Source organism: Arachis ipaensis, chromosome B9, assembly GCF_059453495.1.
Source record: "Arachis ipaensis isolate K30076 ecotype BB chromosome B9, ASM5945349v1, whole genome shotgun sequence".
NCBI classification, from domain to species: domain Eukaryota; kingdom Viridiplantae; phylum Streptophyta; class Magnoliopsida; order Fabales; family Fabaceae; genus Arachis; species Arachis ipaensis.
This window is the reverse complement of record NC_142444.1, coordinates 1,861,813-2,146,376: the sequence shown is the minus strand read 5'-3', so window position 1 is coordinate 2,146,376 and position 284,564 is coordinate 1,861,813. Positions and strand designations below refer to the sequence as shown.

Sequence of the window (284,564 nt, the reverse complement as noted above, 5' to 3'; positions counted from 1 at the left end):
AAGCAATTTAGATGAAGTTTGGTTTACAACCCAAAATATTTTCCTAACTTCTCCAAAACTTGAAATATATATAACTACCATTACTAAAATTAGAAGATCTTCACTATCCAAATTAAATGATAGGGACATGTAAATAACTTAAGAGTTCAGATCCAATTTTTTTCAAGCCGAAAACGAGTTAAATCCTAAAATATTTTTTGAAATTGGCTACATGCATCGCATTTTGTAACAGTTGTCTTATAAAAAAGGTTAACTTATAATGAAGTTTTTGACTTTATTTATTTATTTTTAGAATTTTACTAAGAAGACAATGAGATATTTATACAATATATACAATAGGCTGTTTGTTTGCTCCAATTTAAATTAAAAATGCAAATTAACTCTCATGCATTTACCTTAATCCCAAATGACCTATTCAGTTTTGTATTATTGACCACCAATTTACCCCTAATTCAAATTTATCCATCATTAACCCTTCTGTACCCACACCGTTTCCCTAGTCCCCTGAATCCACCCCCGGTTCGCTCCACAAACCCCCCCCCCCATCCCCACCCCGACGTGTGTGCTGCAAGCTGCATCCCATCGCTGTGAACCGGCGCGACCTAGCGCGTCCCTCAGCCCCGACCCGAACTGCAGTGCCCAGCTTTCGCGCGCCTACTCCTGTCGCGGGAAGGAACTGCTTCGCACCTGAAGTGGCTGAACATCTGTAACATCCCAACTTTTTTTTTTCAAATCATATAGTTATTAAAAAAATGACTTGATTCAAAAAGTTGGGATGTTACAACATCCGACCTTTGCAGCACCGCGTGAACTGGAACAGTGATCGTCGTCACGCAAACTGCAGAACCGAACCTCCTCGGTCGCGTCGTCTCAATTTATGGGTGGAGTTCCAAAACCAACCATCCACGCGTACAGTAATCGTGAACATTCAGCTATAGTAGATAAGAATATCCGACATTTGTGCGTAAAGATAATCATGTAAGCAATAAGTAGTATCATATACGCAGAATGACCATCTATTTTGTTTAATAAATTAACCAATACATACTGAAATGAACATCCGGTTATGGTCCTGGTTAGAGTTGCTGCGATGGTTGCTGTGGTGCAACAAGAATAACGCACACGATCGTAATGTAACGGTGGTGGCCGGGTGGCCTTTGCGCACGGCGGTGAGAAAGGTGCTGGTTGGAGTCACTGTAATGGTGCGGTACGGCGAGAACAACGCACACTATCGGAAGGTAATGATGGTGGATGACCTCTGCACACGGCGGAGAGAACCGAAAAGAAAGAGAGAGAGAGAGTAAGATCGTACAAAAAGAGTTTGTGTGTTGGTATAATTGATTGCAATTCTAATTTGTTTCAAATTTAAAATTAATTAATTGACTATAATTTAATTTTAATTATAATTTAACTTCCATTGTACATATTATACAATACATACATTAATTTCTCATACCTTCTCTTATTTTTAATTAGATAGGCATCCTACAAGAGAACACATTTTAAGTTATAGGCTTGGAAAAAATTACGTTATATATATGAATAGTCTTTATAAAGTTATAACTTTACGTTATCACATGGATCCTAAAAATATTTGGCACTCTTTATGCGAACGGAATATATATAGAGGTCGGTTAAGACTTAAGAGGATATGATTTATGGTGGTTGTTTGGTTTACTGCCATTCCTAGCAAGCCAAACCTATAATTATGAGACAATAAAAAGTAAAATAAATGTACAATAATCTTTGTGTTTGGTTTTCATTTTACTTTTCCAAAATTACTTGTGAATTTGGTTGGCCTTGTTTGGTCACCTAAAGTTGATAGTTACATACTCTTTTATGGATTCTTTAAAATTTAAATTTTACTTTAAAGAATAAAGTGTGATCTTTTATCTTTGAATTTGGATTTCTCCCTCATTTTCTGGAAAGTAAATTTTTGTTTGGCCATTATATGAATAGAGAGAGGGGTATATTTTAGTATTCTATGTTACGCTGGCTATAATAATTATAGTATTTTAAAAATATTAATAAAATTAAAATATATTTTTTTATTTAGCAACGTATTTTAAAAGAGTCGTTGAAAAAAAGTATTACCAAATTGTAAAAAAAATATATATAATTTTAATTTTAACAACACTTGCATAGCTACTATAATTATTATAAGGATATATAAAATTAAATCAAATTAAAAAATTAAGAATAAAATTAAAATAAAATAAAATTTAAAAATATTTTTTTAATTTTAAAAGACAAAAAATATATTTTACTCTTTTTATTAATTATACATCTCTAAAAAGTAGTTTAATTTATTCCACACAAATAAGAAATACTCTCTTATGACTAAGTTTAATTAGAGTGTGTATTCAAATAATATATGTATCAATTTGCAAACTTTAATTAATTCAAAATATATATCATAGATAATGAGGGCCTATTATTATTGTATTTCTTGGGCTTTTATTGTAAAATATACATACTTATATATATATATATATATATATATATATATATATATATATATATATATATATATATATATATATTCTGATCTTCAAAAAAATAGCATTGCAATGTGATATTTTAATATAGTTGAAAAAAAAGCTAGAAACGAACTGATTTTAATCAGAAACTACTGAAATTAATCTTTTCAAATTAAAAGAGATGAACACTTTTTTTTTTTTAAGTTTGTTTATCTTATAAATTTTTTATAAATATGTGAAAAAAAATTAAGTAAAAAAAATATTTTTTACCTAAAAAGAAAAACAAACGCACTTATATTACAATCATATAACAATATTAGGTGATGAATTTTGCTTTCTACTAGAATCCAATCCAAGAAATCCTATGCCATACTAAAATACTGAAACCCGTTCGTGTGGGTATGAAAATTAAAAAGGAAGAATATTGCATGCATGGGAAAGACTTCATTCACATGGGGAGTGGAAAATTAAAGAGAATAAATTCCTTTCTAATATCGAATACAAAATGTTGCCTTTTATCTTTGTTTCATAATCTAACCCTAAATTTTATATTCATTCTAAGCTAAGCTATGTGTAACCGATCATGTGAAATATGTACTTTTATATGTAGCAGCATGGACATACAACCATAATATATAATTCAATGCAAGTCAAAAAGAAATTAAAGCAATCTTAATTGGTGGGCTTCTTATTAATTAATACGTATGGACCTCAAATTTTCAAACTCATGTTCACGTGTCATATTTTCTTTTTTTAGTAAACTAAAAGTTTGGGTGAATTTGACATTAGTCATCATGGTATTAAGAGTTTAAGACTAAATTGTGACCTCTAAACTCTCGATATGTCGGGAAATTTTTATGTGATTACACCTATCAATGATGGTTTAATAGCAATCTCGTATAAACTCTAGAATCTAGATAACAGTAAATTAATAAGGTTTAGAAGACAATAAAAAATTTATTCAAATAATCTAAATTTATATTATTTAATATTTATTAATTATCATTAGAATTAATAAATATTAAATAAAATAAAATTAAAATTTTTGAATAAATTTTTTATTATTTTTCTAACATTATCGATAATAAATAAACAAATAAAAGTTAATATTAAATAACAAATGTAGTAGTTAATGTTCTTATAGTTTGGTACCTCGAGATTATGGTGATGATTGATTACGTAACATAACTTTCGGTATATAGAAGATCAAGGAAACAGGATAATTTAGGCAATTGTGTTGGTTACATATAGTTACGGCTCAGCTAGTTATTATGACAATAAAAGAAATATCAGGGGCTAACACTTTTTATTAACATTAGGCAACACTTGATTAATATTTTATTTTTATATTATTAAAATTTAAAATTTAATATTTATTATTTAAAATGTCATTGTTAAGAAATAATAAATATTGTTGGCTATATATTATTATTTATTATGACAATTCAATTTTTAGATTAAGTCTAAAATAATGGTCAATTTATGAATATTTTTCTTAAGTTGCATTTAAAAAGAAGACTGAGATTAAGAAATAAATATTAGAAGATAGAAATAAAAAGATAGAAAAACATAGATTAAATTAAATATTTATATTGTATTTTGTATAAAGTATACAAGACTAGCGACGACAATAGCGGTGACTGCAGTAATGACTCTGATCCCAAGACCATCCCCTCTTCTTTCACTCTCCTCTACAAACTCTCCCTCTCTTTTCTCGATCCATGTCTCTCTCCTTCCTAAACCGAACTCACTCTCATTCTTTACAACCACAACAGTAGACACAGACGAGCGGCGATTCTCTTTCCACTGGCGATCTATTTTTCTTTTACTCTCTCTTTCTCTATTTTTTTCATTTCTTTCACTTGGGTAGTATGGTGAGGTTGGAAAAACGAAGATGATAAAAGAGTAGAATATAGAAATTCAAAAAGAAGTGTTATTGAAGTTTAAGTTTTTATTTTTAGAAATTTGAGTTTTTTATGTTTCCAATTTTAGAAGTACTAAAATTTTAGTTTTTTTTACCACAAAACACAATACTAAATTTTTGTTTTCTAGTTTCAATTCACTCCAAACTCTAAAAACAAACACTACCTTAGTATTGTTATGTTAATACATAAAAACATAATCTAAATCATATAACTACCTATAATCATGTGTATCTCTCACACGAATTTATTTAAATTCTCTCCAGTATATGTCCCACATTTAAACACGACAAATAAAAAATTGTATGACATACACATTTAAAATATGTTATTTATTTTTAACTATATTTTTATAATTTTTAAATTATTAATAATTTAATATTAGAGTCTCTTACAGGTACATACGAAAATAAAGAGATCTAATGCTTCTTATAAATTTATTTTCTACGAGTGAAAATAATCGTAATCTCACATCGCGAACACATGTATATCATTGTTATATGATTTTATTTTGTATCATTGTTTATTAATGAGTTGCTCTAAGTCCTTGATGTCTGAGTCTATGCCATGGGTAATTCTATTATTATTATAAAAACTTCAACATTTGGTTTCTTAATTGCAACCAAACTCACATTTTTTCAGTTGAACATATTATTTTTTTATTTTTAAATATTTTCAAATAGCTATTAGCATATTGGTATATGTACTCACATAGGACAATCACATTGGTGCACGTATATATATTAATTTTAGTGGCCCAATTAAATGCACATATATATGATTATTTAACATATTAGTTTCAACAAGCTAAGCAACTTTCCAATGCCAATCGTTTCGTTCATGCACTATTTAGTAATAAGAACTCATTGCGTGTGTTATTTGCACAATTCACGCCACAATTAGGGCTAGCAATTCATACTCTATCTATCTGCGGGTATCTAATTTGATCCAATCCGGATATCTAACTTGATCCAATCTATTCGGATAGAATAGACTATTCGACTCGTTGCGGATAGGATAGGATACGGGTATAGGGTGTACCTTATTCTATTTTACCCGCACCTCATATATAACACATATTTTATAAAAATTAGCTATATAGTGAAGAAAGTGAAAGTTGAACCCACAACCTCCCTTATATAATGACTTACAATAAGTGAACAACCACTAAAACTAGTTAGTTAATTTAATAATTTAGAGCATTAATTTTTTTATTTTTTTATGTTATTAATATGTATAAAATTCGAAATGATTGAATTTTATATTTACTTTGAAAAAATTTGATATTTCTGCAAGTAGGATAGGGTACGGTAGGATTTAGAATTTTAGGGTGCGGGTAGGGTTAGGGTTGAGAGATTCTCAACCCATGAATAGAGTATAGGATAGAGTTTTAATAAAATTTTCAACTCACGGATAGAATTATAGTAGAGTCCAAACCCTACCCTACCCTACCATACCCATTACTAGGCCTAACCACAAACTGTTCACTTCATATTGACAATATTTTTAACTTTTTGGAGAATTAGAATAATAACCATAACTATATATAAAATGCATTTTCATTCATTGATCTTTCGGCAAACTTTGGCCAATAGTAATTATTATGCTTTAGAAGAGGCTGAATATGTAACATTATTATACTTTTAAAAAGCTCTTACTATATATTATTAGTCTTTAAAAATTAAAATAAAGCATCATCTATGAAGTTAAGAAGTTGCCATTTCATTGTTAAAATTTGGTGAAGCTAATAATCTACATTTTGGTGGGGTTGGTATTTGGTAATAGGCCAACTTAATTAGAAACACTAACTACTTTAATCATTTTCGTGAAGCTAATAAAAAAATTATTTTTGGTTTTTCATTTTTATAAAATAAAAAAAATAACTAGAAATCATATCAATCAAACCCGGATTATTAATAACATTAATTTTATTGTCAGCTGAAATTATTGATGGACTAAGTGGGAGTTTGTTTCAAAGAATTTTTTCGAAAATTGTCTATGAAAATATATTATTACCATGTTCTTTTAAAATTTTAAAATCTAATTCGTAGAATAAAAAATTAAGATATAAAATTACCGATGTATTCCTCAATTACTAATATATATAATTTTTTTTTGTCAAAGAGCTCATCCATTATATTTATTGATACTGGGTAATTTTGAAGATTAAGAATCTAGCTATTCCTGAAAATATATAATAAAACAAACGTATTTTAATTTGTTCTTAAGAATATTAAAATAATTTCCAACCATTCATAGCACTAAACAATTTTTTTTTATAATACTCAGGTATAATATTTTCAAACATAATATATTCTGAGAATATAACTCCTTCAAATATATTTCTTAACCTTGAAACAAACGCTAACTAAAAATATTTGTTCTCTCATTTTTTCGCTTTATTATCCAAAACATTTTTAAAATGGTAAATTTGTTTAATATTCTTATTGAGTTTTGGTATTTTAGTTTTTCCGTTTTAAGTTTTTGCTTAATGAATTGTACATGCCTTATCTTTCTTTCCAATCTTACATAATCAATAGGCCCAAAATCTAGTTTTTTTTTGTGGTGCTTGATGAATTGGAAATTGGGCTTACTTTATCAATGAGTATGATTAAAGTTTAAAAGGATTCTGTCCAAAAATATATGAAAAGGACAAAAAAAAGTTGAAAAGGATCCTAATTATCGACAAAAAAAAAAAAGTATCCTTACCCCCTTCCCCCACCAAAAATAAAAGAGAAAAAAAAAGAAAAAGAAAAGGAATACTCACTTGTAAATTGTAATCTTGGTTTTAACAATAATTTTCATATCTCCATTGTATATCTATTAATTATTTAATTATCCATTTTTAAATAAGCAAATATGTTAAAAAATTAGTTGAAAGTATTGAAATATAAAAAAAATGGAAAATAAATTTACAAAGTTATTCTTAGTAATTATAGTAGTAGTATTTTAGAAAAAATAGTTTAAGAAAATTGAAAAATATTTGGTTAAAAAAATTAATCTTATCTAAATCCACTAAATAGGTAATTATTTGTGGAAAAAAATTTAGTTTATACCGAAAGAAATGGAGAAGTACTTCCTCCAATATCAATCATTAAGGCGTGTTTAGTTCTCATTTTATTTTTTTCGGTATTTATTATGTTTTTAGAATTTTATAAAACAAATAAAATTTTATTTATAATTTTTTTTACAAGATTCTAAAACAAACTGATAGAGACATAATTATTCATGTTGTCTTTTCTTATCAACTTAAACTTTTAGAAAAAATAGTATTTTGACATGATATCAAAATTTTATACTCAAAAGATCTAGAATTCAATTTTTGGTGAACCCTAAAAAAAAAAAAATATAAGACAAATAAAAAAAAGACCTATATAAAAATCAAACAAACATGAGGTGCTTGTTTGAAAAAAAATATATTAAAGATAACCATTTATATTATATTTTTTATTATTTAAAAAATACAAATCAAATATACTCTGAATATATCCAATTTCAAAATAAGAAAGTCTAGAGAATTAGTACTTTTATTAAAATTTTGTCAGCACTTAACAGTAAAAGAAAAATGAATAATTTCACACCATTCAAAATATTTCACAAAACCTGTTGCCCCTAGCGCTCCCCTTTCAAAATACCACGGTATCCCCCAACCCGACAGGTTAAGAACTAATCCGTCGCGGATCTGAGCTCCATTTAAGGGTCTGCTGCTGGCCAATGAGTTGCTGCATACACAAGGCGAAATTCAAACTCTCGACACTTGTTTAAGCGGACGAGTGAGCTGACCACTCAGATAACCCAAATTTTACTAATAACTTATTTATTCACTATTCAACACTTCAAGTGCAATTAAGATTGGGCTTATTTCACTTACCCATTTGATAAAGTAAACAAATTTGAAGTCTCCCAATATCTAGCTAGCTACAACAAATTTAAATTGTGAGTGCTTTAATCATGTGAAAAATCCACTGATACAATACAATACAATGCAGCTATAGTATGCTAAGTCCTAAGTCTATTAATTAAATTAATTAATAAATGAAGATGCATATATAGACCACACAGAATGTTCACTGTAGATTGAGATGGACGAGACATATGGTGCTTGGTTCAGTGCAGCCGCATTGTAATATTATTCTAATTTCTAAGTCACACTTTGCACTTTACACTGAAACACACCCTTGGAATAGCTTCTGAACCCTGCTTTGAATTTCCTGTACTTTGGTCAACATTTTGACTATGTTACAACATCATATCATATCAATTTGCCTCAGCTTTAAATAACCAGTCTTTTTTATTTCTGCTCTTTCCACTCAATATTTTTATACCTACTTTCTCAAATATTTTTACTTCTGTAGTACGTAGTTTTGCATAAATTAATATATATTAAGTAATACACATTTTGGGATATTTTTATGATTAAACAATCAAATTAATTTTTACAACAATTTAAATTATATATATTTTTTTAACTCTTCAAAAATTAATCTCTTCATATAGATTGACCTGTTTTATTTTGAAAAAAAAAAGAATTAATTTGTCCTATAATAATATTTATATATTTAATATGAATAATTCTCAAAAATTTTTAAAATAACAAAAATTTGTTAACAATTAAAATATTCGATCTATAATTGTTGGAGACAAATTTAGATACTTATTTTATTTTTATTATGAAATTAGATTTAATTAACTTTTTGTCATATACAAGTTTATATATTTGATTAATTATATTTAAGCCAAAAAATTTGTTCATATAAATGAAAGCTACTATATATATTAAGTAGAAAAAAAGATTAACTATCATCTTTAAATTAACTTTTATGGGTGAAATAACAATTCAATACAATTCTAAAAATATTTACAAGAATATATAATATCTTTCATGACTTTTTCAACCAACAAGCTAATAAGAAGAATTGTTCATGAGGTCATAGCTTGTTTTCTACTGAAAACTAGAATAAATCATCTTATTGCTCACCTCCAATTGATGATAATTGATAAGAGCTGCAAGATAAAGATATGAATAAATAATATATGTGACCAATGGTTAACTAGCTAGGCCAATATAATATACGAAGAGTTTCAAGTGTACCGAAAACATCGGTGTTTCAGTTGTTTTAACCATTCATCTAAATTATAAAAAATATATATAATATATATTAATTGAAATTAACGGTTAAAACAATTCAAATATTGGTGTTTCCGGTACACTTGAAATTTTTTCTAATATATATACATGGTTTTAAATTTTGAACACATACATATAAATACAGAAAGTGCAGTCACTTTGAACATTTTTTGACTGACCAAGATAGAGAGATGAATTAATTAATTAATTAGATTCTCCATGGTAGTATGTAAATAAATAGCTTAGTGAGTAGTGGCATAGTACAATTGTTTGGTAGTATAGCTTTGGAAAATGTAATTGTAATGCAAAAATATGCAAAACTAGGCTAATTAATTAAATAGGTTCCATTGTTTGGTACTTGCAGGTGTTGCAAGAGAAAGGGAAAGAAAAAAGGAGGAAATGGATTCTCTCTAACCTTTTGCTATATAACACAACTAGCTAGAATGATTGACATGACTCAGTTTTCGATCCATGCATGGTACCGTGTGGTGTGTAAGACTTCTCTTTTATGGAAAGAGAATCTCTTTAGGACCAAGTAAATTTCTTATTAGGTTATATTTCATATGTTTTTTTTTTCGTTTTTACAATTTTATATAAAAAAGGGGAAAATAACAAAATTAATGAAATTTTATTGTATATTTTTATTTCCTATTTTATTTTTTTTATAAAATTCTAATAACACTAGAAGTAAAAATGAAAACATAAACTAACTAAACGGCTAATTTTTTTTATGGAAGTAAAACAAACGAGTGATATGCTTAAATATTGTAATTTTTTGTATTTTTAAAAATGATAGAAAATACATAAATTAGAGACTCTAATTTCGATACCTAATTTTTTTGAAAGAGAAATCGAACAGTTTGATTTCAGAACATTTGAAGGGTTCGATTTTTATACTTTAAAATTTCAGAAGGTACAAAAATTAAAAAAATCGATTTTTTTATCTTAAATTAAACGGTATCACATTTGATAATCCAAAAAATACCATTTTTAACCGAATATCAAAAATAGAAAGTGAAACGAAACATATCCCTAATAATTTTTGTGTTAGCTAGCTACGCATGATTTCAAAAATGTACTATATATGCTTTTTTATGTATAATGAATTTAATTTATTTGTGCTTTTATTATGATTTGATATGAATATATTATTTTGTTTGCCAATTTCGTTATAGTGTAATATTAGTAGTGATCACGGGTTTAATTACTCTACAAACTTTATGACTAGTAATATGTGTAATGTTAACAATCCACGTATACCATCTAAAAATTGAAAAAGAATTCTATTTTGGTTCCCTTGATTGGTTAATGAATATAAATCTAGCTAAGATACAAAGCAGAGCATAGTTTCTATAAATAGAAAACATGTAAAGACTACCAACTTTCATTAAAGTTAACATGCTTAAAGCGAAGCATATATGTAGTGAATAATAGCACGATAGATTCTAGGTACTACGTTCATTCATGAGATCAATGAGAGAATCCAAAATGCCAAATTAAAGTTGGTGATTTTTGATTTAACCCTTTTTCCTATTCCCTACTAACCAACTATAAAAGTTTTGTGTGACTTGGTTTCTCTAAAATCGGAAAGACATGCCTTTCACGGTTTTTCCATTACAAAGTAACAAAACCATATGCATGGGAATGGAAAAATAAAATTAAAAAAAAAAAAAGGAAAAAAGAAAAGAAAAGAAAAGAAAAAAAAGTCCTAGTTTGAATCCAATCATATCCCTTCTTTGATTTGCTTTGTTAATTATTCTGCACCGGGTACCTTACTCCTGCTGCCAATGCACGTTGCTGTTCAATCTGTTCATTAATTAACATTATTACCATCAAATTTACTTTAGTGCACAATAATTTAATTTAGGTGGAAATTCAGGTGCAGTTGACTTTACGTGAAGTTGATAACGAGAGCCGTTAGATGATTTGACTGATTTGACTAAATTTTCATCTAACTGCTCTCAGATATCAACTTCACGTGAAGTCGACTTCACTTGAGTTTTCACCTTTAATTTAATATAAGTTATTATTATAGTGCAACTTTAATTTACTTGGAATAATTCATGTAATTTATTCTTGAGATAGCAATATTCATGCTCAAGCATCTCCAGCGCTCGCAAACATCTGCAATAATCGGGTAAAAATTAATTATTATTAGACAACAATTATTAATTAAAGGTGAAAACTAAAGTGCAGTCGATTTCACGTGAAGTTGATAGTTGAGAGCCGTTAGATGATTTGATTGATTTGACTAAATTTTCATCTAACGGCTCTCAACTATCAACCTCACGTGAAGTTGACTGCACCTGAATTTTCACATTAATTAAACCCTAATTAAATTAGCAAATTTCAGTTAAAATATGAAGAAAGCTTGGCAGGAACACAAAAATATTTTATTTTCATATTTTGTTACTATTTAGTATAACACAAAAAATAATGAATATGGGTGAAATAATTTCTTCTAGTTAGCATGCATAAAAAATTATGATTTAAGTTATTCAATTTATGCATGAAAAGCGGTTTACACAAAAAATTGTACATAAATTTCTTTGTTTTAAAATAATTGCCCTTTAGATACATTGAATGCAGTAAGGAAAAAAAAAAAGTCAAAACAATGATTATTTTGACTTGAAGAAAATACTAGAATATATGATGAAGTAATAATAAGAATGGATAGAGAAATGTTGAAATTGAGGATGTAATTAACTAACTAATTAATTAATTAACTAACTAACTAACCCAGAACGGTTACTGTGATCAGTGGCAGCACGAAAGGCAAGACAAACATTGGTGACTCTCTTGGCGCCAATGCTTGAGCTGCTTCCCATTAATTGATTCAAATGGATTCCCATTTTCTTGTAATCTGAAAACTCTCTTTCCATTAACAACCCTCTCAGATTCCTTAGAAGCTTTTCCGATTCATGAAAGTAAATGTTCACTACTTCGGAGACAAAGTTTGGAGACGTCTCATCCTGCAACTGCTGAAGCTGCAAGAATTGCTCATCCAATACTCCCTGTTCTCATGCATCATAATTTAATAAATAATTACCACAACATTTCTTTTTTTTTTTTTTTACTAAAGATAGGAGACTCGAACCCGCAACTTTTTAATTGAGTATGGGAAGACTATGCCATTTGAGCTATTACTCATTGGCTACCACAACATTTCTTACGAATAAATAAATATCATTTTTAATGTATTTAAAAATACATTGTTAGTAATACTTTAAATACATATTAAATAAAAATATGTCTAATAATTTTAATCCAAAAAATATAACATTAAATGATTTTAGGTAGAAACTTTGGGCCAACCGTGGAGAGCTGTCGATCAGATTTCGTGGAAGAATCAAGTGAAATAACATAAGATGAGAAGACACCACATCCAACTCAAAATCTTAAGATAGTAAGTTAATGAGTTTTTCATCTTATAAATTCCTCACTCTTCCTTACTTTCTTAGATGTGGGACTAACTTTAACACTCCTCATACTTGTAACACTAACAGAAACTGGTTAAGTTAATTTCATTGATAGTTGAGAGAAGTTAAATAATAATTTAGTCAAATTTATCAAATCATTTAACTACTCTCAACTATCAGTTAACTGCACCGAAAAATATTACCTGGTGGAAGAGAAAAGCAAGAAGACGGTTCATGTCGGCCCACAAGAGGTCCGCACCCAAACCAAGCATCCAGAGAGGGAGACCCGTTTTGGCTGATGATCAATTCACTCCACACAACACAACACCAAAGTAAAGAAATCACACTTTATATTATTGATGATAAGAGTGGCAATGGAGAGAGGAAGAGAAAAAAAAAGTTTGAGATAAATTGTTAATTAAGAGTGGAACGAACACTGCACAGTACACAAAGAGCAAAGGCAAAGGTGTATTTGTTGGAAAAGAAAGGTTTGTGTTTGTGTTTGTGTTTGCCGCGGGAATACCACTCATATTTAAAGCCTTCAATTCCATTTCCACCACATTAATTATTCTTCTCTTTCTTCCATTAATTTATCGATTTCCTAAACACAATGGTAATAAATACAACTATCTTCTACTCAAGTTAAGCTAAAAATATTTTTAATAATTGAATTTTAATTTCTTTTTATATCATATCAAAAGTTAATAAAAAAGTATATAATTATTTATTTATTCTTAATTTCTTTTTAAAATAGTAATTATTTAATACTAGTAGTATGTAGCTATAGTAATAAGTAGAATTTACATCTTTCAAATTTTAAATTTTACTTTAAAAGGTAAAGTATAATTTTTTATCATTTATTTTATATGTGAGACCTAAAAAAATATGAGAGATAAATTATTTAAAGGTGAAAGATCACTCTTTATTCTCTAAAGTGAAAATTTAAAATTTAAAAGATCTAAATTCTAATAAGTGAATGAAAAAGAGTAAGTACAAAATAAAATAATTAATAATACAATTTTTAATTTAATCTCACGTAAACTTAACTTTATCGGAGATAATTTTTAATCATTTTATTAATTTATGTTCATGTTATGGCTGAATATATTTGAGATTTTAGTTATTAATTAAACTATTTAATTAACATGTGTGTTAAAGATACATGATAAGTTTAATTGTTATTAAAAAATTTTAAATATTTTTATTTAATGAATACCAAATAAATGCATTAAAAATTTAAATTTTTAATAAAAAAATTTTAATTTATAACTTTAATATATATTCTTAAAGCACAAAATAGATAAACTCTTAATTAAACAAGACTATTTTAACACATACATTTATAATTGAAGCTTGTTTTTGAGTTCCTTAATCAAATTGAATAAGCCTCGTTCGATTTACATGGTGACTTTTATTTGGAAGATTAATATAACGATTTTTAATTTGAATAATTTGTGTAATTTAAAATTGTATTTAGTTTATTTTTGTGTTTTACTCTTAACATAATTATTTTAAGGTAAATCTTAAATGTGTTTGTTAACATCATCTAAAAGAAAATACTTTCTAAAACTTATTTAAAAGGTTTCTCAATACATTAAATATACAAAAAAAATATTATACTTTAAAAATATGGCTTAAGTTAAAAAATAAAGATCTGGATCTTTTAAAATTTATTTTTTAAATAAAATGTGATCTCTTATTATTTATTTTATAAATAAGACAAAAAAATATAAAAAAATTATTTAAAAATAAAAAAATTATATTTTATTTTCTAAAATAAAAATTTAAAATTTAAAAAATCGAAATTAAAAAATAAATGTGGAAAATGGTGGATGGGCGTGCAGGCAGGTGTTGTTGTGTGGGATATCGAGGTGAATGTGGGATATCTGCCGGACCATCCTACATATCACCTGGTGACCTGCTGTTCCCTTCTCCGGTCACTTCGCATGCGCCTGCCCTTGACAGCTCTGTGCGCCGTTGCTGCCTCTCCTCCCCCGACATCTCCCTGCAGCCGGTAACCTGTCAGTCTCCCACCACTCCCCATCCTTCCCACCTTATGTTCACCACTCCCCCATTATGTTTACCCTGCACACTACAATACTTGTAGAATTTACATCCTCTTTTATAATTTAATTTACTACTATTATATATGCTACATAATTAAGCTTAAGCTTAAATTTAATATGCTAATAAATATAAAAAATGTATACAAATAACTAATTATATATTACTGCATTAGTCAATAAAAATATAAATCTAATAAAATATTTTTATATTGCAACACATCAAAATTAGCTTTTCCAAAATTTGCATCATCATCATCATAATATAGTATCTTATGCTATATTTAAATAAGAGAATATAAGATAGATTTCAGTAAATAATTACGATAATTATATAAGTATTATTAAAATTAAAGTTATATTAATTTTATATTTTAATAATATTTTTTAAACACTATAATTACTGTAGTTATTATAATATATTCATAAAAATATAATAATATAGAGCTAGTAGAAATAATCTCAAAGGAACATGCCTTTATATATTGATCTTTTATTGATTGATCTAATCTCTTGATTTTACCATACTTCTAGTATTTTTAATTGGTGAAAATTTAGGTGAAATCGACTTTTATGTGAAGTTGATATCTGAGAGTCGTTAGATAAAAATTTAGTCAAATTAGTCAAATTATCTAACAGTTCTTATATATCAACTTCACGTAAAATCGACTGCACCTAAATTTCTACATTTTTTATTTCTTATGTGTATGATTCATTCACTCTTATTTTTTATTTTTAACTCTTTCCCGAGGAAGGAATGGTAATTAAAGTTAAAAAAGAAGAAATGGTGGTGCATTGAAGTCAGGGCTGAGAGGAGCAGAGGGAAGGGTTAACGCCCGTTGAACAAGGCCCTGTTCTGTGACTCAACTCAGTCACTTGAATTCAAAAAGCTTCTGCCCATGGTGGCCACGTGCTGCAATATGCTCCACTTCCACTTTATTTTCTCTTTTCCAAACCTTTTAAATTCAATATCATAACATATTTACTAAATTTATAAAAAAATGTATTCAATACATGCATATGATAAATTTTTTTTTTTTTTACTAATAAAAGCAATCTTTACTTTTTGCTAAAACTGCACTTTGCACACTAATATTATCCATGCCATTATATACTACTAAAGTGATTTTAAAGCTCTTGTATAAGAGGAAGTATAGTGAACGAATAGAGTATCTTTACAATATGTATAACGAGGGTATAGAAATGTTCGATTCAGTAGAATATCAGATGTTTATTATTTCTGATATTTGGATGGTTATTCTGAATAATATGGGCATATTATATTTGAAAAATTAGTAGTATTTTATTTTGAATGTTCGTTTTTTAATTTATATTGAGCCAAATAAATAGTCCATTGTATACATTGTACAAATACTCCATTGGCTTCCTAGCGGAATTCTTTATATAATTAAAATGTTGAAAATTAATTTCAATAGAAATTAATTAATTTATTTATTATTTTTCACAAAACTTTAATAATTATCGATTTAAAACTTGTTGATATTTTAAAAATTTATACAAATATATAAAAACTATTTAAAAAGTAACTAAATTCACTACTCTAATAATATAGTAATGTGTTATCTTGTGTTACTTCTAAAGGTTTTAAATAAATGTCAAGTTATAATTGAATATAGGAATCAAATTAATTATATAAAATTATTTTTACAAACTCTTTTTCAAAAAATATTTATTCTATTTTTCGAGTTATTATCAAGTACTCTTTCGTTTAATAGAGTTACTAGTTGAACAAAATAAATTAAGACATAGATAGTAGTAAATAATTTAATTTTTAATATATTAAATATTACTAAATATGCAAAATATAGTCAAGTATTTTTAACATGCTAAAATCTCCATAAACAATAATAATTCTTAACGTACATATTAAATTTTTTAGAATAGACAAATAATTTGAAGTCTTAATTTATTCTCTTAATTTTTAAATAAAAAATTTCAATCTTTCTTTTTTTTTTTTATGTTTTCAAAAAGTATCACATATATTTAAATTTTTACTCATTTTTAATAATTAGGAGATAAATTAAAATGATAGAATTTTGTTAGCTGATGAGACATTTCCAAAGTATCCAAACTTGAAACAATTTTATGAATCTAGGGCAAAAGCCTATATTTCTTTTTACTTTTTTGATACATCCAACTATTTTATTCCATGTCAAATTATACTTATTTTGACCACCCATATTTTGATGTTCTTATTCTCTAATACATAAACTTTTCTTATTGATCGCTCTTAATTATGTACAAAGTGAGAAAATTTGCATGTTTTATTTTTTATTTTTTGTAAAATGATGAGAACCAATCATTTTTAAATTAATAACTTCTATTGTATATGAATTTTAATTAAAAAATATATAGTTCACTTCCACCATTTACATACCACTACAACAAATTCGGCACTTAGCGGTTGTTGGGGCCATTTAGTGGCGGTTTTGAACCGCCGCAAAATATTTCGCGGCGGTTTAATAAAATACCGGAAAATAGGACGCGACTAAACGGTTAGCGGCGGTTTTAGTTAACCGCTAAAATAACCGTCGCTAAATGTCTTTAAATTTTCGGATAGCAAATAAATGAAAACAACATTTATTTAACTTCTATCTTACATTTTTAATTAAAAAAATCATATATCCTCCTTATGTTATTGAAATAAAATAACCACATCTCTCTTTTCGAAATGTGTGGGTGTAGAACCAAAGGCACCTGATGAATCTGTGATGTGAATGGAGAAATTAAAGGAAGTGCTTGACAACAAGAAGAGTACAACACTTTTCAAAAGGATATATTCATATATCGATAATCGGGTACCCTACCAGAAACCTAGCTCATAATATGTTGCTAATAATATTTTCATAAATATAAAATATTTTATTAACTTTTATGAATATAATTTTTATGTATTATTAGTATAAAATAATATTATATAGACAATTAATTATGTATTATTATATCAATAAAAATAATTAAATTTTAAATTATTATTTTAAAAGTCATCTAAATGCATGAATTTCGTTAGATCGTCGTTTATATTAAAATTAAATTATATTTTAAAATAAAACATAATTTCACTGTATAAGTTAATAATTTTTTTTGGATCTATCATTTTATCGTTATAATTAGTATGCAGATAGAATTGAGCTAAATGTGTTATAAATTGTTTTACAATAAATGTACAAATTATTAATGATTTTATTTTTTATGTTACACATTTTAATGATATAATTAACTAATTATATACTAACTAATTTGAGTTAGTTTAGTGATTGCGACAACTCATTGGCAACAGTAAACCCTTAAATAAAATTTCGATTTACTACGAATTAATCTTTAATTATTCTACCAGACTTAAAGATATCGTGAAAAAAAAGAAAAACTAATTACATACCATTGTTTAATTACATATTATTATAATGAACTCACTTAATATAACTCACTATAGATCATATGTAACAATAATGCGGAATATGTCTTTAATTCAGTGAGACAATACATAATATTTGGTGTCTCATTGTCTAAGCTTCCTGTTATTTATTATATTTAGTTCCTATGTGATCTTGAAGTATAAAATGGTAATTATATTTCTTATATATAAGTTAATGCCATTACTGTTGCAGTAGAAGGTGTACACAATAATGCAAAAAGCTGTTTTTTCATGGTTTATAGGGTGGATTGTGCTTTATGTTTTGGTGCCCATATATTTTGTCTATACTTATAAGGGTGTATTTGTAGTGGAATATTAGGAACAAGAACCTGTGATGTTTTCTTTCTTTGTTTCTTTATGTTCCTTCATACCCTAATTTAATTTCAGACTTTTATCAATTATTAAAAAGAAAATAAAAACGATATTCATTCTAAACATTAATAATGTTATAACCCCAAACATACTTATTGATAGTAATAACATAAAGGGTGTTTTGGGCATAATATAAAGGTTTAATTTTATTAATAAATTATTTATATATATTTTTTTGGGGCGGGTGATTTAAAGGGTATACTAGCTACTTAAATTGGTAAAAATATGAAATGAAAGTATTAATTCATTAGAAAAATTATTAGTTCTTCAAATAATATTGGGAGATAAAAAGAAATACAACTTGCTTTAATTTGAACTTTGCTTCATATGTAATTTAATCCCCAAACTTTTTTAATAGACAATAATTTAACTCCTTAGATATTAAAATAATACTTAATTTTCTTCTAAAATCGATAATATTAGAGAAAAAAATTGAAATTTATCTTATTTAATATTTATTAATTATAGCGACAATTAATAAATATTAAATAAGACAAATTTAGACCATTTTAACTAATTTTTTCTGTCTTTCAAACATTATTGATTAGCATAATACAGAAACAAAATAAATAATTATTCATCTCTTAGCTTGAGAATCAAAGTTGCAAATAATAAATAAGTTCAATTGCCTAAGCATTAAGCTAGTTGTGCACTTAAAATGGAGAACACCTTTTTTTTGTTTTAGTTTGTCTTTTACTGTTGGCCTATTTTGGGGTTCAATTTCTTCAACTTTGAGCGAAAAACAGAAACATAAATAAGTGACCAGGAGTGCACTGGTAAATTATATAATAATAATAATAATATTATTTCAAACTTAAAATTAAATACAACAATACTAAAAACTAAGAGGGTACCAGCAAAAAATCAGCCAAATGCCTCTAGATGAATCCAAAACTTCTATGTGGATGGTGCTTACTCTAGGCATTAGGATGTTTCTTCTATTAAGTATAAGAATGTTTTTTTTTTCATACTAAATGGATATTTTTTTATATATTTTATAAATTTTTTTATATACTAAAAATTGGGATTGTTGGAAGTTCTGTGATTTTCGTCCCTATTTCTCCAACGTATCATTCAGAATTTTAATTTGGGGTGAAAAGTAATTAATATCAAATATTATAAATTAAAAATAAATAAAATTAATTAAATATAATTATAAATTAATTAAATTATTTACTTTTTGGCTGATCACCTCTTGGTTCTATGTACTTTTTTTAATTAAATAATATACTTTTGTATCAAAATTATTTAATAATTTGTTTACAATAATATAATATGTATGCTTGAATAATAATTCACACATGCAACCGATAAATCTACACTTTAACCAAACAAAAGTGTGAATGCAGCTCAATCTAGGTTATGGGCTTACATATACTTTTAACATGTAAGTTACTTTAATTAACTTAAATAATTAGAAGCATGATTTGTTATCATCTTGAAATGCTTGCTTGAAAGGCATGCTCTGTATTGACGTAAGTGAACACATTATTAGAATGTTGATAAGGTTTTGTCCTTTCTTAAACATTGAACAATTCATGTTTTTTGGCATTTTTATTCTTTCCATTTTTTTCATCTGAATAATAAATTTATGCTGATAAATTCTAAGAACGGAAAATATTTGGTAATAAAAAAAATTTAGCCAAAATTAATCAAAATTTAGTTTATTTAATATTTATTAATTATAATAAGACAAATTTTGATTTTTTTTTTTTATTTATCTATCTGATATTACTGTTCTAAGAAAAGTAATTAGAGTGTTATTGGACCAGGTTGGTTCTAATTTAAACCAAAAAATATACACGAATAAATTAAAATATAATTGGATTATATTTTTTTTCTTTAATTTAGATTTGTACTGATCTAATTCAAATAAAACCGAATTGGTTGGATTTGGGTAATATATATTCAAGTAAAATAAAAAATTGTAGAAAATAATTAGAGAATATTTATGAGAATTTATTAGGAGAATTTCTCTTGCAATATATTACTTTTTTATAATGATATATTAATAATACTATAATATATTTAAATAATTATATGCAACAAAAATTAAATTTATCATAATATTACTCCTCCTAAAAATTTAAATAAATTAAAAAGAATAATATATAATTATATATGAATAGTTATATTTCTAACCAAACTAATGATGGTGGTGTGCCAAATTGGGAAGGAAAAAAAAGTTAAGTAACAGTTTGAGAATTAATAATATAACCGCAGGGGGGAAATTGAAACATTTTAGAAATATATTGAAATTTTATATAAAAAATATGAGGGAAAAAAATGAAAATAAAAATAAGATTGGTAATTACACATTCCTAGAAAAAACTATATATATCGTATATAACACATTGTGACCAATAAACAACGGAAATTAAATTTGCATAATAATTCACAGAATGCACTTTTTGAATGCGAAGGTACCAATGTTGAATTAAAAATATATTGTATAGTATATTAAACCATAGTCCATAGACTTCATCTATATCGTGCCTTTTGTTCCCTCGTGCTTATAACACTCCATTAATTTATTTATTTGCATCAAGCTATACCTTTCTGTCTCTGTTCATATGATTATTATTGTTTCATTCTCCCTCTCTGCCTTTGAAATTCCAAATTAAATGATATAATAATAATCAATAGTATAATCTTTTTGTCCTTGCTCGATAAAAGCATTGCGGAAATATGTATATTATAATCTTGCTTCTTCTATTGTTAGGATTATTTTAATTTTGTTGCTCATGTTCATAAAATGTATACAACTATGAGGTCATGAAAGCATGGTGATTAAGTTATAAAGGTAATGATGAAAAAAATGGTGGTTCCAATGCTCGAGGTTGTTAATTTTAGGAGTAATATTTATGGTTATCCTTAATTTACCTTTTTGAATATTCCACTTTTTTCTTCATTTTTTTTTTTCCAATGTATCTGTACTGTGTTAGAATTACGGGTTATACCCAGATTTCACACAAACAACAATTGATTAATATAAAAATAAAAATTTACGTACAGTTATTTTTATGTAAAGTTAATATTTAAAAATTATTAAATAATTTTTTCAACGATTCTCGACTATTAGTTTCACAAAAATATAATTACACATGAGTTTTACTCTAATATAAAAGTAATAAGGTACTATGATATGGTATTGGAGAAGATGATAACATCTTATGAATGAGTAAAAGGACTTAATGGTAATTTTGTATTATTATTGAACAAATTAATACTTTTAACTTTTTTTTTATTTATCAATGTAAGTTGGCATAGATGGATGAGAGTCTGTGTCCCTTAACCGTTTCTTCCCGATTCGATACTCACTGGAGGATGGGAATGGAGCTTGCTTGCTTGGGAGGATCGTCCACTTTGCCTCTGCAGTACCCAAAGAATTAGTCATTGGGCTTCCAGCCTAATAGATACCCTGATGCAAACAAAAAAAAAACTTTTTTCTTTAATTTGAAGAGCTGTGTTTCAAGATCGGAATGTGTAAAAAATTAGGGTAAAATTGCATTTAAGTTGTCCCAAGTTAGGGGTTGGAAATTGAGATAATGATATATTAAGAGGGAATGAATCCAAAATAGCTTAAAAATCACAACTCATTAAGAAAAATATTTCACTTTCTAGTAGCCAAAAAACTTTTACCAATTATAGGGATTTCATTCTTTTGTAACTAATTAAATGAAAATCTAATAGAGAAAGCAATTAACCTCGAGCCTACAATCAATTTATAGTCAATGGATAATTTCTAATTCTCTAAAAAAGTCACAAATAAATCTCTGAAAATTTACATTTTGAACAGATTAATTTAAAAATAAAAAATATTAATAAAGTCTTCTACAATAATAAATATGTACATATTAGTTTAAATTAAAAATTTTTATATTAATAATAAGAGTTAATTTAAAAATAATATATCCACAATTATTATGGCAAAAAATTTTATTGATATTTAAAAAAAAAAATTAATTTGTAATGTATATTAAGTCTTGTGACTAAAAATGCTATTAGTATTAGATGGTGGTTCATTATGGATGTCTTTCATATGATAAGTCAAGCCCAAAACAAATCCACTTATTAAATCACTAGAGATATGGATTACATCATTAATGGAGTATACTAAATGACAAGCCCAAATGATACTTTCGTGTTCATAATTTTCAGCCCAAAAGGGAGTGGCAAAAATAATATTAATTTTGAAACTCATATTTTTATTTTATAAATCTAATACATTTCAATAATTTTTTTACTCTAAATAAAAATTAAAAAACAGACACTTATTTGAGAAAATTTTTTTTTTTGAAACAAAGGAGCTTAACACAAACGTAAAGCAATAAGCAAGAACACAAAAAAAAAAAACACTTGTTAAAGCCGCCTAGTAATATCTCAGAGCGAATATGTATCCTAATGTCATATCCGTCATTGTCATCAACAACAAAAGGGATCTTCATACCTCCACTCCTTGTAATTAGAAAGCGTCATGTTGATCATGTCTTCAACACTCTTACCTTTATTTTGAAACAACCTCCTATTCCTATCCAGCCAGACGTTTCAAATAATGACAAAGCAATTTATGAACCACTTATTGTGCTCCTCTTTCCTAGTTGTAGCACCTGTCCAACTTTAAAAATGTTCCTTCAAAGTACCCCGAACGGATCATTGTCTGCCAAAATCAGATAGTCAAGTACACCACACTTGCCAAGTAAATTCACAACTAAGAAACAAATGGTGAACATATTCAACATCCTTATTACATAATACACACACGTTCTCATCCTGATTAACAATTTCGAGTCGACACAATATTTCCTTCGTGTTCACCCTGCCTATCAAAACAAATTAGGCAAATAGCTCCACTCTTAGAGGAACTAAGTCTTTCCAAATAGTCTTCGTGAAGCTATAGCTTGCTACCTCTTCCGAGAGTGTTTCCACCTGTAAGACCTGCACAAATGAGTTAGTAGAAAATATGTCTTGCTTGTCAAACTTCCAAACAACTCTGTCCTCTCTGTCACTAGCTAGTTTAATTGGTCTCAAAGTATCATGTAATTGATTCACAAGTTCCAACTCCCATTGAAAAAGCTCACGCCTCCATTGGAAGTTCCAAATCCACTCTAACCCATCCCAGAACCTACAAGTCCCTATACAGATCTTTTTTGGTCTGGAACCGAGAAGAGCCTTGGAAACCTGTCTTTTAAAGGACCACCACTTAACCATACATCTTCCCAAAAATGAGTTTTCCTGCCATCACCAATCTCCATCGACAAGCCAGTTATCATCTTATCTCTTATATGTTGCTCCTTGATCTGTAACTGGCAAATATCCTTCCACAAATCCCCTCTAGTAGGTAATGTCTGGGAAGCTAACAACTTAGTAGGAGAGAGATTATTACAAGAGCAAACCACCTTCTTCTACAAAGTCATATCATTCCTTCCATCCTCTTTACTCTATAAGAACCTTCTCTGTAACGAAATCAATTTCTCCGCAACAGCTTTTGGTATCTTATATAGGCTTAAATAATATGCCGGCAGACTACTTAATACTACTTTGATGAGCACCAGTTTTTCCGCTTTGTTGAGTATCTTTGATTTCCATAAGTTGAGTTTCTCTTCCACTTTGTCTATAACTGGCTTCCAAGTGTTGACTAACCTTGGATTAGCTCCTAAGGGGATTCCAAGGTATCTAACCAGAAGAGTAGCCTCCTTGCACCTCAATAAGCTGCACATTCTTCGAACCCACTGTTGGTCACATTTTATTGAGATCAAGCTGGATTTGTCAAAGTTGATACCTAGCCCCGACATCACCTTAAAACTACGTTGAAGCCTCTTGTAGTTTTTAATAGTCTCCTCCTCTGACAGACAGAACAACACAGTGTCATCGGCAAACTGGAGATGTGACAATTCTATATTGTCTCTCCCGACGAATAATGGAGATATCCGTCTGTTCCTAACTGCCTCTCCAATCATTCTATCTAGGACATCAACAACAAGTACAAACAAGAATGGAGATAGAGGATCACCTTGTCTCAGACCTTTTTCCATCTTGAACGGCTTTGTTGGTGACCCATTTATCAATACCGACATAGAAGTTGTGTTGACACACTCCATAACCCACTCCCTCCACCTTTGCCCGAAACCCATCTTCTGCAGAACAATGTCCACAAAACTCCACTTTACCCTATCGTATGCCTTTTGAAAGTCTATCTTGATTATTGTCGCTTCCTTCTTCCTCATTTTAAGCCAATGTACCGTTTCACATGCAATAAGAGCCCCATCATATATTTTCTGACCCTTGACAAACACACTCTGAGTCTCTCCAACCGGGCCTGACATAACTGATCTCATCCTCCTAACCAATACCTTCGAAATAATTTTATACACACAACCAACCATACTAATTGGTCGGAGGTCCTTGATCTCCTTAATCCCTATGAACTTTGGTGCCAAAGCAACCCATGTGATATTAGAGTCTGTCGATAACCTGAACGTCTGAAAGAACCCTAACACAACTGCCGTGAACTCAGTTCCAATTTCATCCCAATATTTCTTAATGAAATATATTTTGTACCCATCACTTCCTGGTGCTCTAGTTGATTCACAATCCCACACTGTCTCTCTGATCTCCTCAACCGACGACAACAACTCTAGAGCCACATCATCTTCTTCAGCTATCATATCCAATTATCCACCAGTCCATCCCTAAAACCCACCATAGGAGACTTCTCTTGATGATACAATTTCCTGCAAAACTCACAGATAACAATTTTTATTCTTGATTGACTTCTTACCAGCCTTCCATCAATTATCAAAGCATCAATTTTGTTATTCCTTCTTCTGGTTGAAGCTATATTGTGAAAATACCTGGTATTTTTGTTCATATCCTTCGCAAGTCATGATTGTGACATCTGTTTTCAATTCTTTCCTCATGTACTACTTCTCACAACAAGTTACTAGCGCCTTCCTTCTTGCTTCCACTATTCCATCACATACCCCATTACTTATTATGTCATCTATCTTCTTGATCTCTTCCTCAAACTTCATAATTTTCTTATCCATGTCATCAAAGTTGTCTCTGTGTCATCTCCCTAAAGGAATCGTCAAGGCCTTCAATTTGTCTGTGAAGTGCATGTCCCCTAAACCCCTCAATTCCTCTTTAACCATTTTTAGAAAATCTTTATGTGTAAACTATGAGTCTAGGCTTCGGAAAGGTCTTGGTCCACACTTTAACCTTGTATCTTCCACTATCATCGGGCAGTCATCTGACAAGCTCCTTGACCCTCCTCTCAAGGAAACTTCTAGGAACTCCTTAACCAATTTCAGACTAACTAAAACTCTATCAATCCGACTGCATGAACAACCTCTGAACCAGGTAAATTTTCGGTCATTGAACGGCAAGTCCATCAAATACATTTTTTATATCCACTTTTTAAATTCTTTATATTTATTATATTACTTTTGGTCTCTTTTTACTAATTGTAAATGTGAAAAAAAATTAATATTTCATAAATATTCACATATATAATAAAGTTATCATGGGCCAAAAAAGTTTACAAAAAAAAGGCGACTTATTTATGAACGAAATGAATATTATCTAACAATGTCTATAACAATTAAGCGAATTATTAACCATCTTCAAAGCTAACTAGTAGAAATTCAAACTTTATGTGCTTGGAGAACTTTTTAAGAATGCATGCAACATGTGAAAAATTAATATATAGTACTAATATTGAATATAACGCCCCATTTCATTCAAAATTATTAAATGGACGGTTACCCCAAAATGAAATTCCAAAATCATAAAGATTCATGGACGGTGTTTACTAAAATCAAAAGAAAACTATTAATTAATTAATAGTACCTAATGCGTTTAAACTTTTAAAAAAACATTTCAAACATTAAACTACTTAAAAAAGGTATTCAAAATCATCTAAAAATTGAAGGGAGAATGTTCTTATAGTGGTGGAAATTAAATTACAAATGAAGTTCAGTTGAATACACATTCAGTTAAAGAATATGTATATACAATAAAATAAAATTCTCGTAATAAAATGTTTTGGTTTTTAATTAGTGTTTAAGGAACTTATTTACTAACAAATTCTAAAATGAAAGTAGTACTAAAATGTGCAAATGGTAAGAGGGGTCCATTTTTATATGCAACTTAAGAGTATGATGAAATGCATAAAATTCTACTGATAAAATCATAGTATTAAACTAATTTGGGTTAGTCGAATAAACAACTTACTCATTCACTTAAATAAGTACAGAAGATTTGAATCTTACTTTGTGTATGCAAACAGACTCTTAAATAAAATTCATATTCGCGACGGATTAGTCTTACTTCCATCGAGCTTAAGAGTATGATGAAATGCATAAAATTCCACAGATAAAATCATAGTATTAAACTAATTTTGATAAAATCATTGTATTAAACTAATTTGGATTGGTCGAGTAAGCAGCTTACTCATTCACTTAAATAAGTACAGAAGATTTAAATCTTATTTTGTATATGCAGACCGACCCTTAAATAAAACTCATATTCGCGACGGATTAGTCTTACCCCATCGAGCTAGGAAATATCGTAGAAAAAAAAGTCATAATATTAATGTTGTCCTTGCTCACCACTACTAACAAAAACATGTGGATTATACTGTTCAATCGTGGGTTTTGATAATTCAAGATTCCAATTAACACAACACCATATTAAGAGGTTTTGGTCGCTTATGACTTTGGAAAAAATGAATCACACAATTTTGGATTTGTTTCTTTATTTATATAAGATAAGGCTCATGTTTTAAATACATTGGGAGAATTATAAACCATTAAAAGAAATTGGAATAAAATGGACGGAAGAAGAATAAAAATCATGCTCTGAAAATGGCATTTGCCTTTTCCCCAATGTGGGTGCAACTGTTGAACACCTTGAATTGGTATGAACCATGAAACATGAATCATTCTAAAAGGATTAATAATAATATTAATAACAAATCAGTATAATTTATTTTTTTTAACTAGTAATTAATCAGTTATATTTAAAACTTTTTGTTAAAAATATAATATTAGACTAAAACTATTAGTATACCGACTAAAAATAATAATTAATATAAATTAAAATTATGTGTATTCATAAGAGTAACCGAAAAAGAGTTTCTATAATTATATGTATATTTTATATTGAGAACTAGTTAGATAATTTTTTTTAATAGTCAAATTAGTTCGTAAAAAATGACCGGTTCTTTAAATTTGTCATTAAAATATTTTAGCAATTAAATTAGTCTTTGAAAAATTATAAATTAATTATTTTTGTTCTTCAGTCACTTAATTAGCATATTTTGCCAATGATTGATGATTAACTCACATCATACATAACACCTAGCATATTCAATTAGACACTGAACAAATATATTTATACAAATTTATCAATTTAGTGTCGTTATGTTATATTAGATAACTAGGACGGATTAGAGTTTATATAATTAAAAAATAGACTAAATTAATAGATTTTTATAAATATATTTATTTTTTGTTTAGTGTCCAATTAGATATGTTAAGTATCATATATGTTACTAGTTAATGTTTTATATCATAAATGATCGACAAAAATTATTAATCGAGTGACGAAAAGATACAAATGATTAATTTGTAATATTTAAAGGATTAATTTAATTAATAAAATTTTTCAAAAAAAAATTGAAAAATGACTCCATTTTTAGCTACTAATTTCACCATTAACCCCCTTTTTAAGTAAAATGGTTATAATTTTTTATATCTAAACTATTAGTGACCTTATACATAGGGAAGGTTATCAGGTGTACCGAGAACACCGGTGTTCCAGTTGTTTTAACCGTTGATCTTAATTATAAAAAATATATATAATATATATTAATTAAAATCAACGGTTAAAACAACTGGAACACCGATATTCCTCGGTACACCTGATAATTTTCCTATACATAGTCAAATCATACATTCATTATTCATGAATGCTGAAAGTAACGCCCAAAAAAGGGGACAAACAAACGGAAAAATTTCAAGTGTATCGGAGAATATATACCGGTGTTTCAGTTATTTTAACCGTTGATTTCAATTAATATATATTATATATATTTTTTATAATTCAGATCAACCGTTAAAACAACTGGAACACCGGTGTTCCAGATACACCTGAAACTCTTCCCAAACTATAAGCAACTTTTACTTGCCTAACAAAACAACTTTGCCATCAACAAAAGTACCACTCACTCAAATCCTCATTTGCCCAACTTGTTTATCTTTTTTTAAAATATTACTAATATACCCTTCTTTTTTCCCCTTCATACCACATAGGACTTGAACAAAGAACCATGTTTCATGTGGCTACTTTGAAATCTTGCACCATTCAATTGAATGCCATTTTTTGCTTGTGACTTTGAGAGGGTAGCTTCACATCAGTGGCCAATCCAATTGCTTGTAAGAACCTAACCACATACCAAGTCATGTCCAATTGCCACCACTCTAAGCCATGTCTAGCTGAATACTCAAATGCATGGTGGTTATTGTGCCAACCTTCACCAAATGCAAGCAATGCCACCCACCTAATCAAATAACATGTAAAATTAGCACAATAATTAAGGATAAAGTACCCTAATATCCATGAGATTTAGGTGATATTATACACAATACCCCTCATTTTGTTCAATCAAATTATAAGCTTATAACATAGTTGAAAGATTGAAAATAGAAATACCAATTGTTTCTGGATAAGTCCTTGGTGTTCCATGATTGATTCCCCCATACATGGCAAGCTGAATTTACCAACCAAGTTATGTGGTACACCCAAACAATCCTCACACCCTGTGTTCATGTAACCAATTCATGCATAAGCTTCAAGTAAATACTCCCTATATCTACAAAGTTTAAGTAGATAACATATATATAAAACTCAGGTGCAGTTAACTTCACGTAAAGTTGATAGTTGAGAGCGGTTAAATGATTTAACTGATGTGACTAAATTTTCATCTAACGGCTCTCAGTTATCAACTTAACGTGAAGTTACTGCACCTTGAGTTTCCACCATATAACAAATGAATTGAAAATGGAAAGTATATGATTGATTTTACTTCTTTACTTCACAACTTTTTGAATGTATAAAATAAGATATTGCCAACTTGACATTGCATTCCAAAATTGACCTCATTTTAATTTGTCATATATCTATTCAAATAAGTGATATTAAAGAAAATTATGTTACCATTCCCCAAACAAGAAAAGGAAATCCTCCAATGGCATAAAGAAGAGCTCCCAAAGCAAGTGGATGAACAATGTAACTACTTCTTATAAACCTATAAAAAGATTGTTTCTCTAAATCACCAACATTGTTTGTCTCCCCACACTGCAAACATATACATTCAACAACAATAAAATTTATGTACTATTGAATTAACATGTGGGAAATTAACAAAAAGACAGAGAAATAGGAAAATAGTTGAAATTACTCAAATGAATGGAATTCCTATAATACCCTTTCTATGATAGAATTTGTATCAAATAGCCAACTCATATGGCTGAACCAGAATCCTTCAGTGGGGCTATGAGGGTCTCTCTCTGAATCACAGAATTGGTGATGGTACCTATGAGTGCTAACCCAATCAATTGGGTTACCCTGAAAAAAAAAATCATTTTTCTTCTTCAATTCAGTCCCAAGCATTTATAAAAATATGTATTTGAGTGAAATTAAAAATAATGATGAATTAGAAGAAAAAGAATTGCACCTGAAGAGCAAGAACTCCACAATAGGCAAATGTATATTCAAGCCATTTGGGAAGCTTGAAGCTCCTATGAGAAAGGTTTCTATGGAAAGAGAGTGTGATACCAAATAGACCAGTCACAACATACAAAGCCAAAGCAACACAAAGAGCATGGAAATTGAATTGAAATGGTGCAAAGAGACTAAGAACATGCATGGCAAGAACAACACCAGCAGTTCCAACATCCAATGAGTTCCATTTCCTTCCAAATAACACTTTCCTCTCTCTCTCCACAACCACATCAGATAGCAGAATCCTTCTCTGATTCCTCAATGGCCCTTGCTCTTGTTGTTCTTGTTCTGGTGGCACCAAAGGTTCTGAGGAAAATGCAGCATTTGCTGCTGTTATTGGCTTCTTGTTATTGTTATAGGTAATAAAGTTGTGATTTTGAAGAGTGAATTTTCTTGGGTTTGAGTTAAAGTTACAAACTTTAATGGTTTTAACATTGTTTGTGAAGGATCCAAGACCAATCACAGTTTTGTTCAACCTTGGAATTGCACAGTGAACAGTGGTAATTTGGTTAAGAAGAGGGTGTTTAGGCTGTGATGTGATCAGAGCCATGAAGGGAAAAAAAAAATGACCCTTTTTGTTAAAAGACCCTTGTTTTTGTTAAAATGAAAAACAATGAATAAGGCCTTAAAAAATTGTACTATTTTGTGGGTGGAGAATAGGAGAATCTTGGGTTTGGGTTTTTAAGAGGGTTTTATGTTGTTGGGGTTTGATTTTGGTGATTGTGATGTGGCAAGTGACCCACAATTTGTGGTGGAAGTCACTTGTGGGGAAAATGGAGTTTTAATTTAACTAGTTAATTAATTAATTTTTCATGAAAATTGTGGCATGAAGTTATAAAGCAAGTGGGAGAAAAAAAAGGAGAAAGAAAGTATAGGAGGATAAGGCAATCCTTGAAGTTTATTGGCCTATGAATGGGATTTCCCTAAAGTAATAAGGTCCAGATATTTTCATTGCTTAGATAACCCTTTTGTTTTCTTTTGTTTTTTGTTTTTTGTTTTATCCTCATTACTACTACAACTTCTGATGTTTTCTTTTAAATTGGTGTTATTTATTTATAATGGAAAAAAGACTAATTACAAGATTCATTTCTATTTTATTTTCCAAAATTTTGGTTTAATAGGGTGTTATAGTTGTGTCTTACCATTTGCCACTTCTCACTTTCCCACACGCAAACTTAAAAAATATCTCTTTGCTATTAAAATATCTTACTATATGATATATGATGATTTAGTTATACTTTGCATCATCATTCTTTCTAACCTCAAAGAGAAAGAGGGTGGTGGAGAAGTAAAGCAAATTTGAAGGCACAAAAAGAGTGTGAGTGATTTGATTCAATGATGGCTGCAACAACAAATGTATCAATGTTTGGTTATTCCACGCAACCTTGTGTTTCTCCTACCACCATTCAAAACACGCTTGGTTAGTCTTCTAATACGCGTTTATTTCATTTTAGTTATGTAATTTTAAGAATCAATTAAAACGCCACATGTTTAGTTATGTTTAGTTTAGTTTAGCTTTTGATTATAATGATCATTATATAATTCTGGAAACTCAGGAGCAACCAACTTCACGTGAAGTTATAACTGAAAGTCGTTAGATGAAAATTTAATCAAATCAGTCAAATCATTTAACGGTTCTTAACTATCAATTACACATGAAGCTGACTGCGCTTGAATTTTCACCTTAAGTCCGAAGACTTTTAGAAGATATAAACACTATAGATTTTGTGTCAAGTTTCTCCACCAAAGTAGGAACTATAACAGATTATCATTACATTGAAATTGAATTCACATGAACTTTGATATGAGGCTAAGATATGTTATGTGCTAATAATCTTCACCAACAACCTTATTATATGACTCATGGCAATTATTTTACTTAAACTGGTAAAAAGGTGATGATTCTATATTTATAGTCAGTATTTTCATTCATAATGTTTATAGAGTTATAATATATAGAAAATCACATATAAAATACACAAATTTCATAAGAACCTTCATGTTTAAGAATCCTTTGTTTATTTCATAAGTGGAAATGTGAATTCTTTGTAACAGAATGTGTATGAGATGATCTAAATCAGTGTAACATTTGTGATGCAGCCAATAATTTTCTCAATGTTTCACTACCAAGATGTTACCCCATGAAGAAGAGAAATGTGAAAGCAAGTAAAAGGATTAGTGCTGCTGCTGCTGCTGTTGCAACAACTCCAAATCAGGAAATTCAGGAGTATGAATTCTCACTGAAATAACATTTTCTATTTTGGTTTTGATTCAGATTAATTTCAACTATAATTTTATTTTATTTTAACTTTTTTAGGTACAAGCTTCCATCATGGGCCATGTTTGAACTTGGGAGGGCACCTGTATATTGGAAAACCATGAATGGCCTCCCTCCAACTTCAGTATGTGTAACATACGGTGAAAACTCAGGTGCAGTCGACTTCACGTGAAGTTAATAGCCGAGAGCTGTTAGATAAAAATTTAGTCAAATCAGTCAAATCATCCAAAGACTCTCAATTATCAACTCCACGTGAAGTCGACTGCACCTGAGTTTCCACCATAACATACACTATCACATTGTATTATAACTAATTCTGAATTATTACATTTCAGTGAAATAGTTTAACTTTTTATTTTTTTATTTCTTTCAGGGAGAAAAGCTAAAGCTTTTTTACAATCCAGCAGCAGCTCAACTTGCACCTAATGAAGAATTTGGAGTTGCTTTTAATGGTACTAGTTTTTTACCAAGTATTTAGTTGTCACTGCATTTTTGAATAAATAGTCCACATAGATAAATTTCCATTTTTCTTTTTTTTTCTCTTCTTCCAATTTTATGTAAAAATTTTCAGGAGGTTTTAATCAGCCAATTATGTGTGGTGGTGAGCCAAGGGCTATGCTAAGAAAAGACAGAGGCAAAGCTGATAGGCCAATTTATACCATCCAAATATGCATTCCTAAGCATGGTAAATTTATTTTAGAGAAAAGGACGAATAGGTCCTGACCTTTTGTTCCGCGAACATTTTCGTCCCTAACCATTGAAAAATACTTTTAAGTTTCTGACCTTCACAAAACTTGGACGGATCAGTCTCTGACGGAGGCATTTGGACGGAGGGACTGATCCGTCCAAGTTTTGTGAAGGTCAGAGACTTAAAAATATTTTTCAATGGTCAGGGACAAAAATGTCCGCAGGACAAAAGGTCAGGGATCTATTTGTCATTTTCTCTTTATTTTATTTCTCTCAAAATGGAAGTGTACACTCTTGAGAAAAACCATTTAGATTGCATTGTGGTGTTGTTAACTTGTTATTGTTCTCTTGTGTATAGCTTTGAACTTGATCTTCTCATTCACAAATGGAGTGGACTGGGATGGTCCATATAGGTTGCAGTTTCAAGTTCCCAAAGGTTTTCAGAACAAGCCAATTGAATTCTTTAATGAGGTAATAATAATAATCATAATTCTTTATTTTTTATTGTGAGATTGTAAATGGTTAAAAACTCCTACATAAGTAAAAATTAAATTAAATAATTGTTGTCCGGATATATGATTACACAAACCATATTCTAGTAAAATTGGGTAATAGAAGACACGAAATTATTGTTAACCCTCTCATTCTAAACTTGTAATTTTTCACCGTGGAGACGTAACTGTGTAGGACTCTCGACTCCAACACTTAAATTAAGATAAATTGCGAGAATTTCTAAGTTAGAAGTCATAATAAGCAAAAAGAAAGAGCAATTCTAGTAGATAAGTGAAAATCTACTCGACTATATTATTAAATTTATCAATTCACTTCTTGATAACTTATCATTAGAAGGGGTAGCTACACATATAGTGTTTAACTTGCTATTATGATAATTTAGTTAACATGATCTTAAATGGGTTATGTTAGGTACTTTGTTGAACAATGGGCCCTAAAATTGGCCAAATTCAAATAAAACACACTACATTCCAAATTACTCACTTAAATCTTAATATTAGAATAACCATCTGCACACTTAATGAATTGAACATTTGATATATTTATTGTTCACATTGTTTAATATTTTCATTTTCTACCTATACTATACTTTTCTGTATTTAATTTGTGACTTTGGTGTAGGGATTGGCAGAGGAACTGAGTAAAGATGGAGCATGTGAGAAAGCAATATTCCCAGACACAAGTGTAGTCATGACCAGATGTGCTATAACTGGTAACTTATCGTTAGAAGGGGTAAGTGCAAAGACATTATAGCATCTTCATTTGATTTATATATGTAATTGATTGCTAAACCTTTTTGATTAAGTATATAATTTCACAATGCAGGGTGATAGATGCAATCTAGATCTTGTTCCAGGGTGCACAGATCCTAACTCAATAGAGTTCAACCCACTAGCCACTTTTGATGATGGAACATGCCCAATTGATGCTGATTCTGATCCTGAGGATTAGAATTGTATATATATACATTTTATTATATTTAAGAAAAAAATTTAAATATACCTAAAATACTGATCTTTTAGTAATTTTAACCGCTAATTTTAATTAATATATATTATATATATTTTTTATAATTAAAATTAACGGTTAAAGTTACTAGAACATTGGTATTTCAGATACACTTAAAAGTCTTGTTTAATACATATTATTGTTGATTTGAATACTCAAGTATATATAAAAGTTCTGTATATTCCAATTCTACTCTGCACTGAAAAAATGGCAATACATAACTGCCCCATCAACCTTAGATAGTAATGAGTGTAAAATCTTGCAAGTTTAGGTCTATTATTTCTCTTTCTGAAAATGAAGTGTTTATACTTATATAGCATGCATGTAATGATGTGAAGAATAGTATAAATAAATATATAGAAATGTACTATTACAAACCATTAAAATAGTACTATGTTATGTTTGTTTATATATGCAATTTCGTGGGAAAAAAAGTGATTTTATATAAAATAATTATTTTTTTTTATTTCTTAAAAAAAAACAATTTAAGTGACAATTATTATGAATAAAATGCAATAAATGCTAACCATATTAATTTATTGAATACAAGGACATTCCAAAGTCAAATAGAGGCTGCAGGTCCATTAATGTTTTGGTTGGTGCTTATAAGGCTACATAACTGCTTACCCCTTTGATAATGTTGGGACTTCAACACAAGTCAATTTTATCAATTCAATTCAATTAATTTAGAGAAGAAAAAAATGGTTTAGAATTCTATAAGGGTTTAATTTCTCTTTTCCATTTTAAGTGGGAAAAATGTTTGTCATTAGAAAAGATTTCCAACCTACTAGTTGGCAATTTTTGAAAGGTATTATTTATTACGCCATCAAGATTTTCATATCCGTCAATGAATTGTGAGTTATACTAAAAAAAATGTATAAAAAATGAAGAGAAAAGGATAAATAGATCCCTAATCTTTTGTCCTGTGATATTTTCGTCTTTGACTATTGAAAAATATTTTTAAGTCCCTGACCTTTACAAAATTTGGACGAATCAGTCCCTGACGGAGGTATTTGGACAGATCAGTCCCTGACGGAGGCATTTGGACGGAAGGACTGATCCGTCCAAATTTTGTGAAGGTCAGGAACTTAAAAATATTTTTCAATGGTCAAGGACAAAAAAGTCCGCGAGACAAAAAGTTAGGGACCCTATTTATCCTTTTCTCAAAAAGAAAAATAGAGCGGTAAAAGCAATTATAAGAAAATACCAGAGATTTGAAATAGAAAAAATAATTTAGGGGAAAAAAACATTGTAAGTAAGTGACTTATTACATGCAAACATGAAAAATATTTTCATTGGTATTGCCTTTAAAACTAATTATTTACTATTTATTGTTTTATAATTATAATTACAATAAAGTCCTGCATTAATTCCAAATCTAAATCCCAAAGGACAATATGTGTTGTTTCAATCCTGGCGTTCTACGGTTCTAGCACGCGATGAATTCAACTGCATAAATTGTCCTTATTTTCTTAACCCACCTTTGACAATTCTCACTTTTAAATATGTTACTCTTACACTTCTTGTTTTCCTCAAAATCTTCTTCTAGGTGTTTGTATATCTTATACTATTCAAATAATTCTATAATATAGCCTTCTACATTAATATTTAATTTGTCATATTAATATCTAACAAAACATATTAATGATAAAAACTAAATCAAAGACCTTTACAAAGACAAAAACAAAAAACCGAATATTTTATATGATTTATTTAAGCCTTTACCAAAATATAGATTTTTTTAAAAGGATTTTCTAATTACAAATTTAATAATTTAAATATCTCTTTAATTATATCTATAATTTGAAAAATATTTTGTAACCAAAATAAATTAACTAAAAATAGTCAGAAATTACCTTATTAGCATTCATTAATTATAAAAATAATAAGATAAATTCTGATTTTTTTTTGTCTCTCTAATATTACCGATCTACAAAATGTAAAAACAATAACGCCAATCACACCAATACTTCCAACCAACATTAAATAAATAAATTAAATAAACAAATCAACAACATTGCAATTGAGACTACATTTACTTTTTCACACACACATCCTTCCCTTTTTCTTTTCTTTGCTTTTTCTCTCCTTTTGTTTACTTTTTCCCTCTCTTCATGGAATCAAATTTCGTTTTGTATGGTTGGCAACACCATTGATATGATCACCATTGAGACTTAATAACTTGCTGTGGCTAAACTCCTCGTACTTGCCTGCAAGAGAATCAAAGAGAATCCCAGCACCAACACCAACTGCCAAATCAATGGTGTAATGGCCCCTTGTCCCTAACAACCTCACTGCTTGCAACAAATTCAGCACGTCGAACAACCACGCCAGCTCGTGCCTCTTCATTCTCCTCATGTCCAGTGACGCGATCACTGATCCGGCCACGTGGCCGGAGAAGAACAAGAAGAACGATACGTTCCCAACGGGGAAATCCACCCCGGAACCCAGAAATCCCTGAAATTCACAATGAAACAAACATACATTTTCTTTAGTAATATGAATTTAATTTTCATACAACATTAGTGTAAAGCTCTTTCCACTGTCAATGTATCAAAATTAAACTCTAGTAATTATCTACTGAAAACAAAACACATTTGGTTAGGTTATATTCTTATAGACCATAGTTTTTGAGGAAAAAGGGAAATTACCATATATATCTTAATAATGTGAATTTTCCAAACATTATTAACAAACATGCAAATTAAACAACTCAAGCTGACTTGCCAAAAGTATGAGTAGTTTTATAGTTAGAACATTTGTTTAAGTGGAAAAAAGTCATTTTCTTCAATTCTGTTTTGTTAACATGTGATTAAACTAATTTAACACAAAAATATGCCAATTCTCAAAGATCCAACTATCAATAATACTGAGCTCACCTAAACTATTTTCATTACTAATGCAAGATCAAAACATGCACTAAAATGAACATAGAGACACTGAAAACAGAAAACTCAGTTACCTGTGGCAATGGAAGCTGAGTGGAATAACCCAAAATCCCACGACATGTGAACATGAATAGTGCTGAGATTGTTGCTCTTGGTCTTCCTTCAATCAACCATGCTCCCATGATATAAATCATTTGCATTCCTACAAATACCTGAACCCACAGATTCCACAAAATTTAAACTTTTTTTCTTTCATTAATCAAAACCAGATTTTGACATCGACCCATTTACATTCACCACAAACACATTGAATCTCCTCAGATCTGAAGAGAGAGGAAGTTACCGTATTGAGGAAGGCCAAAACGGTGTTGAGATTAGGAGAATCTTGAAGCAGGTGGTGGAGTGAGCGCGTGGCGATGAACCCTAAATCAAACGGAGGAGAAGAAGGAGGAACCATTCGGAGCGTGTACTCCACGGCCATGAAGAACAGCAAGCCCACCGCGAACAAACACGGCATCCAATGGTGTGTCGCCACGTGTACAGCATCCTGCAGTCTCCACTTCAAGAACGAGGGTCGAGAGTAAGAATGGTAATGCAACGCCTTCTTCGCTGCCATCACTTTAACGCCGTTAGCTGCTGCTTCCGTTCGGTTATTACCGCCGCTCCTTCGCTTAACGGCTCCGTTAGCTAATGCTGGCGTTTGTGTCTCTGTCTTAGCTGTGGTGGCGGCTGCGGCGGCGGAATCAGCAGAGAAAGTGGGTGCACCACCGTCCATGGTGGTGAGAGAATGTGAATGATGATGAATGCATTAAGTGTGAATGGTGTATTATATAAAAATCGGTGATCGTTAAAGTGATGGTGGTGGTGGCGGAGATTCCAAAGGTTAGGTATTTGTTAGTTTGTGATTTTGTTTTTCTTCTAAATTTTGGGGTAATTGGTGTTGGTGAATTGGGGTTTTAACTTTTAAGATGATGTATCTGATTGTTTAAATGTGTAGAGAGTGTAGTTTGTGGTCGGTGAAGAGTGAAGATAGTAGGTTATTTTATTTGAGTCTTATTAATATATATTTTAAGGATTTAAAAAAAATACAAATATATATTGAACATTTGAATGTATTTGCTTGAGTGGTTGTGGAATGTACGCTTTTTTATTTTATTATGAAAAAGTAGCATATTTTACAGGTGTATGATGTCAGAAAATTATTAATTAGACGGTGCGAGTGCTTTCAGACAAATTAGACAGTCCAATTTCATAAAAAAAATTTATATAATACGGACGGTTCAATTTACTTTTTTCAAATTTTAAAACTTTTTTTTTTTACAAATCGAACCATCCAATTTATCAATGATATTTTTTTTTAATTATAACTTGCATGGTCCGATTTATATATAGCATAAATCAAAAAAGATTGCCCCTACAAATTGATTTAACACCACAATGCCCCATAAGACAGCACATCTCCAATAACAAAAAAAATGAGCCTAACCAACATAGATTAAAAGGCTTGGCCTAACTTACAAGTTAAAACTAAAAATTTAATTTATTCTCTGAAATTCTTTTAATATTTTAATTAGTGTTATTTAGAAAATTCAAAATTTCATTGAAAACGAAAGTTTGAAATTTTTTTTTTTATCTTATTTATTAAGTAACCAGTTGGGCCAAGTAGTAGTCTAAGGATAAGGATAGCGTGTTCGGTAATAGCTCCCTTAACCGCTGTGTGAATATTTTTTTTTTTTTTTTTTTTTGGTGTTTTGATGGGGCTTAACGCCCAAGAAAATTAAAAATCAATAATAAAACGAGGCAATGATACCCCTCTAGCATCATCATCTATAATGTTCCTTAGCCCTGTTGGCATCCTGTCTATGAAATGAAATCCAAGGCATGCTTGTAAACTTTCCTTCGCAAGCCAGTCGGCGCTTTTGTTTCCTTCCCTATATGTATGACAGAGTTTTACATTCTAGTCTCTTTGTATTAACTGGCTGATGCTTCTTATAATTGTTTCCGGATGATTGTCCCTTTCTTCTCTTTTGCTGAGAATTTGGAATGCAATTTTTGAATCAGTTTCTAGAATGATTTTTTTGAATCCCAAATCCCAAACTAGTTTCAATCCATGGAGAATTCCCCAAGCTTCTGCTGTGAATGCTGTTCCTTTGCCAATATTCGCCAAGAACCCCGCTACCCATCTTCCACGGCTATCCCGAATCAAGCCTCCACACCCTGCTATACGGTGCTCCTGTAAGACTGCTCCGTCAGTATTGATTTTTAGCCATCTATCGTCGGGAGGTTGCCATGCAATATTTATTTCTTTTTTCTTCTGTGCTCCTTTAAGGATATTGACTTTTTCAAAAGCATTATTGATCCTCTGCAGATATTCTTTAATCCATAAATGTGCATTGTTTGGTCTTCTAAAAGGGGGGTCAAAGATCTCCTTATTCCTCCATTTCCATAGCCACCAGCAAGTCACAACAAATTGGGACAGCCATGGCTGTGCATTAGCACCGATTTCCACTGTAAGATTCCAGCGGATCCATGCCTCGAAGGGAGCTCTATAGAAAGTGGTTATGTGAGAGGGTTTCACTAACTGCCGCCAAATTCTTGATGCTTCTGTGCAGTCCCTTAATGTGTGGAGTAGTGTTTCTGGATTATTGGGGCATCGGTGGCAGTTTGGATTTGCACCAAAGATCTTCTGTCTTCTTTCTGAGGTCATCAGCTTGTTTTGAGTTGCTAACCACATAAAACATTTTATACGCTGGGGGCCCTTCTATTTCCATATAAGATTCCAGGTTTGGTCTTGATTTTCATTTGCTTGAGAGAGTGTTTTATAAGCACTGGCTACTGTGAAGTTTCTATCTTCGGAGGGACTCCACATGATCTTGTCCTCACCTAGGCTCTCTTTCGGGGGATGGCATGCAGTAATCTTTAAAATTTTGTCTTCAGGAATGAGCTCCCTTAAAAATTCCAAGTTCCATTATCCATTTTCTAACACTGCATCAGCCACTTTCATATTGAGAAGGGAAGCGTTTATTTCCTGTACATCCTCAATAAGAGCATTTTCATGATACAACCACTTATCTCTCCATAGAGAAGTCGACTTACCATTTCCAATAGAAAACCTCAAGTTCTCTTTCATGTCTTCTTTGATCTTTATCAAATCTCTCCAAAACTTTGAGTCAGATGCCCTATTTTCCATGTTCAGGATTGAATCTTTTCCCCTTCCATATTTATTGAAAAGGACTTTCGCCCACAGTGTCTCTCTTTCGTGCATTAACCTCCATACTTGTTTCATAAAAAAGGCATCATTCATGATGTGAAGCTTTCTCATGCCTAGGCCCCCATTTGTTTTTGTTTTACAGAGAGTGTCCCATTTCACAGCATGCAGTTTTCGTGTGTTTGAGTTTTCTCCCCAAATAAATTTTCTCTGGCATTTTTTCACTTCATTGCAAATTCCAATGGGAATTTTTGTATGTAACATATCAAAATTGAGCATTGGGCTGATTACAGTTTGTGCAAGAGTGATGCGCCCTGCTAAGGATAGGCAATTGGCCTTCCATCCTTTTAATTTGCTATTTGTTCTTTCAATAATGCTTTTAAAGTCTTCCTTCTTCTTTCGTTTGTTTGTCAAGTAGGCACCTAAGTATCTTCCTAGACATGGCACTTCCTGGAAGCCGCATATCTCCTTTATGCCTACTCTTTTGCAGTTGGGGACGTTTTTAGAGAATAGAATGGATGTCTTTTCTGCATTGATTTTGAACCCCGATGCAGCTCCAAATTCGTCTAGAGTTTCAAGCACAACTTTCATTTGATTATCCGTTGCTTCCGCAAACAGCAAGAGATCATCAGCAAAGAGAAGGTGTGATATTTGAGGTCCTCTTTGTCCCGCTTTCATAGGTATCCACTTTCCCTTTGTAACGGTCTCTTCTATGAGTTGCGAGAGCTTGTCCATGGCGATGACAAAAAGGTAAGGGGACAGAGGATCCCCTTGCCTTAGTCCTCTACTTGGCTTGAACATATCAAGTTTCTCGCCGTTCCACAAGATCTTGAAGGAAACTGATGATACACACTGCATGATGATGGAAATAGTTTTTTCCGACATTCCATACTCCAAGCAACATTTTTCCAAGAAACACCAGTTCAAACGATCATAAGCTTTCTCAAAATCAATTTTGATAGCCATAAATGAATTTTTCCCCTTCATTTTTCCCATGGTATGGACCATTTCTTTTGCAATGATGATGTTGTCATGGATTAGCCGACTTGGAATGAAACTTGACTGATTCGGAGCAATTCTTTCATTCAAAGTGGGCTTTATCCTTTTGACCAGAATTTTGCTCAAACACTTATATATCACATTGCATAGGGCTATGGGTCGAAATTGAGAGACAAATTCAGGCTGGTTGATCTTGGGTATAAGTGTTAGAAGAGTTTGGTTTACTTGTTGTATTGAGGGGGGGGTCTTGCCATAGTTTCGGAATGAAAGCACAGATGGAGCATTGGAGGACCTTCCAATTTTCTTTAAAGAACAACGCAGGGTATCCGTCTTCTCCAGGCGCCTTTAGGGAACCTATGCTGTGGATAGCTTCTTCAATCTCACTTGGAATGGGCATTCTTTCTAACATCTGTTTCTGTTCTTCTTCCAATCTTTTATATTGCCAACTGCATCGAATAGTGGGGCGCTTTGGTCTTTCATCTCGGTATAGGTCAGTGAAAAAATTTGAGACTATCGATTTTACAGCTTCTACCTCTTCACACCATATACCATTATTGTTCCTCAGCTTCACTATCTTGTTCTTCCTTCTGCGCACCAGAGTTTTTGTGTGAAAATATTTAGTGTTTCTATCTCCTTCTACTAGCCACTTTTGTCTGGATTTTTGTAGCCAGAAGATCTCCTCTTGATCAAGGATTTTTTCCAATTCCTCCGAAAGGTCTTTTTCCAGCCCATCAAGAAACTTATTCCTACCATAAAGCCTGGATTTTTGTATCCCTTGAATTCTATTCAAAAGCCTCCTTTTCTTTCGAAATATGTTACCAAAAGTTTCATTATTCCATTTTTTCAGACTTTTAGTTAAATTGTTTAAGGCTACTGGAAAGTCATACTCATTATTCCAAGCACTTCTAATAACCTTTGGGAGGTCTTCATGTGTATTCCACATGGCTTCATACCTGAAAGGTCTCTCTCCTTGGATACTAGTCTCAGGTCTTGTGTGTAGCAACAAAGGGTGATGGTCTGATTGTATTCTTGGCAGCACCTCCACAAATGCATTTGAAAAATTTGTACGCCACTCTGAGTTGCATAAAGCTCGATCCAGCCTTTTATAAACTCTTTCTTGGCCTTCTCTTATTCCCCCCTTCCATGTGAATCTTGATCCTGAATAACCTACGTCTATGAGGTTGCATTTGTCAATCCAGCCTCTGAAGCGTCTACACGCATAGGCATCATTTCCCCCTCCTCCTTTCTTCTCACTTTGCTCTGCGATGTCATTGAAATCACCTATCATCAGCCATGGTAAGTTCATGTTTCTTGAGATGTTGTGCAAAAGCTCCCACATTTCTTTTCTTTGTGCTTCCTGTGGACTTGCATATACAGCCGTAAGGCTCCATGTCCTCCGCTGATTGTTTTCAATTTCCATATGCACAAATTGCTTGTGGGTTGACATAACTTTGATTTTGAAATCATCGTTCTTCCAGAGGATCCAGATCCCTCCAACGAAACCGACAGCTTCTTCGACAATGGCATGATTGAATCCCATTGCCTTAATCACCTCTCTTCCTTTATTTCCGCTACATTTGGTTTCTACCAGAATAGTGAGGTCAGGTTTCTTTTGGTTTTGCAACTCCTTGAGGGTGCGAATGGTACTTTTGCTCGCTGCCCCTCTAATATTTCACATCATGATCTTCATTATATGACACAAAAGTCTTATCCAAAACTCTAAACCAAAACAAAGACACCCTAACCCAAAAGGTTGGGAAAGCAAAGAGGCTCAAGGCCTCTTAATCATCATGCATATCCTCCCTCGTTAATGAAGGAGGTACTTCTTCCTGTGCTTCTCCTTGGGCTGGTTCCCTTTCAAAAACTTCCATGGCTTCTCCTAGATCCTCTGAATTTCTGGCTCCAAAGTCTGGCGGGACTGGGTCAGGCGGTTCCTCCATGTCGCAAGCCTGTATTCCAGTGGCCTCAACCATTTCAGTGATTTGAGAGTCTTGAGTTTGGTTGTTGTTTGCCCAATTTTCTTGAAAATGAACGGCTTTGTCAGTAATGTTCATGTTAGTATCTTCTTGGGTTTGGGTTTTAGTCTTGGTTTGGGTTCTTTCTTTTCTCATGGTTTGGGCTGTTATAGGGGCAAGAGTTGGGTTGGTCTGGTTTTGGATTTCTTGCATCTTGCTATTTGTCTGTCTTGGTTTTGGGCTATTTTTGTGGGTCTGGTTATTTTCTTGTGGAATTTGGTCTTTTAGTTTTGTAATAGTATTCCTCTCTAGAGCTCCTTTATTTCTTTTGTCTTTTTCTGTGGTTTCCTTGCTTCCAACTGGATTTGTCTTATCGCTCTCATCCTTCTGTGGTATCACCACAACCTCATTTGTCTCCTTGTCTCCCTCCACTACCTCATGCTGCAGAGCTGCAAAACGAGAGGTGTGCTCCCCGTACGACAAAACTTTTTCTTTTCCTTTTTGGCCGTTACTGGTTCCCTCTCCATTTTTCAATAATTTCTTCCCCCTTGTCCTTTGGACTAGCATCCAAGGGCCAAATCCGTTATTCTCCTCTGCAATTACGCCTTTGCCCTTACTTAACTCCCCTTTTCCAATTCTGCCCCCTTCTTCTTCCTCCGTCCCTGCCTTTTCGTATCCCTTTCCTTCATTATTGTTACTGGCTTCTGGCTTTTCTTGTGACCTTAAGCTTGGGCATGAGGATTTTTCATGTCCAAAGCAGCCGCAGTTGAAACACACCATATGGAGGCCTTCGTATTCCACTAGATGAGTGATACCATTGATTTGGTATTGAGACACCAAGGGTTTGCTTAAATCTATCTCCACGCAAATTCTAGCATATTTTCCTCTGGAGATGTTTTCTGTTGTCATGTCAATCTTCATGGTCCTCCCAACAATGTTGCCAATCTTCTCCAATATTGTTCTATTGTAATACTCTATCGCAAGGCCTGGGAGACGAATCCAAGTTGCCAGTGTATCTATTGTTGCTGTGAGGGGGTTGAATTCTGGTTTCCACCATCTAATGGTTAAGTAGTGGTCAAGAATTTTCCAGGGCCCCTCCATGAGTGCAAAATCCAAGTCTTCCATATTATAGAATTTCACAAGGAAGAAATCATTTCCGAGATCGATAACGTCAATGCTGCCGTTCTTCCCCCACATTGTCTCTAGTCTTCTTTTGAGCGCCAGAAGAGAAATTCTCCTTCCCAGGAGCTTAACTATGATTGATTCCCACCATTCCTTGCAAATTTCTTTTTTCAAAGATTTGCTGATCACCAGATTGTATACCCCATTTTCAGTTTTTTCAATGCTAATTTCCTGTTCTTCGTCACTCTCCTCATCACTTTCTTCTTCCATTTTGTCCTTCTGAAAATCCTTCTCTGCTTCGTTTCCACTTTCCCCTTGTTGTGCTTTTCCTGCCCTGACAGCTTGGGCAAATGATCTCTTGCTGTTTTCTTCATTGTTGGCTCTCGTCACTCCGATTACATGAATATCTGCTTCTGCTCCTTCAGTACTCCTTTCTTCTTCCATCCAATCCTCTTTTCTGGCTACTAGTGTAGAATTTCCAATAAATTCTTCTTCTTCTGCTATCTTTCTTACCTTCTTCAAAGACCTGTGTAGCAGCTCTCCTTCCGACCTTGCGCTCAGCCTTGGCCCATGCAGTCTAGCAGCTCCCCCTCTCACAAAGCCACCTCTCATGGGGCTATCTTCGGTTATCGCAACAAACCCTAGATGATGAAGACTTTCCCTTTACACCGCTGTGTGAATATGTAGTTCACAAACATATGGATATAAAAGGCCCAAAGATCACGTCTCTAATTTTATTTTATCCAACTTGAACACAATGTATTATGGGCCCTTTGGGCCACACTGTGCCCAAAAACATATATACTATTATCCCAAGAAATTATTGTTTTCATGTTATAATTTATAGTTTGCTTTTGTTTCTAAATTTTCATGTCTTTTTGTTCAATTAGGTAGTGTTTATTTTGAGGTACTGAAATAGAGACCGAGAGACTGAGACTCAGTATCGTGTTTATTAGTTTAGAGACTGGTACTAAAATTTTTGTCTCTGTCTCTAAAATTTCAGTATTTCAGTACCTCCAAAAAGTAAGGACACAGGGGACTAAAATTTTTAGAGATGGAGAGTGGAGACTGAAACTTTAATAACATTTTATACCTAAAATACTTTCATTTCAATTAATTAATTCCAATTTTACCCTTTGTGCAAATTAAATTAGAGTTTTATTCTTATTTCAATTCCTATCTCCCATTTTGCACCAAACATAATACTGAAATTTATTTCAATTCCTGTCTCTTAGTCTTTGTCTCTCAGTCTCAGTCTTTCTGTCTCTATCTCTCCACCAAACGCTACCTTATTATCTGCAAGGTTTTGATTATTGTTCAATGATTTCGGTTATATTGAGCCTTGGCTCTAATGGCATATCTCCCCCTCAAAATGCAAATGAGAAAAAATTGTGATAAAATGTGTGAGGAATGTGTGGGTGTGTTGTGTATCTAAGATTGGAGGTTGTCCAATCTATTGGGATACCTAGGATTGGGTTGTCCAATCTACCGACAAAAAAAAAAAAAAAAAACACAAAATCAAAGACTTTAAGCTTGACTTAGATTGCAAAACAAGTAAAGGGATCATTTCTATTCTTATTGCTTTCCCTTATGCCTCAATGGGGCCAAGTATTCAATGAGTATACATTATCAGATACATAGATATGAATTAAGCTCCTCTCAAATAAAATTGACAAAGTGAAAAAGTGAGTATCTATTTATCTTTAAATTAAAGTAGTAGGACTCACACATGATATTTATTTATTATGAATATAAAAATAAAAAAAGTTAAGGATATTTATCAAACAATCTATGATTTGCATAAAATAATGTATAATATGTTAGAGATATAATCATTCATATGTCTCTTTTTATTAGTTTAATATTTTGGGAGAAATAATTTTTTGACATGGTATCAAAATCTTTATGATCGAAAGATCTAGAGTTCAATTTTTGTTATTCTCAAAAAAATAGCATTAGATAAATAAAAACCGACTAAAAGGTCTAGAGTTCAATTTTTGTTTATCACTCACATTTGAATCTCATATTTTTATATATCTGCTGGAATCTAATTTCCTGCTTGTTATGATAAACCTTCTAGTTTTCTCAATGTTGTTTCTAAATTCTGATGCATCTTTATCGATTATCTAAAAGATTTTGATTATCTATTTGGATTAGCTTTATAGAACTTGAATGATTGTAGTTATACTATACCTGATTTATATTATCAGCCTTAGAATCATCTAAATTATAGGAGATGAAATGTCAAACTCTCTTTGCATGGAAAATCTATACTCAACCTGACCCCTGATAATTTTTTCGAAGGACTAAAAGGCCTCCAAATAAAAAAATAATCTTTTTCGGTCATTGATATTTAACTTTGTGGGACTAAAGGGGCTAATAAGCTCATAAAAGTAAAATTAGCTGTCGGAAAGGATATTTTTTTTTGTTAAGGACCTTGTTGTCTTTTGAAGTAATTGTCAATGACCGTTTAGGATTTTTTCTTGAAAAATCTCAAATCACATCCTTTGAGATTAATTGTAACATCTCAAGTTTTTTGAAACATTTCACATATACCCTCTAATTTCATCAAAATACCTAAACTACCTTTTATCCCTTTTCTAAACCCTAACCTTCTCCTAACACACACACCCTGCTGAGAATGAAAGAAAGAAAAATAGCGAGAGAAAACAGAGAGGGAGAAGAAAGGAAGAAGAGGGGGAGAAGGAGGTGACACCGGTGAGGCTGGATGTCGCCGTCGTTGCTGCGGATCAGGTAGGGAGAGGGAGAAGGAGTTCGAAACAGGGAATGGGGGAAGAAGAAAGGAAGAGGCGCGAGAGAGGAGGTGCTGTCCCGCCGTCCTCGCCATCGCCCCTGGAGACCGTCCCTGCCGCTGGAAGGGGAGCTTCGTTGTTACCATCGCGACTGCAGGTATGGGGCTTCGAAGAGAGAGAGAGGAGCTCGCAGAGGAGAGAGAAACACAATGGCTAGGAAGAGGAGAGTCTCGCAAGGAGGGAGAGCTGGTACGCCTCCGCCGTTGTTGCAAGCTGCGCCACCGCGCCTCTGGTCACCGGGATCGCGCTGACGTCGTCGGAAGCCGCTATTGGAAACTCTGCAAGTTTGCCCTAGCTCAGGTTTGCTTCTGCCTGTTCTGTCCTTGCCGGTGGGGGGGTTACCGGAGCAGCGGAGCTGCTGACGGCGACGTGATGGCGCGTTGGCGAGTTCCCTCCTCCTCTCCTTCGCCGTGACTCAGTCTCCCTCTCCCTCTGTTGGCGACGGCGGCGACGGTGGCAGTGGCACCCACCGCGCCGCCTCCCTCTTCTCCCCTCTTCCCTAATTCTGCCTCTCCTTTTCTTTGTTTCGTTCGTTTCTTTCTTTTCAGGGAAATGGAAAAGGAGACCGTGTGTTACTGTTTTGGGGAGAAAGGATTTCAGCTGCTGTTGGTTTGGGGGAAAAGGGGACCGGGTCATGGGTTAGGGTTTCAGGGTTAGGGTTTTATTTTTGAAAATTAGGGTTAGGGTTACTTTTGTAATTTCAAATAAAAGTAGGGATAATATAGTAATTGAAACCCAAATTAAATCCAACACTAATTGTATATAGGAAATACTATTTGCTCATCAATTTCACATTTCCTTTTCAATAAAATGTTCAAATCCAAAAATTAGAAATAATATACTTAAATCCTTTATTATTTCACAACTTCCAACTTTATAATTTTGAATATAGAAAATAATTAAATAATTATAAAATTGTATAATAACTATAACTTATTTTAAATTCAATAAATCAAAATTTGCTTTAATTATCTTTAATAAGATAATTTCTGAAATTAAAGCTACAAAAATACTAAATTTAAAATTAGCTCATGATAGCCCTTTTTCAAAAATTCTAGGTCTTACAATTTAAGTATATATTAAAGTACCATATAGTTGTACGTATTTGGCTTTTGCTTATAATCTATTTTCTTTTGTAGTGGGGTTATGGAATTCCCAGTGGGAGGCCATCAAGAGCAGATTGGAGGTATAGACCATACTAGGAGTAGGAGAGAACAGTTTCATTGGTATCATTGCCGTACGAAATGCTAAAATAGATGCCAGCGAACTGTTTCTATATTTATATATTCCCAGCATGTAAATTTATATATCCCTTGATAAGGAAATAACTGTATATATATGCTTTGATGCTTGCTTCAGAGACTTGGGAATGGGACATGATGAAATGAGGGGATTATTCCCTATTGCTTTTGAATATTCAGCCAGAATGCTGTTCACAAAGGCATCTTCTAGTGCTCATATGTTGCATGCGATGAACTGTGCGCCAAAGTAGCATATATTATTGTTTTGTTGTTGTTGGATTCCTGAAGAAGAAAATGACGTTACTGGTAACTGAAAGACTTAAAAATCTTATATGATTGTAAATTCCTTTATATTTGTTGAAGTGTGCTATTTATTTGAGCCTCTAATAATGACCACTTTTTTCTTGCTTAGAGAAAGTTCACACAAAATAATTGATTTATGCAAAATGAAATGAGGTTGCAGATAAGCAGAGAAGGTAGTGCTCAGATATAGGCATCACAGTTGGTGCAGTAGTTGGAAGTTGTTTATGAGGTTCAAGGTCCTTGAGAATGCGAAATAGACACTCTCGTGGAGAGTGGGAGTCTTGCTGCGACTGCTTCCGAAGAAGTGGTTAGGAATTGGTAAAGAAACCTGATATCAATGTCACTGAGATGTCCATTTGATCAGTATAATGGATGGAATGTACAATGTTAGCTGTGTTCTGGTTTGAATTATGTTATTGACTCACTGCTTGTAGTGTATAATTTGTACTCGATGTTTTCCTTTTGTTTGAGTACTTCATATGTCAGTAGGAAATGTGTGATTCAGTGTAAGATAGAAAGATGTCATATTTGAGTTGCTCTTGTAACACAACCATGACTAAATACTTCATTGCTTATTTCTATGAAAATAAGGCAGGTAATGTTATGTTTAACAAGAATGAAGAATCACTTCTTATACTCATTTAGATTCCGTTCATTTGCTGCATATTTGGTGTTGTACAGAACGTTCTCTGTTGTCTTTTATGCAATAAAATACTAGTAGGAAATAATTAATATTGATGATTTTTCCTTACAGTTATTATATTGATCAACTAAATGTATGGCGAAAAAATGCAATTTTTTTTAGAATATAATTATAATATATTTTTATTTATCTAACATAAAAGAAGTTCTTAATTAAAACAAAAAATGTTTGAGAATACCTTATTTACCTGTTGAAGATTTAAGTGTCGAAAATTATGACTAAACAAAAAGTTAAGAGAATGACACTGTACACTCAAACGTTTCTTCCTTTTTAATTTCTTTTTATTTATGATACTGTACATTCAAAATTTTCTTGTTTGAATTTTGTCATTGTTCATTTTTTGGATTAACATAGATCAATTATATCTTATAAATTCAGGATATGTTTGAATTTTGTTTTTGTTCATTTTTTGGATTTAGTTATATTGTATTTATCATACTTAGCAATAATTAGTTACGGGAATATATAGGTTATGAACAGGGACGGATCTACTCCCATAGCTGTCGGGCAAGTGCCCGCACTATAATTTGAAATTTTATTGAGTAGTATATAATAATAATATTTATTTGTCCCCATTAAATTATTGAATTTGATCCCACAATAATTTTTTATTCAACTTTCGACACTTGATAGTCAATTTGAGAATTTCATATTAAATGTCCATTATAATGATCAATTTTCAAGTTTAAATAGGATTAGTATTCTTTTTTAGAAATCGACTCGAAAGAATATTATCTATCAATTTGTGTTTCTTCTTTTGAAATTAACTTTAATTTTTTTCATAATAACTATACTAATTGAATGAACTTTTTCAACTATGAATATTATCAAGAGCTAATTGTATGAAAGTTGAGTTTTAAATGATTGTTTAACGACACATAAAAAAAAAGATATTTTGATTATATTGTGAAGGTTTCAATATATGAAATATAAAAAATTAAATTTTAAATTATATATTATTATTTAAATTATTATTTTAGTATTTTAATTTGTAAATAGATATTTTGAAATCTAATCATATTTTACCATAACTAAATATAATTATAACAACAATTATGCTACGTATATATAAAATAATCACTTGTACAGAATAAATCTTAAAATACAAATTTTAAAATACAAAATACACATTAAAAATAAGTTAAATAATATATATATTTATACACAAATTTATAGTAGATAATTTAATAGCTAATTTTTTATATAAACATAATATTTTTTTATAAAAATTATTATCATATTATATATATTTTGCCCCACTATCAAAATTTTTTGGATCCGTCACTGGTTATGAATAATTTATATTAACCGATAAAGTAAAGAAAATTAGTAGTATAGAATTGTAATATATAGAACGATAAATTAGTGTAAAAATAAATGAAACATAGCTTAGTAATTTGTTTTTCAAAGAAAATATTAAAAATATCTAAAAAGATAATTCCCCATTCCCAAATGTCTTCATGCTTCCACCTTGGTCCTATATTGCCAAACATTTTCTTGTATTAAGAGACATAAATCATTGTACTCCTCTAAAACCAAATCTACGGCAAGTCTCATTCGTGTGGAGTCGTTAATCTGCTTAGAGCACCAACAATATAATTCTAATTAGAAGTGTGTTGGAAAAATTATGTTAAAAATACTTTCTTATAAATATGACCTGAATATTGAAGTCATCTTGTAAAGTACATTCTCTCATTCAACCGGCTACCCAAACTCCGCTATCATTCCTATGATAAAAAGCATTCAACAAATAGTTATTATATACATATAAGATATAATCTATTGAACGAGTTATGATATTTAAAAAAAAATTAATATTAAACTTACGATCTATTTTTTTGAGTTGGTAGGCCAAAAGGTATCATTGACAATTTCATTGACAATTTACTTTTTAAAAGAAATGACAAAGTATATGATTTGACACCATTTTGCAAAATTTAAAGCAAGAGAGTATAACTTATACTAGCATATCAAAAAGTGAAGTGATCATTGAATGATATTATGCACCAGCATGATCATTGAGTTCCAAGATCCAACTAATAAGTTGGTGGATTTTATGACTACATTGGCAGCCTGCCATTCAAAAACACACCTATAATGAAAGGTTGTTTATACAAATCATCTTCTGAAGTTGTTGGTTGCTCCATGCTGGCCTTTCTTTGCTCTAGGCAATCCATGTGAAATCCAGAGAAGTGAACCTCAGAGTTAGATCCCATCAAATCTTCAATTGATTTATTGGCAAAGACCTGGAATAGACAATGGATTAAAATCATAGGAAGGGATTAAACAAGAAAATATATTATGTTAATGTATGAAACATGGATGGGAGATAACTTATGGAGTTTGCATTGCAGCTATCAGAAGCATTAGTCTTGGGAACTTGCAAATGTTGGTGATTGGATCATGCCAACCATTTCCATCATTCTTAAGTTATTTTTTCAAAAATACTAGACTAGCCACCTTGTTTGGATTAAATTTTTAGTTTAATTTCATGAACTTGACAGTATACAGATCATCAGATCATGTTTTTTTCTTTTGCTTGTCCAAAAGCATCATTCTGTTCATTAGCCTTTTACGAGGCATTTCATCACTGCAGATTGAGATTCTTTAGGGAACAAAGGCCACCCATTTTGGTCTTGGTCATGATGTTCAAGCAATCTTTCCAATCAACCTATCCATACACAACACTCTGTTTGATCCATGTCACAAGGATTCAACAAGTCTTACCTTAGTTGCCAAAGGCCTATAGCAACCCTCCTCCTTTATTTGGACTTGGACAGTTGGACCTACTATATGAAATGTAGACAGAGTTCTATGATACATAAACACTGGCTACTTTTTTTTTATATTGTTTAAATATATGTGTAATACATTGTTATTGGAAGATTAGGTATTTTTTTTATATGGTGTTTTATTTAAATCGGACGGTCCGATTTGTTTGAAGAAAAAAGTAAACTACAAATCGGACGGTCCGATTTGTTTGAAAAAAAAAAGAAAACTAAAAATCACATGGTCCGTTTTGCATTTTTTTTTTAAATAAAAATCGGATGGTCCGATTTTAACATTAAAAATTTTTTTATTTTCGAAATCACAAATCGGACCGTCCGATTTGTGATTGTTTGGAAAAAAAAAAAAAAAACAAATCGGAGGCACCATCATTGAGAAATATACTCTTCTCTCTCACACGAAAAACAAAAAGTTCCACAAACACCATAGAGTTAAATTCCTAACCTAAAAGAACAAAGATTTTGTTGTCTAATCATGCCTCCCAGCTATGAAGAAGAACAAGAAGACATCGTATGACACATCATGTACCAACATTGAATTGGTCTAGCAGTGCAAGCTCATGATGCTTTTTTTCCAATGCTCTCAAGTTCGAGTATTTTCCAAGGTAACAAAAGAAATGTGTTGGAAGGGGCAACTAAGGACCCAAGCCGGATTATACAGTCAATGAAAAACCAAGCCATCCGATCCAATGGACATTACAATAAGTAGCGTCACATAGATTCTTGCGCGGCGGGGGCAGCGTCTTGCGCGGCGGGGGCAGGTTACGCGGTGGCAGTCGCAGGTTGCAGCAACGAGAATATGCTAGTGAGATGTGCAGCAGAAGAAGAGGAAGAGAGAAATGTAGGAATTGAAATTGTATGAAAACTCTATCGGATCTTTTCTTCTCTGAATGCTTCTAATGTGAGAATGAAAAGAAGCAGGAGCTGCGGCGGAAGCAGGGCGTGGCGGCGAGGGAGGCGTGTTGCGGCGGCGGAGGCGTACGAAATTTGCAGCAGAGGAAGAGGATGAGAATGGCAGGGATTGAAGTTGGATGAAAACCCTAGCTGCTTCTCTTCTCTGAATGCCTCTATATTTGAAATCAAAAAGAAAGGGGAAGACAGAGTTAGGATTTTTCAATGTCGTTGATGCTCTCCAAAAACTCTAATCTCTCTCAGTTAGAGTACCCAAAAAAGAGAAAGGAAAAAAAAATTAAAAACCAATAATTTGAGAGATCAAAATCTAATTAGTAAATTTTTCAAAAAAAAAAAGGATATATTTTGTAATTATTTTTATGAAGGTTAATCATATTCCTACAAAAATGTGGGAGTAAAAAATCTATGGCCAAAATATTATATCTACACAAAAAATTAATCATTAAATTAAGTATTATATATTTACAAATAAATATGTGTATTATTATTAACTTATGTTAATATATATTTTATACAATACTGATTTGATAATTAATTTTTAATATACGCATAATATATATATATATATATATATATTCAGGCTCTATCAAATGGAGTTTACAAGAGTTGTTTGCAGAGCTGTTGTGAATGACAAATCAGCAAGAAAATCACTTGCTTTCTTTCTGTGCTCTAGGAGGGACAAAGTTGTCAATCCACCAAACGAACTCATCACCAAAGAGAATCCAAAAAAGTATCCAGATTTCAAGTGGCCAACCTTGCATGAATTCACTCAGAAACATTACAGAGTTGATGAAGGAACTCTTGAAACATTCTCCAAGTGGCTTTTAGACAATAAAACTTCAACCAATTAATTAAGAGTGTCTCTTGTATATATATATATGCCATCCAAATTAAACCAACAAGTATGTAATAATCGAACTTTATTTTCTTATGTTTAGGTGTGGATGATGATCATATATAGTCGTAGACTCTTAGGAATAATATAATAAAGTGCTTGGTGTATGTCTTCATCGACTTTTGAGTCCTTATAATAATATTATCATTTTTAAGCTTTTAAAATCATTTTCTCTTTTTTGATTAATTATTAATGAGTTGTTTTTTCTTTTCAATCAAACAATAATATTATTAAATTTTAAAGTGGTCTTTAAATTTTCACTTAAAAAATTTAAAATTGATCATTAAATTTTCAATTATTTCAATTTGTACATGAATTTTTATTATGTAATTTATATTAGTCCTTCGAATGCTTTTGATCAATAGCGTGTTAATTAATATGACATACTGAATGAACAGTCAATAATATATGTCAGAATATAGTTTAACCACATATAATAAAATAATAAGACATCAATTAATTACACATATAAATAGCAATTTTACGTATTATAAAACAATTTATTTATATGTCAATTGATATCACGTATCACAATATAATTTGTTTATATATTATTGACCATTAAAATTTTAGAGATAAATTTAAAACTCAGAAAAAAAAAATCAAGTAACACTTTTAAGACTTAATTTAACATTATTCTATTTCTTTATTTCAAAACATCCAAAGAACGTCACATACATTCATTATTTTGCTCTTAAGTCTTAAATCATGATTTAATTACCTTCTCACATCCTTCAATTTGGAAAAATTATTACCGAAAATTCGTCTAAAAGAAAACACGTGTATACATATTCTGATCTATATCTAAACATTGAAATATTAAAATTTTGTTAAAGAATCCATCTAATTTTCTAATTAATCTTTTCCTTTTCAAAATAGATGTGGTAACAAAAACAATTTAACTGGGGTATTGAAAATTAAGGGAAATACAATAAAAATAAATTTTTTTCTTTCAAAACGGGGTTTACTTCCTTTAATTTATTTTTTCTAATTGTTTGCATTGCTTATATATTTTATTTTTTTATTTTCTCTTTTATATTTTAAACAAAAAATACTATGTACATATAAAAAGTCAATTACTAAATCGATCATCCTTTATTCATATATTATTTTAATTAAATACTCAATCAATAAAATGATCAAACTTGTATCAAATTTATCAAAGTAGAATAATAAAAAAAATTTACAGAAGAAGAATAAAATTTTATGAAACACCAAAGATATATTTTTATACGGTGAATGAAATGTCTTTATTATCAATATTGTTAATACATTCATGATTTATGTTATTGTTATGGATAAGTTTCATACACTCTGTGTAAAGGAAAAAAAAAAAAAAACAAAGAAATTAAGTTTCATAGTTTTCATACTCCATGACAAAAAAATATGTATAATCTTAATGTATGAAATACCGTAAATAAAATAATAATTAGTTTAAATCTATCTTTTATGCTCCATTTAATAGAATTTACAAGAGTTGCATGCACAGTAGAGCTGTTGTGAAGAACAAAATTGTTAGAAAAGCACTGGATTTCTTTATTTGTCCAAAAGTAAACAAAATGGTGACTCCTCCTTTAATTTTACTAGTCATGTAGTGAGGAGAGGAAAATAGAGAAATAGGGTGTGGAATGAGATTGTTTGATGTTAAAAAAAATAAACATTGAGGGCCTTTAGCCTTCTTTCTTAAAAGAGAAAGAATTAAAAATGTTTTCACTTTTAAAAAGAAATTCAAATTCTTAAAAAACAAATAGAAAATGTTAAAAGCAAAAAATACAAACCCGTAACATTGAACTGACAATGGAATACAAACCATCGTTTTTAAGGAGATTAAAAAAAAAAACTGTTCAAAGTAATAAACAAAGTAACATAAGTAATACTACAGTTTAATACACTGCTATAATCCACACCATCCATTACAATCACACAACTAACACCTCATTAATGTATTTTTTTGTTTTTTGTTTTTTTTTTTTAACTTATAACCACACTAGACACGCACTCTCTCTCTCTTTTTTTTTTTTTTTGATAACTTACAATCACACCACACATGCATTTTTTTTTTCTTTTTTGCATTTTTAATTTTTTTTGGATTTTTTTAAAACAACTATAATATAAAACAAATCAAATTGCAACTGACAAAGTGACAACAAATCTTTTCTCTTCATCAACTCCTTTGATATGGCTAGGTGTCGCATCTTTTGTCTTTAACTCCATCTTTAGAATTGGACTCCTCTAATAGAACTGTTAATATAATTGTGTCAATTTGAAGAAAGATAAATGAAAATGAAAAATTTAAACTTTATTAGTAGCAGTAAAATTAAAATTTAATGTAATGTGATACTTCACTTTAATTCGGAGTCTACTAGAAAGACAAAATTATTGATAAATAAAATACAGTTTATTTTATACTTAAATAAAACAAGCTTTAAACTTATGAATTCTCCCTCTACATTTCTAACAAGAGAAGAAAGAGGGGGAGGGGGAGAAAAGGGAAGATGAACAACATTGCAAAGTTTAGTTGAAGTGTTCACAGTTTTAGAATTTGCATTAAGTGCATGATTCACAAATTGTATTTATAAAATCATTGGAAAAATGAACCCATATCATCGTGAGTGAGGTGTGTAGTGCGTATGACAAAATAAAATGAATTATCAACCTACAAACTATTTAGTCATAACGTATAAATAAATAATTTTATATTCAAATAAAAATACATAAGACTTTCGAGCTAACTAAAAATCCTTAAGAATCTTCATTCTGGTCATATTTTAGAGTATATATATAAAGATTAACTAATGATTTTAGGTCAAGAATCTTACATGTAGATTTAGATAGGATTTATAAATTAAAATATATATCTATAATTAAGTTAAAAGATTTGTAAAGTGAAATTAAAATACTATTTTAATTAATTAAAAGAGTTTTAATATTAGCTAGTAAGCAAGTAAAATGTATGATGAACAAGTAGTACAATAATGGAAGAGAGAAGGAATATGATGCATGTCCCTTACATATCTCTGAAGTGGGTATGAGAATTATGAATAAGAGCAAAATGCAAAACATCTAACTTGGTAATCTTTTCCTTTTCTGGAATTTCTGGTTTGTAGGTGAGTAGGAATCTTTGGTGTTTTTGTATAACAACAGGTCCCACAGGAATACATACAGAATGCATGCAGAAGAGACCTAATTAACAGGGGTTGATATTTAGAGTATTTACATATTTTGTATAGATGATTTTGCAGAATGAGTATCCCTTTCTCTTTGCTTCCTAGCTTATCAAACAAAGCTAATTCTTTTAATAAATTTCAAGAAGTTTACTTTATTTAATCTCATCAAAACATCGACTAAAAAGATAAAGGAATTAAATACATACCCCTTCAAATACGTTCCGTACAGCACAATTGAGATCACCCTCAACCAAGAATGCATGTTTTTCTCCAAACGGGTCGACTTCAGTATCTTCATCAAACGGGTCGACTTCAGTATCTTCTTCATCCTTGAATTGAACTTCCATCCAGCTGTTCACAGATACTGTACCTGCACAGAAACTTTCCATCTTGCTGCAATCGATTAGCAACAAATGAAGCAAGGATGGAAATTTTAACTCAATGTTGCCATTGTAAAACCTTCCAAGGTTTGGTAGAGAGCGAAGGGACAGAGTTTTCAGTTTATGAAATACTATTATCTCCTCTTCTACATGCCCTGATAACTCTTCTACTTCTTCAGACACAACCTCTTTCAGTGATTCACAGTTTTCTATGGACATATTCTTCAGCTGATGCAGAGTTCTGCTTGTTGAAGGTGTGAACAAATTCACAAGCCCATTGCATTCTGATATGTTTAACTCTATTAGGCTCGAGAACGATACCTCGCTTGGTACTATGCTCCTCAAACTATGACACTTATCTATTTGCAATTTTTGAATATTTTCAGAAATGTGTTGCACCCAAGAATGCTCTAACCCAATGGAATTCAGCTGAGACAAGGAACTCAACTGCAAACACTTCACTTGTGGAATAATTTCTTTCACACAATCCATGGTAGGTCTTTTAGTGCAGAATATCTCTTTGAAAGAGCTACAACATACAATGAGGTTTTCTATATTGGGCAGCCGTTGAAGAAATTCATATGGTAAGGTATCTGAATCATCATGAAAACATTGCAATTGAAGAGCTTCTAAGTTTGAAAGGTTGTTCACATGAAACTGTCCATGCAACATCATCATGATCTCCTCCTTGCTGACTGCTAAAAACTTCAAGTACGGGATTACCTACAAGGGAAAAAAAATATTGTCAATTCAGCATACTACATAAATGATAGTCAAAATAATCAATAAGACATGGATGTATAAATGTCATAAAGACTAACAAGACATGAAACCTTTTTTGGCAAGAAAATGGCTTGATTCTCTGCTTGTGGACATTGAAATTCTTGAGACTCAAATTGGAATGTCTTCAACTTTCTACAGTAGAATAAGTGCACTTCCTCTAGCTTGTGCAGAGCAGGGTAAAAACATTTCATTTCTGGCAAAGACCACAATTTTATGGAGGTCAAGCTTTGCAATGCAAACTCTTTAGGAGCTCCTTCAACAACTACTTCATCCTTTGCAACAATTTCCACCAATCTATCACACTCTGTCACTTCCAGTTTCTCAAGTTTATTTAGATTTTCAGCCACAGATGTTAGAAATAACCTTTGAAGGTTGTTGCATCCACGAACATAGACTTCTTGAAAGCTCTGAAAGTAACTAATTTGTTGAGTAGGATCTGAATTCCAAACATGTTCAAGATTTGGTAGTTGCTCAATAGTCAATTTCTTCAACCTGGACATTAAAGAATTGATCTTTGTGCCTTTTGCTTCATGTGTCACTTCAAATATTGCTGTCACGGAATCACATTGTCGCACTACCAACTCTTCCAATTTACATAGTAAACTGAGTATGTGAGAGGGTATTACAATAGATGTGAATTCACATTTTTCCACAATCAAGATCTTCAATCTGATGAAGCACAAGGATGGAACTCGAAATGGAGCATTCCATATTCCATGTATCATTGGGTGTTCGCTGAGCTTCAAATCCTTTACTTCCCTCACAAATTTTGCAACCTGTGCATGAAATATAACAAAAATGTTAAAATAATCAGTCCAGATGTTAATTGACTATACAAAATCTAGTATTTTGATCCAATTTTAATTCTCATGACGTATACGTTTTTTATTACATCTTTTTTAGAAATGAAACATATTATATCTTTATAAATTTTTATGTTTTCCACTTCAAATAGTCACATCATCAGTTAAAAATATCACATAAATTTTTTGCTTTATATCTTGAGTAGTATATTTATACAAGATTAACTACTCAAATATATTCTTCTACAATACAATACAATTCTTCTCAATTGTTAAATTATGAATACATATATAAAATATTTGTGCAAATTGTGAAAAATTATATCATCCAATGTAAAATTAATGGAAATTTTACAACAATAATGATGCATATCATATCTGCTTTTAATGCAACATCGGATATAGGTTGTCATATTAAAAATGTGCTATATATATTAATATATAGCATATCACTTAGCTAAAACTGTGTCGATCAATGCTAATTCAAGTTATGAGATGAATTCTGAAAGTTAAAGAATATAGATTCGTATAAAGTAAGTAAATTTTTTTCTTTAAAAATTAATATTTGTTGTTATAAACACATAAAATGGATTGAGAAAAGCTGCCTCTTAGAGAAAAAGCAAGAAAGGAGAAAACAAATAAATACATACCTTTGCCTTGTAAATATTAAGTAAGGTAGAATTAAGATCAACTTCCAATGGGGTTGCATCTCCATATTCCAAAAGAACTGCTGACAACTTGTTTGTATTGATGGTACTTTCGCAGAAAATTTCCATCCTGTGGCACTCAATTACTTCCAATTCCTCCAACGATGGAAAGCATAAGGTAAAATCCCCATTGTAAAATCTTCTAAGGTTTTTTAAACCTTGAAATCTTAACTCTTGCAGCTGCTCAAATACTATCTCATTATGAATTGATTCTTCTCCTTCATCAGACACAATTTCTTGGATGGATTTACAATTAGATATTTTCATCTCTTTGAGTTGAGACAAACTTTTAGCTGTTGCAGATGTGAACAAATATATCATGCTATCGCATTCAGATACAGTCAAATGTGTCAAATTGGAGAAACAAACAGGAGAAGAAATTAAACTTGTTAAACCAGAGCAGCTTTTTACTTCTAAGGTTACCAGAGTTCTGAGAATTGATGATTCTCGTATCCAAGAGCGTTCAAATCCTATGGAAATTAGTTCTGAAAGAGAAGCCAACTTCAATTCTTTAAGATGTGGTAGAAATTGGGCGCAATCCGAACTAGGCCTTTCAAAGCAGAATATCTCTTTGATAGAACAATTTTTCACTTGGAGAGTGTTTATACAGGACACTTTTTGGAGAAACGTATATGGAAGTTCATCAGACTCAAGCTCAACATTAAAACTCTGCATATCAGAAACATTTATGTCGCAAAAGTGGCTTCCGTCACATTCTTCATGTCCAATCATTTTTGCTTCTCTTTCATCAAACAAGAAGTTGGTCAATTTAGGAGTAACCTGGACAGAGAAAATGAGGCCATCAATTCAAGTTGTTAGAGAAATAACTAAACCAAATGGACTTAATCTTATATTATTAAAATTATAAGAATGAACTCCATACAAGAGAAAAATATAGGCTATAGCACAACAAATACTTTATATAATTGATAATTTTGTCTTTGGAAGTGGGAACGAATATATAGACTCGTGATGCTGATCGCAAGACATGTCCACCAATATATTTTGAAGAAAGATAAAAGAAAATATAAAGTACATTATTTTTACATATAAATCATACATTAAGAAAAATTTATAGGCACTTTTATACAACACAACTCACTATCCATATATTACAAGATTTTTTAACCTATTTGCCATTAGTAATCTCATGTAGAAAATATAAAGCAATCGCATGATTAATAAGTACCTCTTTGAAAGAGACTTCGTCCTCAATTTGTGGATCATGACCATTCAGTGTCTTCAACAGGACACAATGCAATGAACAGTAAAAACAATTGAAGCTTGGTAAATCCAACAGTATCAATAAAGTCAACCGTGGGAACTTAATAAGGTTTGAAATTGCTCTTTTTGGTGTAGTTTCATTCCCTGCAATGATTTCCACCAAGCTTTTACAATGTTTCAACTCTAGATTTTCAAGATTGACAAAATCCTTGGCTACTGATTTTGGGAACAAGCTTGTAAGGCTTTTACATGTATCAACACGCACTTGCTGTATAAGTTGAAAGTTGAGTACCCCATCAGGATCTTCATTCCAAATGCTATCCAAATTCGGCAGCTTTTCTAATACCAACTCTTTCAATGAAAATTTAATTGGTAGGAGTGTCTTGTCTTTTGTTATGCATTTCACATCAAATATAATTTTGACAGAACTACATTTTTGAACTTCCAATTTTCGCATGTTATTTAAAAAAGGAAGTAAATGAAGAGGTATTACTTCGAATAAAAAATCACATTGATGCACAATTAGGGACTCCAAATTACCGAAGTATGCTTCAGGAACTGGCATTGAGCCACGCCAGATCTCTTGAAAATAGAGGCTTTCTCTGAGACCAATCTACACATGAAAACAAGAAATTTAATTACTCCTTGTTTGGTTCTCTTGCAAGTTATTTCTCATAAGCACCTATATAAATTTAAAATAGAAAGATGCTTCTGGGCTTCATCTTGCTTAATGTCATTCATTATTTAACGGCATCTGATTGAAATGTTCTAATATTACTTCAATGTTATGCGAGTTTTTTTTTTTTTTCCTAAAGATAGAAAGACTCGAACCCGCAACCTCTTAAATGAGTACGGGGAGACTATGTCATTTGAGTTATTATTCATTGGCAATGTTATGCGAGTTTATTATTATAAGTTTATAACTAGTGTATTTAATCCACCCTCTTATTTATTTATTCTGTGTAATAATAATAAACACAATATTAGTTTAGTTGGTCAGTTATTTTATTTTTAACCAAGAGATCTTATATTTAAATTTTACAAATAACTATATATATATATATATATATATATATATATATATATATATATATATATATAATGAAAATTTTGTATATCAAACCTCTTTCCATCTTTATATAGTAGATAAGAATATTGTTAGGAATGAAAATTATTAAAATAATCTTCCAATATATCATGACATATCTTTTGTTTTGATTTTATGCGACAAATTCCATTATAATATCATATAGATTTAATTAGATGATAAATCATTTAAGTTGAAATGTTTATAGTTGAATTTTTATTCGACGCACTAAATATTACTATAAGAATTTTAAAAAACATGTTTTTTATAGCGTCATAATTATTTACATGTAATACGTATTTTTTTAAGATCCTACAAGTGACAAAAATATAATAATAAAAAAAGTTATAAAGGGAGTCAAATGAAAACTGAATAAAGTCATAGAATTTTAAAAATATTGTAACTTCTCCTTATGAAAACAAGGTTGTTATGTAATATTTCAATATATAAAAGAGCATCTATCAAATAAAATATTGTAACTTCTCCTTATATATAAAACAATTTAACTAGGTATCATTTAAAAATAGTATAATATTCAGCCTTTTATTATAATAATTAAAAAAATTAAAACAAATACAATTAAAAATTATGAATAGATTTACTGTCTTTTTAAAATTAAATACACATTCAAAATACAATCTAAAAAACTGAAATTTAAAATTTAAATTTTAAATTTTTGTTTCAGATTTAATATATTTAATTATTAATATATTATAATTTAAATACATATCTAAAAATCAAATTATTTAAAATTCAAAATTTTGATTTTAAAATTATAAAATAAACCTTAAACCATCAAATTATTAATTAAACTCGTACAAAACACTCAAAAAAGCAAAGAAGTTACGTTTGCGCCATGTCGAAAATCCAGAGGCGCACATGGAAAACTCAGAGGTGCACATCGAGAAGTCATCCTCCGCTGTAGTTCATCCCTGCCACCTTCCTTTCCGCGCTCATCCTCAACGCTGCTTTCCTCTTTCTCGGCGCTCATTCACAACGCCACATTCCCCTTCGTCAACACTCATCTTCGTCGCCGCCTTTCTCCTCCTCGTCGCCGTTCGTCCACGCCTTTCTCCTCCTCGTCGCCGTTCGTCCACGCTGAAAACTTACCTAAGGTTTGGATGGATTTCTGACCCCATTACTTTTTTTATTATTCTGTATAAATTTTGATTTTTTTGAAATAAAAAATCGAATAAAATGGCCTGAAGAGATTTTCATATATATTGCAATGTTAAATTATTTTTGCATGTGCAATTTCTGTATTTTGGAAGTGTTTTAAAAATATTTTTTGTATAACTTCATAATTTTAGATGTGTTATAATTATTTTTTAATGTTTAAATTTAGATTTTAGATTTATGATTTTGGATGTGTTTCAAAAATATTTTGTATAACTTCATAATTTTAGATGTGTTACAATTGTTTTTTAATGTTTAAATTTAAATTTTAGATTTATGATTTTAGATGTGTTTTAAAAATATTTTTTGTATAACTTAATAATTTTAGATGTGTTACAATTGAAAAAGAAACTACAATTGAAAATATTTTAGTTTATATATATAATTATATTCGACCATTCATCACTAGAAAGTCGTAAAATAGATCCTGCATTTTATCAAAGATATAATAAGTAAGGGATTAATTTTTTTCTAAATGCACTAATCTTTAATTCCTTTTGTCTGTAGATACAAATTGAAATTTTAAAGAAGAAAACCATTTTATAGAGAGAGAAGAGAGAAAAAACGTAAAAGAAGGAAATAACAACTAACTATGAAGTGGGTAGGAAGTTAGAAAAATTTTAGTTTTTAAAATTTAAATTAATCTTAATTATAAATGTGTATTCTAAAAAATAGAAATATGTTTTAATTAAAAATTAATTAAATAATATTAAAGGCTGATCAAAGACTGAATTTTATTGTACAAGTAGCATTTTCCATAATATAATATACTAAACCTGGAATTTGTTTATTTTTTTATCTATTATTCCGATTATGTAGTTTATAGTATCAGGAAATTTTTTATTTTGAAAGAATAAAAGACGTATTTTTTTGTTATTTATTTTTCGAATGGTGGTAGCAACATCATCTTCCCATTGGACTTCATATGGTCCATATTTGCTTTGTCCTGAGCGCAACTTGAGTGAATTTAGATTTATTATGTGGATGTGGGGACAGAATGTTGTCATCCTCCAGAGTGTGCGGCCAAAGATGGATAACTGTTGCAATGATGGAAAACACAAAGTACGTTTGCCTGAGTATAACCATCTCAGCATTGGCAGCTCTTCAAGATGCAAAACCTGAAGCTGCTCAAATATTATCTTCTCATCTGCTCAAATATTATCTTCTCATTAGATTCATCATCCTCTTTGCATATTATCTCTCTCATTGATATACAATTGCTTATCTCCATATGCTTGAGTTGACTCAAACTTTCTGCTGTTGAAGATGTGAACATATACAACAAACCATGACAATGATTTACAACCAATTTCGTCAGACTAGAGAAAGACACCTTGCTTGCTACTAAGTTCTTTATATCAAAACACCACTTCACTTCCAATGTTTGGATATTATCAAGCATGGAGTGTGTAACACTCTCACTATCAAAAGTCACATTTTCGGCTGCGCTATTCTGATAGCAATAAGTATTACGACTACTTTACATACTAAATATTAAAATAGGAGCCTGCGACTCGACACTGTATCGCTGATTTTTTTGAAAATCGAAAATAAATACTTTATATTAAGAAAAATGCAAGCAGGCATATATTCATATACAAGACTCCTTACATAATATCTTATAATATAATATACATATAAAACATACAACTCCTATTCCTCTTACAAAATTGTAATAACAAAGACGAGGGAAGAAAATAATCTAATTAACACAACAGCATATAAACCAAACGAAGTATAACTCTTCTTAATGCCTCTTCATTTGGTTCTTGAAAAAGTAAAGCTGTAGGGGGTGAGAAACTAACCACACGGTCTCACCACGGAGTTTCAAAGTTGTCATAAGAAGATATTTAATAAGAAAATTATTTTTAAGCTCAGTGATTATCATTGCCTTATGAATCTTTTAAAAACCAATGGGTAAACGTTCAAAACCTTTTCAAAGAAACAATGTTTAATCTTTCAGAAATCCGAAACCTTTCATTTCTTAAAAGAAAATCTCAATCAGAAACCAACCACGCAATCAACAACACAATCATTAATTCAGCACCAAAGTTCATTCTCAAATGTAGCACGCCAGGACAAACACAAGCAAGATAGACAAGGAAAGCACAAGTAGGTAGCAGTTACAGCAAATAGATCAAGTAGCAGTAAAGAACAGTTTAGCAATTAGGCAAACCCAAACAAGTTCAAACCCAAACAAAACATACAAATGCATATGATGCATGCATGTCCTATGGCTGATGAGGCTCATCTGTCGGTTATCCAGCCAACCCGACAAGTCTGAATTGTCCTTAGACTGTCCCCCGACGTGCATCCCCAAGAGTCTATGCATAATTTTTTCTCAAATAATCAATATTGCTTAATGGGGGTAACATTCCCGGAAATTTATATAGTGCCCGGTCACACTTACGTTGTAAGGTTAACAAAGTATCGAGTTTTCAACCTAGTACACGTGGTGGCAAGCCATGGTACTTTATCCAGGAAACCTCGTATCTCAGATAATTCAAAGATCATAAGCCATGTGAATAATTCAAAGTTCATATCTCAACATTCTTAACATCATAATCATTCATCAATCCAAATCTCATTTCCAAATTCATTCAAAAACCATATTTCAAAGAAAATCCTCATCATCCTTCTTTCCATTTCGTTCATTATAAATCAATCTTAAAACATATAAAGTTTAAAAAAAAAAACAAATCTTTTTAAATAATTAATTCAAGAGGCCATCAGACCTTTCTTCTTTCCCTTCTTTGACTTTTTTTCTTTCTTCAACTTAGGGCAATCTGATTTGAAATGCCCAGTTTCTTTACAGTTGTAACGTATCACCTTGATGAGATCTTTTCTTTGTTTCCTAGAACTTCTTCCCTTGCTTCTCTCCTTGAACTTCACCATTTTCCTGAATTTTTTGGCAAACAACACAAATTTATTTTCAGAGAAATTATCACTGGATTCATCATCTAGGAGGTTAGTAACAGATGTAAAAGTAATTCCTTTCTTTTTTGAATCTTTTTTAAATAAGTATTTTCAAAAGCAAGTAGGTTTCCTCTCAAGTCATCATATGTCATGGAATCTAGACCACTACTCTCAGATATGATTAATACTTTTGTTTTCCACTCTTTTGTGAGACATCTCAACACTCTTCTCACAAGCACAGATGCAGGATACTTGATTCCCATAGCATCCAAGCCAACAATGATGATGTTGAATCTTTCGAACAGTTCATCAATAGATTCTCCTTCCTTCATTGCAAACATTTCATACTATCTGTTTAGCATATCTATCCTGGTCTTCTTCACAATGGTGGTTCCTTCATGAGTAACTTGAAGTTTGTCCCAGATTTCCTTTGCCGTTGTGCATCGTGATACCCGTCGGTACTCCTCAAAGTTGATTGCACAGTTGAGCAAGTTGATAGCCTTGGCATTGAGCTTCACCTTCTTTCTGTCTTCTTTGGTCCAACTGGCTTCGGGTTTAAGAGAGACTACTCCTTCAGCACTTGTGGTGGTTGGATATTGAGGATCCTCCAGGATGATCTTCCATAGTATGTAATCTACTGCTTGCACAAAAATCTTCATTCTCTCCTTCCAATAGGTGTAGTTCTTCCCATTGAAAAGAGGAGGTCTGTTGCTTGACTGTCCTTCTGTCAGATTGTAGGACACCAAGTTTGAGCCACTGTTCTCTGCCATCTGGATCTTTTCTCCAAGCTGCGAAGCTTGATCTCTTTGAGACCAAGCTCTGATACCAATTGATGGTTTTCAGTGGCTAAGAGAACGGGGGATTGAATCTTAGCCCCTTTTTCACTTAATAACACTTGCTGGTCTTTGAAATAATTTCTGGAGACTTTTTTATTTTTATCTTGTACCCAGCCACGAGACTTTTCTTTTTTATCTCGTCACCCAGCACGAGATATTTTTCAGTTTTATCTCCTGGGTAGCAGAAACAGAAATGGAGTAGAAGAGAGAGAGAATTACACCAAGATATATCCTAGTTCAGCTGCTAAGTGCAAGGCAGCCTACATCCAGTCTCCATCACAACAATGATGGAATTTCACTATAATCATTTTTTAAAACACCAATTCTCCCTAGGAACTACCCTTTCTAGCTGGGACAAGTCCAAAATCTAAACCCCAATCCTGAACTTGACTTGGTCACAGCCAAGCTTTCAACTGCTAAATGCTAACCCAACTTGTAAGGAGATTCCCACAGAATCATGAAACACAACACAGATGTACAAAGGACCTCTAAGGACATCTATGGCTTTTTCTTTTAATTTTGCACTCTCTGCCTTTTTCCGCTCTATGGCTTTTTCTTACAAACCTCGCTGTTTGCCTTTTTTCATGAGACTCAAGACAGACAAAATTAAACAGAAAAATCACAAAATGAAGAACATTGAAGGAGAAGAACTTCTGTTAGCTTAGGTAGCTATGAGAACTCTGTGCCTTGCACTCTCACTCCTTGCTTCAAGCCCTGGCTGTTCTCCCTTATATATAGGGGGAAGCCTCCACGGTTGAAACCAAATGAACCAAGCTAAACTTCTTCTTCTTCATGCAAAACCGGTTCGGCCACAGAGAGAGGAGAGATAAACAAATGCTTAAACCAACATGCAATTACCTCTGTGTCTTCCTTTTGCACCAAACTCCACCAATCCGAGCCCTCCATCTTGTCTTGCACACCAAGAAGGATCCCTAGCCCTTGATGAGTTCTCTGATGCATGACAGCTCCTCCTGCTTCACTTTTGCTTCCTCCTTCACGTAGCCTCCCTAGCTACCTTCTGTGATGAGTGAACCCAAAAGCAGAGACGAGCCATCCCTCAAGATCTTCCTCTGACCGAAATCTTCTTTTTCCATTTTTGGTATGGAGAGCTTGAGATCTCTTCACCAAATCTTACCATTTGTGATAAAAATCTCAGCCACAACATACTTTTTTTTTTCTTGCCATCATTACAATGGTCTTTAGCTTGCTTCTAGCTTCTTCTTGATAGCTTGCAAAAACTTCCATGGTTGCTGTGATAGAAGTGACCAAAAGTGAGAAGCAAGTAGAGAGAGAAGAGAGAGTAGAAAGAAAAGCAATCAAATGGATTTGAACAAATTAACTAAAGCTGAATTAATTTTGCTTCCCTTTTGTTGAGTAGCGTGCCTCGTTAAGGCCATCAATCTAATCAATTGAAATTTCTCTCTCATTGTTCCAAGGTCTGCATTAACTTTACTTGATAAAATTTGTATTCCATCACATGATAAAAAGGAGATCCGTTGGAAGCATGAAGCAAAATATTTGCTTTCTCTCATAATTGTTTTCGGACCAAGCTTTGGTCTTGGTAGCAAAGATTTAAAATGGGCTACTTTCAATAATATATTGTCCCAATTAACAAAACCTTACTTCAGCCACAATAATTAATTCAACTTGACCCAAGGCTGAATGTGTTTTTCTTTAACACAAATGGGCTTGCAATTTTTTTCTTTTCTTTGCGGCCCAATAACAAAACCTGCATAACAAAATTATTAATTAATAAATATAATCATGAAGATCAAATTAATAATTTTATAATTAATTGTATTAATAATGATTTAAATTGGAGTTTTTCAAACTCATCAATCTCCCCCTTGATGACAAACATTATTAAAAATTGAAATGGAAAGAAATCAAAAAAATTAGAGTACTCCCTTTGTGAATACTTGGATTCCTTCCTTTCCAATTTTACATGGCTCCCCCTTAATGTATGCTATTTTACCAAGGAAAGTTTTTCCTGTAATTTTTGAAATCAAACTTAAGGCACTTATGTTATTCAACATATAAAATTTTGTAATGTTGAATGGCTTGATTTATGAGTAGAATTGGAGTAATAAACAAACCTCATTTGTTATCATAAAATTGATTTTCTGCTCAAACACACATAAAGTAATTGAGTACATATCAACCAAAAATATTTTTGATGTTTCAAGAAATTGCTGTTCAAGCTATTTGAAAATATTTTCCAGCCAACATATCAGAGCAGTATAGTCATAGCAAGGAAAACATTTTTAAATCAAGCATGATCATCTCAAAACACAGCAACTATCAGCATTTACATATCAAAGCTTAAAAGAGCTGCCAAAAAATATTCCTGATCCATAATACAGCAAGCATATCCACAAAGGTAAATCAAATGCATCAAAAGTATCAAGCAGATCACCACAACAATTGGAACAAGGGTGATCATAAATCCACAAAGGATTTCATCTCCTGTTTCTGTTTTCTCTCAATTTCAATTTTTTCAGCCATTTCTCATCCCCTGTTTCTGTTTTCTCTCAATTTCAATTTTTTAGCCATTTCTCTCCCTTTTGTCATCAAAGGGGCACCTGCAAAAAATGACATTGGAAGCAAAATATCCAAAATATAACCAAAATACCAAAAGTTTATTACAGTGTCATAGGTCTAAAGTATCCAAGCAAACTACTACAATATCAAATTGAGCCAAAAAAAGCCAATATCAATATAAGAAAAATAGTGATCAATCATCAGATAAATTGTACTCAGAGCCATCTGCATCATCATCATCATTGGCACCCCCATCTCTTCTTCAAAGCTCTGCAGCATTAGGCCCACCCTCTCTTGGCACTTCACCCGTGCCCTTTCATTTTCAAAATCTTGTTTACGTGCAGCCTTGTATGAATCCACCATTAGTTTAGACATGTTAGAGAACTCAGTAAGAATGTCTTTGATCGATTCTGCTGTCTTGGAATGCTCAGGTGGCCGGCTCTCAAACTCACTGTCAGAGGGAATAGACTTTTTTCCTTTGTTCCCTATCATACCTCCTCCTCCCTTAATGAGTGAAACCTTATTCTCTACAGCTTCATTGATTAGATCAACTTTAAAATACTCAAAAATACTGGTGAGAACCATGCCATAAGGTAAATTTGCATTTTTGGTACTTTTAATAGATTCCCACATATGCCTTATCATAAGGTATCCAAAAGAAATAGGAGAGGAAGTGACAATAGCAAAAAGTATAAGAGAGTTAGAAACAGTTACTCTGTTATGTGAACCACTTTGAGGGGTTAGGATATGAGTGATGATCCTGTGGAGCAATGAGTTTGTGGGACCGAGGGCCTTGTGAGTCGGGATGGTGCCATCCAAGCCAGACAAGTTCTCACAAATTTGTTGAAGGGCAACCTTGGATGTAACTCCTACCTGAGAGTCCCATTTGTCAGTCATGTACGCTCTTGGTCCTTCATCTATGTAGCCTAGGGCAGTGCCGATTGTCTCCGAGTTCAGAGTCATGTATACCCTCTTTACATAGGAATGAATGGTACCATCGATCAGCCTCATATTAGCATAAAATTCACGTACCAATCCAGGGTAAATAGGTTTTTGAATATGGAGCAGAGGAGTCCATTTCAGATTTTCAAACAGATGAGAAAAGTTGATTTCTTTGGCTGCCAGTGAGTCCAGATTCACTAGGTATGTGGCACATAAGTGGCGTTTCTCCAACACTTTCTTGTGGAACTCATAGGATGCACACGAATTGAACCTGGCAGGATCAAAGTGTGAATGAGATTTGTTGAACTTATTTTTGAATTCCAATGATTCCAAGTTGGCTGGTTCCCTCATGTTGTGTAACACAAAGCTTTTGGTCTTCTGTGAACTGCGTCCGGGGGTGGTCTTCTTCGGTGGTGATGGCGGCGGTGATGGAGGTGGTGAGGTGTGAGATTCTTCTTCTTCTTCAACCACGGGTCCCTTCTTTTTCCTTGAGGAAGTCTTTGTTGCTATCACATTTCTCCTCATGCTGTCCGTTTGCTTGGATGATGGTGAGGGAGAGGATGAAAAAGTGGAATAAATGTGTATATGAGTGTGGGTTTGAGGAGTGGAAGGTTTTTGGGAGAGAAGGACTCGTTCACTTTTCCTTAGAGCAGTTTTCTTTTTCATGATAATAAAAATAGAGAAATGGAAGAGGGAAAGATGAAGATAGAACCGAATTGAGTGGAGAGATGAGGGAGGTTAAGGACGCATTAAATGTTGAGTGGAGAGAGAATTGGAGGGAGTTAATATCCATTAATGAACGGTTATTAACCAAGGGAAGTTTTCTTTTATTTGAAATTAAAACTGAAAGTTTGGTTCCTAGAATCAAGGGATGTGAAGAGGGAAAAGATTTGATTTGACAATAACCTCTTCCAACAAGATTTGATAAGACAACAAAAAGAAATTGTGATTAACACAAAGAGGAACTCAAAAACGGTCAGAGTGGGGTCAAAGAACTTTGGTGGGGCCCAAGAGAATTAAAGTCTACACAGTCCCCCTGTATCATGGCCCTTTCAACACATCCTGAATTTTATCTCCTGCTTTCCTACGAGACAAAACTAAACAGAATAAAAAATTTCACAAGTTATCAATAGAGCTTAAATCTATCATTCCCAAACTTTTTCTCAAAGTGCAGAATCTGTCTTCATAGAGTGGTTTTGTAAAAATATCAGCAAGTTGGTCTTTTGATTTTATAAATTGAATATCGATAGTACTCTTTTGCACATGTTCTCTAATAAAATGATATTTGATTTCAATGTGCTTGGTTCTTGAGTGCAGAACAGGATTTTTAGAAATGTTTATATCACTCATATTATCACAATATAAGGGTATACTATTGATCTTTAATTTGTAATCTTCCAATTGCGTTTTTAACCAAATTAGTTGTGAACAACATGCAGATGTAGAAATATATTCAGCTTCAGTTGTGGATAGAGCCACTGTGGCTTGTTTTTTGCTTGACCACATGTTGAGTGAGCTTCCAAGGAAGCAACACATGCCGGATGTGCTCCTTCTATCCACCCTATCTCCTGCATAATCTGCATCACAAAACCCTACTGCACAAAAATCATAAGATTTTGGATACCATAAGTCATAATCACTAGTTCCCTTAATGTATCTAATGATGCGCTTAACGGCTGAAAGATGGGACTCTTTTGGGTGAGATTGAAATCTTGAACATACACCCACACTTTGAACAATATCTGGTCTAGAGGAGGTAAGATACATGAGTGAACCTATCATTCCTCTATACCTTGTTTCATCTACATCTTTGCCATCATCATCCTTTTCAAGTTTAGTGTTTGGATGCATTGGTGTTCCCATTGGTTTGGAACTTTCTAAGCCAAATTTTTTAATAAGTTCTTTTGCATACTTTCCTTGGTAAATGAAAGTGCCACTAGGAGTTTGTTTAATTTGAAGGCCAAGAAAGAAAGTTAGCTCTCCCATTAAACTCATCTCAAACTCACTAGTCATGAGTTTTCCAAACTCTTCACACAAGGATTCATTGGCCGATCCAAACACAATGTCATCCACATAAACTTGAACTAGGAGAATATCATCATTAGATGCTTTAATAAATAAAGTAGTGTCGGTGGTACCCCTTTAAAATTTATTTTTCAACAAGAAGGCACTAAGCCTTTCATACCAAGCTCTTGGAGCTTGTCTAAGGCCATAAAGAGCCTTTGAGAGTTTAAACACATGGCTTGAAAATTCTTTATCTTCAAAACCGGGGGGTTGTGCCACAAACACTTCTCTATCAATAAAGCCATTAAGAAAAGCACATTTCACATTCATTTGAAACATTTTAAAATCCTTATGGGCAGCATAGGCAAGAAGCAACCTAATTGCTTCCATTCTAGCTACCGGAGCAAAAGACTCATCAAAATCTATACCCTCTTCTTGATCATAACCTTGGGCCACTAATCTAGCCTTGTTACGAACAACTTTTCCATCCTCACCTAATTTATTTTTGAATACTCACTTAGTACCCGTAACTTTCTTACCATCCGGATGAGGTACTAGTGTCCAAACCTCATTCTTATCGAATTGAGCAAGCCCTTCTTGCATGACTTTGACCCATGATGGATCTTCAAGAGCTTGTTTTACATTGTTGGGCTCCAATTGTGACAAGAGGGCAAAATTGCTAGGTTCGGATTGCTTTTTGGTTGAGGATTTTGTTGTTACACCTTGAGAGGGATTACCAATGATAAAGTCACGAGGATAACCCCTCATGGACTTCCATTCTCTTGGCTTCCGGAGTGATGTTGAGCTTTGATGAGCTTCTGTGGGTCTTACTGTTTCAGATTCTCTTGCTGGCTTAGGAGATAAAATGGAAATGTCTCCTTCATTCTGACGAGACAAAACTGGACTGACAGATTCTTCATTTTGAGCAGACTTGGGATTCTCTTCACTGGTTTCCTTGTTGACAACATCTTCACAATCTGTATCATCTTCTATCACAGTACTGAGAATTGAATTAGAATCACAAAAAGAGACATGTATGGATTCCTCTATGGTCCTATGTTCTTTGAGATAAATTCTATAGGCCTTTCTAGTGGTGGAGTATCCAACAAACATCCCTTCATAGGGTTTTGGATCAAATTTATCAAGGTTTTCTTTATTGTTAAGGACAAAGCATTTGCATCCAAAAACATGGAAATACTTAAGATTTGGAGGGGTTCCTTTCCATAGCTCATAAGGAGTTTTCTTCAACCCTTTTCTAATAATGGTCCTATTCAAAATGTAACAAGCTGTATTTACAGCTTCAGCCCATAGAAATTTTGGAATCTCATTCTCACAAAGCATGGCCCTAGTCATCTCTTGAAGGCTTCTATTCCTTCTCTCAACCACCCCATTTTGTTGAAGGATTCTAGGGCATGAAAAGTTATGAGCAATTCCAAAGTCATCACAGAATTTTTCAAAGTCTTGGTTTTCAAATTCTCTTCCGTGATCACTTCTCAAACGGGTAATTTTTAAATCTTTTTCATTCTGAATTTTTTTGCAAAGGGTTGAGAATGCATGGAAAGCATCATTTTTATGAGCAAGAAAAAGTACCCAACCAAATCTAGAGTAATCATCCACCACCACTCGACCATAGTGTTTACCTCATAAACTTTGAGTTCTTGTTGGACCAAAAAGATCAATGTGTAACATCTCTAATGGCCTTTTAGTTGAAATTTCATCTTTTGGTTTAAAAGAGAATTTTACTTGTTTACCTAATTGGCAAGCATCACAAGTGAGATCCTTATCAAATTTGATATTTGGAATTCCTCTAACCAAATTTTTCTTGACTAGCTTAGAAATTTGGTACATGCTAGCATGACCCAACTTTCTATGCAATAGCTATTTTTCAGATTCAAGAGAAGTAAAACATGTCACTTTTTGTTCTTTCAAGTCCTCAAGAGTCAATCCATACACATTATTGCACCTTTTAGCCTCAAACAAAATATCCCTAGTTTTTTCACAAACAACTAAGCACATAAACTTTCTAAAAATAACTTCATATCCTAAATCACACAATTGGCTTACACTAAGTAAATTATGTTTCAAACCATTTACAAGAAGAACATCATTTATACAAGATGAAAAGCTTTTACCAACTTTTTCAATGGCCACTATCTTTCCTTTACCATCATCACCGAAAGTGACAAATCCTCCATCATACTCATCAAGCTTTATAAAGAAGGTTATCTTTCCGGTCATATGCCTAGAGCATCCGTTGTCCATATACCACATATTGTCCTTCCGTTTGGATGCTAGGCATACCTACAAAACAAGCTCAAGTGACCTTAGGTATCCAAATCTTCTTGGATCCTTTCACGTTAAACCATCTCTTATGTCATAATTCATTATAATAAAAAATAACTTTGTAAACTTTATCACCAATCATCCTTTCACTAAAGAAGCATTGAATGGGAAAGTGTCCATTTCAGTTACATAGTCTACAAAACCTTGGAGTTGCTGTTTTGTTAAAGCTTGGTGGGTTTTGAAACCTTGTATCATTAGAAGATGAGGCAATGTTTTCAAAATAAGGTTTCTCAACAGATTTAAAGAAGCCCAAGCCAGCTTTATCATAAAGAGGTTTTTGACTAGCCAAGATTTGATTTAGATTTTCATAACTTTGAGTGAACTTGGCTAAGTCTTCTTTAAGCCTTTTGACCTCTTTAAGCAACTCTTCATTTTCTTTAAAACAGTTTACATATGCAACAATAGAATGGTCACTTTCACAGCTCCTTAGTTGGGCTTTTAACTGCTTGTTTTCCTCAACAAGATCAACAGCAGTTTCGGCCTCCCTTAGTTTTTCTTTGAGAAAACTATTTTCTGCTTTAAGAATGGTGATTTGTTGTTCGAGATCTTGATTATCCAGCAAGAAACATCTTATTTTTTCAGAAAGGTGGTCTATCATAAGATAAAGAGCTTCAGTGTCAGGGTTAGGAATAACTACCTATTCAACTTGGTCTGCCATAAGACATGGTTGAGACTTGGTTTCAGATTCTTCATCATCTTCAGAATCGTTTTCTAAGTCTTTCCAAGAGGGCATCAGACCTTTCTTCTTTCCCTTCTTTGGCTTTTCTTCTTTCTTCAACTTAGGGCAATCTGATTTGAAATGCCCAGTTTTTTTGCAGTTGTAACATATCACCTTGCTGAGATCTCTTCTTTGTTTCCTAGAACTGCTTCCCTTGCTTCTCTTCTTGAACTTCACCATTTTTCTGAATTTTTTGGCAAACAACACAGATTCATTTTCAGAGGAATTATCACTGGATTCATCATCCAGGGGGTTAGTAACAGATGTAAAAGCAATTCCTTTCTTTTTTGAATCTTTTTTTAAATAAGTATTTTCAAAAGCAAGTAAGTTTCCTCTTAAGTCATCATATGTCATGGAATCTAGACCACTACTCTCAGATATGATTAATGCTTTTGTTTCCCACTCTTTTGTGAGACATCTCAACACTCTTCTCACAAGCACAGATTCAGGATACTTGATCCCCATAGCATCCAAGCCAACAATGATGATGTTGAATCTTTTGAACAGTTCATCAATAGATTCTCCTTCCTTCATTGCAAGCATTTCATACTCTTTGTTTAGCATATCTATCCTGGTCTTCTTCACAATGATGGTTCCTTCATGAGTAACTTGAAGTTTGTCCCAGATTTTCTTTGTCGTTGTGCATCGTGATACCCGTCGGTACTCCTCGAAATTGATTGCACAGTTGAGCAAGTTGATAGCCTTGGCATTGAGCTCCACCTTCTTTCTGTCTTCTTCGGTCCAACTGGCTTCGGGTTTAAGCGAGACTACTCCTTCAGCACTTGTGGTGGTTGGATATTGAGGACCCTCCAGGATGATCTTCCATAGTCTGTAATCTACTGCTTGCACAAAAATCTTCATTCTCTCCTTCCAATAGGTGTAGTTCTTCCCATTGAAAAGAGGAGGTCTGTTGCTTGACTGTCCTTCTGTCAGATTGTAGGACACAAAGTTTGAGCCACTGTTCTCTGCCATTTGGATCTTTTCTCCAAGCTGCAAAGCTTGATCTCTTTGAGACCAAGCTCTGATACCAATTGATGGTTTTCAGTGGTTAAGAGAAGGGGGGTTGAATCTTAGCCCTTTTTTCACTTAATAACACTTGATGGTCTTTGAAATAACTTTTGGAGACTTTTTTATTTTTGTCTCGTACCCAGCCACGAGACTTTTCCTTTTTATCTCGTTACCCGGCACGAGATATTTTTCAGTTTTATCTCCTGGGCAGCAGAAACAGAAATGGAGTAGAAGAGAGAGAGAATTACACCAAGATATATCCTGGTTCAGCTGCTAAGTGCAAGGCAGCCTACATCCAGTCTCCATCACAACAATGATGGAATTTCACTATAATCATTTTTTATTACAAACACCAATTCTCCCTAGGAACTACCCTTCCTATCCGGGAGAAGTCCAGAATCTAAACCCCAATCCTGAACTTGACTTGGTCACAGCCAAGCTTTCAACTGCTAAGTGCTAACCCAACTTGCAAGGAGATTCCTACAGAATCATGAAACACAAGACAGATGTACAAAGGACCTCTAAGGACATCTACGGATTTTTCTTTTAATTTTGCACTCTCTGCCTTTTTCTGTTCTATGGCTTTTTCTTACAAACCTCACTGTTTACTTTTTTCCATGAGACTCAAGACAGACAAAATTAAACAGAAAAATTACAAAATAAAGAACATTGAAGGAGAAGAACTTTTGTTAGCTTAGGCAGCTATGAGAACTCTGTGCCTTGTACTCTCACTCCTTGCTTCAAGCCCTGGCTGTTCTCCCTTATATATAGGGGGAAGCCTCCACGGTTGAAACCAAATGAACCAAGCTAAACTTCTTCTTCTTCATGCAAAACCGGTTCGGCCAGAGAGAGAGAGGAGAGATAACCGAATGCTTAAACCAACATGCAATTACCTCTGTGTCTTCCTTTTGCACCAAACTCCACCAATCCGAGCCCTCCATCTTGTCTTGCACACCAAGAAGGATCCCTAGCCCTTGATGAGTTCTCTGATGCATGACAGCTCCTCCTGCTCCACTTTTGCTTCCTCCTTCACGTAGCCTCCCTAGCTACCTTCTGTGATGAGTGAACCCAAAAGCAGAGATGAGCCATCCCTCAAGATCTTCTTCCTCTGACCGAAATCTTCTTCTTCTATTTTTGGTATGGAGAGCTTGAGATCTCTTCACCAAATCTTACCATTTGTGATGAAAATCTCAGCCACAACATACTTTTTATTTTCTTTTTCTTGCCATCATTACAATGGTTTTTAGCTTGCTTCTAGCTTCTTCTTGATAGCTTGTAAAAACTTCCATGGTTGCTGTGATGGAAGTGACCGAAAGTGAGAAGCAAGTAGAGAGAGAAGAGAGAGTAGAAAGAAAAGCAATCAAATAGATTTGAACAAATTAATTAAAGCTGAATTAATTTTGCTTCCCTTTTGCTGAGTAGCGTGCCTCATTAAGGCCATCAATCTAATCAATTAAAATTTCTCTCTCATTGTTCCAAGGTCTGCATTAACTTTACTTGATAAAATTTGAATTCTATCACATGATAAAAAGGAGATCCGTTGGAAGCATGAAGCAAAACATTTGCTTTCTCTCATACTTGGTTTCGGACCAAGCTTTGGTCTTGGAAGCAAAGATTTAAAATGGGCTAGTTTCAATAATATATTGGCCCAATTAACAAAACCTTGCTTCAGCCACAATAATTAATTCAACTTGACCCAAGGCTGAATGTGTTTTTCTTTAACACAAATGGACTTGCAATTTTTTTCTTTTCTTTGCGGCCCAATAGCAAAACCTGTATAACAAAATTATTAATTAATAAATATAATCATAAAGATCAAATTAATAATTTTGTAATTAATTATATTAATAATGTAGTCACCAAAAAAAAAAATTGTATTAATAATGTTTGATCATCACAAATTTAAATTGAAGTTTTTCAAACAACAAATTTAAGAAAAAATGCTTTTGCTCATGAAAACTTGGACATAAGAATCCAATATTTTAGCAAAGAATTAGAATATATGAAGTTTTTTCACAGAAAATTTAAAATAACTTAACTAAAATCAAAATTAATAAAGATAGGTGTATTAATATAAATTACAATATGTATATAATTAAAAAATTATACAATTCAATAAATGAAATTAAAAACATTGAGAATATGAATAAAACTTTTGAATTGAATATAGTGCATGTCGAAATATGACTAGTATAAAAAATAAGGATTTGACTCCTCTGAAGTTGTTCATTTACTTTAGAGAGAAAAGTAACGCAATCTAAGCCATTGATAATATAAATGGTTCTGATCATCTTAAATAAATAAATAATAAGTAAATGCATTAAAAGAACTTTAAAAATCGTGCGAACAGCAGCTTCTTAGCTTCCAAGACCATGTAATTTTTTCTTTTTATTTCATCTTCTTTCTATTTTATTTAGTTTTTTCTTTCTTTTTCTTCAACAAAAAAAAATTATTTTCGGTTCTATTTTTTCACAATATTTAATTCTCTTTTTATGTTTTATTATCATATTCTTTCATGATATTATTGTTATGTTGGTTATCTTTTTTTTGTCTTCTATAACTTACATTTAAAGTTTTGTCACGAAAGAAATTAATAGTGATCACTAGTATCTTTCTTTTTTTTTTAATCCTGAATAATTTTTTGAAAAATAGGATAAAAAAAATAAAATTAATTAATTTAAATTGAGTCAAAAAATATTTTTTTTATTTTAATATAAAAAAAATACTCATGTAAATGTACTAAATTTTTTTTAGACAAATATACTCAATTTTTGTTTGTTTATGCTTAAAATAAGAATCTAATTGAGAACAAACTAAAGAGTGTTTAGAATAACTAATGATATGATGTTGATTTAATAGATCTCTAATAAATTGATTTATTTACATTAAATTGGTGTAATATTTTAAACACTCTTTAGTTTCTTCTCAATTAGATTCTTATTTTAAGCATAAACAAAAAAATTTGAGTATATTTGTCTAAAAAAGATTTAGTACATTTACATGAGTATTTTTTTATATTAAAATAAAAAAAAACATTTTTGACCCAATTTAAATTAATTAATTTTATTTTTTTATCCTATTTTTCAAAAAATTATTCAGGATTAAAAAAAAATTACTCGTGATCACTATTAATCTCTTTCATGACAAAACTTTAAATGTAAGTTATAGAAGACAAAAAAAAAACCAAAATAACAATAATATCATGAAAGAATATGATAATAAAACATAAAAAGAGAATTAAATATTGTGAAAAAATAGAACCGAAAATAATTTTTTTTGTTGAAGAAAAAGAAAGAAAAAAACTAAATAAAATAGAAAAAAGATGAAATAAAAAGAAAAAATTACTTTTTGGAAGCTAGGAAGCTGCTGTTGGCACGATTTTCAAAATTCTTTTAATGTATTTACTTATTATTTATTTATTTAAAATAATCATAACCATTTATATTATCAATGGCTTAGATTGCGTTGTTTTTTCTCTAAAGTAAATGAACAACTTCAGAGGAGACAAATCAAAAAATAATACAAACTTATAATTTAGTTCAATATTTAAGAACGTACCAAATCCAAGTAAAAAGGGATTAAGAACAAAGATATGGAAAATGAGCATTAATTGTATGAGGAAGTATAGGGAGCACGGAATACCTTATCTGCAAACAGCATTTGAATGGTGGCATTCAGGTTTCCTTTCCAATACCCTTTTTCTTCCTCATCATATGTTTCACGGGCAAGTACACTTTGTAGCTTGGGCGCTGTTGTGTGCTTTGCGGTGAACGTTTTCATCTTGGGACATTCTGTGAGAGTCAATTTTTCCAACAATGGCACCGAAAACTCACAATTCGAGTTGCTACAGAAACTTGTGAGGTTGCTTAGTCCTTCAAGTTGTATAGTTATCAACTTGGCAAAGACAATTTTAATCCCCTCCTCATTTTCTTGCTCATCCTTGGTAACTATTTCATTTAATTTATTACAACTGTATACCTTCAAGGTGGTGAGTTGAACCAAGCTCTTTGCTGTTGAGCATGTCATTAGAGTTTTCAATTCAGCACAATAAGATACTTGCAAGTATGTCAAGTGAGTGAAGGACACCGAAGAATGTGCCAATCTCCTCAATTTATTGCAGAAATTTAAGACCAAGCGGTGCAGTGATCTCTGAAGAGCAGGATCTCTTTCAAATCCAATATCCTCCATCACTGGTGCCCACAAAGTTAATTCCTTAAGTAGCAATACGGTTCCCAATCTTTGCTTCGGTGCGGTGTTTCCACTTGGCACGAACTCTCTAATGTTAGAATCATCACCCAATTCAAAGATTTGTAGATTAGGAATGGTGTGGAGGAAGCAGTATAGAGTCTCGTCATTATCACTCTGCCAATCCGTCAAGTAAAGTTGTTTCAAAGAGGTAAAGCGGTACTTGCCTGTGTTGCTCATTAACCACTCTACTCCTTTAGAGTCAATACTCAGATGCTCCAACTTGGACGTTACCTATATTCATCAATTTATAAAACTCATTATCAAATAAACTCCAATTACACCTATCGATTAATACACTTTGCAAGTGGCTTGTTTAGATCCATTGCAATTAGGAGTGCTGCCATCTAAAATGCTGATTTGGAATTTCTTTTCGGAAGGGTATATGTATGTGTATTCTAATCTTTGAAAGGGGAAATTTGTGTGCATACATAAAATTTTGTTTTTTGTTTTGTGTATGTTTTTATGTTAAAGCAAACCATATACATTATAACAAGGGTTTCAGGGTTTGTGCTCCATCTCCACTGGCCGTCATTATTATAAAAACAAGTTTCTTATTAGTTATTACAACAAATTATCGGATATATAATATTTTTGTAAACATAATTTTTAAAATAAACAATAATTCAGACACTTAAATCTTCTTATATTTCCTATATTTTCCCACTTTTCAATCTAGTAAGTGATTATCAAACACCGACTGCAGCTATGGAAGGCTATTAACAGTTTAAAACAATGATACCTCTTTAATAAAATACGCATAATATATAATTGAATGATAGCTTATGATCTAAAACTAGAACAAGGAAAAAAAAGTTACTAACTGGTAAATAGCTTAAATCGATTGCATAATTGAGGCTATTAAGATATAAAAAGCTGATTTTTTCAAAAGCCTATAAATATTTGTATTTTTTTTTGTGACTATCTATATTCTAATTTAGTAAAAAAAAATTTATTTCTATATATAAGAAAAATAAGTATGCATTTTATTTTAAAATGACGGATATATTTTCTAAGTTAAAGAAGCATTCCACCAAGATGATGAATTTAATCAGATTTAACTGAATCCAGTTTAACTTATAGCAACAAAGGTTATTAACGCATCAATCTCCTTCATGTTTTATAGTTTGTACTTTGTAATTCATTTTCAATGTATATGAAAGAGAAAAATCAAGAAAAAACCTATGAGTGACAAAAGGTTGAGTGAAACACTTGAGAGAAAAGCTTAGAGTCTAGAATAATTATTTTAGATTTCTTTAAGTTATTTCATATGTCTTGTATTTTGTACCTGTGAAGTGTCCCTTTTTAAGTTGGGTTAGCACTTAGAGTGAGGAGTTAGGTATTAGCATAACTAAGTCAAGTTAGATAAGAACTTGAGTGAAAAAGGATTGAGTGAATCCTAAGAAATTGGTGTATGTAATATTTTAACTATAGTGAAAATGCCACTATTGTTATGATGAAAGTTAGATGTAGATTACATTGCACAAAGCAACTAAATTATGATACATGCTTATGTCATCTTTTTTCTCTTTTCCTAAATTCTGTTTTTTTATATTTATGAGACAAAATGAAATTGTCTCATAAAATTTTCGCTGCACATTGAAATTGTCTCATAAAATTTTCGCTGCACAGTATAAACAGATTTTATTTAAAAGTTTGATATTAAAGGCTTAATATATTAAAGCAAAAAAATGTCATAGATTTAATTTCCCTTTTCTAAACCTTCTGTAACCTTCGTATATGCTTGCAGAAGAAGCTTTTGTTAGAGCAATTTGTGAAGAAACAATTCATAGAGAAGAAATGGTTCTGTCGTTTGAGAGAGAGAGAAAGAAAGAGTGTGTGTTTTAAATTAGCGAAATTATGGTTTTAAATTTGGAGATATTGAAAACCTAATGGGATTAAGGATATAACGGATGACACATTGACATTTTTGTTTGCCACATCCATCTATTTCGTTAATAGAACAAGAGTTTTCTTTATGATTGAATATTTTTATAGAGTTTTTAAATATTTAAAGAGCACTTTTGTCTTTAAGAAAAGTGAAATACATATTTGTCTTTTGATTAGGGGTGCACAGACCCGGTCCGGCTCGAAGGCCCGACCCGGTTCCGAACACTTTTGGGGCTAATTTGGTGTGATTTCATCGGGTTTAGGGCCGGGTAAGGGTCTCAAAAATAGACCCGGTCATTATTTCGGGTCTGGTCCGGGCCCATAGCTCGGGTCACCCGAAGTCGGCCCGGTGACCCGGTCATCATACACAATTAATATTTTGTGTTATTAGTGATGGATCATGACTATTCTTATGTGAAATTTAAGTATTGTAAATCTTAATATTTTGTGTTATTAGTCATTATAAAACTATAAGTTAATATTTTATGTTTAGAATGCATAAGACTTTAGACTAATGCATAATATTGTGTTATTTGTATTGATTTAAATATTTGGTATTATTAGACAATATTAGTATTGATTGTGGTTATACTTTAATTTTGAAGAATGGTTGGTTCTTGTTATATTTTTCTAAGTGAATTTTACCATGTTAAATAATGGTTGGAGTCTTAGAAATTTGGATATTTTTACATGCTAGCTTACAAGAAGGTATCAACATAATGTAATGTTAACGGCTCGGTTTTCACCCGGTTTTCATCCGGTTTTTACCCGGTATAATTGTGGCCCGAAAGTGTATTGGTTTCATTGGGTCTAGGGCCGGGTTCGGGTTTAATAAATAGACCCGGTGTATATTTCGGACCGGGTCTGAGTCACATCAAATCCGGATTCACCCGGCCCATGTGCACCCCTACTTTTGATAATTCAAAGATAAAATTAATAGTTTACTCTTAGTGAAACAAAGGAAGTAGGCCAATAAGTATGACAACTATGAGGCGATTAGGGACAAATTTTTTCACTTTCTGATTAGTTTTGTTTTATCTTATTTTATGTAGATTCTATTTAGCTATTATTTATAAAGAATAAATTATTAAAATGGTACTTAAAAATTTATATCACTAATAAAAATAATTCTAAAAGATGCTAATGAAGAATAAGTTATTGAAAAATTAAAAAAATATATATTAAATATATATTCTAAAAAATTTTATTATCATTAATAAAAGCTTCTGAAGTATAAGATATTCTTTTATGTTGATAAAAATTGAATTGAGTATTAATATGACAATTTTATATAAAATTTAAAAATAAATAATACTACATAACCAACAAATATTATTATTTTTGGTCAATATTTAATCAATAATAATTTGTATTTACAGTTATGGGATTTACATACAAAAAATAAATAATTTGTACGTATATTTATCAGAATTTACGCACATAAATTAATACAACTTATACTCATATTTATCAAATAAAATTTATTTATTAAAAATAATTTGATATTTATACTAATTAAATACTGACCAAAATCTCAAACGTACTTGCTCCCAAGATTTTCTACTTAAAAGATGTATCATTAGCATACTTTCATATACTTTTTTTTTTTTTTTTTTTTGGTGACTTATACTTTCATATACTTTGATCTTTTCTTTAATATTTCATAATTTTATAAAATAAATTTTATTCAGCAAATAAGAGAGGTAATATTAAAATTTAGAACTTTGATATGAACTAAAATCTTATATAATGTAATTTCTTTTATATTGTTGAAGAATTTAATGTGAAAAATTATAAACTTGATGATAGGTTAGTTACATAAAACTGAAGTGTCATAATTAGCTTACTTTTTTTTTTTTTGGTGACTATAATTAGCTTACTTTAATATTACTTTGATATTTTTATATAATTTTACAAAAGAAAATTTACTCAACAAATAAGACATAATATTAAAAATTTAGATCCTTAATATTTTGTTACAAACTAAGTTTATTTTTGACATGGCAAATTTATAAAAATTTAGGTGTTATTAGATTGTTAAACACTCCTTTAGTTTTTCTTTTTATATATTATAATATATACATATAATAGATAGATAGATAGATAGATAGTAGATTTTAAGCAGCGTGCTTAATAATAATTTCCCTTCAATTTATGATTGATGTCGATGACGTCATGAGAATAATGTGGTAGATATGAATTGGAGCAGACAATAAGGGAAAGGTTTTGCTAAATAAGCACTTTTACCTTTTCAGTGGATAACAATACTCTTCCTTCTTCGTTGGCACTTTCTGTTGTGAATATTTTCAGCTTTGGACATTCTTCCATTCTCAGTTGCCTCAATTTTGGACACTCTACAATATGTCTCCCTTTATAGAAACATTGGATGCTTGCTAAGTCACTTAATGACAAGGAGATTACTTCAGGAAACTTCAATGGTGGTTCATTGCTTGTTTCTGATCCTGCATCCCATGCAATGATTTCCTCCAAATTACGACACAAGCTTATGGAAAAGTTTTCTAGTTTTCCAAGATCCTTTGTTATAGAAGCTGGCAACACATTTCTCAATTGGTGACATGAAGAAATCCGTATAGTCTGCAAATTTGGGAAGTTAATAGCTCCTTCTAGATCTATATTCCACACTTCCTTCAGATATTGGAGATGATGCAAATCAATAATCTCCAATAATGCAGATGCAGATTTTGTGTCATTTTGTTGCGGAGGACTTCTACTTTCGAAAATGAATTCCACCGACTCACACCGATGAACCTTTAAAATTTCCAAATGCAAGTACCAGCACTTCGTGTGATCAGGGAAAATCTTGTCAAGCTTATTGCATTCAGAAATACCGACAGAAATGAGTCTAGGAAATGAATCCGCATTGACTTCGTCTTGACGTGGCCATATGTCCTTTAACATCTCCATTTGGCTCAGCTGGATTTCCTCCAACTTAGGAAAGATACCAACCTATTTTAATGTAAGAAGTAGAGTTATATAACATGCATAAAACATAAAAAAAACCTATGACAAACTTTACAATCCTACGCACCTTTGAATGCTCATTGTTATTTCCTTCGATGATGAATAACTTCTCCATTAGTGAACACTTACTTATGGAGATGCTTTTCAGTTCATTGAGATTGCGAGCCACAGACAATGAGCATAAATATGTCAAGTTACAACAGTCTGCCAGAGTTAATTTTATCAAGTTCTGAAACCAATCATTTGAAAGTTGATCACTCCATATCCTGTGAATCTTGATTGAGAACAACTTCAAGCTCCCAAAGTTTGGAATTTCAACCTACAGAAAAACACACAAACAAACCCCATTGTTTTATTTTGAATCGCTGGTAAAAAAAAAATAATAATTACGAATTATTTTAAGCTTAAGGAAAACCATACGTTTTCATGAAAGAGAGAAAAGGAAGTTGTGGCACTTTGCTCATTCTCATCCTCTGCCAGGACAATTCCTGGGTCATCAATTCTTGCTTGCTTTTCCATAAATTGAGATACCAAGGGCATGTTGGCTTTGTTGTAAAAGCTCACAAATGATGGTAAATTTTGTAGTGTCAAGGAACATAACTTATGAAGTACAACCTTGTTGGATTTTTCATCTTCCTCACCAATAACTGCTTGTAAAGAATCACATTCAGAGATATCAATTGTTTCTAGACTAGTAAGAAATTTAACAATGGTAAAGAAGAATATGTTTTTCAATTGAGGGCACATATTCACTTTGACTGTCTTTAGTCTAGAGAATGAAGAATTCGTAGTAGGACTGCAACATATGATCTCCTTGATGTTCTTTAGGTTAAAGAGGCCGAGAAACTCTAAATTGGAAAAAGCATCCTGAGGTAGTGACAGCAGCTCTATTGAGTTTTTCACAATAAATTCAATGTCTTTGTTATTTACGATTGAAAAATGTTTCAGAACTGGAAATCCATTTAGATTCAGCTCATAAAATACATTTTCAACTCCATGCAGCTCTCCCAATAGCAAATTCTCCACTCCTTTGAATAGCAATTTGACTCCTTTAAGGGAGTGAATATCCAGGCCAGATTCTAGCTGCAGTGCCAAAGACCTTGAAGCTTCATATTTATTGGGCATCTTGAAATCCCCGATTGAAATTGTCTTAAAGTCTCCAATCACAATCTTGTAATCATTTAACTCGTGAAAGAACAAGTCTGGTGGCAAAAATTCAGCACTAGGGATACAAACATCTATAGTATTCAATTGATGCAAATGTTTCAGCTCAGAAAGAATTGAAATTTGACACTGATTTGTCTGTCCTTCCACCTCCATTTTAGGCAAGCTGCTTCTTATATACAATTCCTCCAAACTAGTGAAGCTTGATAAAGATAGAGGATGAGTCAAGTTGCTCATTATGCAATCACTAATGTCTAGCAACTGCAACTTGCTTATGCCCTCCAACATTGTCGGCCAATCTTCAATTCTAGATCCTGAAAGGCTAAGAATTCTTAACTTTCTCAAATGATTTAAAATTGACAAGTCACCAAGAGTGCATTTCTCCAAGCAAAGCATTCTGAGGTTTGGTAAGCATTTGACTGAAGACGGCAGACTCTGCAAATGAATTCCGGACAATACTAAAACTCTGAGTTCTTCCATTCCTTCAAAAAATCTGTCGGGTATTTTCAAGGTTGAATCATCACTGTCAATATGGATAAATGTAAGCCGAGGACAATTAACAACTTCTGGGAGCCCATCCACAATATGGCACTTGTGTAGATAAATTGCAGTGCACCTCTCAAGTTGTTCCTTGTGAGGCCAGATGTCCAGTATTTTATTTCTCAGGATAAATACATTTTCGTTCTTGCACGCTATTGATAGGGCAGTATCTCGAATTATATCATGCATACTAAAATTGTCGTTGGAATGACCATCCAACAAGCCAAAATCTCTCAGCTTCTGGATTGACTCGGTTATGCTCGTGCGGGCATCCTTCAGTGTATAGACATCTTTAAGTATGCCCAAACCATAGCAGTACTTCACCAAGTCAGTAATTATTGATTGATGACCCATCTGAGCACACATTAGGAAAGTTGACTTGAGCTCCTCACTTTCGATACTATCGTAACGCATCTTCACATGATTCTCCATGAACTTCTGCACTTCATTCTTTTTGAGTCTTTCTAGTTCGCCTTCCCACTCTGACTTGTTTTTACACATTAAGGACTTTCCGACTATAATTACTGCCATGGGTAACCCTGCACAATACTTCTTAAGAGTTTCTGGCTTGAACTTGGGATTCTCAATAGACATTCCAACCACCTTCTTGAACAATTTTAGAGTTTCTGCAACGTCTAACTCCTGGACACGGAAGGTTAATTTTTCTTTAACATTCATTTTATGGCGCAACACTTCTTGGTGTCTTGAAGTAACCAAAACTTTGCATCCCTTGATGGTGCCACCAGGAGAATCTTCATTTTCCCCCTGTTTGCGACTGTTATCTTTGACATTCACGTGGCTTGCAACATCGTCATCATCAAGTGGAATCCCTATCTTATTCAAATCCAGTTCATCCCAGAGGTCATCCAGGATCACGAGGGCATTCTCCTTCTTCAACACCTTTCTCAAACGAGTTGTTCGTCCATTCTCACCTTCATTATTTTCAAAAGTCAAGCCTAAACAATGGGCTATGTCTTGCTGAACCTTCTGATAGTCCGGATCTTTTTTAACGATTGCCATCGCCACCCTTTCGAACTCAGCTTGCTGGCCAATTTGTTTGACGAGAGAAGTCTTGCCCACACCGCTAGGCCCGTGCAGACCAACCATTCTCACCGTGGGATCTTTTAATTGCTTTATGATCTCCCGGACTATATCATTTCTTGATTTGAATTGGATATAGCCGACGTGAGATAGATTGCTTTCGCTAAAGCTTGGAGCTCTTCCAATAGAAATGTTTGTAGATGTGCCATACTCTGAAATCAGTGACTGGATTTCTAGTGCCAATATCTTTGCTCCCCTGCCTAGTTGACGCCGGTACCAGAAGAAAGGGAGAAGACCCTCCCACCTTGTCTTGGAGAAGAAGGTTTTAGAATCACGAAACACTTCATTTTCTTGTATCTTTGCTTTCACCCTGTCAAGCCGGTGCTCAACAGCAGGTAAAATATCTTCTGCATTATTTTTTGCAACACGAACGAGGCGCTTCACCGTTTGCTCATTGTTTTCAAAATTCTCAACCAGCTGGTTTAGTTCCTGAACATGGGCTTCGTAATTGATAATGTAATCAATTTGTCGAAAACTCGCTTCCACAACGTTCCCCATTCTTTTCGATTCTCTAGAAATATATCTTCATCCTGTAAAACAAATTATACCAATAAGTGAAGACCAACGAATTTCTTCCCAAGATTTATAGGCACACAAAAGAACCAAAAAGATAATCATCACGATTTAACACATGGCGCGTCACTAATTTAATTCTTTACTGTTTGTGGGTGTAAAAAGAAAAAAATTTCTAGGTAATAGTAAAAAAAAATTATGTGAATAGATAAAACTATTTTCATGAAAAACAAATACGATACTATTTTTTCTTAAAATTAAATCACTATTTACGGTACGGTAAAGCTGGAGACAAAAATTAACCCATATATTTTGAAACCAATATTTTAAAAATTGAAAAAAAATATATGTTCTATGTTAAGATTATCAACATCGATCTTATATTTTATAAGGCAAAAACTTACATGCAGTTATTTTCATATAAAATTATTAGTTGGAAACTGTTAAATAATTTAACATATTTGACTAAATTATTATCTAAATACTTTTAATTATCAATTTGACATGAATAAAACAAATTGCATGCGACTCTTATCTTATAAACATGTTTAAAAATATTTTAACTTATTCTCTAGTTTTTTTTAATTATAATTGAATACTATTATCATGGGATAAGTGCTTTTTTCGTCTCCAACGTCTGGGTCAAAATTAATTTTGTCCCCGACCTTTTTTTTTATTAAAATCATCATTAATGTTACAAAACGTTATAAAATCATCATTTTGTCTATAAATAATATTTTTTGGACAATTTTGCCCTTTTACAAAAATAAAAAAATATTAAAACTAATAAAAAAACAAAAGAAACCCTCTCCATCCCTAGCGTATCTCTCACTCTCTTTCGGTCTTTCTCTTCTCTCCCTTTCCGCCACTCCACCACCGCTACCCTCACCTCCTTCTCTCTCTCTCTCTCTCTCTCTCTCTCTCTCTCTCTCTCTCTCTCTCTCTCTCTCTCTCTCTCTCTCTCTCTCTCTTCATCACCACCATATCACCCACTACCCTTAACTCTAACACCAATCCTGCTAACTCTTCATCCATTAACATCAATATCTAAATGGTTGAACAATATCACCCAATCGGTTGAACAAAATCAACACCCCCACACCAACATCAATTGAATGCTCAACGCAATACCCAAACAGAGAAACAAAAATCCCATAATTTAAAACAGAATTGTAAGGGGGTTTGTTCCTGCTTTCACGTTAAGTCAAACACCTGCAAAACAACCCCGATATCTCTTTCCTGTTCCCTCTCCATCCCGTTTCTCCTACTCTCTTCGAATTTCCCCTTCTCCAAACCCCAATTCTTCTTCTCAACTTAAACAAAAAACCTTTCCCCTTCAGCCAATTCAGCAACAACAACCACAAAATAAATTTCAAGGGTTAAGTACTTTAGATTTAGCAACAACAAATTCAGCATTTTCAGCCAATTCAACAACAACAACCATAAAATAAATCAACAGAAACTTTAGATTTAACAATTCAACAATCATCATCAGTTGCAACTTCAGATCAAAATCAACAATAATAGAAATTTTTTATGTTCTTCAAAAATAAAAAAAATAACAAAAGGAAGCACGAAAAGAGGAAGGAAGTGACAAAAATAAAAAAATTCCTCCTACTGCTGCTGGCGCTGTCGCAGCTGTGGGTAATGGAGCTCGATGCTGACAAGAAGAGCTTTCTCTGCAGACCCGAACTTGATCCAGCCAACGGCCCGTGTGATTTTGCGCGTGGTTGAAGAGGATGCAGTTGCATGTGAAGATCCCGTAGACCTCGCGGTGGCAAAGATGTGGGAGCGCACAGCCTCTAGAAGGCAGAGGGTCAGGGCTCAAAGTTTCAATCTTGGTGACCTAGCTGTTGTTGCTAATTCTGTAGTGGCTGGCTGTGGTTGCTCTCTTTGGGAGAGAATCCAGTCGCTGTTAACCCACTCATGATGAACCCTAATCTTATTAGAAGGATAAGCGATCTCTTCATTGGTTGTACGGAAATAAACATAGTAATGGTGAGGCCCAAGCCTGCCAGTGATCTCGCCGGACCACTAACCGTCGTTGTCGAAGGCATCAACTGCCTGGTAGAGAGAGAACTCGCCGCGGGAGGGAAGGCCGGATGTTCCTCGGGAAGAGCGTTTCGGTTAACGGCTCAGAAACGGCGTCGTCACGGAGGAGTGTCTTGTAACGGTGGTGGGCATGAGGAATATGGGTTGGGTCAGGGAGGTGAAGGTAAGGAATTAGTTGTGAGTTATGGTTGAGGCAGTATGGTAAGTCCATTGGTGGCATGCATAGAGAATGGGAAGAAAGGAAAGAGATACGGGAGTGGGGTGGGGTGGGGTGGGGTGGGGAGAGAAAAAAGGGAAGAGACACAGAGTGGGGGTGCAGGTGTGGGGTGGGGGTGGGGGAAGGGTTTTGTTTTTATTTTTTAATATTATTTTTATCATTTATATTAATTATTAAGGGTAATTTGGTAAAAAAAATAAAATTGATGTAGAAAAGGACAATTTTATAGCGTTTTGTAACGTTAGGTATGATTTTAATAACAAAAAAAATTCAAGACGAAATTGATTTTGACTCTAAACTTTGGGGACGAAAAAAGTACTTATCCCTATTATTATTTATAATACGAATTTATAGTAAAATTATTTTAAAAGTTCTAATATTTGTATGAATAAAAACTCTCAATTGTGCAATATACATACTATCAAATAATCAAATATTTTTATGATTATGAAATGATGTCCAATTTGACAAGAAGTCAACAAACAGTTTTCAAACAATTTTGTTTTAATTTTCAACCATTTTCGTCGAAGTTTTCAACATTTTTTTAATCAAAAAATAAAAAGTAAAAATTGAATCGTAATGAACCGATCAATTTATTGATTCATTAATTTATTAATTTAATCAATAAATTATTAATTTTTTGTTTTAAGTAGTTTTTTTCTTATACCGAACCAATATAAAATCCAATTTATCAATTTTCCGGTCAAACTCCGGTTTTAAGTATTAACAACTATAAACAACTATAGAAGTATAGATGAAACAAAGAAAAAAGATAACACAATCGTATGTTGGTGTCTAATGTCTACACATACATAGAGCACTCAAGACTAAAGAACAAAAATTTTAGACCAAATAATATTTTAATATTTTGTCATGCAGACCTTTAGATTTATAAAGATTAAAAAATGAGAGCCACTCAAATAAAAATGCTTAAAATGTCTTTTTTTAAAAATATTTTTTAGTAATTAAAATTTAATATATATAATTGATTAAATTGTATTATTTTTGTCAAAATTAGGCTACACAAATTGATTTGACTGAAAAAATAATGAATCAAATCTTGAACTGGTCTAAATTAATATTATTTTTTATAAAAAATGACTAAAATACTTCTATTATATATATATATATATATATATATATATATATATATATATATATATATATATATATATATATTCATTTTGAGAATCTTAAATTCTAGTCCTTTATTTTTTCTGTTATCTTAGGGTTTGGATTTAGAATTTTCAGAATTGATATAATATATATAGGAGTATTTTAATTATATTCTATAATAAGGGTATTATGGTTATTTTCTATAAAAAAAATAATATTAATTTAGACCAGTTCAAGATTTGATTCACCATTTTTTCACTCAAATCAATTTGTCTAGCCTAATTTTAACAAAAATAACACGATTTACTCGATTACATGTGTTAAATTTTAATTATTAAAAAACAGCTTTAAAAAAAAAATACGTTTTAGACATCTTTATCTGAGTGACTCCCTTAAAAAATATATTCAAATTCCAGAACACTTAGATTCTTCCATCCATTTGAACTTGCGAAACCTAACTGAAATATCTAAGCTAAAAAATTTAGATATAAAAGTGATATGAGTGATATATTTTAACCTGGTAATTTTTGGTATTTTTTAAAATTGTGGAAGGTACATAAATCGGATCGTCCGATTTGTGTTTAAAAAATTAAAAAAATTTGGGGTATACAAATCGGACCGTCCGATTTTTATACCTCAAATTTTTTAATTTTTTTTAACACAAATCAGACAGTTCGATTTCTGTACCTATATAATTGGACGGTTTGATTTTTATACTTCTAACAAATCGGACGGTTCAATTTCTACTTTTCTAACTAAACGGTTCCACATTTGAGAATAATACTCTAACAATTCAAATTTCAAAAAAACACCGTTACCGTTCCAATATCAAAAATAAAAACAAAAAAGTAGAAATATCTAACATGGATATCATTTTGCATACATGATATTCCGGGTGGATATGTCCAAAAAAGTTTAAAGGCAAAAAAATCCCCCAAAAAATAAAAGGACATACAAGTCCTTTGACCCTCCTTCTTCACCTTTTTTGAAACACAAGACCTCCTTCTTCTTCAAAACTTTTTTTTTCTTGATCTTCTTCAAAAACTACCATTGCAACCAACTATAACCACTGCATCTAGCCGCATGTCAAACTCGTCAATCATCTCTCCGCTTTGATTACATCGATAGGGTACCCGCAGGCTAAAAACGGGTAGGGTTAGGGTTGGGATATTCTCAACTCGCGGATAGAATTAGGGTTGGCTCCAAATTCTACCATACTCTATCGATTGTCACTCCTATGTAGAATATGGTAACGGCCATGTCTGCAAAACGACATTTATGTCATTATTAAAAAAGTATTATTTGTGTACATTTTTTTATTTTTTTTATGATTATATAAAATTAATTATTTTAATATCTTTATTAGATATATTTTAATAAAAATTGAAAATAATAACCATAAATCCAATGACTTTAAATATATTGTCATGAATTCAATGAATGTATTATATTTACACGATAAAAAAATGCTGAATATCGTTAGATTTAGTGTTGCACGTTAGCGTCGGCTTTATCCACGGATTTAGCGACGGTTTTACTGTCGGATTCGTCATGCCAAATAATTATAGGCGGATAGCCTCTTTCGACAGTAAAGTCGCTAGTAACCTTTGATGGAAAAACAAGTCAAATAGGCGCCAAATTTAGCATCGGAATTACGTCAGAAAAATCCGATGGTAGACACTTTTAATAGAACGCTGGATTTTGGTGATCCACACAACGCTACCGTCGAAGATATCCGTCGATAAATCTAACAGTAATTGTGCCCTAAATTCGAACCACGAATCCTTTCCCCCCTTCATTTCGAATTTGCTTTCTCTCTCTAACATCTCACCTTTGTAACAGCCCAGACCACCCGCTACCACGATATTGTTCGCTTTGGCACACAAGGCCTCACGATTTTGCCTTTGACGATAGGGATGATAGCCGAAACCCCCACACTCACTCGTCAAAACGCGTCATGCTAGGGAGAGGTATCCACACCCTTATAAGGCATGTTTCGTTCCCCTCTCCAACCGATGTGGGACCTTACAATCCACCCCTCTAAGGGAGCCCAGTGCCCTCGCTGGCACATTGATCTGGGTTCCGGATCTGATACCATCTGTAACAATCCAGACCACCCGCTAGCACAATATTATCCACTTTGGCACACAAGGCCTCACGGTTTTGCCTTTGACAATAGGGATGATAGCCGAAGCCCCCCACACTCACTCGTCAAAACGCGTCATGCTAGAGAGAGGTATCCACACCCTTATAAGGCATGCTTCATTTCCCTCCCCAACCGATGTGGGACCTTACAACCTTCCTCTCTCTCTCTCTCTCTCTCTCTCTCTCTCTCTCTCTCTCTCTCTCACACACAAACCTTCTCATCTCTCTTCTCCGTCAACCTTCTCCACCACTGTAGTTGCAAACGCCCCTGCCACTACTGTTGCAAATGCTCCTGCCGTCATTGTTGCAAACCTCTCTACGGCTTCCGCTTCTGCCGCCACTGCACCTCCATCCCGTTTCTCCGTTCCTCTTGTTTTGCATTTAAGATTTTTTGTTTGAACTTTGCTTCTTTCAAATTCTATTACTTCAAGTTAATTAATTAGTTAGTAGAGTTTAGTTAGTTTATTTTTCTATTTTAGTGGATTTAGGTAGTTATGATAGGTTAGAATATGTTAGATTATGCTCTAAGATTGCAAGAAAGTGTTCAATTATTGAGTTGTTTGCTGATTTCTGCTGCTAAAATTATTTGAAAAATACTTGATTGTATTGATGAGTCGCTGTTTTACTGCTGATTTTGATGAATTTTGGTACTAGAATTATTTGGATAATTTTGATTGCGTTCATTCATTGCGTTAAGGTCGTTTTTGCTGAAAATTTGTTGTTGGACTTGTCTATATTATACTTTGTTATTACTTGTTGTGACTGGCCATAACTTGACTAATCCTTATTTTGAATTGTTGATTGTCAATTGCGAATTGAGTGCATCAATTTTGCATCTTTAATGTTTGTGATATTGCCTTAAGAATGTTCTTGGATCTTTTGAATTTCATATTTGGCTACCATGTGATTTGAATTCATTATCTATATCTCGGCAATTACTTATAAATGATGCATTTGGTTACTGGGTGATGCTTGTTTTTATGGTTTATTACCTTAATTTTTAAGTTTATGTATTAAATTTTTGCAATAGTAAAATTGGATTGTACACTCACCTAGTGACATCTTTTTGAATTTTTTGAGTCTTTTGAACCATACTTGCTATGTGATGGAATTCAACTTCTATATCTTTTTTACTAAGTAACATAGCATCCATGTTTCTCCACTTTTTGTTCACTAGGCGATGTGAGAAAATTTTAAAAGTGTTGTTGATTGATATGTTAATTCGAAATTCATTTAGTTCATTAAGTCCCTCTTCACATTCTTTATGTGATACCTATCCTTGTGAATTCAAATTACATTTTTAAAAGGAGTATCTTCATATCTGCAATTATTAATTAAGTTTTGAAACTTCTGGCCTTGTATGTTACCTTAATAATGATTGAAAAAATTAATAAGTTGAGAAGGGTTGATAGATATTTGGTTGCAATGGAACTCTTGTAGGGTGGAGAAATCCAAATTTTAGGGGAGACAGTCAAAATTTTTATAAGATTTTAAGTGAAATTGAAAAATTAGAATTATATTTTTTTTTTGAAAAGTTAGAATTATGTTAACGAGTTTTAGTGAATTTGAATCAATTGTTTAATTGCTACACTTTAAAATTTTACTTTTGCAACAAAATTGTTGTTGTCTTTTGTATCTATATTAATAATGTTAGAGTGGATAAATTTAATTATGTGTTGGCTGATGTTGTGGATTGAGATTGGTTAGATTTGTGTTAATAATAATATATGTTGATTAGTGTTAATAATAAATTTTCTTTGCAGACGTGACGAGAGGTAGCAGAGGTAGACTGAGTGGGTCTCAGAGTTTTGGGAGAGGGCAGGTTTCCACCAAATTTCCTGCGACTGTTCAATCATCGTCTTCTATCCCGATTACCACGTCGACCCCTGTGATGTCACAGGTGGGTCCAGTGGACCAGCAATTCATCATCGTCCCAAACCTAAACTACGTGCCTCCTTCTGCTACGTACCGTGCAGATCCAACAACGACAAAGCCTGTGGTGGGTGATTCCTCCAGTGTCCCCAGCAAGATGTCCCTCCACCACCGTCGATCATCCAGCTTAGGATTTGACTCGATGGCATACATGTGTGAATACATACGATTTTTTAATCTTACGTTTGTTAATCTTAAGTTAATGCATTTCTATGTGTTGGTTAATGATAGTTTTTCTCTGTTAGGTTTGCACCAAACCCCAATGCTTGCACACAGAAATTCTCCGACGTCATTAAGTCGATGTACGACCACCCGTGGCCGACCTACACACAGATCCCGACTGAGACCAGAGATCGATGGTTTCAGAAATGGGTGGTAAGAATCCAATAATGTTGAATTAATTAACTATATTTGAACTGTATTTTATTCTAACTAACTAATGTTGGTAAATCACTTTGTGCAGTTGAGATTCATATGGGATGCGAAATATAATCTGATGATTAAGAAGATCTACGACCATAGGGTAGCTAAACGCTTTCAGCAAATGATGACCGACGTTCGTAAGGGGTATGACCACCTAACGTTGTAGATCCGTCCAGCCATCAAGAAGGACCTGGAGGCCTATTTTACTCATGATGAGGGATTTTAGCGTCACTGTCTAAAAAATGTCGCTAACAGGGCTTCTCCCAGGTCATCAAAGTATACGGATGGGTCAGCGACCTTCATGAAGTCGAAGAGCAGACTGGTAAGAATTTTGTCATTGTTTAATATTTTAGTAGTTATTTGAAGTCATTGTTTCATTTATTCATTTATTATATTGGTTGATATATTAATTTGTAGTCTAAGTCATTGGACCGTGAGACGAAATTGGCGGAGACCTTCAAATATACCTATACTTTGAAGGCCAATAAAGAGAGGTTTGCTGACGAGCAGTCAACGGCCCATTATGTGAGTTTGAATTAACCCTAAGTTTCAAATTTATATATTTCGTTTAAAGGAAATTATTTAACTGTTATCCAAATCACGACGTGTGTGACATAGGAGGATTACACTCAAAGGTTGAAAGTCGCGACCCAGCAATCCCAACCGTCTAGTGGAAACGACGAAGTCGGACTCCAAAACCTCAGTGGTAGATCTTGATAGGATTTAGCGTGTAAGACCTCGGATTTATTTATTGTTTTATTTTTAGAATATTACTTACAAAAAATAATGAAATCAAAGTTATAAGATTGTGAGTTTAAAATTTATTAGGATTTAATAATTAGATATTTTTGCTTAACAAAAACTAATAATTTGGGTATTTTTTTAATTAAAATTTAAAGTCTTAGTAATTAAAAAATAATAAAAAATTATTAATTTAATTTAAATAATTGAGATTTGAAATTTTATATTTTAATTTTATAAAATATTTGGTTTCAAATTACTATTCTACCCTGTAATTTTATTAAAATTCTCAATTTTACCATTATCCCATTTATCCAAAATAAACTCTAACCCTAATTTTGTTAACACACGCTCCGTTGCCCTTACACAACTTAGTTGCCGCCACCCTCTTCACCAACGACACACATACACACATAGAGGGAATGAAAGAAGAGAGGAGAGGGGGAGAAGGCGCCGAACCACCAAGTGAGAATTGATAATATTGATAAAGTCTAAAACCACGTATGTCACAAGGTATGGATCGTATGAGTAGTTAGTGATGTCTTTTGTCTTAGCTAATGCTCCTCCAACCTTCTGTATCTTGATGAACGAGATCTTACGATTTTACCTTAATCAGTTTGTAGTGGTCTACGTGGATGACATTATTATCTATAGCAATATCTTGAAGGAACATGTACAACACTTACGAATTGTATTCAATATCTTACAAGAGAATAACATATATGTGAAAAAAATAAAAAAAATGTTACTTTTTAAGGGATGAGATCCACTTTTTGTGATACATCGTGTAACATCCTGGTTTCTGCGTTAGAGTCGCGTATGCGAGTTTTACGTTTTATTCGCATAACGTCTATGATAAATTTTTCTTTTTGCGATCTTTAAACAAAATGAATAATAATATAATATTAATATTATTTTATTATTTAATTTGATTTGACGAAAGACGGTCACTTGATATTGGACTCGGAAGATTAAAAAATTTCGGCTTTACTAATGTCATTTACATTAATAATTTATCCAATCTTTATTCTAACTAAATGCCACCACTTGAGATAATTATTTGAGTTTTTACCATGTCCAATTACTTTAATTACCTTCCAAGATAGTAAAAATTTAACCTTGCTGACTCAGCAGCTCAAAAACGAGACAAGCAACGCTTAATGTGCCTGTGTCACGACGCATGCCTTCCCCATTTAATTAAGTGACATTAGTCACTAATTACACCATATAAAAGGCACAAATTTTCTCTCCCTCCCTCAGGAACAGCCGTGACATGCATGGAGAATATTGTTGATTTTCCAACTTTTCGAGCTCGATTTCTTGAGATCCGTGACTCCCACAAAAATTCGGATCCGATAGAAGTGACTATATCTTCCTCCTCTACATGGTGACGTGTGTTTTGTTCGGCAGAATTGCAAAGTGGAGCTGCCCCTACCAGGAACCAGTTCGGCCGAAACAAAGGAGGGAAGAAACCACCAAGTTTTTGACATTTTCGCTTTGTTTGACCGATCAGAAACCTCCTCAGATATCTTATATGTGTTCTGCACTTTAAAGAGGTAGGCTTTGACTCTTTAATCGGTTAAAATTATAAAATAATTGATATATGTGGTTAAATTGTTGTCCGTTGATGTTTGTTGCTCAAATATGTAATTGTTGACTATTGAAATTTTAGTTGAATTGCTGATGGATTTGTTGTTGTGTTCTGGCCATGTTGAGAAATAAGGCACTGAGATGTTGTTGTTGAATAATTGGCTAAAATCTGAGTTATATGATAGTATGTAACTGAGTTCTGACGGTCGGATTTTGATTTGAAATTAATTATAACTAAATGAGTATCTTGAACAGAGTTTTTGAGTAAAAAGGAGCAGAGTCTTAGTTTTTGAGAAAGATTTAATGAACAAAATTATTTATTTATAAATATATGAATTTTTATTAAAATTAATTGAGTTTGATTTTTGAAAAAAAATAATGGGTTCCAATAAAGAGTTTAAAGCGGAAGACGATTTTGGAAGAAATAAGATTTTAATTGAACGAAAAACATTTTATTTTGAAAATGAAAGAACCGAGCCTTATTTACTTATTTTTAATGAAGTTTTGGGTGTTTGAAAGATTATAAAATATTTTGAATAATTTATAAAGTAACGAATGAAGACTGGGTCAATTTTATAAAAGTTCAGAGTTATTTAGAGTAATTTTAAAATATGTCAATTTAATTAAAGTAACTTGCATAATATGTCATTTTTTGAAGTTTAAGCATATTTATGTATTTTATTTCCGTGGCCATATTTAGGCATATTTTTAATTGTGGGAGCGGTATGGGGGCTATAGCCCAAGAGCGTGCGGGTGCCATAACTTAAGAGTATACCGGACACTATACCCCGAAGCGATGGCAACGAGAGATAACGTGCGTAAGGATGTAATGTCGGGCGTGGGTCAAAAACCGACGGATGAGCTCATTACCTGCACTAGGGCTAGACATGCATCATACTTATTTGCGCATATCTCTTGTGTGTGTTTTGAATTCGTTCTTATGGTTGTATGTTATGTGTTGTTTGCTCTTGATTATTGTTTGCCCCTATGTTTCTTTGTTGTGGTCTGATTGATCTGGGACACGTAGCCGATTTATAAAAAACAACTTAACTTGTTTCACCCTGACCCTATTAACAACTCTCCAATTCTTACCCCATATTTTCCTCTTCCCTTTATATGGAGACAGGTGTCATTTTCTATGAGCTCGAGCAACCTTATGTGTACGAAGATCCTGCCCTTCATAGCTTCTATGTGGTGGCCGCGGAGTCTCAAGTTTGTATGTACGTAGTTAGAGATCATCCCTTCCAACACTCGTTAGCTTCACCCCTCTTTGATCCTGATGCACCGTATGCCTTTTCGCTATCGTGGTTATATTCCGATTCTGTCCACCATCCTTTTGATTTCATGTATGGAGGTCATGTTCTAGCACAGTAGGATGGTCAGGTGGTGCCTGAGCCTGACCCTGTCATCGATGACCCCATCCCTGAGTTTCTTCTAGTAGGTTCGGATATGTCGAAGGAGTCTTTGTCTACTCAATCCTCTGACCCTTTTACCATAGAGCCTATCGGGATTTCAGTCACTGTGGCTGGTCAGCCTTCAACTCTTGAGTAGATTTCTCCTAGTGGTACAACTTTAGTAGGAGGTAGCAGTGATGGTAGCCCCCAGTGTACACCCGAAGTCATCGTTATTTCTGACAACGAGGACACCGAGGAAATAGAGATTGTGATCTGACTTCTAAAGACGATAAGGATCCTGAGATAGATATAGAGATCGTGGACTTGACTTCCGACAGCGATTAGGCAGCGACATCAACACTTTCTTTTGGACAGCTCTCTGGTTTAGCGTTTCTTTTGTCTTAGACTCTTACTTTTGTTTTTCGAGAGATTAGATTATAAGACTAGACTAATCTAGACGTCAGATTAGAGGCTTCTTAGCTGGAAAACTCGCAAAAATCTATAGTATTTTAAGAATACCTAGAGTGTTATAATAAACAAAATGCAACAAGGACTTTTGTGCAATAGGTAGGAGAGAATATCACGATAAATTTTAGAAATCAAATATGTTTAATTTAATCTTAAAAGTTAATTTGATTATAATATCTACTAATTTCTTTTTCTAATATATACTTGAAAAATTTAGTAAGTCATGTCGAAAAATAAATGGAAGAGTGTTATGTCTAGTGGAGAAAAATGTTGGAGATTGATCTGTGTATTAATTTTTTTAGAGACCAAAATGTCCACTTTTAAAATTTTTGAGAACTAATTTAGGTAATACTCTGTCAGAAAATAAACTAAAAATTTATTTGTTTTTTGAAATAATTTTTTTGAGATATTTTTGTGTATTATTTTAAAAAAAAAAATTAAAATATCTACTTTTAAAATTTTTTAAGATTGATTTGGATAATTACTGAAAAAAAATTTATCGGCACCTAAATCATCTATAACACCGTCGATACTCTACGATTTTCTAGTTGTTTGAGTTGCGATGAGCTTCGGTAAAATAAGTTACCATTTAAATTTTATTGTTGGTCATTGGTAATTATTGTTGTTGAAAGTTATAAACGTCTCGTCTAAAAATTTAGTTTATCAAATCACTGCTTAATAAAATAAATTAACTGTTGCAATTATAATTAATTAATTAATTATACAGCTTCAGATTTTAAAGATTCAAAAAATAAAATATAAAAAATCGTATGAACTAAAACAAAATAGGTGTCTTTTACAGGTATGATCTAAAAGTTCTCCATGTATTTTGCGTATAGACTTTGACTAAGCGAGATTATACATATGTCAATTTCAACAGACGCCATATTTTTCCCTTATTCCTTATATTATAGATGTTATTTTTTTTTTCATAAAAGCTTATACATAAATTTTAATATAACTTTTTATGTACATTATTTTTCTACACTTTTTGATATACGTAGTATAAAAGAAAAAAAAATTACTTTTGTTAATTATTTTTAATACTCAAAGTAAAAAAATACAAAATAAAATCTACACAAAATAGTGCAAAATATTTACACAGCAGAAACATGAAAAAAACAGAATAAACAAGTGCTATTTTGAAAAGTGAAAAATCCCAAAAGGAGAAAATCTTGAAAAATGACCTTTAAATATTGTTTATCTAAAATAAAAATCTGAATACTCTTCTCTCTAAATATTATTTAAGTATACCTTTTGTAATAAGTTAAAAATTATCTTTCTTATTAATAAATTCTTATTAATTGTCCTTAGAGGTAATTAATTTAATTTCCCTTTTGTAGACATTTAATCCACCAAAAAACAACACAGATAGCACTTTAGGGTCATACCTTGAGACCAAAACAAATTGCTAACAGTAATGAGGCAATTCTTATTGTTCAGCAGCTAACTCCATTGGTCAAGGTAGCGTGGGGACGCAACGCTGAAGCTGGGCATACCTGGGAGCTAGAAGACAAGATGCGAGTGAACTATCCTCACCTGTTTGCATGTAAAAAAAATTTTGAAGGCAAAATTTTTTTTAAGGAGGGTAAAATGTAACATATTACATTTTGGTTTCCGCGTTAGAGTCGCGTATGTGAGTTTTACGTTTTATTCGCATAACGTTTATGATAAGTTTTTTTTCTGCGGTCTTTAAATAAAATGAATAATAATATAATATTAATATTATGTTATTATTCATTTATTTGACGAAGGACGGTCACTTGATATTGGACCCAAAGGATTAAAAAAGTTCGACTTTACTAATGTCATTTACATTAGTAATTTACCCAATCTTTATTCTAATTAAATACCACCACTTGAGATATTATTTGAATTGTTATCATGTCCAATTACTTTAATTACCTTCCAAGATATTTAAAAATTTAACCTTGCTGACTCAGCAGCTTAAAAATGCAACACGCAGCGCTTAATGCATCTCGTGTCGCAATGCATGCCTTCCCTATTTAATTAAGTGACATTAGTCACTAATTACACCATATAAAAGGCACAAATTCTCTCTCCCTCCCTTGAGAATAACCGTGACATGCATGGAGGATTTTTGTTGATTTTCCAACTTTTCAAACTCGATTTCTTGAGATCTGTGACCCCCATAAAAATTTTGATCCAATAGAAGTGATCGTATCTTCCTCCTATACATGGTGATATGTGTTCTATTCTGTAGAATCGCGAAGTGGAGCTGCCCCTGCCAGGAACCAGTTCGGTTGAATCAAAGGAGGGCAGGAACCACCGAATTTTTGATATTTTCGCTCCGTTTGACCGATCAGAAACCTCCTCCGGTATCTTGTGTGTGTTTTGTGCTTTAAAGAGGTAGGGTTTGACTCTTAATCAGTTAAAATTATGAAATAATTGATATATGTGGTTGGATTATTCTCTATTGATGTCTGTTGCTCAAATCTGTGATTGTTGACTGTTAAAATTTTAGCTGAATTGCTACTGAATTTGTTGTTGTGTTTCGGCCATGTTGAGAAATAAGACACTGAGATGTTATTGTTAAATAATTGGCTAAAATCTGAATTATGTGATAGTATGTAATAGAGTTCTGGCGGTCGAATTTTGATTTGGAATTAATTATAACTAAATGAGTATTTTGAATGGAGTTTTCGAATAAAAAGGTGTAGAGTCTTAGTTTTGAAAAAGATTTAGTGAACAAATTTATTTATTTATAAATATATAAATTTTATTGAAATTAATTGAGTTTGAATTTTGAAGAAAAAAAATAATGGGTTACAATAAAAAATTTAAAGCAGAAGATGGTTTTAGGAAAAATATGATTTTAATTGAACGAAAAATATTTTATTTTGAAAATGAAAGAACCGTGTCCTATTCACTTATTTTTAATGAAGTTTTGGGTGCTTGAAAGTTTATTAAATATTTTGAATAATTTATAAAGTAACCAGTGAAGACTGAGTTGATTTTATAAAAGTTTAGAGTTATTTAGAGTAATTTTAAAATACGTCAATTTAATTAAAGTAACTTGCAAAATATGTTATTTTTCTAAGTTTAAGCATATTTTTAATCGTGGGAACGGTATGGGGGCTATAGCCCAAGAGCATGCGGGCGCCATAACGCAAGAGTGTACCAGACACTATACCACGAAGCGATGGCAACGAAAGAAAACGTCTGTAAAGATGTAATGTCGGGCGCAGGTCAAAAACCTACGGATGAGTTTATTATCTGCACGGCTGCACTAGGGCTAAACATGCATCATACTTGTTTATCTCTTGTGTGTGTTTTGAATTCGTTCTTATGGTTGTATGTTATGTGTTGTTTGCTCTTGATTGTTGTTTGCCCATATGTTCCTTTGTTATGGTCTGATTGATCTGGGACACGTGCCCGATTTATAAAAAATAACTTAACTTGTTTTACCCCGACCCTTCTAACAACTCCCCAGTTCTTACCCAATATCTTCCTCTTCCCTTCAGATGGAGACGGGTGTCATTTTCTATGAGCTCGAGCAGCCTTATGTGTACAAAAGATCCTGCCCTTTATAGCTTCTATGTGGTGGCCGCAGAGTCTCGAGTTCGTATGTATGTAGTTAGAGATCATCCCTTCCAGCACTCGTTAGCTTCACCTCTCTTTGATCCTGATGCACCGTATGCCTTTCCGCTATCGTGGTTATATCCCGATTCTGTTCACCATCCTTTTGATTTCATGCATGGAGGTCTTGTTCTAGCACAGCAGGATGGTCAGGCAGTGCCTGAGCCTGAGCCTGAGCCTGACTCTATCATCGATGATCCCATCCCTGAGTTTCCTCCAGTAGGTTCGGATATGTCGATGGAGTCTCTGTCTACTCAATCCTCTGACTCTTTTACTATAGAGCCTATCGAAATTTCAGTCGCTGCGGCTGGTCAACCTTGAAATGTTGAGTAGATATCTCCTAGTGGTACAGTTTCAGCAGGATGTAGTAAGGATGGTAGCCCCTAGTGTACACCCGAGGTCATCGTTATTTCTGATGACGAGGACACCGAGGAGATAGAGATTGTGGATTTGACTTCTGAGGATGATGAGGATCTTGAGATGGATATAGAGATCGTGGACTTGACTTCTGACAACGATTAAGCAGCGACATCAGCACTTCTTTTGGGCAGCTCCGGTTTAGCATTTTTTTTGTTTTAGACTCTCACTTTTATTTTTCAAGAGATCAGATTATAAGACTAGACTAGTCTAGGCGTCAGATTAAGGGTTTCTTAGCTGAAAAACTTGTGAAAATCTATAGTATTTTAAGAATACCTAAAGTGTTATCATAAACAAAATGCAACAAGGACCTCTGTGCAATAGGTAGGAGAGAATATCACGATAAATTTTACAAATCAAATATGTTTAATTTAACTTTAAAAGTTAATTTAATTATAATATTCATTAATATTCTTTTTCTAATAAATATTTGAAGAATTTAACGAGTGATATCGGAAAATAAACGGAAGAGTGTTATACCTAATGAAAAAAAATGTTGGAGATTGATCTGTGTATTAATTTTTTTTAGACACTAAAATATTTACTTTTAAAATTTTTAGGGACTGATTTAGATAATATTCCGTCGAAAAATAAACTAAAAACTGATATATTTGTTGAAATAAAATTTTAAAAATATTGTTATGTATTAATTTTTTTAAAAAATTAAAATATCTAAAAAAATTTTTTAGATTGATTTAGATAATTACTAAAAGAAAAATTATCGACGCCTAAATCATCTATAACACCGTCGATACACTACGATTTTCTAGTTGTTATGAGTAGCGATGAGCTTCAGTAAAATAAGTTACCATTTAATTTTTATTGCTGGTCATTGATAATTATTGTTGTTGAAAGTTATAAACGTCTCGTCTGAAAATTTAGTTTATCACATCACTGCTTAATAAAATAAATTAACTGTTGCAATTATAATTAATTAATTATACAGCTTCAGATTTTAAAGATTCAAAAAATAAAATATAAAAAATCGTATGAACTAAAATAAAATAGATGTCTTTCACAGGTATAATCTAAAAGTTCTCCATGTATTTTGCGTATGGACTTTGACTAAGCGAGATTATACATATATCAATTTCAATAGACGTCATATTTTTCCCTTATTCCATATATTATAGATGTTATTTTTTTTTTTATAAAAGCTTATACATAAATTTTAATATAACTTTTTATGTACATTATTTTTCTACATTTTTATATATGTAGTATAAAAGGAAAAAAATTACTTTTATTAATTATTTTTAATACTCAAAGTAAAAAAATACAAAATAAAATCTACACAAAATATAGTGCAAAATATATTCCTATTTCTAAAATAATTACACATCAGAAACATGAAAAAAACAAAACAGAATAAACAAATGCTATTTTGAAAAGCAAAAAATTCCAGAAGAAGAAAATATTGAAAAATGATCTTTAAATATTATTTATCTAAATAAAAATGTGAATATTCTTCTCTCTAAACATTATTTAAGTACACCTTTTGTAATAAGTTAAATATAAATTATCTTTCTTACTAACTAATTCTTATTGATTGTCCTTAGAGGTAATAATTAATTTAATTTCCCTTTTGTAGACATTTAATCCACCAAAAAACAACACAGATAGCACTTTAGGGTCATACCTTGAGACCAAAACAAATTGCTAACAGTAATGAGGCAATTCTTATTGTTCAGCAGCTAACTCCATTGTTGTTTCTACATTTTCCCCCTTCTTCCAGTTGCATCTCTTCCTCACATTTTCTTCGCCTTTTTAAATACTCAAAAGTATTTTGAAGCTTCAGCCCTGCAAAATGCGTTTACCAAAATTGTTAACATTTAAGGCTACAATTTTTGCTTAATTAAGCTCTCTCCATATATATAAACATTTCAATTAAGCTCTCTCCATAATAAGCTACAAAAAAACTAACCTTTGTATATCGATTGGGATGATTTGCCTTTATTTCTTCATCACTATCTTCCAAGCGAAAAACTCGAGAGAGAACAAGAAGTTATGCTAATCGAGTGAGATAACAAAGACGAAAGTTTTTTTTTTTTTTTTTTAAGTCAAATATGCAAAGCTACAAGATGTTCTTAAAAATAAACCATATATGATGGATGGGAAAAGAAAGCGTGGGATTAAAAGATGTAATAATTTCCAGACACGAAAGCACCTTGGCATGTTCTTTTCTGTAGTAGCAGATGTGCGAATAAGTTATATTTAAAGGAAAAAATAGTAATTTTTATTTGATGATTAAAAATATATATGGCTTTATTCAAAATTAAACTTATATAAAAAATGTTTACTCCTAATCAGATATTTATTTATTTATTTTGACTACATAGAGTATTTTTTTAGGGAATAAATTAAATAAAATAGATATTTTTTAAATCTTATTATATCTAAATAAAAACTTTTAGAAACTAAAATAAAAGATAAAGGTTCTTATTAAACAAAAAACATATATATAATAAAAAAATAAATTTAGTGTTGATACACTGTCAGTTTAAAAAGATTTTAGACGTGTATTTAATTACATAACATTCTATCAATAAAAATAATTATTTTTTATATTAATCGTGAATAATTATTTTAAAAAAATAAATATAATTAAATAATTATATAAAATATTTTATATTATGAATATATCAAAATTAAGCGCATAAAAAAAAATTAAAATGACTTTTTTCTCTTTGGCCAATTACACAACGAAACACACTAGACAAACTACCCACGCACATTTCTATAAGTTGAAGTTTTTTAAGTTGAAGTTATTTGAATCAAAATTTTCCATTTTAAATTTTGGTATTGACATCTTAAATCTAAAATCAAGAATATCTCTAAATTATTTGTTTTCATATGAAAGATCGTACAATATATATTGTAATCACTAATCACATGGCATATTCAGATTGAACTTTTCTTCGAAATCAAATGGTTCTAAATTCCTAAATTCTAAAATTGATATATATTACTTTTATATTAAAATTTTTACATATTTTTATTTTAAATATTAAAATAATTAATAAAAAAGAAAAAAAATTATTATATATATAGTATAAATATTATTTTTTAAAATTAAAATAGGATTCTTGAATAATGAAATTTTTTTATTTAAATAGAAAAACTCCCCACTTGCACACAGTTGAAAATTCTTTTAAGTTTTAAACAACCACCCTAGTTGTTGCTAGAAATGGAGCTCTATAATATAAGAGGCAAATATAAAATATTATACAAGCCTAAGTCACAAAATTTAAATTGCTTAAAATTCAAAAGATGATATTTGTGTTTTGAACCATTTAGGGTAATGCATGCCCCAGTCACCAACAATTGTACCTTCACCTTAAATACAATGCTAGAGTCACCAATAAATTGACCTTAACCTCACTGCAATAATGCCCGAGTCACCAATAATTGTACCTTCACGTTAAATACAATGCCCGAGTCAGCAATAAATTGTACCTTAACCTTATCGTTTTGCCGGAGTCTATGGATGCTATTATATAGCTGCCGTATTTGGTTGTCATTTGACCCAACTGATTGCTGCATTTCTGAGAAATTGCAGAAAGTGGGACATGTATTAACATTGTCATATTTTGGGCAGTTGGATGCGCGCCTGATTCAACTCACCCAGAAAAATCTGTACGGATATAGAGAAATTTTATTTTTATCATAAAAATACTGGCACGTGGCATGAAGTGTAGTTGAGAAAGAGCTTGAGAATGAATTCTAAAAGTGGTTCAAAAAAACTTGCTCAAGAGCCAATATGAATAATGAGCTGAGCTTGGACGTTCCTTGATAAATGTGTACAATGAAAGTCAGTTTTTTTTTTCCCTAGTAGGAATGGTGGAAAAATTTCCTAATGGTAAAATTTGAATATAACCAAAGAATAAAAAATACTGTTGTGATTCCATAAAAAACATTAAATTGAACTTCTTGTACTAAAATCAAATTACTTTGATATTGTATATTATGTAGTTAATTCTAAGAATTTTTTTAAAAATGTTTTACTTGAAAGATCATAGAAAAATATTAATTTTTATTTTTAAAATTAAAAAATTTAATTATAATATTTTTCAATGAAATATGCATGACACATTTTTTTTGTTATAATACTAAATTTATGTTATTGTAATAAAAATAAAATTTACAATAAAAGAAGATTTTTGCCAATAATATAATAGTAAAAAAAGTTAAAATTATAATATATATCTACATATGAAAACACAAAAATTAAAATTTTAAGTGGTATCGAATACATAATTTCATTTATCTGGCACTGAATTACTAGTTAAATATTTATTATAAAGATAATAATTTTTTTTGGAATAATTTGACTTTATTTTAGAATGATGAATTTTGATTTTAGTTTTAAATAATTGAATTGTTACTTTAGTATTAATTATTATTGAAGGTAGAAAATATTTACAAATATTCTCCACATGTAAGTCATTTACATATACAAGTCCATATAAGTCTCTTTAACTTAATTCACTTCACGCGCCACTATATCTAACCAACTTTTCAATAAATGCGCGAATATATAACTGTCTTCTTCGAAAGTATTTCGTTTCTTTTTTTCGAATTTCCTCAACGTTTTCGATCTACGTTCTCTTCTATATTTGTGTTTCTTTTTGTTTGTTTTCTGCATTTTCTTTTTTTATTTTTCACAATTTTCTTCGTTCTTTACATTTTTGAAATCAGACTCTGAAACCAGTTTTGAACAATTATCTCGTTGTTGAAGATAATGAATGATTTAAGTTCAGATTGTCAATTGAACCAGAGCAAAGTGGATTATTGTTTTGAATCCAATCAAGTGGCTGAGATGTGGTTCGATTTTAGCTAATATTTTTGTTAGTAGTTTATGATTCGGTAGGTGAATAATATAGCTTTTGTTTGTGAAAATTGTTGTTCATCGTTGATGGTTTGAATTGAATGTAATATAGGAATTCTGCATAAAAGAAAATATTTTTATGTATTTGCAACAAATTTTGGTGTAAAACTAACACATTTATGTGTATTATTTAAAAATTTTCGGTGGATTTATACTGATAGATTCTGCATAATTTAAAACTCTTTATCTTCCTCCTCCTCTCCTCATCTTCTGCTGCTTTTTCTTCTTCTTTTTTTTATTCATCTTTCCTTTATTGTTTTTATCTTCTAGAATTTCTTCTTGTTTTACTCTCTTAATAAGAATAAAAACAAAAAAAAATCAAATAAAGAAGAAGAAGAAATACATAATGCTACAAAATTACTTGGAAGAGGATGAACTTACATTCATTCAAGGTAACCGAAGATGGTTGCCTTGGCGAACCTGGTGATGTAATCCTTAAGACTTTCATGATGTCCTTGTTTAATGATATTAAGGTAACCGAAGATGTGCACATAAATCTTGGAAGCGACAAAGTGATTAGTGAAGGCTTGGGCAAACTCCTCGAAACTTGAAATTGACCCTGCAGGCAAAGCGAAAAATCACAAAAGAGTGGCTCCATCTAAAAAAGTTGGAAATAATCTACAGAGTATAGGGTCAGAATTGTCATTTAAAAAATCATAGATTGAAATTTAGTAACATGAATGTTCGGGTCACCAATTCCCTCATATAGTGCTAGCATTGTTGGAAGAGTGAACCGCTTCGGCATTTGAAACTTTATTATCTCTTCTGAGAAGGGATTGGATATCGTCATCTTTGTTTTTGGTGGAGTCGCGTGACCTTCTGAGTTCGTGTCGCCCGTGTTCTTGCTGCTTTTTCCTTTGTGCTTTCCGTTTTGATGCTGAGCTAGAAGCTCAGACATCTTCCGGATTTCAGCCGCTAGTTCCTCATTTCTTGCTGCTAACTCGTCTGGTGACATGCGGGGTATGCCATTCTCAGTCATGTTAGTCGTACCTACAAAGGGAAAGCAGAAGAAAAAATAATAGTGAAAAGGTTAGGTCTATCTCCGGCCCACGGTGGGCGCCAAATGTTCTTGTCCGAGTAGAGTGGCCAAGCTATAGTGTCTTCTTTCTGTCTTCGTTGGATGATGGTTGATCTATACGTCGGCCAAAATGAACACTAATGGGTAGAGTACCTGCAAAAAGCACTCTGACGTTCAAGTCAGTATTTAGGAATATACGAAAATTAATAGAGAAAAAGTGATCGTTTCTTGCTTTTTTCTTGATGCCCCTGTTATGCTCTCGTCGATTTGTTTTTATAGAGGAGGAAGTAATCTTCGATTAATATTTTTTTCGTTTTTTTTCCGAAAAAATATACTACTTTAAATGTTTGTTGATTGCTGCTGCGATATTCTCGTTTTAACTCTTCTAACTCCGAGTTTGTTATGCTTATGGCCGAGATTATAGGATTAATGGCCGATCTATAATGTCCATATCAAAAACTATACGAGAACTCATGGCAGTTGGGATTAGTTTGAGAAGGCATTTTGAATTGCTTTATATTAAAAATATTTTGCAGAATATTTATTTGATAATTTATATATATTTTTATATAACTATTTAGCTAAAATATAATATAAATTAAAATATAGTTTATTATTTTAAAAATTTAAATTTATTTATTTTTAAAAAAGTATAGACTTTTTATATGAGTTGTATAAAATTATATCTTTATTTATTGTTTTTATTGTTATATTTGTTTTAGTTGTGATACTTTATCTTTTCATATGGTGTTTTTTGGGTTGTAAATAATTAAAGAAAAGATTAAAAAAATGAATGAGAATGAGAAATACCAAAAATGTAAATTAGTATAATAATGATATATTTGAATATAGTTAGTAAGGAGATGTGTCAAATTTAAACATACTTGAGTTTAGAAAAATAAATGAGAATAAAAAAATATAAAAAATATAAATATAAAATTATGAATTAATTTTATAACAATGATATATTTAAATGTATTTAGTAAAAAAATATAGTAAATTTAAACTTACTCGAAGGAGTTTTTACTCATTGGTATAAAAAATTAAGAAATAAGTAGTACAGTCTTATATATGTAACATGTATAGGTAGATTAAATAATGTAGTAGTAAGAGTATTAATATGTATAAATTGTAGAATTTTAATATTTGTAACTGAAAATTTTATAATTATTATTATGATATTTTTAATGTATATTTATTGTATTTAGTTAGTATTTTATGTTTTAATTGAATAATAATAGATAAAAAATTTTAATTTTTTTTAAAATTTTTTACTACAAAATGATTGATTAATTTTTAAATTTTACCAAATAAGTAAAATCACTAACATGATATCATTAAAAAAAATATAGTTTAAATACAATATAAAAGATTTTAAATATCAACTTTTATATTTTTATATAAATTTTAGTAATTTTTTAAGGGAAACACTTAAATAAAGATATCTAAAACGAACCAAGTTGGGTTGGTCGAGTGGTCAGCTCACTTGTCTGCTTAAATAAGTGTCGGAGTTTGAATCCCGCCTTATGCATGCAGCAATCGATGAACCAAATTTGAAACTGGTCTAAATTAATAATTTTTTTATAAAAAATAATTATAATACTCTTATTATAAAAAATGACTAAAATACCCATTATATATTTATATATTAATTTTGAGAATCTTAGATTTTAATCTCATAATAACACTGAGAGAAGAGAAGGATTATAATTTAGAATTCTCAAAATTAATATTAATATATGTATAAAATAAGAGTATTTTAGTTATTTTTTATAATAAGAATATTATAATCTTTTTTTATTAAAAAATATTAATTTAGATTAGTTTAAGATTTGGTTTATTAATTTTTTTGCTAAATCAATTTAATTTTTAAAAAAATAATACGATTTAATGAATTATATATGTTAAATTTTAATTATTAAAAAATACATTTAAAAAAAAAGAGGTCTTAAACCTCTGAGTGGCTCATATTTCTCAAAGCAAGTAACATGCTTTAAAAAGAAAAAAAAAATCAAAGACTTTGAGGGTGCTTGACTTAGGAAGCAAAATGAGTAGAAAGAAACCATTCATAGTAAATCATTCACACTCCGAGCAAGTACCTCATTTTTTCTCTTAAGTCTTGGCAACTTGCCCAATGGAGTCCGAGGAGGAAGGATATGCACCGTCTTGGATAATAGAGCGATTGCAGAAAGCAGAAGAATCGAGGGCGAAATTAGCGGGAGATGCTAGCAATGTTTCAAATTCTAGAATACGAAGAACTCCCGAATACTTGGCTGAAAGGGCCGAGTTTAGAAGATATTATTTTCCACAGCTCATTGCAATTGGTCCGGTTCATCTAGACAGACGAATAAACCATCTCCAAGGAGAGCCATTCAAGGAAGCTTGGACAACCATGTATCTTACGGATACTAATCAATCTGTCAATGATCTATATAACACAATATTCCGTGAATCAGAACTGCTCAAAGAAATAAGGCAGCTGCATGGAGAAGATATGTGGCAACGCATGTCTTATTACTACAGCGGCTATGGGACAGACACGTACGAGTTCATCAGATGGTTATTAGTAGTGGATGGATGTTCTATTCTTCATTTGTTGGAAAAATCAGGAGACTCAGTTGATCCCCAGCGAGATCTAAACATTAGCGTCGACAAGCTTGTACGGATGTACCAGGATCTTCTTATAATGGACAACCAAATTCCTTTTAAAGTGCTGAGGCTCTTCTGCAAAGATGAAGCCAGGCTTGAGAAATGCCTCCGCAACTTCCTTCAAGTTCATGGTATTAAGACGGCACCCGAGCTCGGAAAGGGAAAGAAGAACACACAAGAAGCAGCACAAGAACTCAAACTAGTTGTCCAGGGAGATGATGAGGATCCTGTCCATCTTCTAGATTATCTACGGAGGGCCCTCTTGATGAGAGACCTCGACACAATCCATAAAGAGATTCCGGCGGCCGAGATGAAGAACAAGAGGAGATCCTTGCACCTTACAAAGTACAGGATTGGAAGCATACGAGAACTGAAGGCAGCTGGGATTAGTTTGAGAAGACATTCGGATGGAAACTCAATCTATCCCAGCTTTGAAGCTGGGATATTACATCTTCCAGAGCTAGTTGTGGATGGCACAACGCCTCATATATTCCTCAACCTAGTAGCCTATGAGATGAGTCATTCTGACAACGACTTTGAGATCAGTTCATATTTAGTCTTTCTGAGCTCTCTCGTTGACCAGCCGGAGGATGTGAAGGAGCTGAGAATGGCTGGCATACTTATCAATGAACTTGCAAGTGACAAAGAAGTGTCTGATCTGTTCAATAAGATGGACATTATTTTGGTGCCTGAGACACCGTGGTTTGCTAATATCAGAGACCAAATCCATTCACATTTTGAGTCCAAACGAGGCAGGATCAGAATGCTGTCTTGGATGGGAGAGGCCTCTAACACGTTTTTTCGCTCGCCATGGACCATCATTGCTTTGTTGGCTGCCACACTTGGCCTTGTTCTCACATTCATCCAGACATGGTTTGCCATCCATCCGAAAGCTTCCTAAATAAAAGAATGTTATGGAACATTTTTTATTTTTTTATTTTTTTTACTTTTGTGTGTTTAATTATGAATAAACCATCACTCACATTGCATGATGAGTATGTGGACAGTAATTTGTATTTGAATATTATCCTGTTATCCATCTTAATCATTTGTTTGATTATCTAAAAAGATTTCAATTGTTTATTTGGATTAGCTAGCTTCATAGAACTTGAATGATTCCACTTATATTATATCTATGTGCGAAGATATCAAGGATTAATTATGTTTTATTTTTTAAATTAGCTTTCCAACTTGATTTTGATTATCATCGTCTAACAATGCTTACTTGTGACATAAATGTTATTCAATATTAATAAGCTATTAGTATATATATACTATTTTTTAATATCAATCATGGTGATATTGATACTAAACCAATTTTGATCAAAATCACATGGATACCAAATAACCTCTACGTAACCTTAAATGCTTCAGTTGAATTATTAATGACAGAATTTATGTTCACCGAGCAAACATTACTACCATCATCAATAATTGAGAAGGAAAACGTAAAATTGGCGTTTGTAATTGTAAGAGTTGAGAACAACATTGCATGTCTCACTTGACAAACTTGGTAAGAGTAATTTTGAAGATCCTCAAACCAATTATTCATTCTATAAAAGCTATACAAGAAATTGCCTCGTCTCGTGCAACGAATAAAACAATATGCATGATTTCTTGTTTGATATTTATGTGTAAGTACAATGAAGAATTAATTCTAAAAAATAGAATTAACTCTAATCAATCCAAAAGACATACTCAAAAAATGATTCATGTTCTTTTCTTCTCCTTTCATAAGAGTATGTGGTACCCTCTTGGTTAGAACAAGAACTGCAAGGGACTAGAAGAAGCCGAAAAACAATTAACCAGACAAGTTAAGCAAGCTTCAGGGCCTAAAATACAAACAACTTTCTCCGGATCCAAATCTAGTAAAACTTGTGCATGGTCTGATTTTTCTTCTCAAGTAGTTGAAGCTAATAATTCCCTCCTCCTACTCCTAGACCAAACATTAGTACATTACATAATAAATTTGCAGTTGGCTAGATTATTTGTTAGGTCAAACAGCAGTCAGCTTTCTTTATTCTTATTGATTTAAAAGAAAAAAATAAATAAAAAAAACTATTATTTTGAACCACAAATAAGTAAAACACTAATAAAATTATCTATAAAAATATAAAACTAATGTTGTATTCATAAAAAATGAATTTTGTTTAATAAAAATAATAAAATAATAATTTTTTTATTTTTTTCTTTTAAAAACTCATGTAGAGTAGTAAGTAATTTTACTTTTTTTTTTTTACCAAAGCACTGGAAAATTTTAAAATAGTAAAATCAAATCACTTTGAAATTTTTTTTTTAACCATCAGAATGGAGATACTCCTATGATAACCAAAGTGTCTTACAAGGAGTCCCTACTCAAACTTGTTGGACCCAATGTCAAGGGTGACGACCTTGCTGCTGATCCCATCGATGAAGATGAACCAAACCCGGAAGACAAGTGGTACAAGACTACTGAGTATGATGATCAAGTGGAGAAGCCCTTTGATCCATGTCCCAATATTCCAATATCCAAAGATGAATTCGATGAATGGTGCAAACCTTGGCGTGCTGCTCTCATGGTCAAAGTTCTGGGCAAACGAGTAGGCTTAGGATTCATGGAGCAACGCCTCCAACGTAATTGGGCTAAAAAAGGTAAGATTAATGTTATCGACATGGATCGTGACTATTTCTTGGTTCATTTTGCAGATGAAGGTGACTATCATGCCCTTATGGAAGGTCCCTGGATGATTGCCGGTCACTATCTTATTGTCCAACGTTGGAGACCCTTCTTTTTATCTTCTGAGAAAGAAGTCAGAAAAGTTGCTGTTTGGATTCGTATTCCCAACCTTCCGATCGAACTCTATAACCATAGATTTCTTTGGAGAGTGGGTTCAACTATTGGCCACATGCTTAAGATCGATCGCACTACATCAATTCATTCTAGAGGTCATTTTGCACGTATATGTGTCGAGATTGATCTGAGAAAGCAGTTAGTTCCCATAATCCCTGTCTTTGGCGAGGTCCTAAATATTGAATATGAAGGTTTGCATCAAATCTGCTTCTCCTGTGGAAAATATGGCCACCGGCTAGATCATTGTAATGAAACTCCGGTGGAAGAGCCGGCGAGCCAAGTCAATGCTGATGGAGAAGAGAAGAATATCAATTCTGATAATCAGAATCACGTTGATTCTGCGGACCAAAATGGAAAGTCTCATGATTCCCACAATCAAAGCGTTTCAAGCAATAACCAAGATCCTCCTTGTTTCGGGCCGTGGATGATGGTCAAACGACCACTTAGAAGGAAAAATGGCAATAATAATCCGAATATTCCTGGAAGCAATCAACGACATGATTCTTTCTATAATCATAGGTCTATTAATGAGGAAGATAATCAGGGAAAGGAACATGGGTCAAGATTCAATGCATTACATGAAGAAAGTGCACTAATCACGTTGGAGGGTGAACCACATGCAGAAGGCAAATCTCCAAGTATTACCAATAATTGGGCTTCTCCTAATAAGGCCCAAAAAGAGAAAGCAAACTCCCAGCCCATTCAAAAAAAAGTTCTAAAGCAAGGTGCTGGCAAAAATCTCCAAATGGGCAAGAAACTTTTATTTAATATAGTTGGGCTAGCCCAGAATGAAAAATTAGTGAAGTCCATCCCCAAAGTCACTACCAAGCCATCCTCCTCTTCGGTGGCAACTCCTAAGAATGTTCCCTCCCCTGCTCCCAAATCTAAGGATCCTGAAGTTGAAGCTATGGAGGGTGTCGTTATGAATTACATGCGCCGGTTAGGACGGGAGCAATACGAAGCTAATGTTGCTGCAAAAAAGGTAAAGATTCAATTTGAAGACTATGCAATTCGTTCTAACCCTATGATTGCTTCCCCTTCTACTGGTTCCTCTTCAAAGCCAATGGAGTTAGGGTACGAGTCAGGGGCAAACGTTGGGAGACCTCCAGATGATGTGAAGTCTCTCATTGTATGGAAGAACTCCAATAATGGGGTTGACTCCTCGGATAAGTCCGAATCGAGAACCAAGGCTCAAGCCTCAGCGTGATTTTCGTCCTTGGTGATGCTCCCTTCTCTGTTTGTTTTGTGATGAATATTATAAGTTGGAATTGTAGAGGTACTGGAGGGAAAACTTTTCCTACTCTTATTAGAGATATTAGAAGAGGTATAATGCAAATTTCATTATTCTTCTTGAAACTCATATAAGTGGTTCGCGTGGGGCTTCTGTTCGTGACAAAATTGGATTTGATAGTTCCTTTATTGTGGAAGCTAATGGTCATCCGGGTGGAATTTGGTGCCTATGGGACTCGGGTTCTTGGAAAGTTGATATTTTAGAATATAATCAGCAAATTGTTCATCTTAGGCTTACCAGTAATAATGCTGCTACCTGGCTCCTCTCTGCTGTTTATGGCAGCCCACAACGCCCGAATAGAAGATCCCTTTGGACTTCCCTCCGTTCCCTGGCAACCAATATCAATCTTCCTTGGTGCATCTTAGGAGATTTTAATGCTCTTCTTCATGATTATGAAAGACAAGGGGGTACTCGTAGTGCTAATTCTGGAGCTTGCTCAGACTTTCAAAGTTGCGTTTCTGATTGTGGATTGGTGAATTTAGGTTATATTGGCTGGCCTTTCACTTGGAGAAGGGGTGATTTAGTCGAGAGATTGGATCGTGGTCTGTGTAACCTTGACTGGCAGCTGGCCTTCCCCGAAGCTAGCCTTAAGCATTTACCGAATTTCAAGTCTGATCACACGGCCATCTACCTCCAACTCTCTACTGAAGCCTCTTACAATAGACACAGAAGACCTTTCCGTTTTGTTGCTGCTTGGATTTCTCACCCTGATTTTCACAGAATGGTTGAGAATTCTTGGAATGTGCAGGATTCTTGGTCTGATGGTGTAATAAGCTTCAAAAATTCTCTAAAAAATTGGAATTATGATGTTTTTGGGGATATTTTTAAAAGAAAAAGAACTCTTCTCAAACGACTGAATGGTATAACTTCAAGCCTTTCTCAGGGCAGTAATCAATTTCTTGAGAAGCTCCAAATTGATCTATGGAAGGAATATGAAAATGTGCTCAATCAGGAGGAACTTCTCTGGTACCAGAAATCCAGGTGTAAATGGATTGAATTCGGCGATCGCAACACAAAGTTCTTTCATGGGTCAACTATGATTAAACGTCGAAAAAACAAGGTGACATCTCTCCTTGACTCTAATGGTAGCCTTATAACTGATAATAACGCTCTAGAATTTTTCTTTTTATGCTGATCTATATAATGATTCTTATCCCGATCACCCCTTTGTCCTTAATAATGCTTTTCCTCAGCTTAATGCAGAGGATTTGTATAGTGTTGGCAGGAACATTTCTGAGTTGGATATTAAGGAAGCTATTTTTCATATTGGGAGCTTTAAGGCTCCGGGTAGGGATGGTCTCCAGGCTATCTTCTACCAAAGCCAGTGGGATCGTGTTGGTCCTGACCTGTGCTCTTTAGTGAACCAAATTTTTGCTAATCCCGAAAAAATTGAGGAATTAAATGAGACCCTTATTACTCTTATTCCAAAAATGGAGCAGGTGACGAGCCTCAAGCAAATGCGCCCTATTAGCCTTTGCAACGTATCCTACAAAGTTGTTACCAAAATTCTTGCTAATCGGCTAAGAAAAGTCATGGAAAAATTAGTTGCTCCCACTCAGTGCAGTTTTGTACCCGGGAGGCACAGTACGGATAATATCTTTATTACTCAGGAGATTATTCATTCTATGAGAAGCAAAAAGGGGTCGAAAGGGTGGATGGCTATCAAAATTGACCTTGAAAAAGCCTACGACAGACTCAAGTGGAGTTTTATCTACGATACTCTCTCCGACATTGGGTTGCCTCAGCATATTATTCATTTGATTTACTGTTGTATTTCCTCTGCTAAGATGAGAGTTTTATGGAATGGAGAAGAGCTAGACGAATTCACGCCCACTAGAGGAATTCGGCAAGGCGATCCCATTTCTCCGTATATCTTTGTTTTATGCATTGAGCGCTTGTCTCAGCTCATCGGCGCAGCTGTTCAGCATGGGTTTGGAAACCCATCTATCTTAAAAGGGATGCTCCTAATATTTCTCATCTCTTCTTCGCTGATGACCTCATTCTATTTGCAGAAGTGAATTTGGAGCAAGCTGATATTATCAATAGGTGCTTGGAAGCTTTTTGTGTTAGCTCCGGTCAAAAAATCAGCCAAGAGAAAACTAGAATTTTCTTCTCTAGAAATGTGGGTCACAATGTCAGATCTGAAATCAGTAACTTTCTTCATTTTTCCAGAACTGATAACCTTGGAAAGTATTTGGGTGTCCCTCTCCTTCACTCAAAAGTCTCTAATAATACATATGGTGATATTATCAACAAGATCAACTCCAGACTAAATTGCTGGAAAGCTTCCTCTCTCTCCCTGGCAGGGAGATGTACCCTGGTGAAATCTGTTCTATCTTCTATTCCTTATTATACTATGCAATCTGCTTTACTTCCTTCATCTACTTGTAATTTGATTGATCGTAAATGCAGGAACTTTCTTTGGGGGGACTCAGAAAACTCCAGGAAAATCCATCTTATTAACTGGGACAAAGTCTGCTCCCCCAAAAAACTGGGAGGACTCGGGATTCGCCACTCGGATAAAATGAATTGTGCCTTCATGACTAAAGCTGGATGGGGTCTTATTGAAAAAAGAGACTCTCTGTGGGCCAGAACCATTCGCTCTAAATATGGTTGTGGTACCGATATTATTCCTAAGGTGGAAAGGAAGAGGAATGAATCAAATCTTTGGAAGGGCATACGCAAGTCTTGGGATAATGTCCAGCAAAATTACATTTGGCGTATTGGGGATGGTTCCAAAATTAATTTTTGGAACGATAATTGGGTGCCAAATATTGGCTCTCTTGCGCCATATGCAAATCAGGTTTGTATGCCTATTAATTTGGAAGACAAACTTATGGATTTTTTAACTATTTCAGGTAGCTGGGATTATGATAGGCTCGCTACTTGGCTGCCTGATGAGATTATCCAGAAGATTGTTCCTATTTCCCCGCCCTCCCCTTGGAAGCAAGAAGACCAAATTGCCTGGAACCCTTCGTCTAACGGCTCTTTCGATCTTAAATCAACATACCAAAAGCTGAATGGAGAAGAAGGCATCGCTAGCAAATTACACAGCGTGATCTGGCACTGGAAAGGACCAGAACGCACTCAGATCTTTCTTTGGCTAGTGTCTCACAATGCTATCCTCACCAACGTGGAAAGAAGGAAAAGACATCTCACCCTTCAGGCAACTTGTCCAAGATGCTCATGTTCCGATGAGACTACTCTACACGTCCTCCGAGACTGCCTATTTGCTGTGGCATCTGACTCCCGTTCATCCGTGCAGCAGGCATAAACAACTTCTTTCTTCTTGATCTGCATGATTGGCTTCTCCAGAACCTTACGTCGAATGATGAGTGGTGCTGCCTCTTTGGTGTTACCATCTCCTCCATTTGGTTCTTCAGAAACAAATTCATCTTCGAGGGCGACATGACATCTCCCCATGTAAGAAGGGATCAAGTTAAAGCTCGGTTTGATGAGATTATCAAAGTCTCGAGGTCTGACCTTCTTAACTGTGCACCTCGGATCACTGAAGAACGTCTCATTACTTGGCAACCTCCGTTGGAAAATGTTACCAAACTCAACGTGGATGGATCTTGTCTTTCTCAGAGTAGCAGTGCGACTTGTGGAGGTATTTTCAGGAATCATCTTGGTCACTTTATTAAAGGTTTTACCTGTAATCTAGGAAGCTGTTCTAGTATGCACGCTGAGCTTTGGGGCATTGTTCGCGGTCTACAAATTGCTGTGGCCAACAATATTAGTTCCTTAGTTGTTGAGTCTGATTCTATTGTTGCTGTTAACTTCATTAAGAAAGGACATAATTCATCCCACCCGTGTGCCCCGCTTCTTGACGACATTGTTGTCCTTGCCAGCCGTGTGCCACATATCTCTTGGTCTCACTGTCTTCGAGAAGCAAATTTTGCTGCCGACAATCTTGCCAAGAAGGGCCATAATCTTCCCTTTGGCCTTCATCTCTTTGACGTTGCTCCCCCAGATACAGCTATGATGATTATGCGTGACTTGTCTGGTTCTCCAATTTTAAGGGGTTTTAGTTAGTTTTCTTTTTGGGGTGTCCCCCCCCTTGTCATCTAAAAAAAATTAAAAGCAAATGTAAATCACGTTATAATGTATATCCCAAACAAAATAATTGGACATCCCAACATATACTATCCAAAAAGAAAATGAAAATCACGTTACAGTGTATGTTTTAGGCTTTCAGCCAAGCCAACTTTTTCATAAGCCATGATCATGATCACAAGCTCTAATCGCTATAGGAAAGAGCAGAGGCACGTGTCTTTAAATAAAAGCATTAAGAAAAATATCTGTATCTAAGCATCTGTACCGTAGTATTCTCTTTATTTTTTTTTTTCGTTGTGTCAACTGTCGTAACATATATTCTTTCTTATCGACAAATAGAAAAAAAATGTTAATTTAAAGTAAAAAAAATTAATAAGATAATAAATAATAAATTATCATTAAATGTATAACTTTTATTATATATAAAATTATTATGCTAATTTAAGAGGAATTAGATATTTATTTTTTATTTTACCAATCTTTTCGATTTACAAAACCTTAATCCAAAAAATAGTCATAAGAATTGAGTAGCAAATGTGATGATATTTTCTAATAATAATAATTTTAAAAAAATAAATATATGATTGACCTTGATCCATAATTAAAAGTCAGGTCTAAAATAAAGAAAAATAATCACCCACCGTAAAAGAGTTATAGAGAAATAACCAGGGCATCATTTCAATCGTATAAATATTTTATGTAATATTTTTTAACTAATTTATAAAATTTACATAAAATTTTTGTTAATTTAAGTATTGGAATTGTCTTTTGTAAGTACTATCTTATACACACTCAAAAATTTCGAACTGTCTCGTTGAAAAAGATATCGAAACCTGTTAAAAAAATGTTAAAACGAAATCCTCATCAAAAGAAATATAGACGTTTCAGTACAAAATATAATAATTTATTCACATAATTTTTTAATATTATCAAGATATTTTTATTTTAATTGTTTTGTGCATATAACACCAAAATACTAACATCGCTTTTTAAATAAACATCTTTGTAACAAAATTAATGAACTTAAATAAGAAAAAAAGTTCCTATGTTTAATAGTGTTTATTAAAATATTATATTTTTGACCAAATTAATAAAAAAAATTTGGCGGTATATTCAAAAATATTAATTTATATGATAAGTTTATCCAAGAAAATAAAACTAGTAATTTTATCGTTAATATGACCCTTTTTCAAATGATTTGTTTAGAAATTAAATCTTTATTCTTTTATGATTATCTTATATATACTTTATATTTTTGTGGTTATTTGAAGGCTTCTCAACTTTTATTGAATACAAGAATAATTTCGTTAGGTAATCAAAAAAATTCTGGCAACTCTTACCAAGTTTTGTTGGGTTGAATTCAAAGTTCATCAGATAAAATAAATACACTCCAGATATTCAAATTTATCCTAATTTAGAATTACACTTTTCCTTACTTTATTTTTCCACCGCTGTGCATATTCCTTTCATCTCCATTCTATCGCTGAACAACCATTCCACAGCGATGCATTGCGGACCTCCGTCACACACAACTAGAAAATTGATTAATACAGACAGATTTACAGATAGATTTAGTCTTTATTACAGATGGATTTTTGATTACCGACGAAATTACCGACGGATTTTGTCCCTCTATAAAAGCCCGTCGAAAATTATTTACCGACAGATTTTTTTCGTCGGAAAATTACAGACGGATTTTTAGCAGTTACCGACAGATTTTTTTTCTGTAAATTTTCTATCCATTTCCCAAAGGCGACGAACTTTCCGACGGATTTTTCGACGGATTTTTCGTCTATAATTACAGATGGATTTTTAGACGGATTTTCTGTCTGTAATTACAGACGGATTTTCTGACAGATTTTCCGTCTGTAATTTGAACTTTGGAAAATCATCTCATGTTCTGATTACAGACAGAAAATCCGTCTGTAAATCCGTCAGTAAGATAAAATTGAATTTTTTTTTTAATTTTTCCATTGTAAAATGAATACTTTAGATTTGTTTTCTAAATTTACTTCATCAAACACTGTAAATTGAAAAAAAAGAGCCACAAATCACATAAATAAACATAATATTCATTACATGATACCTATAAAATTAGATGTTATTTTTCAACATCATTGACCAATATCTCATTGTCTTAATAAAAAGATACCCAAAAAAAATAAGATAACCATCCCAATGCATCAGATTGGAGAAACATATAGGAGAAGAAACTAATTCTGTCAAAGCAGAGCAGCTTTCTACCTCTAAAGTTTCTAGAGTTTTGAGAATGCATGATTCTCGTATCCATGAGTGTTCAAACCCCAGGGAAGTTAGTTTAGAAAGAGAAGCCAACTTCAATCTTTTTAGATATGAAAGGAATTGGGCACCATTCAAATTAGGCTTTTCAGAGCAGAATATCTCATTAATGGAACTATTACTCACTTCGAGACTCCCTATACAGAACAATTTTTTGAGAAATATATATGGAAGTTCATCAGACACAAGCTTAACATTAAAGCTTTGTGTATTAAGAACATTTATGCTGCAGAAGTGGCTTCCCTCACATTCCTCATGTTCAATCATCTTCGCTTCTTTTTCACCAAACGACAAGTTAATCAACTTAGGAGTAATCTGGGAAGAAGAAATGCACGAGGTCATCAATAATGAAACCAGTTGTTTCAAATTATTAGAGAAATAACTAAACCAAACTAAAATAAGACAGGATCCCAAAAAAAAAAAAAAAAAAAGGACTTAATCTTAAATAATTAAAGCTGTAAGAATAAACACTTTACAGGAGAAAAATATACATATAGTACAACAAATACTTCATGTATTTTATAATTTTGTCTTCACACATTTTGTTCTTTGATCATCAACCGTGACATCATTTTATTTTTTATCTTAAATTGATTGAGAATTTATTTGTTTTTGATTTTTAAATATACAAATTACACAACTTTAATAAATTATTAGTAGTATTCATTTTCGGAGTGAGAATGAATATATAAATTCATAATGCTGGTCGATCAAACATATCACCAACATATTTTAAAGACTGATAAAAGAAAATATAAAATAACTTTCTTTTACATATAAATTATAAAATAATAGAGAATATATAAGCCAAAATTGTCATATAACAAAACTCACCAAGTTATATTACAAAACTTTTAATGCAACTTATTAGGCCATTAGTAGTCTGATCTCATGTATTTAGGAAATAAAACAATCGCATAGTTATAATAAATAAATAAATAAATAACACGTATATCATAAAAATTAGTCAAAACTAGATTAATAAGTTTACCTCTGTGAAACAGACTTGGTCCTCAGTTTGTGGATCATGGCCATTAAGTGTTTTCAACCGAAAACAATGAAATGAACAGTAAAAACAATTTAACCCTGGCAAATCCAACAATGTCAATGAAGTCAAAGAAGGGAACATAATAGAGTCTGTAATTGCTCCTTCTGATGTTGTTTCCATCCCTGAGATGATTTCCACCAAGCTCTCACAATGTTTCAACTCTAGATTTTTAAGATTGACAAGATCCTTGGCTACTGATTTTAGGAACAAGCTTGTAAGGCTTTTACATGTATCAACACGCACTTGTTGTACAAGTTGAAAGTGGAGTACTCCATCAGGATCTTCATTCCAAATGCTATCCAAATTCGGCAGCTTTTCTAATACCAACTCCTTCAGTGAAAATTTAATTGGTAGGAGTGTCTTGTCTTTTGTTATGCATTTCACATCAAATATAATTTTGACAGAACTACATTTTTGAACTTCCAATTTTCGCATGTTATTTAAAAAAAGAAATAAATGAAGAGGTATTACTTCGAATAAAAATTCACATTGATGTGTGACTCCAAATTACGGAAATATGCTTCAGGAACTGGCATTGAGCTACGCCACATGTCTTGAAAATATAGGCTTTCTCTGAAACCAATCTACACATGGAAAACAAGAAACTTAATTACTCCTTGTTTGCTTCTCTACACTAGAAGAGTTGTGTGAAATCACAAGGGATATACTCGTAAGTTTGACTTTTTATTTGTAATATTATGTAGAATGTTTAATAAAGTTGGGTAAAAATTTAAAAATCATTTCTCATAAGCACCTATATAAATTTATTGGACTTTGTGAGATAGACCATATTTTTGTGAACAATGTGAATAATAAACTTTAAAATTGGTCTAATAAAGTAAAATTTAAAATAAAAGATGCTATCTACTATTGTTCATCTTACTTAATGGCATCTTATTAAAATGTTATAATATTACTTCAATGTTATGTGAGCCCATCATTTAATCCATCTTATTATTAATTCTGTGTAATAATAGTATATATATAATTGAACGATATTTTAAGAAAAGAAAAATTTGTATGTCATACTAATGAACGGATTCTTGCTAGTAAAAAATTTATAATAAATTCTTATTGTTAGTATAATTTCTAAACCAATAAAAAATCATTTCATATAAAAATTTGGGTTGTCACTAAAGCAAACTCAATAAAAATAAACTGAAATATTTAAACCTCGAGTCATCTCTCAAGGAATTGCAGAGAGATGTGCTTATGATTGGTTATGGAAAAGTATATTTTTGGGGTTTTTAAAAGGTTGAACAAGGAATGTAAATGATAATAAAATAAACCAATAATTAAGAAAAAGTCTTGCAAGGTTTGGTGGTCAAGGATCTCTATCCTTATCACTAACCACAACATGAGAATTGGCAAGGATCAATCCCATTAAATCATCCTCTAACTAATAGTAAAGGAAAGTTAAATGAGTCATATCAATCCAAATCCATAAACCCTAGCTCTCTACCAATTCAATTAGTGAGAACTAGAGTTAATGGCTCCAATCATCAATTACTTGGACATTAGTAACTCAAGAGTTCCTAAGTTACCTTCCCAAGCCAAGAGCATAAAATCTACTCTAACATCCTTCCAAACATTTTATCAAACACTTGGTAGGCACAAAATAAAAGCATAGAAAACTAGCAAGAAAAATAAATCTAAACAATCAATTAAAAGCATCAATAACATAAATTGAAGAAAGTAATCATAAATCTGAAATACCTCAAATTGCATTAATAAGAAATTGAATCTAACATGGAGTTCATAAATCAAATTGGGGAAATAAACAAATCAACAAGAGAAATAGATAAACTAAAGTTCTAGAACTAATAAGAGTAGAAGAGAAACTAAATTAAACTAAGTAGAAATCCAGAATTAAACAAAGCTAATCCTAAAATCCTAAACCTAGAGAAAGGAGAGAGGAGAGAACCTCTCTCTCTAGAAACTACATCTAAAACCTCAAATTATGAATAATGAGAAGTGTCCCTTCATTCCTCCACTCTGCAACCTCTAATATGTGTTTTCTGGGCCGAGAACTGGGTTAAAAACAGCCCAGAAATCGCTGGGGGCGAATTCTGATATATATGCTGAATTTTTGCAAATAAATGCACGCGTGCGCGTGATGCACGCGTGCGCGTCACTATCTTTAGGGAAACTATGGAAAATTATATATCATTTCGAAGCTCCAGATGTTAGCTTTCCAACGCAACTGAAACCGTCTTATTTGGATCTCTATAGCTCAAGTTATGGTCGAATTAGTACGAAGAGGTCAGACTGGACAGCTTAGCAATTCCTTTAGTTTCTTGTATTCTTTCCACTTTTGCATGATTCATTTCCATCCTCTAAGCCATTCCTGCCCTATAAACCCTGAAAACACTTAACACACATATCAAGATATCGAATGGTAATAAGAGATGATTAAAGTTAGCAAAGTTAAGGCCAAAGAAGCATGTTTTCAATCATAGCACAAAATTAGGAAGGAAAATGTAAAACCATGCAATTAGTATGAATAAGTGTGCGAAAACTTGATAAAAACCACTCAATTGAGTGCAAGATAAACCATAAAATAGTGGTTTATCAATCTCCCTACACTTAAACATTAGCATGTCCTCATGCTAAACTCAAGGAGATAAAAGGAATGAATGAGGGAAAGTAAGACTCACGAGATGCAACCTAATAACCTATATATGAATGCAACTATATGCTAAGATATTTCTATGATTAAAAGTAAACAAGTTCTCCAAGACAAACATAAATCCGATTTCACAAATTCAAATCATACAGTAAAGACAAGTAAACTTGTAAGAAAATAACTCATGAAAGCAGGGAACATAGAATCAAGTATTGAACCCTCACTGGTAGTGTATATACACTCTAATCTCTCAAGTGTCTAAGGTTAATCACTCTATTCTTCTTTAGTCATGCTTTCTAAAACTTTGTTCTTCATCTAACCAATCAACAAAAATTTAGTATACCAATGCAAACATCATGAGGTCTTTTCAAAGTTGTAATGAGGCTAAGGTAAGGATGAGGATATATGTATGGCCAAGTGAGCTAAAATATAAATCTTTGACTAACCTAAACTCTTACCTAACACACACACACACACTCTCTATGTAACTCTAAATTCATGCCTAGCTACCCATAATTCCCACTTTTGTATCACATACTCATGTACCAAATTTATCTTCAATTTCACCACCTATGCATTGATCTTTTATTAAACTTAGTATTGGGGTAATTTTGTCCCTTTATTTATTTATTTATTTATATTTTTTTTGAAAGCAAATATAACATATCAATGCACATAGGTATTTGATTTTTTTGGTTTCACATGAGTAGATACCCAAATTCCCAATATTTACATAAAGTAGAAATATAACACATTCCCATTAACCCAGGTTCCCACAGTTTTCCACACTTAATTGATACACAATCTTTATCTTAAGTTAACCAAAAATTCAATTGAGGTAAATTAATTATTTTTCTGTTTAAGGCTAATGATGTGGTAAAATATAGAACAAATAGAAATTAAAAGACTCAAAATGACTAACAAAAATAAATAAAATAGTAAGCTATTTGAGATAAATGGGCTAAATCGGTGGCGTATAAATAGTTATTTAATGGTGTAACTCAACAAGGTTTACACTATGTATAAACTGATCCCTCTCTTTTAATCATAAGAATTTTGAAGAAAATTAAGTTGGTGATATTTTATCCCCAATCCAGTTTGAATAGTATGCTTAGATTGTGTACAAAATACGGATACGAGGATGGCTAATTAATTATTCGTCGTAATAGTGCATTTCCTAACTAACCAGACCCTTCAATTACATCATTGGTGGATCCTGTCTGACGCCTTAGACTTCATAGTAGCTTTCCTAACATCAAGATACTAAATTTAGCTATTAAAATTAGTTATTAGTATAAAATATATATTAAAAATAAATTAAATAATATATCTAATTAATTTTAATATATAAATATTATTTTTATTATAATATATATAATTCAATTATAATAACAGTAACATGGACAAATTATATTATTAAATCCGATGAGACTTAAAATTATACAATTACAACATTTGGAATTTGTTTATATACGTGTCTAATTTTTTTCTATATAAATCACTACCAATTGTAGGATTTTAACTTTTTGTATGTAATTTATCTTAGGTCATTGTGATTTACGTATAATATCATGTAAATCATAAATCACCATAGATCGTAGCGATTTATGAAAAAGAAAAATAAAAACATAAATTGTGACAAGTGGTAGTGGTTTACATATAGATCGTATTTTTTTATCTTTGTATTGACATGTTTTTATTATTTAAAAAAAGTTTATTTACAAAAAATAATAACATCATTCCTATTTTAATAATGGTATTCATACTCTGACTCAATGATAAGGTCCAAGTCCAAAAGAAATGTCCAATCCAAAGGATTGAGCCTCGCCCTACACCGACCTTTTCCCTACGAAGTCGGTTCTTACTACGACTTACCCTAAAGAAGTCGGGGAAGAGGGTTAGCTGGCAGATAAACACTCGTTTAAATGAGTAACTGCCCCTAGAATCTCTCTAACCACTTCCAAGAGCTATATCTCAACCTCTCTAAGATAAAGGGACGGTTATCACCCTAAAAAGGTGGCACTACTTCAACGGTGGTTATTGGTTCACCACTATAAATACACTGACACCCCTCAGGTATCACTAAGTCCTAATACTCTCTAGACCTGCTTACCCCCTTGCTGATTTAGGTATCGGAGTGTCTTTGCAAGTACCAGTACCACCCCCCATTCACTCACACTCACAGGTCGGACGGAGGCCCCAAAGGCGCAAATCCCTTCGAAGGCTTCCCCCATCAGACGACTTAGGGGTGTCCATGGATCGGATCCGATCCGCATATCCGCGGTGTTTATCCGAATCCGATCCGAAAATTACGGATATGGATCCGATCCGCAAGGCTTTCGGATCGGATCGGATCGGATCTACACACTAATCGGATCGGATTGCGGATTTTGTGTTGGTATCCGCATCCGATCCGCATATCCGCGTATCCGCAAAAATAAAGAAATAAATAAGTAAAATATTCTTTTTATGTTTTATTTTAACTAATAATTATCATATATGTTAAATTATTTTAATTTATTATTCAAGAAAAGTATGTTTAATATTATTTTAAGAGTAAACATATTTAAAAGAATAGAAAAAATAAATTTTATTGATATTTTTTTAATAAAAATAAGCTTTTAAAAATATTTTTGTGTTTTGCGGATATATCCGATATCCGTTCCGATCCGATCCGCAAATGTGCGGATCGGATCCAACCTTAAAAACTGCGGATATTGGATCCGATCCGATCCGATGATTTTAATGCGGATCGGATCGAAATTTTGGCCATATCCAATCCGATCCGATCCGCAGACACCCCTGACTGGGCCAGCTTAACGAGTCCAACCCATTAATCTTCGGTTACCCACAGTAACAAATGGTATTCGTTGTTTTTATAAATTCATACAAAATATAATAAAAAAAATCATGTAAAAAATGATATTATCAAAAATAAAATTTAATTAATTATTAATTTTTTTTACATATAATTTTAAATGAGTAGTAAATAAATGATGTACATACTAACTGCAATATGAGAAAAATTAAGCAGAAAATTTAATTCATATTTAAGTCAACTTTACTGCATAAACAAATGGGTACATAATTATTATACTAGTAGGGAAAAAAAAAACCTAAATAAATTAGGCAATATGAGACTAATAATAACAATGAAATTTATTATTCTAAATAATAAAAAACTTGTATTTTCTTATTACAGTTAACTGAAATACTTAACCTATTAATTCCTATTTGCTTTCACATTAATTCAGCTATTAATTAATATAAACTTTTAACGAACTCAAAATAATTAACAATAACTCTAATTTTAAAAATAATATTAACATTATTTTAATTCACTACAACAAAACCTAATTCCAGCGGCTATTTTGGGGAAGCGGTCCAATAGAACCGCCGTCGCTGCAATCCCCAATTTCACATAGCAGCAGTATCACGCAACCGCCTCTGAAGCAAACGCCCGGCGGCGGCCATCATGTTCTCTCCACGGCGGTTTATGGAATTCGCGCCATTATTTGCTTAAACCGCCTAATTCCTCTTTCATTCGCACTTTTCGCTAGCTCCACTACCCACTACTATCCGCCATTACTAAATTTTTCATTCTTCCAAAACCTAGCTCTACGCCCAGAACCCCAATTGCAGTGAACAAAAACTCTTCGTGCAGAGCAAAAATCTGCAATGAATCATGGCTTAGCAAAACTATACGCATTTGTTCCAGTCCCTGGTAAGCTAATTGTGCTTTTCTTTGTTCTTTTCTGATTCAATTTTATGCTTCTTCTACTTAATAATCACTAATAACCCATTATCAGATTCTCTAGTTATTTCTCCTTCTTGTTCGTTACTCTGAGCGCACAAATTTCTCTTCTGGAAGCGCAAATTTCTTCAATTTAAGGTCACTCTGTCTCTCTCTCTATTAGGATTTTCTTCCCTCTCTATTTTTCTTATAAACAGTTTTCGATAGATAATTTAATGTATAATTTTAGAAAGTGTTATGTATAATATCATCTAATTTCGATGGAGGTGAATATAGTTTTAATCAACAAGAGAATATAGAGTAGTATGTACAGAGAAAAAAAGGATCAGGAAGGTTGTTAATGTCTTTATAGAAGTCGGTAATTCTTTTATTTTCAACTGGATTAAGGGATGCAGCCACAACTTTGATGAGCACTTGGTCCTCATTGAGTTCTGGTATTGGCCAATTTGGATGTACCTTTACGTCAAGATAAGAATTCTGCAGAAAACATTTTCAAGAATTCCTAGAATATAATGAGTAAAGTACATGAAAATACAAAACTTTAAAAATTTCAACATCAGTTTTTGTTGGTAAGTGTAGAAGTTTCATAAAATCTTTGAAGATTAAATCTGATCTTGTTGCATGCCATTATGTTGGAACTGGAACTATACTTAGCTTGACAAATCAACAAGAAAAAGAAGCCAAATTTGAAGGTCTTATAGATATTATAAGACTTTTTTATACTGTTTTTTTTTCTTTTCATCTCCTTTTCAACAGGTTCAGAAGGATTTTGTCCATGTATATGTCTTTTTTTTATGCCTCATGTTGTGAACTTGTGATTGTTGTCTGAAAGTCTTGATAGTAGTTGTTATTGTCTATTACTAATTTACATCAAAAGCTAATTATAATGCAATGATGTCTGTGAAAGATTTGGTGAATATATTATTAAGATTTCATTCCCATGAAAATATAGTGAAGTATTTGATTTCTTTGATTAACTGGGTTTGGCAGATTTTTAGCTGAAATGGTTATCCTTTCTGGTCTATATTCTTAGCAAAGGGAGCCAGATTAAGTCAAGACCAACTTTGGCACAGGTAATAATTATTAGTATTTTAAGATTTGTCCAATTTTGTTGATGAATATTGTGAGTAAAAGTTAGCACACATTATAGAGAAAGCTAGCACACATTATAGAGTACGTAGAAGCAATGAAAAGTATTCCCCTGCATAGATAGCTGGACACATCTTGCTTTCTGCTTATAACTTGTGCTTATTGCTTCAACGCTGAAAATGAATAAGAGTTCTCTGGCTTCCAGTTTTGTTTCTCATAAGTTTATTTATTATGTATGTAACTGATGAACAAAATCTTATATATCTGCTCTATAAGATGATTACCAATTAACAAACTTCAATTCAATTTCTAACCCAAAAATTGTATTAAGAACTTGCCATTAACATAACTAAAATCCCTAGTGTGAACTAAGTAGCTAAGAAATTCACTAAAGTAAACACACCCTACTGGTCTTCCTACCTCTAGGACAGAAAAGCTGTGTCTCTTTCCCTATCTCCATAACCAAATCAAACGAGTTTGTATATCTTTTGCCACTTCCTCTGTATCAAAGACTATATCCATATGCATCCTAAAATATTTTTTGAGCAATGTTACAGGACCATAAGAATTTATTATTTTAGTCTATTCATTTCATAACAAATAATAAACCAATAGCAAGTATTTTCAATTGCCAATGAACCAATTGATCTTGTTAAAAAATAATAATAAAACAGGCTTATGGGACGGGAGATTTATTTTCAATTGCCAAGGAACTAATTGATCTTGTTTTGGGTGTATATTGATGCATCAAATGGGAATGATTTGTCCGAATTCACGTGTTTGCAGCGTGCAAAGCTTTGTTGAATTGAATCTGCACATGTTCTTGAAACCGATGATGATAAAAATAGGACTAAGATTACTTCTGCTAAGTGTGACATTGTTCTTGGTATGCATTATAGCTTAGGTTTATGGTGATTGGTGAAGCTATATATTTGCTATTTATATTTGAAGTATGGTGGTATGTGAGATATAAAGTTGAAGAGTATTGGAATTGTTTCTACTTTCTAGTCATTTAATTATGAGAGTGTGGAACATACTATTTTTTATTGCTTCTGTCCACACTATAAAAATTAAAAGCATGGAATTGCCCATTAGTCACGTGCAAGCCAAAGCAATAGTGTTGATCAAGGTATTAAGAGATGAACATGTCTTCATGGCTGTAGCTTCAAATAAAATTAATTTTGTAATGAAATCATTGTGTGACTTTGTACAGTGATAGTCTTTAAAGAGAGTCCACATGACTCATCAATTAGTAATTTGATTTAATTGAAGGCCCATACTTTAAAGTGATTAATTTTGGTTGTCCCTGCTTTAATTTTTGTAATACTTGTTTAATTTGCCTGACCCACAGTAACCATTAATTAGTCTAATACTAGTTTGGACGGAAAATTGGTGACAAGTGACAATTGAATTAAGCATCACTTTGTGAATAAAAGGATGCAAGATTTAAAGAAGTGGTTCTTGTGATTTGGTTCTTAGTTTTGTATTTTTTCTATTACTTTAGATGCTTTTTTTTAATTAGAGACAGAACACATGCACACACATTTAGATGTGCAATATGTTTGCTTCATTATACAGTTATTTGTTAGTTTAGTAGTAAAAGCTATTTGAGTCATAAGGTGGCTGTTGGTGTTAGTTGTTTGGATTCGGAACCATTTACTGCTACTGATGGCAATGGGAAACCTGTAAGATGTGAGGAACTAGTAACTAGTTTAGATTAGTTGATGAAAATATTCATTTTATATTTTCAAGTCTCAAGTAGCTAAATTTGATGAATATAAATCTCTTGAAATGGTACAACAATTGAGTAAATGAAAAGTTAGATGAGTATATAAAATTAATTAAAACTTATTTTTCTTAAAAAGCTAGTGTTTGGAACACTCAATTTGAACTCAGTTCTTTGATTTGCCTATTAATGTTATACTTAAATTATTTAATGGTCTTTGTTTTTATTCTAACATATAGTGTTATTGTTACATTACTATATTGTTACATTACTATTCTATTTTTTGTTGATGTCACATGCATCTGCTGCTGTCTTCAGTTGAAACCAAAAAAAGTCTTAGGAAAGATTTCAGGATTTAAACTAATTGACAACTAAAACAACCCAAGAGAAGGAATTGGACATTAGTGCAGGCTAAAGAATAAGTTAACCTGATTTTTTTATTATTACTTTACATGCTCTTCTTGGATTACAAATAAGATGGATGAAATTAGTTCTTTACATAAACTTAAAACAGCTGATTTCCTATCCACTACTTCTATTCCATCTTTCTGTTCTGCACTTTTTTTATTGACATTTTACTATATGCTTCAATAGATCATATGATGCAGAGACTCCATGCAGAGAACAATAAGCATTAGTCTATTGAAGCATAGACCATTCAACTTTACATCTCAAATATGACTAAAACAATTAGTATTATGCTAACTACTAAGTTTAATGGAGACATACTCATCAAAATTGGTTGGTGACGGGGATTACTCTGTTGTTTTTTGTTTTTATAAACTATTTTAATTAGTAATTTTATCAAGTGTTTTTAAAGTATATATTAGTTAAATTTTTTTTTATTTATTATTATATTTGTTAGGAAAAAATTAAAGATTTAGCTAGAGAATACTAGAAATAAAAGAGAAATAGTATTTTTTATTTTTAAGATTCATTCACTTATTATTTTATTATTATTAAATTGAAGACGAGTGGTACTTAATTGAGAAACAAAGATATAACGTGAACGTGAATAGGGTATTCAGCTGACACATGGTATAATAAGGAATCTCATCTATCATTACATGTTTGTATAAAGTATTTATAAAAAGAAGAATAACCTGTATTTAATTTACACCAATCTTTAATGTAAAATCAATTTGCTTACACTGTTTGCATATTAGTATTATTTAAATTTGCATATAGTTTTGCATTGACATGAACGATGGCTTCCCGGTTACAATTTACATTGTGATTTTAGTTTGATCTGACAAGGTCAGTCCACAAATATAAATCAACAACGAACGCAGAGTACACAACACACTTGATAAGAAAAACAAATAATAATTGAAACTTACGTGATGACTTGCTGTTCTAATGAATGTGAGTGGTAGCAACATCTGTTGCGTGATGATGATGATAATCTGTTACGGTTGCATCAATCTCAATTACCTTCTCTTCAGCCACAGCAACACCAACTTCTTCTTCAAATTGTTCTTCTCCTACTTTCACTGCTTCACTGCTTTTGTTACTTTCTTTTGTTTTATTTAAAGGTATCGCATCTTCTTTTGCCGTCTCTTCTTCATTGATTTTCGCTGCTTCTTTAGTTTCCTTCTTCACTGTCTCCTCCACTGCATGTGTCTCATTTTCTCATGTTTCTCATATGATTTGAGCTGGTTTTTGGAATTGTATTTTCTATGTGCGTTTGGGAGGATAACAATCCAACCTCTTGTGGGTTTTGCCAATCTACATAGCTACTATCTTTCATCCATGTTAATTCATTTTTCTGAGTCTAATTCTAATTCTTATTTTTTTTTATTTTTCTTTCGCAGTGAAGGCTGTTTTCTTTGGAAGTAACATACCTACCTATTCCATCTTACTTATCTGCTGATTTTTTTTGAAAAACAAGTAAGTAACATCTCTTTTCCTATGGTTGGTAGATTAGTATTTTTAGAAAAATATATATTTACATAGTTGTTACTAAATAGTGCACATGGCTTTAAACCAGAACAATTTACTTTAAAGCTATGGAAGTTCTGGATAAATCGTGGATTAAGAGACCACGAAATTCTCTTGAGTATGCACAAGGTGTCTCAAGATTTATTGAGTTTGCTTTTGCACATCATTCTGCCGATGGAACAATCATATGTCCATGTAATGCATGTGCTTTTAAGAAGTGGCTAACAAGGGACGAGGTGTATGATCATTTGATTTGTACACAATTTCCAATAGGATATACATTTTGGTTTTATCATGGAGAGCGCTCGATAGGAGAAACTAGCAACGTTTCAAGTAGTATTTTTTCAGATGTACAACAAAATTCTATGGCCGACGAGCAGCATCCTATGGTCGAGGTTGATTCAATTCGAAACTTGATTAGTGAAGGTCTAGGAGTTGGTGGGAACATCAGAAATGGTTCACCCGTAATAGCAGATGAAGTCATTGATGGTGTTGCTCAAGGATCGATGCCTAGTGAATCTCATGAAACTCTTGAAGCGAAAGGGTTTAGCGAGCTAATTAAGGATGGAGAAGAGCCGTTATATGAAGGGTGTACAAGATACTCAAAGTTATCTTTTCTATTGAAGTTGTTCCATATCAAGTCCCTCTGTGGAATGACCGACAAGTCTATGAAGATGATTTTAGAACTTTTGAGTGACGCATTCCAATACGCGAGAATTCCAAGTTCTTTTTATGAGGCAAAAAAGATCATTTCTAAACTCAGTTTGGATTGCACGAAGATACATGCTTGCCCAAACAATTGTATGTTGTATTGGGGCGAAGATGAGAACAGGGAGACATGTAAGGTCTGTAATAGGTCTAGATGGAAGACATATAAGAAAAAAGGTCCAGCTGAGCCATCGAGTGTTATTGGTAACAAAAAGAAGAAGCATCCGGCAAAAGTTCTTCGTTACTTTCCTTTAAAATCTCGATTGAAAAGATTGTTCTACTCGTCAAAGACTGCTGCTGATATGCGATGGCATGCTACAACTGAGAATAAGGATAACGCAATGAGACATCCAAGAGACTCTGAGGCCTGGAAAAGGTTTGATTTGGAGCACTCCAACTTTGCATCCGATCCACGAAATGTGCGTCTTGCATTAGCTACCGATGGCTTCAATCCACATGGAACGTTGAGTGCGAATCATAGTATTTGGCCTGTCATTCTCATTCCGTATAATACTCCTCCATGGACGTGTATGAAATCGACATCATTCATAATTTCAATGATCATTCCTGGCAAGAAAATGCCAGGAAACAACATAGATGTTTATTTGCAACCTCTAATAAAAGAGTTAAAGGAGTTATGGGTTGAGGGTTGCGATGCATATGATGCTTTAACACAAGAAGTCTTTAAGTTGCACGCAGCTTTATTGTGGACAATTAGTGACTTTCCTGGGTTAGGAACTCTTTCTGGGTGGAATACATACACAGGACTTGCTTGCCCTTCTTGCAACTTCGATAACATCCCGCATCGTCTCAATCACAGCAAAAAGTATTGTTTTATGGGTCATCGTCGCTTTCTGGATCAGAGACACAAGTTTAGATTAAATACCGTTCAATTTAATGGAAGACAAGAAACAAGGCTTCCACCAAGAAAATTATCTGGCAGTGAAATACTTTCACAAGTTGAGAATATTAATGTCACCTTTGGCCGAAGAGAAGAAATAGGAAGAAGTGGTAAAAGATTACGCACTGGTGGAACTGTTGAAGGAGGTGGTACTCAACAATGGAAAAAGAAGAGCATTTTTTTTGAGTTGCCATATTGGAAGTCTAATTTGCTGCGTCACAATCTCGATATGATGCATATTGAGAAAAATGTATGTGACAACGTACTATATACTTTGTTAAATGATAGTTTGAAGTCAAAAGATCACATAAATGCTCGAAGAGACCTTCAAGAAATGGGTATCAAGCCTGATCTGTGGCCAAGGGAAAATGGAAAGTTTCCTCCGGCTATTTATACTCTGAACAAATTGGGTAAGAAGAGATTCTTGACAACTTTGAAAAACGTCACTGTTCCTGATGGTTATGCAAGCAACATATCAAGGTGCATTGACCTAGAGTCTCTTAAGTTGAGTGGGATGCTAAAAAGTCATGATTGTCATATACTTATGGAGCAATTATTACCGTTAGCCATGCGAACAGGTCTGCCTGATGAGGTCTCTGCAGTGCTTATTGAGATGTGTTCATTCTTTAGACAATTATGTGGTAAAGCGTTAAGTGCCCCCTATTTGGAAAAGTTGCAAGATCAAATTATCCTCACATTATGCCACATGGAAATATTATTCCCTCCTTCATTCTTCACAGTTATGGTTCACTTGATGGTGCACCTTGTAGAAGAAGCTAAACTTGGAGGCCCTACCCATTATAGATGGATGTACCCTATTGAGAGGTAAAATTATTAGCTTAGATCATTATTTATGACTTTGTTGGATAGTATTTAATCTTCATTCCTGGATAGGTATTTAGGACACTTGAAGTCATATGTACGTAACAAAGCACAACCAGAAGGATCCATAGCGCAAGGATACTTAATGGAAGAAATTCTTACCTTTTGCTCCAGATATTTAGAGAACATTGAGACTAGATGGAATCGACCTCGCAGAGTTGATGATGAACCAACCCATGAAGAATCAAATCCTTGGTTAGATACTTTGTTTCCTGAAGTAGGTAAACCAATTGGTGTTTCCTCATATTTCACTTTAACAGCCATCGAGAAGTTACAAGCTCATAGACATGTGTTAACTAATTGCTCCATAGTTGACAAATATCTCCAGTGAGTATTTCATCATGTTCTAATTCAAATAAGTCAGATTTTTTTAATGACCTTTAATCCTAATATTAAGACATCTATAGGGAGTTTAGAAATATTGTACGAAAGCAATTAAGAAGTCGTACAAGGAATACATCAGAGATAGACAAGAAAGTTCATAGAGAGTTTGCAAGTTGGTTCTCTACCCGTGTGAGTCAAATTCTTCCTCTTTGAAGTTATTTTTTAACTCAATTTCCATCATATGAAGTTGATAAAAAATTCGTCATGCTTTCTTAGATTGTTCGAGATCTTGATAAAATTGAAGAATCTAAGAGAACGGTATTTTTTAGTCTTGCCAAAGGGCCGATTGACCAAGCAAGAAGATTTTCTGCATATAATGTCAATGGATACAAGTTTAGGACTGTAGAACGTGAAAAAGGTTTAAAAACTCAAAACAGTGGTATTTTTGGGACATTTGGAACAAGAAGTTACTCCCGCAATAGTGATCCCAACATGAGGTTTGGAGCAGTTCCTTATTATGGAAAGTTAGTCGACATCATTGAACTTAATTATGATGGTATATTCTTTGTAACCTTGTTTAAATGTGAATGGGCTAATACCACAAACCCAAGGGCCATGAAAGTAGATAAGTTAGGTTTTACTTCTATCAACTTTAGTAGATTAATACATACCGGTGAGCATGAGGATGATGAGCCATATATTAAGGCTAACGAAGCTCAAATGGTTTATTACGTGGAGGATGAGAAAGAAAAAGGTTGGAGCATACCAATTCAAGTAAAGCCAAGAGACTTATATGATATGGGCAATGAGGATGAAGACATAATTTATGACAATGTGGGTTATCCATCACAAGATTTGGGACAATTTTTTCCAGATAACATTTCACATATACCATTAGCAAGATCAATTATAGACGAAGAAAGTTTAGAATAATGTAAGTATTTAGTTGCAAGTCATAGAGTGTTATGTATTGTTTTCTTTCATAATTTTATGTTTTATTACATATACAGGATAGTTTGATGTAGTAGTTTTTTGTTTCTTTGGTTGTTAGTTGATTAAATCAAGTACTATTATTTCAGTTTCATTATGTTATTGATATATTAATCTTAATATCTCTTGATACATTGTAGAAATGACTAAGAGAAAGACTGTTTCTTCACGTGAGAATACATCTACTCATGAGTTTAATGATTCACCACCCGTTGATCAAAATGAGTCATCTGAATCTATAGAGCCTGAACCTACTTTATCTACTGGTTCAGAAGTTTCAAATGTTCAGTTAGATGTACAAGGAAGAAAGTCCAATAAGTACTGGACAGTTGATTTGGAAGGTATGTTATTAAATTTAGTTCAATTATAGCACTGTATATTTAAATTTCTACAAGGAAGAAAGTATAATAATCTATGGTATACGACTTGAATAATTTGATAGATGCAAACGGAGTGATTAAGGAAGGTCACTTAAGGTTGAAAGATGTGTGGGTGCTGTCTCGTGAGACTAGAATTATAGTGCATTGGAATGAGCATGGCCAACCGATTGGTGAATCTGGTGGACTTTTAGGCTTGTTTTTGGGAGCTGTTGCTGGGAATTTCAAGAACTTTCCTATAAGTTATGAGAAATGGCCTTTGGTTCCAACAGAGCCATACAAAAATGGAGCTTATAGAGATATTATTCAGGTTCTTTTTTTTAATTAAGTAATAATAATTTAATTATCTTCAATACATGCACTCCTATGTTCTGGTATTGTGTCATCCAAGGACAATTTTAGCTGTTATTTATTAATGAAAATAATATAGCTGGCCAAGTCACTAAATGTCTCCTAATCTAAAACTAGTTAGGTTTGTACCAATGTCTTTATCCTGTATTTTTTCTTCTTTTTTTTTTCTAATTAGTAAAATAGTATTTTAATATATACATATTCAAACAAGTTTAATTATTCTGTGTACAACTAAAAAGAACCTCTTAAGTTTGATTGACATTGGTGCACTCTAATAGGAGCAAATAAGATATGGAAAAATGTAAAATTATGTAAAAGATAAAAGTAAAAAGAGTTATACTGTTTATGCATAATGTTAGACTTTAGTGTCTCCAATGAGGTGTTCTAATATTTATATTTAAATCGGTATCTTTTATTTTGACTAACATTTAAAAGTTTGTTTAGACTTCATAGGAAAAAATATTCCTGTTTAGATTTTTAGAAGTTTTTTGGTCTTTTGTGGGATTTCAGATCAGGTAATTAAGTAAAATGCTCTACGAAGCTGTAAATGAGTTAAAATTAATTAAGGCTGGATATAATATCACATGACCTAACCTATCGTATTGACATTTTTTTCCTATAATAATTTTTTTTTGTCATTTATGTTGCTGTTAAACATTTCAGGGATTAGTATCAAGTTTTATGATTACCAAGATTCTAATTAAAAACTCTGGATAATGACTTTATTGGAAATATTTGAACATGAGGTTTATCCATATTAGTTTAGCATTAAGCAGGTCCATTTGTAATTTGTTATCTAATTAAATTTTAATTTGTCATTTCTAATTAAATTTTAATTTTTCATTTATAAAATTTTGGAAAAAGAAGAACTAAAAGTAAAAACTGAAAATAAAATTGCAAATCAAAGAAGCGCTAATTTTTTTTTGAGTTGTCTAATATTACCTAGCTCACACTTATAAATATGTATTGTACATGGGTGATTGATTTTTGGTCTATACTTCTCAGCATTCCTTGGTGCCATAATTATTTTCTTATGCTGCATGCCTCTTATGGCCATTTTATACTATTATTTTAGTTGTAAATTACATGTTGTGCATAGCATAAGGATGAGAACATTTTTGTGAATTATGTTCCAGTTTTAGTTATTAATAATTTTACATGTAAGTCTATGTTACAATTATTCAGGTTAATTATTTTTATGATTATACTATGTAGAGATTCTTTAAAGTTGATGATGGACAGCAAAAAAAGTACATACTACAAAATCTCGGCAGGAAGTGGAAAGATGATAGATGCAAATTGTTTAATGACAATTATAAGTGGAATCTTACTAGAGAGCAAAATATAGCAGCGTTACCAAAAGGATTTGGAGTCAGCTTGGAGCAATGGGCAACTTTTATTGATTATAGATTAAGGTCCAAAACTCAGGTAATTGTATGAGCACACATTCTATATTTCATCTTATATTGACAAGTTACTAATTGAATTTGCATGTTTAGGATATGTGTGAGAAAAATGCAAGTAATCGAGAAAAACAAACAATTCCTCATACACTCGGATCCAAGACGATTGCTAGGAAGAAACACGAGTTGGTTTGTGATTTGAGTCCTTATCAGGATAATGATATGTTATTTAATTTTTACATGCGTTGAAATTGAATTTCCATTTATCGAATTGATAGGAAACTGCTAACAAGAGAGTTTTTACTAGAGCTGAAATGTATCCAATTAGTCATAAGAAGAAGGATGGATCTTTTGTTAATGATGAGGCTAGAGAGAAAAGTGTAAGTATTTTCACTTTATTTTGACTTTGTTTGTTAATGAGAATGGAGATTATTCTAATGATGATGCATTTCTCAAATTCTTATCATAGGAACAATTAACTTTGCTTCAAGCTAATGAGAGTTCTACTGATGATGCATATGTCAAGTTATTTGGAAAAGAACACCCGGGTCGTGTTAGAGGTGTAGGATTTGGTGTTTGTCCATCCCAAGTCATGAAATCTTCTAATAGTTTCGGAGGGGTATCTTCTTCATGCAATCATGACTTTGATATGGCTAAAGTTCGTTGTATGGAAGTAGAATTACAAGAGAATAAAGCAACAATTTCTTTATTACAAGCTCAGGTGACATATTTCATTAATCATTGTATGGGTGGAAAAGTGCCACATGACTTTCCTACAGCTACGAATAATGGGGTAAATATTATATATGGATTTTTTTTCCTGAATCTTTCATTGTGCATGATTTAGTAAAATAATGATTTAGTTATTCTTGTTCATTTTCTTAATTTGTGCAAATGGCTTATGCCTTTTCATGTTAGACTTAAATTATTCAATGGTCTTTCTTTTTATTCTAACATAATTTTATTTATTTTCAATCATAGGTTGCAGACTCTCCAATAGAGACAAGGCCATCTTCTACTATTCCATGAAGTAGCTCTAGAATTTTATGATTGAAGTGACTCAAGACTTTTATTATCAAAGTAGCTCTTTATTTTAGGCTTTTAGCTTAGTTAAATATTAGTAGCAGAATTCTTTTCTAATTTAATATTAGGATTGCGTTATTTGAATTTACTTTGATATGTAAATATAGGTGTTAAACACTCATTGTTATAGATTTATGATTATGTAAGACTTATTAAATACATATTATATTTTGAAATGCAATGGTAATCATATTTTGGTCAATTTTTGTATTTTACTGAGTTGTAGATTATAATAGTTGTATATATAATAGGAGTTTATATATAAAGTTGGTTAATTTTAAAAAAAAATTATGGCGTTTTTGCGGCGGTTTAAACCGCCGCGAAATTCATGGTAAAGATTAATGCCGACATTTTAGCGGCGGTTCCAAACCGCCGTAAATGTCTAACGGTAACTATAATTTCAAATTGTGCGGCGGTTGCTAAACCGCCGCTATACACCTACTTTGCCTGGTTCACGTGCATAATGGCGGTTTTAAATTGTGTTGGTATCCGCATCCGATCCGCATATCCGCGTATCCGCAAAAATAAAGAAATAAATAAGTAAAATATTCTTTTTATGTTTTATTTTAACTAATAATTATCATATATGTTAAATTATTTTAATTTATTATTCAAGAAAAGTATGTTTAATATTATTTTAAGAGTAAACATATTTAAAAGAATAGAAAAAATAAATTTTATTGATATTTTTTTAATAAAAATAAGCTTTTAAAAATATTTTTGTGTTTTGCGGATATATCCGATATCCGTTCCGATCCGATCCGCAAATGTGCGGATCGGATCCAACCTTAAAAACTGCGGATATTGGATCCGATCCGATCCGATGATTTTAATGCGGATCGGATCGAAATTTTGGCCATATCCAATCCGATCCGATCCGCAGACACCCCTGACTGGGCCAGCTTAACGAGTCCAACCCATTAATCTTCGGTTACCCACAGTAACAAATGGTATTCGTTGTTTTTATAAATTCATACAAAATATAATAAAAAAAATCATGTAAAAAATGATATTATCAAAAATAAAATTTAATTAATTATTAATTTTTTTTACATATAATTTTAAATGAGTAGTAAATAAATGATGTACATACTAACTGCAATATGAGAAAAATTAAGCAGAAAATTTAATTCATATTTAAGTCAACTTTACTGCATAAACAAATGGGTACATAATTATTATACTAGTAGGGAAAAAAAAAACCTAAATAAATTAGGCAATATGAGACTAATAATAACAATGAAATTTATTATTCTAAATAATAAAAAACTTGTATTTTCTTATTACAGTTAACTGAAATACTTAACCTATTAATTCCTATTTGCTTTCACATTAATTCAGCTATTAATTAATATAAACTTTTAACGAACTCAAAATAATTAACAATAACTCTAATTTTAAAAATAATATTAACATTATTTTAATTCATTATCTTTACTTATTCTGTATGTCATTTGTATAATTTAATAAGTTAAATGTATAAATTAAATGCCACATAAGTTTATATATATAAATTGATGAATATGATCTTAAAATGGCAAAAGAAGCACCCCTTGTGGTGTTGTTGAGGCCATGTTTCTCCCACTGGATTCAATGATTCGATCAAATTCGAGTCACAAATAGTACAAAAATGTACATCAAACAATGCCTCACACGAGCCACAAATCAAACCTTTTTTTTTTATTTATTTTTTTATATTAAAAGTGACACAGTTCTCATGAAAATTTGTTGTTGCAAGGGTAGATTCAGATGATGTACTTTGATATATATAGAACCGTATTCATTCTCACATATTTATAAGTTTACTTGTGTACTTGCATTATTGTATGAATAAAAGTATAAACCATTATTAAAATGAATTATTTTACTTTTTAGTTTATTGCCTTGAATTGGATCATCTTGGAACATCTATGTCAAACTTATTGACTCTAACTAAAAACCAAAGTGACAAGTGCAAAGTTTTTATGACAATGATCTTCTCATCTATCAATAAATTTTAATGCATGCTTGAATGTGACAATGGATGTAACATCATGGAAAATTGAATCTTGTAGGAACAAGTCAAGAAACACAGATAGATAAGAATTTTAATGATTAAAGTAGATTTTTATATAGCGCATAACTAATACAATATAATAGTGCGAAACTAATTAACGAATAGTCTAATTACTGCATTAGAATACAAGTTAACATTACAATTTCTGATATTAGCTTCTGAGCTGTTTCTGAGGTGCTTCTCTACATTTCTCACATTAAACGAATTTTTTTGGGATATTTTTTTTAAATAATAATGTTAAAAAAAAGAGTTGAAAAAAGAGGGTCCACATATCAAATTAAATTTTGTTCCAATTTTTACCTATACTTTTTAAATAATTATTCAAATATTTCTATAAAAAATTGTATCAAATGCATAAATCATCTAAAGTTATAAAATAAATTATTCTTTTTATTATTTTTATCATGTTTTAAAAATTTTAAAAATTTAATTATTTGTCATTTGTATTTGTAAGATTATTTTTGTTAGCGATATGAACGTTTAAGTATTATTTTAGTAGTTTATTCTATATATAAAATTGATTATTATTATTATTATTATTATTATTATTATTATTATTATTATTATTAATTGCTTTCATCATGTTATATTTTATTATTTATTAACTAACTAGCATTTCAATTAATCAAAAAATAATTGAATAATTTTCATACCTACTTGCCCTCGATCTCCTCATGACCCATTGAATTTTTTAAAAAAAATATTCCATTTAAAATGTCGGTTACTATACTATTGGTTCTTCTCTTTATCTGTCTCTCACTCTCTCTTGATTTAAAAATAAAAAAGAAAAAAGACAGGAAAATAAAGAGGAGTAGCGGCAAAAATCTTACCCGAAATTCTAATTTTTAATTTGCATATTCCTAAATCGGACATGATTATGAGTTTATGAGATGTTGGGACCACTTAAGCCTAATCCTTCAAAAATATCTCATGAATATGCTATGCTCATTGTTTGACATGGTATTATATAGTAATTATAAACATATTAGTATACAATCCAAGTTTAATTTTTGAATCTCATTTGCAAATCAAACCAATTATGTTTATGTACGAAATGTCTCCGGTACGGTTTGAAGGGTGGATCGGGAACCTGCGGACAGGGCTGGAGCCGGGTCGCTTGACTGGAGCAATGGGGGTGGTACCTGCAAAGACACTTCGACGCTCAAGTCAGAATGGATCTAAGAGGTAGAAAGTGTGAGGAATGAGTTAATACCTGGGGGGACCTGGGTCCTCTTATTTATAGGTGAATATCTTATCTTATCTTATTTGGTTAAGATAAGAGAGAGATATTTGGGTTAGAGGTTTTGAAGGGCCGGTGTTTGGGCCTTTGTGTGGAAGCGGGTTGTCCCCGGGTAACCGGGTATGCGGGATCCGTGGGTCGGATCCGTAACAGTTGCCCCCGCAGCGGGAGAGCGAGCGAGGTCGGTCTGTCGCTGAGACGTTTGTCATGGGCTCGATTTTTCTCGGGTGCCCGTCTGGTTTCTTTGAGATGAGGTTGGTGCCTCGGTCTCCGTGTTTGTGGAAGATTCGTCTGACCGTTTAGGTCTGACGTGACTCTTCCGTATCGGTCGCGTCTGTTGCGTTCTTCGAGGCGTTACCTTTTTTCGAGGGGTATTTATTGCAGGTTGTGCTTTTTCTTTTTTGCCCTTGCGTTTTGTTTTGCTTTCCTAAGGGTATTTTCGTCTTTGTACTTCTTTCAAAAACCGTTTTGGTTTTCCTCCTTTAGTTCCCTCGTTTCGCTTTTACTTCTCTATTGCTTCTCTTTCTGGTTACAGCATTTCCCTTTCTCCATTTTCGCTTTCTGTGGTTTCGGTTGGATTTCTTTTGCGGCGTCTTTCCTTGGGGTTGTCTTCCTTCGATTTATCAGGTTAGCATCTTTTTTGTTACTTTTTGCTTTCTTCTGCTTTATTTTCTGCAGCATTTTGTTTTTGTTTTTGCTAAGTGTAGGCTGTTTTAGAGTAGTTTTGTGGTGTTTGTATGGTGGTTTAGATAGTTCTGTTGGTTTTCTAGGAAAGGGTTAGGGCGAGTGCCACCGTATAATTGGTGGTGTGCGGTGGCGGTACTTTTTGGTTTTTTACCCGCCGTCGTTTTCTGCCGTGAGGTTTGGCTGACGGTGGTGCTCGTCGATATTTTAGGTATGGCTCGCCGACGGATGGAGGGTGTGAGGGCTCCGGTGGCCCCGGCGGGGGTGTCCCTGACCTTTTTTCTTGGGTCACCAGTGATGTTTGGGGGACACCGTCGCGGATGACGGAGGCGGACCTCCAACGGCTCCGTGATGAAGGGGCTGTTTGTGGGGGTGGCGATGCCGAACGCCACTACGAGCTTGCCCTCTCTGGGGTTGACGAGAGGGTTTGCTATACTAATCTCGACTCCCCGACCGTGCCGGATTGGATGTGGGTGTATGAGGCGATGTTCACCCGACTTGGTGTTCGGCTTCCCTTTTCTCCTTTTGTTCAGCAGTTGTTGAATCGGTGCTTCGTGGCGCCGTCCCAGCTACATCCGAACAGCTGGGCGGCAATACGGTCTTTTGAGCTCGTCTGTGATTATTTAGAGTTACCTGCCTCAGTAAACGTTTTTCTTTTCCTTTTCTTGTGCACTCTTCCGACTAAGGAGGGGAAGCATAAAAAGGGGTATGTGTCTTTCCGAGCTCAGCCCCATCGTCGGATTTTTGGTTTGTATGAAGACTCCTTCCACGGTTTTAAGAGTGGTTATTTTAAGGTTCGTCCCTCGGAGGGACATCATCCCTTTTGGTTGACGTTGGAGGGTGATCGTCGGTTCCCCACTTACTGGAATTTTAAGGCGGGACCGTCGGTTTTTACTCGGGTTTCGAAAGAGTTCCTGTCCTCGGAGGAGCGGGATATTGCTCTCGTTCTGTGGCAGTTGTTTGGAGAGCGTCCTCTTAATCCCCGGGATGTGATGGGTGATCCGATTGCTTGTCGGTCATATGTTGGTGTGTGTCTGTTTTTTCTTTGGTTTTTTATGTTTTGTTTCCCGTTTTTGTAACTTGGGAATTTTTTGTATTGTTTGCAGTTGAGATGGCTGGTGGCTTGACATCCTTGGCGCGTCTGAAGGCGGCGATGGCCCAGGAGGAGGGGTCGTCGTCCCCGGCTACTCCCGTTTCTAATCCTGCCGTGGAGTCGCAGCCAGTTTCTCAGGAGGTGATTTCCTCGGGTGCGCGGGCCGATACTCAGGTTTCCCCTGGCCCTGCGAACTCTCCTGAAGTCGTCGTGGTGACGGCTGCTGAGGCTTCTCGGAAGAGAAAGAGGCCTGAGGACCCGAGCAGTGAGACTTTTGAGGATGAAGGTCTTGTGCCCAGCGTGATGGATCGACGCTTCGATGCTCCGGGGTTTATTGACCAGCACTTGATGCCTGGAACGGAGCCGTTTTTTGACGGCTGCGATGTTTCGTTCCAGGCCAAGTCGGTGTATCGTGCCCTCCTCCGGTCTGCCGTTGTTGTTCGGAAGGCTGAGCCTGTGATGGCTCAGGTCGGTTTGCTGGACAAGAAGCTTCGTCATTCTCATGCTGAGGTAGCCAAGTTGAAGGGGGAACTTGAGGCTGCCGAAGCTGCGAGGGAGAAGGCTGTGAAGTCTTCTGAGGAGGCCGGGTCAGAGATTCTTCGACTTGCCGAGGTTGAAACTTCGCTTCTTTCTCAGCTGGCAGAGGAACGGCAGCGGGCTTCTGATGTAGGGTCTCAGGCTGCCATGCTTCTCGCCGAATCGGAGGCTCTAAAGGCCGAGGTTGCTGCCTTGAGAAGGGAGAAGACGGAGTTACTAGCTGATGCGAAGGACGCAATTGCGGCTACCGAGGAAACGATGAGGGCTCAAGCTTCAGTGCTGGCTCCTGGTGTGGATATGTCCGTGACGGGGGCCTTCAAGACTGTTCGCGATGGCCAGATCGTTGACCTCGAGTAGCTTTTACTTTTATCTCTTTGGATTTTTGAACTGTGCTTTGGATATTTTCGGATGGCCGGGGGCCGTGTATTTTGATTTTGGAACACTTTATTTTTGTTTTAATGGTACTTTATCGGCCGTTCGGGCCTTTTGTATGTTCCGTTGTTATATTGTTTTTGGGCCGTCCGGGCCTTCTTTATATTCCGTTTTGGGCTATTTTGTTCCCTCGGACCGTCGTTTGGTCGGGTTTTTTCATGGATATCCGCGTGTTTTGGGCCTGGGGGGTGATCAGTCTCCCAATTGTGGCCGTGTTTTCGTTCCGTTTTTGGGACATTTAGGAAAATATAAATAGCTGTTTTAATGGAATTTTTATTGATGGTTGGGCCTCGTTAAAACCCTCCGTTGGTGGCGGGAAAGAGTACCCGAGTTTAAAACTTAGATGAAATAAAACTTAGAATTTGTGAACTGGTAGGAGGAGTACAAAAACAGAAATGAGGGCAAGGGTGCGACCTTGTGGGTTGGTCTAGGCGTAGTATCGTCGCAAGTTGGCGGCGTTCCATGTTCTCGGGACTTCGTCGCCACTGAGCCGTTCGAGTTTGTACGCTCCTTTTCCGATTACGGCCTTGATTCTGTATGGTCCTTCCCAGTTGGGGGTGAGCTTCCCTTCTCCTGGTGTCGGGGGACCGATGTCGTTTCGTCGTAAAACGAGGTCGTTGGCCGCGAATTCTCGCCGGATGACTCCGTGATTGTATCTCAGGCTGATTCTTTGCTTAAGGGCTAGCTCTCTGAGATGGGTTATACTTCTTGTTTCGTCAATGAGGTCTCGTTCTGCTTCCTCGTCGTTACCTCCTACCGTTTTCCTGGGGCTTGGGTCTCCGATCTCTACCGGGATGACCGCCTCGACACCGTATGTTAGTCGGAAAGGTGTTTCTCCTGTTGTCGTTTGGGGTGTGGTTCGGTATGACCATAGGACCGACCCGAGTTCGTCGGCCTATAGCCCTTTAGCTTCGTCGAGCCGCTTTTTAAGTCCTTTGACGATTATTTTGTTTGCGGATTCCACCTGTCCGTTTGTCTGGGGGTGTTCTACCGAGCTGAAACGGTGGGATACACGCAGCCCCTCTAAAAATTCTCTGAATTTTTTGTCAGTGAATTGGGTTCCGTTGTCCGAGATGACGATCTCGGGGATCCCGAATCGGGTGATGATCTGACGCCAGAGGAATTTTCGGCATTGGGTTGCCGTTATGGTGGACAGGGGTTCAGCTTCGATCCATTTAGTATAGTAGTCTATGGCGACGATGAGGTATCTGAGTTGGCCAGGTGCCATAGGGAAAGGTCCGACGAGGTCGATGCCCCAAGTGCCGAATGGCCGCTCTGCCGATATGGTGCTGAGCTGGTGCGGTGCGGCTTGGTGGATATTGGCGTGTCTTTGGCATTTGTCGCAGTTTTTGACTATTTGCATGGAATCTCGGATGACCGTGGGCCAGAAGTAGCCTGCTCTGATGATTTTTTGGGCTAAAGTCTTGCCTCCGACGTGGTGACCGCAGCAACCTTCGTGGATTTCACGGAGTATGTACTCCGTGTTCTCGGGTTCGATGCATTTGAGCAGTGGTTGCGAGAATCCGCGTTTGTATAGCTGTCCTGCGACAATGGTATAGTTGGCGGCTTCCCTCTTTATTCGCTTTTCCTCCTTGGGATCTGGTGGTAGTGTTCCATCGAGGAGGTATTGCAGGATCGGGTAGGTCCAAGATTCCTGGTTCGAGATTGTCAGGTGAGCGTTGTTTGTTGTTGTCACGGAAGGTGTCTTAACGACTTCCTGGATTAACGATTTGTTACCGTGTCCGGGTTTGGTACTGGCCAGCTTGGAGAGTAGATCTGCTCTGGCATTTCGTTCCCTAGGGACGTGCCGTATGGTGACGTGTTCGAACCCTTCTCTTAGTTCGTTTACCTTGGCGAGGTATTGTTGGAGTAGGGGGTCTCGTGTCTGGTAGTCTCCGTTAATTTGGGAGCTGACTACTTGTGAATCGGTATTCACTTCTAGGACCTTTGCTCCGACTTCATGGGCTAATGAAAGGCCTGCCAAGAGGGCCTCGTATTCTGCTTGGTTGTTTGATACCGGGAATTCGTATCGTACCGATTGTTCGATCGTGATTCCGTTTTGATTTTTGAGTATGACTCCGGCGCCTCCGAAGGTGGAGTTTGATGAGCCGTCGACATGTAGTTTCCATGAATCGGGGGTGAGCTTTCCCGGGGTCATCTCGGCGATGAAGTCGGCCATAGCTTGTGCTTTGATTGCATTCCGGGGTTCGAATTTGATCTGGAATTGAGATAGTTCGATGGACCACGCTAGCATTCTTCCGGCTAGGTCGGGTTTCTGCAACACCTGTTTGACCGCTTGGTCGGTTCGAACCGTTACGGGGTGAGCTTGGAAGTATTGTCGTAGGCGTCGGGAGGCTGTAAGGAGTGTGAAAGCTAGCTTTTCTAAGCGTGAGTAGCGGGCTTCCGCGTCCTGTAGGACTTTGCTTATGAAGTATATGGGTTTTTGTTCCTTTTTTTCGTTTTCACGGACGAGTGCTGCTGCGAGTGCCTCTTCCGTTATGGAGAGGTATAGGTAAAGTGTTTCCCCCGTCTGGGGTTTGGCGAGGATTGGTGGTTCCGCTAGGACCTTCTTGAAGTGTTGGAATGCTTCTTCACATTCCGTCTCCCACTTGAAGGGGGCTTCTTTTTTCATTAGTTTGAAGAAGGGGGTCGCTTTTTGGGCTGAAGCCCCGAGAAAGCGTGACAACGCCGTTAGTCGGCCGGTAAGCCTTTGGATGTCTTTGAGGTTTTTGGGGCTCGTCATCTCGAGGATGGCGCGACATTTTTCTGGGTTTGCTTCAACTCCGCGTTGCATAATCATGAAGCCGAGGAACTTCCCTGCCTCCATTCCGAAGGCACATTTTGCCGGGTTGAGTCGCATTTGGTGTTTTCGTAGGGTGTTCATTATGACTTTGATGTCGCCGGTTAGTTGTTCGCCGGATTCGGTCTTGGCGAGCATGTCGTCTATGTAAACTTCTAATTTGTTACCGGATAAGTCTCGGAATATCTTGTTAACCAGTCTTTGGTAGGTTGCTCCAGCGTTTTTTAGGCCGAAGGGCATTACTGTGTAGCAGTACGTCCCGTCTGGGGTGACGAACGCTGTTTTCTCTTCGTCTGGTCGGTGCATCGGAATCTGATTGTATCCGGAGTATGCGTCCATGAAGCTGAGGTATCGGTGACCGGATGTGGCGTCTACCAATCCGTCGATGTTTGGTAGGGGGAAGGCGTCTTTCGGGCAAGCTTTGTTGAGGTCCGTGTAGTCGACGCACATTCGCCACTTCCCATTAGATTTTTTCACCAGTACGACGTTGGCTAGCCAAGTCGTGTAGGGGAGTTCTCGGATAAAGTTGGCCTCGAGTAGGGCTTTAACTTGTTTTTTGACCTCGGTGGCTCGGACTGGTGACATTTTTCTTCTTCTTTGTGCTATTGGTTTAGCTTTGGGATCCACGGCTAGACGGTGAGACATTAGGTCGGGGCTTATTCCCGGCATGTCGGCCGGTGTGAATGCAAACAGGTCCCTATTTTGTTTCAGGAGTTGGGAGAGCTCCTCTTTGAGGTCGTATGGGAGGTTCCTGTTAATGAAGGTGTACTCATCCTTGGTTGGCCCTATTTGTAATTTTTCCATATCCCCTTCTGGTTCCGGCCTGGGTTGGCCATCTTGTCGGGCATCCAGATCGGCTAGGAATACACCGGCCGCATCTCGTGATTTCTTCCTTAGGGCTAGGCTGGTGTTGTCGCATTCGGCTGCGACTTCTCGGTCTCCGTGGATGGTGCCGACGGAGCCGTCGTCGGTTCTGAATTTCATAAGGAGGTATTTGGTAAAGATAACTGCAGAGAAGTCGTTGATTGTTTTCCTTCCGAGAATCACGTTATAGGCTGTGGAGTCTTTTAGGACTACGAATTCAGATAGAATTGTCTTCTTTTGGCTGCTCGTTCCTATGGTGATGGGAAGTGTGATTGAGCCGTCTGGTTTGAGGAAGTTGTCTCCGAGTCCCGTGACGCCGTGGCGGTGTGTTTGGAGGTTGTCGTTGCGGAGTCCGAGTTTATCGAAGGCTCCCCGAAAAAGGATGTTTGAGTCTGCCCCGGTGTCTACCAGTATTCTTCGTACGAGTCCTGTTCCGATTCTAGCTGAGATGACGAAAGGGGCGTCCTCGGCTGAGGTGCCGTGTTGGCAGTCCTCTGGTAAGAACGTTATCGTATTGTCGGCCGCGGAGATTGGGACTTGGTTCCTTACCGCCATTATCTTGAGGTCTTTCTTCATTGTTAGTTTTGACTTGCTTGATACGTCTTTGCCTGTGATGACGTTTACTATGATGGTTGGATCTTCCTCTGGGTTTTCCCTCGGGGGTTGCTTTTGGGTTCTCGGGTTACGTCCTTCCCTCTCTGGCGATCTGTCTCTCTCCGCGCGTCTTGGTTCTCTGATGATTTTGGCGAATTCTGGGAGTTTGCCGTCTCGTATGGCTTGTTCAATGGCGTCTTTAAGGTCGAAACAATCTTGTGTTTTGTGACCGTAACCTCGGTGGTATTCGCAGTAAAGGGTCTTGTTGCCTCCTGTCCTTTCTTTGAGTTGCCGTGCTTTCGGAATGATGTCTCGATCTGCTATTTGGTGGTATACCTCGGTAATTGGTGCCGTCAGGGGCGTGTAGTTTGAGAATTTGCCTATTCTCGGTGGTCGGCTGGTCGGCCTGGGGTGGTCCCGTTGATTCTCCTTGAGTGTTGGGTTTTGGTGAGAAGCCGAGTTGCCGCGCTGGGCGTTGCCGTGCTGCCGTTTGTTGGCGGCAACGACCTGGCTGACTTCTTCGTCGTTGATGTAATCTTTGGCGACGTTCTGGATCTCATGCATGGTCCATACCGGTCTGGTGGTGAGGTGTTTGCGAAAATCTTCGTTCATTAGCCCATTGGTCAGGCAAAGGCTTGCGACGGAATCCGTGAGTCCGTCGACCGTTAGGCATTCGTCGTTGAAGCGGTCGAGGTATTTTCTTGTGGATTCTTCTTGTTTTTGCGTGACCCCTAGTAAGCTGATGGGGTGTTTGGCTTTGGTGATCCTAGTAGTGAACTGGGCCATGAACTTTCGTGTAATATCGTGGAAGCTGGCTATGGATCCGTTCGGGAGGGCGTTGAACCATTTGATCGCTGGCCCGGCGAGGGTTACCGGGAAGGCTCTGCATCGGACCGCGTCGGCTGCTCCTTCTAGGTTCATTCTGGCCTCAAAAGCCGTTAGATGTTCTTGGGGATCTTTAGTTCCATCGTACTTCATGTCGGTAGGTTTGTCAAAGCCTTTGGGGAGTTTTGCCCTTAGGATTCTTTCTGTGAAGGGTGTAGCTCCCATTATTGTATGGTCGTTTCTCGTGCGTTTGGTGTTTCGATCTCTCCGATCTTCGTCCGAGTGATGTTGATAACTCAGATCTTGAGAAGCGCTGCGGTTATGTTTCTTATTGTATCGCCGTTCTGGCGATTTCTCGTGTCTGTGATCGCGTGATGAGCTGCGACCGTCTCTTCTGTCGTGTCGTCGGGTTGGCGACCTACCGCGGCGAGATCTTGATCTGGAGGTTGCATGGCTTCCGTGCTCGTTGTTGTGTTTTCCTTTATTGGTTATCTTGCCTTCGAGTTCCTGAACTCGGAGGCAGAGATCTTGGATGATCTGTGCTGCTTTGTCGCTGGCTTTCTCAGGATGTCGTCGGTCCGTGATGTCGCGATCGTTCGCGTTTTGGATAGCGCTTGCTATTCTCGCTTGGTTCGTGACTTCACGGTGCTCGGGGGTTGGATTAATCAGTTGAGAATCATCCTGGCTTGAGGGGGTTTCCTCTAGGACGTCCCCCATTGGGCCCAGCCGGCGCAGATTCCCCGCAGACGGCGCCAATGTACGAAATGTCTCCGGTACGGTTTGAAGGGTGGATCGGGAACCTGCGGACAGGGCTGGAGCCGGGTCGCTTGACTGGAGCAATGGGGGTGGTACCTGCAAAGACACTCCGACGCTCAAGTCAGAATGGATCTAAGAGGTAGAAAGTGTGAGGAATGAGTTAATACCTGGGGGGACCTGGGTCCTCTTATTTATAGGTGAATATCTTATCTTATCTTATTTGGTTAAGATAAGAGAGAGATATTTGGGTTAGAGGTTTTGAAGGGTCGGTGTTTGGGCCTTTGTGTGGAAGCGGGTTGTCCCCGGATAACCGGGTATGCGGGATCCGTGGGTCGGATCCGTAACAGTTTACATGACCATATATATCTATGAAATGTTTCTTCCCCCTCAATCCTAATAAATGCTTAGTAATTTCTCTTAGCAGATATATATACTATATAAGAACCAATTTTCCCAATATGGATAAGATGTATTCAACTTTTCAGTTTTCACACTCATTGAGCCTTTTTATGTTTTGACACTCTTATATACAATTATACATTCAAAAAAAGAATACTGTCTTTCTACCCAAATGTTTCACGGAGCTTTTTAGGATGGTGAAAGAATATTTTGGTCTTTTAAGGACCAAGATACATAATGAAATAGATAATTATTTTTGGGTTCTTTTATAAATATAAATTTTTATCAAAAGAACTTATCCAGCCACTATTGTACTTTATGACTGTGCTTCGACGCTGTCCTTTACGGTAGTATTGTTGGCAAAGATTTCTTCATCACAATTTCCTTGATTTCTCCAAATTTCAATGAAAAAAATGACAACACCTTAAAAAATTTTCCATTGGACCGTCCAAATAATGACACCTTCAATTCTTTTTACTTCAATTTTTCTACTGCCGTCGTAAACCCCGACTCCATATTCGCCGACGAATTGTCTTTTTCCTGAGTCGGCTAACAATAATTTTTTCTTCCTTTTTTTAGTTACTCTTTCCTCAACGCCACCCTTTCTTTCTCCTTCTTCTATCTTAGATGGAGAGTGAACAAATTAAAACATCAACATACAAAGGTTTTGAATTAAATGGATATCCAACTTTTAATTTAAAATTTAAAATTTCCTCCTCAGATCTCATGGATTCTTTATTTGAAACTCTTCAATAATAATAATCTAGTTTCATTAAACAGTTTTTAAAAGTTATTAAAAAGAAAGGGAGAGAAAAGGGAAAGGAAAAGGGAGGGAGAGGGGAGGGAAAAGCGGGAGTGGGAAGAGCACTAATGTGCTGTAACATGTAACTCATAATGCAATATACACATATATCTGTATATTTGAATTTATTTATTTTTCATAATATAAAGTTTATTGGTGAGCACATGAGGGAGATGGCCATAGAGAAAAAAAACAGTAAATTCAAAACATGAGGAAGGATCACTAATGAAATATTTAGAATTAGAGTATAATTTTAATTTGTCATTTTCATAAATCATTAAAGTAAATTATAATAGTTGAATAAGGAACAACCACACAAATAAAATATTTTAGATTGGTCTTTCAAACTCCTCAATATACTTTCTCCACTATAGACAATTCCATGTTTTACACCCACTCTTTGTATTATATATATATATATATGAAGCAGCTAGATAATATTATTTTATTTATTTTAGTCCTGGCCAATACTTTTTAGGATGAGATAATAAGTGCACACATCAGGTGAATCAAAAGGAGAATATCCTTTCATTTGTACATTTTATATGAATATAGTAAGTCAATTTTTCTACTAATTAATTGATTCAGATTAAGAAATTCTACTGATGTATTATAAATGACCATAAACAATAATATAATGCATCATTAGTTAGAATAGTAAAAATATTCTTTTCTCTTATTAATAATTTTGAATTTAAATTTAATATATCAAAAGATATTTTTGGATTATCTGGATCTAAGGAATAGGTAGTGTTACAGTGGGTAACCGGAGATTAATGGGCCGGATGGCGTAGGTTGGCCCAAACGTGTGAGGGAGGTGGCTATCGAGTGGACCTGGTACTCGGTGTTCCTCCGTCCGACTTGTGCGTGAGAAAGAATGGGGGGTGGTACCTGCAAAGACACTCCGATGCTTAAGTTAGCAAGAGTGGGAGCAGGTTAGAATGTATATTGGAACTTAGTGATACCTGAGGGGTGTCAGGGTATTTATAGTGGTGAACCAATAACCACCGCTGGAGTAGTGCCACCTTTTTAGGTGGATAACCGTTCCCATATCTTAGAGGAGTTAAGATATGGCTCTATGAAGTGGTTAGAGAGTTTCTAGGGGCAGTTACTCATTTAAATGAGTGTTATCTGCCAGCTGACCCTCGTATCCAACTTCCCAGGAACAGGTCGTGTTCAGTACCGACTTCTGGGATGAAGGCTGGTACTGGGGAGAGGGTCAACCCTTTGGGTTGGGCGTCTTTGCTTGGGTCCTGGGCCCTATTTATTGGGCCAGGGTATGAACAGTGCCCCTACTCGAGCCCAATTTCTTTTTAAGAGTTGGGTTCGAGTATTCAACTCGGGGTCTTGGCCGATTTGCGAGAGGACCGACGTGATGGTTTAAGAACCGACGTGATTTTTGTTTGACCTTTCGGTTCTGACGGTTACGTCTAATCAAGCGTCGTGTCCGTTGGGTGTGCGTAGGGATTTAATGGCCTTGGTAACGGTGCACCTTTATTAAGGATTGCCCCCATTTTACCATTATGCCCCTAACGTTCTTATAAATACTTTTCCCTCTCTTTCGTTGTTTCGTTTCTGCGATCTTTCAAAATTTCCCTGCATTCGTTCGTGTTGCATTTCTTGCGTTTCGAAGGTTTTTACTTCCTCCAGTCTTGATTTCAGACTTAAAGGTTAGCTTTTTCCCCTTCTGTAACATGCTTTCTATTTGCGTGCCTTTATCTTGTAGGTAGATTGGTTTGTAGGCTTTAGTTCCGTACCCCTTCCCTTAGAGACCGTGTGTTGATTTTCCTTTTCTTTTGTAGGTTTCTTGTCACCCTTTTTAAGAAAAGAAAATGGCTTCCGTAGATGCTCTCTCCCAGTGGGTTGATGTTACGGTCCTAGGGGAGGAGCCCTCAGTTGATACTGAATTTATCACCCACCTTCGTACTCACTATAGAATTTGTACTTCTGAAGAAGATGAGCCGAAGTACGAGTTGGTAGTCCCGGGTCCAGAAGACCGGGTTTGCTTCGGGAGGGCCGACGAGACGGCCCCTCATTTCTTTTTTATGTATGAGAGTATGGTCACTCGTTTGGGCGTTTTTCTCCCCTTTTCAGAGTTTGAAATGTCTGTGTTGCGTCATTGCCGGGTTGCTCCCACCCAGCTTCACCCCAACTCTTGGGGTTTTTTGAAAATTTACCAATTTATCAGCCAGGCCTTAGAGTTCCCGACTTCTCTGAGGATTTTCTTCTATCTCTTCCATATGACCAAGCCCTTCAGTGGGTTAAATAATAAGCAACAGTGGGTGTCCTTCCGGGCCATTCAAGGTCGGAGGCTTTTTACCCTTTTTGACGAATCCTTTCATGATTTCAAAAACTATTTTTTCAAAGTTCAAGCAGTAGAGGGTCACCACCCCTTTTTCCTGGATGATGATTCTTCTCCCCGATTTCCTTTATATTGGCTGGAGGCCTCTCCCTGCGAGAAATATGGTCTGGACGACCTGGATGAGGTGGAGGCGGCCATTGTGGGGTTCCTCCGAGAAGTGTGGGGGAGGGCCCCATACTTGGATACTAAAAAATTTCTCCAGGGGTCGCCGGCCTTTGTCCAATCACAACTAGGTAGCTTTTTGCGTTTTTCACTTATTTCTGACTTGCAATTTCTTTTACCGACTTGTCTAACTTTTAGCTACCAATTTGTTTTTGCAGAGATGGCAAAGAAAAATGCTCAAGAGTCTTTCCAGAGGGTTCAGGAAGCCAAGGCGAAGTCTCGCGCCAAATCTGGTGGTGCTAGGGTGGTTGTCTCTCCTTCTCCTCCTCCTCGGAATGTTGGGACTCCCTCCCAACCTATTGTGATTTCTTCCTCTGCTTCCTCTCTGCCACCCCCTTCCGTCCGACCTACTCCCGAACCAGAGCTGAAGAAGCGCAAGACCTTAGAGTCTGGCGCTTCTGGTGAGGCGGACGCTCTTGCGTTCGTCCGAAAGAACATCTATCCTCATGCTCGTATGAGTATGGATGATGTTTCTGTTCGGCACTACCTCACCACTGTGGTTGAGGAGAGTCTCAAGACGGCGGGGGTTTGTGGCAAACTCTTGGATATATTTGAGAAGACTCCTATCAGCTCTTTAGGGATGACCTCGAGGGTCGAGGAGCTGGAGGGTAGGCTTCGCATATATCAGGAGCATGAGAGGGAGTTGGAGGGGAAAGTCGCCAAGCTGAAGGAGGAGAGGGACAGCCTCCGGGAGAAGGGGCAGAAGTTGCAAACCCAATGCAACATGGAGGTGGATTTGAGGAAAGCAGCGCAAGCCAGCTACAACAGTTTATTTGCTGATCTTGTGTCTGTAAAGAATGACTTGCTGAATGCTCGGAAGGCCTATACCGAGTTGGAGGACTCTATTGCGGTTGGTGCTGATGAGGCCTGGAGGGTTTTCAAGGAGCAGGTCGAAGTTATTGCTCATGACTTGGACCTTTCTCCTTTGGACCCTGATAAGGTTGTCATTGATGGTGCCATCGTGGATCCTCCTGTCCCCGTGGTGGAGTCTGAGTCTGATTTGAAGACTCGGGGGTAGAGGATCATAGAGTCCCCTCCTCGCTCTAAGGACGCTCCGAGTTCTTCTGCTGCTCCTCCGACTTTCTCTCCAACCCCTAGTCCTGGTGGTGGTGATCCTCCTACTCCTCTTGCAAAGAAGTGATTTGGCTATTGGGGGTCCGGCCTGTGGACCCCCCCTCTTTAAACTCTTTATATTTATTTGTTGGTGTTTGAACAATTTTTGGCCTTTTAAGGCCGTAAACAAAACAATTTATGATGCCTTTTTTAATAAGGGTTTAATTTAGCGTTTTAAATAAATGCCCTTTTTGGATAAGGGTTTTGAGTTACCTTATGCGCGCATGCTTTTTCTGTTCGTGGTTCTTTTGCCTCTTTGATCTTTTCTGGAAAAAACCTTTTCTTTGGGGCTTGCCTGCTTTTCTGAATTTCCTTGATCCTCAAGGCAGCCTTACTATTTTTCTTAGTTTTTTCTTATCTCTTTTCGTTATTCCTAGTACTCAATTTTGTTTTATTGAGTTTTTCGTGACTTAGGCTACTTTTGCGATTCATTTTAATTTTACTCGGTTTTGCATTCCGTCTTGTGAGTCGGACTGCTCCCGAGTTTATCATGATCGACTTCTATAGCCTCTTTACGCCGACTTGTACCTCGTCGTTTTATCCTGACGACCATCTAGGTCGGTTCATGGGATTTTCACGTTTTGTCGAGCTTAAATCGGCGCGTTTCGTAGAAAGAGAATAAAAAGGGAATTTAAAAGAGATATTTAAAATGAAAGAGATCTTTATTAATTGAGGAGGTACCTTATTGCTACTAAGGGCTTTTGATTATTTATTTTCCCTTAGCCCCTACTATGATGCCTCGTTAAAAACCCTTTTCAGAAAAAACCCTTTGCTTTTGGGAAAAAATCATGAAATTGGGAAAAGAGTACATCAGGGAGTAGGGTTCACTTTTAGCTGTAGTACCTTTTCATATTACAAGCATGCCATGACCTTGGTAACTCGTTGCCGTCGAAGTCGGTTACCCTATAATAGCCCTTTCCTAAGACCTCGTTGATCTTGTATGGCCCTTTCCAATTAGCAGCGAGCTTTCCTTCCCCTGATTTGTTGACTCCAATATCGTTTCTGATTAGGACCAAGTCATCTGGGGTGAAACTCCTTCGAATGACTTTTTTGTTGTATCTCGCGGTCATCCTTTGCTTCAACGCTGCTTCTCTTATCTGGGCTTCTTCTCGGATTTCGGGGAGCAAGTCGAGCTCCTCTTTGTGCCCCCGTATATTCCCGATCTCGTCGTGGAAAATCACTCTTGGGCTTTGCTCATTGACCTCTATTGGGATCATGGCTTCTACGCCATAAACTAGTCGGAAGGGTGTTTCTCCAGTGGCGGATTGGGGGGTTGTTCTGTAAGCCCAGAGTACTTGTTGGAGCTCTTCAGCCCAAGCTCCTTTCGCATCTTGTAATCTTTTCTTCAGCCCTGCCAGTATGACTTTGTTGGCTGCTTCGGCTTGCCCATTGGCTTGTGGGTGTTCCACTGAGGTGAACTGGTGTTTGATGTTCATACTGGCTACTAGGCTTCTAAAGGTGGAGTCGGTGAACTGGGTTCCGTTATCTGTGGTAATGGAATAAGGTATCCCATACCTTGTGATTATGTTTTTGTAGAGGAACCTCCGACTTCTTTGTGCAGTGATGGTGGCCAGTGGTTCTGCTTCTATCCACTTTGTGAAATAATCTATTCCCACTATTAGGTATTTAACTTGTCCTGGCGCCTGGGGAAAAGGACCTAACAAATCCATTCCCCATTTTGCAAAGGGCCATGGGGAGGTGACACTGATGAGCTCCTCTGGGGGGGCCACGTGGAAATTTGCATGCATTTGACACGGTTGGCATTTTTTCACAAAGTCTGTGGCATCTTTCTGCAAGGTTGGCCAGTAGAATCCAGCTCGGATCACCTTTCTGGCTAACGATCTTGCTCCGAGATGGTTCCCGCAGATTCCACTGTGTACCTCCTCTAATACCTCAGTGGCTTTTGAGGTCGGCACACACTTTAACAATGGTGTCGATATCCCTCTTCTATAGAGAATATTTTTCACCAAGGTATAGTGTTGTGCTTCCCTTCGGATTTTCTTTGCCTCATTTTCCTCCTTGGGGAGGATGTCGAATTTCAGGTATTCGACCAAGGGGTTCATCCATCCGAGGTTTAATCCGACCACTTCAAAGACTTCTTGTTTGTCTTCCATTTTTACCACTGAAGGTTCCTGAAGAGTTTCTTGGATCAGGCTTCTGTTATTTCCCCCTGGCTTGGTACTTGCTAACTTGGATAGGGCGTCTGCTCTGCTATTTAGGTCCCGAGTTATGTGCGTGACCTCGGTTTCTGCAAAACGCCCGAGGTGCTCCAGAGTTTTTTCCAAGTATTTCTTCATATTTGGGTCTTTTTCCTGATATTCTCCACTTATTTGGGAGGTCACCACTTGAGAGTCACTGTATACCATTACCTTGGTAGCACCGACTTCTTCTGCCAGCTTTAATTCTGCGATCAAGGCTTCATATTCTGCCTGATTATTTGAAGCTGGGAACTCAAACTTGAGGGAGACCTCTATCTGGGTTCCCCTTTCGTTTACCAATATTATGCCTGCGCCGCTTCCTGTTTTATTGGAGGATCCATCCATGTAGAGTTCCCAGGTAGTTGGTTTATCCTCTTGATCCCCTGCATATTCCGCAATGAAGTCGGCGAGGCACTGGGCTTTAATCGCCGTCCGAGTTTCGTACTTCAAGTCGAATTCGGAGAGCTCTATTGCCCATTGAACCATTCTTCCTGCAACATCCGTCTTTTGGAGGATTTGCTTCATGGGTTGGTTCGTTCGGACTCTTATTGTGTGAGCTTGAAAGTAAGGCCGTAGCCTTCGAGAGGCTATTACTAAGGAGTAGGCAAACTTCTCTAATTTGTGATACCTTAGCTCAGGGCCCTGTAGAACTTTACTGATGAAATAGATTGGGTGTTGACCGACCTCGTCTTCTCTTATCAAGGCTGCTGAGACAGCCTTGTCTGCCACGGATAGGTATAGGACGAGGTCTTTTCCGGTTATAGGTCGGGTCAAAATAGGAGGTTGGCTCAAAAACTTTTTGAACTCCTGGAATGCCTCCTCGCATTCGGGAGTCCACTCAAACTGGTGCCCCTTTCTCAATAGGGAGAACAGTGGAAGGGATCTTAGTGCTGATCCTGCCAAAAATCTGGAGAGAGCTGCTAGTCGGCCATTCAGCTGTTGGACCTCTCTCAAACAAGTCGGGCTTTTCATCTCTAGGATAGCTCTACACTTGTCGGGATTGGCTTCGATCCCTCTTTGTGTTAGCATGAATCCTAGAAATTTTCTTGCCTCCACTGCGAAGGCGCACTTTGCAGGATTTAGTCTCATCCCGTGCAACCTTATGGTGTCAAAGACTTGTGAGAGGTCAGACAAGAGGTCGACTTCCTTCTTGGTCTTTACCAGCATATCGTCGACGTATGCTTCCATTAAGCTCCCTTAGTGAGGGGCAAACACCTTATTCATCAGCCTCTGATATGTGGCCCCTGCATTTTTCAATCCGAATGGCATGACCACATAGCAAAAGTTAGCTCTGGGCGTGATGAATGATGTTTTTTCCTGGTCTGGTTCATACATCGGGATTTGGTTATATCCTGAGTAGGCGTCCATGAACGACAAGTATTGATACCCCGAGCTAGAGTCTACTAGGGCGTCAATGCTTGGTAGTGGATAAGGGTCCTTAGGACATGCCTTATTTAAGTCGGTATAGTCGACGCACATTCTCCATTTACCATTTTGTTTTTTGACTAGCACTACATTGGCTAGCCATGTTGGATACTTGACTTCTCTGATGAAACCGGCTTCTTGGAGCGCTTGTACTTCCTCCTCTACTATTAGAGCTCGCTCCGGGCCGAGCTTGCGTCTTCGTTGTTGTATAGGTCGAGATCCCGAGTAGACCGAAAGCTTGTGGGACATGAGCTCGGGGTCTATCCCAGGCATGTCGGAGGCCTTCCAGGCGAAGAGATCGGAATTATCTCTTAGAAGCTTGGTCAACCCTTGTCTTAGGGTTTCCCTTAGGTTGGCTCCTATGTGAGTGTTTTTTCCTTCCTCTTCACCGACCTGAATCTCCTCGGTTTTTCCCCCGGGCTGGGGTCGCAGCTCTTCTTTAATCCTTGCTCCACCGAGCTCTATTGTGTGAACTTCTTTGCCTTTTCCTCTCAGGTTTAGGCTTTCATTGTAGCATTTCCTTGCTAGCTTCTGATCTCCCCTCACCGTTGCTATCCCTGCTGAGGTCGGGAATTTCATGCAAAGGTGGGGTGTCGATACCACCGCTCCGAGTCGATTAAGGGTAGCTCTGCCGATTAAAGCATTATAGGCCGACCCCACGTCGATGACTATAAAGTCTATATTCAGAGTCTTTGTCTTCTCCCCCTTTCCAAAGGTAGTGTGGAGGGGCAAAAATCCTAGTGGCTTTATTGGCGTGTCGCCTAACCCGTACAAGGTGTCGGGGTAGGCTCTTAACTCTTTCTCATCTAATCCTAGTTTGTCGAAAGCGGGCTTGAAGAGGATGTCCGCCGAGCTTCCTTGGTCTACTAGTGTTCTGTGTAGATGAGCATTTGCCAGGATCATGGTGATTACTACTGGGTCGTCGTGCCCAGGGATTATTCCTCGCCCATCTTCCTTTGTGAATGAAATGGTTGGGAGGTCGGAGGACCCCTCTTCGACCTGGTAAACTCTCTTGAGATGTCTTTTACGAGAGGATTTTGTGAGTCCCCCTCCCGCAAACCCTCCTGAGATCATATGGATATGTCTCTCCGGAGTTTGTGGTGGTGGGTCTCTTTTATCCATATCATCTCGCTTTCTTTTTCCATGACTGTCCGACCTTTCTATGAGATATTTGTCAAGCCGACCTTCTCTGGCCAGTTTTTCTATCACATTTTTAAGGTCATAACAGTCGTTTGTGGAGTGCCCATATATTTTATGGTACTCATAGTAATCACCGCGGCTCCCTCCTCTTTTATTTTTAATGGGCCTGGGAGGGGGCAGCCTTTCGGTATTGCAAATTTCTCTGTATACATCCACTACAGGAACTTTCAGTGGAGTATAAGAGTGATATTTTCTTGGCCTATCGAGGCCGAGTTCTTCCTTCTTCTTAACTTCCCTCTCCCTCTCTTTCGTTGAGGGAGGGTGCCCGGGTCGGAGACTCGGGTCTCTTAGCCTAGCGTTTTCTTCCATATTGATGTACTTTTCGACTCTTTCCTGTACATCATTTAAAGAGGCGGGGTGTCTTTTTGATATGGACTGTGAGAATGGGCCTTCTCTAAGACCATTGACTAGCCCCATGATGACTGCTTCGGTGGGCAGGTCTTGAATCTCCAAACATGCTTTGTTGAACCTTTCCATATAGGCCCGTAAGGACTCCCCGACCTCCTGTTTTATTCCCAGGAGACTTGGTGCATGCTTTACTTTGTCCTTCTGGATGGAGAACCTCATCAAGAACTTTCTTGAGAGGTCTTCAAAACTGGTAATTGACCTCGGAGGGAGGCTGTCGAACCACTTCATCGCTGCTTTTGATAAGGTTGTCGGAAAAGCTTTGCATCGCGTAGCGTCAGAAGCGTCAGTCAGATACATCCGACTTTTAAAGTTGCTCAGATGATGCTTTGGATCAGTGGTCCCGTCGTAGAGGTCCATATCGGGGCTTCTAAAGTTTCTTGGAACTTTTGCCCTCATTATGTCCTCGCTAAAAGGATCTTTCTCTCCTAAGGGAGAATATTCTCTCTCGCCGTGGGAACTCCGACCTTTGAGGGAGGATTCCAATTTTAAGAGTTTTCTTTCTAACTCTTTTCGTTGCTCCATCTCCTCTTTTAGGTTCTTTTCGGCTTCCTTTTGTCGTTTCCGCTCCTGTTCTAGCTGCTCGAGGCGGCTATGGATTAATCCCATAAGCTCGCTAGTGTGGGAGGGTCCTTCTTTTTCTGATTCGCGCCCCTCCGAGGAGTTCACCTTCGGATTTTTGATTCCGGAGGTGCCTTCCCTATATTGATCATTGGCTTCCTGGTGGAGGGTCTGATCTGCCTCGTTGTTTCCAGTGTTCAAGTTCTCTTGTTCGGAATCTGTTTCCACATGACCCTCTTCAGGGGATCTATCCGCCATCACTGGTTGATCTCTCGGGTCCCCGGCAACGGCGCCAATGTTACGGTGGGTAACCGGAGATTAATGGGCTGGATGGCGTAGGTTGGCCCAAACGTGTGAGGGAGGTGGCTATCGAGTGGACCTGGTACTCGGTGTTCCTCCGTCCGACTTGTGCGTGAGAAAGAATGGGGGGTGGTACCTGCAAAGACACTCCGATGCTTAAGTTAGCAAGAGTGGGAGCAGGTTAGAATGTATATTGGAACTTAGTGATACCTGAGGGGTGTCAGGGTATTTATAGTGGTGAACCAATAACCACTGCTGGAGTAGTGCCACCTTTTTAGGTGGATAACCGTTCCCATATCTTAGGGGAGTTAAGATATGGCTCTATGAAGTGGTTAGAGAGTTTCTAGGGGCAATTACTCATTTAAATGAGTGTTATCTGCCAGCTGACCCTCGTATCCGACTTCCCAGGAACAGGTCGTGTTCAGTACCGACTTCTGGGATGAAGGCTGGTACTGGGGAGAGGGTCAACCCTTTGGGTTGAGCGTCTTTGCTTGGGTCCTAGGCCCTATTTATTGGGCCAGGGTATGAACAGGTAGTATATATATATATATATATATATATATATATACACCATTTTTTTTAGATTCACAATTTCTCAATTAAAAGATAAAATATTTAACCTCTCTTTAATTAATTTTGATGACAATGGCAACGAGATTACGGTAGTGGCTAATTCAATAAATGGGTAATAGAAAATTTTTTTATGAGCCTCAAAATATATTATTCTTAATGAAAATATAAAAAATAAGTATGAAATCAACTATTTTCATTGACACATTTAATTAAATAGTACTATATAAAAAATAAAATAAACTTTTTTTTAAATGTTAGTCAAATATGAGATTCAATTATTTTTATTGGTAATGTTAGAAAAAAAAATTTAGCCAGAATTTATCGTATTTAATATTTATTAATTATTGTTAGAATTAATAAATACTAAATAAAGTAAGTTCTGACTTTTTTTTACTAATTTTTTTTAGTTATGAAATATTTTTGTATTTTTATCTACCTAGAAATACCTACCTAATCAATTAAATATAAATGTAAAAACACTTTTACACAAATATTCATGCAAAAAAATTAAGCTTGTCATATAAAAGTATAGAAAATTACAAAAAAAATTATAGATGAGGAAGCAATTAGGTTTCCATAAGGGAAGATATGAGTCTTGAAGGAAAAGGAGTGAAATGTTGTGTGCACGTACGGCACTTGGAAAAATAAGGGCAAAAGAAAGCGTCTTAAAAAGGATTCATTGAACATGAGATTCGTGAGAAGTCACGCACACACTCACACAAACACAAACACAAACACACACATATGAATGCAAACCAAAATTAAAGGTATTGTCAATTCAATGAGTAGGGCTACAATAATAGTAGCACAAGCAAAGTGTATAGGGTTATATGCTTTTGCAGCCAAATTGAAACAACAACTAACTTACACATTGCTTTCAATGCCCTTCATATTAGGGTTTGGTGGGGCTGAACAACTGATTACCCTTCCAACGGAATCAAACAAAATTCCCTCTTGTCTATATCCAAAACAGAACCTAATAACGTGTTTTCTTTCGTCTTTAATTTGTTAATTAAGTAACATTTTTATTTTGCAATTTTTAGCCTAGCTTATTATTGCAATTATCACTTTTTGCAAACTTTTATTCTTTAATAATAATCTTCCATGAGGTACACTCTATTATTCTTTTATTCTTTAATCTTCTCCGGATATATATGTGCTCTTCTTTACGTTTCTTTTTGTCTAATAAAATTCAGGATGTGTTTTAGCTTTTTTATCATTATGGACCTTTGCTTCTTTCTTTAATATTTAATTATTTCTTATTTAAATATTCTTTTTCTAAGTTGAACAAGGATATGCCTAGAAATTCCAAGAAGCTAAGACAAATGCTTCCATATATCTTTAGAAAATAGTATAGGTACGTAAACTATAATTAAGTCACAATTATTGCAAGAAAGGGTACCAAGTACTTCAACTCATCTCTAATAGTCTTCAAACGTTGTACGGATGATGGTAATGTCCATGTGTCTTAAAGGGGTAGTAATAAAGCTGACTTTTGGTGCATGAAGCTTGTGTTAATTTAAGATTAATTAATTCACAACGAGGAAAACAAAATTCTGTTGCAACTTCCAGCGTTGATTAGCAATTTAACATTTAAAAATATTATTAAAAAAATTAATTTTTGAAAAGAATTCCACCTACAAAAATAGTTAAATGTGTATGGTAATATATATGAGTAGAAATAATTAATTTTTAAATTTACTATTTTAAAAGTTATCTAGTTAAATGCATAAATCTAATTAAATAATTATATAAAATTTTAAACTAAAATACGAATATGTTGTTGAGTTATCCGTATCTGCGTGTTGGATATATTTTAAACATGATATTCGTTCGATACGCGTGTCTTTTATATTCAACTGTGTTTTAATAAAAAAATAAAAATATACTTTCGTGTCTAACTTTCGTTGTAGATTTGAAATGAGTTTAGAAATAATATATATTACTATTTATTAAAACAATAAATTATTTTAAATATTTTACATAATTAAAAATATATAAAAATAATTAAAATATTAATTTATATTTTAATATTAATAAAATATTATTATAGTTTATTTAAAAAATATTTTATATTATATATATACAATATCCTTATGTTTTATAAAATTGAAATTTTATGTGTCTATGTATCCTATTTTTATACCGTGTCATATCTCATGTCTATATCAACATCCGTTAAGAGTGAAAATAGGTCAACTTCAGCTAAATTTTGACTTAGAAGCATCTAATTCATGTTGTAAATACATAGTTCACGCCTAAATCTATTACCTTTCATAAATTTTTTTCAGACTCAAGTTCGGCTTGTTTAAAAGCTTGACAAGCTCACGAGCCTATGAAAAAATATGTTTTGTGAATTAAAATTCAAAACAATAAGTATAAAAAATATAAATTGACATTAGATACATTTTAGAATTTATTATTCATATTTTTGTAATAATTATTAATTACATATCATAATCATATTTACAAAAAAAAAAAACTAAAATCTTAATTAGTCTTAATTATTAATTTTTTTTTGTTTATTATAAGTAAGTAGTTAAAAGTCTAGACAAAAAATTTTTTTACAAAAATAATATTTTAACAAACCAACCCAACAAATTAAATTTCATAAGCTTTTTTCAAATCCTATATAAAGTGGTCCCTTTATAGAAATTTAGACTTAATCTTTTGATAAAACGAGCAAAGTTTAAAATAAGTCGAATTACAAAAAATTCCGATCAGATAACCTAGCACACTTCCAATTTTAGTGTCCGTGTTTGTTTCGTAGCTAACCACAAAAATTAAGAAAACATACATTAAATTAATATTTAAATTAACAGTATACATATATATTAGTCGTATACTACTTTATTGAATTATATATATGATATACACAAGTGAAATCTAAGATTTTTCTTAAGGAATGTAAACCTAACTTAATTACATGCATGTGAATCAAAAGATGAAATAATATTGATTTAGTTGCTTCAAAATAACTGAACTGAAACGAACTTTGGTAAAACTTATTATGGTCTGAAAAACAATTATGATTATTATTACTATTATTATTATTGCTTTGTTGTTAGCACATATAGAAGAGTTTTGGTCAACAAGATGCAGATAGCTATCATCATCATTATCCTTGTTCCGTTCAGCTCAGGCCGAGGTATGCGTCTCCGGGTGAGGCTGTTTGCTTCGTGGAAGAGTTATAGGTCGCCTCAGGAGCAAGCTCGAGATTAACCTCGGCGTTTGCAGAACACAGCGGCGGGAACACCTGCAAAAAGCACTCCGACGCTCAAGTTAGAGAAGGTATTCAAATATGAGATAAATAAGTGAAAGTGAGAGTGTTTTGTAACCTGGTTTTCTGAGTTGAGTTCGTCCGCTTATATAGACGGGTGGTGTGTAACGTTTTAGTTTGTTCCGAGATTCTCTCCTGTTTGTTAATAACAGAGGAGACGTTGGTAACGTCTATCTGAATCTGATTTGGCTTTCCGTGTTTTTGGGACGTATCCGAATTATATGGTTGGTTACAGTCTTAGCCGAGCTTTGTGGTACACGTCATAACCCCCAAGCTTGTTTGCTGTCTTTCGGAGATAGCGGGCAAGCTTTTGTTTGCTTTTTTTTCCCGCGTATAATTTTGTTTGTTCTTGTGGATCTGGGTCCTTTTGACTGTGTTTTGAATTTTGTCTGAAGTTGAAAAGACTGTTGCCTCGGAGACTTGTGTTGCAATTAATACCCTTTCTTGCCGTTTTGGTTTTCGATGTTAGTGGGGGCTGTTACTTACACTACCCACGATACTTAGTGGGCTTGCAATAATATCTGATTTGTTTTGGAACTGCTGTTCAGTTTTATTTTGTATTCTTCTTCCAAGTATGACTTCCAAAGGTTAGCTTTCTTCTCTTGTCTTTTGTTTTTCGTTTCCTGCTTTCTGTAAATGGCGAGAGAGAAAGAGAAAGTGAAATCTGTAGAGGAGAAAAAGGATAACCCATATCATTGGGTGCATGACGACGTGAAGACCCGTTCTTCTTCGTATGTGGATGTTGATTCGATTCGTGAGTTTCAGGGTTTGAAGGTAGTTAAGGAGGGTTCTGGAGTGAAAGTGGAGTTTCTTTGCTGTTCTGGTGAGGATAGGGTTTATGAAAGGAGGGGGGACTGGCAGTACTTTTATTTTTACACTCCTTGCCTTACCGAACTTCGTGTTACTTTTCCGTTTTCCCCTTTTGAGTGTGACGTCCTTACCCAATTGAACTGTGCTCCCTCTCAGTTACACCCTAACTCTTGGGCTTTTTTGCGTGCGTTTCAGTGTTTGATGGATTTCCTATCCGTTCCTTGTTCCCTTCCCGTTTTCTTTTCTCTTTTTCAATCGAAGGGGGTTCGGAAGGGGTTGTGGGTTTGTCTGAGTAGTTTTCCTAGTCGTTCTCTTTTTCTGTTGTATAAATCCTCGTTTAAAAATTTTAAACCGATGTATGTTAAAGTTCGCTCGATGGAATCGGAGTATCCCTTTTACTTGGATGATGAGCTTGTGGAGAAATTCCCTTTATACTGGTGTTCGGAGCCGATTCAAATTCTTGAAGCTAACGAACGTAGCGAGGAAGAAGAGTTGTTATTGGACTTTCTTGTTGAGAGTTTTGCTGGTGGGGAATGTTTGTCAATTAGTGACATGCTCGGTTTCTATGATTCTGGTGATACTGTGGGTTTGAAGGATTATATAGGTATTATTTGGTCGTTTTATTTTTGTTTTTTGATTTTTCCTCTATTTCTGATCCTTGTCTTTGTACAGGTGGATGTGTTCCTCTTCTTGATCCGTCTCGGCTTCAGTCCTTTTTGAAGAAGAAAAAGGAATAGAGTGTTGGTGGCTCTGGGTTTTTGAAGGAAGGAGGTGGTGATGCCGCGCAGTCCACCGCTCAACCTGCATCGTCTTTTAAGAGAAAAAGGGATGAGACGGATCAATCTCTGGAGGTCATTTCTGAGGGTGATTCTGATGTCGCGGGTAGCGTCAGGTCGGTGTTTGACCGTCAAAAGAGACTTCATGGGTTTGTGCCTGGGACAAATCCTCATTCCTTGTGGAGCGACCAATTTCCTATCGCCGAGCTTTCGGATAGGGTTTCTCAATATCCAGGGGACATGTTGATGACTCGTCACATTGGTATGGAGGGCTTGGGAAAATTTGTTCAGGTCGGTTTTATCCTTCCCTTTCTATTGTGATCTCTTTTCATGTTTCTTATGAAGTTATATGGTGTTGTCTTAACAGATTGTTGCTTCTCGGTTGATGTGTGTTGGTCGCACTACCGAGCTTATCGGCGCTGAGCAGCAAGAGACGGTGCATAAGGTTTCTGAGCTAGAGAAATCTTACAAGGCGAGGATTGCTGAGTTGGAGAAATCCTTAAAGGAAAAAGATGATGTAGTGGTCAGTGCTGTGGCCAGAGCGAAGGAATCCGAGGAGGATGTGGCTCGCTTAAGGGATCAAGTTCGGTTGCTGCAGGCTGAAATTAAGGAAAGTGATGTCTCAAAAGGGAAGTTAACTGCAAGGGTTCTCGAACTGGAAGAGTTGGGAATGGAAATGTTCTCCTCTGGCTTTGATCGGGCTGTTAGCCAGATTTCTTGCTTGGCTCCTGACTTCGATTGTGACCGTCTGGATGTGACTAAGATCGTGATTGATGAAAAGATGATCGTGGATGGTACTGCCGAGGAGCATGATGAAAATGCTCCTTCTTGATTTGTTTTATGTTTGGTTTGGATAGGGTTGTTTATTCCCTATTTGTTTTGTCTAGTGTTTTGTTTAACCGAGCTGTGGTCAATATGACTGTCTTTTTTGTTTGTTTTCTTCGTACAACATTTGAATTTTCCGTAGTTAGGCTGAATTGACAATATTGATGTTGGCAGTGTTTGCCTTATTACTTGTTTGTCTTTGTTAAAACTTTGGATTTATTTGAAAAAATCGATTGCTTTTTTATGAACATGTTTGGCGTTCGGCCTCATTAAAACCCTTCTTAGGCAAAAACCCTCTTTTCGGGAAAAAAGCTCTAAGGGGAAAAAATAGTACCTTCATCCGCTGTTTGTACAAGTCATGGTCTATACATTTTTAATGAGGAAACATTCCAATTTCCCGATAACGGGTTGCCTTGTAGCGTTTGGAGTTGATAGGCTCCCATTCCGAGTACTTTTGTTACCCTGAACGGTCCCTCCCAGTTTGCGGCGAGCTTGCCGTGCGAGGGGGGTCGTCTGGCTTCCTCTGTGCGTCTGAGGACTAGGTCGCCCTCAGTGAATGCTCGGGAGACGACTCTTTTGTTATGTTTCCTTTCTGCCAATTGTTTCCTTGCTCTTTGTTTAATTGTTGCAATGTCCCTTTCCTCCTCAACGAGATCGAGCTCGGCGTTCCTTATGTTTATGTTATGCTGTTCGTCATATAGTTCGGTTCTTAGGGTGGGCACTCCGACTTCTACAAGGATTAGGGCTTCTGATCCGTATACTAATTTAAAAGGTGTTTTGCCCGTGGTGTTCTGTATTGTTGTGTTATAGCTCCATAATATTTCTGGGATTAGCTCTGCCCATTCTCCTTTCGCGTCATCGAGCTTTTTCTTTATTGCCTTTTCAGCTGTTATTTTTGCTAGTGGCTGTGCCTTTATCCATTTCAAGAAGTAATCTATTGACACTAGGAGGAATTTTACCTGGCCTGGCGCTATTAGAAACGGACCGAGTATATCGAGCCCCCATCTGTAAAAAGGCCAGCTTACCTCTATGCTGTGTAATACCTCAGCAGACTTAGTGGTGATGGCGGCATGCTTCTGGCATTTGTCACATGTCTTGACCTTTGTTATGCAATCCACTTTCATGGTTGGCCAATAATATCCTGTTCGGACAATTTTGGCTACTAGCGCTCATCCCCCGATGTGATTTCTACATACGCCTTCATGAACTTCATCCATCACCTCTTTTGCCTCATCTTTGTTTAGGCATTTTAGTAATGGTTGTGAGAGTCCACGCCTGTATAGCTCTCCTGCAACATTTGTGTAGAGACTTGCCCTTCGTCTGAAGTGTTGTGGGTTGGGCTCGTCTTTGAGTATGATACCTGCGTTGATGTATTCAAGAAAAGGTGTTCTCCAGTCTCGGAGGTGGTTAATACTTGCTATAGATAATAGTTCAATGCTAGGTTTTGTGAGTGTGAGTTGTGATAATGCTGATGTTTGTGTATCTGCCCTAGTGGATGCAAGTTTGGATAATATGTCTGCTCTGATGTTTTTTTCTCTATGTACATGTAGGATAATGAATGTGCTAAATTTTGAGATGAGATCCTTTGCTACGAGCCAATACCGCTCGAGCAAGGGATCTTTTACCTGGAATTCTCCTCGGATTTGCGGCACCACTAGGAGGGAGTCACAATATGTTGTTAAGCTCTGTACTTGGAAGCTTAGGGCGAGTTTGAGTCCTGCTATGAGTGCCTCATATTCGGCCTGATTGTTGCTTGCGGAGAAGTTAAACTGGAGGGATTGCTCGGTTACCACCTTGTCTCCGTCTTTCAAAATTATTCCCACTCCACTTCTTCTCGGCTGGACGCTTAATCAACATGTAATTTCCAATTTTTATTAAGCTCGTCCGGTGTCAATTCTGAGATGAAATCTGCGAGGATTTGTGCTTTCAGGGCTGTTCTTGGTTGATATTGGATGTCGAACTCTGAGAGCTCGATAGACCATTTGGTCAGACGCCCAGCCAATTCCGGTTTTGTCAATATTTGCCTTAATGGTTGGTTGGTCCGTACTATTATCGTGTGGCTTTGGAAGTAGTGCCTGAGTCTTCTTGCCGTTGTTATTAGTGCTAGGGCTAGCTGTTCTATTCTCGGGTACCTTTGTTCTATTGATTGCATGACTCTGCTGACGAAGTATACTGGTTGTTGTGTTTTCCCTGTTTCAATGACTAAGGCCGAGCTTATAGAACAGAGACAGACAAATATAAACATAAAGGTTTACCGACTTCTGGTCTTTGTAGCACTGGTGGTGAGGACAGAATGGTCTTGAGGTCGGCGAATGCTTTCTCGCATTCTTCTATCCAGTTGAATTTTTTATTCTTTGATATTGTTTGGAAGAAATGGTATGATCGGCTTGATACTGCTGGTAGGAACCGAGATAATGCTGCTATTTTTTCCGCCAGTTGTTGTACTTCTTTTATTGTTCTTGGGCTTGCCATGTTAAGTACCGCCTCACATTTCTCGGGGTTTGCTTCAATTCCTCTTGATGTCAGCATAAATCCGAGAAACTTGCCTCTTTGAACTCCAAAGGCGCATTTCTCTGGGTTTAGCCTCATGTTATGTGCTCGGATCTGTTGGAATATCTCTTTGAGGTCGTCGCAGTGCGACTTTTCCTGAGTAGTCTTGGCGACCATATCATCCACATAGATCTCAATATTCCGACCTATTTGGTGATGGAATACTTTGTCCATCAGTCGTTGGTAGGTTGCACCTGCATTCTTTAGACCAAATGGCATTACTCTATAACAAAAATTTCCATGCTCAGTTATAAATGCTGTTTTGTTTTGATCATCTGGATGCATAAGGATCTGGTTGTAGCCAGAGTATGCATCCATGAAGCTCAAACTTTTGAAACCTAATGCGTTGTTTACAAGTTTGTCAATGTTTGGTAAAGGGTATGCATCCTTGGGACATGCTTTGTTCAGATCTGTAAAGTCGACGCACATGCGCCATTTACCTGAGTTTTTTCTTACCATTACCACGTTAGATAACCATGTTGTGAATCGGATTTCCTTAATAAAGTTTGCGCTGAGGAGTTTTCTGGTTTCTTCTAAGGCCGCCTCTGATTTTTCTCTTCCAAGATTCCTCTTTTTCTGAGCTATTGGTCGGATGGATCTATCAGTGGCGAGTTTGTGGCAGATAATGCTAGGGTCTATCCCTGGCATGTCTGCTAGAGTCCAGGCGAAGAGATCAGCGTTCGCTTGTAGTACTCTTATGAGTTCGGTCTTCTGTTGTCCCTGTAGCACCTGGTCGATGTATGTGACCTGTCCCGGCTTTGATGTTAGCTGGACCTTCGCGAGTTCATCCGCTGGCTGAGGTCTTTCTTGGGTGTCTTCCCTGGGATCTAGTTCTGCTAGGGATAACACTTCATTCACGCTGTGAATTGCTTTGACTTCTTGGTTAAAGTCTAGTCTTTCTGCCGATCTTTTCAGGCTTGCGTTATAGCATTGCCGAGCTTGTTGGCGGTCGGAGTGGATTGTGGCTATTCTGCCGTCCTGTGCCTGAAACTTAACACATAGATGATAAGTGGATACTATCGCCCTGAACATGTTCAGGGCAGGCCTTCCGAGAATAATATTATAAGGGCTTGGGCAGTCAACCACTAAATATTGCATGTCGACGGTCCGTGATAGTGAGCCCTCCCCCATTATTGTTTTTAACCATATGTATCCTTTGATTGGGACCCTTTCTCCAGAGAACCCTACCAGTTCTCTAGATGAGGGTTGCATGAGTTTTTCAGATAATTTCATTTTTAAGAAAGTAGAATAAAAAAGGACATCGGCACTGCTACCTGGGTCCATGAGGACTTTTCTTACCAGTAGCTCGCCGGTTTGGATGGAAATTACCACTGGGTCGTCCAAGTTTGGTGTTGCCGAGCATATATCCCCCTGGCTGAAGGTGATGCTGAGGTCGGGTGTGTCGTTGGACTTTTGTGGTGTTGTTCCTTCAATTGCTAACATTGCACGGTAGCTTCGTTTTCGCGCCGAATTTGTCTCACCTCCTCCGGCGAATCCCCCGGATATACATTTTATAATGCTTTTGGGAGGGTTGTTGTTTGGCCAGTTGTTGTCTTCCTTGTTCCCTGGAGCTTGACGACGCTCTTCTCGATCCTTGTTATCTCTTTTGTGCTTTCTCCTTTCAATGTACTTGTCGAGGAGGCCTTGTCGAGCCAATCTTTCTAGCAGATCTTTAGCTATTACGCACTCGTCGGTTGTATGTCCATATTTCTGATGGAAAGCGCAGTGTTTGCTCTTATCGACAAAGCGTTGATCTTGGTAGCTTCCTGCCTTTGTTGGTGGTTTTATGATCTTGGCGTTGAGGATTTCTTTGATGATCTTCTCACTTCTTGTGTTGAATTTGGTGTAGTTGTCGAACTTTGGGGTCAGCCTGAAGGGCTTTCTGGGGTCTTTAACACTCGCCGACCTTGTGGTTCTGTCATCCTCTCTTCTTGGTTGCTTTTTTTTCTGTCTTTTCGGCTTCACGGAGCTCTTCAATCTCCATTTGTCCAGCTGCCCTTTTTCGGAATTCCTCCAGCGTCTTCGGCTTGGTTACCGCGATGGTTTCTCTAAATTTTCCAGGTCGGAGTCCGGCTTTTAGGGCGTGCAAGTGGACGGCGGGATCCAGGTCAGGTATTTCCATTGTTGCTTCTGCGAATCTGGTCAGATAGTCTTTCAAGCTTTCATGGGGACCTTGGCGAATAGTCCCGAGGTAGTCTGATCCATGCACATATATCCGTGCTGCAGCGAAGTAGTCTATGAAGGATTTCGCCAGTTCCTCGAAAGAGGAGATTGATCCTGCAGGTAACTTTGAGAACCAAAGTAAAGCCGCACCGTCGACATAAGTGGGGAAAGCTCTGCAAAGAACAGGTTCGTTATTAGGGCCATTAAAGAACATCATAGATTGAAATTTCTTAATATGAGCTTGGGGGTCACCAATCCCCTTATATGGCTCGAGTGAGGAAGGCAGTGTGAAATGTTTTGGCATCTGATAATTAGTGATCTCTTCGGAGAACGGGTTGTCCAAGGTCAGTTTCTCCTTTGGTGGGTCTGCACTTAGTAGGTCTGTGTTGCTTTTTCCTTTAGAGTTGTTTTCTTCACGTTTGCTGGCATTATTCTTAGCGGACAGTTCGGCAAGTCTTTTGACTTCCGCCTGAAGCTCGGCCATCTGGGCGATGAGTTCGGCCTGGGTGGGTTGGTGAATTCCGTTGTCGGCCATGCTCGAAGGTTGGGTGACCCTGCGTGAAAAGAAATACAAAGTGTGATGTAGAGAAATAGTGGGGTTAAAATAATGCTTCGGGCGCCACAGTGGGCGCCAAATGTTCTGTTCAGCTCAGGCCGAGGTATGCGTCTCCGGGTGAGGCTGTTTGCTTCGTGGAAGAGTTATAGGTCGCCTCAGGAGCAAGCTCGAGATTAATCTCGGCGTTTGCAGAACACAGCGGCGGGAGCACCTGCAAAAAGTACTCCGACGCTCAAGTTAGAGAAGGTATTCAAATATGAGATAAATAAGTGAAAGTGACAGTGTTTTGTAACCTGGTTTTCTGAGTTGAGTTCGTCCGCTTATATAGACGGGTGGTGTGTAACGTTTTAGTTTGTTCCGAGATTCTCTCCTGTTTGTTGATAACAGAGGAGACGTTGGTAACGTCTATCTGAATCTGATTTGGCTTTCCGTGCTTTTGGGACGTATCCAAATTATATGGTTGGTTACAGTCTTAGCCAAGCTTTGTGGTACACGTCAATCCTGATAATCAATTTTGGGCTAAACTGCCTCAGCAGCTGCTTGATGCTGCATTTCCACAAATGCCGCTCTCTCTTTATTTAAACCCTTCACATGGGAGCGCGTGTAGCTACTCATTCTGGCGTGTTACTCTTTCTAAATATATGCTTTACAGATTTCTCATATCATTAATTCACAAAAAATAAAGATACTTAATTTTATATAATCCCCTTCTTTTTATTCTATTTTCACTTGATAATCCATTTTTTTTACAAATTACATTAATATTCTTTATATTCTATTCATCTTTTGTTTTTAAGAAAGGTTATATAATATGTTCACCGGGATAGCTATCTGCATCTTGATGATAGCTATATGCATCTTTTGGTCACCGGGATCGCGCTGACGTCGTCGGAAGTCGCTGTTGGAAACTCTGCAAGTTTGCCCTAGCTCAGCTTTGCTTCTGCCTGTTCTGTCTTTGCCAGTGGGGGGTCACCGGAGCTGCTGATGCTCCATCCTCTTATTTCCTTTGGTAAGACTAAATTTGTTCTGCCTTGTCTTGCCATAAATCTCTATTATTGACTCTGTCCTATCATGTTTGCTTTCCCATTTTGTCTTTGCTTAGTTTTAAACCACCGTAGGCTATTAGATTTGCTACCATTGTTACTGTGGTTGTTCTATGTTATTGATACTAGGGCTGTTGTTGAGGTTGCTGCAGTGAGAAATCGAAATTGTTGCTACTACCTTGGTCCAAATTTCGTGCTCTTTCATTCCATTCTACTTCAACCTTCCTCACCTTTTATCTTAGCACTCTGGTTTGGTTTCTTCGGTCCCTTGGGACCAATTTGTGAGTAGGCTTTACATTTATAATTGTTTGATTGGGCATCTATAATTATTTTAACATATATCTATTATGATCTTTGAATTATACTCATGATATTTGCCTTGAAGGATTTCAAATTGATTAGAATAATAGATTTATTAGAATTTAATAATTCGTTTTTATGAAGTTTATACTTTCGGAACTATACATGAGACCATATATATTTTTATGAAGTTTTGCATTATTCCAAAATGTTTGATTTTTACTTGAATATATGTTTTTGAAGCATTGAAGTGTTTATTGGTATTCACTTACTTTAAAGATTGTGAAACATGTTTGAAATTTCTTATGATTGAAAAGGTATGATTGAAAATATTATCTTATTTGATTTGATTTGATTCGATACTTTATATATTTGAAAGATTATAGATTTATTGTATTTGAAACTATATGTTTTGAATTGGTTTGGGAGGCTCGTATTAGAAAACCGTAGTTAACGGCGGTTATGACATTAACCTAGATGCATCTGGCTCAGACCTCAGCTAGCAGGGGCGTTGCTAGCCTAACGTGTAGGCCACACGTTGGATCTGTTATTCCGTACGGACACACTAGAGGAAAGGACTACCCATAGAGGTGGAACCGCCCATGTGTGGACTTTTGCTTTGCTTTCTGTATGAGAACTCCCTTATTGATTCACTTATTTATATAAATTCTTATCTTCTAACTAAAATTATGTTTATATAGTCTCATGTGAATTATAGATGTACTGTCTAGTCTCTGGGTTGTAAAACTCACTCCGTTTTTCTAAAAATATTTTTCAGGAATAAATATTTGATTATGTGAGCCTTTCTATTCAAGAGTAATGATCTGCAATGGGTATCTATTCGTTGTTGAGTTCTTAGACGTCACTGCTCCATATGTCATAGGCAGGATCCACCCATATTTATTTTATTTTTGTTTGTTAAAAATATGTAATTATTCATTTTAGACATTATAAATTTATTTAAAATATTTGTAATTTTCTTATTCAACTTATATTGGAGTAGGTTAGGCTTGCTTGGGGATTATTTTCCTGAGCGCCGATCATGGTTCATTTTGGGCCGTGACAAAGTGGTATCAGAGCTTAGGTTTAATCTGTGTAATATAGAGCAAGTGTCCTATGGTAGAATTCCAATTGTATAAATAGAAGCGCGCCTATTTGTACAAATTGTGGCACTATCAGAGGCCTATAGAAATGTCATCCTTCTCTTTTTGTCATTCTTGTCTTTTGGTTCTTGTCATCATGAGTCATCTGTCGATTCTTGACACCTCTTTCCTCTTCTTTGTACCCAACCTTGAGTTATTATTTGGTAGCTTTTCTTGAACTTGCTTTTGCAATGACTTTAGTTTCGATTTTGGTTCACGATTCCTGCCTTGTAGCTAGTTCTAATCTTCCTCGTTTTTGTGAATATTTGCTTTAATCTTCTTCATATTCATGTTGTTTTCTATGGTTTCTAATTTCAAGATTTCATCCATTATCTAGAAGATTCGATATGTTTTTGCTGTGAATTATTATCTTATTCTTGTTATAGAATTGTATTTAGATTTGTGGATTGTGGATTTACTTAGCTGCTGATTGAAATGCTTTGTTCTGGATTTCGATAAAACAAGTTTGTTCTTCTTATGTTGATGATCTTTGAAGTTAACATAATTTTGAACCACTCGTGATTCTTTCTTTCGAATCAATAAATTTAAAAAAACTGTTATTCGATTGTTCAGGTAGAAGAACTACGTGACAAATATATGCATGTAGTGTTATTCTTATTTGCTAGATTGGAATTATAATTTTCTCTGTTTAGGTGTGGCAATTTTTTTTTATGATGTGTTAGCTGATTTGAAGACCTTTTCCGATCTGAAAGTTTGATTGAGCTTTTTGTTTGATAATTTGTTCTGCTATGGTTTTGTTTGTTGAACGTGGATTTTCTTTCAAGGGCACTATTTCTTCTGGGAACCTTCAAGTTCTTCCCTTTTCAATCTTAGAATTCCTTTAATTCTAAAATTTTGGATTTCAACTTTAACTCATTTTGCTTCTGCTCTGTACTGACAACGCTTCATATTTTTCATGGTAAGAAAACTCAAAATAGTATGCAAATTATGGGACATAAATTTTGTGCATTGAAATTTCTGTGTAGTAATCACTTCTTCAAAACCCGTGCTTTCTTTTTCTTCTCCTTTTTCATTTTCCTACTAGTTGATGCTGCTTTGGATTAATACTCTTACCTTGCTGTGAAAAATAACTCAAACTAGTTTAGTCTTTTGTGTATTGAATATTGTATTGAATTTTGAAGAAGGTCTTCCTTTCCTCTTTCATTTATTTTTCAATCATGTTCTGAAATCTAAGATTCTTTGTTGTTTTTCAACACCTGAGTTGAGCATTGTTTTGAATACCTTTCAGAAGTTTTGAACTTATACTTGTTAGTTAGTTCTCTCTTTTTATGCATTGTATTTGTTTAATTTTTGAATACTGTAACATTATTTATTTTATGGGAAAGTGCTTTGAATGTTCAAGCTTCCTTCCTTTATAGACCTTTGTTTTAATCAATGCAAGTTTTACCCTTGTGCTTCTACAATGCTTTGCTTGTTTGGATTTTCATTGAAGACTCTTTACTCACAAGTTTCTGATTCGTTTACTGATTTTCAGCTGTTTCCTTGTTCCAAATTTATGATCCAAAAAAAATATATTGCTTGAAGTTACTTTACCTTGTGCAAGTTAACCATGTTTTGGTTTGAACCTTGAATTGTTGCATATGTTGGGGGTTCTACTATTAAGTGTTATGTTAATGGGGTGCATGGGATAATGCTACTATTTACAGTTTTTTTTATCGCCATGAATTAATTAGTGTTAAAAAAAAACTTTTTTTCTTTTCTTCTTATTAATTCTTACAACAAAAATATTGACACGGACCACACTTATCATGTCTCATGCCATTCATGTGATATAGTTGCTTTTTGGTTTTTGTATTTTGTGTATATACTTAAATGCTATTCTTGTGATTTTTTTTTGGCACAGAGAAGACACTAACTTTTGACTTAAAATAGAGAGTCGCCAATAAATCTGCTATACTTTCTAATACATTGAAATTACATTCTTCCCAGTTTGTCTTGCCAGGTTTTGTACCTTGATTTTCATAATCTAAGTGATACTTTTACCTCAATTTTATTACGGTATTCTTAATGTTAATTTTGCAATTTTGACTGATTTTTCTTATATTCCGATAACAAGATAATAAAAATTCAGCATGAGCTAAATGTTCTTTAAAAAGCTACAAGCCTACAATTTGTATATATGGGGATGCAAGACAATGTATATGAAGAGAAGAGTGATGAGTGAATTCCTACTATGATTGAACTTAAAATGTGATTATATGACTAATATTAATAGAGATCATTGGAATTTTCTAAGTAACAAGTAAGTCAATTTCTTTTGTGATTGATTGGACTTCTGAGTTTCTTGATTTGTATGTAGTGATTATTTTTGTGTTTCTTAGCCTCACTTTCGGGTTGTAAATTTGTCAAAGACACTGTATAAAAAAAGGGTTCTTTTTTTTATGATATATTTTTTCAAAATACCACAAGAATTTCGGAGATATATTTTTTTTATATTTAGATTCAATATATATATATATATATATATATATATATATATATATATATATATATATATTTGAGTTTGTCTTTAGTTCAGTGAACTATTTATGAAGGCGAATTCTCTTTTTGGTGTTTTATCTTTACATGAAATATGATCCATACTAATTTTCTGAAATTCTTTTGCTATGTGCTTGGGTTATATCAAAAGCAAAAAAAAAGTTATTGTAACTGATTTTGGTGTGTTAATTGCCAATACTTTAAATTTTAGTTTTATTATTATCATTATTTTGTATGTGAATTTATTTGTAACTTCATACGAAGTCTAATTGCATAATTATAGGAAATCACATTATTGTATTTTACCAACAGTGACCATAATGAGTTAAATACCTAAATGTATATGTAAAATTTGTCTTAAGGGACAACAAGGAGATCAATTGCATTTCTTGTCATGTTTTACATAATCTATTTACTATTTTGAGTTAGGAGATATCAAATTTGTATTGACGTAATTATTTAATGTCCAAAGTCATGATAATAATCTCAAAGGTACTTAGTTGAAGGTTTCTAAAAAAAGAAGGAAAAAGAAGCATACTGATTTTTGGGATAGTTACTGTTTTCGATTTTTTATGACGGTTAAGTTGCCTATTCTAGAATATGTTGTTATATTTTTAATTTGTGTTTTGCTTTGCTTTCTCTGTTGTTGATTTTGTCTTTTTGCTTATGCATATCCTTGCTTGATGGTTTGCATATGACCCCTATTAATCTTCAATTCATAAACCTTTCGTCTTTTTGTTTCAACTTGAATTTGTTTGACGTGATAGTATTTATGCTTTTATCAATTCTTTTGAAATGTTCGTCTCATATCTTTTCTTCGAGATTGTGAGATGATTCTCTCTTAGTTGTATCTGTTGTAGATCGATATCCTACCTGATTGTATTCTTAATCATTCTCTTAAACCTTTATGAACATTGCCATCGACTTTAGTGGTCATCTCTTGTGAGCTATGCACTCCTTCTATTCAACTTGAATTTGTTTCGACCTAATACTCTATCTTTCTTTTATTGTTTCTATCGAAATTTTTTTATTCAGATTTCATTGTTAAGACGCGATTTGACTCTCTTTTTAGCACACTTCGTTGTTTCTGAACATCCATGTTTAATTGCGATCTTACACATCCTTTTGAATTCTTGCGAACATCATCGGAGATGCTTGTTCTTCTCTTCCTAAGTTTTGTATTCTTTTGAGTAAACTCGAGATTCTATTGGTTAACATGTAATCTCTAGATACAGCGAGCAATACGTTAGTTTTAGGACATGGCGACGTCAAGAAGATTATGAAGTAAGAGTATTTCGAGGAGGAAGTTAAGGAGATTTTGGTACAAGTTGAAAAGTTAGTCTTGATGTTTGACTTTCGGATGTACTTTGGGAGTGATGGACAAAGTGAAAAGTGCCATGTATGTTTGACTTATCAAGAGAACAAGAGTGTGTAAATGTCAACCGCATCATTTTAACACACACCTATGTTGTAATTTTTGCACCCGATTATACTTCTTTCTCATGTTTGGTAAAAAGGCTAAAACCATGTAACATTTTTCATACTGTATTAATTTTCGAGGGCAAAATTTTTTTTAAGGGGGTAGAATGTAACATCTCAAGTTTTTTTGAAACATTTCACATATACCCTCTAATTTCGTCAAAATACCTAAACTACCCTTTACCCTTTTTTCTAAACCCTAACCTTCTCCTAACACACACACACACACACACCCCCTACTGAGAATGAAAGAAAGAAAAATAGCGAGAGAAAACAGAGAGGGAGAAGAAAGGAAGAAGAGGGGGAGAAGGAGGTGACACCGGTGAGGCTGGATGTCGCCGTCGTTGCCGCGGATCAGGTAGGGAGATGGAGAAGGAGTTCGAAACAGGGAATGGGGGAAGAAGAAAGGAAGAGGCGCGAGAGAGGAGGTGTTGTCACGCCGTCCTCGCCATCGCCCCTGGAGACCGTCGCTGCCGCTGGAAGGGGAGATTCGTTGTTACCGTCGTGGCTGCAGGTATGGGGCTTCGAAGAGAGAGAGAGGAGCTCGCAGAGGAGAGAGAAACACAATGGCTAGGAATAGGAGAGTCTCGCAAGGAGGGAGAGCTGGTACGCCTCCGCCGTTGTCGCAAGCTGCGCCACCGCGCCTCTGGTCACCGGGATCGCGCTGACGTCGTCGGAAGCCGCTGTTGGAAACTCTGCAAGTTTGCCCTAGCTCAGCTTTGCTTCTGCCTGTTCTGTCCTTGCCGGTGGGGGGTCACCGGAGCTGCTGATGCTCCATCCTCTTATTTCCTTTGGTAAGACTAAACTTGTTCTGCCTTGTCTTGCCATAAATCTCTATTATTGACTCTATCCTATCATGTTTATTGTCCCTTTTTGTCTTTGCTTAGTTTTAAACCACCGTAGGCTATTAGATTTGCTGCCATTGTTACTGTGGTTGTTCTATGTTATTGATACTAGGGCTGTTGTTGAGGTTGCTGCAGTGAGAAATCGAAGTTGTTGCTACTACCTCGATCCAAATTTCGTGCTCTTTCATTCCATTCTACTTCAACCTTCCTCACCTTTTCTCTTGGCACTCTGGTTTGGTTTCTTCGGTCCCTTGGGACCAATTTGTGAGTAGGCTTTACATTTATAATTGTTTGATTGGGCATCTATAATTATTTTAACATATATCTATTATGATCTTTGAATTATACTCACGATATTTGCCTTGAAGGATTTCAAATTGATTAGAATAATAGATTTATTTGAATTTAATAATTTATTTTTATGAAGTTTATACTTTCGGAACTATACATGAGACCATATATATTTTTATGAAGTTTTGCATTATTCCAAAATGTTTGATTTTTACTTAAATATATGTTTTTGAAGCATTGAAGTGTTTATTGGTATTCACTTACTTTAAAGATTGTGAAACATGTTTGAAATTTTTTATGATTGAAAAGGTATGATTGAAAATATTATCTGATTTGATTTTATTTGATTCGATACTTTATATATTTGAAAGATTAGAGATTTATTGTATTTGAAACTATATGTTTTGAATTGGTTTGGGAGGCTCGTATTAGAAAACCGTAGTTAACGGCGGTTATGACGTTAACCTAGATGCATCTGGCTCAGACCTCAGCTAGCAGGGGCGTTGCTAGCCTAACGTGTAGACCACACGTTGGATCTGTTATTCCGTACGGACACACTAGAGGAAAGGGCTACCCATAGAGGTGGAGCTGCCCATGTGTGGACTTTTGCTTTACTTTCTGTATGAGAACTCCCTTATTGATTCACTTATTTATATAAATTATTATCTTCTAACTAAAATTATGTTTATATGGTCTCATGTGAATTATAGATGTACTGTCTAGTTACTGGGTTGCAAAACTCACTCCGTTTTTCTAAAAATATTTTTCAGGAATAAATATTTGATTATGTGAGCCTTTCTATTCAAGTGTAATGATCTGCAATGGGTATCTATTCGTTGTTGAGTTCTTAGACGTCATCTGCTCCATATGTCACAGGCAGGATCCACCCATATTTATTTTATTTTTTGTTTGTTAAAAATATGTAATTATTCATTTTAGACATTATAAATTTATTTAAAATATTTGTAATTTTCTTATTCAACTTATATTGGAGTCGGTTAGGCTTGCTTGGGATTATTTTCCTGAACGCCGATCATGGTTCATTTTGGGCCGTGACATTAATCGGCTTTCGAACTCATTAACATGGTCTAAACAATGTTTATTTCACTATGCTTACTTTTGACATAAAAGTTTCCAAATATAAATCATGGTCATATTAAACTAATTTTGATGAAAATCAATCCTATAAAATCAAATGTGACAGAAATTATGCTCATTGGGCAAACATTACTATCTAACTAAACTAGGGGGAAAAATGGAGAAGGTGAAAATGCATAGAATTAGCATTTGTAAATCGTAATTATAAGATAAAAAGGATTTGTGTATTTAAATTTCCATTTTTAACATATATTTCACCTAATAAAAAATCACTGAAATAGAGCTTATACTTTTTCTTTCAGAGTTCAGAACAATACTACATGTCTCTCTTAACACAACTTGCTGAGAGTACAATTTAAGATCCTCAAACCAATTATTGATTGTATAAAAAACTATACTAGTACAAGGAATAAATAATATGCATGATTCTTGTTTGATATATATATGATAGTGGTTTTTCAATTCAGTGAAAGCATTAGAAAACAATGTCTGCATATATAATCCTTTCCTTGCAGCACACTAGGAGAAGAGATTATCATTCAACAAGAAACTAAGCCATAATCTCAGTTCTGATATAACCAAGTAATTTCGGAGAAACCAAGTTGTCTAAAGTTCAATGAAGAATTAATCATAGAAAGTAGAATCAGTTCTAATCACCACAAGAGTTTTTCAAAAGACACTAAACAAATTCATACCAAAACACACTCAAAGAATGATTCATGTTCTTTTCTTAGGCCTGCAGCCTCCTTTAAGATGTCTTCGTCGGCGCCGTCTTCTTTGATATGGCTAAATCATTCATACTACTTTCCTCTACATAAACAGAGCAAGTACACTTTACACTAATCTTTGTTACTCCTTTGCTTGCTTACTCAGCAAGTCTCATAGTAAGAACAAATGCATACTTCATGTGGATTGTCAAGAGAAGGTGCTGGCACATCCTGTAGGTGGTTAGAGGAACAATGTGAGAGACTAGAAGAATCATGGAAGCAATTAACTGAAAAAGCAAGCAATGCTTCAAGGCCTAAAATACAAAGAATTCCGCAGTACATGGCCGAAAGGGATGAGTTTAAAAGATATTATGAGCCAGAGATCATTTCAATTGGTCCAATTCATCATCTCCGAAAACAACAACTGCTTCAAGGAGAGAGGTATAAGGAAGCATGGGCAGCAATGTATCTCAAGGAGACTAATCAAAGTGCCAAGGCTTTATACTGGAGAATTCGTGAATGTATTCCGGAACTGCTGAACCAATTGGCTGAGTTCTTAGATATTGTAAAGGAAGACATACCGGGCGCCAGAGGTGAGTATGTTATGTTTGAAAAGTTACATCTCTTCATGGAGTTGTGACTGTTTAAAAGAAAGAATAGAAAATATCATTCTATAAACTATCATTTGGTATAAGGCTTGACTGTGTGATTGCAGAAATAAGTCAAGTGTTCTTCATTGTATCTTATAAGAAATTTGTTAGTAACTCATTCTGCACACCATAGTAAATTGGTGGGGGCGAATTAAGGCTAAAGGAAAGAGTTGCGCTATTCTATTCTCTAACTTTCTTATTGCAGTTTCTGTTCTATTGTTCTTATCTCCCAACTTTCAAATATTCCAAATGTTAGAGCTCACATATCTGGCATGGATGCTGGTAGTGGATGGATGTTCAGTACTTCATTTGTTGGACAATACAGATCCATATTTGTCAGATGAGAAACTCAAGATTAGCATGGGAAAGCTTATAAGGGTGCACCAGGATGTGGTTATCTTAGACAACCAAATTCCGTTCCAAGTGCTAAGGCTGTTGTGTGATGGCGAAGACAAGCAGAGGCTGGAGAGATGCCTCCAGAAATTCCTCCGAGTTTATGGTGTTGACAGGATTCTCAGGCTTAGAAAACAAAAACATACTGTCAAGATAATTGTCCAGGGGGAGGGAGATGGTCAACAAGACAATGATGATGATGATGACGACCCCATCCATCTTTTAGACTGTCTCCGGCGAGCGCTCTTAGACGAACGGCTTCTGGAAAAGGTCAAGGAATATAACCAGGATAAGAGAGCCTCCAACAACGTTCAGCTGGTGCAAGGACTGTACCAAATGCTGCACCTCAGGAAGTATAGGATTGGGACAATTCGGGAGCTCAAGGCAGCTGGGATTCATGTGAAAAAGCATTCTGGCGACTCCAATTCTTTCTACCCGTGCTTCTGCAATGGGATACTAGAACTTCCTAAGCTCACTACAGATGGTTCAACGGCTCATGTCTTCCTCAACCTAGTGGCCTATGAGATGTGTCCTGATTTCCAAAACGACTTCGAAATCAGCTCCTTTTTGGTGCTCTTGAGCTCTCTCATTGATCACCCGGAGGATGTGAGGGAGCTGAGATTGGCTGGCATAGTTATCAACCAACTTGCCAATGACAAGGAAGTGGCTGATCTCTTTAATAACATGGACATTATTATGGTGCCTGAGACACCATGGTTTGCTTCCATCAGAGACCAAATCCATTCGCATTTTGAGTCCAAACAAGCCAAGATCAGGATGCTCACTTGGATCGGAGAGGCCTATAACACATACTTTCGTTCGCCATGGACTATCATTGCCTTGTTAGCTGCCACACTTGGCCTTATTCTCACTTTTATCCAGACATGGTTTGCTCTCCATCCTAAAGCTTCATAACATCACTTATTAAGGGGAAATAAATCAATAACTAACGAAATGCCAAGAACCAAAAAGGGTATTAGCCAAAAACCAGTCAAATATCTTTGAGTGAATTCAAAATCTCTACGAGTTAATATATATGGATGTTTCTTCTACTAAGTATTAGAATGTTTTTTTTTTCATACTAAATGTTCTTTTATATATCTTTCAAATTTTTTTGTATTACAAATGTGAATGTCTCTATTTCTTTAAAAATTTTATATTTTTTTTAAAATTTTATAAATATTTAATTATTTTTGTTAAAATATAATTGGATATTTCTTTTGTTAAGTATTAGGATGTTTTTTTTTTCATATTAAATGAATGTTTTTTTATAATTAATATTGACAAATAGCAATTTTTCTCCAAATTCATTCTTCCAAGATGTAACCTAACCTCGGTACAAATATACTTGCATCATCATCAAGATCCATATTGTATTATATTAAGAAAAACACACACAATGCATGTGAGAATAGATTGGATTGGTGAGAATGAATGATGATCTCTGCGGAGAAGCCACGAACTTCCCTGAGAACGATCTTCTCGAGGCCATTAATGCCAAGCGTGGACATGAAATCCACCACGCGTTGCGCGTGGTCTATGACTTTCTGGCGCGTTAGGATGTTCAGGACGGGGTAGAAGGTGGTTGCACTGGGGCGGCAGCCTCCTGCGTTGGTACGTGCCATATATTCGATGACGTGGAGCGCGTCATCGACGCGCTGGAACTTGCAGAGGCGCGTGGTTGAGGAGGGAAGAGGAAAAGGTTATTAAACCACTCTTCCACCTTAGCCCATGACAACAATAAAGACGTCTCACGGTCCACAAATTCAGCCCAACAGAATACACAAATTAAATGATAATTTAGTCTTTATCTTATCTTATAGTTATCTTTATCTTTATCTATATCTTATCTTTATCTACTTTTATCTTTCATAGGCCAATACTCTATATATACTTAATTTTACCTTCATAGTTTACAATTCATTCAATCAACAATCAATAAAATTTCTTCATCTTTTTCTTTCACAATTCTTTTATTTTTATATTCTTTCACAATTTTATTATGGTATCAGAGTCATGGTATCCTCCTTGAGGAGGATATATAAGTTATCATCTTTTCGGTGAGAAATCACCATGCTTCTTTTTCAACTTCCTCCCACAATAAACAATCATAGATTTAGTTACATGCATCCAAGTGAAAATTCTACCACAATTTTGATTATCCCGGTTCTCTACCAGTAATTCCGTCTGCGCCTTCTTCTAGCATTTCATCTGCAACTTCTTCCAGGAGTTTCGTCAGTATTCTGTTTCAGCAGTTCAATCTGCATCTGTTCTAGCAGTTCCATCTGCACTCTTATTGCGCTCCACGCGCCTTTTTTTTTTTATCGCGCTCTACGCGCCATTTGAAGACCACTCTTATTGCGCCATACGCGCCCTCTAAAGATCAATCTTATTGCGTTTTACACGCTTATTTTTTTATTTTTTATTTTTTTATTTTTTATTTTTTTTTTCATTTTTTGAATATCGCTGCTCAAGTGCAGCGTCTCCTTTTATATTTTTGCCGTCGGCAGCTCAAGTTCCGCCGCACGCATTTTTGAAGATCGTTGCTCAAGTGCAGCATCTCCTTTAATATTTTTGACGTCGGCAGCTCAAGCTCCGCCGCACGCATCTTCCTCCGCGTCACCATGTCAGACGCGCTTTTCTCAACAATTTTATCGGAACTTATCCAAGCTGTGGATTATTGACATCTTCCATCCACCAGCTTGCGGGGGCGTATTAAACCACTCTTCCACCTTAGCCCATGACAACAATAAAGACGTCTCACGGTTCACAAATTCAGTCCAACAGAATACACAAATTAAATGATAATTTAGTCTTTATCTTATCTTATAGTTATCTTTATCTTTATCTATATCTTATCTTTATCTACTTTTATCTTTCATAGGCCAATACTCTATATATACTTAATTTTACCTTCATAGTTTACAATTCATTCAATCAACAATCAATAAAATTTCTTCATCTTTTTCTTTCACAATTCTTTTATTTTTCTATTCTTTCACAATTTTATTAAAGGTTTCGTCGGTGACGAAGTTGAAGGTGGAAAGACAAAAGTTTTTATAGATTTTAATTAGATTTACTTAATTAATTTTAAATTTTTTAAATTTTGAATTTAAAAAATTTAAAATTAATTATTAATATAAATTAATATAATTTTATTTAGTTTTTGGCTGATAACCTCTTTGTTCCATATACTTTTCCATAACTAAAATAACCTTACTTTTCATCCTTACATGAGGGAAAAAATGTTGTGGAAGATCTTTTGATTTTTGATTTTTTACTTTTGTGCGTATGATTATGAATAAACCATCACTAACATGAGTATGCGAACAATAATTTGTATTTGAATTTTATGGTGTTATGCATCTGCTGGAATATAATTTTCCTGCTTATTTCAGGATGATAAACTATCAAGTTTCTTGAAAGGTGCGATTTAAACTCCTAACACTTATTTAAGCGGACGAATGAATGGACCACACGACTAACCTAAATTAATTAACTTATATATAATTCATATTATCAACATTACGATGATCTAAATTATCTATGCGTAAAAATCTCTAACAATAAATGACTTAAACAATAAATGACTCTGCTAAAAGTAACTTATAAATAAGTTATTTTGTGTTTGGATTTTTAACTCTAGAAATACTTATTTAATAGAAATGTGATGAAAAGTAGAAGTATTATGAGAGAAGTCATTTTTTTAACTTCTCTATAAACTCCTAAATAGCTTCTTAGAAAGTTGCAATTTGGTTTTAAAAATTGCACCAAACATTAATACTACTACTTTTCATAAGTCAAAAGTTAAAAAAATTTATTTCTAAAGTTTTCCAAACGGGCCCTTACTCCAATATGCTCACTTTTTACAGAAATGTTATTAAATGTTAATTAACTATTCTAAATTTACATACAAAAATACCTAGCAGTATAAAAAGTAAAAACGCATATAAATACAGAACAAAACACATATATTAACTAATTTTTAGTATGCATATAATATTTTTAATATCAATGACAGTGATACTAAACCAATTTTGATCAAAATCAATCCTATAACAGCACATCGATACCAATCCACACTTGCAAATGCAATACTAAACGCACTCTTTGGAATTAAATAAACGCCAAATAGTCTCTACATAACCTTAAATGCTTCAATTGAGTTATTATTTCAAGATGAGAATATACTTTTATTTGTGACAGAATTTATGTTCACCGAGCAAACATTAGTACCATCTAACTAAACTAGGCAAATCATCAAGTAGGTGACAACGTATAGAATTGGCATTCATAATTATAAGGGGCATAATTATAAGGGGGGAATAAAAAGATTTGTGTATCTGAAAATTCACAGAAATAGAGCAGGTACTTTTCTTTCAGAGATCAGAACAGCACTACATGTCTCTCTTGACAAACTTGCTAAGTGCTCATGCCATATTTAAACACAATTCTTATTTCATTAGATAAACTTTTATTGAATTTTCTTTTAATAAGTTATACCATTATATTAGAAGTTCATATGCTGTAGGTCACTCACGTTCATTTGTTTTATTTAGAATATCTTTAAGACAGACAAAAGGAAAACTACAAGATGAAAACACAACTAGATAATTATATTTCTAAGTATTATTTTTATATCATAACAACAATAGTGGCCTTAACCTACAAGAGTCAACCATATTTCAGAGGTCAACATATTATAGTTTACTGCTAGAGACAAGGTGCAAGTTGCAAGCTTAAAAAAATGGCACATGAAAAAGACACATACATATATTTAAATACCTAAAAGGAATGAATATGAAATTCACCATGCCTTTAAAGAAACCACACTTAAAGAGTTAACATAATGATTTTGGTTAATTAAGAAACAGAAAATCAAAGACTTTGAGCTTGACTTAACTAGATTGCAAAACAAGTAAAGGGGTCATTCCTATTCTTTTCTTATTGCTTTCCCTTCATAAGCAAAACAGTGAACCCTATGTTCTTCATTTGTCTTCTCATATAATGGACACGGAGGAAGAACATGTTGTGCCCCCTTGGTTAGAACAAAACTGGGAACGACTAGAAGAAGTGAGGAAGAAGTTAACTGGTGGAGCAGTTAACAAAGGTTCAAGGCCTAAAATACAAAAAATTCCTCTGTACATGGCTGAAAGGATGGAGTTTAGAAGATATTATGAACCACAACTAATATCCTTTGGTCTATATCATCTATCAAAACAACAACTGCTTCAAGGGAAGCCATATAAGGATTTATGGACAGCAATGTATCTTCAGCATACTAATCAACGGGTGAGGGACTTACATTTCAGAATTCTTCGACACGATTGGAGGCCGTTGTATCAATATGTTGAATTATCCAGAGACAGTGATACCCGGGAAACGATTTCTGTATACGGCAATCCCAGAAGCAAAGATGACTTTGTTGCAGGTGTGCTGGTATTGGATGGATGTTCTGTACTTGAATTGCTGGAAAAATCAGACTGCTCAGTTGATTCAGAGCAAGAGCTAAAGATTAGCATTGACAAGCTTGTGAGGGTGCACCAAGATCTGCTTGTCATGGACAACCAAATTCCTTTCCAAGTTCTCAGGCTCTTGTGTCAGGATGAAGCCAGGCTCCAAAAATGCCTCGAAAACTTCCTTCGAGTGCACGGTATTGAGACAACACCCAAGCTTGGCAAAGGGAAACTATGTTTTGGAATGGAAAAGGAGAATAACGGCACACAAAGTGGACAACAAGAAGCGCAAGAGATTGAGGTAATTGTCCAGGGAGATGACCAACAAGACAAAGATGAAGACAAAGACGAGCCAATCCATCTTTTAGATTATCTGCGGAAGGCCTTATTGATGAGAGACTGCAACACAATCCATAAGGAGATCGTGATCAAGATCAAGAGGAGATCCCTGCACCTCAGGAAGTATCGAATTGGGACCATACGGGAGCTCAAGGCAGCCGGGATTCATGTCAGAAAACTTTCCAACAACGACTCAGTCTTCCCCAGCTTCAAAGATGGGATGCTGCAGCTTCCAGAACTCATAGTGGATGGCTCAACGGCTCATATCTTCCTCAACCTTGTAGCCTATGAGATGTGTCCTGATTTTCGAAACCACTTTGAGATCAGCTCATTTTTAGTCTTCATGAGCTCTCTCATTGATCAGCCGGAGGATGTGAAGGAACTCAGATTAGCTGGCATAATTATCAATGAACTTGCCAGTGACAAAGAAGTAGCAGATCTGTTTAATAAGATGGACAGCATTCTTGTACCTGAGACACCATTGTTCGCCCACGTTAGAGACCAGATCCATTCACATTTTGAGTCCAAAAGAGGCAGGATCACAATGTTGTCTTGGATGGGAGAGGCCTCTAACACCTTTTTTCGCTCGCCGTGGACCATCATCGCCTTGCTTGCTGCCACTCTTGGTCTTGTTCTTACATTCATCCAAACATGGTTTGCTATCCACCCTAAAGCTTCATAAGTCATAACATCACCCTTAAGAAAAAAATGTTATATTATCTTCTTACTTATCACTTTCTCTTTTTTAATATTCGGTGTGCTTGATCATGAGCTGGAATCTGCTTTTCTCATGTTTGTTGTTGTCATGTTAAAATTCATAGTCTCTAAAAATGCAAGCAGACATCAGCCATGTTGGCCCTTTTGTCAACTAAAATTCTGTCATGATTATATTCATTGAATTGCTTTACATATATATCATGAGTTTCTATTGTTTGGATTTGTATTAGTAGTTACTCCCATATTTGCCATAACTTGGTAAATTACTGAGTATGCTCCAGAATTCAAGATGCTACAAAGAAAATTTTCAAAGAATATTGACAATAGAATAGTAAACAATAAAGGTAACTGAAATGACATACATTCCAAACCGGCAACACAAAATGTCTAGCATACTACACAGACATCACTTCATCAAATTCAAATCAATACCTGCACAAGCCATAACAATCTCAATTCTCAAACACTTGACAATGGAAGAGAGAGGGAGAAACCTATTTTCAAGTAAAGCCAAATTCACATTAGACCAACTTCATCCTAACTTCACAACTTGTATTTGATATATCACCAACTTCCCTTTTTTTTTTTCTTTCCTTTATTAGAGCATCATTCACCGGTATTCTCTTTCAAGTCATGTTTTGATTCTTTTACCTCCAAGATTAAGTCTGAACCGTCATCTTCAGCCGCAGATTTTGGATCACTGTTTTCTACGGCTGGATGGCTTTTGAACAATTCACTATTCTCTATCTGAGAAATTTTGTCTTTAGATTCTCCCTTTAGCAGTTCAACGACATCAAGCATGGTAGGTCTCTTCTCGGGTTGATTTTGAGCGCATATCAGCGCAGTAAAAACAACCCTTTTAAGCTCTTCCTCCACATACTCACCGTTTAGTCGTGGATCAGCGAGTTCGCTAAATTTCCTTTCGCATACCAATGGCAGTGCCCAATCAACTATTGGCCGCTTAACTGCTGAACTAAGCTTTTCAATTGGTTTCTTGCCACTAGCAAGTTCTAGAAGGAGAATACCAAAACTGTAGACATCACAACTCTCATTTGCTTTGCCTAACATGGCGTATTCTGGGGCGAGGTATCCGAGGGTACCCTTAACTTTTGTAGTCACGTGCGTTGCACCATCAGGTATCAACTTAGCAAAACCAAAATCAGCAACCCGGGCCTGGAAATCCGAGTCTAGCAACACGTTGCTTGCCTTGATATCCCTATGGATGATATGCGGTGTTGCTTGGTGGTGAAGATATCTGAAAGTTATAACATTTAGGATTAAACAATAATATAAGGTATAACTATGTTTTTAATCCCTATAAATGTGTTATTTTTATTTTGGCCCACCTAAAATTTTTACTTTGCTCTTGGAACCTCCTTCTCTATTATTAACTTAGTTATCACTCTCATGATATCATCTAGAGTCAATGTTAAGTTGCCATATTATAAAGACTCAGAAATTCTGCAAATGTTTGTAGATATTAAGACCAAAGCTTTTGATATAATAATCAAAATTATGTTGTGACATGGACTAAAAAAAAAAAAGAGGGATCAAAACTAGGTTTTTACTCACACAATCCCCTCAGCGGATCCAATTGCAATATCCATCCGCCGTTTCCAATCAAGAAGGCATTCTGACGAGTGCGATCCATGAAGATGAGAGAGCAAACTCAGATTCGGCATATAATCATATACAATCAACCGTTCCTGCCCTTCAGCACAATAGCCACGTAGACTAAGAAGATTCCTGTGCCGAACTCTTGCCAATATTTCAACTTCAACAGCAAATTCCATGTCAGCTTTGTTGCTCCAAACTTTCAATCTCTTGACTGCAATCTGCAAGTGTACACAGATCAACATAGCAACAACTTTATAGGGATCAAAAGTCAAAACAGAATGTTAAGAACTTTTAAACGGAAAAATGGTAATATAGTTAAGATATTTCAATCAACATCTTTTTCAATAACTTGAATTCACATCCACTAGGTAAAATATTTTCATCAGAGATTCATGCATCATTGGCTCCTCAAAATGCTGATAACATTTTCTATTCTATAAATCACATTATAAAGTCAAATCAAATCCTAGAAGTGCTAAGAATCTGTGCAGGCACACAAACAAAAAATGCCTATCATTCAAGACTCATCTGGTATCATGATACAAAAGCAAGTCTAGTCACATTGAAGGATTGCTTCGATGGAAAAATAGGTTCAGCCAAAAGGGGTGTCTCAGTTTCTAAATCCATGCACTTCAAACGCTAATACAATTGAGAGGGGAAAAAATTATTCTTTGCATGTCCCTCAAAATCTGATCCTTTCATCCATGAAAGAATGATCTTTACTTACTGTGATGTAAGATTGATGCATGAAATTTTATAAAGCAAAGTCCATGGATAAAGCAACAAGTCAGACAATTAGATCATCATACATGAGATTGCTGCGAAATTACTATACGAGTAACAAATTCACAGCATGAGTTGGCAACCACAATTAACACTGCCAAACCAAGATTCACATTCACCACAATAAGAAGGCACATATTGCATGAACTTTTTGACAAAATAATAACAACAACGAGAACAACAACAACAACAATGAAAAGAATGTAGTCCTTACTTGCGATCCGTCCCAAAGTTGGCCCCAATACACACTGCCAAAGCCCCCTTCTCCAAGCTTGTTATCATAATTGAAATTATTTGTAGCAGACTGTAATTCCTTCAAAGAAAACACACGCCACGTCGCGTGTTCTTTCCCTCGTTTCTTGCTGCACAATAAGAGACTCCAACATCAATAATCCACCGAAAGAAATTATATACTCTAAGAATTCTCCGGATTAATGAAACAAGCACCTTTTGTGCCCAGAATCAGAATCAGAACATTTAATCATTGCATATATGGTCAATTCACTCATTATAGAGTAATATTCAAAAGTCAAACCTCCACTCTATTTTTTTTGCCTCTATGGATTCTGCCACAACCTAACAACATAATCTTCAATGGGTTCTTCCTACTCAAAACTATCTTTACTAATCCATGGAATCAGAAACCTAGAATCCAAAACCATCTCTAATATTAGTTTTCTTCAAACAAAGCCTTCAAGTCACAATAAGCAAAATTATGACCCTAAACAACCCCCAAAAACATAGCAGTAAGAGTTATTCATAACAATAGATTAACGAATTTAATTCTCATACCCATTTCCGCAGCATAACCAAAGAGCCATAACTCTCTCAGCACCAAAACCCAGAAAGCGAGCGAACAAAAAATCTGAACTTGAAATCGACCCAGCCAACCAATTCCAGTGTTGTTGCTGTTCCTCAATTATCAAAGCTCAAAGCTCAAAGCTCAAAGCTATCGTTATCTATTCGATGATTCGGTTCTGTGCCTAACTTGGTTTCAGTGTTGAAAGAAGGCGTTGCAGCAGAAAATAATGAGAGAGAAAGAGTGATTATGAAATACGCGTTCTTTTTTTCATCAGAAATTGATGAAAGTTTGTGAGAGAATCATGCGCTTGATTATGCAGAAGAATCTATGATGTTTGTTGTTGTTCTTCTTCTTCGTTGTGAAGCTGAATTTTTGAAGTACAGCTGTTTGCAAATTTCAAAATAACACATCTGGGACCCACTTTTATGTTTTTCAACGTCAATTTTTGCGTGATCTTTTTTTTTTTAAGAATAAATGTCCAAATTCGTTTCTTAAACTTTATTTTTAGTAAATTAAATTATTTTTTAAATTTTCATTGAATTAAATTAATGTCTCAAATTATCTAACATACATTATATTGATTCTTAGGCAATATTCCTCATAACACACTTTGACCTTATATTGATAATAATTATCACAAAAATATTGTTTTATTAAATCTCACAGTCAAATTTAATATTGCAAATTAACATGAATAAACGGACAAGATTGTCACTAGGGGTGGAAAAAGGTCAGGCGGTCTGCCAGGGGCCTGCAGCCTAGCCTGTTATAAAATAGGCACAGGCTCAGGCTATTATAAAGGCCTTATTATGTTAATAGGCCAGACCCAGGCTCACTAATTAGCCTTGCCTGGCCTGTCAGGCCTGTCTGAACCATTTAATACATAATTATATATATAAATAATTTTTTTATTATTAATAAAATAATAAAATATTTTAAATTTACTATATTTAATTATAAATAGTTTTGTATATTTTAAATACTTTAAAGTTTAAAAATTCTTATAAATATTAAATATGACATTTTATATATAAATATATTTATTAAAAAATATTTTTTTTAAATAATATTTTTATTTTTGTAAAAAAAAAATTAACAGGCCTTTTAACAGGCTTCAGGCCAGGCCAGGCTTAGTACTTTAAAAAAAGCCTATAGCAGGCTGCAGGCCAGGCTCAGGCCAATCAACTACATGACAGGCCAGGCCTGTTAAGAGCAAAGCCTGGCCTGGCCTGGCCTGTTTCCACCCCTAATTGTCACCCAAAAAAAAGAATGATATGTTAAAAAATATTTGGATTCACTAAAATTTGAGAGACGAATTTAATTAGTACACAAATTTTAAAGATTTTTTTTTCAGAAATAAAATAAAAAAATTATATTTTTTCAAACACCATTTTTAAACTTTAATTTTTTAAATACGATTTTTTTTAGAGCAAACTCGCCGCACTCTGCCGAACTCTATACAAATTATAGAGTCCGTGTGAACTTCATTCAAATTTTTTTGAATATCACGTTTTTAATCTATTTTAATATGTTATTGTCATCTCCAAATAGATCTACAAACAGTATATAGGGAGTACACAAAAATACACCGACAACAAGCATGGCTTCTTCAAAAAATTTTTTAATTATAAATTAAAAAAATAAGCCATATTTAACAATGACAACCATTATCATTATCTCCAGAATTACATAGGTACACCGAAATAAGTCATATTTAACAAAGATTTTTTAATTATAAGTTGTATTTTATTTTAAAAAAATTTAAATTACATAAATAAATTTTTTCAATATCCATATATTTTATTTGTTAATATAGTTTAAATTTTTTCTAAATTTGAAAAAAAAATTGTAATCATTTTTATATTTTGGCATATATAATTAACTTATAGGAATAGAATTAAATTTCTGTCAAATATTAAGAGTAAAATAATAGATGCAAATTAAAATGTCATAAATATTTTTAAAAAAATTCTTATAAATATTGAAGACTAAAAATATAGTTTACCTTGCCAAATTTATGGCCAAAGATCTTTGGAATAGTTGGGAGAACAGGTTGACAAATTTGTAAATTAGAGGCCACGTATGCCAAATATTGATGCTCATAAACTAATCAAGTAGTTAACAAAATACTATTGATATTATTGCCAACTTTCCACTACTAAAGGGACATAATTGTTGACAACAGCAAGTTTTGATATATTTATTGGTTAAACCATCCTTTCCTTTAGGTATGAAATTCACAGACAAAATTGCATAACGAATTTATATTAGTTAAATCCTCCTATAATATGCATGTAGAATATTGATAAGAAGTTTCTGATGATAAATAATGCCAATTGCATAATTTCAACTAAAATTTATGGGAGAATTCATAGATTTGATCTACTGTAGAATATAATAACGCTCTGCTGTATTTTTTTTTTTCTTTTTAATTTTCTACATGTATGAACAAATAATTTTGATGAGACAATGATTGGGGTGGCAACGTTTTTATTTTTAATTTCAATTAAGGTTGAAATATTTTCTATAGATTTTCATATATAAATATTTTTCTATGAATATTCAATTCGATTCATAGAAAGATCTGCTGCTAGTAGAATTGAGCATAGACTATAGAGCAGTTATATTATATTAAAAATGGTTAGAAATAAGTGTCAGAGAAATTTTTCATTTACATAAAAAATCTTTAATCATTAAGTTAAGATGTTTAATTAAAAATTTAATATTTTTGTATATATAAAAGTCAAATTTATTTAGTGATATATAAATATTAAATCACAATTTCAATATCTCATTAGATTATTGAATATTGTATTTTTTTATTACTCGTATATATTTGATCAAATAGAATTAGAATTGACATAGTATAAATCTATGAGTAAGATAAAATTAAATTTTAATAAAAAATTCAACTCGCAGATCAAACTAAAATTGAATCTAAATTATACCTATTCCGTTCATTGTCATAATATCATCTCTATACTAAATTAAAATCTTAGTTATATGATAAAATGAATTTTAATGCCAAATTTGTATAACAACCTATTGTGTTCCAGTGAAGTGCATCGCTTCCATCTAAAGAGGTAACTAATTCAAGGGCATATTTGTGCAAAAGTTTGGTAAAAAAATGTAAAAAAAAAAAGATTAAACATAGAATTTTGCTTAATTTTTCCATATACATTATAATAATACAAATATTTTGATAAAAAATAGATCAAATCTACAAACAATTTTTTAATACAAAATTAGTTTCCCAATTATAAAAAATACATTTCTTATTATTTTTAAAAATTTTAAGATAATTTTATCTTTTTAAATTTTTTGAAGATTTTTTGCTATAATTAAGCAGTTGATTAATTGAAAGTATTTTATTTTCCCTGTAGTTAAGCTTTTTCCGACAGGAGTCGTTGTCGATGCTTTTGGTCAAACTGAAATCCACATCAGCATGATGATGGAGCAACGCGCGTGAAAGCACGTGGAGTAAATAACACTCCCCTTAACACTTAATAGTTAATAGTTATATTTATATTTCTTTTTCTAGTTCTTCGCACTTTGCCACTTATATATATATATTCCAATCCAATTCTTCTCATCTTCCAACCTTTTCTCTTCCGCACTTAATCTAAACCCCCTTTCTTTTTATTCAATTTTAATCGGGCTTCGTCGTTTTGTTCTTCGAACCCTAACCCTAGAACCATTATTCGATATCTTTTTTATTCCAATCGAAATTGAAATTGGGGGTTAATTGATTTTCGGGGGAGCTGAATTACCGAGCGGGGAAACCACGATCGGAATTTTGAACGATGTCTGCTGCCGTGTGCGGAAGCAAGAGATCTTTCTTCGAAGAACTTCCCCCTTCGCCGCCACTCTCCAAGAAGCTCCGTTATTCATCACCGATTCGATTCGCTCCTCCTTCTCTCATTGATCACCTTCGAACCTTTTTCCCTCACATGGATGATCAGGTATTTATCTTTTCAATTTCATGAGTTTTCTTCCCTTTTAATGTATCCTTCTATTTTCTAATTGAGTTTTAATTTCAGGATATTTTGCTATTTCCAGTTTTTAATTTTTTTTTTAATTTATTTTGCTTCTTGGTTAAAACGTTTCCCTTCAGCTAGTGATGGTGATGCGATAATTTGAACTGCCTATCGGTTTATTTGACTTGTTTTATTAATTTTTCAAGAGAAGTGATTGCTAGATTAAGAAGAAAACTATCCTTTTTGGATTTTGAATGAGCATGAGCTGTATACTTGTGATGATCATGGGTTGATGATCTTCAAATTTTGAATATGTGATTCTGCTTTTACTTATAGGTTCTAGAGAGAGCACTTCAGGAATGTGGCAATGATCTAGATGCTGCCATCAAGAGGCTGAACGAGCTTTGCTTGGGGACTACTCATGGAAATACTGGAACTGCTGAAGAACCACAACTTGAAGTTAATGCGGATACAGGTATCATTTTCATCTGAAATTGAATGTATAGTTTATTGAATATTGAATTATTAGGGAAAGGGATTCTGCTTTTACATATCCTTGAATTTAGTTAGTTGTCAAAAAGTTTAGTGGTTAATCTTTGCAGATAAGTTGGAAGATGATGGGCTTTCTTCTGCTTCTGCTTCTGATAACTTGCCTGCAGTGGACAACCTTCCTAAAGATGGTGCAGAATGGGTTGAATTTTTCGTACGAGAAATGATGGTTGCTACTAGTGTTGATGATGCTAGAGCTCGAGCTGCTAGAATGCTGGAAGCTCTGGAGAAATCAATAAGTGCCCGTGTAAGCGCTGAAGCAACAAACGTTCAGAAGGTATTCATGATAGAACCATTCAAGCATCGTGTTTACCAAGCATTATGTTATATCTTGCATGACAGTATCTCACTTATTGAATGCCCTTAGCAAGGGACAAATAGTTTTGTACTGTATGTTATCCACTTGCTGCTATTGAAGTAGCACTTGTCAGTACTGGTCCATTTCAGGAAGAATATATAGTGGACACAGGCTGAGGACATTGGTCCTGACTTTTTTACAAATGACTTTTGTGTTGTTGTCTGTAATGTGTATATACCCATCTTAATTCAGTTACTAATGTTTGGTCATAACACTATGGGAGAGGATGAAACATGCTATGCTTAGACATGTGTTTTATGATTTTCTTTGAATAAACATACATTGCATGCTGAAGATTATGCTTATCAGTTAAAAATAACAGTAACTTTTTATATCTTATTTGGGAGGTTTAACCTGTATAATTTATCATTAGCTGTTTTCTTTTCAGGAGAATTTGTTGCTAAAGGAGCAAATTCAGGTGCTGATTAAGGAAAGAAATTCTTTCAAAAATGCGTTTAGAATCCAGCATGAGCGTTTTTCTGATTACGATGAAAAGAACCAAGAGTTGCAGCATTTGAAGCAGTTAGTATCTCAATATCAAGAACAGATCAGAACTCTTGAGGTCAGTATCAACTTTATCTCTATTTTACACTAATCTCATTATTTCATTTAAATTTCTCTTTGATAACATGCCTTTGTATATTCTAATATAACCTTGAGTTACATGGTTTTGTTGGTAGGTGAACAACTATGCTTTGGCAATGCATTTGAAGCAAGCTCAACAGAGCAACCCCTTTCCAGGGCATTTTCCTCCTGATGTCTTCTAATTGCACAATGCAAATATTAGGAATATGTCATAATAAAGCCACCAAAGTAGCTGAATTTTTTTTTGTTGGGTCTATGGTTCTGTCATTATTAGTTTCTGAGGGGGAAGGTAGGAATTGCATTCCATATGCTGTCAACCCGGCTTATAATTATAATTTGATGTTGTAAGATGTTTTCAGTTAATTCAATTATCGCGGTTTCATTACTCCATTTTGTTGTCTTTTATTTTAAGTTTGGCTTTTAATTGTTAGCACTGAGCAAGAAGCATATTTTGCTCTTAGAGCAGCTTTCTCTCCAATATTGTTCATAAATAAAACATGTTGTTTGACTGTTGAGCATTGCACTTATTCGTGCAACGTTTTCACTCGCATTTACTTAAATTCTTAGAAAATTTAAACTAAAAATCTCCATCTTGTTATTGTGGGCCAGCTCTTCGTTCAATTTAAATTTTTAAAAATTATCAAAAGAAACTAACCATAGTTATGTGCTCAATTTGTTCTTAGCTTGTAGCAGCGAATAATTGAGGCATACCATTTTAAAATTTTGCCCATTCATTGCTCTCCTGTATCTCTCTTCCTATGCAAACTTCTCTAAATCTTATTATCTATCGAATGCAAGCACCGAAAAACCTTTGCATAATATTTCACAGGCCAATGGTGATACTACAAAAAAGTTGTTCTTTACAAAATATAGAGAATTAAGTAAGATGCTTAAGGATAGATGTTTGGTTAAATTTAGTTAAAACATTAAGTTGGTAGCATTTTTCTTAAAATTGTTTCCCTCCAAATTTAAACCCAAACTCAAATATAGATAAATCCACATGCTCGAATAATGTTTTATTCATCATCAAGAACATATAGCAAACTAGAAAAAGCAAAAGATCGTCCATAATATTGTGTTGATTCTGCTTTCTAGAATTAATTCTACATTGCACTTGAGACAACTTCTTGGCTTCTCTGAAATTACTTGGTTGAAACTAGCTCCTTGACGCCAGCAGAAACGAAGCACTGAGATTATGGCTATCTTAGTTTGTTGTTGAAAGAAAGGATAACATATGCAGACACTGTTTTCTAATGCTTTCACCAACTTGTAAAGCTACTTACACAGATATCATACAAGACAATTTCTTGTAGTTTTTATAGAATGAATAACTAGTTTGAGGATCTTTAAAATTACTCTTAGCAAGCTTGTCAAGAGAGACATGTAGCGTTGTTCTCAACTCTGAAAGAAAAGTATATGCTCTATTATGTGAATTTTCATTAGGTGAAATATAAGTAACTGGAATTCTCGATAACTCTTTTTTCTCTCTCTCTTAACAGTGGAACTTTTTAAGTGTGTTTGATTTTGTATTTGCAAATCTGGATTAGTATTAATGTGATTGTAATTATAGGATTGATTTCGATCAAAATTCGTCTAGTAATAACTATAATATTATATGCACATCAAAAATATAAAATAAACTAGCAATCTTTAGATTGTCCATGATAAGCAAATCCTTGTGCAGCCTTAAAAAATTGTCCATGCTAATGTTTAGATTTCGATGCGGAGAAAGTTGTTTGTATTTTAGGCCTGGAAGCTTGCTTAACTTGTCTGGGTAATTGCTTTTCGGCTTCTTCTAGTCCCTTCAGTTCTCGTTTTAACCAAGAGGGTACCACATACTCTTATGAAAGGAGAAGAAAAGAACATGAATCATTCTTTGAGTGTGTCTTTTGGGTTGATTAGAGTTAATTCTGTTTTCTAGAATTAATTCTTCACTAGTTTGAGCTCTTGTGCGGCTTCTTGTGTGTTCTTCTTTTCTTTGCTAAGCTTGGGTGCCATCTTAATACCATGAACTTGAAGGAAGTTGAGGAGGCATTTCTCCAACCTGGCTTCATCTTTGCAGAAGAGCCTCAGCACTTGAAAAGGAATTTGGTTGTCCATGACAAGAAGATCCTGCTGCATCCGTACAAGCTTGTCAACACTAGTCCTTAGTTCTTGCTGTGGATCAACTGAGTTTCCTGATTTCTCCAACAAATGGAGTATAGAACATCCATCCACTATTAATAACCATGTGATGAACTCGTTCGTGTCTTCCACATGGGTGCAGTATTGCCATGTCTCTTCTTCATGCAGTTGACTTATTTCTTTGAGCAGTTTTGATTCACGCATTATTCTGTTAGATAGATGTTTTCTTTTTTAAAGCAGCATGTCACTTGCTTTGGATCCCTTGTCATAATTGAATAGTAATACTATTTTTTTCTAAGAACTCATTCATATAGAAAGACTTTCTTTCTCAACTACTACCTTTGTTTAATTTTAACACCATCTTCTATTCTACATTTCTGTGAATATTATAGCTTTTAACATCAAGTATGCTGGTTTCTCTATTAAGAAACTTCAGACCAACTTCAAACTCCAATCCATCTTGCTGGATACTAGTTGTTCGGGCAAATAAATCCATGATTTTTTAATACGAAGACAAATAAATCTCTAACTAAATTAAATTTCAAGTAAGTCCTTGATCAAAAGCTGAAAGGAGAGAACCAGATTCCAACTACTGCATAACAGTTTATGATTCAAGTACAGATCACACACACCTCACATACTCATATGAGTAGTGTTTTATTCATTATCAAGCAAAACATGGAAAAATAAAAAAAGATACTAAAGGAGAGAAAGGAACAAGTGATAAGTAAGAAAACAATATAACAGCTTTTTCTTTAAAAAGGATGTTATGATTTATCAAGATTTAGGGTGTATAGCAAACCATGTCTGGATGAATGTGAGAACAAGGCCAAGTGTGGCAGCCAACAAAGCAATGATGGTCCATGGCGAGCGAAAAAACGTGTTAGAGGCCTCTCCCATCCAAGACAGCATCCTGATCCTGCCTCGTTTGGACTCAAAATGTGAATGGATTTGGTCTCTGACGTCAGCGAACAATGGTGTCTCAGGCACAAGAATGCTGTCCATCTTATTAAACAGGTCGGCCACTTCCTTGTCATTGGCAAGTTCGTTGATAATTACGCCAGCCATTCTCAGCTCCTTGACATCCTCCGGTTGGTCGATGAGAGAGCTCATGAAGACTAAAAATGAGCTGATCTCGAAGTTGTTGCGAAAATCAGGACACATCTCATAGGCCACTAGGTTGAGGAATATATGAGGTGTTGAGCCATCCACTATGAGTTCTGGAAGCTGCAGCATTCCATCTTTGAAGCTGGGGTACATCGAGTTGTTGTGGGAATCTTTTGTCACACGAATCCCAGCTGCCTTGAGTTCCCGGATGGTCCCAATCCTGTACTTCCTGAGGTGCAGGGATCCCCTCTTCATCTTCTTGTGGTTGATAGCTTTGTAAAATGTGTGTTGGTCTCTCATTAAGAGGGCCTTCCTCAGATAATCAAGAAGATGGATGGGGTCCTCATCGTCATCTCCATCCACTGTTACCTTCACTTCTTCATTCTCTGTTTTCTTTCCGGGAAGCTTGGGTGCTGTCTGAATACCATGGACTTGGAGGAAGTTGCAGAGGCATTTTTGGAGCTTTTCTTGGTCCTGACACAAGAGCCTGAGTAATTGGAAAGGAAGCTGGTTGTCCAAGATAAGCAGATCCTGGTGCACCCGTACAAGCTTGTCCATGCTAATCTTTAGCTCTTGCTCTGGATCAACTGACAAGTCAGATTTTTCCAGCAATTCTAGCACACAACATCCATCCACTATCACATTATCTTTGTACAGGTGGCCATGGTCATCGTATAATTTGTCCCACATCGGTTTCAGTGACCATCCGCCCTCCCCAGTGAGTTCCCTAAATAAATCGTCAAACTTTAGGTTAGTATGCTTAAGATACATTGCTGCCCATGCTTCCTTATACAGCCATCCTTGCGATTGTTGAAACGGATCAAATGAAATGATCTGTGTCCTGTAATATCTTTGAAACTCAAGCTTTTCAGCCATGTACGCTGGAATTCGTTGTATTTTAGGCCTTGAAACTTTGTTACCTTCTCCAGTTAATTGCTTCTCCGATTCTTCTAATCTCTCACGCAGATCAATTGCCCCCCTGGTTTCCTCCGTGGACTCCATTGTTGGATGCACACTATCGAGTAGGTGGGTTGAGGTGAGAAAACAAATGACTCTGAGTGTGTTTGGTTGTTTTACAATCTAGTTAAGTCAAGCTCAAAGTCTTTGATTTTCTGTTTCTTAATTAACCAAAATCATTATGGTGTAAGTTCCCACCCACACTTTAAAACAAAAGGAAACAGAATAATAAAAAGTAGTGGCTTATAGCCATGGGTAATAAAAAGAAGAGAAAAGACAAATAGGTCATTAACCTTTTGACTTGACTTCTTGACCTTTTTAAAACTCAGACATATTAATACTTTTTCAAAACTTGGACATATTAATCACTCATATTCATTTGGACAGACCCAACAGAAAATGGGACTCGTGAGAGAGTTTATAAAATGAAACAAATTAGACCCAAAGATTGCTATGTCCAGATTTTGAAGAAGTCATAAATTTAAATGTATTTTTAAATTCTTAAGAATTTAAATGTCCACCTACCAAAAAATTAGGGATCAATTTGTTATTTTCTCCCAAAAAAAAAGTAGAGAGAGAGAGAGAAAGTGGGGAGTCCTTCTTTTGAAAAAGAAAAGAAACACAGAACGAGTGAGGGAGAAGATTAAGGGAGGCTTCTTTGAAGGCATGGTGGATTTCATATTCATTCCTCTGAGGATTTAAATATATGTATGTGTCTTTTTCATGTCATTTTTTAAGCTTGCAACTTGCAACTTGCACCTTGTCGCTAACACTATATAGCAAGTTCGATCCATCCAAGCTTCAATCAAATTTAATATGTTTTCCTCCGAATGCTATGGTTGACTCATGTAGGTTAGGGGTTAGGCCACTATTGTTGTTATCAATAATAATTAAAGAAATCATAAACGTAATACTTAGAAATATAATTACCTAGTTGTGTTTTTATCTTGTATTTTCCTTCTGTCTGTCTTAAAGATATTTAAAAAATAAAAAATAAACAAATCTGACATATAGTATCTGAACTTCCAATATATTAGCAAACCTTACTAAAAGAAAATCCTGTAAAAGGTTATCTAATGAAATCAGAATTGTGTTTAACTTGTACTAATGTAAGTCGTGTGCATATCATTTATCATGGTAATATGATATAGTGGAAGCTAATGTTTGCTTGGTGAAGTTTCCGATTTTGCAATGTGCTTCAAGTGAGTACTCATTCCTGTGCCAAGATAATTTATAATTTATGGATTCTGCTTCACTCAATTTCAACTAGATCCTTCTGATTTTTTCATAATAAAAATTGGAAATTATGAATTTCAGCATCATAATAATTAACGGAAGAATAAGATTCCAAAGACTGCATAGCAATTTGGGATTTAAATACACACTGCAATTCACATACTCATATGACTATATGAGTGATGTTTTATACATCATTAAGCACACACAATATTAAAACTTAACAAGCAAAAGATCTGATATGATGAATAAAGTTACAGGAGTATATAAAGGACAAAATGACAAGCAAGAAGACAATAGTATGAGAGTGATTTTCCTCAAATTGGAGGAGAAGAACAAAAACAAATCAAGGTAACTAGCAGATAGTTTATCATCCACCAGATGCATAACACCATAAGACTCAAATACAAATTATTGTTCACATACTTATGTGAGTGATGGTTTATTCATAATCAAACACACAAAAATAAAACTTTAAAAAAAGAATGATTCAGCCATATGAAAGGAGAGGACGCTACAGTGGAGTCCTAAGAAAAGAACACGAATCATTCTTTGAGTGTGTCTTTTGGGTTGATAAGAGATGATTCTGTTTTCTAGAATTAATTCTACATTGCACTTTAGACAACTTCTTAGCTTCTCTGAAATTACTTGGTTGAAAACTAGCTACTTGACGCTAGGCGTGGCACTGCACAAGAAGGAGTGAAACACTATAAAGGGTGTGGACTTTGTTATTGTGTGGTTCCAAAGAGTATAAGAAAAATTTAAGGTTATATAATAGCAGAGAGTTTTCTTTCCTGAAGGAAGGACCCATCAAACACAACTAGAACAGGGTCCTAGGCTCGTCTCCGCGACTTACACCTGATATGTACCAGCTTCCTGTATAAAAAATTAAAATAGAATCTCAGCATGTTAACACTATCTCCAATGCAAATAATCAATGCAGAAAAATAGACTAATCACATGAAAAGTAAGGGGAAATGTTTAAATATTTAATCGAAACTATGAAATACTTGAAGCCATGACATGATTTGATTTTTATTTGTCAACAATTATCAATAAATACAAGAAGATCATGCTAAAATCAAATGAGATATCTTGACAAGGTAAAAAATAGAAGTAATATCACTTAAGTATTGATGATTTTATAATAGGCAGTAACTATGATTGCTCATGCAAGGAATTTAACAATCATAGTTACTGATCTAAGTCACAATGTATGCAAACCAGTAATCACAAAGCAAAACATTATAGAAGTACAAATGCATCCCACACAAACAACAAAATCATAACTAAAACAAACAATATGCCAAGATACACCATAAAAGATCAGATAAATCATGATGGTACCTGCTTAATCAGTTGCCATCACACAAAACTTAACTTCTGTTCCCTTATTCATTACTTTTTGCCATACTTTGCCGCAAAAGGTTTGAAGCGCATTATCCCCAGAGCGTGCAGTAAAAGTAATGTAATACATAATGCCGGAAACAGCTTGGCAATTAGCCTTGACAAGATGATCAAACTCAAAATTCGCATTCTACATGGTAACAACAACAAAAATAATAATAACAATAATCATTAGTGAATGAGATTATAGACATAAACTAATATCGATAAAGCAAAAACCATCATAGACAATACATTTTGGTTATTGTAGACTTGCAAGGCTTGCTTAGCAAAATCGCTCACGAGTATTATAGCCGGTACTTACTTGACTCACCGAAACGTATGAACAAAGAGGTCGATGATGCTGGTTTTGATCGGAATATATATTTGTACATAGATATACGATGGCATACAAATAAACATGAAAATAGCATTTTTGTAATATAATTATTCTGCAAATATTTTATGTCCGACTGTTTTAAAGTTTCTAACTTTGCAATGTGCTAAGTTTCTTCAAATTGAGAGGTGTCAAAAATTAGATAAAATTGAGGAAGCTATGAATTTGAAGCTGGAAACAATAACAGGAGAGTCAGATTCTAGCTATGGCATACCAATTTAGGATTCAAATACACACTACAATTCACATTCTCATAGAGGAAACTTAGAAAGCAAAGATCTTCCATAATATGTTCTTGCTGCTGGAATGAGAGAAACAAAAAAGTGATGTTATGAACCTTTGGGGTGGTTGGTAAACCATGTGTGGATAAATGTGAGAACAAGACCAAGTGAAGATATGAGTTGTTTGATGCGTTTATATGATCAGCTGGAAGGTAATAATTTTGCAGCCATTGTTTTCTTATGCTTTCACAGAATGTTATTATCACACACACAACTCAAACAAGTCATGCATATCATTTAATAATTCATCATTGTCTATGAAGAATCCTTGATTTGAGGATTGAGCAAGTTGTGTTAGGAGAGACATGTAGCGTTCTATTTCAGTAAATTGTACTCTCATTAGATGTAAATTACAAATTCCAATTCTATATATATTTTCCATCTTTCCCATTCCATTATTTGCATAGCAGCTATCTTTTGTCATGGTAATATTGTTTGCTTGTTGAAGTTTCCAAATATGCAATGTGCTTCAAATTAAAATAATGGAAATCATGAATTTCAGCATCATAATAATAAACAGGAGATGCAAATTCGAAATACTGCATAGGATTGAAATATACTCTGCAATTCACATGCTCATATGAGTGATGTTTTATTATAAAAATCTTAGCAAACACCATATAAATTGATTTAGAAAGTTCATAATGAGCCTGTGACTACAAGCCTGCAACATTGTTAAGTATTAAAGTTTCTAATTATGAATGTGAGCATTGCAATTGACAACAGCAAACAAGAGAATCAGATTCCAGGTACTGCATACAACTTTAGGATTCAAATACAGACCACAGCTTACAGCTCACAAAGTCATACAAGTGATGCTTTATTCATCATCAAACACCTCAAAACTAGAACTGGAAAAGCAAACCATGTGATTATGAAGCTTTAGGGTGGATGGCAAACCATGTCTGGATAAATGTGAGAACAAGGCCAAGTGTGGCAGCCAACAAAGCAATGATGGTCCATGGCGAGCGAAAAAAGGTGTTATAGGCCTCTCCCATCCAAGTCAGAATCTTGATCCTGCCTCGTTTGGACTCAAAATGTGAATGGATTTGGTCTCTGATGTTAGCAAACCACGGCGTCTCAGGCACCAAAATAATGTCCATCTTATTGAACAGATCAGACACTTCTTTGTCACTTGCAAGTTCATTGATAAGTATGCCAGCCAATCTCAGCTCCTTCACGTCCTCCGGCTGGTCAACAAGAGAGCTCAGGAGAACTAAATATGAACTGATCTCAAAGTCGCTGTGAAAATGAGTCATCTCATAGGCTACTAGGTTGAGGAATATATGAGGCATTGTGCCATCCACAACTAGCTCTGGAAGATGTAATATCCCATCTTTGAAGCTGGGATAGATCGAGTTTCCAGCCGAATGTCTTCTCAAACTAATCCCAGCTGCCTTGAGTTCTCGTATGCTTCCAATCCTATACTTTGTAAGGTGCAAGGATCTCCTCTTGATCTTCATCTCGGCCGCCGGAATCTCTTTATGGATTGTGTCGAGGTCTCTCATCAAGAGGGCCCTCCGTAGATAATCTAGAAGATGGACAGGATCCTCTCTGTTTTGATCATAATCTCCCTGGACAACTAGTTTGAGTTCTTGTGCTGCTTCTTGTGTGGTCTTCTTTCCCTTTCCGAGCTCGGGTGCCGTCTTAACACCATGAACTTGAAGGAAGGTGTGGAGGCATTTCTCAAGCCTGGCTTCATCTTTGCAAAAGAGCCTCAGCACTTGAAAAGGAATTTGGTTGTCCATGACAAGAAGATCCTCGTACATCCGCACAAGCTTGTCGACGCTAATCTTTAGTTCTCGATGGGGATCAACTGAGTCTCCTGATTTTTCCAACAAATGAAGTATAGAACATCCATCCACTACTAATAACCATGTGATGAACTCGTACGTGTCTCTCACATCGCCGTAGTAACAAGACATGCTTTGCCATATATCTTCTCCATGCAGCTGACTTATTTCTTCGAGCATTTCTGATTCACGCATTATTGTGTTATATAGATCTTTGAAAGATTGATTAGTGTTACGGATCCGGCCCACCATCCCGGATCCAAGACCGAACCCAACACTGGTTCCCCGGGTCCGACCCGTTCCTCACTTCTAGAAGGCCCGAAAACGGCATTCTCAGACTCCTAACCGACTTTCGAATTCAAACGTCTCCTTTATCTTAGCCAAACAAGATAAGATAAGACATTCTCCATCACCTATAAATAGAGGACTCAAAGTCCCTCCAGGTATTCATTCATTCTGCACACTTTCTACCTCTCAGATCCATTCTGACTTGAGCGTTGAAGTGTCTTTGCAGGTACCACTCCCCATCGCCCCAGTCAAGCGATCCGGCATCCGCCTCGACCCGCAGGTCCCCGATCCACCTCTCAACCCGTACCAGAGACATCTTGTACATTGGCGCCGTCTGTGGGGACCCTGCGCCAACCGGGCCCGATGGGGGACGTCCTAGAGGAGACCCCCTCAAGCCAGGATGACTCTCAACCAATTAACCCGACCCCCGAGCACCGTGAAGTCACAAACCGAGAAAGAATAGCGAGTGCGGTCCAAAACGCAAACAATCACGACGTCACGGACAGACGACATCATGAGAAAGCCAGCGACAAAGCAGCGCAGATCATCCAGGATCTCTGCCTCCGGGTTCAGGAACTCGAAGGCAAGATAACCAACAAAGGAAAACACAACAACGAGCACGGAAGCCACGCAACCTCCAGATCAAGATCTCGCCGCAGTAGATCGCCAAACCGAAGAAACGACAGAAGAAACGGTCGCAGTCCATCACGCGATCGCAGACACGAGACATCACCAGAACGGCGATACAACAAAAAACATAACCGTAGCACCTCTCGAGATCTGAGTTCTCAACACTACTCAGACGAAGATCGGAGGGACCGAAACACCAAGCGCACGAGAAACGACCACATAATAATGGGCGCTACACCCTTTACAGAAAGAATCCTAAGAGCAAAACTCCCCAAAGGCTTCGACAAACCTACTGATATGAAGTACGACGGAACCAAGGATCCCCAAGAACACCTAACGGCTTTCGAAGCCAGAATGAACCTAGAAGGAGCAGCCGACGCGGTCCGATGCAGAGCTTTCCCGGTAACCCTCGCCGGGCCAGCGATCAAATGGTTCAACGCCCTCCCAAACGGGTCCATAACCAGTTTCCACGATATCACACGAAAATTCATGGCCCAGTTCACTACAAGGATCACTAAAGCCAAACACCCCATCAGCTTGCTCGGGGTCACACAAAAACAAGACGAATCCACAAGAAAATACCTCGACCGCTTCAACGACGAATGCCTAACGGTCGACGGACTCACGGATTCCGTCGCAAGCCTCTGCCTGACCAACGGACTAATGAACGAAGATTTTCGCAAACACCTCACCACCAGACCGGTATGGACCATGCATGAGATCCAGAACGTCGCCAAAGACTACATCAACGACGAAGAAGTCAGCCAAGTCGTCGCGGCCAACAAGCGGCAGCACGGCAACAACCAACGCGGCAACTCGGCTTCTCACCATAACGCAACACCCAAAGAGAATCAACGGGACCACCCGAGGCCGACCAACCGGACACCGAGAGTAGGCAAATTCTCCAACTACACACCCCTAACCGCACCAATTACCGAGATATACCACCAAATAGCGGACCGAGGCATCATTCCAAAAGCCCGACAACTCAAGGAAAGGACAGGAGGCAACAAAACCCTCTACTGCGAATACCACCGAGGCTACGGTCACAAAACGCAAGATTGTTTCGACCTTAAAGACGCCCTTGAACAAGCCATACGAGACGGCAAACTCCCAGAATTTACCAAAATCATCAGGGAACCGAGACGCCCGGAGAGAGACAGGTCACCGGAGAGAGAAGGACGTAACCCGAGAACCCAAAAGCGACCCCCAAGAGAAAGTCCAGGAAAAGACCCGACCATCATAGTAAACGTCATCACGGGCAAAGATGCACCATGCAAGTCAAAATCCAAGATAAAAAAGGACCTCCAGGTAATGGCCGTCAGAGACCAAGCCCCAACTCCCGTATCCAACAAAGCAATAACCTTCCTACCCGAGGACTGCCAGCACGGCACCGCAGCCGAAGACGCACCCTTCGTGATCTCGGCGAAAATCGGAACCGGATTAGTCCGAAGAATACTAGTAGACACCGGAGCAGATTCCAACATCCTCTTTCGAGGGGCCTTCGACAAGCTTGGGCTCCGCGACGAAAATCTTCAAACGCACCGCAACGGTGTCACGGGACTCGGGGACAACTTCCTCAAACCGGAAGGCTCCATCACACTCCCCCTCACCATAGGAACCGGTGACAAGAGGAGGACACTCATAGCCGAATTCGTGGTCCTAAAAGACTCCACTGCCTACAATGTCATCCTCGGAAGAAAGACGATCAATGACTTTTCGGCCATCATCTTTACCAAATACCTCCTTATGAAGTTCATAGCGGAGGACGACTCCATCGGGACCATCCACGGAGATCGGGAAATCGCGGCAGAATGCGACAACACCAGCCTGGCTTTACGGAAAAAATCCCGCAACGCAGCCGGGATATTCCTGGCCGACCTAGATGCCCGACAAGACGGCCAACCTAGACCCGAACCAGAAGGCGACATGGAGAAGCTGCAAATAGGACAGATCAAGGACGAATACACCTTCATCAACAGGAACCTCCCTTATGACCTAAAAGAAGACCTTTCCCAATTTTTAAAACAAAACAGAGACCTGTTCGCTTTCACTCCAGCCGACATGCCGGGGATAGACCCTGACTTCATGTCCCACCGGCTAGCCGTGAACCCCAAAACCAAACCCGTAGCACAAAGAAGAAGGAAAATGTCAGCAGACCGAGCGACCGAAGTCAAGAGACAAGTACAAGCCCTGCTCGAAGCAAACTTCATCCGAGAACTTCCCTACACAACCTGGTTAGCAAACGTTGTACTTGTAAAGAAATCCAACGGAAAATGGCGGATGTGCGTCGACTATACGGACCTCAACAAAGCCTGCCCAAAAGACGCCTTTCCCCTACCGAACATCGACGGACTAGTGGACTCCGCATCCGGACATCGATACCTCAGCTTTATGGACGCGTACTCCGGCTACAATCAGATACCCATGCACCGACCCGACGAAGAAAAAACGGCGTTCATCACCCCCGACGGCACGTACTGCTACACAGTCATGCCCTTCGGTTTGAAAAACGCCGGAGCAACATACCAACGGCTCGTCAACAAAATATTCCAGAACCTATCCGGAACCAAACTAGAAGTCTACATAGACGACATGCTCGCCAAAACCGACTCCGACGAACAACTCATCAGCGACCTCAAGGCCGTAACGGACACCCTAAGAAGACACCAAATGCGACTCAACCCAACAAAGTGCGCCTTCGGAATGGAGGCAGGAAAGTTCCTCGGCTTCATGATCACACAACGCGGAGTTGAAGCCAACCCGGAGAAATGTCGCGCCATTCTCGAGATGACGAGCCCAAAAAACCTACGCGACGTTCAGAAGCTCACCGGCCGACTGACAGTCCTATCTCGCTTTCTCGGAGCATCAGCCCAAAAAGCAATCCCCTTCTTCAAACTAATGAAGAAAGGAGCCCCCTTCATATGGAAAGAAGAGTGCGAAGCGGCATTCCAACACTTCAAGGAAACCCTGGCGGAACCACCAATCATCGCCAAACCCCAAACAGGGGAAACCCTGTACTTATACCTCTCCATAACGGAAGAAACACTCGCGGCGGCACTCATCCGAGAAAACAAGAAAAAGGAGCAAAAACCTATATACTTCACAAGCAAAGTCCTACAAGACGCAGAGACCCGCTACTCGCGCCTAGAAAAACTAGCCTTTGCCCTCCTCACGGTGTCCCGACGCCTGCGACAATATTTTCAAGCCCACCCCGTAACGGTTCGAACCGACCAAGCAGTCAAACAGGTACTACAGAAGCCCGACCTAGCGGGTAGAATGCTAGCATGGTCCGTCGAACTATCCCAATTCGACATCAAGTTCGAACCCCGATACGCAATCAAAGCACAGGCCATGGCCGACTTCATCGCAGAGATGACCCCAGGAAACACCCCCCCGAGGCATGGAAACTACACGTCGACGGCTCCTCGAACGTCACTTCCAGAGGCGCCGGTGTCATTCTGGAAAGCCAAAACGGCGTCGTGATCGAACAATCAGTCCGATACGATTTCCCGGTCTCAAACAACCAAGCAGAATACGAGGCCCTCCTGGCAGGCCTAACCCTAGCCAGCGAAGTCGGGGCAAAAGTCCTGGAGATCAACACGGATTCGCAAGTAGTCAGTTCCCAAATCAACGGAGACTACCAAACGCGAGATCCCCTACTACAACAATACCTCGCCAAGGTCAACAAACTAAAAGAAGAATTCGACCAGGTAATCATACAGCACGTCCCCAGGGAAAGAAACGCCAGAGCCGACCTCCTCTCCAAACTTGCTAGCACCAAGCCAGGACACGGCAACAAATCGCTAATCCAGGAGGTCGTCAAAACGCCGTCCGTATCCTTAACAGCCGACACCCACCTGACACACTCCCACCACAAATCATGGACCTACCCCATCCTACAGTACCTCCTCAACAGGGAACTGCCCGAAGACCCTAAAGAGGGAAAACGAATAAAAAGGGAAGCCGCCGGTTATACGGTCGTCGCAGGACAACTATACAAACGCGGATTCTCGCAACCCCTGCTCAAATGCGTCGAGCCCGGGAGCACGGAATACATACTACGCGAAATCCATGAAGGCTGTTGCGGCCACCACGTCGGAGGTAAAACCCTTGCCCAAAAAGTCATCCGCGCCGGCTACTTCTGGCCCACGATCATCCGGGACTCCATGCAACTAGTGAAAAACTGCGATAAATGTCAACGGCACGCCAACATCCACCAAGCCGCCCCGCATCAGCTCAGCATCATATCGGCAGAACGGCCATTCGGCACCTGGGGGATCGACCTTGTCGGACCTTTTCCCACGGCACCAGGCCAACTCCGATATCTCATCGTCGCCATAGACTATCTCACCAAATGGATCGAGGCCGAGCCGCTAGCCTTTATCACGGCGACCCAATGTCGAAAATTCCTTTGGCGACAAATCATCACCCGATTCGGGATCCCCGAGATCGTCATCTCGGACAACGGAACCCAGTTCGCCGACACCAAATTCAAGGAATTCCTAAACGGGCTACGCATATCCCACCGCTTTAGCTCGGTAGAACACCCCCAAACAAACGGACAAGTGGAATCAGCAAACAAAATAATAGTCAAAGGCCTCAAGAAACGACTCGACGAAGCCAAAGGACTATGGGCAGACGAACTCGGATTGGTCTTATGGTCGTACCGCACGACCCCGCAGACAGCTACCGGGGAAACCCCCTTCCGATTAACCTACGGCACGGAAGCTATCATCCCAGTTGAAATCGGCGACCCAAGCCCGCGAAGAACAATCGGAGGCAACGACGAAGAAGCAGAACGAGACCTCACTGACGAAATAAGAAACGTAGCCCACCTCAGAGAGCTAGCTCTAAAACAAAGAATCAGCCTGAGATACAACCACGGAGTCATTCGGCGAGAGTTCACAACTGACGACCTCGTTCTACGGCGAAACGACATCGGTCCCCCAACCCCAGGAGAAGGAAAACTCGCCCCCAACTGGGAGAGACCATATAGAATCAAAGCTGCAATCGGGAAAGGAGCCTACAAGCTCGAACGGCTTAACGGTAACGAAGTCCCGAGAACGTGGAACGCCGCCAACTTACGGCGATACTACTCCTAAAAACCAACCCAGGTCTCCATTTCCCCCCTCCCCCGTTTCCTTTTACGCTTTCGCTTTACTTATTTGCAAAATTACATTTACATTTCAAAAACTACGCCTATGTATCAAACTCGGGTACTCTTTCCCGCCAACAACGGAGGGTTTTAACGAGGCCCACCCATCAATAAAATCACATTACAAAGCTATCCCTAAATTCTTTATTTTTTCTCACACAATGTCCCAAATACGGAACAAAAACACGGCCACAACTGGAGGACCGATCACCCTCTAGGCCCAACCCACGGATATCCATATAAACCCGACCACACGACGGTCCACTCATCCCAAATACGGGAAAAAGATTAATTAAACGGAATAGCTTTTAAACGGAACATACGAAAAAAGCCCGAACGGCTCGAAAAGTTGTTAAAACAAAAAACCAAAGTTACGGAGTCACGGTTACACGGCCCACGGCCAAACCAAAAAGTATCCAAAAACAAAGTAAGTCTAAAAAAGCGGAAGAACAAAAAGATTACAAAGGTAAAGCTACTCGAGGTCGACTATCCGGCCATCACGAACGGTCTTGAATGCTCCCATCACGGACACATCCACTCCCGGAGCAAGCACCAGGGCCTGCGCCTTCATCGTCTCCTCGGTAGCAGCAATTGCATCCTTAGCATCGGCCAACAGTTCCGTTTTCTCCCTCTTCAATGTAGCAACCTCGGCATTTAGAGCCTCCGTCTCAGCAAGAAGTACGGCAGCCCGGGAACCCGCATCGGAAGCCTTGCGCCGCTCCTCGCCCAGCTGAGAAAGGAGTGAAGTCTCAACCTCGGAAAGCCGGAGAATCTCCGCCCCAGCTTCCTCCAAAGACTTCACCGCCTTCCCCCTCGCAATCTCGGCAGCATCGAGCTCCTCCTTCAACTTAGCCACCTCGGCCTGAGATTGGCGAAGCTTCTTATCCAATAAACCAACCTGAGCCATCACAGGCTCAGCCTTCCGAACAACAACAGCAGAGCGAAGGAGAGCACGATACACCGACTTAGCCTGGAACGAGACATCACAGCCATCAAAATAAGGCTCCGTGCCGGGCATCAAATGCTGATCAATAAAACCAGGAGCATCAAAACGACGATCCATCACACTTGGCACCAAACCCTCCTCAAAAGTCTCGCTGCTCGGGTCCTCGGGCCTCTTTCTCTTCCGAGAAGCCTCGGCAGCCGACACTACCACAACCTCAGGAGAGTTCACATGGCCAGGGGAAACTTGAACCTCTGCCCGAGCAGCCGAGGAAATCACCTCCTGGGAAACCGGTTGGGATTCCACGGCAGGATTGGAGACAGGGGTAGAAGGAGACGAGGATCCCTCCTCCCGACCCATCGCCGCCTTCAACCTAGCCAGAGAAGTCAGCCCACCAGCCATCTCAACTGAAAGAAATAAAAAACAGGATTACAAAAAGGCAAGAATAGAACATACGAAATCGGGAAAAGAAGACAAAGCACACACCGATATACGCCCGACAAGCCTCGGGATCCCCCATGACGTCCCGAGGATTCAACGGACGCTCACCAAATAAATGCCACAAAACATTGGCAACGTCCTTATCCTCCGGGGACAAGCCATCGTAGGTAAATTTAGTTAGAACCGACGGGCCAGCCTGGAAATTCCAATACGTCGGAAACCGACGAACGCCCTCCGGCGACAGCCAGAACGGATGGTGCCCCTGGACAGGACGCACCTTAAAATACTCCCATTTAAAACCATGAAAAGAATCCTCAAATAAACCAAAAATACGGCGATGAGGCTGAGCCCGGAAGGACATATACCCCTTCTTATGCTTCCCCTCCTTAGTCGGAAGAGTGCATAAGAAAAGAAAAAGAAAAACAGGAACAGAAGCCGGAAGGTCGAGATACCGGCACACCAACTCAAACGACCGCACAGCAGCCCAGCTGTTTGGGTGAAGTTGAGACGGCACCACGGAACACCGATTCAACAGATCTTGAACAAACGGCGAGAAGGGAAGTCGCACGCCAAGCCGAGTGAACATCGACTCGTAAACCCACATCCAATCCGGAACGGTGGGAGAATGCAGATTCAAGTAACAAACGCGCTCGTCGGCATCCGGGAGGACGAGCTCATACCGCCCCTCCTCATCACCACCGCCACAGATGGCCCCCTGATCACGGAGCCGTTGAAGGTCGCCCTCCGTCATCCGCGACGGAACGCCCCATACATCACTAGTCACCCAACCATAACGATTGGGAACGCCCCTGGAAGGGGCTACTGGAGCCCTCACACCCTCATTTCTCCGCCATTGCATACCTAAAACAGGGAGGAGCACCACCATCAGCCTACTAACCCTAGACAGAAGCAAGACAAAAACCTACACACCACTACCAAACCAACGCGGCGGTACACCGCCATCACCAAATGAATACGGCGGTGCTCGACCCCTCCAAAAACTCAAACAACCACCCCCCCAAAAGAGACTAGTTCAACGCAAAACTAAAAACAGGCAGAACAATGCATTGCAAAAAACAGAGCAGCATTCACAAAATAACAGGAAAAACGAAACGCGCTAACCTGGAAATGCAGAAAGAACACTTGAGGAAGCTCGAAAAGCAGAAGCAGCAAGCAAAAACCAAAAAAATGAAAGATCACAGAGAAAGGAGGGGACTTTCTGTTCAGAGAGAAATTCTTCAGAAGAGAATGGAAAAAGGAAAAAGAAAGGGAAACGAGCGAGGGAACTGAAATAAAAATCCAAAACGGTTTCAAAGAGAAGGGTGAACTGACACAATTACCCCTAGGCACAGTTAAAGCTAGTGGGGGCAGAAAAGGGAAAACGTCCCTTCACATTTAATGACCCTCCCTCGAAAAAAGAAACTAATAAAGCATCGAAGAACGCAACAGACACGGCAGAAGCGGAGGAGTCTCGTCAAACCAAAAAACGGTCAGGCGAACCCCCCAGCGAAACCAGAACCAAGGCACCGACCTCCCTCCAGAAAACAAACGAACTCCCAAGACAAACCGAAGCCCACGGACAGGCATCGCGCCTTTCAAGCGATGGACCGACCTTGTTCGCTCCCCCGCTGCGGGGGCAACTGTTACGGATCCGGCCCACCATCCCGGATCCAAGACCGAACCCAACACCGGTTCCCCGGGTCCGACCCGTTCCTCACTTCTAGAAGGCCCGAAAACGGCATTCTCAGACTCCTAACCGACTTTCGAATTCAAACGTCTCCTTTATCTTAGCCAAACAAGATAAGATAAGACATTCTCCATCACCTATAAATAGAGGACTCAAAGTCCCTCCAGGTATTCATTCATTCTGCACACTTTCTACCTCTCAGATCCATTCTGACTTGAGCGTTGGAGTGTCTTTGCAGGTACCACCCCCCATCGCCCCAGTCAAGCGATCCGGCATCCGCCTCGACCCGCAGGTCCCCGATCCACCTCTCAACCCGTACCAGAGACATCTTGTACAATTAGTATCCGTAAGATACATGGTTGTCCAAGCTTCCTTGAATGGCTCTCCTTGGAGATGGTTTATTCGTCTGTTTAGATGAACCGGACCAATTGCAATGAGCTGCGGAAAATAATATCTTCTAAATTCTGCTCTCTCAGCCAAGTATTCGGGAGTTCTTCGTATTCTAGAATTTGAAACATTGCTAGCATCTCCCACTAATTTCGCCCTCGTTTCTTCTGCTTTCTGCCATCGCTCTTTTATCCAATCCGGTAAGATATATTCTTCCTCCTCGGACTCCATTTATGCAGGAGAGAAGGAGTGTGAATGATCTATGAATGGTTTCTTTCTACTCATTTTGCTTCCTAAGTCAAGCACCCTCAAAGTCTTTGATTCTTTTCTTTTTTAAAGCATCTCACTTGCTTTCAACCCCTTGTCATCTTCTAACAAATTACTATCTTAATTTTATATTTAATCAACTTGCACCCATCCCATCTTTTAATAATTTTTTCTTCCTTTACCAGCTCACATGATTCTCGGGGTTATTTTTTTAGATACAATCCCACTAAAATATTGAAACAAAACAAAAGAGTAACACTTCATTCATCTATATAAACGAGCAAATAAGCTCAGAAAGAGGAGGCAACACAAGTTATTCTAATCCTCTCATTATTATTTGTCTTAAGCTCTATTCTAACTTGAGCGTCGGAGTGCTCTTTGCAAGTGCTTCCGCCGTGGTGTTTTATTCCGCCGAGGTGTCATCCAGACCGACATATAACTCCTTCACCCGAGTTGAACATCAGCAGAAGGAGTTCTCAAACCTTGGCAGCATACGAATGGAACGCCTTTAATATTGAAAGCTGCAGTGTTTTGCAAAATTATGGGGATTATAGAATTCATAGAGGGCGAATTGTGAGATCAGATTTTTTTTTAATTTATAAAGACAATACATAAACAGCGTATTGTATTATTTTAATATTAATTCTATTACACAGATTGTGTATTGTATTATTCAGTGCAATACGTGTTCTGTGTATTGTTGTATTGTACTTGTACAAAACAGCACCTCAGAACACTGTAAAACTCTATTTTTTATAACATTAACGTAAAATTCTATTCACTCTTAAATATTAAAATAAAAAATCCGATGTTATTATGAAGCTTTAGGGTGGATGGCAAACCATGTCTGGATGAATGTGAGAACAAGGCCAAGTGTGGCAGCCAACAAAGCAATGATGGTCCATGGCGAGCGAAAGAAGGTGTTATAGGCCTCTCCCATCCAAGACAGCATCCTGATCCTGCCTTGTTTGGACTCAAAATGTGAATGGATTTGGTCCCTAATGTGAGCGAACAACAGTGTCTCAGGCACAAGAATACTGTCCATCTTATTGAACAGATCAGCCACTTCTTTGTCACTGGCAAGTTCATTGATAATTATGCCAGCCATTCTCAGCTTCTTGACATCCTCAGACTGGTCAATGAGAGAGCTCATGAAGACTAAAAATGAGCTGATCTCGAAGTTGTTGTGAAAATCAGGACACATCTCATAGGCTACTAGGTTGAAGAATATATGAGCTGTTGAGCCATCTACAATGAGTTCAGGAAGCTGCAGCATCCCATCTTTGAAGCTGGGATACACCGAGTTGTTGTGGGAATTTTTTCTCACACGAATCCCGGCTGCATTGAGTTCCCGGATGGTCCCAATCCTATACTTCCTGAGGTGCAAGGATCTCCTCTTGATCTTCTTGTGGTTGATAGCTTTGTAGAATGTGTGTTGGTCTCTCGTTAAGAGGGCCCTCCGCAGATAATCTAGAAGATGGACAGGGTCCTCATCATAATCTCCATCCACTGCTACCTTCACCTCTTCATTCTCTCTTTTCTTTCTCGGAAGCTTGGGTGCCGTCTCAACCTGAATACCATGAACTTGAAGGAAGTTGGAGAGGCATTTTTCAAGCCTGGCTTCATCCTGACACAAGAGCCTAAGTGATTGGAAAGGAAATTGGTTGTCCAAAATAAGCAGATCCTGGTGCACCCTCACAAGCTTGTCAATGCTAATCTTCAGCTCTTGCTCTGGATCAACTGAGCTCTCTGATTTTTCCAGCAAGTGAAGTACACAGCATGCCTCCACTATGATATGATCTGCGTATATGGTTGGTGCATCATATAATTTTTGCCACATAGGTTTCAGTAACCATCTTTTCATTCTGTTGTCATCACAGATTTCCCTAAATAAATCTTTAACGTTTAGATTAGTATCCTTAAGATACATTGCTGCCCATGCTTCCTTATACTGCTCTCCTTGTGTTGTTTTTGGATTAAACACACCAAGTGAAAACATCTGTGGCTTGTAATATCTATCAAACTCCGGCTTTTCGGCCATGTACTTTGGAACTCTTTGTATTTTAGGCCTTGAAACTCTGTTACCGGCTCTAGTTAATTGCTTCTCCGATTCTTCTATTCTCTCACACAGATCACTTGCCCACTCGGTAAAGACGGAATCATCTGCCTCCATTGTTGCTACTTGCTCTCTTTGTGCACACCAGAGTAGTCCCAATGGTTTTATGAGAAACCAAAACCATTGTTTAATCTCTGAATTCTATGGTTGACTCTTGTAGGCTAGTAGGGCCACTATTGTTGTTATAAATAATAAATAAATCATAAAAATAAGACTTAGGAATATAATTATCATCTTGTAGTGTCCTTTTGTCTGTCTTAAAGATGTTTAAAAAAAAAGAAGAAATAAACACGACCTATAGCCTATGAACTTTGAAGAGAGACATGTAGTGTTGTTTTGAACTCTGAAAGAAAAGTATATGCTCTATTTCTATGAATTTTCATCCCCTTGTAATTTATGAATGCCAATTCTATATGTTTTCACCTTCTTGATTATATGTCTAGTTTAGTTAAATGGTACTAATGTTTGCTCGGTCAACATAAATTCTGACACAAATAAAAGTATACTCAGATATATTTTGAAGGAGATGAGTAAATTTCTATAATAGTCCCTGAAATTCACGGAATTACCAATTTGGTTTTTGAAGTTCCAATTTTACTATAGTGATCCATAGATTGAGCTCCGAGTACTATAATGGTCCTTACACTTATTTCCGGTGATGACTCACCTGTTTCAGTACTGACGTGGCTATCATGTGCCACGCTGTCATCTATCAAATGCAAGCACTGAAAAACCTTTGCATAATATAAGTAGAATCATTCAAGTTCTGTAGAGCAAATCCAAATAAAGCATCAAATCTTTTAGGTAATCAAACAAGTGATCAAGATGCGTCAAAATTTAGAAGAATAAAAACAAATCAAGGCAACTAGCAGATAGTTTATCATCCTTAAAATAAGCAAGAGAGTTATATTCCAGCAGACGCATAACAGCATAAGACTCAAATACAAATTATTGTTCACATACTTATGTGAGTGATGGTTTATTCATAATCAAACACACAAAAGTAAAACTTAAAAACTAAAAAAAAAAAAAAAAGAATAATTCAGCCATATGAAAGGAGAGGACGCTGCAGTGGAGTCCTAAGAAAAGAACATGAATCATTCTTTGAGTGTGTCTTTTGGGTTGATTAGAGTTGATTCTGTTTATTCTCTGTTTTGGAAGGAAAGGATTATATATGCAGACACTGTTTTCCGATGCTTTCACTGAATTGTAAGACTACTTACACATAGATATCAAACAAGAAACCATGCATAGTGTTTTATTTCTTGCATGGGACAAGACAATTTCTTGTAGTTTTATAGAATGAATAATTGGTGTGAGGATCTTCAAAATTGTACTCTCAAGTCTCAACAAGTTTGTCAAGAGAGACGTGTAGTGTTGTTTTCAACTCTGAAAGAAAAGTATATATTTCCTCTAGTTCCGTGAATTTTCATCAAGTAAAATTGGAAGTTCATACAAATCCATTTTTCAATAATATTTTGGAGTTTTAGTTTAAAACTATTTTATGTGATTATGCTTTTAGACCGTCTCCCTTATTATTACTGGGAAATTTTTTTACTTATAGGTTCTAGAGAGAGCATTTGAGGAATGTGACAATGATCTAGATGCTGCCATCAAGAGGCTGAACGAGCTTTGCTTGGGGACTACTGATGGAAATACTGGAACTGCTGAAGAACCACAAGTTGCTATGCTTAGACATGTGTTTGGTCATAACACTATGGGAGAGGATGAAACTTGCTATGCTTAGACATGTGTTTTATGATTTTCTTTGAATAAACATACATTGCATGCTGAAGATTATGCTTAACAGTAACTTTTTATATCCTATTTCGGAGGTTTAACCTGTATAATTTATCATTAGCTGTTCTCTTTTCAGGAGAATTTGTTGCTAAAGGAGCAAATTAAGGTGCTGATTAAGGAAAGAAATTCTTTTAAAAATGCATTTAGAATCCAGCATGAGCGTTTTTCTGATTATGATGAAAAGAACCAAGAGTTGCAGCATTTGAAGCAGTTAGTATCTCAATATCAAGAACAGATCAGAACTCTTGAGGTGAGTATTAACTTTATCTCTGTTTCACACTAATCTCATTATTTCATTTAAATTTCTTTGATAACATGCCTTTGTATATTCTAATATAACCTTGAGTTATTTTGTTGGTAGGTGAACAACTATGCTTTGGCAATGCATTTGAAGCAAGCTCAACAGAGCAACCCCTTTCCAGGGCATTTCCCTCCTGATGTCTTCTAATTGCACAATGCAAATATTAGGAATATGTCATAATAAAGCCACCAAAGTAGCTGAATTTTTTTTCGTTGGGTCTAAGGTTCTGTCATTATTAGTTTCTGAGGGGGAAGGTAGGAATTGCATTCCATATGCTGTCAACCCGGCTTATAGTTATAATTTGATGTTGTAAGATGTTTTCAGTTAATTCAATTATCGCGGTTTCATTATTCCATTTTGTTGTCTTTTATTTTACGTTTGGCTTTTAATTGTTAGCACTGAGCAAGAAGCATATTTTGCTCTTAGAGCAGCTTTCTCTCCAATATTGTTCATAAATAAAACATGTTGTTTGACTGTTGAGCATTGCACTTATTCATGCAACGTTTTCACTCGCATTTACTTAAATTCTTAGAAAATTTAAACTAAAAATCTCCATCTCGTTATTGTAAGCCAGCTCCTCGTTCAATTTAAATTTTAAAAAATTATCAAAAGAAACGAACCATGGTTATGTGCTCAATTTGTTCTAGCTTGTAGCAGCGAATAATTGAGGCATACCATTTTAAAATTTTGCCCATTCATTGCTCTCCTGTATCTCTCTTCCTATGCAAACTTCTCTAAATCTTATTATCTATCGAATGCAAGCATTGAAAAACCTTTGCATAATATTTCACAGGCCAATGGTGATACCACAAAAAAGTTGTTCTTTACAAAATATAGAGAATTAAGTAAGATGCTTAAGGATAGATGTTTGGTTAAATTTAGGTAAAACATTAACTTGGTAGCATTTTTCTTAAAATTGTTTCCCTCCAAATTTAAACCCAAACTCAAATATAGATAAATCCACATGCTCGAATAATGTTTTATTCATCATCAAGAACATATAGCAAACTAGAAAAAGCAAAAGATCGTCCATAATATTGTGTTGATTCTGCTTTCTAGAATTAATTCTACATTGCACTTGAGACAACTTCTTGGCTTCTCTGAAATTACTGGGTTGAAACTAGCTCCTTGACGCTAGCAGGAACGAAGCACTGAGATTATGGCTATCTTAGTTTGTTGTTGAAAGAAAGGATAACATATGCAGACACTGTTTTATAATGCTTTCACCAACTTGTAAAGCTACTTACACAGATATCATACAAGACAATTTCTTGTAGTTTTTATAGAATGAATAATTAGCTTGAGGATCTTCAAAATTACTGTTAGCAAGCTTGTCAAGAGAGACATGTAGCATTGTTCTCAACTCTGAAAGAAAAGTATATGCTCTATTTTGTGAATTTTCATTAGGTGAAATATAAGTAATTGGAATTTCCGATAACTCTTTTTTCTCCCCCTCTTAACAGTGGAATTTTTGAAGTGTGTTTAGTTTTGTACTAGTATTTTTACCCGTAATAACGGACATATAAATTTTTTAAAATTATGGTCCACTTTGTTCCGACAATATAGATTATGCATAGCACAAAAGATTTATAAAATTAAACTACTTTTACAAAAAAAAGTTGTAGGTTGACAAAAGTCTCTGACTAAAAAGACTAAAGTATCAGCAGATAAAAAATCAAATGATAAGTTTTTTAGTTGTTATTTTTATATGAAAAAGTCTAATTTTTTTATTAATAATTAATTTTAACATTCGTTATCTAAAATTTAAAATAATTTAACGTGTATACTTTTACATTTAATTAGGTGTTAACTATTAAGTCTATTGCACAAATAAAAATAATTAATTTTTATACTTTCTATTTAAAAATAATATTTTTTAACTTTATGTATATAAAATTATAATTAGATATTAGCATAAAAAAATTATACTGATAGTTATAAAATTAATTCAAAATTAATTTTTTAAAAATAATTAAATCTTGATTCTAAATTTTTAATTATAACATTAGTATTCTCACCAAATTATATGTAATAAATATTTGAAGAAGAGAAATAAAAATATAGATTAAAAAGATAAGCGGTGAAAATTTAAAACTAAATAAAAAACTAAAAAACTATGTATATAATAACAATTATAATAATATTTTTTATTAAATTATATTATTTTGTTAATTCTGTTTTTTATAGAAGAGAAAGATAGAAAAAATAGAGAATGAGAAAAAAGAGAGAAAGATAAAGATGAAGAATGAGAGTGAGAGTGAGACTTTGTTAATTTTGAAAGAAAAAATTTTATTTTAAATGTAAAAAAATATCGGATGACAAATTTTGATTTGTCAAATTACTAATATAAAATATAAATTATATAGAGAGCAAAAATAGTAGAGAGAAATAGAAAAATGGAGAGAGGTCGATGAAAGAATTTAGTAAGGGAGTTTATTAATTTTGAAAAAAAAATATTTTCTCTTAATTTTAATAAGAGTAGTGTCATGTGACACATTTGATTATTAAATTAGATAGTAATATATGATATATAATATAGGTATATTTCAATTTCAATTTTAATTTCAATGCAATTAAAGAATGTCATGTTGCACATTTTGATTGTCGAATTAGTAATTAGTCATTGATAATGATATATAAAATAAATAGAGTGGTTGAAAGAATGAGAGAAATAGAGAAATAGAGAAAGGAAGAGGGAGGAGGGGAGAACAGAGAACTCTTTAGAGGGAAAGATTTGATTTCAATTGCAATGAAGAAGTGACATGTGGCACATTTTTGTTGTAAAATTAGTAAAGAGAAGGGAAGAATTCTTTAATTTTGGAGGAAAAATTTGATTCCAATTGCAATGAGAGAGTGACATATGGCACATTTTGATTGTAAAATTAGAGATCTATGATGCAAGGACACTGACACGGATACATGACACGACACGACACGGGACACGTCGACACGTGAATTTTAAAATCTTATATGACACGTGGACACGCATACATAAAAAATATAAAGTATTTTTTAGATAAATCGTAACGATATTTTGATATTTTATTGATATTAAAATATAAATTAAAATTTTTAAATATTTTTAATGTCTTATTTTAATTATATCAAGTATTTAAAATATTTTTTTTGTTTTAATAAATAATAATATATACTATATCTAAATTTATTTTAAGAATATAGAGACATGCTACACATACAAATCTTTTTGGCATACAAGTTTATACAAGTTAACCCTAACTTAATAAAATTCACTTTTATAATGCAAGAAAGACGAAGAAGAATTTTGAATTATACAAAACTTATCAATACATATACACCAAAAAATTTTAAATAATACAATATAAATGACTTGTATAAACTTGTATGTGTAAATAACTTGTATGTGAAGAATAATTCTAAGAATATATGTTAAAAATAAGACTGGACACGCTGACACGTGATGGTATTTAGGAGTGTCTAAACATGTCCGGAAAAGAATCTTTTATTTTTTATTAAGACATGAATGGACACAGTAGATACGCGTGTCGGACGAGTGTCGGCGAATGTCGTATCCGAAATGTGTCCGACACGCAGACACAACAACTCAGCAAAGTGTTCGTGGTTCGTTGTTAGAGTCCTTAGAGATATATAATAAATTTGCAAATGTGGATTAGTATTAATGTGAATGTAATTATAGGATTGATTTTGATCAAAATTCGTCTAGTAACTATAGTATTGTATGCACATAAAAAATATAAAATAAACTAGTAATCTTTAGATTGTCCATGATAAGCAAATCCTTGTGCAGCCTTAAAAGATTGTCCATGCTAATGTTTAGATTTCGATGCGGAGAAAGTTGTTTGTATTTTAGGCCTGGAAGCGTGCTTAACTTGTCTGTTTAATTGCTTTTCGGCTTCTTCTAGTCCCTTCAGTTCTCATTCTAACCAAGAGAATACCACATACTCTTATGAAAGGAGAAGAAAAGAACATGAATTATTCTTTGAGTGTGTCTTTTGAGTTGATTATAGCTGATTCTGTTTTCTAGAATTAATTCTTCATTGTACTTACACATAGATATCAAACAAAAAATTATGCGTATTGTTTTATTCGTTGCACGTGACAAGGCAATTTCTTGTATAGCTTTTGTAGAATGAATAATTGGTTTGAACATCTTCAAAATTACTCTTACCAAGTTTGTCTAGAGAGACATGCAGTGTTGTCTCAACTCTTACAATTACAAACGCCAATTTTACGTTTTCTTCTCAATTATTGATGATGGTAGTAATGTTTGCTTGGTGAACATAAATTCTGTCATTAATAAGAGTATATTGAAATCTTGAAATAATAATTTAACTGAAGCATTTAAGGTTACGTAGAGATTATTTGGTATCGATGTGATTTTGATCAAAATTGGTTTAGTATCAATATCAGTATATCACCATGATTGATATTAAAAAATAGTATATATATACTAATAGCTTATTAATATTGAATAACATTTATGTCACAAGTATGCATTGTTAGACGATGATAATCAAAATCAAGTTGGAAAGCTAATTTAAAAAAAAAAAAAACATAATTAATCCTTGATATCTTGGCATATAGATATAATATAAGTGGAATCATTCAAGTTCTATGAAGCTAGCTAATCCAAATAAACAATTGAAATCTTTTTAGATAATCAAACAAATGATTAAGATGGATAACAGGATAATATTCAAATACAAATTATTGTCCACATACTCATCATGCAATGTGAGTGATGGTTTATTCATAATTAAACACACAAAAGTAAAAAAAATTAAAAAAAATTAAAAAATGTTCCATAACATTGTTTTATTTAGGAAGCTTTAGGATGGATGGCAAACCATGTCTGGATGAATGTGAGAACAAGGCCAAGTGTGGCAGCCAACAAAGCAATGATGGTCCATGGCGAGCGAAAAAACGTGTTAGAGGCCTCTCCCATCCAAGACAACATTCTGATCCTGCCTCGTTTGGACTCAAAATGTGAATGGATTTGGTCTCTGATGTGAGCGAACAATGGTGTCTCAGGCACAAGAATGCTGTCCATCTTATTAAACAGGTCGGCCACTTCCTTGTCATTGGCAAGTTCGTTGATAATTATGCCGGCCATTCTCAGCTCCTTCACATCCTCCGGTTGGTCGATGAGAGAGCTCATGAAGACTAAAAATGAGCTGACCTCGAACTTGTTGCGAAAATCAGGACACATCTCATAGGCTACAAGGTTGAAGAATATATGAGGTGTTGAGCCATCTACTATGAGTTCAGGAAGCTGCAGCATCCCATCTTTGAAGCTGGGGTACACTGAGTTGTTGTGGGAATCTTTTGTCACACGAATCCCAGCTGCCTTGAGTTCCCGGATGGTCCCAATCCTGTACTTCCTGAGGTGCAGGGATCCCCTCTTCATGAAAATAAAATTGAAAGCTTTGTAGAATGTGTGTTGGTCTCTCATTAAGAGGGCCTTCCGCAGATAATCAAGAAGATGGACGGGGTCCTCATCATCATCTCCATCCACTGCTACCTTCACTTCTTCATTCTCTCTTTTCTTTCTCGGAAGCTTGGGTGCTGTCTCAACCTGAATACCATGAACTTGGAGGAAGTTGAAGAGGCATTTTTGGAGCCTTTCTTGGTCCTCACACAAGAGCCTGAGTAATTGGAAAGGAAGCTGGTTGTCCAAGATAAGCAGATCCTGGTGCAACCGTACAAGCTTGTCCATGCTAATCTTGAGCTCTTGCTCTGGATCAACTGACAAGTCTGATTTTTCCAGCAATTCTAGAACACAACATCCATCCACTATCAAACTAGCTGCGTGCAACCGATGCCTATCGTATAATTTCTCCCACATCGGTTTCGGTGACCATGTGTCCTCCACATGGAGTTCCCTACATATATCTTCAAGCTTTAGGTTAGTACGCTTAAGATACATTGCTGCCCATGCGTTCTTATACAGCTCTCCTTGCTCAGTTCTATGAAACTCACCAAGTGAAATGATCTGTGGCCTGTAATATCTGTGAAACTCAACCTTTTCAGCCATGTATGCTGGAATTCCTTGTATTTTAGGCCTTGAAACTTTGTTACCTTCTCCAGTTAATTGCTTCTCGCATTCTTCTAATTCCTCATACCGATCATTTGCCCACTCGGTATAGAGGGATTGTTTGTCCTCCGTGGACTCCATTGTTGGATGCATACTATCGAGTAGGTGGGTTGAGGTGAGAAAACAAATGACTCTTGAGTGTGTTTGGTTGTTTTACAATCTAGTTAAGTCGGTCTTTGATTTTCTGTTTCTTAATTAACCAAAATCATTATGGTGTAAGTTGGGGACCCACACTTTAAAACAAAAGGAAACAAAATAATATAAACAAGTAGTGGCTTATAGTCATGGGCAATAAAAAGGAGAGAAAAAGATAAATAAGTCATTGATCTTTTGATTTTTTAGACATTTAAGTTTTTAAGGATTTAAAAATACATTTAATTTTTTGGCATTTTTAAAACTTAGACATATCGATCCCTCATACAACACCTAAGAAAATTTTTTAAATGGGACAAATTGGATCTAGGGATTGATGTGTCCAAATTTTAAAGAAGTCAATAACTTAAATATATTTTTAAATTTTTAGAGATTTAAATGTCCGAGAACCAAAAAATCAAGAATCTATTTGTCATTTTTTCTAAATAGAAAAAGTAGAAAGAGAGAAGATAGGGAGTCTTTCGTTTGAAAAAAAAAAACACAATGAGTGAGGGAGAAGAACTCAACCAAGAGGAGAAGAAATTGGAGGAAAGTGAGGGTTCAATTTGGTTTCATTAAACTGAATCTTAGTTTTTCCCAACATAAGGTAATTGACTAATTGTTTAAACTAGAGTGAGACCCGCGCAATGCGCGGAGAGGTAGATTATTTATATTATATAGTATATTTTAATAAATGTTATATTAAAAATATTTTAGAGAACATATTATAAATAGATTTTGAATTTATTTATTTTTAAAAAAGATATAGGTTATTTATATTAGAGTTATACAAAACTGTATTTTTTTTCATTTTTCGATTTGCATTAATGGCTACACTTTATTTTTTTTTGTGGTTTTTTTGTTTGTAAATAATGAAAAAAATAAATGAATGAGAATGAAAAACATATAAAAATGTTATATTAAATTTAAGGAATTTTTGACAATTAGTATAAGAGATTAAGAAATGAAGAGTAGTAAGAGTCTTAATATGTATAAGTTGTAGAATTTGAATATTTGTAACTGAAATTTTTTATAATTATTATTATTATGACACTTTTAATGTATGTTTATTGTATTTAATTAGTAGTTGATGTTTCAATTGAATAATAATAGATAAGAGTTTTTTGTTTTAATTTTTTTAAAACATTTTACTAAATAGTGATTGGTTGATTTTCATCTAGCAATTTTGGGTATTAACTCTTCCCATCTGTCATTACCACTGCAAATCATTTTACAACAAAGAGAATAAGATATGGTCAAAGAATGATAATCCATTCTAAGTAAATTGTGGAAGCAATACTGCACATGTGGAATAACAATTTGAAAAAAAGTAACACGTAAATGTAAATTGTGGAAGAAGTACTCCACATGTAAAATAACAATTTATAATTTAATGATGAAATATTGCAATCGATAGTATATAGGGAGCAATAATTTTAAAAGCACAATAATTTTGGTTGTGAGTGTTGGACAAAACCGTTTACAAAAGAGGAATACATAAACTTGTGCTACTTGCAATGAGTTCATAATTAAAATGTTATTATTTATAACAAATAAATAAAGCTATTGAAAATGATATTGAACAATGAAAAGAGTCGGCAAAGTTGAAAATCTTTAGGAAGATACCTGAGACAAATTTCCTACGTTGGTGGCGCCGAATGGTGACGTTGGTCTGAGACCTAGAATCGAGCTCTGGAGAACCGTTTACAAAAGAGGAATACATAAACTTGTGCTACTTGCAATGAGTTTACAATTAAAATGTTATTATTTATAACAAATAAATAGGGCTATTGAAAATGATATTGAACAATGAGAAAAGTAAACGGCAAAGTTGAAAATCTTTAGGAAGATACCTAAGACAAATTTTCTACGTTGGTGGCGTCGAATGGTGACGTTGGTTTGAGATCCAGAATCGAGCTCTGGCAGGAAAACCACAAAAGGAGGAATGGAGTTTGCCCTGGTTTCTGCAATTTATGCAATGCGGCTCCGCCAGAGATGGACATCGCGATGTACAATTTGTTTTGAAGAAAAAACAATGGCTCATGGGACCGGAAGAGGACGGAGGAAATCGGATGGGACCGGAAGAGGATGGAGGGAATATGATCTTGGTATGGAGAGGTGTTAAGAGGGTGAGGGTTTGAGAAAGGTAATAAGCTCTTTGGTTTTGAGAGCTTTTTGTCGGGGTAAATGTTAATTTGTGTTTTTGTTGTTTTAGAAATAAGGATTGATTTGGAAAAAGTTAATTTGTTGGTTTTTATTGTGTTTTTACTTGTTTTTTGTGTTTTTTTATGTGAAAATAAAAGTTGATTTGACAAGATTTGAGTGGTGGATTTTAAAATTTTGCCAAGTAAGCGTTGGTGCTAACATGACGTTAGTAGAAGAAGAGAAATAACTTAGAAGAGATGTGGATAAACCTATGTACCTACTTTTATATATTAAGAATAGATGAGGCTTCTTTAAAGGCATGGTGAATTTCATATTCATTCCTATGAGGATTTAAATATATGTATGTGTCATTTTTTTAAGCTTGCAACTTGCACCTTCTCACTAGCACTATAGCAAGTTCGATCCATCCAAGCCTCAATCAAATTTGATATGTTTTCCTCCGAATTCTATGGTTGACTATTGTTAGTTATCAATAATAATTAAAGAAATCATAAACGTAATACTTAGAAATATAATTATCTAGTTGTGTTTTCATCTTGTATTTTGCTTCTGTCTGTCTTAAAGATATTTAAAAAATAAAAAATAAACAAATCTGACATATAGTATTTGAACTTCCAATATATTAGCAAACCTTACTAAAAGAAAATTCTGTAAAAGGTTATCTAATGAAATCAGAATTGTTTAACTTGTACTAATGTAAGTCGTGTGCATATCATTTATCATGGTAATATGATATAGTGGAAGCTAATGTTTGCTTGGTGAAGTTTCCGATTTTGCAATGTGCTTCAAGTGAGTACTCATTCCTGTGACAAGATAATTTATGATTTATGGGTTCTGCTTCACTCAATTTCAACTAGATCCTTCTGATTTTTTCATAATAAAAATTGGAAATTATGAATTTCAGCATCATAATAATTAACAGAAGAATAAGATTCCAAAGACTGCATAGCAATTTGGGATTTAAATACACACTGCAATTCACATACTCATATGATGACTATATGAGTGATGTTTTATACATCATTAAGCACACACAACATTAAAACTTAACAAGCAAAAGATTTGATATGATCCTGCCTCGTTTGGACTCGAAATGCAAATGGATTTGGTCTCTGATATTAGCAAACCACGGTGTCTCAGGCACCAAAATAATGTCCATCTTATTGAACAGATCAGACACTTCTTTGTCACTTGCAATTTCATTGATAAGTATGCCAGCCAATCTCAGCTCCTTCACGTCCTCCGGCTGGTCAACGAGAGAGCTCAGAAGCACTAAATATGAACTGATCTCGAAGTCGCTGTGAGAATGAGTCATCTCATAGGCTACTAGGTTGAGGAATATATGAGGCATTGTGCCATCCACAACTAGCTCAGGAAGATGTAATATCCCATCTTTGAAGCTGGGATAGATTGAGTTTCCATCCGAATGTCTTCTCAAACTAATCCCAGCTGCCTTCAGTTCTCTTATGGTTCCAATCCTATACTTTGTAAGGTGCAAGGATCTTCTCTTGATCTTGATCTCGACACGAATCTCATTATGGATTGTGTCGAGATCTCTCATCAAGAGGGCCTTCCTTAGATAATCTAGAAGATGGAGAGGATCATCATCTCCCTGGACAACTAGCCTGTGTTCTTCTTTTCTTTTATAAGCTTGGGTGCCCTCTTAATACCATGAACTTGAAGGAAGTTGAGAAGGCATTTCTCCAACCTGGCTTCATCTTTGCAGAAGAGCCTCAGCACTTGAAAAGGAATTTGGTTGTCCATGACAAGAAGATCAAGCTTGTCAACACTAGCCTTTAGTTCTCGCTGTGGATCAACTGAGTTTCCTGATTTCTCCAACAAATGGAGTATAGAACATCCATCCACTATTAATAACCATGTGATGAACTCGTTCGTGTCTTCCACATGGGTGCAGTATTGCCATGTCTCTTCTTCATGCAGTTGACTTATTTCTTTGAGCAGTTCTGATTCACGGATTATTGTGCTATATAGATCTTTGACAGATTGATTAGTATCCGTAAGATACATGGTTGTCCAAGCTTCCTTGAATGGCTCTCCTTGGAGATGTTGTCGTCTTGCTAGATGAACCGGGCCAATTGCAATGAGCTGTGGCAAGTAATATCTTCTAAATTCAGCTCTTTCAGCCATGTACTCGGGAGTTCTTCGAATTCTAGAATTTGAAATATTGGTAACATCTCCGACTAATTTTGCCCTCGATTCTTCTGCTCTCTTCCATTGCATTTCTATCCAATATGGTAAGGCATATTCTTCCTCCTCAGAGTCCATTGTTGAATGCACAATATGGAGTAGTAGGTAGGTTATGCAGGGGAAAAGGAGTGTGAATGATTTATGAATGCTTTCTTTCTACTCATTTTGCTTTCTAAGTCAACCACCCTCAAAGTCTTTGATTTTTTCTTTTTCAAAGCAGCATGTCACTTGCTTTGGATCCCTTGTCATCTTCTAAAAAATTACCAAATTTTATATTCAATCAATTAACTTCCCACTAGCAGGTCAAATCCATCTAAGGTTTTGATAATATTTTCTACGTTTACCAGCCAATTCTGGGGTTGGCTTACATGTTTTAGTGAACTTTTTTTTAACACATTATTACGTTGAAAAACTCTTATTATTGTGAATATTATTGCAAAATAAATAAATAAATAAAGAAGTATATGAGAAAAGTGTTCCTTCCATAGATGCTAAAGCAAATTAGAGTCATACATAGGTGGGTACAGTTTGATGAAACGGATGAGATCTACTAAGGACATTATGGTGGCAATTGATAAATAGATTTATCACTATAGCTTCTAAGCTGATAAGCTTAGGATAGTTTTTGACACTTATACATGACTACATATTCTCCTGTGGACCTGCTTCAACACTATATGAGTAAGTTTTTCCCCCCAAAAAAAATCAGCTAGGTGCACAAGCATCCTGCATTAACACAGAGTCCAGAAAAAAGCCGCACCTAAAAGGTGTAATATATGCCGCCTAGCTAGATAATTACATCAGTAGCTGTTTTCACGACTTGAATCAGTGACCTTGAAGTCATACGAATAAAGAATATATTAGATAGTTGGGTAATGAATATTCATGAAATATTCCGTGACCTCACAAGTGATGCTTTATTAATGATCAAACACCTACAAAATTAGAACTGGAAAAGCAAACCATGTTATTATGAGGCTTTAGGGTGGATGGCAAACCATGTCTGGATAAATGTGAGAAGAAGGCCAAGTGTGGCAGCCAACAAAGCAATGATGGTCCATGGCGAGCGAAAGAAGGTGCAGTAGGCCTCTCCCATCCAAGACAGCATTCTGATCCTGCCTTGTTTGGACTCAAAATGTGAATGGATTTGGTCCCTAATGTGAGCGAACAATAGTGTCTCAGGCACAAGAATACTGTCCATCTTATTGAACAGATCAGCCACTTCTTTGTCACTGGCAAGTTCATTGATAATTATGCCACCCATTCTCAGCTTCTTGACATCCTCCGGCTGGTCAATGAGAGAGCTCATGAAGACTAAAAATGAGCTGATCTCGAAGTTGTTGCAAAAATCAGGACACATCTCATAGGCTACTAGGTTGAAGAATATATGAGCTGTTGAGCCATCTACAATGAGTTCAGGAAGCTGCAGCATCCCATCTTTGAAGCTGGGATACACCGAGTTGTTGTGGGAATTTTTTCTCACACGAATCCCGGCTGCATTGAGTTCCCGGATGGTCCCAATCCTATACTTCCTGAGGTGCAAGGATCTCCTCTTGATCTTCTTGTGGTTGATATCTGTGTAGAATGTGTGCTGGTCTCTCGTTAAGAGGGCTCTACGCAGATAATCTAGAAGATGGACAGGGTCCTCATCATCATCTCCATCCACTGCTACCTTCACCTCTTCATTCTCTCTTTTCTTTCTGGGAAGCTTGGGTGCCGTCTCAACCTGAATACCATGAACTTGAAGGAAGTTGGAGAGGCATTTTTCAAGCCTGGCTTCATCCTGACACAAGAGCCTGAGTGATTGGAAAGGAATTTGGTTGTCCAAGATAAGCAGATCCTGGTGCACCCTCACAAGCTTGTCAATGCTAATCTTCAGCTCTTGCTCTGGATCAACTGAGCTCTCTGATTTTTCCAGCAAGTGAAGTACACAGCATGCCTCCACTATGATATGATCTGCGTATATGGTTGGTGCATCATATAATTTTTGCCACATAGGTTTCAGTAACCATCTTTTCATTCTGTTGTCATCACAGATTTCCCTAAATAAATCTTTAACTTTTAGATTAGTATCCTTAAGATACATTGCTGCCCATGCTTCCTTATACTGCTCTCCTTGTGTTGTTTTTGGATTAAACACACCAAGTGAAAACATCTGTGGCTTGTAATATCTATCAAACTCCGGCTTTTCTGCCATGTACTTTGGAACTCTTTGTATTTTAGGCCTTGAAACTCTGTTACCGGCTCTAGTTAATTGCTTCTCCGATTCTTCTATTCTCTCACACAGATCACTTGCCCACTCGGTAAAGACGGAATCATCTGCCTCCATTGTTGCTACTTGCTCTCTTTGTGCACACCAGAGTAGTCCCAATGGTTTTATGAGAAACCAAAACCATTGTTTAATCTCTGAATTCTATGGTTGACTCTTGTAGGCTAGTAGGGCCACTATTGTTGTTATAAATAATAAATAAATCATAAAAATAAGACTTAGGAATATAATTATCATCTTGTAGTGTCCTTTTCTCTGTCTTAAAGATGTTTTGAAAAAAAAAAAGAAGAAATAAACATGACCTATAGCTCATGAACTTTCAAGAGAGACATGTAGTGTTGTTTTGAACTCTGAAAGAAAAGTATATGCTCTATTTCTGTGAATTTTCATCCCCTTGTAATTTATGAATGCCAATTCTATATGTTTTCACCTTCTTGATTATATGCCTAGTTTAGTTAAATGGTACTAATGTTTGCTCGGTCAACATAAATTCTGGCACAAATAAAAGTATATTCAGATATATTTTGAAATGAGTAAATTTCTATAATAGTCCCTGAAATTCACGGGATTACCCAATTTGGTTTTTGAAGTTCCAATTTTACTATAGTGATCTCTAGATTGAGCTCCGGGTACTATAATGGTCCTTAAACTTATTTCCGGTGATGACTCATCTGTTTCAGTACTGACGTGGCTATCATGTGCCACGCTGTCATCTATCAAATGCAAGCACTGAAAAACCTTTGCATAATATAAGTAGAATCATTCAAGTTCTGTAAAACAAATCCAAATAAAGCGTCAAATCTTTTAGGTAATCAAACAAGTGATTAAGATGCGTCAAAATTTAGAAGAATAAAAACAAATCAAGATAACTAGCAGATAGTTTATCATCCTTAAAATAAGCAAGAGAGTTATATTCCAGCAGACGCATAACAGCATAAGACTCAAATACAAATTATTGTTCACATACTTATGTGAGTGATGGTTTATTCATAATCAAACACACAAAAGTAAAACTTAAAAACTAAAAAAAAAAAAAGAATAATTCAGCCATATGAAAGGAGAGGACGCTGCAGTGGAGTCCTAAGAAAAGAACATGAATCATTCTTTGAGTGTGTCTTTTGGGTTGATTAGAGTTGATTAGAGGAAGAATATATAGTGGACATAAGCTGAGGACATTGGTCCTGACTTTTTAACAAATGACTTTTGTGTTATTGTCTGTAATTGTCATGCCCAAAATGAGCCATGACCCCGACTCAACGATAAATTGAATAAAAAAAATAACAAATATTTGAAATAGAAAATTACAATTTCTAAAATGAATAATTACATATTTTTAATAAAAGATAAAATAAATAAATATGGATGGATTCTGCCTGTGACATATGGAGCATATACATCTAGGAACTCGACAAAAATAGATACTCATTGCAGATCGTGACTCTTGATTAGAAAATCTCACATAGTCAAGTATTTGTTCCTGAAAAATATTTTTAAAAAAAAGGGGTGAGTTTTGCAACTCAGTGACTAGACAATACATCTATAATCCACATGAGACTATATAAACATTATTATCAAAGTAATTTAAATTAGAAAATAGCAGTTGATAATAATAAGTGAATCAATAAGGGAGTTCTCATACAGAAATCAAATCAAAAGTCCACACATGGGCGGCTCCACTTCTATGGGTAGCCCTTTTCTCTTGTGTGTCCTAACAGAATAACAGATCTAACATGTGGCCTACACGTTAAGCTAGCAACACCCCTGCTAGCTGGAGTCTGAGTCAGATGCATCTAAGTTAACGTCATAACCGCCGTTAACTACGGTTTTCTAATACGAGCCTCCCAAACCAATTCAAAACATATAGTTTCAAATACAATGAATCTTCAATCTCTCAAATATATAAGGTATCGAATCAAATCAATCAGATAATATTTTTTTTTATCAGAAATCTTTTCAAATCATACTTTCTCAATCATAAAAACATATTTCATAATTTTAAAGTGAGTGCCAACAAATACTTTAATATTTCAAAAGTATATATTCGAATAAAATCAATATTCTAAATTAATATAAAGCTTTATCAAACACATATATAGTCTCATGTAAATCTCTAAAGTATGAATTTCATAAAAATAATTATTCAGCTATAATAAATCAATTATTCTAATTAAATCAAAGTTCTTCAATAACAGTTTTATAAATATAATTAAAAACTCATAATAGCATAAACCAAAAGATTAACGGTTATAAATGTAAAGCCTACTCACAGCATGGTCCTAACGGACCGAAGAGACCAAACCCAGAGTGTCGAATTCAAGATAAGGAGGATTGAAGTAGAATAAAATGAATGAGCGCAGAATATGGACTGGAGTAGCGACAAAATGGAGCTAGCGATAGTCCCGGAAATCTAAAACAGGAAAAACTAAAATCGAATTAAAACAAGGACAAGACAGATTAAATGGTGGCATAATAGGACATGAAAGCTAGAGCAGAATCAAGGAAAAAGGCTGGACCGGGATAATGACAGGAACAGTTCAGCTCCGGCGGCAACGACGACTTGGTCCAGGTACATCCAAACGGCGACATGAACAACACAGCAGCAGACGTCCCTCCTTGGCGTTTCTTGGCGGCGGCCATAGCAGCAGCAGCAGCGGAGTTCCAACGGCGGCAGAACCTCCCTGCGACCACTTCTCTCTTCACACGCGTTCTGTTTCTCTCCCGGCGACAGATTTGGCGGTGCGAAACGAAGGCACGAACGGCCGCAATGGTGGCTGGGCTTGACGGCAACGACCCTTCCCGTGGCGGCTCTGGGTAGAACGGCGCGTCTTCCCTCTGTTTGCAAACCTCCATGGACGGCAACGATGAAGACCTCGACGGTGACGACGGCGACACGAGACGGTGACGCCTCCTTCTCCTTGCGCGGCTCTCTCTCCCTCGGTTCTGGCCTTCCTCGCGATGACACCACGGCAGCGACGGTGGCAGTGACACCCACCGGCGCCACCTCCCTTCCTTCTTCTTCTCTTCCCTCTCCGGTTCTCCCCCTCTTCTCTTTTCCTTTTCTATTCTTTTGTTCTGCTGTTGGAAGGGGTAAGGGTGGCTAGGGTTTTGGTGAGTGTGTGAGGGAGTGTGCTATGTAAAAGTTAGGGTTAGAATTTTGGTTTGGAAAAAAAAAGAGAAGGGTATTATAGGGATTTTACATTCTAGCCTCCTTAAAAAGAATTTTCGTCCTCGAAGATTGATATAATCTGCAAGACTTTATTTGGTTTTAGCACTTTACCAAACATGAAAAAGAAGTATAAAGAGATCTAAAAGTTATAAGATAGGTTTTTGTTAAAAATATGCGGTTGACATTCACCGACTCACATTTTCTTGACAGCTTTGATGTACATAGCACTCTTCACTTCGTTCGTCAATCTCCTCAAAATACCTTCTTACTTCATTCTTTCCTTGGTTCTGTAGTATATATCTACGGAAGCAACCGGTCTTACGTCATGTCTTAGAATTATATCTTTTCGAACTTCAGCATCAATAAGTTGTGTCCTAATGAATTAACGTATCGTTTGCTATATGGGAATCGCACGTGACACCGAAATAAGCACGGGTTTACTCAAAAGGATTCGAAACCTAGAAAGAGAATAGCAAACATCATAAATGGTGTTCGCACGAACGTGGAAGGATGTTTAAGATTGCAATTAAACAATGATGTACAGAAACAATGAAGTGTCCCAGAAAGAGAATCAATTGAATTTTAACGAAAAAATCTGAATCAAAAAATTTTTGATAGAAACAATAAAAGAAAAGATAGTGCATTAGGTCAAAACAAGTTTAAGTTGGATCAAAGAAGTACAAAGTTCACTAAAAGAAGATAACCAAAGTCAATGGCAGTGTTTTTTTTTTTTTTTTCAAAAAGATTTAAGTGGATGATTAGGGACACGATAAGGCAAGAAAAGAATCAAATCAATAACTTTTTCAAAGAAGATCTGGAACAAGAATTCGAGGAGAATATTAGAAGATATGATGTATTATAGTAAAGAAAGTTCAGATTACATCAAGGAGTTACATAGTTCACGTAAAGGAATGCAACGTCAACACATATGTTGTCGAGAATCTATGGGATAGCCAAAAGCACGACGATAAGATCGAGATATGCATAAGATGTAGGACGTGAAACAAAATAATCAAATTTCCAATTTCAACAAGGATTAAAACAAGGAACTCTTGATATGAAATATAGCGGAGTGAATGATAAATAAAATCACGCGGCACGATTATAGCGCATACTTCAACACAAACCATCCCAAGAAGAACACCTAACGTTCCCAAACTTAACGATTACCATTACTTAAATAAAAGAAACGAAAGAGTTTAGAAGAACTATTTCTCGCAAGTTATAATTTCTAGCTCTCCGTATGCACCATGCTAAACAATCATACCACAAGATGTGACGACGCTAGATAGAATATAGATTTTTTTTTCTTTCAACAAAACTAGAAAGCGAACAAAACAAAACAAAGTCCAGCAGAACAATATCATCATAGCATAAGAGGCTTTAGGGCATAAGTAATTGTTGAAATCACCGAAAAAGTTTCACCATATTCCTTATTCTATAACCATTCCTCATCAACGTCATCATCAAGACTCTAAAAAGGCCAAAAATAATGAAAGTATTGCAAATAATTGAGAGAGTAAATTAGGAAAAGGACATAGATGTTGCATCCAAAATTAGAAGCTAGCATATATAAAAAATGGTATCACTTAAAAATTTCTATTTCTAAACATCAACAACCATAACAAAACGAAATATTCAAACACAATCAATCAAAGCATACAGATAAAGAAAAGATTCAAAACAACCAAATGCAACGTATAATAAAAATCCAAAATAAATGAACCAGTTAAAAAAGGAAACTCATGAAAAGAAAGAAAAAAAATGATAAATTTACATCTTCAAGATCAAATTGTGATCAATCCATACCCATTATTTCCTAGGTTAACAAGCTATGACGGAACAACTCAAGATCAAACCCAAAAACTCAAAAAGAACTCACAGTACAAAAATTTATTCATCAATTTATTTAGAGTATAGACATCCCCAATTTTCATACATTACAAACAAGAAATTTTTCAATCTCCATCGCCCACAATTTCAGTGCAAGGTGTCAAATACAGATGGGCTAGCAATTTAAAATATTTTCGACATAATTCTATAATCATGAAAGAAAACTTATGTAACATATAGAAGTTTATGACTCAATATAGTATTTATTGTACAAGCACATAATTCTCAAGTGAGCATTACCATACTAATCATATGAATTTAAAAGGAAAAATTCTTCCTTGATATCTTAAAAGCAAAATATCTAAAGGAAATAGCATCAACCAATCGAGAGTCATCACTATATCATAAAGCCAATGACATATAAGTTGAGCAATTAGAATTTAGTTCTTTCACTCTTTGTTCATGGAAGAATAATAACAAAAATAACTAAATAAATAATCGCATAAGTATGAAAGTCAAGTTTAAACCATAAACACTTTATGAATAAGATAAGATATGAAAACCTCCTAGCTCACTATTAACTTATTTTAGCAATTTTCAACCAAGATTCATCAAGTTACAACCGCATCAATCACCAATTCAGCAACACTTACATATTATTAAACTACTTTACAGCAGCAACCAATAACCTCATGCATCCCTCAAAAGCAATTAACTCAGATTATTTATTTGTTAATAATCACTAATCAAGCAACATATATCAGCAAAGAACTATCTAAATTAGTAACTAACTCTCACATGCAAGTTACAATTTAACACATATTCAAGATAATCATCATATGCTTTATAATCATTAGAATATAACAAGGAAAAAAAAACTTGTATATAAACTTTGTTCAGCTTTGAGGATTTAGATATCTAGTCTTTTTCGTTGAAAATCAATAAAAATTATTTTTAATATGCAATATCTATAATCCCAATCTTACAAGGCACTACAAATCAAGAAAATTAATCTCTCTAAACTTTTGAGAATAAAAACTAGTTAAGAGCAGGAAAACTCTCAAAAAACTAAGATTGAGAGAATTCTCAAGTTTTATATCTTAGCCAAGAGCAAAATTCATTATTTAATCACCAACAAAAAGCAAGCGTTCATAATCTAGATATCACCTGAACAATCAGAAAAATAGTTCCATAACAGAAAAACCATATTTGACAACATAGTACCATAATAGAACCAAATCAGCAAATTAAAAAAAACTCAACCAAACTTCTAGGTTGAAAAACATTTCAATCCAGCCAATTAATCACCCAAATAATTCACTACACCTAAGTAGAGAAAATCATTAATCTAACAAACAACAATAACACTTCATTCATATGTTTATCGCATAATTCTTCTCCTTGAGCAACTGAATAACAATTTTTTTTTAAAATTATTGATTTGAAAGAAAGGATCACAAGCAACTCAAAATTTAGTCATAACTTCAAAGATTATCAACATAAAAATAAAAATTCAGATATCGCTTATCAAGTCCAAAACAAGGCATCTCGTTTAGTAACTCAATAAATTCATGCAACCCAAAATTTCAAATACAGCTCTATAAAGGAATTAGATAGTAATTCACAGCAAATACCAATCGGATCTTCTAAGTATTTCATGAAATATTGACATTAGGAATCATAGAGAACAACACAAAGACGAAAAAGATTAAAGCATGCATTCACAAAAAGGAAAAAGATTAGAACTAGCTACAAGGCAGGAATCGCGAACCGGAACCGAAACTGAAACTATTGCAAGAACACATTCGAGAAAGCCTAGCAAAGGATAAGGCAAGATTGGGTACAAAAGGACAAGAGTAGTAAAAAGAGGCAGAGGATAGATGATCACAATAATTAGAAGACAACAATGACATAAAGGACAAAGAGGACATTCCTATAGGCCTTTGATAGTGCCACAATTTGTACAAATAGGCGCGCTTCTATTTATACAATTGTAATCCTACCATAGGACACTTGCTCCATATTACACAGATTAAACCTAAGCTCTGATACCACTTTGTCATGGCCCAAAACGAGCCATGACCGGCGCTTAGGAAAATAATCCCTAGCAAGCCTAATCGACTCAACGATAAATTGAATAAAAAAAATAAAAAATATTTGAAATAGAAAATTACAATTTCTAAAATGAATAATTACATATTTTTAATAAAAGATAAAATAAATAAATATGGATGGATTCTGCCTGTGACATATGGAGCATATACATCTAGGAACTCGACAAAAATAGATACTTATTGCAGATCATGACTCTTGATTAGAAAATCTCACATAGTCAAGTATTTGTTCCTAAAAAATATTTTTAAAAAAAAGGGTGAGTTTTGCAACTCAGTGACTAGACAATACATCTATAATCCACATGAGACTATATAAACATTATTATCAAAGCAATTTAAATTAGAAAATAGCAGTTGATAATAATAAGTGAATCAATAAGGGAGTTCTCATACAGAAATCAAATCAAAAGTCCACACATGGGCGGCTCCACCTCTATGGGTAGCCCTTTCCTCTTGTGTGTCCTAACAGAATAACAGATCTAACGTGTGGCCTACACGTTAGGCTAGCAACACCCCTGCTAGCTGGAGTCTGAGTCAGATGCATCTAAGTTAACGTCATAACCGCCGTTAACTACGGTTTTCTAATACGAGCCTCCCAGACCAATTCAAAACATATAGTTTCAAATACAATGAATCTTCAATCTCTCAAATATATAAGGTATCGAATCAAATCAATCAGATAATATTTTTTTTTATCATAAATCTTTTCAAATTATACTTTCTCAATCATAAAAACATATTTCATAATTTTAAAGTGAGTGCCAACAAATACTTTAATATTTCAAAAGTATATATTCGAATAAAATCAATATTCTAAATTCATATAAAGCTTTATCAAACACATATATAGTCTCATGTAAATCTCTAAAGTATGAATTTCATAAAAATAATTATTCAGCTATAATAAATCAATTATTCTAATCAAATCAAAGTTCTTCAATAACAGTTTTATAAATATAATTAAAAACTCATAATAGCATAAACCAAAAGTTTAACGGTTATAAATGTAAAGCTTATAGCATGGTCCTAACGGACCGAAGAGACCAAATCCAGAGTGTCGAATTTAAGATAAGGAGGATTGAAGTAGAATAAAACGAATGAGCGCAGAATTTAGACCGGAGTAGCGACAAAATAGAGTTGGCGATAATCCCGGAAATCTAAAACAGGCAAAACTAAAATTGAATTAAAACAAGAACAAGACAGATTAAATAGTGACATAATAGGATATGAAAGCTAGAGCGGAATCAAAAAAAAGGCTGGACTGGGATAATGACAGAAACAGTTCAGCTCCAGTGGCAACTACGACTTGGTTCAGGTACATCCAAACGGCGGCAGGAACAACGCAGCAGCAGACGTCCCTCCATGGCGTTTCTTGGCGGCAGAGGCGCGGCGGCCATAGCAGCAGCAGCAGCGGAGTTCCAACGGCGGCAGAACGTCCCTGCGACCACTTCTCTCTCCACGCGCGTTCTGTTTCTCTCCCGGCGACAGATCTGGCGGCGCGAAACGGAGGCACGAACGGCCGCGATGGTGGCTGGGCTTGACGGCAACGACCCTTCCCGTGGCGGCTCTGGGTAGAACGGCGCGTCTTCCCTCTGTTTGCAAACCTCCATGGACGGCAACGATGAAGACCTCGACGGCGACGACGGCGACACGAGACGGTGACGCCTCCTTCTCCTTGCGCGGCTCTCTCTCCCTCGGTTCTGGCCTTCCTCGCGATGACACCACGGCGGCGACGGTGGCAGTGACGCCCACCGGCGCCACCTCCCTTCCTTCCTCTTCTCTTCCCTCTCCGGTTCTCCCCCTCTTCTCTTTTCCTTTTCTGTTCTTTTGTTCTGCTGTTGGAAGGGGTAAGGGTGGCTAGGGTTTTGGTGAGTGTGTGAGGGAGTGTGCTATGTCAAAGTTAGGGTTAGAATTTTGGTTTGGAAAAAAAAAAGAGAAGGATATTACAGGGATTTTACAGTAATGTGTATATACCCATCTTAATTCAGTTACTAATGTTTGATCATAGCACTATGGAAGAGGATGAAACTTGCTATGCTTAGACATTTGTTTTATGATTTTCTTTGAATAAACACACATTGCATGCTGGAGATTATGCTTATCAATTAAAAATAACAGTAACTTTTTATATCCTATTTAGGAGGTTTAACCTGTATAATTTATCATTAGCTGTTTCTTTTCAGGAGAATTTGTTGCTAAAGGAGCAAATTCAGGTGCTGATTAAGGAAAGAAATTCTTTCAAAAATGCGTTTAGAATCCAGCATGAGCGTTTTTCTGAATATGATGAAAAGAACCAAGAGTTGCAGCATTTGAAGCAGTTAGTATCTCAATATCAAGAACAGATCAGAACTCTTGGGGTCAGTATCAATTTTATTTCTATTTCACACTAGGCTCACAGTTCTCTATTGGGAAAATATTTTGCAATAATCTCATTATTTGATTTAAATTTCTCCTTGATAACATGCATTTGTATATTCCAATATAACCTTGTCAGTTTTACCATTGTCTTAAATCTCCCATAACTTATTTCATCATTTTAAAATAACTATCTATACTTATAAAGCTACACACATTAGTAGTAAATTGCAGGTCCTTTAATGCGTATTGATGTTGAGTTACATGGTTTTGTTGGCAGGTGAACAACTATGCTTTGGCAATGCATTTAAAGCAAGCTCAACAGAGCAACCCCTTTCCAGGGCATTTCCCTCCTGATGTCTTCTAATTGCACAATGCAAATATTAGGAATATGTCATAATAAAGCTAGCAAAGTAGCTGAATTTTTTGGTTGGGTCTAAGGTTCTGTCATTATTAGTTTCTGAGGGGGAAGGTAGGAATTGCATTCCATATGTTGTTATAATTTGATGTTGTAAGATGTTTTCAGTTAATTCAATTATCGCGGTTTCATTACTCCATTTTGTTGTCTTTTATTTTACGTTTAGTTTTTAATTGTTAGCACTGAGCAAGAAGCATATTTTGCTCTTAGAGCTGCTTTCTCTCTAATATTGTTCATAAATGAAACATGTTTGACTGTTGAGCATTGCACTTATTCGTGCAACGTTTTCACTTTTATTTACTTAAATTCTTAGAGAAAATTTAAACTAAAAATCCCCATCTCGTTATTGTGGGTCAGCTCCTCGTTCAATTTAAATTTTTAAAAATTATCAAAAGAAACTAACCATGGTTATGTGCTCAATTTGTTCTAGATTGTAGCTGCGAATAATTGAGGCATACCATTGCTCTCCTTTATCTCTCTTCCTATGCAAAATTCTCTGAAATTCTGAATCTTATTATCTATCAATGCAAGCACTGAAAAACCTTTGCATAATATTTCACAGGCCAATGGTGATACCACAAAAAAGTTATTCTTTACAAAATACAGAGAATTAAGTGGTATGTAAAGATGCTTCAAGATAGATGTTTGGTTAAATTTAGTTAAAAAGAGTGTTAGGGGATAATAAATTTTGTGATTTGTAGCTATCAATTAGCCATTATTGGTGTTTTTAATAGTGTGAGATTTTATTCAATGGTATGAGATTATTCACTTTTCTTTTGCTAGTTAAGTGTTGGCCAGATTTTAATGAAAGTGCTGTCTACCTAGATTTTCTCTTTAGTTAAAACATTAACTTAGTAGCATTCTTCTTAAAATTGTATCCCTCCAAATTTAAACCCAATCTTTACTCTTTGGGACTCAAATACAGACAACAATAGACAAATCCACATGCTCGAATAATGTTTTATTCATCATCAAGAACATATAGCAAACTAGAAAAAGCAATAGATCGTCCGTAATATTGTGTTGATTCTGTTCTCTAGAATTAATTCTACATTGCACTTGAGACTTCTTCTTGGCTTCTCTGAAATCACTTGGTTGAAACTAGCTCCTTGACGCTAGCAGGAACGAAGCACTGAGATTATGGCTATCTTAGTTTGTTGTTGAAAGAAAGGATAACATATGCAGACACTGTTTTCTAATGCTTTCATACAAGACAATTTCTTATAGTTTTTACAGAATGAATAATTAGTTTGAGGATCTTCAAAATTACTCTTAGCAAGCTTGTCAAGAGAGACATGTAGCATTGTTCTCAACTCTGAAAGAAAAGTATATGCTCTATTTAAATTTTCATTAGGTGAAATATAAGTAACTTGGAATTTCCGATAACTCTTTTTTCTCTCTCTCTTAACAGTGGAACTTTTTAAGTGTGTTTGATTTTGTATTTGCAAATCTGGATTAGTATTAATGTGATTGTAATTATAGGATTGATTTCGATTGAAATTCGTCTAGTAATAACTATAATATTATATGCACATCAAAAATATAAAATAAACTAGCAATCTTTAGATTGTCCATGATAAGCAAATCCTTGTGCAGCCTTAAAAAATTGTCCATGCTAATGTTTAGATTTGGATGCGGAGAAAGTTGTTTGTATTTTAGGCCTGGATGATTGCTTAACTTGTTTGGTTAATTGCTTTTCGGCTTCTTCTAGTCCCTTCAGTTCTTGTTCTAACCAAGAGGGTACCACATACTCTTATAAAAGGAGAAGAAAAGAACATGAATCATTCTTTGAGTGTGTCTTTTGGGTTGATTAGAGTTAATTCTGTTTTCTAGAATTAATTCTTCATTGTCCTTACGCATAGATATCAAACAAGAAATCATGCATATTGTTTTATTCGTTGCACGTGTATAGCTTTTGTAGAATGAATAATTGGTTTGAGGATCTTTAAAATTAGGAAAGGTACAGGTAGACAATGAAAATATTAAATAATGTGAACAATAAATATATCGGATGTTCAATTTACTAGGTGTTCGGATGTTCAATTCACTAGGTATGTGAATGGTTATTCTAATATTAAGATTTAGATGAGTAATTTGGAGTGTATTGTATTTTACTTGAATTGGGCCAATTTTAAGACCCGTTGTTCATGTTGTTAAAAAAAAAAAGTCAATCCTTAAAATTATTCTTACTAAGTTTGTCAAGAGAAACATGCAGTGTTGTTCTCAACTCTTACAATTACAAACGCCAATTCTACGTTTTCTTCTCAATTATTGATGATGGTAGTAATGTTTGCTTGGTGAACATAAATTCTGTCAGTAATAAGAGTACATTGAAATTTTGAAATAATAATTCAACTGAAGCATTTAAGGTTACGTATATATTATTTGGTATCGATGTGATTTTGATCAAAATTGGTTTAGTATCAATATCACCATGATTGATATTAAAAAATAGTATATATATACTAATAGCTTATTAATATTGAATAACATTTATGTCACAAGTAAGCACTGTTAGATGATGATAATCAAAATTAAGTTGGAAAGCTAATTTAAAAAATAAAAACATAATTAATCCTTGATATCTTGGCATATAGATATAATATAAGTGGAATCATTCAAGTTTTATGAAGCTAGCTAATCCAAATAAACAATTGAAATCTTTTTAGATAATCAAACAAATGATTAAGATGGATAACAGGATAATATTCAAATACAAATTATTGTCCACATACTCATCATGCAATGTGAGTGATGGTTTATTCATAATTAAACACACAAAAGTGAAAAAATAAAAAATAAAAGATGTTCCATAACATTGTTTTATTTAGGAAGCTTTAGGGTGCATGGCAAACCATGTCTGGATGAATGTGAGAACAAGGCCAAGTGTGGCGGCCAACAAAGCAATGATGGTCCATGGCGAGCGAAAAAACGTGTTAGAGGCCTCTCCCATCCAAGACAACATTCTGATCCTGCCTCGTTTGGACTCAAAATGTGAATGGATTTGAAGGCTAATGTGAGCGAAGAATAGTGTCTCAGGCACAAGAATGGTGTCCATCTTATTAAACAGGTCGGCGACTTCCTTGTCATTGGCAAGTTCGTTGATAATTATGCCGGCCATTCTCAGCTCCTTGACATCCTCCGGTTGGTCGATGAGAGAGCTCATGAAGACTAAAAATGAGCTGACCTCGAAGTTGTTGCGAAAATCAGGAGACATCTCGAAGGCCACTAGGTTGAAGAATATATAAGGTGTTGAGCCATCCACTATGAGTTTTGGAAGCTGCAGCATCCCATCATTGAAGCTGGGGTATAACGAGTTGTGGGAATCTTTTGTCACACGAATCCCAGCTGCCTTGAGTTCCCGGATGGTACCAATCCTGTACTTCCTGAGGTGCAGGGATCCCCTCTTCATCGGTATCAAATTGATAGCTTCGTAGATTGTGTGTTGGCCTCTCATTAAGAGGGCCTTCCTCAGATAATCAAGAAGATGGACGGGGTCCTCATCATCATCTCCATCCACTGCTACCTTCACTTCTTCATTCTCTCTTTTCTTTCGGGGAAGCTTGGGTGCCGTCTCAACCTTAATACCATGAACTTGGAGGAAGTTGCAGAGGCATTTTTGGAGCCTTTCTTGGTCCTGACACAAGAGCCTGAGTAATTGGAAAGGAACCTGGTTGTTCATGATAAGCAGATCCTGGTGCACCCGTACAAGCTTGTCCATGCTAATCTTTAGCTCTTGCTCTGGATCAACCCACAAGTCTGATTTTTCCAGCAATTCTAGCACACAACATCCATCCACTATCAAACTAGATGCGTACAACCCGCGAGGGTTATCGTATAATTTCAACCACATCGGTTTCAGTGACCATGTGTTCTCCTCCCAGAGTTCCCTAAATAAATCTTCAACCTTTAGGTTAGTATCCTTAAGATACATTGCTGCCCATGCTTCTTTATACCGCCATCCTTTCGATTGACGATCGGACGGATGAAATGAAATGATCTGAGGCCAGTAATATCTTTCAAACTCAACCTTTCCACCCATGAACTCTCTTTGTATTTTAGGCCTTGAAACTCTGTTGCCTTCTCCACTTAACTGCTTCTCTGATTCTTCTAATGTCTTAAACAGATTATCCCTTTCTTCTATTTTAAACCTTTCTTGTATTTCAGAATTTGAACGAGTAATAAGCCCTGTATCCGATTCTTCTAACATCGGGGTAAGGGCCGAATGTTCCATTGTTGGTTGAGGTGAGAAAACAAACCAGGTACTTTCTCTCTTTATGCACAGCCCAGGTGACAAATACAAATGATTCTTTATGAGAAGTGAATAGAATCAATTCCAGTCTGTTCTAAACCTTCTACAAGTAAGGAAACAAGTTTATGAAGCCTTTCTATTTTCCTACTCTGTTCTAAACTTCTAACGATCATAGCTGTCATAACCGAACCAGGATCGAACTGGTCAAGTTATTGGCAAAAGATTCGATGGTCTCAGAAGGTTTGGTCTCATAACAAAGCATGTTTTTTAAGTTTTTCAATAACTACTAAATAGTCAGCTTCTAATTTTAATTACAAATTAACATCATATATTTTATTTAATCATAAAAACTATTTTTTATTTTATAAATTATTATTTTATCATTCATCTATTATATTTATTAATAATAAAAAACAAAAACAAAAACAATAACGAATTAGATCTTTCATTCATCGTAATAATTTTTTGACAATTCCAATGATCCATTACATCCGTCGAGAATTTTGAAATCGTGTTTCTTAAAAAAAATCAATCCATTGAATTAACAAAACAATCGATTGAATTTCAAGTTTCTCATAATTCAATCAATTTATAAACCATTAATCACGACGCGATTCAAAATTTATAAAAACGATATGAAAATTGAGCGCGGCGCAATTCAAAATTCAATATACATATATATAAGAAAATTAAGAAAATTAAAAATAAGAAAATTATCAATTTACCAAAGATTTCTTATAAATCTTCTGATTATGTCCAAAATAGGCATTTACCGATGGAAATGCAATCCCCAAGAAATCTGAATTCAATATTTTACCTCTTGATCAAGGAGGCCTTCAACATGCAATTATGCAGCCGAGTGAGGTCTGATACAGCTATAAAGATTTCACATTTTTTCCTGATATTGATTTTGTGTCTCGAGTCATATAAGACTCAATTCAATTTTTACGATAGACTGAGTGTACTAATAATACATTGATACAGATTAAGGCTGCAATCGCAGTTATGCGCAATGTTCGAGGTTTACCCCTGCACAAGATTTCAAGAAAAATCGATTATTTTGTGATAAACTGAAGACCAATCCAATCGATTGAGTTATGGGAACTTAAAATTCAATCGATTGTTTTGTTAATCCAATCGATTGATTTTTTAAGAAACATGATAAATTTTTCATCGATTGGGATTGCCAAAAGTTATTACAATCAATGGAAGATCTAATTCGTTATTGTTTTTGTTTTTATCGTTAATAAACATAATAGATAACTGATAAAATAATAATTTATAAAATAAAAAATAATTTTTATAATTAGCTAAAATATATGAAATTAATTTGTAATTAAAATTAGAAAAGGACTATTTAACAGTTATTAAAAAACTTAAACAACATGTTTTGTTGTGGGACCATTTAATGGTCCAAACGTTCTGGGACCATCGAATCCGGTGCCCAAGTTATTGGGTTACTGGGTTATTAGTTCAACCAATGGATCACTGGTTAAATCGGTTAATCCGGTCCTATGTAAATAAAAAATAAAAAATAATAAAAAATTTAAAATACATATTTTTATTAACATTTTAAGAATTTTAAGAATATTCAGTTATTCTAAAATAATATTAAACAGAAATAACAATTATTTTGTTAATTTTACTTTATCATAAATATTTTATTTTGTTTTTATATTAAAATAATAATTATTTTCAAATTTTAATAATTTATTAATAAATTTATATCTATTATACTATTATATACTATAAGTATTTATTAAAAAATAATATTTATAGATATTATATAATTATAAAAAAATAAATAAATTTATAATTATTGTTAAATAAAAATATAATTAATTTAAAAATAAATGAGTTTATAATTAAAATTAAAATAAATTAAATAAAAATAAATTATTTGATAAAAGATATCTATATATATAATAATTTGTAATTATATTAACTAGAATTGTGATAACAATACAGGGGTTTGAAACCCAACCCATCCGATTTTAACAACACTGCTAATGATCCAATATTTTTATTTTTTATTTTTGGTAATTGTTTTTTAAAGTATTTATAACGATATTCTTAAATGCTGATATATGTTTTTTACTTTTTATTATATTTTTTCATTAAATTCGTTTTATATTTCAAATATAATTTCACCAAATAGTTCCATTGTAATTTATGGTTGTAAAAAGCAAAATATTCAATTAACATAAAATTTAGTTGCTAATATAATTCACATATTTTTTAATAAAATATATTCTTTATAGGGGCCAATGGTGTAAAGCTACTTACACAGATATCATACAAGACAATTTCTTGTAGTTTTTTATAGAATGAATAATTGGTTTGAGGATCTTCAAAATTACTCTCAGCAAGCTTGCCAAGAGAGACATGTAGCGTTGTTCCCATCTCTGAAAGAAAAGTATATGCTCTATTCTGTGAATTTTCATTAGGTGAAATATAAGTAACTGGAATTTCCAATAACTCTTTTTTCTCCCCCTCTTAACAGTGGAATTTTTAAAGTGTGTTTAGTTTTGTATTTGCAAATGTGGATTGGTATTAATGTGATTTTATATGCAGCAATCTATTCATCAAGAAAACTAAGTTTATCATCCTAAAATAAGCAGGAAAATTATATTCCAGCAGATGCATAAGTAAGGTTATTTTATTTATTGATATATTTTCCCTTAATAAGTTATGATATGAAGCTTTAGGGTGGAGAGCGAACCACAGTGTCTCAGGCACCATAATCTTGTATTTTAGGCCTTGAAGCATTGCTTGCTTTTTCAGTTATTTGCTTCCACGATTCTTCTAGTTTCTCACATTGTTCCTCTGACCACCTACAGGATGTGCAGGCAGCAGGCACCTTCTCTTGACAATTCACATGAAGTATGCATTTGTTCTTTAAGTTTAATTTTGATGCACTGACACGTGCAATTTGTTTTTTTGGATGACTATTCATGCGGTTAATGTGAAAGATAATTATTTTTACTGATATAGCATTACGTAATTGAATATACGTATAAAGTTTTACACTGACCAGTGCATCAAAATTAAATTATTGTTCTTTTAGTGTTTCTTTTGAAAAAGTATTGGGGTGATTAGACCTGATTTTACTTTCTAGAATTAATTATACATTGCACTTTAGATGACTTCTTGGCTTCTCTTAGCAGGTTCAATCAAGGCGTGTTACGATAAATCTCGAACAAAAGAAAGAAAGAAAGAAAAGTAGTTGTGCTAATGTTATAAGTATGAGCATTGCATAAAATTAGTCATACATTGAAGAAAATAAAAAAGAGTGAGGAGTTTATAAGATGAAAAACTCATTTATTATTTGTTATCTTAAAGTTTTGAATTAGACGTGATGTCTTCTCTTGTGTTAAGAGAGACATGTAGTATTGTTCTGAACTCTGAAAGAAAAGTATAAGCTACGTTTCAGTGAATTTTTATTAGGGGAGATATATGTTAAAAGTGGAAATTTAAATACACAAATCCTTTTTATCTTATAATTACAAATGCCACCTTCTCCGTTTTATTTTATTTTGCCTAGTTTAGTTAGATGGCAATGTCTGCCTGGTGAACATAAATTCTGTCATATTTGGCTTTGATCAAAATTAGTTTAGTATCACCATGATTTATATTTGAAGACTACTAATGGAATAAACATTGTTGAAAATCCTTTTCCTCCACGAACTCCATTGTTGAATGCACAATATAGAGTAGGTAGGTTACTTGGTCTGATTATGCAGGGGAGAAGGAGTGTGAATGATTTGTTTTACTTACCCGTTTTGCTTTCTAATTCAAGCACCCTCAAAGTCTTTGATTATGTGTTTTTAGAGCATGTCACATGTCACATGTTTTAGTGAACTTCTTTTAATACATTATTACATTAACTTTGATTATGTCAACCTCCATGTCTTTGATTAAGTGTTTTTTAACCAATGTCATTGTTTGAGATTACTTGTTTGAATTTTATATTCAATCTTTTGTGCATATCATTTTAAATTTTTGTATAGCATAAAGAACCAGTAATATGACATGAGCACTTAAATTATAATTGAATAGTAATACTATTTTTTTTTTTCTAAGAACTCATTCATATAGACAGACTTTCTTTGTCAACTACTTCCTTTGTTTAATTTTAACACCATCTTCTATTCTTCATTTCTGTGAATATTATAGCTTTTAACAGCAAGTATGGCAGTTTCAGACAAATAAATCTCTAACTAAATTAAATTACAAGTAAGTCCTTGATCAAAAGCTGAAAGGAGAGAACCAAATTCCAACTACTGCATAACAGTTTATGATTCAAGTACAGATTACACACAGCTGACATACTCATATGAGTAGTGTTTTATTCATCATCAAGCAAAACATCGAAAAATAAAAAAAGATACTAAAGGAGAGAAAGGAACAAGTGATAAGTAAGAAAACAATATAACAGCTTTTTCTTTAAAAATGATGTTATGATTTATGAAGATTTAGGGTGTATAGCAAACCATGTCTGGATGAATGTGAGAACAAGGCCAAGTGTGGCAGCCAACAAAGCAATGATGGTCCATGGCGAGCGAAAAAAGGTGTTGTAGGCCTCTCCCATCCAAGATAGCATTCTGATCCTGCCTCGTTTGGACTCAAAATGTGAATGGATTTGGTCTCTGATGTGAGCGAACAATGGTGTCTCAGGCACAAGAATGCTGTCCATCTTATTAAACAGGTCAGCCACTTCCTTGTCATTGGCAAGTTCGTTGATAATTATGCCAGCTAATCTGAGTTCCTTCACATCCTCCGGCTGATCAATGAGAGAGCTCATGAAGACTAAAAATGAGCTGATGTCGAAGTTGTTGCGAAAATCAGGACACATCTCATAGGCCACTAGGTTGAGGAATATATGAGGTGTTGAGCCATCCACTATGAGTTCTGGAAGCTGCAGCATCCCATCTTTGAAGCTCGGATACATCGAGTTGTTGTGGGAATCTTTTGTCACACGAATCCCAGCTGCCTTGAGTTCCTGGATGGTCCCAATCCTGTACTTCCTGAGGTGCAGGGATCCCCTCTTCATCTTCTTGTGGTTGATAGCTTTGTAAAATGTGTGTTGGTCTCTCATTAAGAGGGCCTTCCGCAGATAATCAAGAAGATGGACGGGGTCCTCCTCATCATCTCCATCCACTGCTACCTTCACTTCTTCATTCTCTCTTTTCTTTCTGGGAAGCTTGGGTGATGTCTCAATACCATGAACTTGGAGGAAGTTGCAGAGGCATTTTTGGAGCCTTTCTTGGTCCTCACAGAAGAACCTGAGGGATTGGAAAGGAATTTGATTGTCCAAGATAAGCAGATCCTGGTGCACCCGTACAAGCTTGTCCATGCTAATCTTGAGCTCTTGCTCTGGATCAACTGACAAGTCTGATTTTTCCAGCAATTCTAGAACACAACATCCATCCACTATCAAAAGTTCTGTGTCTACCATATCGCTATCAAATAAATTCCGCCACATCCGTTTATTCCCCCAGAGTTCCATAAATAAATCTTCAGCCTTTAGGTTAGTATGCCTAATATACATTGCTGCCCATGCTTTCTTATACAGCTCTCCTTGCCTTTTGTTATGAAAACAACCAAGTGAAATGATCTGCGGCCTGTAGTATCTTTGAAACTCAAGCTTTTCAGCCATGTACGCTGGAATTCGTTGTATTTTAGGCCTTGAAACTTTGTTACCTTCTCCAGTTAATTGCTTCTCCGATTCTTCTAATGTCTTACACAGATAATCGCATTCGATTTTCGCCCTTTCCACCATTTTTGAATGCATTTTTGAATGCATACTATCGAGTAGGTGGGTTGAGGTGAGAAAACAAATGACTCTTGAGTGTGTTTGGTTGTTTTACATTCTAGTTAAGTCAAGCTCAAAGTCTTTCATTTTCTGTTTCTTAATTAACCGAAATCATTATGGTGTAAGTTGGGGACCCACACTTTAAAACAAAAGGAAACAAAATAATAAAAAGAATTAGTGGCTTATAGCCATGGGTAATAAAAAGAAGAGAAAAAGATAAATAGGTCATTAATTTTTTGACTTGACTTCTTAATCTTTTCAAAACTTGGATATATTATTTTTTCATGTTCATTTGGATTTATCAGACCTAACAGAAAATGGGACTCATGAAAAAGTTTATAAAATGAAACAAATTAGACTCATTGATAAATATGTCCAAATTTTAAAGAAATCATGAATTTAACTGTATTTTTAAATTTTTAAGAATTTAAACGTCCATATACTAAAAAATCAAAGATCAATTTGTTATTTTCTTCGGGAAAAAAAATGAGAGAAAAAGTGGGGAATCCTTGTTTTAAAAAGAAAAGAAACACGGAACGAGTGAGGGAGAAGATTAAGGGAGGCTTCTTTAAAGGCATGGTGGATTTCATATTCATTCCTCTGAGGATTTAAATATATGTATGTGTCTTTTTCATGTCATTTTTTAAGCTGGCAACTTGCACCTTGTCGGCTGTCGCTAGCACCATAGCAAGTTCAATCCATCCAAGCTTCAATCAAATTTAATATGTTTTCCTCCGAATTCTATGGTTGACTCTTGTAGGTTAGGGGTTAAGGCCACTATTGTTGTTATCAATAATAATTAAAGAAATCATAAACGTTGTTATGGTAAGGATACTCTTTTCCGTGTTATATGTCAGTTCTTGAAGAAATGATCTCGTCTGTTATTTGGAGTATCTGCCTTGAACACGAACTCGAACGCGGTACCTGCAAAAAGGACTTCGACGCCCAAATCAGTTGAAAATATCTCTTTAAAGTTTGCGTATGTAATTAAGTGGTTGTTGTATAGCTTGTTCGTACTTACTCATGTTGGTACCGTTTTTATAGACTTAGGGTTTGGACTGTTCAAAGGTTGATTTGAGCGAATCTCGGCTTCAGCCGAGATTCTTAGGAAGTAACGTTTACATGATAAGCTTTTGTTTGACTGCAAGTTTGAATTTCCCAACTTGACCGAGATATAAGTCGATAAGTTCCGAGTTTATAGGGTATGATACATAGTCCCCAAACTTGACTTGCATATTCGGTTATTTAGCAAGTTGAGCTTTAGACAACTTATATCTCGGTTTTGTTGAACCTAGCAACCCCCAAGCTCAACGATGCATTTAAAAAAAAATGTTTACGTTTAAAGTGTTAATTTGGAAAACATTTATTATTAAAAAAAAGTTTTTCCCTATCTTTGGGGAATGTGCTGTAATTAAATCCCTTAATGACCGGGTTTTAAACCGTTTTTTACTTAGGGCATTTCAACGGTTAATCCTTTTGGTTCTCCCACTTAGTTAGTGGGCTTGTAATAGCGTTTTGAGTACTGCTTGCTTCCTTTGGGAATTGCTCAAAAAAGTTTCTTTTTTTCTCTACTTTTATCTGGTTTTGACGATCAGAATGACTTCCAAAGGTTAGACTTTTCTTACTTTGTCTTCTTCTTCTTCGCTTTTCTGTCATGGTTAGGAAAGGGATAATGGAAAAGAAAAGGAAAAAGAAAAACTGAAAGTGGTTGAGGTTAAGAAGGATGATCTTTATCACTGGGTGCACAAAGATGTTAAGACGCGTTCCTCTTCGTATTCTAGTTTTGAGTCACTACATGAGCTTCTTAGTATGAAGCTGGTTAAGGATTATTCTGGCATTGCTGTTGAAGTGTTGAACTCCTTCCCTGTTCCAGCGAAGAGAGGGTTTGCGAGCATAGAGGAGACTGGGGGTACTTTAATATGTACACCCCCTGTTTTACTGAGTTGCATGTTAAATTTCCTTTTTCACCTTTTGAGTAACTCAACTTAACTGTGCCCCTTCTTAGTTACACCCAAATTCCTGGGAAGTGCTTGATGGATTTTCTTGAGTATCCACCTTCTTTAGGCGTTTTCTTTTCTCTGTTTCAGTCGAAAGGGGTTCGAAAGGGTTTATGGGTGTTTTTAAGCAGTTTTTCTGGTCGTTCCATCTTCTTGCTTTATAAATTATCTTTCAAAAAATTTAAGCCCTTGTTTCTAAAGGTTCGGTCCATAGAGACCGAGTATCCTTTCTATCTTGATGACGAGTTAATAGAGAAATATACATTGTATTGGTGTTTCGAGCCTATGCAAGTACTTGAGGCTTATAGGAGTGAGGAGGAAGATTTGGTTATGGAGTTTTTAATTGAAAACTTTGCTGCTGGCGAGTGCTTGTCGATTCCTGAGATATTGCATTTCGAAAGAGAAAATGATAAAGAAGGATTAAGGACTTATATAGGTAATATAAGTGTGTACCTTTTATTGCTTGTTGTTTTCTAGTTTTTTTATGTTCTTTGTTTTGTTGTTTGTAAAAGCGCGAGTGCCACATCTGAGCTCTTCTAGGCTGCAGACTTTCCTTGACAAGAAAAAGGGAAAAGGTGTTAGTGCTTCTGGTTTACCCAAGATAGGTGAGGGGGATACGGCTTTTTCTACTGCGCAGCCGATCTCCTCGAAAAGGAAGAGGGATGGGTCTGACAATTCCTTAGAAGTGTTGTCTGAAGGAGGTAAGGGTGCTGCTGAAACTTCAAAGTCAGTGTTTGATCGTCAACGTAGGCTTCACGGGTTTATACCTGGGACGAGTTCGTATTCCCTCTGGAGTGAGCAGTTCCCTCTGGCCGAGCTCTCGGACAGGGTCTCTCAATACCCTGGAGACATGCTGCTTATCACCGAGTTGGGGTGGAAGCTTTGGGAAAATATGTTCAGTTTTGTAAGCATTTTGTTTTTTGTCTTTCTTGCTGGTTTTTTCTTCGACTTATTGTATTTACTTTGTTCCCTTAGGTTTTTGCTTCTCGTCTGCTATGTGTTGGTCGGACTACAAAGTTGCTCGGAGCCGAGCAACAAGTCGCTGTTGAGAGGGTTGTTGCTTTAGAGCGCGCGGTAAAGGAGAAAGATGAAATTATCATTGATCTTACTGCGAAGGTGAAGGAGGGAGAGGATGAAATTGCTCGTCTTCGAGATTAGATTCACCTGCTGCAAAGTGAGATTAAAGATAATGACAAGACGAAAGGTGAAATGACTGCTCATATTCATGAGCTCGAGGATGAAGGTATAGAAATGTTAACTTCTGGGTTCGACCGAGCTGTTTCTCGAGTTTCACTGTTTGCACCTGAGTTTGATGTTCGTCAGCTTGACATGACAAAGATTGTGATTGATGGAAAGCTGGTTCAAGATAAGGCGGGCGAGGATCATGATGAAAATGTTCCTCCGCCTGTTTGAATTTTTTATGTTTTATTTGGAAGTAGACAGATTTTGTACTTTTTGAAATGGTAAAGCCGATTTTTGTTCCGGTTGTATTGACTGAGTTTCCGAATTATGGTGTCGGAATTGACTATGACTTGTGAATGTTTTGTTTTTTTGTGATTCCAACTTTGATTTTGTTGGTTCGAAGTATGATTGAGTAGTATAATGTATTTTATTCATATGAAAAAAGTTTCTCATGTTTGAGGTATGTGGGATGGTCGGCCTCATTGAAACCTACCCGAGTAAAACCCTCTTTAGGAATAAAACCTCGTGGTTAGGAAAAAGAGTACCTGGCCATCCTACTATTTACAACATGATTAGCTATAATAGTATTTGAGTGATGAAATGTTCTATGTGTTTGGTAAGGTTGTTCCATCTAATGTTTCTAAACAGTAAGCCCCCTTTCCGATTACTTTAGCGACTCGGAAGGGTCCTTCCCATGTTGTTGCCAACTTCCCATGGCCTGGAGGTTTCCAAACATCTTCGAGTTGTCTGAGCACTAGATCTCCTTCTTTAAGGGTTCTCGGCCGAACTTTCTTGTCGCATTGTCATTTCATAGCCAGTTGCATTGACTTTTGCCTTAGTCATGTGATGTAGTGTCCTTCGTGGATGACGTCGAGCTCGACACGTCTGGTTTGTTCGTTGACATTCTCATCGAAGTGTTCGGTTCTGGTCGAAACTTGGCCGAGCTCCAGGGGGATCATGTATCAGATCCATATACTAGTCAGAAAGGACTTTCCTTTGTTGTAGACTGGGGAGTTGTGTTATAGCTCCACAGTACTTCGGGTATAAATTCTGTCCATTGACCCTTAGCCTCGGTTAGTTTTTTCTTTAGGGCCTGCAAAATTACCTTGTTAGCCGCCTCTGCGAGCCCATTGCTTTGTGGGTGTTCGACAGAGGAAAAATGGTGCTTAACATTTAAATTGGTTAAAAATGAAGTAATTTTCTTATCAGTGAATTGCCTACCGTTGTCAGAGATAATTTCTCTAGGTAAACCATATCTACAAATAATGAACTTCCAAATAAAGTTTTGTACCTTATCCGAGGTTATCTTCGCCAATGGTTGTGCTTCTATCCATTTTGTAAAGTAATCAATGGCTACCAAAAGGAATTTTACCTGTCCTGGTGATATTGGGAATGGTCCGAGGATATCTATCCCCCATTTGTGGAACGGGCAGCTGACGTCGGACATGTGCAATGTTTCGGCCGGGCTATGTATTAGTGGCAAGCATTTTTGGCATGCATCGCATTTTTGCACCTTTGTTGCACAATCCGATCTTAAAGTTGGTCAATAATAACCTGCCCGCAGTATTTTTGTTGCCAAACTTCTTCCTCCCATATGGTGTCCTCAGATTCCCTCATGGACTTTGTTGACTGCCGCCTTAGCGTCGTCTTCTCCGAGGCATCGGAGTAATGGTCGGGAGAAGGCTCGTCTGTATAAGTCGTTATTGATTAGGGTGTAATTATTTGCTTTACTTTTAAAAGACTTCGGTTCTCCTTCTGGTATCGTTCCTGTCTTCAGATAATGGATTGTGGGAGTTCGCCAATCTCCTTCCTGTGCCATACTTAAAACATAATGCATATCTAGACTAGGTTTCATTAGTGTGAGATGAACTAGATTTTTTGAATGTTGGGCATCTCTATATGTGGCTAGTTTTGACAAGATATCTGCCCTGGAATTTTGTTCTCGGGGTATATGTGTTATTTCAAATGTTTGGAAACTCAGTATCATGATTTTAGCAAGGTTCAAGTATTTTTCTAAGAGAGGATCTTAAGTTTGAAAATTACCGGTTATTTGTTGTACCACGAGTAAGGAATTGCAGTACACTCGCAGCTTTGACACCTCTATTTCCTTTGCTAGTCTTAGTCCTGCTAGTAGTGCTTCATATTCGACTTGGTTATTTGTTGTTTGGAAAAGGAATTTGATTGAATGCTCTGCGTGTACCCCTACGTTGTCTTTTAACAGTATTCCTGCTCCACATTCGTTGTCATTTGATGCTCCATCTACGTACAGCTCCCATGGCTCGGCCTCCTGTACTTCGCAGGTGAATTCGGAAATAAAATCGGCTAGGGCTTGAACTTTGGGAGATCCTCTGGATTGGTAGGTAATGTCAAATTTTGAGAGTTCGATGGACCATTTTGTCAATCTTCCTGCTAGATCAAGTTTTGATAAAACTTGGCGAAGTGGTTGATTGGTCCGAACTATGACTCAGTGTCCTTGAAAGTAATAACGCAGGCGCCGAGCTGTGATTATCAGTCCGAACGCTAGTTTTTCTATCATCGGATACCGTGTTTCGGCATTTTGTAATACTTTACTTACAAAGTATACTGGGTGTTATTCCTTTCCATTGTCTGTTACATGCACGAAACTGACTGTGTTAATTGAAATTGAAAGGAATATGTGTAGTGGCTTACCTTGTTCTGGTTTCTGTAATATGGGTGGTGATCCTAAGATATTTTTGAATTTTGTGAATGCTTCTTCACACTCTTCCGTCCAGATGAATTTATCAGCCTTTTCTTAGGGTATTGAAAAAGTGATAAGACTTGGCTGCCGCTGCTGGCAAGAAGCGGGATAAAGTTGCTAACTGACTTGTGAGATGTTGGACTTCTTTCAGGGTCTGAGGAAATTGCATGTTGATTACTGCTTGACATTTGTCAGGGTTAGCTTCTATTCCCCTATTAGTCAGTAGGAATCCGAGGAATTTTCCTCCCTGTACACCGAAGACGCACTTCTCCGGATTTAACCTCATGTTGTGTTTTCTGAGTCGCTCAAAGATTTCGTTGAGGTCGTGCTTATGTTGTTTTTCCGAGCTTGACTTGACCACCATGTCATCTACATATATTTCAATATTTCTTCCGATCTGTTCTTTAAAGACTTTATCCATCAATCGTTGAAAAGTTGCCCCTGCGTTTTTTAGCCCGAAGGGCATCACTTTGTAACAGAAATTGCCTTGGTCGGTCACGAATGTTGTTTTCTCCTCGTCTTCTGGGTGCATGAGTATTTGATTGTATCCTGAGTAGGCGTCCATGAAGCTGAGTACTGGGAATCCTAAGGTGTCGTCTACCAATCTGTCTATGTTAGGAAGTGGGTAGCAATCTTTGGGGAACGCTTTGTTTAGATCGGTGAAATCCACGCACATGCGCCATTTTCCCGAACTCTTTCATACCATTACTACGTTGGCTAACCATGCGGAAAACTGAAGTTTCCGAATGAATCCTGCCTCTAGAAGCTTTTGCGTTTCTGCCTCTGCTGCTTTTCTTCTTTCTGTCCCCAAGTTTCTTTTCTTTTGACGTATAGGTCGGGCGTTAGGATTGACTGCCAGTTTGTGGCATATGAAGTTCGGGTCAATTCCTGGCATATCTGTTGGTGTCCATGCAAAAAGATCGGTGTTGGCCTTTAATACGTCGATGAGGCCTTGTTTGTCTCCTGCAAGAAAAGCGGATCCGATGTTAGTAAATTGTTCGTCTCGGCCCAATTGTACCTTTTCTAGGTCATCCGTAGGTATAGGACGACTGTTGTCGCTTCGAGGGTCCAATTCGGCCAAGGTTGGGAGGCTTTCGAAATTGTACACCGAATGAATTCGAGGTGTGTTCTCCTTTTTTGTTGCTTTGAGACCTGCGTTGTAGCATTGCCTGGCCTCTTTGTGGTCAGCGTACACCGTCCCCACCATGTTATCCTACAAGGGAAATTTTACACAAAGATGGACCATCGAAACGATGGCCCCAAAGGCGTTTAGTGATGGTCGATCTAGGATAATGTTATAAGGGCTAGGACAATCAACTACTAGAAATTGAATATCTAATGTTTTGGAGTTTGGAGATTCTCCAATTGTCGTTCTTAGCCAAATATATCCTGATACCGATACCTTTTCCCCAGAGAACTCTACCAATTCTCCAGGTGATGGTTGCGGTGCATTGTCACTGAAATGCATCTTTTTGAAGGTTGAGTAGAACAAGACATCGGCGTTACTTCCTGGGTCGAGCAGGACCTTTTTTACTGTCAATTCTCCCATATGGATTGAGATGACGACCGGATCGTCTAAGTTCGGGCAAGGTGATTTGAAGTCGGCCGTACTGAAGTCGATACGGGAAGTTGGGGCCGAGGTTTGTGGTTCTGGACGAGATCCTTCCATCGTCATCATTGTTCGGTAGCTCCTTTTCCTGGCCGAGGTAGTTGCTCCGCCACCTGCGAAGCCACCTGAGATGTAATTTATTATTCCTTTGGATGGGGGTGTTTCCACCTGCTTTTACCAGGGTTCTTTTTCTTTTTCTGCGTCTTTTGTCATCTCCATTTGCTTTCTAAAGGAGATGTACTTGTCTAGAAGGCCTTGCCTTGCCAATCTCTTTAGCAGATCTTTTGCTACTACGCATTCATCTGCCGTATGGCCGAACTTCTGGTGGAAAGCGTAATGTTTGCTTCTGTCCACTTATTTTTTTATCCTGGTACGAGCTTGCTCTGATTGGCGGTTTGATCAACTTGTTGTGTAGGATTTCTTTAATTATGTCTTCTTTTTTGTGTTGAATTTCGTGTATGAGTCGAACTTTGGTGCTAGTTTAAATGATTTCTTGGGATCTTTGTTTATGGATCGGTGAGGCCTTTCTTCTTCTCTTTTAGTCGGCCTTTCGTTCTTCTGAGCTTCTCTGAGTTCTTCAATCTCTATCTGGCCTGTAGCTTTTTCTCGAAATTCCTCCAATGTTTTTGGTTTCGCCACTACTATCGCTTTTTGGAAATTCCCGGGATGAAGTCCGCTTTTGATGGCGTGTAACTGTACCTCTGGATTAAGGTCAGGGATCTGCATGGCTACCTCTGTGAAACGTGTCATGTACTCTTTTAAGCTTTCATGTTGTCCCTGTTTGATTGTGCTGAGATAATCTGAATCTCTTACGTAAATTTTGGAAGCTGCAAAATGGTTAGTAAATAGCTTTGCGAATTCGTCAAAGTTCGAAATGCATCCTTTAGGTAAATTAGAGAACCATAATAACGCGGTACCATCTAGAAAAGTGGGGAAAGACTGACACAAGATGGGATCTGAGTCACTGTAAAGAAACATCATGGACTCGAATTTCGTCACATGAATTTTAGGGTCTCGGATCCCCTTGTACGGTTTCAAGGTTGTTGGGAGAGTAAAATTCTTAGGCATTTCAAAATCTATGATTTCTTTGGAAAAAGGACATTGTCGTCGTCTTTCCCCTTTTGGAGGCGTTTCTCCTGTTTTCGCGTTTGATTCTACTTGGTGGTCTTCATGGGGGTGACTGTTGGCCTTCTTTTTGTCCTTATCCTCTTCACCGCTGTTTTATTTTGACGCCAATAACTCTGCCATACGCTTATTTTCTGCTAATAAGGCGGCATTAGCTGCCAAAAGTTCGGCGTTAGAGGGGTTGTGTTGCGGGGTCACCGAGTGATCTGTCATGGTTCGGCTACGTCCCTGCAAAGAGGAAGGACAAGAAAACAGCACAAGAAAAGTAAATGCTCGTTAGGTTAATGCTTAAAAAGTGAGGCGTTGCCCCACGGTGGGTGTCAAATGTTTTGGCAAGGATACTCTTCTCCGTGCTATACGTCGGTTCTTGAAGAGATGACCTCGTCTGTCACTTGGAGTATCTGCCTTGAACACGAACTCGAGCGTGTGGTACCTACAAAAAGGACTCCGACGTCCAAGTCAGTTGAAAACATCTCTTTAAAGTTCGCGTATGTAATTAAGTGGTTGCTGTATAGCTTGTTCGTACTTACTCATGTTGGTACCGTTTTTATAGACTTAGGGTTTGGACTGTTCAAGGGTTGGTTTGAGCGAATCTCGGCTTCAGCCGAAATTCTTGGGAAGTAACGTTTACATGATAAGCTTTCGTTTGACTGCAAGTTTGATTTTCCCAACGTGACCAAAATATAAGTCGATAAATTCTGAGTTTATAGGGTACGATACAAACGTAATACTTAGAAATATAATTATCTAGTTATGTGCTATGAAGCACGGATTCTCCTATGGTGCCGGCGTATCCGTGTCGGACACGAATCCGACACCGACACTCGACGGATACTTCAAACGAGCGTATCGGTGACGTGTCTTCTTGCGATACAGAATTTTGGTGAAGCTGTCATGAATCCGAACGAGTACGACCCGATTTTGTGGTTTTATGGCCCAATTAACCGATTTTTTTTTTATTTTAAAATATTTTAAAATAAAACAAATCAAAATTTAAATTTAAAAATAAAATAATTAATAGAAGCAGAGTTGATGACAATAGTCCAGATCTGAGTGAGGTTTCATATTTATCTTTAGATGAACCAAACATAGAAGCTGTGGTATTTGCGGATGGACTTGGAGGAGAAGAAATTGATACATTTTCTATTAGCGAGATGGTAAGAGTAGATTAAAATTTTTTATTTTTTTAATAATTGTATAATTTTTAGACTTTTTTATGCAACTATATTTCCTCTTATATTTATAATATGATATTTTATTAATTTAATATATTATTTAAATTTTAATTCACAACGTATCCTAAACGTGTCGTATCCAATATTTTATAAAAAGAACGTGTCGACGTATCCGTGTCGTGTCGTGTCCGTATCGCGTGTCGTATCGGTGCTTCCTAGGTTATGTGTTTTCATCTTGTATTTTCCTTCTGTCTGTCTTAAAGATATTTAAAAAAATGAACAAATCTGACATATAGTATTTGAACTTCCAATATATTAGCAAACCTTACTAAAAGAAAATTCAGTAAAATGTTATCTAATGAAATCAGAATTGTGTTTAACTTGTACTAATGTAAGTCGTGTGCATATCATTTATCATGGTAATATGATATAGTGGAAGCTAATGTTTGCTTGGTGAAGTTTCCGATTTTGCAATGTGCTTCAAGTGAGTACTCATTCCTGTGACAAGATAATTTATGATTTATGGGTTCTGCTTCACTCTATTTCAACTAGATCCTTCTGATTTTTTCATAATAAAAATTGGAAATTATGAATTTCAGCATCATAATAATTAACGGAAGAATAAGATTCCAAAGACTGCATAGCAATTTGGGATTTAAATACACATTACAATTCACATACTCATATGATGACTATATGAGTGCTGTTTTATACATCATTAAGCACACACAGTATTAAAACTTAACAAGCAAAAGATCTGATCTGATGAATAAAGTTACAGAAGTATATAAAGGACAAAATGACAAGCAAGAAGACAATAGTATGAGAGTGATTTTCCTCAAATTGGAGGAGAAGAACAAAAACAAATCAAGGTAACTAGCAGATAATTTATCATCCAGCAGATGCATAACACCATAAGACTCAAATACAAATTATTGTTCACATACTTATGTGAGTGATGGTTTATTCATAATCAAACACACAAAAATAAAACTTTAAAAAAAAGAATGATTCAGCCATATGAAAGGAGAGGACGCTATAGTGGAGTCCTAAGAAAAGAACACTGATGAGTTTGGAAAACTCTAATTTAAATTGATGATGATCAAACATTATTAACATAATTAATTACAAAATTATTAATTAAAATCTTCATAATTACAATTGCTAATTTAATAATTCTGTTTGTGCAGGTTTCTATTGGGCCGAAAAATATTGGCTAGCCCAACTCATATACTCAGCCTTGATATTATATTGTTGAGATCATGATGGCTGAGATTATAGTTATACTTCTTGGGCCGAATAAAAAGAAAAGATCTGAAACCCAGTATGAAATCAAAATTCAGCCTTATGCAAATTAGGATATGAATGTTAGCTTAATTGTTTAGATGGGCCAGATTCTATTAACCTTATTGTTAGCCCAAATTGTTTTGGCTTGCTTGGTCTAAAACCAATTGAGAGAGAAAGCAAATTTTTTTTTTGCTTCATGCTTCCAACGGGTTCCATTTCCATCATGTGGTGGATTTCAAATTTTCTTTGCTTAAGTTAATTACCTTGGAAACATGAAAGAGAAAATGTCAAGTGATTTGATGGCAATTGAGTGTAGCTTACACGCTACTACACAAAGCATGGAGAGTTGCACCTAATTAATTTATCTAACACTCATAGCTTTGCTTTTCTTTCTCTTTCCTCTCTCTCTACTCTTTCTTCTTCTTTCGGTCATATCACAGAAACCATGGAAGCTAAGCCTAACCACCGAAAAGAAGGAGAAGCAAGTAACAAGACCATCACAATAATGGCAAGAAAAAGAAAACAAAAAGTATGCTGTGGCTGAGATTCTCATCACTTATGGTAAGATTTGGTGAAGATATTTCAGCTTCTCCATACCCAAAAATGGATGAAGAAGATTTCGGTCAGTAGAGGAAGATCCTTGGAGGGATGGCTTGTCTCTGTCTTTGCTCAACCACCACAGGAAGTAGCTACAGTGGCTACGTGATGGAAGAGGCAGAAGATTGGAGCAGATGAAGCTATCATCATCATGAAGCATCAAGGGCTAGAAGTCCGTCTTGGAGGGCAAGGTAAGATGGAGGGCTCGGATTGATGAAGATTGGTGACCAAGGAAGGACCAGAGGTAATTGCATGTTGGGTTTTACATTCGGTTTCCTCTCCTCTCTCTCTCTGGCCGAACCGGTTTCCATGAAGAAGAAGAAGATTAGCTTGGTTGGTTTGGTTTCAACCATGGAGGCTTCTCCCTATATATAAGGGTGAACAGCCAGGGCTTGAAGCAAGGAGTGAGAGTGCAAAGCACAGAGTTCTCATAGCTACCTAAGCTAACAGAAGTTCCTCTCCTTCAATGTTTTCTATTTTATAATTTTCTGTTTAATTTTGTCTGTCTTGAGTCTCATGGAAAAAGGCAAACAGTGAGGTTTGTATGAAAAAGCCATAGAGCGGAAAAAGGTAAAGAGTGCAAAATTAAAAGAAAAAGCCATAGATGTCCTTAGAGGTCCTTTGTACATCTGTTTGTGTTTTATGATTCTGTGGGAATCCCCTTGCAAGTTGGGTTAGCACTTAGCAGTTGAAAGCTTGGCAGTGACCAAGTCAAGTTCAGGATTGGAGTTTAGATTCTGTACTTGTCCCGGATAGGAAGGGTAGTTCCTAGGAAGAATTGGTGTTTGTAATCAAGAATGATTATAGTGAAATTCCATCATCTTTGTGATGGAGACTGGATGTAGGCTGCACTGCACTTAACAGCTGAACCAGGATATATCTGGGTGTGATTTTCTCTCTCTTCTACTCTATTTCTGTTTCTGCTGCACAGGAGATAAAACTAAAAAATATCTCGTGTCGGGTCACGAGATAAAAAGAAAAAATCTCGTGGCTAGGGACGAGACAAAAATAAAAAAGTCTCCAGAAGTTGTTTCAAAGACCAGCAAGTGTTATCAAGTGAAAAAGGGGCTAAGATTCAACCCCCCCTTTTCTTATCCACTGAAACCATCAATTGGTATCAGAGCTTGGTCTCAAAGAGATCAAGCTTTGCAGCTTGGAGAAAAGATCCTGATGGCAGAAAACAGTGGCTCAACTCTGGTGTTCTACAATCTGACAGAAGGACAGTCAAGCAACAAACCTCCTCTTTTCAATGGGAAGAACTACACCTATTGGAAGGAGAGAATGAAGATCTTTGTGCAAGCAGTGGATTACCGACTCTGGAAGATTATCTTGGAAGGTCCTCAGTTTCCAACCACTACAAGTGCTGAATGAGTAATCTCACTCAAACCAGAAGTAAGCTGGACCAAAGAAGATAGAAAGAAGGTGGAGCTCAATGCCAAGGCTATCAACTTGCTCAACTGTGCTATTAGCTTTGAGGAGTACCGATGGGTATCACGATGCACAATGGCAAAGAAAATCTGGGACAAACTTCAAATCACTCATGAAGGAACTACCATAGTAAAGAAGACAAGGATAGACATGTTGAACAGGGAATATGAAATATTCTCAATGAAGGAAGGAGAATCAATAGATGAAATGTTTGAAAGATTCAACATTATCATTGTTGGCTTGGATGCTATGGGGATTAAGTATCCTGATTCTGTGCTTGTAAGGAGAGTCCTAAGGTGTCTTACTAAAGAGTGGGAAAAAAAAGCCTTAATCATTTCTAAGAGTAGTGGTTTAGATTCCATGACATATGATAACTTGAGAGGAAATCTACTTGCTTTTGAAAACATTTATTTGAAAAAAGATTCAAAAAAGAAAGGAATTGCTTTTATATCTGTTTCTAACCCCCTGGATGATGAATCCAGTGATAATTTCTCTGAAAATGAATTTGTGTTGTTTGCAAAAAAATTCAGAAAAATGGTGAAGTTTAAGGAGAAAAACAAGGGAAGCAGCTCTAGGAAACAAAGGAAAGATCTCAGCAAGGTGATTTGTTACAACTGTAAAGAAACTGGGCATTTCAAGTCAGATTGCCCTAAGATGAAGAAAGAAGAAAAGCCAAAGAAGGGAAAGAAGAAAGGTCTGATGGCTTCTTGGGAGGACTTGGAAAACAATTCTGAAGATGATGAAGAATCCGAAACTAAGTCTCAACCATGCCTTATTGCAGACCACGTTGAACAGGTAGTCACCTATAACCCTGACACTGAAGCTCTTCATCTTATGATAGACCACCTTTCTAAAAAAATTAGATGCTTCTTGCTGGATAATCAAGAACTTGAACAACAAATCACCATTCTTAAAGCAGAAAATGGTTTTCTTAAAGAAAAACTAAGGGAGGCCGAAACTACTGTTGATCTTGTTGAAGAAAACAAGAAGTTAAAAGCCCAACTTAGGAGCTGTGAAAGTGATCATTCTGTTATTGCATATGTAAACTATTTTAAGGAATTAATGTTAATATATTTTTATGAAATGAAGTTTCTTAATTGAGAAGCAGATGATGCTCCTGAGCCACCATGGGTGGCACACTGGACACGAAAGAGACTGGTCAAGCGGATTGCCTTTGAGGCAAATAATGAAATGATAAATAAAAAAGACTCATTTTCCTTGAATTTTTGGTTCACGTGCTTCTAAATTATTGTGATAACTAAATTCTTTGGCATCATTTTGTTCGGAAATATTCCGTACTTTTCTTGTAATGTAATTTCTCACATCTTTTTTAATAAAATTTAGTTCACGATGACCACTCACTGCTGCTACAAATGACTGATATGTTTTACTCAGTCTGATTTTGGCTTTCTCGTTATTTTCAATGGTACAATGCACAAACATGCTTAGCTGCCTGTGTTGTTTCAGCATCTTTGTTCGATCTGGACAATAAGGATGTGAATGATTCAGAACAACTTTAAAAATGATCCAAAGACCAACGTCCTTCAATATATGTACATAAATCCTGGCTGGACAGTTTATTTCTGCTGAAAGGTTTGTCTTTAGAGTTGGAGATATCTTGAATTTCCATTTTCCCTCTCTACTACATGTAATTAATTGATTGTTAATTTCATCTCCCTTCTGAGTGGTGTTCCTTATTCTCGTAGAAAAACCAGCAAGTTCGGAATAATCTTTGTAGAACTTTTCAACTTCTTCGAGTGTCTTGAAAGTCATCCCAACCTTTGAGACAAATTGTTAGTTCATCGACAACACACCTAGATTGCAGAATAAACCGAAATAGTATCATACATAAGGATATTGTGTAATATCAAATGAACTGAAAAATATGCATTATATAAATTTAGAAAATCCTAAACAACACTGGTTTTAGCAAAGAAGCATGAAATTATTCATTATCACTTTATTCAATTACATTCCATTCCATTCAATTCAAAATTATTGATGAGTGAACCGAAATATTATCATACACAAGACCATTGTATAATAACAAATAAATAAACCGAAATAATGTGATCATAACAAATTATACATTATCACTTTATTCAATTGCATTAGATTCCTTTCAATTCCATTCAATCCAAAATTGTTAAAGAATGAATAATTCAAATCTCGTCCACTTGATTCGATTCGCAAGGATAATCCAAATCGCTCTCATCCAAATTTAAACTTGAATAATTCATTATTTTAATACAGAAGAATAATACATTCGATTTAGATGAATAATACACGGTTTGATTCGTAAATGCATATCTGAAGAAGAAAACAGAGGAGAAGACAACAAAATCGAAAATTTGAAGAGAAAATTTGGTGAAAAAAACGAAATTCTAAAGAGAAAGAGAGAAGAATCAGACGAAAACACAATGAAAACAGAGAAGAAAGCAAATTTTATGTTGAAGATAAATAAAAAAATGAAGGTTCATATTAAAAGTTTGTTATAAGTAAGTGGCGCGCGAGATTAAATTAGATAGATGAACTTGGTTCGGAAAATTATATGGATCCAGAGCATTATTGTTAAAAGTAACATATACATATTAATTAGTAGATAGCCGAATTTTTTAAAATATAAACAATTTTGTTAGCCTTTTTTAATGTTTTTAAATGAATTATTTATCATCTTTAACTTAGGAAAGATCTCCAATGAAAAAAAAACTATAAGAGAATTTCATGGGAACTATTTTAATTTTGTTTATGTTATAATTTAAAAATAATCAATATATGATAAATTAAAATTAATAAAAAAAGTTAACTTGTTTAATCTCATATTCAATCTTGGAACTAACAGGATGCATGTTTCATCATAATAATAATAATAATAATAATAATAATAATAATAATAATAATAATAATGTTACGGCCTGGCCCAAACTATTTGCGGGCCAGCCCAACCCGAGTACCACCTGACCCGAACGGTCAGGAGTGAGGCGCTTAGTCGCCGACCTGGACACGCGTCCCTGAGAGCTGTGCGAAGGAAGCATCGAAGAAGGTGGGCCTGTCCCTGCAGGGCCCACCTCTGACACGGTATATATGGGGAAGGTCCTACCCCTCTCCCAAGGTACGTCACATACCATTCATCCCTTTTTCGCCTGCACACTTTGCTGACTAGAGCGTTGGAGTGTCTTGCAGGTGACACCCCCCTCCTCACACGAAGTGCTCGAGACGTCGTCTACTCCAACCCGGTAACTTACGACCAGGCGAGACCTCCCCTCATCAACCAGGATACTAATTCGATCCGTCCGGTACCCGACCTATCGAACATTGGTGCCGTCTGTGGGGATCGCCTGAATGGACGTTGTACTGGACCCAGGAGGAACAGACCGCGAGACCGAGCGCAGAGGGGAAGCTTCCGTGGCTTTTTCCCGGGAGCGCATGAGGTCCCCTCCAAGACGAACCTCACGATCTCTCGAAATGCGCCCTTTCGGGGAACTGGCGATAACAGTGCCAGAATAATGCAAGAACTACGTCACATGATGCAGGACCTAGAGCGCCGGCTGGTAGACCGGGAACATCGCCAACAAACTCCCGAATCAATCTACTCCCGTCCCCCCCCCCCCCGAGAAGCCGCTCCCGACAAACAGCTAGCCCACGATCTGAGCCCGAGAGTGCCAGGGAGGAAGGACGCGCAAGAAGACGCCGCGACCCCATCATTTACACCAGGCACGAAAGGAGGCGCACCACAGATCGAAACCGCGAGGACACTCGTCGGGAGGACGACGAGGGAAGAACAGTGAGAACACGGGGACCAGTGATAATGGGCACAATCCAATTTCATCGTTCCATCCTCAAGGTCCGGCTGCCAAAGCACTTTGACAAGCCAACGGACATGAGGTACGATGAAACTCAAGACCCACAGGAGCACCTCACGACTTTCGAAGCCAGAATGAACCTGGAGGGAGTGGGAGACGAGGTAAGGTGCCGCACTTTCCCGGTCACCCTAGCAGGACCTGTAATACGGTGGTTTAATAACCTCCCGCAGGGCTCGGTGACCAGGTTTTTGGACATCAACCGCGCCTTCCTAGCCCAATTTACAACCAGAATCGCAAAGGCAAAGCACCCAATCAATTTACTTGGAGTGACTCAGAGGTCCGACGAGCCGACCAGAAAATACCTAGACTGATTCAACGATGAATGCTTGGAGATCGACGGGCTGACGAATTCGGTTGCTAGCTTATGCCTGACGAACGAACTTCTAAACGATGACTTCAGAAAGCACCTCACCATGAAGCCTGTATGGACAATGCAGGAGATCCAGAGTGTATCCAGGGAATACATTAATGATGAGGAAGTAAGTCAGGTCGTTACCGCCAACAAGCGGCAGCCCGCCTACAACCAAACCCAGCAGCACGGCATCGGGGAGAGACAGAAGGAACACGCCAGAGATGGCGGTCCGAGCAAGACGTCCCGAGCGTTTCCTTGTGTCGGGAAATTCACCAATTACACCCCCTAGATCGGTTGAGGCGGGTAAAGACGGTTGCCTAGCTTACTTAGTAAAGGACTCCTTTTGTTTAGCGGTCATAGATCGATTCTAGGTGGTTAACTTTTATACCCATATTCTTTGGAGTTACAGTTGGGTCCCATAAAGGTGTAGTAATAGAATCCCCTAGAAGGAATAAGAATTCAATCCCTTCATCTACGGCTTATGGAGACCTTTAAATAGTCCCTATTATAGAAGTTTACCAACAGATAGCCGAGAAGGGAATTCTGTCGAAACCCCGACCTCTGAAGGACCGGACCGGGGGAAACAAGAGCCTCTATTATGACTATCGCAAAGACCACCCGGTCTGAGGACCTCATAAGCGACCTGGGAAACGTGTTCACCTCCCTCCGACAACACGACATGAGGCTCAACCCACTCAAATGCGCCTTTGCCATGGAAGCAGGGAAGTTCCTAGGGTTCATGATAACCCAAAGGGGGGTCGAGGCCAACCTGGAAAAATGCCAAGCAATACTCCAAATGAAGAGTCCGGGCTGCGTCAAGGATGTTCAGAGGCTATCTGGAAGACTCACCGCTTTATCCCGTTTCCTCGGAGCGTCAGCTGCTAGAGCGCTGCCATTTTTCAACCTTATGAAAAAAGGGATAGTTTTTATTGGACCCCGGCGTGTGAGGAAGCATTCAATCATTTCAAAGAAATCCTAGCAACATCACCCGTGCTCGGGAAGCCAAAAGTCGGAGAACCGCTCTACCTGTACCTGGCCATAACGGAGGAGGCGCTGGCGGCAGTCTTGGTACAGGAAGAAGGGAAGATTCAACAACCAGTTTACTTCGTGAGTAGAGCGCTACAAGGAGCAGAACTAAGATACAGCAAACTAGAGAAGCTGGCTCTAGCACTGCTAACCTCCTCCCGAAGACTACGGCAGTACTTTTAGTGTCACCAAGTGGTCGTAAGAACGGACCAAAGAATCCGCCAAGTTCTCCAAAAACTCGACTAATCGGGAAGAATGATGACTTGGGCCATCGAACTATCTCAATATGATTTGCGATATGAGCCCCGATATGCGATCAAGGCACAAGCAATGGCAGACCTCTTGGTGGAAGTAGCGGGGACCCAACCGAAGAAACGGGCATACGGTGGAGGCTCCACGTGGACAGGGCCTCCAACCAAACGTCCGGGGGTAGTGGGATCATCTTGGAAAGTCCTGCCGGGGTCATATACAAACAATCAATCAAGTTCAAGTTTCCTGTATCAAACAACCAAGCGGAATACGAGGCCCTTCTGGGCGGCTTGATCCTAGCTCGAGAAGTCGGGGCTACAAGGCTGGAAGTATGCAGTGACTCACAGGTCGTTACCTCGCAGGTGAACGGAAGCTACCAAGCCAGGGACTCGCTATTGCAAAAGTACTTGGAAAAGGTCAAAGAGCTGGCAAAACAGTTCGAGGAGGTCGTGGTCCAACACGTTCTGAGGGAAAGGAACACACGGGCAGACCTCCTATCAAAGCTAGCGAGCACAAAACCGGGAGTCGGCAACAGGTCCCTTATTCAAGGAATGATAAAGGAACCGGCAGTCGCCCTCCACCTAACAAAGATAGGCCCCTCCTGGATGGACCCCATCACTGATTTCCTAGAAAACGGCAAACTCCCTGAAGACGAGAAGGAAGCTAAAGCACTGAGAAGGGAGGCGGCCAAATATGCGATCATACAAGGCCAACTGTTCAGAAAGGGACTTAGCCAGCCCTCGCTGAAGTGCCTCCATCCCGACCAGACGGACTACGTACTCAGAGAAGTCCATGAGGGATGCTGCGGTCACCACATCGGAGGCAAAGCCCTAGCAAGAAAGCTCATCCGAGCTGAATATTACTGGCCGTCGATGATGGTCGACTCAAAAGAGTTCGTAATGAAATGTGTCAAGTTCCAAGAGAACGCCAACTTCCACAGAGCGCCGGCAACAGAACTAAGCCTACTGACGTCCTCCCGACCTTTCGCACAATGGGGAGTCGATCTACTAAGACCTTTCCCGGTCGGCCCGGGGCAAGTCAAATACCTCATAGTCGCTATCGACTACTACACCAAATGGATAGAGGCTGAACCACTAGCGAGCATATCCTCAGCCAATTGTCGAAAGTTCATGTGGAGGCAAGTGATAACTCGATTCGGCATCCCAGAAATCGTCATCTCTGACAACGGGACATAGTTCACCGACAAGAAATTCATGGAGTTCCTCGCCGGCCTGGGCATAAAGCAGAAGTTCTCCTCAGTAGAGCATCCCCAGACAAACGGTCAAATTGAGGCTGCAAACAAGGTCGTCTTGCTGGGCCTCAAGAAGCGGCTGGATAACAAAAAAGGGGCATGGGCCAACGAACTCGCCTCGGTTCTTTGGTCCTACCGAACAACCGAGCAATCCTCCACAGGGGAACCCCTTTCCGCCTGACATACGGGGTGGACGCAATGATACCCGTAGGGATCGGCGAGCCAAGCCCACGATTACTCCTAAAGGGAGTAGAAGAAGCGGTGGAAAAAGACCTGGCAGACGAGGCTAGCGAAATAGCCCATTTGTCGGAAATAGCACTAAAGCAAAGAATGGCCCTGCGCTACAACTCCAAAGTGCTCAAGAGGGAATTTGAGCAAAACGACCTTGTCCTACGACGCAATGCCATCGGGCTACCGACCCAAGGAGAAGGTAAACTGGCGGCGAACTGAGAAGGCCCCTACAGAGTCAAAGAAGTGATTGGAAAGGGCGCCTACAAATTGGAGAAGCTCGACGGTAAAGAGGTCCCGAGAACTTGGAATGCAGGTAACGTAAGAAGGTTTTATTCTTAGCTCAAGAACGCTGACCAGGCGGCCTAACGAGCTTAATAATTTACTTTTGCACTTGCTACGATAATAGACTTGTTCAATTACCGGTTAATGTTTACTTGTCAAAATTACCTCTCTATTGATTTTTCCCTACTTATACATCCCACGACAACAAGTTCCATATAATACGTTAAACGGAATCACAATACGGCACCCCGGGACTGATCACCCTGGGAGCCACCTAAATTTAAGCCATAACAAACGGCTACGGCAATACTAAAGGCCACGACCTGGCCCTGCCAAACTACCAAAATGGTAAAGCAAACACGAGCGACAAAGCCAATACCAACCAAGCGGTAGCAAAATGAAACGAAAATAATACTAGATGAACGGATAAAGATGATAACCAAAAGCCGACCAGGCGACCAGTAAAGTATATCAAAAGACTAGTTCCACAAGTTCTACAAGCAAAATACACCAAGTACAAAGAGATCACATTTTGGGCATATCGACAATCTTGCCATCCTTGATTGTTTTAAAGACCCCAATTGCCGACGTATCGAAATCAGGAGCCACGATCTTCACCTGGGCCTTAAGTGCCTCTTGAGTCATGAAGATCGCGCTCTTTCCCTATTTCACGGTCTCCTTATACTTCTTCCTGAGCTCCTCGATCTCAGCTTGGGCAGCCTTGGCCGACGAAACGGCCGCATCACGCTCCTTCTCCAGAGCGACCACCCGACCTTGCGTGGCATTGAGCTGATTTTCCAAAGCCATCTCCCACTCGGTTAAACGAGACATGGTAGCATCGAAGGCCTCCAGCTTCTCCTCAGCAGACGCGACTTTCTCCTCAGCATCCTTAAGCTTTTTCCCCGTCCCGGACAGCTGCTCTTAAAGCATTTCAACTTGAGCTTTGAATTCATTGTTGGCCTTAGTAGCAGCTTCGAGCTTCCGGCGCAGCGACTGCATCCCCGATAACTCGAACTCGGCCTTCTGGACTATTACAGCACCGCGGAGAAGGGTACGATACATCCACCTCGCCTGCCTCGCAAGCTCGGTGCAGAGAAAGTGATTTTCTGTGCCGGCGATTAGTTGGGAGTCAATGAAAGCCCCAGCATCGAAGTTTCTCTCCATCACGGTGAGAACTCCTTCGGGACTAGAAGATGCCCTCTGCCTTTTGGGAGTAGGGATGAGCTTCAAATCATCATCCTCTTGTTGGATGGAGGAAGAATGCCCAATGCCGGCCGTCTCCTCGGGAATAGGGGAAGCATGCGCCCCGGCAGAGTTTTTGTCAGACATCTCGGTGTCACGAGGGGAAGGCACCGCCTGATCCTTCTTTTCCTCAGGAGGGTTCTCCGGCTTACCGTCAACCTTCTCGTCAGCTTTCTCTTCATCACTGTCTGCCAAGAAGGTCTTGTACAAACCCTCAAGCCATGTCACCGAAGCAGACATCTCCACTGCAACAAACAATTAAACAAGTTAGTCGTGAAACCGGCACAACCAAGTGAGGCAATAGCAACGCAAAAAATACAAGGCAAAACAACTCACAAATATAGTTTCTGGCGACCTACCGGTCACCCATCAAAAGGTGGGGGTTCACATGATTCTTCCCAAAAACAGCCAACAGTACATCGGCAACCTTTTTGTCCACGACGGACATCCCCTTATAAGTCACCTTAATAAAAGTGTTAGATCCTGCCCCGAAGCTCCAGTACGTCGGGATGAGGCGTTCCCCTTCTAACGACAGCTAGAAGGGGTGACGACCTCTGACCGGACGCACCTTAAAATACTTGTCTTTAAACCCATGATAAGAGTCCTCGAACAAGCCGAAAATCCTCCGACCCTGGGCAGATCGGAAGGACATGAACCCTTTCCTCGCTTTCCCCTCCTTCGAAGGATTCGTGAGGTTAAAGAAAAAGAGAAAGACGTCAATGGACGCCGACAACTCCAAATATTCACATACCATCTCGAAACAGCGGATAGAAGCCCAACTGTTCGGATGCAGTTGCGACAGTGCCACGGAGATCCGGTTAAGGAGCGCCATTTGAAAAGCAGAAAACGGGATGCGAACCCCCACCTGGGTGAACATGTACTTATAAAACCAGATCCAGTCGGGGACCTGAGGGGAATGGAAGTTAAGCTCATATAGTCGTTCGTTGGGGGCAGGAACAAAGACGTCGTAATTGGCTTCCTCGTCTGTCCCTCCGCACAAGTACTCACCCTGGTGGAACTCCGTCAACTCCTCCTCGCCCATCTGGTTCGGGGAGTCCTTCACGTCGGCAGTCACCCAGGCGTAGGGGTCGTAATTTGCGGCGGAGGGAGAAGCTCGAGAAACGACGCGAGGCATACCTACAGTGGGGTACCACTCGGTTAGTCTATGAGGCCGGGAGTCCGGAAAAAATCCAGAAACTACATTTAAACCTATTCAATAGCTAGGATCAAGCATGGCTAAGGCAAAATTCAAACAAAAGCCTACCCTGAAATGGTAACCCCCTTTACGCACCTACTTGGCACTAAAGGCCATCTACCATACAAAACCAAGCAAACAGCATACATGCAAAAGAACTAATGGAAAAGGCAAAATAAACACGAAGCAGAGAACGAAGAGATGAATGATTACCTGGATTAATTGCGAAGATTCGAAAGAGATGATTGGAGAAGCGAATGCACAAGAATGCAGAAACAACACTCTGGGAAACTCAAAGAAGGGGAAGATGAAGATTATTGGAGTGAAGATATGAGAAGAAAACAAAGAAAAAACTGTTTAAAACTGCCATTCAAGGAGCGCGAAAGGCCTAAGGGCAAAACAGTCTTTGCGCGCGGGGTTTTTAACCCATTATGAGTATTTAATGCTCTGCGCGAGGAACGAGGCGACAAATGATCACCTCAGCAACGAACAGACACGCGCGCAAGAGGCACGTCCCCTCCACGGGCGGCCGACCTGGCGACAACACACGAAAGAAGAGATAACACGCCACCAACAACCCTCACGGTCATTGCTGGCGCGTTGGGGGCACTGTTATGGCCTGGTCCAAACCATTTGCAGGCCAGCCCGACCCGAGCACCACCCGACCCGAACGGTCAAGAGTGAGGCGCTTAGTCGCCGACCCGGACACGCGTCCCTGACAGCTTTGCTACAGCTGTGCGAAGGAATCATCGAAAAAGGTGGGCCTGCCCCTGCAGGGCCCACCTCTGACACGGTATATATGGAGAAGGTCTTACCCCTCCCCCAAGGTACGTCACGTACCATTCATCCCTTTTTCGCCTGCATACTTTGCTGACTAGAGCGTCGGAGTGTCTTTGCAGGTGACACTCCCCTCCTTACACGAAGTGCTCGGGACGTCGTCTACTCCAACCCGGTAACTTACGATCAGGCAAGACCCCCCCCTCATCAACCAAGATACTAATCCGAACCGTCCGGTACTCGATCTACCGAACAAATAATAATAATAATAATAATAATAATAATAATAATAATAATAAATATAGAATTAGCGAATAGTAAATATTGCTCACTTTTATTCTTTATAAGGCTAGCATTTTAATTTAAAGTATAATATAGAATATTTTACATATTTTTGTTAATATATAAATATGAAATTGTTTTTACAGCACATCAAATTTTAAATTTTTTTCCCAGACTATTAATATTTTTCGGTGTACTTATCTTATACTTGACTTAACATTAATTAATTTTCACTATTCTTACTTAAAATGTTTAGGGTGTTCAAATCTAAATCGATTCAAATTAA

General features: G+C 35.5%; 32 protein-coding genes and 2 pseudogenes across 38 annotated transcripts; 13 read left to right on the top strand and 21 right to left on the bottom strand.

The window, feature by feature from the left end:
* Positions 1-10,974: 10,974 nt before the first annotated feature.
* LOC107616883 (pseudo histidine-containing phosphotransfer protein 6-like) lies at positions 10,975-13,435 on the bottom strand. Its single transcript, XM_016318771.3, has 4 exons — positions 13,153-13,435; positions 12,270-12,544; positions 11,582-11,654; positions 10,975-11,336 (listed from the first exon to the last, which is right to left on the bottom strand). Exons 1-4 carry the CDS (start codon positions 13,219-13,221, stop codon positions 11,280-11,282), a joined length of 474 nt encoding a protein of 157 aa, XP_016174257.1. The 5' UTR covers positions 13,222-13,435; the 3' UTR covers positions 10,975-11,279.
* Positions 13,436-29,032: 15,597 nt separating this feature from the next.
* On the bottom strand, positions 29,033-31,272 carry FAD5 (fatty acid desaturase 5). The gene is made up of 5 exons (XM_021111230.2): positions 30,561-31,272; positions 30,311-30,451; positions 30,041-30,181; positions 29,537-29,643; positions 29,033-29,384 (listed from the first exon to the last, which is right to left on the bottom strand). The coding sequence occupies exons 1-5, from the start codon at positions 31,155-31,157 to the stop codon at positions 29,189-29,191; spliced, it is 1,182 nt and encodes a 393-aa protein (XP_020966889.2). The 5' UTR covers positions 31,158-31,272; the 3' UTR covers positions 29,033-29,188.
* Positions 31,273-31,754: 482 nt separating this feature from the next.
* PIFI (post-illumination chlorophyll fluorescence increase) lies at positions 31,755-35,285 on the top strand. Its single transcript, XM_088500189.1, has 8 exons — positions 31,755-32,027; positions 32,708-32,834; positions 32,925-33,009; positions 33,259-33,337; positions 33,457-33,570; positions 33,931-34,043; positions 34,707-34,817; positions 34,911-35,285. The coding sequence occupies exons 1-8, from the start codon at positions 31,943-31,945 to the stop codon at positions 35,034-35,036; spliced, it is 840 nt and encodes a 279-aa protein (XP_088356315.1). The 5' UTR covers positions 31,755-31,942; the 3' UTR covers positions 35,037-35,285.
* Positions 35,286-36,936: 1,651 nt separating this feature from the next.
* Positions 36,937-38,974, bottom strand: LOC107619344 (phosphatidylcholine:diacylglycerol cholinephosphotransferase 1). The gene is made up of 3 exons (XM_016321602.3): positions 38,325-38,974; positions 38,056-38,193; positions 36,937-37,550 (listed from the first exon to the last, which is right to left on the bottom strand). The coding sequence occupies exons 1-3, from the start codon at positions 38,754-38,756 to the stop codon at positions 37,206-37,208; spliced, it is 915 nt and encodes a 304-aa protein (XP_016177088.1). The 5' UTR covers positions 38,757-38,974; the 3' UTR covers positions 36,937-37,205.
* A 3,392-nt stretch (positions 38,975-42,366) lies between these two features.
* LOC107614674 (uncharacterized) lies at positions 42,367-43,728 on the bottom strand. The gene has a single exon (XM_016316816.1). It carries the CDS (start codon positions 43,726-43,728, stop codon positions 42,367-42,369), a length of 1,362 nt encoding a protein of 453 aa, XP_016172302.1.
* Positions 43,729-56,702: 12,974 nt separating this feature from the next.
* LOC107616777 (uncharacterized) lies at positions 56,703-62,547 on the bottom strand. Its single transcript, XM_016318701.3, has 5 exons — positions 61,948-62,547; positions 60,702-61,538; positions 59,299-60,024; positions 58,292-59,188; positions 56,703-57,159 (listed from the first exon to the last, which is right to left on the bottom strand). Exons 1-5 carry the CDS (start codon positions 62,545-62,547, stop codon positions 57,151-57,153), a joined length of 3,069 nt encoding a protein of 1,022 aa, XP_016174187.3. The 3' UTR covers positions 56,703-57,150.
* Positions 62,548-78,943: 16,396 nt separating this feature from the next.
* LOC107618589 (putative disease resistance protein At4g19050) lies at positions 78,944-112,398 on the bottom strand. Of its 4 annotated transcripts, XM_088500195.1 has the most exons (10): positions 111,353-112,398; positions 109,540-109,717; positions 108,008-108,069; positions 107,723-107,883; positions 103,458-103,605; positions 87,091-90,005; positions 86,738-86,989; positions 85,936-86,655; positions 81,196-82,032; positions 78,944-79,326 (listed from the first exon to the last, which is right to left on the bottom strand). In XM_088500195.1, exons 6-10 carry the CDS (start codon positions 89,971-89,973, stop codon positions 79,240-79,242), a joined length of 4,779 nt encoding a protein of 1,592 aa, XP_088356321.1. In that variant the 5' UTR covers positions 89,974-90,005; positions 103,458-103,605; positions 107,723-107,883; positions 108,008-108,069; positions 109,540-109,717; positions 111,353-112,398; the 3' UTR covers positions 78,944-79,239. The 4 variants fall into 4 exon arrangements, with proteins under 4 accessions (XP_088356321.1, XP_088356317.1, XP_088356318.1 ...); XM_088500191.1 differs by lacking the exons at positions 109,540-109,717; positions 111,353-112,398 and having other exon boundaries at positions 108,008-108,552; XM_088500192.1 differs by lacking the exons at positions 109,540-109,717; positions 111,353-112,398 and having other exon boundaries at positions 103,458-103,572; positions 108,008-108,552.
* Positions 112,399-113,983: 1,585 nt separating this feature from the next.
* On the top strand, positions 113,984-115,816 carry LOC107616673 (UPF0481 protein At3g47200-like). Its single transcript, XM_016318625.3, has one exon. The coding sequence runs from the start codon at positions 114,124-114,126 to the stop codon at positions 115,537-115,539; it is 1,416 nt and encodes a 471-aa protein (XP_016174111.1). The 5' UTR covers positions 113,984-114,123; the 3' UTR covers positions 115,540-115,816.
* Positions 115,817-116,959: 1,143 nt separating this feature from the next.
* Positions 116,960-120,202, top strand: LOC148543522 (uncharacterized). The gene is made up of 4 exons (XM_088498113.1): positions 116,960-118,671; positions 118,835-119,844; positions 119,963-120,107; positions 120,199-120,202. The coding sequence occupies exons 1-4, from the start codon at positions 116,960-116,962 to the stop codon at positions 120,200-120,202; spliced, it is 2,871 nt and encodes a 956-aa protein (XP_088354239.1).
* Positions 120,203-124,823: 4,621 nt separating this feature from the next.
* Positions 124,824-126,596, bottom strand: LOC148543521 (disease resistance protein RPS2-like). Its single transcript, XM_088498109.1, has 3 exons — positions 126,105-126,596; positions 125,240-125,428; positions 124,824-124,838 (listed from the first exon to the last, which is right to left on the bottom strand). The coding sequence occupies exons 1-3, from the start codon at positions 126,594-126,596 to the stop codon at positions 124,824-124,826; spliced, it is 696 nt and encodes a 231-aa protein (XP_088354235.1).
* Positions 126,597-132,137: 5,541 nt separating this feature from the next.
* On the top strand, positions 132,138-144,518 carry LOC107648844 (uncharacterized). Of its 2 annotated transcripts, XM_088499932.1 has the most exons (11): positions 132,138-132,511; positions 132,597-132,679; positions 133,532-133,614; positions 137,171-137,246; positions 141,243-141,443; positions 141,545-141,789; positions 143,046-143,258; positions 143,330-143,422; positions 143,512-143,613; positions 143,703-144,026; positions 144,215-144,518. In XM_088499932.1, the coding sequence occupies exons 5-11, from the start codon at positions 141,245-141,247 to the stop codon at positions 144,260-144,262; spliced, it is 1,224 nt and encodes a 407-aa protein (XP_088356058.1). In that variant the 5' UTR covers positions 132,138-132,511; positions 132,597-132,679; positions 133,532-133,614; positions 137,171-137,246; positions 141,243-141,244; the 3' UTR covers positions 144,263-144,518. The 2 variants fall into 2 exon arrangements, with proteins under 2 accessions (XP_088356058.1, XP_088356059.1); XM_088499933.1 differs by lacking the exon at positions 132,597-132,679.
* On the top strand, positions 137,284-141,214 carry LOC107619335 (uncharacterized). Its single transcript, XM_088499931.1, has 4 exons — positions 137,284-139,731; positions 139,801-140,115; positions 140,196-140,301; positions 140,389-141,214. Exons 1-4 carry the CDS (start codon positions 137,366-137,368, stop codon positions 141,043-141,045), a joined length of 3,444 nt encoding a protein of 1,147 aa, XP_088356057.1. The 5' UTR covers positions 137,284-137,365; the 3' UTR covers positions 141,046-141,214.
* Positions 144,519-160,082: 15,564 nt separating the features above from the next.
* On the top strand, positions 160,083-161,063 carry LOC148543520 (uncharacterized; annotated as a pseudogene).
* Positions 161,064-171,613: 10,550 nt separating this feature from the next.
* LOC148543519 (uncharacterized) lies at positions 171,614-173,395 on the top strand. The gene is made up of 4 exons (XM_088498104.1): positions 171,614-172,391; positions 172,460-172,467; positions 172,552-172,854; positions 172,931-173,395. The coding sequence occupies exons 1-4, from the start codon at positions 171,614-171,616 to the stop codon at positions 173,393-173,395; spliced, it is 1,554 nt and encodes a 517-aa protein (XP_088354230.1).
* A 349-nt stretch (positions 173,396-173,744) lies between these two features.
* Positions 173,745-174,512, bottom strand: LOC148543518 (uncharacterized). The gene has a single exon (XM_088498101.1). It carries the CDS (start codon positions 174,510-174,512, stop codon positions 173,745-173,747), a length of 768 nt encoding a protein of 255 aa, XP_088354227.1.
* Positions 174,513-174,557: 45 nt separating this feature from the next.
* LOC107614677 (uncharacterized) lies at positions 174,558-178,636 on the bottom strand. The gene is made up of 4 exons (XM_088498100.1): positions 177,974-178,636; positions 175,679-177,930; positions 175,368-175,578; positions 174,558-175,226 (listed from the first exon to the last, which is right to left on the bottom strand). The coding sequence occupies exons 1-4, from the start codon at positions 178,634-178,636 to the stop codon at positions 174,558-174,560; spliced, it is 3,795 nt and encodes a 1,264-aa protein (XP_088354226.1).
* Positions 178,637-188,248: 9,612 nt separating this feature from the next.
* LOC107614678 (UPF0481 protein At3g47200-like) lies at positions 188,249-190,019 on the top strand. The gene is made up of 2 exons (XM_088498098.1): positions 188,249-188,582; positions 188,917-190,019. The coding sequence occupies exons 1-2, from the start codon at positions 188,249-188,251 to the stop codon at positions 190,017-190,019; spliced, it is 1,437 nt and encodes a 478-aa protein (XP_088354224.1).
* A 4,022-nt stretch (positions 190,020-194,041) lies between these two features.
* Positions 194,042-195,811, top strand: LOC107614679 (UPF0481 protein At3g47200-like). The gene has a single exon (XM_016316822.2). It carries the CDS (start codon positions 194,112-194,114, stop codon positions 195,579-195,581), a length of 1,470 nt encoding a protein of 489 aa, XP_016172308.1. The 5' UTR covers positions 194,042-194,111; the 3' UTR covers positions 195,582-195,811.
* A 109-nt stretch (positions 195,812-195,920) lies between these two features.
* On the bottom strand, positions 195,921-199,237 carry LOC107618470 (PTI1-like tyrosine-protein kinase At3g15890). The gene is made up of 4 exons (XM_016320560.3): positions 198,809-199,237; positions 198,231-198,378; positions 197,189-197,451; positions 195,921-196,871 (listed from the first exon to the last, which is right to left on the bottom strand). Exons 1-4 carry the CDS (start codon positions 198,835-198,837, stop codon positions 196,223-196,225), a joined length of 1,089 nt encoding a protein of 362 aa, XP_016176046.1. The 5' UTR covers positions 198,838-199,237; the 3' UTR covers positions 195,921-196,222.
* A 3,096-nt stretch (positions 199,238-202,333) lies between these two features.
* Positions 202,334-204,675, top strand: LOC107617498 (uncharacterized). The gene is made up of 5 exons (XM_016319265.3): positions 202,334-202,780; positions 203,132-203,270; positions 203,398-203,621; positions 204,091-204,264; positions 204,383-204,675. Exons 1-5 carry the CDS (start codon positions 202,622-202,624, stop codon positions 204,467-204,469), a joined length of 783 nt encoding a protein of 260 aa, XP_016174751.1. The 5' UTR covers positions 202,334-202,621; the 3' UTR covers positions 204,470-204,675.
* Positions 204,676-206,961: 2,286 nt separating this feature from the next.
* Positions 206,962-208,679, bottom strand: LOC107614680 (UPF0481 protein At3g47200). The gene has a single exon (XM_016316823.2). It carries the CDS (start codon positions 208,518-208,520, stop codon positions 207,189-207,191), a length of 1,332 nt encoding a protein of 443 aa, XP_016172309.1. The 5' UTR covers positions 208,521-208,679; the 3' UTR covers positions 206,962-207,188.
* A 1,884-nt stretch (positions 208,680-210,563) lies between these two features.
* Positions 210,564-213,763, bottom strand: LOC110267274 (UPF0481 protein At3g47200-like). Its single transcript, XM_088498086.1, has 5 exons — positions 212,676-213,763; positions 212,436-212,439; positions 211,709-211,795; positions 211,126-211,248; positions 210,564-210,587 (listed from the first exon to the last, which is right to left on the bottom strand). The coding sequence occupies exons 1-5, from the start codon at positions 213,761-213,763 to the stop codon at positions 210,564-210,566; spliced, it is 1,326 nt and encodes a 441-aa protein (XP_088354212.1).
* A 6,353-nt stretch (positions 213,764-220,116) lies between these two features.
* LOC148543517 (uncharacterized) lies at positions 220,117-220,989 on the bottom strand. The gene has a single exon (XM_088500014.1). It carries the CDS (start codon positions 220,987-220,989, stop codon positions 220,117-220,119), a length of 873 nt encoding a protein of 290 aa, XP_088356140.1.
* A 2,856-nt stretch (positions 220,990-223,845) lies between these two features.
* On the bottom strand, positions 223,846-225,542 carry LOC148543516 (UPF0481 protein At3g47200-like). The gene has a single exon (XM_088499850.1). It carries the CDS (start codon positions 225,540-225,542, stop codon positions 224,184-224,186), a length of 1,359 nt encoding a protein of 452 aa, XP_088355976.1. The 3' UTR covers positions 223,846-224,183.
* A 1,045-nt stretch (positions 225,543-226,587) lies between these two features.
* Positions 226,588-227,933, top strand: LOC107617499 (uncharacterized). 3 transcript variants are annotated; one of them, XM_088499852.1, is made up of 4 exons: positions 226,588-226,694; positions 227,050-227,236; positions 227,362-227,535; positions 227,647-227,933. In XM_088499852.1, exons 2-4 carry the CDS (start codon positions 227,135-227,137, stop codon positions 227,731-227,733), a joined length of 363 nt encoding a protein of 120 aa, XP_088355978.1. In that variant the 5' UTR covers positions 226,588-226,694; positions 227,050-227,134; the 3' UTR covers positions 227,734-227,933. The 3 variants fall into 3 exon arrangements, with proteins under 3 accessions (XP_088355978.1, XP_088355979.1, XP_088355977.1); XM_088499853.1 differs by lacking the exon at positions 226,588-226,694 and adding an exon at positions 226,703-226,885 and having other exon boundaries at positions 227,050-227,191; XM_088499851.1 differs by lacking the exon at positions 226,588-226,694 and adding an exon at positions 226,703-226,885.
* Positions 227,934-232,279: 4,346 nt separating this feature from the next.
* On the bottom strand, positions 232,280-233,829 carry LOC148543515 (UPF0481 protein At3g47200-like). The gene has a single exon (XM_088500324.1). The coding sequence runs from the start codon at positions 233,771-233,773 to the stop codon at positions 232,406-232,408; it is 1,368 nt and encodes a 455-aa protein (XP_088356450.1). The 5' UTR covers positions 233,774-233,829; the 3' UTR covers positions 232,280-232,405.
* Positions 233,830-236,930: 3,101 nt separating this feature from the next.
* On the bottom strand, positions 236,931-238,284 carry LOC148543514 (UPF0481 protein At3g47200-like; annotated as a pseudogene).
* Positions 238,285-239,156: 872 nt separating this feature from the next.
* On the bottom strand, positions 239,157-240,515 carry LOC107614684 (UPF0481 protein At3g47200-like). Its single transcript, XM_016316826.3, has one exon. It carries the CDS (start codon positions 240,513-240,515, stop codon positions 239,157-239,159), a length of 1,359 nt encoding a protein of 452 aa, XP_016172312.3.
* Positions 240,516-248,781: 8,266 nt separating this feature from the next.
* LOC107614685 (uncharacterized) lies at positions 248,782-250,478 on the top strand. The gene is made up of 3 exons (XM_016316827.3): positions 248,782-249,360; positions 249,752-249,925; positions 250,204-250,478. The coding sequence occupies exons 1-3, from the start codon at positions 249,190-249,192 to the stop codon at positions 250,288-250,290; spliced, it is 432 nt and encodes a 143-aa protein (XP_016172313.1). The 5' UTR covers positions 248,782-249,189; the 3' UTR covers positions 250,291-250,478.
* Positions 250,479-252,988: 2,510 nt separating this feature from the next.
* Positions 252,989-254,644, bottom strand: LOC107614686 (UPF0481 protein At3g47200-like). The gene has a single exon (XM_016316829.2). It carries the CDS (start codon positions 254,573-254,575, stop codon positions 253,169-253,171), a length of 1,407 nt encoding a protein of 468 aa, XP_016172315.1. The 5' UTR covers positions 254,576-254,644; the 3' UTR covers positions 252,989-253,168.
* A 4,193-nt stretch (positions 254,645-258,837) lies between these two features.
* On the bottom strand, positions 258,838-260,475 carry LOC107614687 (UPF0481 protein At3g47200). The gene has a single exon (XM_016316830.2). The coding sequence runs from the start codon at positions 260,397-260,399 to the stop codon at positions 259,059-259,061; it is 1,341 nt and encodes a 446-aa protein (XP_016172316.2). The 5' UTR covers positions 260,400-260,475; the 3' UTR covers positions 258,838-259,058.
* Positions 260,476-268,341: 7,866 nt separating this feature from the next.
* LOC107614688 (uncharacterized) lies at positions 268,342-268,896 on the bottom strand. The gene has a single exon (XM_016316831.1). It carries the CDS (start codon positions 268,894-268,896, stop codon positions 268,342-268,344), a length of 555 nt encoding a protein of 184 aa, XP_016172317.1.
* A 5,840-nt stretch (positions 268,897-274,736) lies between these two features.
* Positions 274,737-275,300, bottom strand: LOC148543513 (protein FAR1-RELATED SEQUENCE 5-like). Its single transcript, XM_088498073.1, has one exon. It carries the CDS (start codon positions 275,298-275,300, stop codon positions 274,737-274,739), a length of 564 nt encoding a protein of 187 aa, XP_088354199.1.
* A 3,040-nt stretch (positions 275,301-278,340) lies between these two features.
* On the top strand, positions 278,341-280,450 carry LOC148543512 (uncharacterized). Its single transcript, XM_088498068.1, has 3 exons — positions 278,341-278,683; positions 279,090-279,913; positions 280,214-280,450. The coding sequence occupies exons 1-3, from the start codon at positions 278,341-278,343 to the stop codon at positions 280,448-280,450; spliced, it is 1,404 nt and encodes a 467-aa protein (XP_088354194.1).
* Positions 280,451-284,564: the final 4,114 nt, after the last annotated feature.

Bases quoted from the DNA above. Each gene is read 5' to 3' on its own strand.
- LOC107616883 (XM_016318771.3), bottom strand. From the start codon at position 13,221: ATGCTTGGTTTGGGTGCGGACCTCTTGTGGGCCGACATGAACCGTCTT. The intron at 12,545-13,152 runs GTAATATTTTTC...GCATGAGAACAG, and splicing joins TTGCTTTTCTCTTCCACCAG to GGAGTATTGGATGAGCAATT. The intron at 11,337-11,581 runs GTAAATTAAAGT...ATTAATGAACAG, and splicing joins AATTACATGAATTATTCCAA to ATTGAACAGCAACGTGCATT.
- FAD5 (XM_021111230.2), bottom strand. From the start codon at position 31,157: ATGGCTCTGATCACATCACAGCCTAAACACCCTCTTCTTAACCAAATT. The intron at 30,452-30,560 runs GTGCAATTCTTT...TTTTTTTTTCAG, and splicing joins GTGGAGTTCTTGCTCTTCAG to GGTAACCCAATTGATTGGGT. The intron at 30,182-30,310 runs GTATTATAGGAA...ATATGTTTGCAG, and splicing joins CAAATTCTATCATAGAAAGG to TGTGGGGAGACAAACAATGT.
- PIFI (XM_088500189.1), top strand. From the start codon at position 31,943: ATGATGGCTGCAACAACAAATGTATCAATGTTTGGTTATTCCACGCAA. The intron at 33,571-33,930 runs GTAAATTTATTT...TCTTGTGTATAG, and splicing joins AATATGCATTCCTAAGCATG to CTTTGAACTTGATCTTCTCA. The intron at 34,044-34,706 runs GTAATAATAATA...ACTTTGGTGTAG, and splicing joins CAATTGAATTCTTTAATGAG to GGATTGGCAGAGGAACTGAG.
- LOC107619344 (XM_016321602.3), bottom strand. From the start codon at position 38,756: ATGGACGGTGGTGCACCCACTTTCTCTGCTGATTCCGCCGCCGCAGCC. The intron at 38,194-38,324 runs GTAACTTCCTCT...CTGTGGGTTCAG, and splicing joins TTTTGGCCTTCCTCAATACG to GTATTTGTAGGAATGCAAAT. The intron at 37,551-38,055 runs GTAACTGAGTTT...TGTGAATTTCAG, and splicing joins CTCAGCTTCCATTGCCACAG to GGATTTCTGGGTTCCGGGGT.
- LOC107614674 (XM_016316816.1), bottom strand. From the start codon at position 43,728: ATGGGATTCAATCATGCCATTGTCGAAGAAGCTGTCGGTTTCGTTGGA.
- LOC107616777 (XM_016318701.3), bottom strand. From the start codon at position 62,547: ATGCCAGTTCCTGAAGCATACTTCGGTAATTTGGAGTCCCTAATTGTG. The intron at 61,539-61,947 runs GTACTTATTAAT...TTCTCTGTCCAG, and splicing joins ACGAAGTCTCTTTCAAAGAG to GTTACTCCTAAATTGACCAA. The intron at 60,025-60,701 runs GTATGTATTTAT...TTTCATGCACAG, and splicing joins TTAATATTTACAAGGCAAAG to GTTGCAAAATTTGTGAGGGA.
- LOC107618589 (XM_088500195.1), bottom strand. From the start codon at position 89,973: ATGGGGAACGTTGTGGAAGCGAGTTTTCGACAAATTGATTACATTATC. The intron at 86,990-87,090 runs GTATGGTTTTCC...GTTTTTCTGTAG, and splicing joins TTTCTCTCTTTCATGAAAAC to GTTGAAATTCCAAACTTTGG. The intron at 82,033-85,935 runs GTAAAAGTGCTT...TGATGAATATAG, and splicing joins TATTGTTATCCACTGAAAAG to GTAACGTCCAAGTTGGAGCA.
- LOC107616673 (XM_016318625.3), top strand. From the start codon at position 114,124: ATGGAGTCCGAGGAGGAAGGATATGCACCGTCTTGGATAATAGAGCGA.
- LOC148543522 (XM_088498113.1), top strand. From the start codon at position 116,960: ATGATAACCAAAGTGTCTTACAAGGAGTCCCTACTCAAACTTGTTGGA. The intron at 118,672-118,834 runs GTGATTTTCGTC...AACTCATATAAG, and splicing joins ACCAAGGCTCAAGCCTCAGC to TGGTTCGCGTGGGGCTTCTG. The intron at 119,845-119,962 runs GTAGCCTTATAA...AGCTTAATGCAG, and splicing joins ATCTCTCCTTGACTCTAATG to AGGATTTGTATAGTGTTGGC.
- LOC148543521 (XM_088498109.1), bottom strand. From the start codon at position 126,596: ATGCGAAAATTGGAAGTTCAAAAATGTAGTTCTGTCAAAATTATATTT. The intron at 125,429-126,104 runs GTAAACTTATTA...TCTTCTTCCCAG, and splicing joins ACCAAGTCTGTTTCACAGAG to ATTACTCCTAAGTTGATTAA.
- LOC107619335 (XM_088499931.1), top strand. From the start codon at position 137,366: ATGGAAGTTCTGGATAAATCGTGGATTAAGAGACCACGAAATTCTCTT. The intron at 139,732-139,800 runs GTAAAATTATTA...ATTCCTGGATAG, and splicing joins TGGATGTACCCTATTGAGAG to GTATTTAGGACACTTGAAGT. The intron at 140,302-140,388 runs GTGAGTCAAATT...ATGCTTTCTTAG, and splicing joins CAAGTTGGTTCTCTACCCGT to ATTGTTCGAGATCTTGATAA.
- LOC107648844 (XM_088499933.1), top strand. From the start codon at position 141,245: ATGACTAAGAGAAAGACTGTTTCTTCACGTGAGAATACATCTACTCAT. The intron at 141,444-141,544 runs GTATGTTATTAA...ATAATTTGATAG, and splicing joins CTGGACAGTTGATTTGGAAG to ATGCAAACGGAGTGATTAAG. The intron at 141,790-143,045 runs GTTCTTTTTTTT...TATACTATGTAG, and splicing joins CTTATAGAGATATTATTCAG to AGATTCTTTAAAGTTGATGA.
- LOC148543519 (XM_088498104.1), top strand. From the start codon at position 171,614: ATGGCGAGAGAGAAAGAGAAAGTGAAATCTGTAGAGGAGAAAAAGGAT. The intron at 172,855-172,930 runs GTCGGTTTTATC...TTGTCTTAACAG, and splicing joins GCTTGGGAAAATTTGTTCAG to ATTGTTGCTTCTCGGTTGAT.
- LOC148543518 (XM_088498101.1), bottom strand. From the start codon at position 174,512: ATGAAAGTGGATTGCATAACAAAGGTCAAGACATGTGACAAATGCCAG.
- LOC107614677 (XM_088498100.1), bottom strand. From the start codon at position 178,636: ATGGCCGACAACGGAATTCACCAACCCACCCAGGCCGAACTCATCGCC. The intron at 177,931-177,973 runs GTAACCAAGCCG...GAAAAAGGGCAG, and splicing joins AATTTAGAGAAACCATCGCG to CTGGACAAATGGAGATTGAA. The intron at 175,227-175,367 runs GTCTATCGAGCT...TTAAGCGTCCAG, and splicing joins GCTGGGCGTCTGACCAAATG to CCGAGAAGAAGTGGAGTGGG.
- LOC107614678 (XM_088498098.1), top strand. From the start codon at position 188,249: ATGCATACTTCATGTGGATTGTCAAGAGAAGGTGCTGGCACATCCTGT. The intron at 188,583-188,916 runs GTATTCCGGAAC...TTCTTATTGCAG, and splicing joins ATACTGGAGAATTCGTGAAT to TTTCTGTTCTATTGTTCTTA.
- LOC107614679 (XM_016316822.2), top strand. From the start codon at position 194,112: ATGGACACGGAGGAAGAACATGTTGTGCCCCCTTGGTTAGAACAAAAC.
- LOC107618470 (XM_016320560.3), bottom strand. From the start codon at position 198,837: ATGGCTCTTTGGTTATGCTGCGGAAATGG. The intron at 198,379-198,808 runs GTATGAGAATTA...CTTATTGTGCAG, and splicing joins TGGTTATGCTGCGGAAATGG to CAAGAAACGAGGGAAAGAAC. The intron at 197,452-198,230 runs GTAAGGACTACA...GTACACTTGCAG, and splicing joins AACTTTGGGACGGATCGCAA to ATTGCAGTCAAGAGATTGAA.
- LOC107617498 (XM_016319265.3), top strand. From the start codon at position 202,622: ATGTCTGCTGCCGTGTGCGGAAGCAAGAGATCTTTCTTCGAAGAACTT. The intron at 202,781-203,131 runs GTATTTATCTTT...TTTTACTTATAG, and splicing joins TCCCTCACATGGATGATCAG to GTTCTAGAGAGAGCACTTCA. The intron at 204,265-204,382 runs GTCAGTATCAAC...TTTTGTTGGTAG, and splicing joins AACAGATCAGAACTCTTGAG to GTGAACAACTATGCTTTGGC.
- LOC107614680 (XM_016316823.2), bottom strand. From the start codon at position 208,520: ATGGAGTCCACGGAGGAAACCAGGGGGGCAATTGATCTGCGTGAGAGA.
- LOC110267274 (XM_088498086.1), bottom strand. From the start codon at position 213,763: ATGCGTGAATCAGAAATGCTCGAAGAAATAAGTCAGCTGCATGGAGAA. The intron at 211,249-211,708 runs GTATGCCATAGC...GTTACCATGTAG, and splicing joins TGTATTTGAATCCTAAATTG to AATGCGAATTTTGAGTTTGA. The intron at 210,588-211,125 runs GTATGGCAAAAA...TTTTTTATACAG, and splicing joins TTCAAACCTTTTGCGGCAAA to GAAGCTGGTACATATCAGGT.
- LOC148543517 (XM_088500014.1), bottom strand. From the start codon at position 220,989: ATGGCTGGTGGGCTGACTTCTCTGGCTAGGTTGAAGGCGGCGATGGGT.
- LOC148543516 (XM_088499850.1), bottom strand. From the start codon at position 225,542: ATGGAGGCAGATGATTCCGTCTTTACCGAGTGGGCAAGTGATCTGTGT.
- LOC107617499 (XM_088499852.1), top strand. From the start codon at position 227,135: ATGGAAATACTGGAACTGCTGAAGAACCACAAGTTGCTATGCTTAGAC. The intron at 227,237-227,361 runs GTGTTTTATGAT...TTCTCTTTTCAG, and splicing joins AACTTGCTATGCTTAGACAT to GAGAATTTGTTGCTAAAGGA. The intron at 227,536-227,646 runs GTGAGTATTAAC...TTTTGTTGGTAG, and splicing joins AACAGATCAGAACTCTTGAG to GTGAACAACTATGCTTTGGC.
- LOC148543515 (XM_088500324.1), bottom strand. From the start codon at position 233,773: ATGCATCCAACAATGGAGTCCACGGAGGACAAACAATCCCTCTATACC.
- LOC107614684 (XM_016316826.3), bottom strand. From the start codon at position 240,515: ATGGAGGCAGATGATTCCGTCTTTACCGAGTGGGCAAGTGATCTGTGT.
- LOC107614685 (XM_016316827.3), top strand. From the start codon at position 249,190: ATGAAGACCTCGACGGCGACGACGGCGACACGAGACGGTGACGCCTCC. The intron at 249,361-249,751 runs GTTCTCCCCCTC...GTTTCTTTTCAG, and splicing joins CCTCTTCTCTTCCCTCTCCG to GAGAATTTGTTGCTAAAGGA. The intron at 249,926-250,203 runs GTCAGTATCAAT...TTTTGTTGGCAG, and splicing joins AACAGATCAGAACTCTTGGG to GTGAACAACTATGCTTTGGC.
- LOC107614686 (XM_016316829.2), bottom strand. From the start codon at position 254,575: ATGGAACATTCGGCCCTTACCCCGATGTTAGAAGAATCGGATACAGGG.
- LOC107614687 (XM_016316830.2), bottom strand. From the start codon at position 260,399: ATGCATTCAAAAATGCATTCAAAAATGGTGGAAAGGGCGAAAATCGAA.
- LOC107614688 (XM_016316831.1), bottom strand. From the start codon at position 268,896: ATGATGTTTCTTTACAGTGACTCAGATCCCATCTTGTGTCAGTCTTTC.
- LOC148543513 (XM_088498073.1), bottom strand. From the start codon at position 275,300: ATGACTTTCAAGACACTCGAAGAAGTTGAAAAGTTCTACAAAGATTAT.
- LOC148543512 (XM_088498068.1), top strand. From the start codon at position 278,341: ATGACTATCGCAAAGACCACCCGGTCTGAGGACCTCATAAGCGACCTG. The intron at 278,684-279,089 runs GTGTGAGGAAGC...TATGCGATCAAG, and splicing joins AGTTTTTATTGGACCCCGGC to GCACAAGCAATGGCAGACCT. The intron at 279,914-280,213 runs GTAATGAAATGT...AACGGGACATAG, and splicing joins TGGTCGACTCAAAAGAGTTC to TTCACCGACAAGAAATTCAT.